The sequence below is a fragment of the Choloepus didactylus genome, chromosome 3, assembly GCF_015220235.1.
Source record: "Choloepus didactylus isolate mChoDid1 chromosome 3, mChoDid1.pri, whole genome shotgun sequence".
Taxonomy (NCBI): Eukaryota; Metazoa; Chordata; class Mammalia; order Pilosa; family Megalonychidae; genus Choloepus; species Choloepus didactylus.
Genome location: NC_051309.1, coordinates 153,648,215 through 153,854,243, shown reverse-complemented (window position 1 = coordinate 153,854,243; position 206,029 = coordinate 153,648,215). Strand labels below are relative to the sequence as shown.

Genomic DNA, 206,029 nt, shown 5'->3' with positions numbered 1-206,029 from the left:
AATGCTGAGCGAAATAAGCCAGGCACAAAAAGAGAAATATTATATGCTACCACTAATGTGAACTTTGAAAAATGTAAAACAAATGGCTTATAATGTAGAATGTAGGGGAACTAGCAATAGAGAGCAATTAAGGAAGGGGGAACAATAATCCAAGAAGAACAGATAAGCTATTTAACGTTCTGGGGATGCCCAGGAATGACTATGGTCTGTGAATTTCTGATGGATATAGTAGGAGCAAGTTCACAGAAATGTTGCTATATTAGGTAACTTTCTTGGGGTAAAGTAGGAACATGTTGGAAGTTAAGCAGTTATCTTAGGTTAGTTGTATTTTTCTTACTCCCTTGTTATGGTCTCTTTGAAATGTTCTTTTATTGTATGTTTGTTTTCTTTTTAACTTTTTTTTCATACAGTTGATTTAAAAAAGAAGGGAAAGTGAAAAAAAAAAAAAAAAAAAAACAAGGGGAAAAAAAAAAAGATGTAGTGCCCCCTTGAGGAGCCTGTGGAGAATGCAGGGGTATTCGCCTACCCCACCTCCATGGTTGCTAACATGACCACAGACATAGGGGACTGGTGGTTTGATGGGTTCAGCCCTCTACCAGAGGTTTTACCATTGGGAAGACGGTTGCTGCAAAGGAGAGGCTAGGCCTCCCTATGGTTGTGCCTAAGAGCCTCCTCCCGAATGCCTCTTTGTTGCTCAGATGTGGCCCTCTCTCTCTAGCTAAGCCAACTTGAAATGTGAAATCACTGCCCTCCCCCCTACGTGGGATCAGACACCCAGGGGAGTGAATCTCCCTGGCAACGTGGAATATGACTCCCGGGGAGGAATGTAGACCCGGCATCGTGGGACGGAGAACATCTTCTTGACCAAAAGGGGGATGTGAAAGGAAATGAAATAAGCTTCAGTGGCAGAGAGAATCCAAAACGAGCCGAGAGGTCACTCTGGTGGGCACTCTTACGCACACTTTAGACAACCCTTTTTAGGTTCTAAAGAATTGGGGTAGCTGGTGGTGGATACCTGAAACTATCAAAGTACAACCCAGAACCCATGAATCTCGATGACAGTTGTATAGAAATGTAGCTTATGAGGGGTGACAAGGGGATTGGGAAAGCCATAAGGACCACACTCCACTTTGTCTAGTTTATGGATGGATGAGTAGAAAAATAGGGGAAGGAAACAAACAGACAAAGGTACCCAGTGTTCTTTTTTACTTCAATTGCTCTTTTTCACTCTAATTATTATTCTTGTTATTCTTGTGTGTGTGCTAATGAAGGTGTCAGGGATTGATTTGGGTGATGAATGTACAACTATGTAATGGTACTGTGAACAATCGAAAGTACGATTTGTTTTGTATGACTGCGTGGTATACGAATATATCTCAATAAAATGAAGATTAAAAAAAAAAAAAAAGAAATGGCAACCATTTCATAAGCTGGACAATAATCCTGGTCCTTGGACTAAAAGATAAGCCGAGCCAATCAATTTCCCTTTCAGCAATTTTAGCTAGGAAATGCCTAGATAAAGTATTCAGCTAAAGGTAGCTCTAGTTTGAAGGCGGTGAATGAGGGATTGAGCCAGAGAGGCTTTCGTGGGGCATGCATATGCTTAAGCTATGAAGAAACAGAAACAATGGGTAAGCAAAGGAGGCTGGTTGGTAAAGAAAATACACTAGAAAAAGAGAATAGAGAAAAGCAGAGAATCTGAGAAGAAAAGGGAAAGCAAACTTGGTCCCTAGAGCTTCTTGGTGATCGCTAGTCCTCTAGTATATGTAGACCCCTGTAATAACCTCCTCTTTTTTTTTTTTAAAGGTAACTTAAAAGAGTCAAACCACTAGGTCTATTAACAGAATACAAAATAAAACAAAAGTATATTTATGCAATATAAAATTACAACCAAGAGGATATAGCCATTAAAAAGCAAGTTGTTTGTGACAGGTTTGGTAGTGGATCTCTATTGGGTAGGCTTGCCCAGCAGCCCTTTCTCCTCTTTAGGGTAACAGATTACTGATTTTAGTTTGGGGGACTATCCTATACCCACTGTCAGTCCCGTAGAGCGTGGCTGACCCCTCCCCTTGGCCACACCTCTCTTCAGAATAGGCAGGTGACTCAGGTCTGGTTAATAAATGGATCAGATCCCAAACCCCAAACAACAGTGACAGCTAATGACCGTGAAAAGATTATATAAATATGGTCTATTTTAATTCTTGAATAAAATGTGACAAATATTGTATGGAGAAAAAAAGGGAAAGTTGTCATTAGGATTTGGAAACATAGAAGTTGTGGATTGGATCGTGCCCCCAGCAAAGTTATGCTCAGGTTCTAACCCTCTGTCCTGTGGATGTGAATTCATTTGTAAATGGGATCTTTGAAGATATTGTATTAGCAGGGTTTTCCAGACTATCAGTGCCACCTGGGTCATTGGAAATAGAATCATTGATGTCTTTTAATTTAGTCAGATTAGAGAACCAATTCCAAAAACTCCAGAACCAACTTAGAAATCTCATTCTTAAGATTCCATTTCTCAAGAACCACTCCTGATAGCAAAATTTGTATCAGTCAGGGTTCTTCAGGGAAACAGAACACACACATATGTATGTAAATATTAAGAGATTTATTATAGGAATTGGCTCATGTGACTGCGGGAATTGGCAAAACTGTATTCCTTAGGGCAGGCCACAAGTTGGGAACTCTGATGAAGGTTTTGATGAATTCTCCAGGAGATGGTGGCTGGCTGAAGTAAAGAGAGAAATTTTTCTTTTCTGACTGCTAAAATTTCAGTTCTCCCTTTAAATGCCTTCAACAGATCAGATGAGACTTCTCTCATTGTCAAAGGCATCTCCTTTGTTCATTGTAGATGTAATCAGCCACAGATGCAATCAAATGACTAATGATTTAAAGCAAAAAAGACCCTCATGGTAATTGCTTACTTGACCAAACAACTGGATACCATAACCTTTCAAGTTGACACATGAAATTAATCATCAGAGATACTAAGATGAGGCCAAACTGAATCAGGGTGGACCTTAACTCAATGTGACTATAAGAAGAGTCAATCTAGACAGAGACACAGAGGAGTCAGGAGGAGACAGGAGACAAATCACCATGTGACAGAGGCAGTGCTTGAGGCAGCAAGCCACCACCAGAATGCTACAGACTTCAGAGAAAGCATGGCCTACCGATAACTTGATTTTAGACTTCTAGCCTCCAAAACTGAGATAATAAATTCCTGTTGTCTAAGCCAACTTAACTTCCAACTTTACTATTTATTATCCAAGTGATCTTGGTCAAGTCCATTCTCTTTCCTGGTCTATCATTTCCTTGTAATTAAAATGAAGAGATTGAGCACAACCATAATCAAGTTTTCTTAAGACTCCTTTGTTCGTAAATTTCTAAAGCTAACTTAAGTTTAGAAATTCAACAGTCACATAAATACTTCCTTGTTTCTCATTTACAAGAAACCCTGGAGCTAAGCCTGGGGATATAACCATATTCTGTTCAAAGTCTCAGAAACTTGGCCTTCAAGGAATTAAGCAAAGTGCCCCCTCCCTACCCTGTGGTCTAAGGTCTTTACTTTATTGCCTTTTCCCAACCACTGACGCTTTCCCTCTTTAATAACAAACTGTTAATTTCATAAACTAATCTCTGGTAATACTTGCTTCACCCCCCCCCCTCCGGAGAGATTGCTTCCCTTCCTTCATTCTAGAAATGCAGAGGTATTTGATAGGAGTCATTTGGCCATAGTCATGCCAACATGGAGAGAAATCATGTTTTAATCGTTTTGTGTTCAGAACATCTCAGAATTCAAAATGTAGAGTGACTGAATGAGAGATAAACGAATGGATGCAAGGTAGTACTTGCAGGTAGAACTATTTTGGGGGATCTGCCCCCCTCAAATCTCACTATACTTATAGACAGTCCTGGCAGCAGATCTATTCAGCCACTTAAACCTGAATAGTATGAAAATGTGACTTCTATATCATCAATTATCTCTATTACTTACAGAGCTGTCACTGTGGTGACTGGTTAATCTAGATCTTCCAGCTGGTTAAGCAACTCAGATCCACTGTGAAGGTCTCTGTAACAGATATCAAAGCTATTGCAAAATCTCGGGTCTTCAAAACAATATTACTCTGCCCTACCAGATTGGATTGGGAAGGTAGGAGCATTTTTAAAAAGCAGTCCTTGTTATGTTACCGTCAGATAAAAGACCTGGGAGAGGAGTCTGCTTCTCCCAAGGAAGCATTAGCACTTTATTACTCTGCTGGATGAATTCTCTCTTCTGAAACTGGAACTGAATTTTCTGTCAACCCTACCTTTCCTGGGGCTGCTGGGTCATGGAATTGTTAAGATGGTCAGTGTTCTTCAGCTTTTGTTCCCTTACTTCTGGGAGAACTGAGTCATGAAGGAGTAGACACTGCAATTGGGGTGGTCAGGTGAACAGAAATAGTTTCAGAGACTCCATGATATTTTCAAGAGTGGGCAAATCCCAAGAAGGCAAAGTAGAGACCTTATTGAGACAGGGGTGAGGATAAGGAGGAAAATACACCACAGTGAAGGTGAAAAAGCAGAATGGGAGGAAACCTTGTTGGAATTGGTGTAAGAGTTGCTAAAGAAAAATATACTACTCTCACAGTTTTATCAGACCTGCGGTAAACTGATTGATTGCTCAAAGGTCAGGAAGTCAGAACTTGCTTCTGGATGGATTCTTTCGAGCATGTTTACATGGGTTAAACAACTATTTGCCAGCGAGGGTAGAATGGGATCTCAATGCAGGCTCAGGCAAAGACAGTGACACCTACCTTAGGTAGGCATCTACTGAATGCTTTTCCTCTTCTGGTGGTTGGAGACACTCCTTAGGCTTAAAACCTATTGAGAATGAATTGAAAGCTAAAAGTACTGATTTAAAAAAGAAACTGGCTGGATTGTATCTTTCTAGTTCAGGTATATGTGATTGTCCTTTTTTTTTTTTTTTTTTTTAAACAAAGTAACATTTTAATAAGTCAGTAGTTAGCAGTATGGGGACCAGCAAGCCACCAGGAACTCCTTGTAAAGTTTCTCTACTTCTTTGCAATGTCCTTCTACTACAGGTTATCACAATTCATTATAATAATGGAAGTCCTGATTTCCTCAAAAGAACTTGCTCTAACTTGTCCAAGAAACTAGAAAATACAGCTAAGAATTTTTTTCTAAGTTTCCTCTTTTTCTTTTGTGCCCACTTTTGTACTCAAAGCAAGTTTTTGTAAAATCGTTTTGGTTAATTTCAGGGGTGGGATAAATGTTATGGTGTCAAGCCACAACTGTGAAGAGTACAATAAGGATATTCCAAAAGACAATGTTAAGGCACTTAGTAGAGTTTTAAAAAATGCTAATTAGACAAAGTGAAAGGATATTTAGGGAGGCACTTCTAAAAAATTGAGTTGTATAAATACATTATCAATACGATTTTTACGTATTTATGATTTGTAATCTTATGGTCTGTTGTGTTTTATTCTCTTCTATATAGTAGGATTCTGTGATTGACAGCACCATGGGATGGGAAATGTCAAGTGACATTTTAGAGTCTTTGTTATAATATGTGAACTTTTTGCAAATGCCTAGGAATTTAAAGTCTTTTTCTAAAAAGGCAGATCAATCAGTGTGCTAAAAGTAAAGAAAAACTTCCATTCCTTGAGTCCCCTGGGTAGGAAACCAACAGGTACAGTGGGAGCTTCATTAAAATGGCTGCTGATTCACTCACCCTGCCACCATTTGAAGAAATTTAGCAATAAATGTGAGAACTACAAGAGTAAAAATTTAAAGTCCACACGAGAAAGTCTCATCTGAATGCTTTACTCATTGAATAGCAAGAACTCCCTAGGACTGTCCAATCTCCAGGACAAATCAAAGCTTGGCAAATTCCCATCATGTGGGGAGGGGAGCCTCATTTTGCTTTCTGAGCTATCCCCGGAACTCCCGGGTGTAAGAAGAGGTGAGAAAAGATGGTTAGATATGCAGGAAGATAAGCTGTGATCAACCTGAGACTAGGGGACATATGTGGGGAAAGTGAAACTGTCTAGGGATAAAGCTGGCCTGGTTTGCAGGTTTCTGGTTTCACCGATTTCTATTTATTTATTTATTTGTTTGCTAATTTATTTACTTAATCCATCTATTAAGTGTAGCTAAATCCCTGAATTCTGCCACGCCTGGTCCTTAAAGCTGCAAATGCCTGACATATGAACAGCTGTGGCGTGAATTAGTTGGTCAGAGCTTTTGGGCCGCTTCCAACTTCGCTCTTGCTCATGCCCTACAGGTCAAGGCAAGAAGTGATGTAATGCACTTAGCTGGGCCACTTTAATTACAATGGAATGGAGAGGGGGAGGGGTCACAGGCGGTGACAAGTTTGGCGCATGACTTGCTCTAGGGATGCAGGGAACAAAAACATCAACAACCATTGGCTGAGTTCGCCCCCGACCCCCGGTATCTAACCCCAGGTCTGGAACCTTGAAACACACATTTCCTGGGAAGAAGGGCGGCGCTATCTTACATAGCGTCAATCTTAAACACAAACACACACAGACGCACAATCATACACATCACACCCACACATACTGGCAGCGCTCTCCCTGCTGGAATAGGTGTGGGGCCAAGTGCTTGCCACACGGTCCCCGGAAGGTTCCCCTAAATTCAGACGCGCAGAGCCCGTGGAGGACCCGCATCCACAGAAGCTGGTGCCTCCCGGGCTCGCTCCAAGTGAGTCGCGCTGTCGTCATTCATTCGCAGTGTCCGGAGCGTCCTTCCTGCAGGCAGCTGGGCTTCGCCGGGGGAGCGAGTGGTCCGGACTCCGAGTCCTAAGGTTCGGTGAGCCCGGGACTTCTCAGTAGCTAGCAACCGAGTCGGCCCGGGAGCTCTGGTCCGCGCTGAGGAACAGCCGCGCCCCAGCCCACCTCGGCCATAACTGTGGGGCCGAATCATCTCGAGTCGCCCTGCCTGTCGCCACTTCGGATCCCGGGACTAAGCCACACCACTTCCTCCTCCTCCCGCTTCGCTTCTTCTTCCTCCTGTTCCTCCCGCCGCCGTGGGACCCGAGAGCGGCTGAAGAGCGGCGGCGGCGGCCCCGGCATCACTAGCCGCGGACTCGCGGGGAGCCGCGGCGCCGGGGGGAGGATGCTGCTCGCGGTGCCGGCGTCCTCACCGTCTTCCCCGGCCGCCCGCTGGGGCTTTGTTGTGGCCGGGGCGCCGCGGGCCTCTCCCTGGTAGAGTCGCTTTCCGCGGTCGCACCTAGCGGGCGGGCGGGCGCGCGTGTGCCCGGGAGTGCGCGCTTGTGCGTGCCTGTGTGTGCAGGACCCGGCCCGAGGCCCCATTGTGCGTGCGCTCGCGGCGGCCGCGAACATGTGGGTGAACCCCGAGGAGGTGCTGCTGGCCAACGCGCTGTGGGTCACCGAGAGGGCCAACCCGTACTTCATCCTGCAGCGGAGGAAGGGGCATGCGGGCGACGGAGGCGGCGGCGGCGGATTGGCGGGTAAGGACCCTGCGGGAAGGGGAGCCTGGAGCGGAAAGGGGAGCCTGGAGCGCTGCGGCGCCGCCCGCAGGCCCTGGGCTACTTGGCACGGGAGACGCCGCCCGGTCCCGCGGGGCTGGACGACCCGCCCCGCCTTGGCGCGTGGGGGGCATCGGAGCCGTGATTTTCAGTCTGGGAGACAGATGGTTCTTTTCTGACCCTGTGAAGGGATGATGGGGCCTTTTATGTACTGGGCGCTCAATAAGTGGGTGATGTTGCTGAGAATGGCGATGAGTGGGGGAAGGGAAGAGTAGTTGCTCTTAGAATTTGAATGAGGTACTTTCCCCACCCCCACCCCAAATATCGCTTTGTGTATGAGGAAAGGGGTGGACGGTTAATTTTTACTTCACTCTCTTTACTGGCAATAGCAGGATCAAGTATAAAATGCTCTTTTGTTTCCGGGGAAGCATTCTGTAAGGAGCTGGTGTGGTCATTTCCTATATTAGTTATGACCGAAGGGAGTGAATAAGAAAAAGGAATTCGTTTGTTGCACCTAAACATAAAACAAAGCAAGTCATCTGGTTCTGGTTATCAAAAGAATTGGAGGTATAACTGGATTTTAACTATTTTAACTCCATTACTTCCCCTTTTCCCCTCACAAGGTATTATTAATGGTGGAACTGTTACTGAAGCCAGGTCGTATCATCAGGATTATAAGATCTGTCAGACCCATAATTTAAGTAATGCGATATTGGAAAGGTCTACCTTTATTAACTAACTAGTTTGCATGGCGGGAGGTTACAGATAATCTTGAACTCGTGTGGTAGTAGAGAAATTGGACCTTCTGTCCCTGTTAGTTAGAGTGTACAGAACTGGAATACTTTTTACAGTGAAAAAGTTAGCAGAAGAAATAGGTGTTTAACCAGGAAAGAGACTGCAGAAAACAGATGAACTTGGACCTATTCAGAGAGCAGAATGTATCATCCACCAGGAGTTTGTATGCCAAGGAAATTGTTGCTTTCAAATCAAATAAAAATTGTTAGTAGAGTATGTATTCAGTTGTGTGATTGTAACTTTAATTTTGTCAAGATTAAAATTCAAATGTCACATGGTACAGCATACACTGATACACATTTGGAAGATCTTGCTAGTACATCTGATGGTTTGTAGGTTATCTCATCTCTCTGCACTTGTTCTACCAAAAAATAGAAAGTAATCTGCAGAGCGCCACATCCCATTCTGGAAATTCTGATTAGTGGCCTGGAATTAGAACTTTCTAGTTCATTTTGTAGATGTCTCGTTTTTTACATTAATAAGTAACTCGTATATCTAATTTTGGAATCAGCCCAAATTTTCCTTTAAGCTTAGGACAACAATGTAGAATAGATAGTTTATTGTAGTAACAAAGAAAGAACATTACCTGCCCAGAGTTAACCTTCCTATACTATGAAACTATCAAGTATTTGTTTTTCCAGGTCATTTGCAATACTTTATGAGAAATTCAGGGATGCAGAGCCTTTTCTTTCTGCTTAAGCTTTTTATTGTGTTCCTACTGACTGTAATGCAGTACAGTCTACTTGGAAGTTTGTCACTGATGGCTTATTTCAGAAAGATAAATTTACATATTTTAAATTGGGAAATCATAGCTTTTGCATTTATTGCTAGAATAATTGTAATTATTGCCATGAGTAAAACTATTTCTGCCAACACAGGTTATTTTCAATCAACAGAGGAAGAATGTCCACTCTAACAGATTGGTACCCAGACAAATGTAACAGGAACATTTTAGAAATCCTTGTACTAGGAATAGTATGTTCATTCATTTATTCATTTGTTAACTCATTCAATCATTTGACAAATATTTATTGACAGCCTCCTGAGAGTCAGTGTCTTGAAGCTCTCAGTCTAGTAGAAGACAGATGTTGATAAAATAATCACATAAATTAATGTAAAATTGCCACTCTGTGGGGTTTCGGTAGAAAACAGAATCCTGTCTAGTTCAAATGGAGTTTAATGAGAGGACTACTTAGAAAGATGGAGTACCAGAACTACCTTTCTGGTAATCATCAGAATGATGTTACAGGAGTCCAGGAGATCTGGAGCCAAGGAGGGGCTATGGCCTGGAGAGAATCAGCCATCCGTAGTAATGTAGCCCAAGGCAGAGACAGGTTGGGGCAAAACACATAGGCATTGTTGTATTGAAGTCTTCTGTTGTAAATGCATTTGATTTATTTATTTCACCTGTTTTACCTGAGATTTCATATAAGTACAGAAAAGTGTGCAAAACAAAGATGCAGAGTGCAGGGATCTATCACAGAGTGAATGCCTGGCAACCAAAGACCCTGGTTAAAAAAAAAGAAGAAATTGCAAATGCCCCCTTGTGTCTCCCTCCCAATCACTTCTCTTACCTTCCCCAAAAGGTAAACACTATCCTGATTTTTTCTTTTTCCTTTTTTTTTCCTTTTGGCGGGGGGCAAACCAGGTCTTACTTTTCTTTCTAGTTTTCCAACAAAGAAAGTATCCATAAACCCAACATTTTGGTTTTGCCTGTGTTTTGAGCATAGAATGAAATGGAGTCATAAAATACATATTCTTTTGCATCTGGAGTCTTTTACTTAACGTTGTGTTTGTGATATTCATGAATGTTGTTGCTTGTGGCTGTAGTTAGTCCCTTTGGCATACTGTATTGAAAACTATTGTGTGAGTATATCACAATTTATTTATCTATTATATTGTTAATGGACCTTTGGATAGTCCGTTTGAGGCCATTGAGGATAATAGGGCTATGAATATTCTTGTACATGTTTCTTTGTGCCTGTGGGCGTACATTTCTATTGTCTATATACACAGGAGAGATATTGCTGGCACACAAGCAATGTATAGCATCACCCTTTAGTACATAATAACAAAGTGTTTTCCAAAGTAGTTGTACCAATATACTCCCGCTGGCAGCATATAGGAGTTTCCCAGGCTTCATATCCTTGCCAACATTGTTAGTCTTTATAATTTTAGCCACTCTGGTGGTTTTGCAGTAATAATATCACATAGAGTTAATTTGGTTTTATCCTGACTTTTAACATTGAGTGTCTTTTTATATGTTTATTGACCATCTAAAATATTTTGTGATGTGGTTGTTCAAATTTCTCACCCATTTTTCAACTGGGTTTTGTCTTTGTCTCACTGCTTTGTAGGAGTTCTTTATATATTTTGGATATGAGCCCTTCATTCGTTACATGTGTGATAAAATCTTCATTCTGTAGCTTGCCTTTTCTCTCTCTTAAGGATGAATAGAAGCTCTTAATTTTAATATAGTCCAGATCTTTTATAGAGTCCATTCCCTTTATGGTTAATGTTTTGTTGTATCTTGTTCAATAAGTCTTTTCTGACTCAGAAGTCATGAAGATATTCTCCTGTACTATCTTCTAGAAACTTTACAGTCTCTCTTCTCTCCCTCTCCCCTACCTTATATCTACAATTCATTGGAATTAATTTTTATGTGTGGTGTGAGATAGGGTCAAGTTTTTGTTTTTTGTTCTTTTTCATTTATGGATATCCAGTTGTCCCAGCATGCTTTTTGGAAAGACTATTCTGTCTCCTCTGCTCTGCAGTGTTTCCTTTATCATAAATCAAGTGTCCAAGTATGTTTTGGGCTCTCTAGTCTATTTGTTTTCTCTATTCTTATATTCTTGCACTGATACCCCACTGTAGTTTTATAATAAGTGTTTATATTCCATAGATTAGGTTCTCTTATCTTGTTCTTTTTCTTTAGGAGTTCCTTGGTTATTCTTTGATTTGTACATTTACACAAATATTTTTAAATCCACTTTTTAAGTTCCACCAAAGTAAAACAACAGAAGCAAAAAAAAGTGTAACACTTGGGATTTTGGATGCGATTTGCATTTAAGCCTATAATTACATTTGGGGGAAATGGATATCTTTAGCTTAGCAAGTCTTCCAGTCCATGAACATGGTATGCTCCTCTGTTTATTTAGATCTTTAAACATTTTTCTGTATAATGTGGCACAGTTTTCTGTGTAGAGGTCTTGCACATTTTTTTATTAGATTTATTCCTAGATATTTCACATTTTGTTCATTCCATTTTATATCTTTGTAAAATCTCAATTTCTGATTCTTTTTTGGTAGTACAGTTGATTCTTGCTATTTGCTATAGTTAGGTTCCATAAAGTCACTTTGAACACTGAATTAGCAAATACTGAACCATTGCTCCTAGGGGAAATACAGGGTTAGGTTTCTGCAAGCCTCTGGTCACATTTTCATCAACTGTTCAATACATAACTGTGTTGTATGTGTATTTCTGTTTAATGGCATCTTATTTAATATATATCATTGATTCGTGAATATCGAACTCAGGGCCAACAGCACTGTGACTCACTCCTGAACCAAGTTTATCTAACACACAAATTTTCTCCCTAAGGCACATCCCAGCATTCTCCCTCTCACGAACATTAGACAGTATTTCACCACTCCCTTCAGGGCCATTTTAAACAGTGAAATCACCAATAGAAAGTACAAAAATTCAAAAAACATGGTGCTCCATGTACAATGTTGAATATATGTGGTAATGGCACATATCCTTATCCCTTTTCCAGATTCAAAAGAAAAACTTCCATCATTTCATCATTAAGTATGTTGAGTTTTGTAGATAATTTTTTTTCATTTTAAGGAACTTCTTATTTCTAGTTTCGCCAAGAGGTTTTAATTGGATATGTATGCTGATTTTTTCAAATACATTGTGCCTATTGGGGATAATTGTTTAATTTTTTTCTTCTATTCTGATGATGTGGTGATTTATATTACTGATTTTCAGCCAAACTTGCATATCTGGAATAATCCAACCTGCTTTTGAAGTATTATTCTTTTTATATGTTTATTAATATCATTTGCTAATCTCTTATTTAGGATTTTGCAACTTTATTCATTGGTAGGACTAGCCTATAATTTTTCTTTAACCAAGAAATTTTGATTTTGTCAAATTTTGGTATCAAGTCCTTAAAAAAATTAAGGTGGGGAGTACTCACACTTTGTTCTGTTTTCTGAAAGAGTTTGTGGTGAGACTAGTATTATTTCATCTTTACCTGTTTGATAAGATTCATTGGTGAGGCTATCTAGCCCTGAAGTTTTCTTTAGAAGAATGTTTTAAATTATGGATTCAACTTCTTGAATGGTATAGCGCTATTGAGATCTTTTTAAAAATTTCCTTTTCCTGTCAGTTATGGTAAATTGTATATTTCTAAGATTTATCTTTTTATCTAGATTTTCAAATATATTGGCATAAATTTGTTAGTAATATTCTCAAATTTTTAATGTCTGTAGGATGTGCAGTGATGTTCCCTCTTTTTTTCCTGGCATTGATTATTTGTGTCTTCTGTTTTGTAAGTGGTCTTTCCAGGATTTTATTAGTTTTATTAGTCTTTATTAAAAGAATCAACTTCTAGACCTGTTGACCTTTCTTGCTGTATATTTGTTTTCTGTTTCATTAATTTCTGCTCTCATCTTTATTGTATCTTTCTGATTTTCTTTGGGTTTAAAATTGCTTTTATTTTTCTAGCTCCTTGAAAATTATGCTTAGTTTATTGAGTTTCAGATTTATTTTCAAATATATGCATTTTTAAGACTATAAATTTCCCTATAAACAGGGCATTAGCTGCATTCCACTGCTAAGTCTTGACATGTAATATTTTGATGATAATTTAATTTGAAATATTTGCTATTTTCCACTATAGTCTTTGTCTTTGACCTAACAGTATTTAGTATTACTGTTTTAGTAATTTTCAGGCATTTTGGTATTTATTTTACTACAGTTAGAAATCACATTTTGTATGATTTTAATGCTTCAAAGTTTATTGACTTGCTTTATTCTGTGCTGATGGTTACTTTTTATAAATGTTACATGTTGTGCTTGAGAAAATTATGTATCTTGCAGTTGCCGGATAAATACTCTATAGTCATTTGGAGAAATTTGCTAATTGTGCTGTTCAAATCTTCCATATCTTAACTGAGTTTTAAAAAATCTTCTAATTCTGTCATTTACTGAGAAAGGTGTGTTCAATTCTTCCACTATAATTGTTGTTCTGGCTGTTTCTCCTTGTAATTCTTTCAATATTTGTTTCATATGTTTTTAGGTTATAGTATTAGATATATATATATTTATAATTATAGTATATTCCTGGTGAATTGAACATTTTTTTTAATGAAATTTTCCTGTCTCTCCAGAACTGCTTTTTGATTTAGAGCCTACTTTACCTCATAGTAATATAGTTACTACAGATTAATTTCATTAGTTTGTATGGTATATCTTTTCATGATACTTGTACTTTCAACCTTTCGTATCCTTGTTGTACTTTCAACCTTTCGTATCCTTGTATTTTAGATACGTCTTTTATAAATGGCAGATAGTTAGATGATTTTTCTTAATCTAGCCTGAAAATCTTTACTATTTGGATCATTTAGTCAGTGAATATGTGATTTAGGTTTGAATCTATTCTCTTATTGTTTGTTTGTTTTGTTTTGTTTCGTTTTGTTTTTAATCCGTCTAATGGTCCTTTTATTTGTCTTCCTTTTCTTTTGGTGGGTATGTTTTGTTGTTGTTGTTTAAATGATTACACTTTTTTCAGTCTCTGTTTGCTAGATATTTTATACTAATTTCACTGTTCTTTTAGAGGTTATCCAGGAAATTGCAAAGGCATTCTTGACTTGTTAAAATTTATTGTTAATTGGTGCATTTTTTTTTTTTTTTTTTAATTTTTTTTATTGGTACTTCTAAACTTTTCCCAGATAATGCAAGGACCTTGGAAAACTTTTAACTCCATTTATCCCATCCCAACTTTTATGCGATTGTTGTAGAGTATTTTAATTCTTTATCTATTTTCAACCAAAGAACATTAATTAATATTCTTTTTTTAAAGACCATACTCAGTTAGATTTCCATACATGTTTACCATTGTTGTCATACTTCCTTCTCTCTTCCATCTCTGACAGTTTATCTGGAATAATTTTTCTACTGCCTGAAAAAATCTTTCTCTTTCCTTTTGCCCAAGCCTGCTGGTAACAAATTTTCTCATCCTTTGTATGTCTCAAAAATGTCTTCATTTTGCCCTCATTCTTGAAGGATATTTTTTTGTTTTCAATGGTTATAAATTAATATTTTTAAATATGGTTGAGGTATCATTCCATTGTCTTCTGATTTACATTGTCTCTTTTGGGAAGTAAACTGTCATTCTTACTTATTGTTCCTTTATAGGTAACATGGCTTTTTTCAAGCTGGTTATAAGGTTTTTTTCTTTGACTCTGGTGTTCTGCTGTTTTACTACAATTCGGCTTTCTGTAGATTTTTAAAAATCCTGCTTGGGTTAGTAGGTCTTCTTTAATCTGCTGTTCACTGGTTTTATAAACATTCCAGTGTCACTTGAAATATTGCTTTCTCTCTGTTCTCTCCATGTTTCCTTCTGGAGCTCCAATTACATGTGAGTTAGACCTTCTCATAGTGTCTTTTATTTCTGTTACCATCTTCTGATATTTACTTTCTTTCATTCTGGTTATTGCTTCTTATTTATGTTTTAGTGTATTAATTATCTCTTCATCTATATTTAACATGCTGCTAAGCCCATCCATTCTTAAATTTTTTTCATTTCTAAAATTTCATCTGATTCATTTTTGTAATTAATTTCCATTTATCCATTAAATTCTCAGTCTTTTTAAAAATATTTTTTGAGCATGGCAGTCATAGTTCTGTCAAAATCTCTGTTAACTTCAGTATCTTGAACCCGTATGAGACTGCCTCTGTTGTCCTTTATTTCTGCTTATTTTTGTTCTTGTTGATATGTCATCCTTTATGTCTGATTACTTTTGATTATGTTCTGGACATTGTACAGTTATCCTTTCCACATTACAACTTTCCCCATCATGGTTTCAATATATTGTGTGTTGGCATAAGAAATTAAATGGGAATTTTGGGGGAGTTCTGCAGAAGCTGCCCTTATGGCATTAATGAGTTACCCATAAGGCATATCAAGAAAAAAGAGAAGGAAATCCACAAAGCTGTTGTTGCAGCTATACCAACAACTGCAGAGCATTTGCATAAATCACAAGATCTGCAACTCTTTTGTGTACAGAGTGCAACATTCTTGAGGTGCAGGAATGTTATTTTAGAAAAAGGCATTCCAATAGATTCTGGCATCATATGAGAAAAGGCTAAGTCCTTATATGAGTTCCTAAAGGACCCATACAGATTTTCAGGCCAGCAAAGGCTGGTTTGGAAATTTTTAAAAAAGATTTAGCCTATGCAATGTAAACGTAGTGGGAAAGGTAGCATTTGCTGATCAAGAGGCAGCTAGGGAATTTCCTGAAAAAAAGATTTTTTGCCCATTTTCCAAATTGTGGGGGTGCTGCGCACTTAACCCCCACGATGTGGAAGAGATGACCATACTTCTACTTTGTAGAAATAATCTGAAACACAAAATTGATGTTATTTTCTATCAGGGATATTTTTTCCCTGCCAGTTGCAAATCCAAATCACTATAAGTTCAGGTATTGATATTTTCAAAACTGAGCTGTAACCTGGGTAGTTTTGCCTACTTAAGAGTCGCACTAATAATTAGGTTGAGTCCGCCAAGGTTCCAAGCCAAACAGAAGAGAGGGCATCGTCAGCTTCCCTACCTGATTGGTGGCACTGACACCTGTCCTTGTCAGTCCAATCCAAGATTCTGTTAAAAGCACACACAGCCTCTCAGCCACTCAGAAAACCCCTATTTGAAAGAGGCAGAAACCCTTCAAATAAAAGTTGTCCTCTCTGAGCCTCTGTCTTCCTCAAGCAATACCTTTCTTTCTTTTAAATTCTCCAGTGTTTTAAAGTGTATTTAGTCCAGGTTGTACAGTTGACTTCAGTAGAGGGTGTTGGTGCAAATTACCTTGTTTGCCATCATAAAGTAGATGCTATTATTATCCCCATTTTATAGAAATTGAAACTAAGGCTTTAGAGAGTTTGAGTGACTTGACCCAGTGGGGCCCAATATGATTTTGTGTTTATTTATTATTCTTTACAAGACTAACTCAAATGGTGTACCTTAATTTTATTTTCCTCTTACAACTCTCTTTGAGAATATAATAAAAAGTATATTTTTATTCCAGAAAAATATTATTTTCTTCCAGAAAAATGAAAGGACTAAAAAAATTTTACATTCAATTCATGGTTCCCCAGTGAATTAGAACATAGGGGCTTCACATGAAAGGATGCTACCAAGAGATCAAGATTGTTTCTTATTGCACAAATACAAAAGTATGTTTTCCCCAGTAAGCTGTTCTGCCAGAAATGTGTTTGATTACCACTTGTGTTTAGAGTGTTAGCTTTTACAAAGATGTAAAAGAAAGAAAAGACAAGTTTCTATTGTTGAGCCATTAGTAACCTACTGATCAAACCTGGATAAATGAATTTGGGCGAGTTAAGAGCATAAACATGAGGATGATATGAATGCAAGATAATTAAGATAGTATCAAACTGTCCCATCAGAGAGAGGTCATTCACCTGTCCAGGAATTTGACTTTTGCACCATGTGGAGACACCATCACAATTCTGGAACCTCTCTGACAACCAAATAATCAGAGTTCCCAATGATGAAAGGAAATAACAAAGTAACACTCTTGAAGCCCTGTCTGATTAATAGGTGCCTGTTTTTTAGGGTAAACAGGGCAAATACTTTCATTTTGCTAATTTGTAAGTATTAGCAAAGTTGCTACTAGTTGCACCTAGCAATTAATGTTTTTCCTTGTAGATTCATTTATCTATAAAAGCAATTAAAATGTGTGTTACTTTCTAATTGAGCTTAGTGTTATAACTAGTAACTTCTGTGAGTGTTGGATTGGGCAGTGGACTATAGCTGTGTATGGAGCTGGCTTCTAATATTTACATATAAACAAATGCTGCTAGCAAGAAGAGCATGAGTAGACAAAAGCAGATTTTGTTTGCTTGCTCCATGAATTTCTCCCCGTCTGCTTGTTGTTATCAACTTCAGGAGAATTTTGTCCACAGAATTATTTAGTCAGCCATGCCAATTTGTCTTGAGACATTACCTTATTCTAAAAAGAAGCAATAGGAACAAATGCAAAGAATTTGAAAAGGTTCTGACATGGCTCTCGAAATCGTCTGTGTGTTTGTAAACTGGTCTTAAAAACTAGGCAAGAAAAAATTTACTTCAAGAAATTTGAGGGGTTGAGGCAGACATCTTGTTCTAGGGACCCTGCATATACGTCACTTTGCCATCATCGTGCATAAACAGGACCCAGTTTATGAAAAGGTCAAGTTGCAAATTGTGGTATGGTTCCCAAGCCAGCGCACAAAAGCCTATTTTGTAGTTTTGTGCAAACCAGGAATTTGTAATTTGGAACTAGGCGTCTTATAATGCTAACAGGTACCACTCTGACTTCTGGGTCCTGGAGGTTGAAGCCCATGCATGCTTTACAGCCTGCAACTACAAAAGGTTGCTCTTTGCACACTTGATCGTGTTCTCTCCCTTTATCACAGGGCTCTACTCTTCCTGTCTTTCCCACAGTAAGCAGACAACTGGATTCAAAGCTCAGCCCCCACCTGATACAGAGGCGTGATTTTTGGAAGTTTCTCATCCTTCCTGAGCTTCATTTCCTTATCCAAAATGGCTTAATAACACTTTAGTTAGTGCCCATTGTGAGGATTCACTAAGTTACGTAAAATGCAGAAAAGTAACATAAAGAACCATTCATAGATGGTGGTCCCATCCTCCTCCTCTCATTGAAGATGATCTTGCATAGGTGTTAGGAGGCAACCGGTCTGTAACTAATTCACGCCAATGTGTGGGTAACTAAAGAATTGTAGTTTACGGATACATTGCCATTTTCAAGACATGTCATTAAAGCAATGGACATCTGATTGTCTGATATTTAGGCAGTTTATCCAAGTTAAGTCAAATATTCACTTTTTTTTGGAGTAGGTAGTTTTTGTTTAGCAGCCTTAAATTGTTCTTACATAGGCTTCTCCCCTTCCTTCCTTCTTTCCTTCCTGGATATGCACATTTTGAAAACTGCCTGGACAGACACACACACACATCCCTCTCTTCTTGCCCTCTCACTCTCTGGCTCTCTCCCTCCACAAAGGCTCTCTCTGGCAGTGGCAAAGTAGGAAGGCAGGGGCGGGGCCACCTTTTCTCTTTGCCTTCAAGGTTAATTTTTCAATTAGGAATTTGTAATTTACAAACATCCTCTAGTTGTTAATGCCGGAAACTACTTAGAAATCATTAACCCAGTTTCTCCTTTTCTTTGTTTTCCTCTCCTGGGTGTGTGTTCTACAGAGCTCGGAGGATAGGCCAGTCATTTTTTATGTGCTCTGTAATTGCCACTGGTTTCTAGTTTGCTTCAAATGGTGTTGTACAGTTTTGCTTTTAGGTTATTTACACATCTTTTGGGGAGCATTTGATTGCTCAGTTTCCTAGCTGTGGCAAACATTCATTGAAGTTCTTCTAACTCTTCTGGAGATCTGAACTGGAAACTTCTATTTGGATGAATCAACTCTTCTACTTTCTTTTTGGGTCCATGGAGCACAAAGCTGGATGAACAGCTGTCTGTTCATGAGGTGAGATCTGTGCAATTCACACCTATAACTGCTCGCCCGCTCCTTCCTTTCAAGTTCCATTATTCTGAGGTTTGCTGGACTGGTGTGTGTTAGAGGGAAAGTCAAATAGGACATTAAGGCTCTGTTTAAACTTTAATCAAAAAAAGGCTCTGTTTAAACTTTAATCAATAAAAGGAAACTGTTTGTTTATCTAGGTTTTTTTTTTTTTTTCCCTAGGTTACTTACCTTTAATACTCCTTAATCAGGAAAACTCTTTATATTTTAGTAGTGCAAATGAATTTTTAAAATCTTTGTGTTAACCTTGTACCCAGTCACACACCCACACTCGCCCTGCTGACCAGGCTCCTGGGTTTGGCTGTGAGTCTGCCGAAGCCCCCAAGGGGATACCCACAGTCTCAGCAGCTGTGACTCCTGGTGGTCACGTTTCTGGTGAAAATAGGCAGGACAAACAGATTACAGTTGATTCAATTGCTCATTTGATCTGTGGGCCTTTAATAATATCTACATATCTATGACTGTAAGGAATAATGAAATACACATTATTTCTAAAAGTCATTTTTGTAAGGTGTTTTCAAAACTATGAGATCTAAAGCTAAATTTCAAAATGCCATTGTTATTGTGGTGATACTGTTATATTAATGCTTGATTACATAATTTTATTAATTTTACATTTGGCATAGAGAGAGTATAAAGGCAGAGGAACTATCATTTGTTGAAGTCCTTCTGTGGCTCATGGCATTCTGCTGAGAACTTCTCCTACCTTTTCTTATTTAATTTCCGTACCAATCCTGTAGATTAAATATGTCTGGTATTATAGATGAGAAAACTGAGTGCTTGGAGAACTTAACTGTCTTAACCTGATAGTAACGGGCAGAGCTTGGATTTGTCCTCAGAGTAGATTATTTTGGAAAGAGAAGAGGGATTAAAAGGGAGACAAAGAAAAACCAGAGAGGAAAATGAGCTTGGAATGTATTCTTTGGAAAGCCAAAGCAGAGTGAGGCAAAGGGAGACCCAGTTGTAGGACTGCATTCTTGCATTCAGTTTTTTCTAGATTATTTGCTCCGAATGCTCTTAGTCTACTACATTTCAGTAGTAGAAAATGAATTTTAAAATTTTTGTTTTAATGTAGGAGCCAAGGTCAGCCTCTAATAAAAATAAGCAGGATTAAACAGATTTACATTTGGAGTCTTTAATAAAAGCATTACTTAATGAAAACATAAAATTAAAGCATTAATTTTCAGAAATATATTGTTATGCTTGCAGCAGGATTATTATAATTTGTAAGAATTCTTACCCCACTTCCAGGTAAATCTATTAGGCTCCCAACCAGCTAAAAATGTTCAGTTAACTATACATCGTTAAAATATCAGTTGTCTTTGAATACAAGGATAAAAATATTAGTGGTTCTCTCTGTTTTATCCTGTTGGCCAGATAAGGGTCCCTTCAATTACCATTCCCAGTTTTTTATTCTGGGGAATATCCTAGAGGTATGTGTGTGTGTTTGGGAATTGGGGGGGGGGGGGAGGAGAAGGAGAAAGGGAGGGAGGGAAGGGGGACAAGGCATAGAGGACTCAAATGGAGGGTCTTGCTTCAGCCTAAGGACCTTCCCTCCAGATTATCCCCCCAGGAACTCCTCACAATCGTGCTCTATAATAGAGCATGGAGCTCTGACAGGTAACTCCCCTGTTAATTCTTTTTTCCCTCAGATGAATGGAGAAGAAATTAGGGTCCAAATACAGAGGAGTAAGTCGGTACTTCCTTTTCTCACTTTGTATTTCTGTTATCAGCCTAATCATTGTACAATTCTGATTGGAGAACTTGTCTTATCATCACAGACCACATACTCCACTTCACTTAGAACACCTGTCAGAGTGCTAATCCTTGTGATAAGAACTGTAACCTCACTTTCTTCCTAGTCTCTATTTTGTAACGGAACCACCTCTAGCTTCTCAAACATGGTTCCGCCTGAGTGTAACCTCTGCTTTTGAGGAAGAGGATGGCTTCTACCACCTATTTATCTGTGCTCATCGGTTTAGTTGAGCTCACTGTCCCCTTCCCCTCTCTCTCCCTGGTAAAACCCACTTTCCCACCTCTTCTAACAATCCCCCCTACCTCTTGACAAATCCCATGGAAACGTCACAAAAACTTCATGTAGTTTTCTTTCTTTAAAAGATTCATAAATTTGGGGGTCATTCTTTTTCAGAAACCATGTGAAACTTATCAATGTCATTCAAATTCAGTGCCTGTGTTGGCCCAAGCAAGCATCCCATGACTTTTTCACAACTTAATAATTTAGGTTGTGTCCTTGATGGAAATACCTATAATGAGTTGTGATCCCTCTCCACTTTCTTAGAGTAGTGATCTATCCCTCCTCTTCTTTCTGCTGATAAAAACTTTGGTTGAGTAGCTCAGGGCATCTCTTGCTCTCTCACTTTTGTAGTCATTTCAGTTTGTCACAGGGACTCTGCACAATTGGATGTTACAACTGTACAAAACTTCAGCACATATGCTTTCAATGGCTGCTTGGAGATTTTTTTCCTGTTGGGCTTATAGCTCATTTTATTGAGGCTTAGATGAACACAGGATTTTAGAAAATTCTTATATGGAAACTTTCTTTTTTCCTGGCACTTACCCATCAACTAGAGCTTCGTCTTAGAGTGCATAATACTTATGCAGAATGGGACAGAGTATTTTCAGAAAACTTAATAAATATAGGCAGTCTTCTCAAGGATAATCATTTTTAAAAGGGCTCTGGGAATGTCCTTCCAACATAATATAAATGTCAAAAAGAGTATCTGTTCCTATTTGAGGTCATTTGTATTAGATAGAAAGAGTTTGATTTAAATAAATTCTTTATCTTTCATTGCATATTATATTTACAGTGAAAGAGTTTAAACTTTTTTGGTGGTTGCTATCTTATGGGACTCTGGAGTGATGCCATCATCTCCTGAATGAGTGACTGTAGTTACTTCTTTGAGACTGTTCCTCATCTGAAAATGGGAATGGCCCCTCCTACCTACTTCACATGTTAATTGTGAAGGTCAAATGAGATATCAAAAGAGCTAAGCTAAAGGCATGTCAGATTTAATATGGAATTGTGATTCTGTGCTCCCAAATGTAGTCTTCTCTTATCAAAGTACCTTCCATCTACCCAACAAAATTAGGAACAATGACCACGGCAATATCAAAATTCTATTGAACAGCTGCCATATAGTACTAAGGCAGTACTAAACCAAATAAAAACAGTGTGTAGATAAAAAAGCCTTATCCACAAGGAGCAGAAATTTATTAAGAAGGAAAAAAGGAAGGAAGGAAGGAAGGAAGGAAGGAAGGAAGGAGAGACTGAAGGGAGGGAGGGAGGAAGGAAGGAAAGCAAAAGGGAAAGAGAAGCATTTGGTTCTGGTAACTGTCAGAGGTGGTAAATTGTTAGGCCAGTTGTCTTTTCAAAGAGACTGACAATTCCTTACTTCTATGGAACCAAAGCATAATATATTATTTTTAGATCACACACAGAGTTAAACAGAAAATGTAGGCAGTTTCATGTACCTTTAGAATATACTGTGTTAAGATTTCATTCCAGGACAATCAAAGTAGGAAACAAGAGAGAAGCCCTGCTTAACTGTTATTGGGAAGCCATTTGTCCACACTGCCCAGGCACAGGCTGGAAAATCTGGCTTAATGGACATGAGTCTGTAAACACAGTATAAGAATTTAATATTGTTTTATTTACCATTGTAGGATTGTTGGAATTAGCTGGGAAAATGAAGGTCCAGGCATCAAGCCATATAGTTTCAAAAAAACCTCTGGAGGACATAGAAAACATCTCTCAAAGAGACATTTCTTCTGGAAAGACTTGTTTTCTCCCCCTGGGCCAGTCTGGTCCTCACACCAGCTAAATAAAGGAGGGATTTAGTACCTGGCTATTTAATAACTCCTGGCATTTATAAATCAAATAAATACTTTTGAAGAAGGATGGAGAGGGAGGGAGTGGAGGAAGAAAGGGTTATTGCTTATATTGTAAAGGTCAGTTTTTTAAAATGTTGAAACCTTAGGGATATTCTTTATTGCACAAAGAAATATCTTTCCCCAGTATTTTGAAACATGTAGTAGTCTCCTCCCACCTTGTCTTTTCTTTTTCCTCTTTCGATAGAGATATAGTTTATGGTTATAGAGAGATATATAGCTACTCTGAACAATGTTTGCAGTTTTTTTTCTTAAGAGCTCGAAGTGATAAATGGAAACTGATACTCATCTCCAATGTCAGGGAGACAATAGGGAGTGAGGGACCAGGGGAAATTGGGGTACAAACCTTATTTGAATAGTTAGTCAGAGGCTGTTATTTAAACTGGCAATTGCATTGCCTGGTGTCACCATGATTCATGTTATTATAAATTACAATTTATGTTGTCAGTTATACTGGATCAATAGAATGTTCATTCACTGATGTTTATTCAGCACCTTTGAAAATAGCTCCAAAGTGTTACTGATTCACATAATCACACTTTCCACAGAAAACCTGGTCTCTTGAAACTGGTGAAGGAATTCTGGGGCTTGATGGAGTGTTGTGCACCTTGGTATAAATCAGCTCAGAGGTGTCTTGAGTTCTATATTGAAACTGGTTTTAACCTGGAATAGTGTGGCTGGTATTATCTGACCAAGACCAGATTTCACATCTATTAATTAAATAAACACTTAATGAGATGAGAATTGAGTTTTATTCAGGACTTGGAGACTGTGGATGAATTAACAGTAACAATGTTCTAACTGGAAAGGTGTTCTGGTTTCTCAAAAGTATTCCTGTAGTTATTTTGAGACATCTTCCATTAGTATCTTGCTGTTAAGGCAAAATGTGTTCACAGATTTAAATACATTTGCAACTGGGCAAAAATATCTGGCAAAAATATTTGGTTTTCTTTCCATACAATACCTATGGCAGATCTCTGACGAGGATGGGAAGTTGTTCATGGAGACTTTCTGTCCTGCAGTCTGCTGGAGAAGATTGAATTAAACCCTGGTGTGCCAGTTTGAATGTACTGTGTCCCCCAAATGCCATTATCTTTAATGTAGTCTTGTGGGGCAGATGTTTTGGTGCTGATTAGATTTGTTTGGAATGTGCCCCACCCAGCTGTGGGTGATGACTCTGATGAGATATTCCCATGGAGGCATGGCCCCACACATTCAGGGTGGGACTTGATCAGTGGAGCTATATAAATGAGCTGACTCAGAGAGAAGGAACTCAGTGCAGCTGTGAGTGACATTTTGAAGAGGAGCAAGCTTGCTAGAGAGGAACGTCCTGGGAGAAAGCCATTTTGAAATCACAACTTTAGAGCAGACGTGAGCCACGTGCCTTCCCAGCTAACACAGGTTTTTTGGACGCCATTGGCCATCCTCCAGTGAAGGTACCCGATTACTGATGTGTAACCTTGGACACTTTATGGCCTTAAGACTGTAACTGTGTAGCCAAATAAACCCCCTTTTTATAAAAGCCAATCCATCTCTGGTGTTTTGCATTCCAGCAGCATTAGCAAACTAGAACACCTGGGTCTTTAAATCCCACTCCTTTTTAATAGCTTAGAACTCATTACATGTCATATTTTTTTCATGAAGTTGTCAGTACTTTTTTGAGTTTATGTTTTCAACCAGTACCACTTCTAGGAATAGAAGTCCAGTGTTTAAGAACATAGATTTGTGGTTAAGAGCATGGCTTTGGAGCCAGCCACCTGAGCAGGTCCTACACAGGGCATTGTGCATGTAGAAAAAGGTGTTCCTTCTGAGCTGTGCCACTGGGAAGACACAGCCCCCAGGAAGAGCCAGGACTGGATTTCAGTGTCACCCACCCCCCTCATCCAGGTACCTTTATGCAGTGCGAAAACTGCTCAGATACAGAATAGCCCTTTATCTGAGTTTGAAACCCACCTCTTACTTCCTAGCTGGGAGATTTGGGGCAAGTTGAGTCTGCATGCCTTAATCTTCTCGTATTTAAAAAGGGGATAAAAGTAGTGCCTATGTACTGAGGTTGTCTACATTTATACATGTAAAGTGTTTAGAACAGCACTTGGAACCTACTGAAAACTCAGTAAGTCACGGCTTTTATTAGGAGTTATAGAATAAGAAGGGAGAATGGGGAGGTTCAGGTGCAGAGTTCAATCTATGGCACTCGACCCCATTTGTATTTGATGATTATTTCCCTTACTTGAAAGAATTGGAAGCTTGAAGCAGCAACACTTCTTACTGAATTCGGCCCTGAGGTCCAATGCAGCAGTCAAGGAACTTTTCCACTTCATGGTATAGTGGAAAGAGAAGAGGATTTGGAGAAAGAAGATCTAATTTTAAGTGCCAAGTCTACTAGCGTCATATAGGTATAAGGTGAGAAAAACAATAATACCTGCTCCTTGGTATTTTCATGAAGATCAAATGAGTAATGACTGAATGCATTGAAATTGTCTGCAGATGTTTAGTTACTGTTTGTACTGTGGGGCCACATAGCATTTTAAAGCCAAGTGTTCGTTCCACAAGACAGGCACCAGCTTGCAAACCATTTTCCCCTTTTGTGAATTAGTCATTTTGGTGGTTTCAGAAGCCTTAATTTTTTTTTTTTTTAATATGGATAGGTGGGAAAATTTTTTGCATTTTGGCAGTGAGACTCCGAATAGAAATTAGGGACTCTTAATAGTAATATATCACAGTAGCTGGGTGCTTACTGACAGTCCAGGCACTGTGCTGGTTGCCTACACATTCCCTCTCATTCCACCAGTGCTACAACCCCATAAATAGCACTTACCCTTATCCCCATTTTGCCGGGAGGAGACTGAGCCTAAGGTCGCTGGGCTCCTTAGTGCCCAAACTGGTGGTATGTGAACACAAGCCGTCTGCCTCAAGTCCGTCTGCTTAAGCACCCACCTCACTTTTCCCCTTGTGTTTTTGGTACCTCAAAAGCAAATTTAAGAGGCCCTGTCATCTGAATAGGAATGTGGCTGACAATCTTTGGATAAAGGGCCGGTATCATTTAACTTGAGTCCATTGAGGACAAGCGAGACTGTCTGATTGTTTGCTTAGAATAGCAGAACAAAGCATATTCAGGATGAATGGTGGTTGCTCCAGTAGTAAGGTCTGTCTGCAGTGTTCTCTAGTTGAGTGGGGAGCACCTATTATTCACGTTTGCTGCTTGTGGTGCTTAGCTGCATGTTGCATATTCATGGCTTTGGTGTGTAAACAGATGCATGTCCTATTTCTTGTTGATGTCTCAGATAGACAGTGGTGTCAGGTCCATTATTTGTCAGGGCATCTTTGAAAGCTTTTAGAGGATATCTGATTTTCCCTGGCTCCAGCAGTATGAAGTGGAGGGCCTTTTCCTGACCAGGGGCCCCAGGCCTCAGAGTGGCCAACTTACACTCACCAGGGTGGAGAGAGGTGTGAATTGTCAGATGAGGAAGAGGCCCCCGTGATGGACCTGTGCAGTCATACTAATCATGTTAAGTGCTGAACGCTCAGAAAAGGCTTTTTAGTGCCTTGAGTCAAGGTGTGATTCAAGAGTTGAAGTTATGAAAAGAGATGAAATGGGTGACGTTTCTGACTACTGCCTAATATAGGGGATGATGATAATCCCTGTCTATCACTATTACTTTAAGAACATTTTTGGTCCCATAAGCAAGCTACCCATAGACAAGTCCCAGGGCAGCTGGATTGTGATCTTCCTCTGAAATAGAGTGCTCAAATCCAGATGAAATAATTGCTCAAAAGGGGATTTTTACAAAGGATCGTGGTAAGGGGAATAAACCCTGTTGCATTATTATTATTAGTAGTAGTTGTAGTAGTCTATTTTGAAAACCCATAGGAAGGGGATTCTGGCTTAAGTTACCTGGAACTGAGGTTTTTTTTCTCCCCAGTGACTTCTTTGGGCTCTTTGCTGTTGTGATGGACCAACTGAACCTTGGAAATGTGGTTCAATGTAATCTCTTCCTTATCATCAGAATCTCTTAGCCTTATCTTAGCTTTAGATAAATCTCATTAAAACTGCAGTGATTTATTCAAACCATGCATATCTCTAATATTTTATCCAAAAAAAAAATTGTACCTAATGTACATCTTTACCTACGTTACTTTGATTGGAGCTTCATATTCTGAAATAACAATAAGTTGGTTTCACTGTGTTGCCTTGTGAAACCTGAAATGTTACCTGAGAGAGTGTAACCAGTTAACACATCTGTATAGCTACAGTGACATAGAAAAAAATCCAAAAAGGGTAAAGAGTAGGGATGAAGGAGAGAAAGAGGACAAAGCAATGCCTGGAGATCTAGCCTGGACCCCAGATGGTCACTAAATTGCTCCTGTTTATTTGCATTTCATTTGTTTAAACTTCGATCAAAGGAAGTAGATGTTCATATTTCCTAAAATGACTGCTTTAAATTGATGGAAAGCTCTGGCAAAAGTATAACTTTTTCTACCATTTAAGGTACAAAAAAAATAAAAATTTTCTTGTAACTCAGAAACTGCTTGAATTTGAGAGAGAATTCTGTTTCTTTTCACCTTATGTTGGATTGTGACCAACATTCCTGACTGATGTTGAACACGGTATTAAAATAATGTGCCTGAAGTATGTACCCAGTGACCTTTTTAATCACTATACACGTTGCTTTTGGAAGAAAAGTGTTTACTACATTACATTCTTTATTAACTTTAGAGGCCAATGGAATCTACTTGTTTTAGGTTTAGCAGCAGGCCAAATACCAGAATGGCTGCTTAGACTGTACCTGCAAATGCTGTAAAAATACATGCACATGGAAACTCTACCATACTTTTCTGGCAGTCTGTGGTTTTAGAAGATCATTATCAATGTGATTAGGAAAGCCATATGGACCACACTCCCCTTTGTCTAGTTTATGGATGGATGAGTAGAAAAATGGGGGAAGAAAAAAAAAAAGGGCACCCAGTGTTTTTTTTACTTTAATTGTTCTTTTTCACTTTAATTTTTATTCTTATTACTTGTGTGTGCATGGTAATGAAAATGTCAAAAATTAATTTTGGTGATGAATGCACAGCTATATAATGGTACTGTAAACAACTGAATGTATGCTTTTTTTTGTATGATTGCATGGTATGTGAATATATCTCAATAACTATGAATTTTAAAAAAAAGATCATTATACATGGAGATTTTAATTATCAAATCTGTGCAATCGAAGAGAGGTATTAGAGATATGAAAGGGGCCAGCTGACTCATGTGGAGTCTACCAGGGTGCTGTATTGAATGGGCTCTTGTTTTGCTTTCTCCCATTTTGACTTTCTGGCCAATTCATCACTCATTTATGCATTTATTCACTCACTCATTCACCCATCAAACAGATATTAGGTGCCTACCACATTTTTGGCACTGAGGATGCAAAGATGAATGACATTATCCCTCTGCTTTAGAAAGTCGAGTCAGCAAGAATCTGCACAGATGTGGCTAATCGTCAAATTAGTTTCTCAGTTTTGTTAAGACTTAATGAGAGATGCTTTGCCACACACATTGAAATGTATGTGCCTTCTGGGGAATTGTTATTAGTGCTAATGGTGATGATATTATCACAGACCATCCACTCTCCCCTCCTAGGACATAGATGGTTTGGGACTCTGCCCCAGGCTGGGGTTTGAGAGCCAGGAAGTGAGCGCAGGAATAGGGCAGGGCTGTAGGAGTAGCACAAAGAGGGATCGAAGGTGAAGGTAGGCTGAAGGACCTAGGAGTCTGATGGGTTGGTCAGAGACTTGAAAATTAGATCCAAGGCAGTCTTCAACTGGGCCAGTGAGTAAGAGGCACTGCCTCTCAAATGTAAACTAATTAAAGCTGTGTTTTGCATAATATGGTCTGTGAACTGCTGGGAGTCTGTGTCACTCTTAGAGACTGTGAGTTCTCTATGAAATTTTAAAATTTGATATTTTCACTTTTATTATGATGTTATTAATAATCCTGATAAAATAGACTTAGTACAAGCTTAATCAGGGTTATCGAAATGATTATCTTATGACTTGAGTTTTAGTGCTTGTCAGTGCTTGGATTTATTATCCTGTTAGCTCCATATCAGTTGTTAAGAGTCATTGAGAAAATGGCAGAGGCAGCTTGGCCAAAATGTCAGATGATTGCAGGACACACTAAACAAAGGTTTCCTGAATTTGAATAGAGAAAAACAATATGGGGACAGAGTCACTGCACTGCATAATGAATGATAATATTGAATTTGAGAGGAGCTAGGCCTTAGCACCTAGTTCAGTATTCCTGATCCAAGTGATCATTTAGTTCCAACAAAACAATCTCATCTTTCCCAGGAAGTTAACTCAGACTTGTATGGTTTTATAAGTTTGTTGTATTTAATTTGTGAATGTATTTTGGTTTCATGATTATAAATGAGCCTTGAACGTAAGAAGTTTATACTTGGTTTTATGTTGGTAGGTAACACGTAAAATGTAACGTGAGCTTTTTTTAGAAGTTTGTATTGGGGGATTTTGTGAGACTTTTTTTACCTTCAAGGTCCATAATTCACATTTGGGAAACTACAGAAGAGGGCAAAAGACAACAAAATGATGACCCTGAACAGCTCTCCCTCCCATGATTCTTTTTTTTTTTTTTTTTCCATTTTTATTGAGATTGTTCAGATACCATACAATTATCCAAAGATCCAAAGTGTACAATCACTTGCCTCTGGGTACCCTCATACAGCTGTGCATCCATCACACTTAATTTTTGTTCAATTTTTAGAAACTTTTCATTACTCCAGACAAGAAATAAAGTGAAAGATGAAAAAAAAAAAAAAGAAAAGGAAACTCTAAACCTCCCCTATCCCTAACCAACCCCCCTCAGTTGTTGACTCCTAGTATTGATACAGTACGTTTGTTACTGTTTATGAAAAAATGTTGAAATACTACTAACTGTAGTATATAGTTTGTAATAGGTATATAGTTCTTCCCTATATGCCCCTCTATTATTAACTTCTAATTGTATTGTCATACATTTGTTCTGGTTCGTGAAGTGATTTCTAGTATTTGTACAGTTGATCATGGACATTGCCCACCATAGGATTCAGTTTTATACATTTCCATCTTTTGACCTCCAACTTTCCTTCTGGTGACATATATGACTCTGAGCTTCCCCTTTCCACCTCATTCACACACCATTTGGTGCTGTTAGTTATTCTCACATCTTGCTACCAACACCCCTGTTCATTTCCAAACATTTAAGTTCATCCTAATTGAACATTCTGCTCATACTAAGCAAGAGCATCTACATTTCTTCCACAAGGCAGGAGGGAGAGTCAAAGAAGGTAGAGAGGCAAAAGAAAGAGGAAAAAAAAATGACAGCTAGGAAGCAGCAAAAGGAAAAATAACCCCAAATCAAAGCGGAACAAAGAATCAGACAATACCACCAATGTCAAGTGTCTAACATGCCTCCCTTATCCCCCCCTCTTATCTGCATTCACCTTGGTATATCACCTTTGTTACATTAAAGGAAGCATAATACAATGATTCTATTAGTTACAGTCTCTAGTTTATGCTGATTGCATCCCTCCCCCAATGCCTCCCCATTTTTAACACCTTGCAAGGTTGACATTTGCTTGTTCTCCCTCGTAAAAGAACATATTTGTACATTTTATCACAATTGTTGAATACTCTAGATTTCACCAAGTTACACAGTCCCAGTTGTTATCTTTCCTCCTTTCTTGTGGTGTCTCACATGCTCCCCATCTTTCTCTCTCAACCATATTCATAGTTACCTTTGTTCAGTGTACTTACATTGTTGTGCTACCATCTCCCAAAATTGTGTTCCAAACCACGCACTCCTGTCTTCTATCACCCTGTAGTGCTCCCGTTAGTATTTCCTGTAGGGCAGGTGTCTTGTTCACAAAGTCTCTCATTGTCTGTTTGTCAGAAAATATTTTGAGCTCTCCCTCATATTTGAAAGACAGCTTTGCTGGATACAGGATTCTTGGTTGGTGGTTTTTCTCTTTCAGTATCTTAAATATATCACACCACTTCCTTCTTGCCTCCATGGTTTCTGCTGAGAGATCCGCACAAAGTCTTATTAAGCTTCCTTTGTATGTAATGGATTGCTTTTCTCTTGCTGCTTTCAGGATTCTCTCTTTGTCTTTGACATTTGATAATCTGATTATTAAGTGTCTTGGCGTAGGCCTCTTCATATCTCTTCTGTTTGGAGTACGCTGTGCTTCTTGGATCTGTAATTTTATGTCTTTCATAAGAGATGGGAAATTTTCATTAATTATTTCCTCTATTATTGCTTCTGCCCCCTTTCCCTTCTCTTCTCCTTCTGGGACACCAATGATACGTACATTACTGTACTTTGTTTCATCCTTGAGTTCCCGGAGACGTTGCTCATATTTTTTCATTCTTTTCGCGTGTAGGCTTTCAGGTGTTTTGTTCTCCAGTTCCTGAGTGTTTTCTTCTGCCTCTTGAGATCTGCTGTTGTATGTTTCCATTGTGTCTTTCATCTCTTGTGTTGTGCCTTTCATTTCCATAGATTCTACTAGTAGGTTTTTTGAACTTTTGGTTTCTGCCGTATACATGTCCAGTTCTTCCTTTATAGCCTCTATCTCTTTTGCAATATCTTCTCTAAACTTTTTGAATTGATTTAGCATTAGTTGTTTAAATTCCTGTATCTCAGTTGAAGTGTACATTTGTTCCTTTGACTGGGCCATAACTTTGTTTTTCTTAGTGTAGGTTGTAATTTTCTGTTGTCTAGGCATGGTTTCCTTGGTTATCCAAATCGGGTTTTCTCAGACCAGAACAGGCTCAGGTCCCAGAGGGAAGAAATATTCAGTATCTGGTTTCCCTGAGGGTGTGTCTTAGAAAATTGCTCCACCCTTTGATGCCTCAGGTCACTGTGCTTTTCTGCCCAGCAGGTGATGCCTGTTAGCCTATAATTCTTGACTGGTGTGAGGAGGTATGGCCGTGTTCCCCCAGGCTCTGGGGTCTGGTTCTGAATGGAAAGGGCCCCACCCATTTCCTCCTAGAGAAGACAGACCCCTCAGGTGGAGGTCATTAGCATTTCAATGGTCTCGCTTTCTGCTTGTGGTGTCTCCACCCTTTCCAGAGTCACAGCCCTGGAAACTGAAAATGACTGGGGCTTTCTCCACTGAGCCAAAAAAGAAACAGACAGTCCCCTTCAGACCCAGTCCAAGGCAACCCTCCAGCTCTCCCAGGTCAGTCGTCACCCAAAGCCTCTGTCTGTTTTTTGGGGCTGTGTACCTGTGGTGAGCAGTTCACACTCGCTACTTAAAACCCCAATTGGAGCTCAGCTGAGCTGTATTCGCTTGCTGGGAGAGAGCTTCTCTGTGGCACCACGCGGCTCCGCAGCTCGGGCTATGGGGCAGGGGGTCTCCCGACCTGGTTCCGCAGGTTTTACTTACAGATTTTATGCTGTGTTCTCAGGCATTCCTCCCAATTCAGGTTGGTGTATGATGAGTGGATGGTCTCGTTTGTCCCTCCACAGTTATTCTGGATTATTTACTAGTTGTTTCTGGTTTTTTTGTAGTTGTTCCAGGGGGACTACTTAGCTTCCACTCCTCTCTATGCTGCCATCTTGCCCAACTCCCACCCCATGATTCTTGAGGTTAATTTGTTTTATGTTTTCAGCAAAGAACCCCTTTGACACAGTCATGAAGGAGCTTTTAAAAATTTGTTTTGACTAAGTAATTCATTTATGTGGTTCAAAAATCCAAAAATATTAAAAGGTATGTAGTGGAAAATGTGTCAACCCTGCTACCCATCTGCCTAGTTATCACTCACTCTAGGTTGCCACTGTATTCACTTTTTTGAGTATCCTCTCCAAATTCTTTTTGCATATACAAGCAATGGATAGTTTTATCTCCTCCCACAACCCTTTTTACAGGAAGGTTCTTTTGCACCTTTGGTTCAGCAGACAGTACATCTTCCTATATCAGGACTCAGTGTGTCCTCATTCTTTTAATTTTTTTTACGTCAGCCCATGATTTCACTATAAGGCAATATTATCATTTATTTATCCACTCCCCTGTTGATGGACATTAGGTTGTTTTCAATCTTTCACTCTTAACAACTAATGAATGCTGCAATAAATAACATTTGTACATATGTCATTTAGCCAGGTGAAATGTATCTATAAAAAAAAATTCAATAAGTGAAATTGCAGGACCATAGATACTGCAAAATTGCCCTCCCTAGGGGCTACATTCTTACCAACAATGTATGAGGCATGCCTGTTTTCTCAGTTTTGCTAAACAAAATAGGTTGTCAAACTTTGGATTATTACTATTCTCATAAGTGAAAATGGTATTTCAGTATATTTTTAATTTGCATTTCTCTTATAAGTGATAAATATTTTTCATATGTTTAAGAGTTGTTTTTATGTGCTTTTCTATAAACTGTCCATGTCCTCTGCCCACTTTTTATTGGGTGGTTGATCTTTTTCTTACCATTGTTTAAGAGCTGCTAATGAGTTCCTCGTCTAAGATATGAATTGGTCGTACATCTTTTTTTCCTACTGTGTCATGTGTGTCTTGACTTATTTGCCATATTTGGAATTTTCATTTAGAAGAACATAGCTGTTTTCAAATGGCTTCTGTATTGTGAATCATAGAAAATTTCCCCCCACTTCAAGATTCAAAAGGAATTTTGACAAAACCTTTCAAAACCTTTTACTCACCAGTGGGGATCAGGCTGCTCATGTGGGCTGGATCATGGCCACATGGCATAGACACTGTGGTTCATCCTACATCTTTCTTGCCTATAGCATAGTTTCAGGGAACTGACCCAGCTGGAAGAGGATATTTCCAGCTGCCTATTGAACTAATAACAGACCATCTCTGTCCTTAGCTTGTATCCTGTTTGTTTGTTCATTTTGGGGGTCTCGGGGTGTTGGGGGGGTCCCTTTTTGAGGAGGAAGTAAGAGGCATGGGCCAGAGCAGACATGGCCAGCTGATCCTCGACACTGTCCAGTGACTTTCCATTAATCAGCCCATTTGGTCTCATTTTACACATGTACCATCACTGGTTATTTTTGTGCATCTTAGTACCTTAAATTTATTCAGAAAGTAATGCTACCTCAACAGTTGATAAGTAGCACTTTGATCTTTAAACCTGACATTTTTGTGGAGCCCATACATTAAAAATCTCTCATTTGAGTAATTCTAAGAGCCTGTCCATATCAGAAGGAAGCTACCTATGTCAAAGACAGGGAAGTAATGATGCAAATCAGTTAGTTTGAGGCCGGGTCTATTGATGATGCCTTCTCATGTTAAACCCTTCAAGGGTAATCCAGTTTGAGGCCATAATGATTATAAGTTGTGGCATTTGGACATCCTTACTATTTATGCAACCAACCACAGTCCTGAGGAAAGAGGCTGAGAAGGCACAGCCTATAAAGGATAATTACCAAGCGTTATTAAAGTTAGTACTTCAAAGTGCCATTATTACTCAGATACAGTAAGGCCTTTCTCATTTGAAAGGAGTCTAGTGAGTAGGTACTACGATTTCTATCATACAGTGAAATTTGATAATCAAAAAGTGAAAAGTTTATTTCCTCCCAAAGGGGATTGAAAGAAATACATAAGAGGGAGGAGGGAGAAATAAAAAAAGAGAGGTAGTGAGAGATGATGAGAGAGAACCATAAAGAGTCATGAGCCACCATTCAGTGATTAGGAAGGGAATTATAGCATGGGTTCCAAGGTTCTGGGAAGGAAAGGGCAGGGAATCACAGGCACATCCAGGAGGAAATGAGAGGGAAATTTCAGGCAAAATAGTGATGGGAACATTTTCAAGCCAAAATGAAAAAACTGAGAAACAAGTAAGTAAATAAAATCAGCATGGGGCAGAAAACAATGTTTTAATGGTAATAGTAATTGAAGAGTGAAAAGATACCTAGAATGCTATCACTTTCGAGAATTATTAGGCCAGAATCACAGTGTCATCTACCATATGTTATATACCAGACTGTTTACTCCCCACTAAACCAAAAGTTTCTCAAGATCCATGTGGCATTGCCGTGACCCAGCCTGATAACCACACACGTGGTAAGTCCCTCGGTAGATGTTTATGGAACGAACAAATGATTGAACAATAAATGAATTACCTGTTTGGGCATATTTAGACTTCTCATCTAAGGTCACACTTGGATAAAAGTAATTTTGGTCTTAACTTTGTTGTGGGAGTGATTTACCTCTGTTTGTAGTACCAGGATGTCGACAGCCACACTTGGGTGTGGTTTACGCTGTTGCTGCTCCTTCTGTGTTTTTGAGCTTTCTTTCTTTTTTCTTTTTTCTTTTTCTTTTTTGGGGAATGAATGAGTGGAGTTGAAAAGTGATCAGTGATCTCAGGGATTTCTCAGCTGACCAAACATCTTTCCTGGGTTATAGCACCTGCATAGTCACCTTGACAGAGCAATACTTGGTCTTTATGTCCATGAGATAGTGCATCCCTTTCCTTGCTCTTACGCAACTTGGAGCTATTCCTTTGTTGAAGCTTGGCCTGAGCAAACCTTTTCCTCTCCCCCAAAAGTCTCCTGCTTCCATGGATTGGACATCAGTTGTTGTTTTCATTGATTGAAAAACAGACTTCAGGCCTCCTGGGAATGCCAGGGACAGCCCAGACCTGGGAGAACATAAGGCAGCCAAGCACCGAGACCCACGGTGGCCAGGCATGCTGTCTGATAGGGCCTCAGCAGAAGGCTGTCTATGAACATCCAGGCAGGGGCGGGCATGAGTTCCCATATAAGAGCACTGTGTGTGCAAGGGAATAGGGGTGCTGGGCACGATACCAAGAGACAGAAATTCAGCCACTGGAGAATAATTCCAGATACCAGGTTAAAATGATCTGGTTATTAATGGGACCAGCAGGAGGATGGGGGTTCCTCAAATGCTCTCTGTCTTGAAACAGAGACCACAGGTAGATGAGTGCCAGTATTCCATATCCCATCCCCAGCCCCCACATTCTGGGATTTAGGAAGATGAAGAAAGAGAGATGGAGGGGGTCAGTTAGTTGGATCTGTGCAGGCTCATTGGCTGGGAGGCTAAATCAGGGTCAGAGAAAGGCTAACCAGTACAGACCCTCCCAGCTGTCCAGCAGTTTTCGAGATAATACCAACTGTGAGTGTTTCGCCTTAACGCTGAAGTATCTTTATTTCTCAAATTTTCTAACAGTTATACAAGTGGGGGCTAAGGAGAATACTGCAGCTTTTACAGATTGTCAGTAAAAAATGGAAATGGGATGGATGCATTGGGATCTAAAGTAGATAAGGACTGAAATAAGGTTGAATTTTCTGGAAGCTGGAGAAAGCTCTTACTATACCCCATTTTACTGGGGCTTCCATCCTTGGCACATCCTCAGCTCCATTGAAGAAATTCTAGAAGCTGATGCGGTGAAATTACCAAAGGTTTGGCGTCCCACTGCCCTGGGCCCAAAGACTGGGGCTGCTACTTAAGCATTTCCCACTGGGCAACTAACTTCTTACCTCTTAGCTGCAGTGTCTGTCCCCCTCTATAAAAGAGAAGAATAGTTGTATATATGTCGTAGGATGCTGGGAGGATTAAATTAGAAAATGCATATAAAATGCTTAAGACAGCATCTGGAAATGGTCATCACTCAGCTATTATTGGTGATACGTGCTTGTAGTTTCAAGGATTAATTGAAATAATATATGTATGCTTGATTTATATAGTGCATCTATTTTTTATTTCTCCACCTTCGCACCTAAGCTAAGTGTATAAATGAGGCTTCAAGTGGCAATGCAGACTGTGTTCCCCAGACCACCCCCAAATCTTCAGAGAGGGGCTCTTGAGAATGCCTTCACTTCTTGAGTCTTCCTCGCTCTTTGCGTCTTGCAATTTGTGCCAGCCAGGTGCCTGGGTAAGTCTGGAATCTTCCTTCGGTAGCAAGAGCACCTGGGTGAGAGAGCAGCGCCTTCCTAGAACCAGGAAGGGGGCTGTGTTTACTGACAACACGGCTCCCCTCTGGGTGCACACACAAGAAGTTAGCCTATGGTCCACAGTTACTGGAGTCACACTGTTCCCCTCAGGCAGGCAGACAAAACGCACTCAACTTGCTGAATGCTGGAATTTGTCGCTTACATTAGAAGCCTGTGGGTCACCTTGGAAACCAGCTTCTCAAAGGCTAGTCCTCCAGGGAGAGGTTGGAGTAAGCAGCCTTTCCCCTGGCAGAAATAATAGCAGCTGAGAACTTGCCACCTTCCCTGAGATGGCCAATATCACAACCCAAAGAATGCTGTGGAGTTGGGTTTCCCTTACTCCCCTGACAGGCCCTGCCCTGGTCACCTTGTGTATGAGAAGCTGCATAGCAGACAGTTCAAAAGATGCAGGCTGGAGTCACAGACCTGCACTCACTACAGCTCTGCATCGCCTCTTCCTCACCTGTGAAATGGGGCTAATACCTTGCTGGATGTTTGTGAGGATTAAAGAGAGAATTCTGTATAAGGAAAGTTTCTAACATAAAACGAGTTGCTCAATAACGATTCCTCTGGTAAAAAGTTTACCAACTGGTTTTCCTGCTTCTGTCTCCCTTTCCCAACTACTCCTGCACACCACAATTAGAGTGATTTTTATGCAACAGCGCATATGACTCCACAGCCCAGAAGCTTCCATTGGTAGAATAAAGTCCAAATAGTTTAGCACAGGGCTGCTGGCCACAGTCTGGCCTCTACTACACACCTTGCAAGCCTCTCCTGCTTGTGTCCTCCATTAGCATTTCATTGATATGCTTAACATTTTGTTCCCCAATGATGCCATGGGCCTCCTCATCTTGGTGAGTTTTCTTACTATACCTCAGCAATTGCAGTAGGTACTATTTATTGAGCACTTGCCAAGGGCCAGGCACTGTGCAAATGTTTCATGTGCATTATCAACTTTAATCCTTACCACAGCACTGTCAAGAAGATGCTATTATTATCTTCAATGTGTGGGTGAAGAAATTGTGGCTTGTGCAAATTATATGGTTTGCCCCAAGGTCATGGGCATCCCACCGGTTTCTCCTTGCAAAGCCCATGCTTTTTAACCCTACCTCCAAGCAAGCCCAGCTACAAAACTGCCTCCTGCAAGATCACCCATTGCTAAGCAATCAACACTGAAGCACCAGTCTGTATTCTGTGTGCCCTTGAACTGACATGAGTAGATGAAGCATTTTAATGGTTGCTATTTGTATATGCTTATTCTGTCTTCTCAAAAAAGACAGGACAGATATGATGTATTTCCATTGCCCAGTGAAGCATCCCATCTACAAGGGCTTAGTCAGTATTTCATGATGATAAGGATGAAAATATGCACCTCCAGGACCGAGACCATATTTAAACCTTTACCTTTTCTAGATAGTAATAACCATGGTGATCACTTACGAAGATTCAAAACATAACCTTGGCAAGCACTTTTTCATCTAGCACTCAGTATCCTTCTCTGTAAGACAAGGAGACAGGAGTGTATGGCTGAAAGCTCCTTCTGCTTTCCACAAACAGTCTCTTCAAAGCAATTTAGGCCTTTTCTTTCAAGCTTCTCACAATTCTTCCAGAATATTCCCCCTTATCCATTTAAAAAGCCATTCCAATATGTTTGGTATTCACAAGCTCAGCAGCACTCCACTTCTCTGGTACCAAAATCTGTTCTGGTTTGCTAATGCTGCCTTTTTGCAAAATACCAGAAATGGATTGGCTTTTATAAAGGGGGTTTATTTGGTTACACAGTTATAGTCTTAAGGCCATAAAGTGTCCAAGGTAAGGCATCAACAATCAATCAGGTACCTTCACTAAAGGATGGCCAATGGCATCTGGAAAACTTCTGTTAGCTGGGAAGGCATGTGGCCGGCGTCTGCTCTGGAGTTCTGGTTTCAAAATGGCTTTCTCCCATGACATTCCTCTCTAGGCATCTGCTTGCTCCTGGGTTGGTTCTCCAAAATGTCTCTGTAAACTGCAGCTCCTCCAAAATGTCACTCTCAGTTGCTCTGTGTCTGGGCACTTTTTAAAGTACTCCAGTGATCCAGTGAAGACCCACCCTGAATGGGTGGGGCAACACCTCCATAGAAATAATCCAATGAAAGGTCTGTACCACAGCTGATTGAGTCACATCTCCACAGAAACACTGAACCCATAGGTTCCAGCCTAATCAAAACTAATACGCCTGCCTCCACAAGATGGCATCAAAGATAATGGCATTTTGGGGGCCATAATACATTCAAACAGGCACAGTAGCCATAATGGAGATATGTCACAATTGGAAAAAAAGGGAGTCATAGCTAAAAGAATAAGAGATGATAAATTAGCCATTGAAAAACAATCATTGGGAATGTAAAATAAGCCACTGTAGAAAGCAATATGGGGGTTGCTCAAAATGTTAAATATAGAATTACCATTTGATATGGCAATCCCATGTCTTAGATATATTCCCAAAGAGAGTGAAAACAGTGTCATAAACAGATACTTGTACACCAGGGTTTATAGAAAGCAGTGTTATTCGTAATAGCCAAAAACTGGAAACAACCCAAGTGTCCACAGCAAATGAATGGATAAACAAAACGTGCTACGTACACACAATGGAATTTATTTGGCCATAAGGAAAAATGAAGTTGTGAGACATGCTGCAACATGGAAGGACTTTGAAAACATGCATAGTGAAATAAGCAAGACATATAAGGACAAAAATTATATGGTGTCACTTAGAAGATTAGAAATAGCAAATTAGCACAGATAGAAAGCAGATTAGAGATTTCTGAGAGAGGAGTATGGGGGCAGGGGGAAGGGAGAGTGTTTGGAAGAAAAAAATGAAGGCTCTTTGTAAGAAAGAAAGAAAGGGATTCATTCAGAATCTTGGAATCATTTGTCTGGCAGCTCTCAAACAGGAAGGCCTATGTATTTTAGAGAAGCATATTACATATTGTTATTTTATAGTGGAAAAAAATTTTTTAAATACTTTTGGGCCTTTTCTCTCTTCCTCCCTCTTTCTCTTTCCCTGTCTATTTTTCTCTATCTTTCTATTTTGTTTCTCTTAATCTTTAAATACAAATGACAGAAAGAAAAGCTGGGCAAAATATTGTGCCTGCATCTTCTGGGTTCTGTGAAACCATATTGATTCTCTAAAGAATCATGATCTGTGGCGTGGCATAAGAGTATTGGAGGGAAAGAGTTAAGATTTTTATGTTTATTCAAAGAGGATATTGGCATAAAAGGAATTCTTGCATGTGATTGTCTTTTAAAAAATTTAAATATTTATTTTCATGCAATCCTATTTTTTCCTGGCCTCATTGCATTTTATTACCTCTATAGTAGATTGAAATGAAAAACTGAGGTACTTTGTACAATCCCATTATTCTAAACCCAGTTTAAATGAGCATACTTCAATGAGCATAGTGTTTCATAGTATGGGTGTATATGTACATATATGTATATTCTCTACTTACATACATACATGTATGTATATTAATGTGTATATATCATTTTTGCTTAGAAATTAAGAAACTACTCATAGAAGATGTAATTCAGGATGAAACATGAGTCCTTCATCACTTTAATTCTCCCTTCATTAATAAAATAATAATATAATAAAATAATTTCCCCTACATTTCATTTTTGTTTTACAAATCTCTAATTGAAGATACACAGAGTCAGTGACATTTTTGGTGATTTAGCCGTAGTGCTCTGTGAGTATTATGACAGGTTTGTAGCATGAAAAAGGAACATTTCCTTGGAAATAACTTTGGAATCACTTTGCAGTGAAATGCTTTCCTCCTCCTCCCAGCATAAGGCTTTTATAAATGCCAATGATCCTTTTTTCCATCCATCATTAATTTTCAAAGTAGTTTACAGGCTATTTCCAGCCATACCCAAATAACTTCTTAGGAAATCTCAATTGGTTCTAATGCACTCCATAAGGGAGTCATTTACATTTACAGGTCATTTATATTTGTTAAAAAATACGTAATGTTACATTAGACAACTTGACAAAATAAGAGTTACTGGCTTACCATACAGCTAGCTTTCCAAGGTGAAACAACTTTTGGCAAGCCTCCTGGTTTAGTCTCCCACTTCCTGGTGCCACTGTGTCCTCATTATTTTCAGGTCCTCCCAGCTAGACTTTCTCTTTGAGTAACTTGATTCATCACAAACTGAAACTTGTGTATGAAATAGCCATCACTGTTATCCCGGTGACTTAAAGTTAGCTAGAACTGGAGTTCTCCTCAAGAGGCAATGACAGTGGCGTTGCATGCCCTTAAAGTGATAAGGTCAAACAAAACTCCATCAAGCCAGACTGCTACTGTATCTCTCCTCTGTAAATAGCCTGATTGTTTTAATTATAGTTCTATAGCTGCCATTTTTATCTATTATGGAATATTTAGATGTAAGGCTGGAAAACATATTAAATTCCTGTAAATGCCTGGGTAACTTATTAAATAATTTGTCTGGCTATAGTGTAGAAAGAATATTTACTCATAGAGCCCGTCCTAGGGTTAGTTACAAGTCAAGGGGGTTAGTTACAAGCTTAGTTGGGCACTTTTTGTTGCAAGGAAACTCCAGACTCATTCAAGCTACCTTAAGTACCTGGGTTTGGTTGTCAGGATACATGAGAACTGGAGCCAGGCCTGGAAAGCAGACAGGAAGCAGACAGCAGCAGGGAAGTAGCTGCTCTCCTCTTTTCTGTCTCACTAGAATCACATAGTCTGCTTTTTGGCATCTTTATTTCTGCCCTGTTCTCTTTTGCTGATGACTGACTTTCTCAGCCTCTACTTTATATCTTCTTTACCTCGGTCTTTCTGCTTCCTTATAATCTGACTTGCTTGCAACATTCCCTTTCTCATGCACTTCTTTCAACTTCAGCTTCTACAGCTACTTGGCTTTTTTCAGCATTTTTGAGTTCAGATTCTCTTGACAGGGAATATGACCTTCTCATCTTCTCACTCTAAGTCATATTTTAGCCCTGTGTCTTTGCCCCAGTCAGAGTCCCTGGTGAAAATGAAGCCTTTCCTAGGGCAGCTATATCTTGTACAATGTTGTACATTGTACAACACCTCTGCAACCACACACACTTTGTGCTAAGGATTACCAATTCTAGGGTACGCAGTGACCTTTACAGACAGGAGCAAGAGCTGATTGTTGTGTAGCTTCACCTTTCATAAAATTCTATAGCAGAATAATCATTATAATGTGCTGTTATGCCTTTGTTAGTCCTTTTATTGTTGTTTGAGCATAATACATGCACATTCCAGTAGTTCTAAATGCAAAGTTTATAAAATATACCTCCAACAGTATAAAAATTACTTTTCAAAAAATACAGTTCTAACAGTCAAAAAATACTGTTAGTCATTGATAATACCTAGGTTCCTATCTGAGATTTTATAAAAGATTCACTAAGTTTTGTCTCTCAGAAACGTAAATCCACCAGAGTGTTCCTATGTCAGACAAGTCCAAACATCCAGAGGCAACAGCCTCTTTAAGATCAACAATCAGATGCAGCCCCCTTCCCAATAATGTCTTCACCCTCTTTCAATATGAACAAGTTATGGTGGTCACTGCCTAGACACCCCTGAAGATGGAGAAAGTGATAAAATGAGAGGAAGGGATAGCAACAGACAAGATAGAATTTAACAAAGGATTGTGAATACTGAAGTTTTATATATATTTAGGTGCTAGGGTATTAGAATAGCTAGAAGGAAATAACTGAAATGGTGGATCTGTAACCTATAACATTCTTTGAAATTTGCTATATAGCTCTTCATTGAATTGTGCTTTGAAAGTTATCACCTATCTATATATATTCCTACATTTCACAATAAGGAAAGAACTGAAACTGTGGAACAGTTACCCGTAATGTTTTTTTTTTTTTTTTTTTAATCATCATTTTATTGAGATATATTCACATACCACGCAGTCATACAAAACAAATTGTACTTTCGATTGTTTACAGTACCATTACATAGTTGTACATTCATCACCTAAATCAATCCCTGACACCTTCATTAGCACACACACAAAAATAACAAGAATAATAATTAGAGTGAAAAAGAGCAATTGAAGTAAAAAAGAACACTGGGTACCTTTGTCTGTTTGTTTCCTTCCCCTACTTTTCTACACATCCATCCATAAACTAGACAAAGTGGAGTTTGGTCCTTATGGCATTCCCAATCCCACTGTCACCCCTCATAAGCTACATTTTTATACAACTGTCTTCGAGATTCATGGGTTCTGGGTTGTAGTTTAATAGTTTCAGGTATCCACCACCAGCTACCCCAATTCTTTAGAACCTAAAAAAGGTTGTCTAAAGTGTGCGTAAGAGTGCCCACCAGAGTGATCTCTCGGCTCGTTTTGGAATCTCTCTGCCACTGAAGCTTATTTCATTTCCTTTCACATCCCCCTTTTGGTCAAGAAGATGTTCTCCATCCCACGATGCCGGGTCTACATTCCTCCCCGGGAGTCATATTCCACGTTGCCAGGGAGATTCATTTCCCTGGGTGTCTGATCCCACGTAGGGGGGAGGGCAGTGATTTCACCTTTCAAGTTGGCTTAGCCAGAGAGAGAGGGCCACATCTGAGCAACAAAGAGGCATTCAGGAGGAGACTCTTAGGCACAAATACAGGGAGGCCTAGCCTCTCCTTTGCAGCAACCGTCTTCCCAAGGGTAAAACTTATGGTAGAGGGCTCAACCCATCAAACTACCAGTCCCCTATGTCTGTGGTCATGTTAGCAACCATGGAGGTGGGGTAGGCGAATACCCCTGCATTCTCCACAGGCTCCTCAAGGGGGCACTACATCTTTTTTTTTTTTTTTTCCTTGTTTGTCTTTTTTCTTTTTTTTTTTTTTAAACTTTCCCTTCTTTTTTAAATCAACTGTATGAAAAAAAAGTTAAAAAGAAAACAAACATACAATAAAAGAACATTTCAAAGAGACCATAACAAGGGAGTAAGAAAAAGACAACTAACCTAAGATAACTGCTTAACTTCCAACATGTTCCTACTTTACCCCAAGAAAGTTACATAATATAGCAACATTTCAGTGAACTTGTTCCTACTACATCCATCAGAAATTAACAGACCATAGTCATTTCTGGGCATCCCCAGAACGTTAAATAGCTTATCTGTTCTTCTTGGATTATTGTTCCCCCTTCCTTAATTGCTCTCTACTACTAGTTCCCCTACATTCTACATTATAAACCATTTGTTTTACATTTTTCAAAGTTCACATTAGTGGTAGCATATAATATTTCTCTTTTTGTGCCTGGCTTATTTCGCTCAGCATTATGTCTTCAAGGTTCATCCATGTTGTCATATGTTTCACCAGATCGTTCCTTCTTACTGCCGCATAGTATTCCATCGTGTGTATATACCACATTTTATTTATCCACTCATCTGTTGAAGGACATTTGGGTTGTTTCCATCTCTTGGCAATTGTGAATAATGCTGCTATGAACATTGGCGTGCAGATATCTGTTCGTGTCACTGCTTTCCGATCTTCCGGGTATATACCGAGAAGTGCAATCGCCGGATCGAATGGTAGCTCTATATCTAGTTTTCTAAGGAACTGCCAGACTGACTTCCAGAGTGGCTGAACCATTATACAGTCCCACCAACAATGAATAAGAGTTCCAATTTCTCCACATCCCCTCCAGGATTTGTAGTTTCCTGTTTGTTTAATGGCAGCCATTCTAACCGGTGTTAGATGGTATCTCATTGTGGTCTTAATTTGCATCTCTCTAATAGCTAGTGAAGCTGAACATTTTTTCATGTGTTTCTTGGCCATTTGTATTTCCTCTTCAGAGAACTGTCTTTTCATATCTTTTGCCCATTTTATAATTGGGCTGTCTGTACTATTGTCATTGAGTTGTAGGATTTCTTTGTATATGCAAGATATCAGTCTTTTGTCAGATACATGGTTTCCAAAAATTTTTTCCCATTGAGTTGGCTGCCTCTTTACCTTTTTGAGAAATTCCTTTGAGGTGCAGAAACTTCTAAGCTTGAGGAGTTCCCATTTATCTATTTTCTCTTTTGTTGCTTGTGCTTTGGGTGCAAAGTCTAGGAAGTGGCCTCCTAATACAAGGTCTTGAAGATGTTTTCCTACATTATCTTCTAGGAGTTTAATGGTACTTTCTTTTATATTGAGATCTTTGGTCCATTTTGAGTTAATTTTTGTGTAGGGGGTGAGGTAGGGGTCCTCTTTCATTCTTTTGGATATGGATATCCAACTCTCCCAGCCCCATTTGTTGAAAAGACCATTATGGCTCAGTTCGGTGACTTTGGGGGCCTTATCAAAGATCAGTCGGCCATAGATCTGAGGGTCTATCTCCAAATTCTCAATTCGATTCCATTGATCTATATGTCTATCTTTGTGCCAGTACCATGCTGTTTTGGCAACTGTGGCTTTATAATAAGCTTCAAAGTCAGGGAGTGTAAGTCCTCCCACTTCGTTTTTCTTTTTTAGAGTGTCTTTAGCAATTCGAGGCATCTTCCCTTTCCAAATAAATTTGATAACTAGCTTTTCCAAGTCTGCAAAGTAGGTTGTTGGAATTTTGATTGGGATTGCATTGAATCTGTAGATGAGTTTGGGTAGAATTGACATCTTAATGACATTTAGCCTTCCTATCCATGAACATGGAATATTTTTCCATCTTTTAAGGTCCCCTTCTATTTCTTTTAGTAGAGTTATGTAGTTTTCTTTGTATAGGTCTTTTATATCTTTGGTTAAGTTTATTCCTAGGTACTTGATTTTTTTAGTTGCTATTGAAAATGGTATCTTTTTCTTGAGTGTCTCTTCAGTTTGTTCATTTCTAGCATATAGAAACATTACTGACTTCTGTGCATTAATCTTGTATCCCGCTACTTTGCTAAATTTGTTTATTAGCTCTAGTAGGTGTATCGTTGATTTCTCAGGGTTTTCTAGATATAAGATCATATCATCTGCAAACAATGACAGTTTTACTTCTTCTTTTCCAATTTGGATGCCTTTTATTTCTTTGTCTTGCCGGATTGCCCTGGCTAGCACTTCCAGCACAATGTTGAATAACAGTGGTGACAGCGGGCATCCTTGTCTTGTTCCTGATCTTAGAGGGAAGGCTTTCAGTCTCTCACCATTGAGTACTATGCTGGCTGTGGGTTTTTCATATATGCTCTTTATCATGTTGAGGAAGTTTCCTTCAATTCCTACCTTTTGAAGTGTTTTGATCAAAAAGGGATGTTGGATTTTGTCAAATGCTTTTTCAGCATCTATTGAGATGATCAATTGATTTTTCCCTTTCGAGTTTTTAATGTGTTGTAATACATTGATTGTTTTTCTTATGTTGAACCATCCTTGCATGCCTGGAATGAACCCCACTTGGTCATGGTGTATGATTTTTTTAATGTGTCTTTGGATTCGATTTGCAAGTATTTTGTTGAGGATTTTTGCATCTATATTCATTAGGGAGATTGGCCGGTAGTTTTCCTTTTTTGTAGCATCTTTGCCTGGTTTTGGTATTAGATTGATGTTAGCTTCGTAAAATGAGTTAGGTAGTGTTCCATTTTTTTCAATGTTTTGAAAGAGTTTGAGTAAGATTGGTGTCAGTTCTTTCTGGAAAGTTTGGTAGAATTCCCCTGTGAAGCCATCTGGCCCTGGGCATTTATTTGTGGGAAGATTTTTGATGACTGATTGGATCTCTTTGCTTGTGATGGGTTGGTTGAGGTCTTCTATTTCTTCTCTGGTCAGTCTAGTTGTTCATATGTTTCCAGGAAATTGTCCATTTCTTCTGCATTATCCATTTTGTTGCCATACAGTTGTTCATAATATCCTCTTATAATTTTTTTAATTTCTTCAGGATCTGCAGTTATGTCACCTTTTTCATTCATTATTTTGTTTATATGGGTCTTCTCTCTTTTTGATTTTGTCAGTCTAGCTAGGGGCTTGTCAATCTTGTTGATCTTCTCAAAGAACCAACTTTTGGTGATATTTATCCTCTCTATTGTTTTTTTGTTCTCTATGTCATTTATTTCTGCTTTAATCCTTGTTATTTCTTTTCTTGTACTTGGTTTAGGATTGGTTTGCTGTTCATTTTCTAGCTTCTTCAGTTGATCCATTAGTTCTTTGATTTTGGCTCTTTCTTCCTTTTTAATATATACGTTTAGTGCTATAAATTTCCCCCTTAGAACTGCTTTTGCTGCATCCCATAGGTTTTGGTATGTTGTGTTCTCATTTTCATTTGTCTCTATATATTTAGCAATTTCTCTTGCTATTTCTTCTTTAACCCACTGATTGTTTAGGAGTGTGTTGTTTAACCTCCAGGTATTTGTGAATTTTCTAAGTCTCTGATGGTTATTGACTTCTAATTGTATTCCATTGTGGTCAGAGAATGTGCTTTGAATAATTTCAATCTTTTTAAATTTATTGAGGCTTGTTTTATGTCCCAGCATATGATCTATTCTGGAGAAAGTTCCGTGAGCACTAGAAAAGTATGTGTATCCTGGTGATTTGGGATGTAATGTCCTGTAGATGTCTGTTAAATCTAATTCATTTATCAGATTGTTTAGGTTTTCAATTTCCTTATTGGTCTTCTGTCTGGTTGATCTATCTATAGGAGAGAGTGATGTGTTGAAGTCTCCCACAATTATTGTGGAAACATCAATTGCTTCCTTTAGTTTTGCCAGTGTTTCTCTCATGTATTTTGTGGCAACTTGATTGGGTGCATAGACATTTACGATTGTTATTTCTTCTTGCTGAATTGCCCGTTTTATTAGTATGTAGTGGCCTTCTTTGTCTCTCAAAACATCCCTGCATTTGAAGTCTATTTTATCTGAGATTAATATTGCTACACCTGCTTTCTTTTGGCTGTAGCTTGCATGAAATATTTTTTTCCATCCTTTCACTTTCAGTTTCTTTGTGTCCCTGTGTCTAAGATGAGTCTCTTGTATGCAACATATTGATGGTTCATTTTTTTTGATCCATTCTGCGAATCTATATCTTTTAATTGGGGAGTTTAATCCATTTACATTCAACGTTAAAACCGTGAAGGCATTTCTTGAATCGGCCATCTTATCCTTTGGATTATGTTTGCCATATTTTTCCCTCTCTCTATTAATATCCTTTATTGTACCCATACCGAATGTCTTTAGTACTGAACCTTTCTCCAAGTCTCTCTGTCCTGTCTTTGTTTCTCTGTCTGTAGGGCTCCCTTTAGTATCTCCAGTAGGGCAGGTCTCTTGTTAGCAAATTCTCTCAGCATTTGTTTGTCTGTGAAAAATTTAAGCTCTCCCTCAAATTTGAAGGAGAGCTTTGCTGGATAAAGTATTCTTGGCTGGAAATTCCTCTCACTCAGAATTTTAAATATATCGTGCCACTGCTTTCTTGCCTCCATGGTGGCTGCTGAGTAGTCACTACTTAGTCTTATGCTGTTTCCTTTGTATGTGGTGAATTGCTTTTCTCTTGCTGCTTTCAGAACTTGCTCCTTCTCTTCTATGTTTGACAGTGTGATCAGTATATGTCTCGGAGTGGGTTTATTTGGATTTATTCTATTTGGAGTTCGCTGAGCATTTATGATTTGTGTATTTATGTTGTTTAGAAGATTTGGGAAGTTTTCCCCAACAATTTCTTTGAATACTCTTCCTAGACCTTTACCCTTTTCTTCCCCTTCTGGGACACCAATGAGTCTTATATTCGGACGTTTCATATTATCTATCATATCCCTGAGGTCCATTTCGAGTTTTTCAATTTTTTTCCCCATTCTTTCTTTTATGCTTTCATTTTCCATTCTGTCATCTTCCAGGTCACTGATTCGTTGTTCAACTTCCTCTAGTCTTGTACTATGAGTGTCCAGAATCTTTTTAATTTGGTCAACAGTTTCTTTAATTTCCATAAGATCATCCATTTTTTTATTTAGTCTTGCAATGTCTTCTTTATGCTCTTCTAGGGTCTTCTTGATTTCCTTCATATCCCGTACTATGGTCTCATTGTTCATCTTTAGTTCTTTGAGTAGCTGCTCTAGGTGCTGTGTCTCTTCTGGTATTTTGATTTGGGTGCTTGGGCTTGCGTTATCCATGTCGTCTGGTTTTTTCATATGCTTTATAATTTTCTGTTGTTTTTGGCCTCGTGGCATTTGCTGAACTTGATAGGGTTCTTTTAGGGTTTGTAGACCTATTGAAGTCCTTATCTCTAATTTATCAGATCTACAGCTTCGTGGAGTACACTTTCTCTAACTAACCAGCAGGTGGCGTCCACGAGCCACCTGTTCTCCACAAGCCAGTTCTCCCCTGCTTAGCCTTTTTGGTGAGTGGGGGAGTGAGTCTTGTGGGGCCCAATTGGTGTACCAAGCTTGCATGTGTAGTTGGTGTTGCCTGCCCTGTATGTGGGGCGTGTTTCTGGGCAGTCGGGGAGGGGGGGTGGCCCTAACAATCAAATCTCCCTGATGATCCTAGAGTTTTAAAGCTGCTGCAATAGTCTAATCCTTCAGTTCAGTCCTGCCACAGTTTGTCTCTGACACTGACCCACAAGTCTTTGGTATTGGCGTATGGCTCCTGAGACTTGCAAGTGGGCCCCTCTTCCAGGCTGTGCACCCTGGGTCCTCTGTTGAGGGATGACTGTGCTATGTCACAGGTGAGTGCCGTCCCCCCAGGGCAGTTCTGGGCTGCTGGGCTGTGTAGGGAGGCTCCCAGTCTGCTCAAATGATGGCTGAATGGGGCTTTGTTAATTCACACTGCTCCACCTTCCCAGCTCTGGGACATTCAGCTGAGGTTGCAGGGAAGGCTAATGTCCACACCCAGTTTTGTGGTGTGTGCCTGTTATTTGCAGCACTTCCGTCACACTGGGTTGTCTGGGGCAGCTCTGGGCTATGGGGCTGGCGATGGGCAGGAGTGTTTCCTGTCCACCAGGATGGTGGCTGTGAGTGGACACCCCCCTTTTCTTGGGAAGTTGTGTTGTTTAGTGAATTTTCTCAGCCACTGGATTATTGCCTTTTGTCTCAGAGCTCTCTTAGTTCTGCTCTTGACTTGACGTGCCCAAATTTCAATTCTTTGAAGCTTTCTGTATTGAGCTTCTTAGAGTAATTGTTTTAGAAAAAGCAAAAAGGATTTAAAAAAAAAAAAAAAAAAAAAAAAAAAACGGCCCTCCTCAGAGATCTAATGGGTTATTGAAATGCTAATAGACAAAGCAACCAGGGCCATTAAGGAAAGGTGCACAGGGCAGAGAGATCAGCTTTGCTTCGGGATTTGCATATGCGCCTCAAGGCCTGAGCTCCGCCCTTCCCCTTTCTGTGTTCACCAGAACTCCAAAAATCCTCTGCTTTTATTTTGGAGTTTTTCGTGTTGTTTTTTTTCTATGCCTGTCTCCTCTCTGCTGGGCTGGCTGCTCTCAGAGTCTCTGGTGTCTGGTCTCAGTCTATCTATGGTTGGAGTTTGAATCAGTAGAACGAGTTTTCGATAAGAGCAGCCACTGCAGTTCTCCCTTCTCCTTCCCGGAGCTGACAGCCCCTCCTCCCCCGGGACTGAGCCTGGCAGGGAGGGGCGCGGGTCCCCTGGCCGCAAAAACTTACAGATTTCGCTGATCTCAGCAGTTCCACGTTTTCATGAGTGTTGTATGAAGTATGCCCAAAGACAGATTGCTCTGTGGTGTCCAGTCCACGCAGTTCCTGGCTTTTTACCTACTTTCCCGTAATGTTTTTTTAAATTACCTATATAACTGTTGAGCTGTGCTTTGAAAGTTAACACCTTTCTATATATACGTTATATTTTACAATAATGGAAATAACTGAAATTGTTGAACTGTAACCCATAACATTCCTTGAAATTTGCTAACTACTTGTTACACCGTACTTTGAAAGTTACCACTGTTATGTATATATGTTAAAGTTCACAATAAAAAAAAATGCATTAAAAAAAGTCCCCGATTTCTTCCCTGTGGGGCATCTCCTCCATGTTGATATCACACCCCTGGGGTAAGCTTTATTAACAGTTCAGTGTGCATTCTTCTTGACATTTCCAATGTGAATACAAGCAAGCATAAAGCCTTTCTTTGCCTTGCTTGTCTGTGGGAAAAGACAACACCATGGGTACTTACAGATTTAATGAATATTCAGTGATGAAGATAGTGAAATTGGTTTCATTCATTTAATTTTTGTAGTTTTTATTTTGAGACTATAAATTTCCTGACGTAAGATAACCTAATTAAGATAACCTTAACTGGGTTAAGATAACCCAGTGCTTGCAATTGGGTTAAGCAATATGGTGCTATGTATATGAAGATGTGCTGTAATTCATGTTGGTGACTTTCATATGCCAGAGGGAAAAAAAATGAACTTAAAAATATATTTCTGTAATGCAAAGACCAAGTCCCTCTCCATGGGGACGCTTATTTAGATATTGACCCCAGCTGGCATATTGCATCCTGCAGACAAGATTCCTAACCCATGGCTACCTGCAACAAAGTAGCAGCTTTATTACAACCACGGTCGCCATCTATTTACTTAAGGATGTGATCTCTCTTTGGGTAAAGGAAGACCAAAGTATAAGCTTGGAAGTATTTGTAAATAATAATAATAAAAGTAATAATAGTCTTCTCATCAGAATTTACTGAAAACACAGATGAGTACAAAGAAGAAAGTAAAATAATCTGTTATCTTACTCCCCAATATGTTATCAGTATTTATTTTTGTAATCTTTAAAAAAATAAATGCATACCTTATAATTTGTAACATAGGTGATCAACTTTTTTGTTTGGCAAATAGATATGATACTGAACAAAAATTATAATTTTGTGTTGTCTTTTTTTCATATAACATACTAGGAGCATTTCATGATGTCATTAAGTAATTATTTGAGAACATGATTTTAAGTGGTTGTCATTATATAGATGTATTATAATTTATTATAATTTATTTAGACATTCTGGGTCATTTTGTAGATGTAATTAAATTCAGAATTGTTTCTATTTCAAAATATTTAATTGTAGAGTTCTTTAATGTACAGATACTCTTAATGATTTGCAGATGTCCTGAGTAAGAGGTTACATGAATTAGGAGAAGAGTTGATTGTCATCTTGGAGCATTGGGTGCTCCTACAAACACAGCCCACTTGAGAGAAGAGAGTCCAAGAGGCATCATGCCCAGGTTTCCCAGAGGTGGTAGATGTGATGTGTTTCTTAGACACAAGGGTGGGAATCATGGCAAGGAACTGCTCCCACCTATGCCAGAGGGGCCCCTCCATCCTTTCTCACAAGGCTGATCTTGGCTGGCCCCGACCCATCAGTTTCCGATTTTCAGCCCTGCCTCTACAGACAAGATTAGAATCAATGCACCTTCCTGTTGGATAAAATAAAAGCAGCTGCAAATGCATCAAAAGAAGGTCTACCTTCCTCTTAATGGACTGAGGGCTTGTTTGAGAAATTGGATTACACAGGTGCCTGGAGTGCATTTTGAATAAATCCAGTCCTATTGTTCTCATTGGTATAGATCAGAGCAGATTTGAATCCCTGAGAAAAATGCCTGAGAACAACAAGCCTGTCTGTGGAGATGGAATCACCACCAAACTGCTGTGTGAGGGCCAGCTTCATGTCGTGTGGCTTGGGCAGTCCTACGGGGACCCGCACTTAGAAGGGCTATGCCTGGTTTAATGTTCTGCTATCACTGCCTTGAAATTAAGAATTTTTGAACAAGGGAACCTGTATTTTCATTTTGCACTGGGCCCCACAGATTGTGTCCTGAATAGGGTGTAAAGTAAGGCATCACAATAAGAGAATATTTTAATGATTCCTTCTCAGATACAGCGTGTTTCCTTCAAAGAGCAAGAAAAAAAATCAATTCCATTGCCCTCCCTTTTAAGCAGGAGGCAGCTGTGTGACTTTGAGAGGCTGGCCACGGGGTGAAATGAAGGGTGCTTGGGAGACTCCGGCAGCACAGACAAACTGGCTGCATGAGGAAGCCTCTGCAGACAACATGCTCCTCAGATTTCAATATTCTGGCTCTGTTTGCTTCATTATAAACCAGGCTGTGCTTTATCTTTTGAGGTGGAAAATACGAAAGTTGTGGCTTTTTTTCTCTCTTTTTAAGCTTAACTTTTGGGTTACTTGTATGAGCATGAATTTCCAGGATCCTGTGATCCAGAATTACCATTTGAAATGCTCCAGAGGTGCTACTTCTTCTCTCTTAACTTTGCCATTCCACCCCTTCCAGCCTGCTTCCCTTTTTGTAAGAAATGAGTTAAGGGTCTTAACCTGTAACACTAGTTAAGATTCTCAACACTTTAAAACAAGTGCCCCTTGGGATAAGTATACAATAAAGATCTCACGCCTCCCTCTAGTCACGTATTTTTGCCTCCAGTTGAGAAATGATGTTCAGCTTTTTTCTGGTTTGCATTGTGAACACAACTTTTACCTTTTTCCAAAGAAAAAGCTGTTTTCTAGAATTGAATTGCTCTTTAAATGCATACATATGATTCTGATAAACATACTCGGGAGAAAATTACTGCCCTGGAAACCTCCCATTCCCTAATTTAGTGCTATTCAAAGTGCCGGTTGTGATCTGTTTGTTACTACTCTGCCACGAGCTAAGAACAGAAATTGAGATTAAGCATTCAGAAACCGATAGCAATTTGTCTGAGCTTAATAATTTTTTAAAATAGAGGCTTATATTCTGCATGTCTTTTTTCATATTATATTACATTACCTTTTTTTTAGTATTTCATGTGTGCTATATTTTCCAAACGTATCAACAGTCTACAACAGAATGGAAACTAAAAAACAAACAAACAGAAACTGGTCTTTAACCACAAATAGTTTGAGAAGCATTGTCCGAATCGATTTAGTCAGCAATGTGTACCCTGAACTGCTGGAGTTACCATTAACTCTTCTTTCCACAGTAACGAATGCCTGTGTGTGTGGCAAGCCTGGGTCCCTCCCCTCAGGTAGCGTGAGGTCTTCTAAGGCAGCCATGATGGATGTACGGCTGGAACGGTGTCCTGAGAGACAGCTACTGCAGTCGAGAGGAAGGAGCTGTGGATGGCCTACTCACTCCATCAATACTTCTTAGTACCCGTTTTGAGAGACCATTTTTACCTAAAGATGCTGGAGGGGTGGGAGAAATGATTATGAAAATAAACATGCTCCCAGACTGTTCTGTGCTGAAGGTAGAGTCCCAGTAATGGGATTAGCTACATTCTCAACCTTCCCGTTTTCTTCTCTCTTCCTTCTGATCAGTAGTACCCATACTTGAGGATGGCTGTTATACTCTCTGATGTTGTGAAACAGAGAAAAACACATTGCCCCCGATTCCTGTCCCACCCACACCCCCCAACAAACCTCCGTGTCCACCTCCTCCGTTCACAGGGAACGACCATGGCTCCTACCCCTCATCCATGATGCAGCTGGCCAACATCAGCCCGCGGGTGCCCTCACATTGTCCACCCCGTGTGTTCCTTTACACTGTCCATGGTGAACTCAGGTTCACCTAAGTACAGAGCTGGCCCTCGCCTGATAATTCCAGCCTTGTCTTTTGCAGCTGCACGCAGACAGTTTTCCTAATCACTCGCCTGATCCCTGGCCTGTATGGTGTGCAAAAACAGCCTCTACCAATCTCTGTGGGGAGCACAAGGGTTCAAATTGGTTAATCTTTGGGTTTTCTAGTTTTAATGCAACAACTGCTAATCTCTGGACCAGTTTCCAAAAGTAGGAGAACAGAAAGACTTGTCCTTTCCCTAATATTTCTGTTTTTGCTCTATCTTAATTCTAGATAAATTTCAATATTGATTAAAGAGGGATGAATTACTTCTGAATTAGAGAAATTGCTTTCCCTAGGTAAAAGGTTTCCAACATGGGCTTGTTTTGCTTTACTTTAACACTCTTTGAGATGGGATTTTCTAGCCTTCTTCTCAAGTCTTAGTCATCTTTGATTGTAAGACTCTGACGATTTTAATTATTTAAGGTCTGCTCTTTGGTAGACCTTATATTGGGTACTGTGATACAAATATGAATAAGCTCTGAAAATAATTTTGGTTTCTTCCAGTGTCCATCAAATTGAACACAGTGGCACATATTACAAATATTCAGCATAATATGCTGGGCATTATTCTAGGCTTTGGGAAATTCCAAGATAAATAAGTAAGGTGGTGTGGCTGCTCTCAAGGATTTCGCAGACTTGGTAAAAGGAAATGTACTTATTTATTTTAAGTAGAAAACAATGTGATAATTGCCTTAGTAATATCAAGTTCAAGGTGGTTGACAGAGCACAGAAAAAAGAAGTTAATTGCCAGGAGATTTGGGGAGTTGAGTGTTGTGGAGATGGGTGGGATAGTGAGAGTGCTGGAACAAAACAGAACTAATGAGTTAGGCGACCCTTGACCTGGATATTAAGGAAAAGAGAAGTTTTCTATGAAGAGAAAAAGAAAGGTCATTCCAAAGCAAGTAAAACGGCTTGTGCAAAGCCCTAAAGGATTGAAAGGAAAACAAAGTTTATTGGAGAATAAACCTGCTGCTCCTGAATGTTATTGTTGAATTACTCTCTGCCCAATGAATGTCATGGAGCCCACATCAGTGCTAAGACTTAGAGAGAATGCACCAGTAGCACTTCAGAAGCAGCAGGCAGAAAAATAGTGGAAGCAGGTGACCTGCAGAAACCAGCCGTCTTCCAGATGGTGAGCCAGGCTTGGGAGAGATGCACAATGACTGAGAAATACTGAAACAAAATTCTTACATTTATATAAAAGATAGATAAAGAAGTAAATCCAAGTTACTGCCTCTCTGGCTTTAGGGATATCAGCTAATATTTGCTGAAATGAGTTGAAATCCAGTGCATATATTAGCAGAGGCCTCTAAATGGTTAACCTAGAACTTCTGACCTGGACCTCTCAGAAATGTCAACACAGTAAAAAAGGCAAATAACTCACAGAAGAGGAAACTGGAATGGCCAGTAAACATGAAAAGATACTCAAATGCATTAATAATCAGAGAAATGCAAATTTAGACAAAAGGTAGATACCATTTCTCACCCTTGAGATTGCCTAAAAACAAATCCGACTATATTAAGTGTTGGATAAATGACAGAGAAATGAGTATTCTTTCTTGGTAAGAGTGTAAATTGCACAGCTACTTTGGGATAGTAATCTCTAGTAAGGTTTAAAAAATGCTCTTACCCTGTGACCTGACAATTCCATTCTAAAGAAATGTGCTCATGTGCTTAAGAAGTCATGTACACTGAACAGAATTACAGTGTCTATTATAGTAAAAAATTAGAAATAAATCCAAATGTCTTATATCAGGAAAATGGATTTGTTATGGTATATTTATGCAATGGGATATTACCCAACATTTAAAATGAATGAATGAGATTTACAAATTTAATCATGATAAATCCCACAACCATTGGGTTAAAAAAAAATAAATTGCAGAACATTATCTACTGTTTATTATTAACATAAATTTAAAGATGCACATCAGTGTTGAATCTATTTACATGTACATACATATAAGGAAATAAGAGTATAAGGACTTGGATGGGAAGAACACAAAACAACTTGAGAACAGTGAAGGGAAAGAGCAAAATAAAATTGAGGTAGTAGAATGGGGACCTTTACTGTGTCTGCTATATTTTCCTTCTTTTAAAAAACAAATCTGAAGCAGTTAAAGCAAAATGTTAACATCAAATGGTGGTACCTGTGGTTTTGAAATATCTCATTTAAAATAGTGCTTAGTACATACCAGGCAGTCTCCAGGATAAGTTCTATTATTATTTTCAGAGGAGGAAATGGGTTAAGGCACTGACCAGTATATGAGTTGAGGCCAAGCTCACTGTCTTGACCACCACTCTGCCGAGGCCTTTGTAGATCTCGGCCTCATCTCTAACTGGCTTCATGGATACTGCTAGAAAGAAGGGAGGCCAAGTGACCTTTAGGATGCTGCCCATTATTAATCAGAGAAATGCTTCACATACCGTCTAGTGTGCCCAACTGAGTGGGAAGCTAAAATGTACCAATTTTGCAGTGTTTTCTGGATATCCTTGAAAACAACTCTTTTATGCTGCAAGATGCCCCTGAACTATAATGTATCAGGAAGATACAGAGAAGAGTTATTTTGAGGGCCATAATTTTATTTCATTTTCTCAGGCAATCAAAGATAGTTTAATACCAGAAATAGCTGACTAGAACAGCTGCTAAAACAGCGCTTTGTGTGGGAACCGATGAAATGGTTCAGTATTTTGACAGCCATTTCAGAGGTAGGAGTAATGAGACTTCTAAGAAAATCCTGGTTGATTTTGTGTTTTGGTTTTTTTTCTTTTTGGATTCTCTAGACCAGATTTCCATCTCATAGTACTCTATAGAGAGAGAGCCTATAAGAGGAGTTTTTCTAATTCCCAGAGTCTTGATTCCTACTATCAATGGACTTTAGAAAGCACTGTGATAACTTACTATTTAGATTTTTCAAAAAATATCAAACTTGTCCATTCATCAAATGTGTGTTCAGCATTTACTGTGCTCAAAGCAAAGTGCAGGGCATAGAGATCCAAAGGAAGAAATTATACTCTGCCATCAAGGAGTTCTCAGTCTGTAGAAATGGGGAGGGATGGAGCAAGTCAAGATGTGTAATATATATTATAGAAGCAGAACCAGGAGGGAAAACAGAGTTAGAAAGATGGATCAAGATGGTAACATTAAATAATTAGGAGTTTTTCATTCAAATTGTGGTCAGAGGCAAGAGTAGATGGAGAAGCAGAGCATTCCAGGTGGAAGGAAAAGTCCTCCAGCACTTCTGCATTAATATGAAAATTAATTCAGTGATTTGACTCGCCAACTGCCTACCTCAATTCACAATATTGCTTTCTGTTTGTATATCCACTGCCGTATGCTTTCAGAGAATTCTTACAAATTTTTTCATATTATATAAACCTTACATGAATATCCAAATATTATGCTGTCTGTAATTTACTTTAAACTCTTTCAGCATGTGCCCTTTGATAGGTGGGCATATATCTATTAGTTTTCATGTGGAAGTTGGTGCTGATTGTGAATGCACAATCAGGATTGGGGAGCTGGCATTTAATCAGAAGTTCCTGCTCCAGAGGTGCCTACTTTAAATAATTCAGTTTCCTTATCTTTGAGTGACAACAAAGGTTTTGTTAATTGGAATAATGGATGTTGGAGATGAGTTTTAACTAGGGACATTTGTGGTGTTCAAGATAATGTGGATTGGATTGAGCCTTTTCAGAGGCCTTCCCTCCTTTGTGTGCACTGACTCTCGTAAGCCATTAAGGATGGAGAAGCTGCGCCTCAGTGAGGTTGTATCATGGAGTTGAACTGCTGAGCCAGGACTGAAGAATTGTGACACTGGGGCTGCCTCTGTCTGCTGCTTGGAAGAGTCTCTATGTAAAATGATGCTCATTTCATAGTTTATTAAATCACATGGCAGAAACCCTGACTATTAGCACCTCCCAGAGTGAAGTTTCTGTGCCTGAGAACCAACATATATGACACTTCCAATATTTTTGGCATTTTATTTTTTCTTTTGATTCAAGCAAAGAAGAGAGTATTACAAGCTTTTGATTCTCATGAGTGATACATTTATATTTCTGGTTCACATGTATATAAAAGAAAACATATCTAGTTTTCTCAGCACTACTTTTGCCTTTCTTCTTAATGTAATTGGAAAGTAATTAGAGGCCTTTGCAGTAAATCCGTCATAATGAGTAACAAAAATGCATGTGTGTGGCATGATGTGGAAATCTACCCCTGAAAGACTCTGCAGGATCTAAGAATTTTTTGTTCTGTTATATTTCATACAGGCCAGAGCAAACAAATGAATACATTTCCGCTGTAGCAAAAGTGTGGTTTTTTTTCCTGGTTTGTGTAGGACAGCTAATGGCCACTGTGGTTTGCAGCAAATCCAAATGGATCCCTTGCTCTTAAATAGAGACCTAGGGCAACTGAAGTATTTCCCCATGGTTTACTCTACTTAGACTTTTTGATTAATAAGCCTAAGGCAAGTGCTATCGTTACAACTTCACAACTGAGGAAATTAAAGCTCTGAGAAGATATATGGCCTGTCCCAGGTCACAGAACTGGTTTTGATACGGTCAGAACTGGACTGAGCTCTTTTGACCATTAGGCAACTAATCCACAGCTCTTCCCATGGCACCAGGTGGCCAGAGGCTTAACATGTAGGGCGGAGGGAAGTAAATTTCAATGATTTTGCATGTCAAGGTGCTGTTAGGTCAAGACCTCGTTATAAGAGAACACATCAAGAGATACTGGTGATGACATTTTCAAAAGAACTTGTGGTTCAGAGTCAACAGAATGTCATAAAAGGACTGTTATAGGCCAGGTGCTGAGCATTTGGTGCTTTCTGGTGTGTTATTTCATTTCAACAGTGGCAGCAGAGCAAGGGAGGCTGGTACCTTGAGCCTTCCATTCCCAATATCATTCACCATTATTTCCTTCTCATAGTCACCCTTTATAAATATGCAATCAAAGTAAAAAAAAGAAAAGAAGTAAAATAAAATAGTGTCTTGGCAGGTTCTAGACAAGTGGCCTAACCCCTTATTCTAGTTTGCTAATGCTGCCGGAGTGCAAAACAGCAGAAATGGATTGGCTTTTATAAAGAGGGTTTATTTGGTTACACAGTTACAGTCTTAAGGCCATAAAGTGTCCAAGATAACACATCAACAATAGGGTACATTCACTGGAGGATGGCCAATGGTGTCTGGAAAACTTCTGTTAGCTGGGAAAGCACATGGCTGGTATCTACTCCAAGTTCTGGTTTCGAAATGGCTTTCTCCCAGGATGTTCCTCTCTAGGCCTCAGCTCCTCTTCAAAATGTCACCCCCAGTTGCTCCCAGGGCATCTGCCCCTCCAAGCTTCTCTGGAACAAGAGTCTGCTTTCAATGGCCATCTTCAAACTGTCTCTCATCTGCACCTACTCTGGCAGCTTCTGTGCATTCTTCAAAGTGTCCCACTTGGCTATAGCAAGCTAGCTCCTTCTGTCTGAGTTTATATAGTGCTCTAGTAAACTATCACAGCCCATGCTGAATGGGTGGGACCACACCTCCATGGAAATCATCCAGTGAAAGATCTTGCCCACAGTTGAGTGATCACATTGCCATAGAAACATCCAATCAAAATCTCCAACCCAATCAACACCAATTCGTTTCCTGCCCACACAAGACTGCATCAGAGATAGTGGCATTTTGGGGTACATAGTGCATCCAAACCAGCACACCCCTCACTCCAACCAGCCTGTAGCCCCTAAGCTCTATTGTATTCAGTGTTCAAGAACAATCTTGTGATATTGATAAGGTCTCCATTTTGCAATTGACAAAACCAAGGTTTGGGAAAATAAAGTGTCTTACCCTAAGATTATTCAACTAGCCAGGGTTCCTCATTGGACCTTTGATTGTAATGAACACTGGATTCCCTCTGGCTCAGAGTAATTGTGGACATTTAATTTACTTGTGTCTTTTGGATTCATGCTGCCAAGTAAGGGATCTAGTCTTTTCCACCTTGCAGAATTTGTGTGTGAGCACGCATGCGCGCAGGTTATTATAGAATAGTGTAGGAAATGTTTGGTGTCTCATCCCAGCTGTGTGTGGTTAGAGAGGCACATCTTCCTGGAGGGGAGATCATTGGATAAAAGGTTGTTAAAAGAGAAATTTACAGTGCTAGAGGCTCTCAGTCTGAAACTGTCGGAATCCTTTTGCTTTCGCCACCAGATCTGAAAGCTCAGCTGAGAATATTGAAAAAGGTTTGCTTAGTGAGAAACAGGGTCATGCCTCTCTGCACAAGCAGGGGTGACATTGCCATGTCATCTGACAAGCTCACCTGGTCAACCCATGCACGCTTCTCCTTAGAGGCATTTTCCAGCTTTGATCACTAAGCTGCCTTCTACTCTTAATTTCCTCTTTCTTATCAACTTCCTTCCTGGAAAGAGAAGACACAAACTCTTCTTTAGAGAGCATTGATCTACTGGGCATTTGTATTTCTCAGTACAAATTGCTAAATTCATTTGCTGGGCAGTCAGACCAGCCTGGACTCTAGATAATGTGATGAGTCCCTCCCAAGGATTGCTCAGACCTGGATAAGTGGATCACTGAGGTTTCCAGCCCAAATAACTAAGCTTTGTGCTACCAAAATGCCTTTCCTGATCCTTCTTCTTCTTACTGCATCATTTCAGAGTATAGACCAGGTTCCTGTTATCCCTTATTGGTTGACAAATGGCAAACAAATCTGCTTTTGAAATGAGAAAAGTTCTGTTTCAAAGCCCCTTGTTCAAGCACAGCCATAAGGCACTATTTTGTCTTTCTATTAGATTGTAAATGTCTCAGAGGCTCTCTCTTATTCACTTTTGTGCCCATAGGGCTTGCCTGCACACAGTGGTATTTAATTAATATTTGCTGACCTAACTCTATAACTTTTTCAATACAAAAGGAAAATAGAGCATATTTAGAAGTAATATGCAGCAGGGCACCCTGAATCAGACACATGTTGACTGGTTCCTATAGCTGTGTCCAGTTACTCAGTTTAAGGATTTGTTTCTTAGCCGTCAGAGGGAAAATGATACACATCATGCATAATGTGTGGTCAAGCCCAGACCCGAGCATATGAGGGCTTAATAAATAACTCATTTTTATTTTAAAAAGGCATTTATAAGTAGCACCAAGTATCAGAGATTATGCTAGGAGCTTTGTTAGCCTTCCATTATTTTTGAAACCAGCACCAAGATGGACGTTTAGCTTGCACAGTTAATTTCTCTTGGAGGTTGTTCGATCAGGTAACACAGAGCCAGCCAGCATTATCATATCTAAGATGAAAGTTTTGTGAGGGGAGTGCAGTGGGAGATGGAATCATCGAATTCTTGGGAGATCTAACAGATGTTGTGCATTCACACTGCCTCTAGGAATTTCAGAAAGCACTGAGGAAATCCTTACCTATCTCCCCCTTTTTCTGCAGGCCTCCTGGTGGGTACCCTAGATGTCGTCTTGGACTCCAGTGCCAGAGTTGCTCCTTACCGAATCTTGTACCAGACTCCAGACTCTCTGGTGTATTGGACCATTGCTTGCGGTGAGTAGGGATATTCTAAAACATGCAAATTTACAGAGAAATGTTATGATTAACAACTTTCTGTCGGAAGGGAAGGTCACATTTGCCTGCAGAATGCAATCGTTTGGTATGTTAGGGTAATTTGCTTAAGCTGTATCAACAGATGACTCTGAAATCACATTGGCTTAACACAATAAAAGTTTCTTTCTCACTTGGTGAAGTCTCATTTGGATCCTGTGGCCTTCTCTATACATTGTGACACCATCAGGTGAACAAGACCTCCAAGGTCATCTTACAAGGGCAGAGTGGAAGGGTAGAGATACACCTGCTTTGAACTTCCTTGGCCCAGAGGTGTCACATATCACTTCCACGCAGAAGCCTTTGGCTAACACAGTCCCATGACCCCCCACTTAACTTCAAAGGAAGCTGAGAAAAGAAGAGGAACCCATGGAATACTTGGGGTTCACTAAGTAACACTTGATGTATCCTAGCACAGTGCTTTATACTGAGCAGAGATGGTTTATTTCTCCTGATAATAATCTGCATGCAATTCTGCTATCATTGTACTTCTTATAGAATATTCCACTCCACAGGTTCTTTTTAGTTATTGGTTTGCATTTGGCTTTTTCAATAACCATTAGTGCAAGCAAGGGCACCAAATACTTCACTTCATTTGGGGTGGGGGGTGGGAGAGGCTTCACTTGGTTTTTTTTTATTAATAGACTTTATTTTTTTGAACAGCTTTAGATTTACAGAAAAGTTGAGAGTTCCTATATACTCCCACTCCCTTTTCCCCACTATTAACATCTTACATCTATATGTACATTTGTTACAATTAATGAATCAATAGTGATATGTTATTATTAAGTAAAACCCACAGTGTTTTCAGATTTCCAATATTGTCACTTCATGTCCTTTCGCTATTCCAGAATCTTATCCAGGACACCACATTACATTTAGTCATCATGTCTCCTTAAGCTCCTCTTGGCTGTGACAGTGTCTCAGACTTTCCTTGTTTTTGACAATCTTGATAGTTTTGAGAAGCACTGGTCAGGTGTGTTGTAGAATGCCCCTCTATTGGAATTTGTGTGAAGTTTTTCTCGGGCTTAGACTGGGGCTATGGATTTTGGGGGAGGAAGATCACAGAGATAAAGGATTGTTTTCATCTCATCTTATCAAGTATGTATACTATCAAAATGATTTATGACTGTTGATGTTCCCCTGATCAGCTAGTGAAGTTGTGTTTGTCGGGTTTCTTTACTATGAAGTTACCTCCCCACCCCTGCTCCCCATCCTCTGGGGTGGAGTGTCTACAAAGTTTATCTGGAGTTCTGCAATGGAAATTTGTCTCTTCTCCATTTATTAATTTATGCAATATTTATTCATTTCAGTCTGGATTCATGGATATTTATTTTATATTTTGGGTTATAAGCCAATACGACTTTATTTTGTTGTTCAAATTGTTTCGGGTTTGCCATGGGGAACTGTTTTTTATTTTTTTTAAATTCAGTTTTATTGAGATATATTCACATACCTTACAATCATCCATGGTATACAATCAGCTATTCACAGTACCATCTTATAGTTGTGCATTCATCACTCCAATCTATTTTTGAACATTTTCCTTACACCGGAAAGAATCAGAATCAGAATAAAAAATAAAAATAAAAAAAGAACACCCAGATCACCCCCCCCCATTCCACCCTATTTTTCATTTAGATTTTGTCCCCATTTTTCTATTCATCTATCCATATACTGGATAAAGGGAGTGGATCTACAGGGTTTTCACAATCATACTGCATGGGGAACTCTTTTAATTGACTTTATTAATTTTTAAAATTGAACTCTACCTGGTGGAAAGTGCTGTGCTAGGCTCTGAAGATATCAAGACAATTAGGTTCAGTCTTTGCTCTTGAGAAACTCACAGTCTAGTGAGGACACAAGTAAATAGCTATAATCTAGTGTGAAAAACTACAATGCAGTTCCATTTGATTGCTGGAAACCCAACTAAATGCAGAAATCTGGGATGGTCTTCTACATAGGTAGGAAAATTATTCTGGGATAATTTCAGGCTGCTGGAAGGCCCCAGTAATGCTCACCCAAAGGTTTATGAGAACCCCAAATGCTAATTTTGTAGCTGTGTCCCTTTAAACTTATTCTTATTAAGATGCAAACAGCCACATGAGAGATAATTGAATATATCAGTCATTTATACCTTCCTGTGGAGTCAACAAATGGCCTCAGGGGTTAGGGCATGGAGAAGATCACCTAGGAGTAAAGAATGGGGATGGGGATGAGAGGAGGAGGGAAAATGATAAAGGAAGGGGGAAGCCAGGACACAGGAGAAGACAGACTTACCACTGTAACCCAGGTGACCAGTGTGAGAGAGCATTCCACAGTCTTGCCTTCAATTCAAAGGGAATTGACCCAGTGGCAGCTGTACAAGGTGAAGTGCTTGGTGGGCTGTGCTAGTTGATTGAGGGAAAAGTGTCACATTTAGTTGGCAAACAATCTAGAATAAGATAGACATTGTTGCCAGCAAGTGAAGAAATGAAAAGGAAATTAAAAAGCAGGTGGATGTTCCTCAAAAACTTAACCATAGAACTAACATATGACCCAGTTATTCTCCTCCTTGGTATTTACTTGAAAGAATTGAAAGCAGGGACTCAGACAGGTATTTTCACACTGATGTTCATAGCTGCATGATTCTCAATAGTCAAAAAGTGACTATTGAGAATTGTCAGCAATTCTAGCCTACAGAAGAGCATTTTGCTTGGCAGTTTGTTCAGAAATTTTACTTTTTGTCATCTGTAAGCAACCTAAGTGTCCACCAACATGTGAATGGATAAGTGGAATATTATTCAGCTGTTCGAAGGATTGAAGTTCTGATGCATGCTATAATATGGATGAACTTTGAAGACGTGTTGCGTGAAATAAGCCAGATGCAAAAGGACAAACATTGTGTGATTCTATTTATATGAAATATCTAAAATAAGCAAATTCATAGTGACAGTATATTAGAGGTTATCAGGGGGTGAGGGAAAATGGAGAGTTATTGCTTAGTGGGTATAGAGTTTCTGCTTTGAATGATGAAAAAGTTTTGGTAATGTATGGTGCTGACTGGAGCCTAACATTGTAAAAGTAATTAATGCCACTGAATTGTGTACTTAAAAAAGGTTAAAATGGCAAATTTTATATTATAGATATTTTATCACAAGAAGAAAACATCCAACAGAGACACTAAACCAATCAATTTAATGTGGGTGTGGAAAAGACACTTTCAGCCGATTCTCACTCACCTTCCAGCAATTGACACTTGTGCCCCAGAGGCCTTTGGGATCCTCTGCAGGCAGGAGCTGTTCAGAGTTCCTCAGATCTCTCATTACAGCCCTCTCTGCTCCTGGCCTCCCCAGGTAAAGGTGGTGTGGGGAGCTGACTTGTGTCTTTGTGACTTTTCCTAGCCTCCTCACCCTAACCTTTTTTGTTTTTTTATTGTCTGACATCACTACCCCTCAATCTGTTTCTGGGGTTTTGCCATTCCATGAACCAGATGATCCTATGAATACTCATGTGGGATAGAACCCAGAATTACAAGCTGACTCATTTCTGAATTATTTGTTGAGTAGAAGCTAAAGAAAACTAGGCTGTAAATGCTGATGGCATAATTTACACCACAAAGAGATGAACTTTCATTTTCCCAGGAACTAATAATGCCTGTCACAACTGTATGATCTCATTATAATAAACCCAGAACGGTTTTAGCTTTTGTGTATATTGATTACCCCTAGAGACAATGCCAGAATTTCTTTATGGAAGACGCCACGGAAGTGACAACCATTGTGAAGGTCCCATTCACCCATTAGTTGTTCTTTCTAATCGATTTCCATTTGAAATCCAAATTACTGGCTCCCTCTCATGAGAAGAAGTTAAGCATTGAAGCTGCTATCTTAAAATGGTTTCTCGGTATGCTAACCTTTCTATTTGTAATTTTAATGTTATTTTTTCATAAAATATGAAGTTGATATTTGGTGGAACAATATGTGGAAAGTTTTTTAATTCTCTTGACTTTTATTATACATTGCTGTAAAAGAACCTTAGCAGAAAATTGCATGAGTTAGATTCACTGCCCTGTAGAATCTGTAGGAATATAAAGTCTTATTCTATGTCATGTGCCTTGTGAGTCTTCAATAACATTCATTGAATTATAGGGAGCATCTACCATCAGTGTTTTGACACATACCACCTTATATACTATAGTATATAAAGCAATAGTCTTTGTAGTAAATAGTAGTTGAATAGTTTGCCTTATACTCAGACGCGTGGAACCAGGCAGGAGGAAATCTTTCTGACCCAGTCTGACTTACTGCCAATATAATAATCAAATGGCCACTGGCAATTTGAATCATGCAGAGAGAAAGAAAAAAAGCAAGAGTTATTTGGTGAAACATTATTTTCATATGCTTCATTTTATTATCTTTTAGTCTGTGTCTGGAATTGCAGAAATTGATTTTTTTTAAACATTTCTTTGGCATTGAGAACTTTGATATTCAGTTTCAGGGAATCAAAACCTTCCTAAGTTATGATTCTTTTCACCAGTACCCAAAATGCTGTCACCAATGCTGCCTCTTTGGTTAATACATCAACATGCCAGCAATTCTAGCCTACAGAAGAGCATTTTGCTTGGAGTTTTGTATAGAAAATTTTACTTTTTGTCATCTGTAAGAATATTAAAGATTTAGTCTAGCCAGCTTACTGGGCTCGTTATACTCTTGTATTTTTGCCTCTCCCTGCTACCCATCAACTGGCTATTTTGCACTAAGGCTACCACCAGGGGCCAAAACTAGTACAGAGCTGCCCCCATCAGCTGGTGTTTTGGACTTGGTACCCCAGAAGCAAGAGAGAGCCCAGTCCTCTGTCCTCCATGGCCTTCAGTGGGCAGCGGTAGAAAGCAACCCATTTGGCTCTGTCCCTATTAGAACAACTAGAAGGTTCTGACAGCAAGAAGGATATACAGCCTCTGTGGGGATATAGAACTTAGAAATGCAGGTAATTCTGAGGACACTGTCTAAAGAGAGGAACTCTCAGACTGCTGAGGAGATGAATTAGAAACAGAGAAACAAGGAGCTATTAACATTTAGGTCTGGATACATCTGACCTTCCAACAGGACTTACAAAGAAAAAGAAGAGGGCAAAGTGTTTGATGGACACCTCACTGATAACACATCCCTGAACAGGGCACTTGGTTATGGTTGCCCATTAATTTAGTTTCCCTTTTCTACCATTCCAGAATCTCAGCAGGGTCTACATGGTCATTTGGTTTCAGAACTAGAAGATACATCAGTTGTCCATTTTAACCAACCCTCTTACTTTAATTGGACATAGAGGCAAAGTGAATAACCCAAGTTCACATTTGCTAGTTACAGCAGTTAGCGGTGAAGCTGGGACCAAGATACCAGGTCTTTCTATCCTAGCCCAGTACTTTTTAAACAGCACCATGCTGGCTTTTTTTTTTTTTTTTTTTTTTTTTTTTTTTAATGACTAAACATTCTTTTAGTCAGCAGCTGGTGGGGCCCAGAGTTTAATTAAATATTTCTAATTGGTTATGTTCCTGCTATTTCCCTACTGGAGACAGAGAAAATGTTGGGTAATTTAGTTGCCTTTCACATGAGATAGACATAATGTTGAAGTTGGTAGGTATTTTTATAATCCTTTCTTGGCCTGTGTATCTCAAGAACTATTCTTGTATCCTTGGAAACACAGCATATTCAAAAATAAACTTGCCTTTTTTCTTTAAACAATACATGTTCATTGCAGAAAATTAGAAAATATAGATAAGCAAAAAGAATAAAAAAGAAAAAAAGCATAATACCACATCACAAATCCTCATTATTTCCTTCTCTTTAGATGTATTGACTTCCAGGTTTTTTTTCAAACTATATGTGTATATGTGTATACCTAAATATGTATGTGTATGTATGGTGTATATATATGTCTATATATACTTTATGTGTGTATGTGTGTGTATACTTTATGTCTATAAATATGTATACACATAGCTACACATACACACATGCATTTAAGAGCAAATAAAATGAAATTTTCATTTAATCTATTAAGATACTTTTCAGTATCAATAAAATATATTTCTATAATGTTTATTTTAATGTTAGATAATATTTTATTGTATATATAACATAATTTATCTAGCATGCTATTGTTGGGATTCTAGAGTTTTTCCCACTAATTTTACTATATTTTGAACAGCCATCAAATGAATATCTTCCTAACAATATCTTTGATAATAACAATTATCGCCTTAAGTTAAGTCTCTAGCATTAGACATGCTGGGTCAAAGAATGTGCATATATTTAAGGATTTTAGTATTTCTATCCCATTTATCCTCCAGAAAGAGAACTATTTACACCCCCACCAGCAGCGTAGGAGAGTACCTTGGCATTTTAAAAATAAAATAAGGACATCCACCACTGACTGTTACTGCCATGTCTGGAAGAGTTACCTGAGAGTCTCTAGTCTCAAAGTGATTATAAAACTGTGAGCATATTGTTATACTCCATAAGAGTTTATAAGCAAATCATGTAAGAAGCTTACAATAGTTACATAAGATAAATTTGTCTTACTTCAATAGTATGTATACTTTGTAATCCAAACATAATGGCGCCAGGGCCAGAGAGAGTTCTGCTGCATGTGTGTTCATCAGGCAGCAATTTGCAGCTCATTTCTTAGTGTCTGGGACATCAGAATTTAGAAATATCTTCTGCACCACATTTCAAGATAGGGTCTTTGTGTTCTCCTGCTTGTGATGGTAACAGCAAGAACGACTGTGTATTTAGTGCTTTCTGTGTTCTAGGCCTGTGCTAACGACTGTACATAATATTATCTTGTTTAATTACCCCCATGAACTAATGTAGTAGGTGGTGTTACCTCCATATTATAGATATGTAATATTACAGAATGAAACACAAAAGTAATTTGTCCAAGGTCACACGTACAGTATGTGGCATTGTGGGGATTTGAAATCAGGTGTGTGGTTTTTTTTTTTTTTTTTTTAACATCAAAGGCTGATCTGAGTCATATAATACTGTCTCCCTCTGTTTAATCTCACCTTCATACTAACCACACTTCTAAAATATGTTAGGACGTGGTAAAGTATAGCAATTAAGAGTGTGGACTTTGGAGCCAGACAAATCTGGATTTGATAAGAAATGAGACCTCCCTAAGCCTCAGTTTCCTCTTCTATAAACAGGATTATTACCAGGCCTTATCAGGGTTGCTGTGAGATTACATGGGATAATGTGCCTGGGGTTAACACATGGCTCCAGGGCACTTGGCAAGTACAAGTGAATAATAGAGAACATTATCATCATATTATTTAACCCATTTATGGTTATAGCTTTAATTAGATGTGGATTTTTTAAAAAGTATATTTCCTTTTTGTTTCTTAAAATGTTTCAAACTCCCACATTATTTCCAAGTTTTGTCTTTTGCTATCTCCAAATACAAGTTTGTAATTTTTCTGAGTGTGGAGAATAAAAAAGTGAGTTTCTCCAGGGCGGATAGGTGTTAACTCCAGTGCATTGGCTATTTATTACTCTTACCTTCCTTGGTATTTCAATATCAAAATTTTCATCTTTGTGGCTAACACTGTGTTTGGCTAAGGCCACAAAATAGACAGTTCCTTCATTTGGTTTCCTTTATTTGAGTAGTTTCAGGTGTTATTCATCTGAGGACTGGAACAGCTGGGGGATCCAAATAGCCTGTTCTCATAGGAGAGTTTAAGGTTGGTTACCTTTGAAACCATAAGAGGTTTAGGGCGTTTGTTTTCTTATCCCACTGTGTGATGAGTGGTTTTTATTTTTGTATAGACGCACAAATGTATACCTACACATGTGCATGTATACTCCCCCACACCCATGATCAGTGAGAAATGACCATCTTAGTTATTCTGAAATTCAGGTTTTTAAGCCAGTGTTGTAGTCTCAGAACCAAAACATGTTAATAATCATGTATCAGAAAAGAGATATCCACTGAATACCAGTGGGGCCTTAAGCCTTTTTCTGAATCCTCAGAGGCCAGATATAATCAGATATAATAGAATAATTTTGTCATCCATCTTAATGCTTCTTCCTTTTTTTTTTTTTTTTAAGTGGATTTCATGTACTTTAAGATGCATTTCAAACTGAATGAAACTGAACTAGGACAATTTTGTACTTTCATCATCATTAGATAGCATTTAAAAGCTGCCCAGATGTATGCACAGGGGCCTGTATGCATTGCTCTGAATGATAAAAGATTTTTTTTTCCAGAATTAATATCTAAGTAACCTTAAGCCCATATAGTGTTGATATAGTTCTTACCACAGCACAGGGTTTTAACTTGGATTTCCTGGGGGTTTCTCATACCTGACATGACCAGCTTTCTTTGTTGTTCCAGCTGATTGCAAAGTCAGGTCAGCTTGTTTTTCCTGCTGTGTCTGTCTATATTGGGTCCTTTCCAGAAAATTGACAGCAAGCCCTTCCTTTCTCTTGTGAGCATCTAACACCTTTTGCTCTAACTGCTGGTTAAATAAAGCAGTCCCTTTTCAGAGTCCTTGCAGAAGAGCTTCATGCCATCTCACTTTAAACAACAACAATAATAAAATAATTCTAAGACCTCAATTATTGTAGAGCTTATACTTATTTACTTGAGAAATGAAAGAACCATTTGTAAGGAACATTTAGGATCCAAATATTGTCTCCTTTAGAGTGTCACTGGTTCTTAAAGGTGGTCCAGAAAAAGTGACAGTTGTTCCCCAGCTGTTAACAGAGCTTTTGCTCTGTAACCTCTGAGAGTTAAGTTTACTCTGTGAGAAGTGGACAGAAGTGGCCACCTGCTTCCAGAAATACTTTTTAATGGATTGGTGTCTTCAGAATTTGTCTTCTTAGCTGGGGAGCGACTAGTCCTGCCTTATGGGTATCCTCAGACTTCTTTCTAGTCTATAGAACCTGGAGTCTATTCAGAGAATATGGTGCATTTGTGCAGTAACAGTCTTATTTGGGAGTACTTACATTATTCTCCCTGGGAAATATCTGTTGGATGTAGATAGGAATCCGTAAGTTCCTGAAGCTACTGTTGGTTGATGGCATTTGTATCTTTTTCTTTCCCCATATAGTATATATTGTGATAATGGTTTCATATAATGATAAACAGAGTTCTTATTTATTTGGAATCCAGTATTCTGGAACTTTTGGAATGATAATTCTGTATATAACCAGAAAAACCTCCAAAACCTTTTAGTAGTCCAGAAGCAGGCCTGAAGCATCAGGTAAGCTGAAGGACTTGACGTCAAGATGAGAAAGATGTACAGTCCCAGAACTTCTCCTGTGGATTGGAGCAGAGTATGGCTGGTGATAAATCTAAAAGACAAGCCTTTTCCTGTGACATTAAGTGTGGGAGAAACAACAGGACATGGAGGACAGAAGAGAAACAACACAAGCAGCAGCAATATGAGTGGGGCCAGTGGTGGTGATCGGAGGCAGAGATGTGGGTATTTGGGCTCTGGCATTGAAGAATAGAAAGAAGAGCCAGTAGTGACAATGTTGTTGGGTCATAGAAAGTAGAGATTATGAAAATGATGGACAGTGGGGTGCACTGGAGAACAGGAGGTACTGGGGCAGCAGAGAAGGCAATAGATGGGGAAACAATGGTGTTAGCAACTTTTCAATCCTGTAGCCTGAGAATACATAGCTGACTATTTGAAGATGCTCTGGTTGAGCTGAGGTCATGTATGAAAACCAGCATCTGTTGGGCACATCCAAGGCCAATGTAGGCAGGATCAGATGAGAGGCAAATTCATGGACTGGGAATCGTGCCCAGTGGATATGCAGAAGCTCAGTAGTCCTGTGGGTCTCCAGGAGTGTCTCTTGTCTTAAGGTGGAGTACATCTGACAGTCCCCAGAATGGGCAGCTGGGTGGAAGGTGCATGCATGACTGGCATTTACTCTGTGCAGGGCTCTATCTGTACCTACAGCACATCACAGCTAATGATGGCAGTGCCCTTTTATAGGTAGGGAAGGGTTCAATTTGTTTAGAAAATTTTCCGTTTGATACTCAAAAACATTTTTTATTAAAGCAGTTGTAGGTATAGAGAAAAATTATGCAGAAAGTATAGAGTTTGCATATACTCTCCCCTACCCACCCCCACACAGTTTTCCCTTTTATTAAAAGTTTGCATTAATATGGTACCTTTGTTACAACTGATGAAAAATATTATTATAATTATATTATTGGCTATATAGTATTGACTGTAGTCAGAAGTTTATATTAGGGTTCACTCTGTGTTATACAGTTCTATGGGCTTTTAAAATTTTTATTCTGGTAATACAACCTAAAATTTCCCATTTTAACCACTTTCAAGAATACAATTCACAGTGCATTCACAATGTTTGCTGCCATCACCTCCATCAGTGCCCAAAACATTGCCATCACCTTAAACAGAAACTTTATACCAATTAAGCATTAACTCCCCAGTTGCCATCCCTACCCCTTCCCCTGGTAACCTATATTCTAATTTCTGTTCTATGAATGTGCATGTTCTAATTATTTCATACGTGATCATAAAATATTTGTCCTTTTGTGTCTGGCTTATTTCATTATGTTTTCCTTTAGTTCTTTAAGCATATTTAAGATCATTTTTTAAAAGTGTTTACCTGCAATGGCCAAAGTCTGTCTTTGTTGATGGTTTCCAATGTTTTATCTTATTCCTTTGTATGAGCCATTATTTCCTCTTTCTTTGTTTGTCTTGTAATCTTTTGTTGCACACTGTACCTTTTAACATTTTCAAGTGTTAACCCTGGAATTTAGTCCCTGAAATGTCTCTTCCTTAAGTTTATATCCAGCTAGTGATATGACAGAGATTCTCTTGAGTGCCAGGAGCTAACAAAAACCAGCCATCCTAAAATACACCTTTCACAGTTTTGCAAATTGGCTCTGTGTTGGCAGTGTTCTCTTCCAGAGTTTAGCCATTCTATCCAGAAGAGTTGGCCAAGGCAAAAGTGCTGGGTTCTGGGGGCGGAGCAAGATGGTGGAGTGGTGAGGTGCGAAATTTAATTACTCCTCTAGGGCAGCTGGTAAATAGCCAGGAACTGTATGGAACAGCCATTTCAGGGACTTCAGTTACTGGTCACACATCATACACCAATCTGGAATGGGTGGAATGGCTGAGATTGCAGCAAAGACCTGTAAATTTCCCCAGCCAGGTGGCTGGTGCCCGTTCCTCCTAGGCATAGCAGACTGTCTTGGAACTGGTTCTCCCATGGAAAAAGAAACAATCTGTGCTGGGAGCAAGGAGGGGGGCTCAACCTGGCCCTAAATGCAGAATTAATTAGCAAATTCAGACGGCTGAATAAAAGTTATAAGCACAGATAAACCAAGAGCAGGCACAAAAGGAACTTGGAGGACTCTGCCTGGCAGAGAGGAGGTGGGGCTAAGAAAAACAGCAAATTAAAAAACAGAGACTTCTGGAGTTGAAGGTGTTCAGAATACTGGAAAAGGGCTGGGCTCCAAGAAAAAGGGGCACATGGAAATGGGTACCAACTCGGGCTCTTGCTTGCAAACCTGGGAAGCTGGGGTTCTGCTCTGAAAAGATTTTCTTTTTCTTTTCTTTCTTTTTTTTGATTCTTTTCCTTTCTTGCTCTCCAGAGCTCCTGCTTCAGCACTGTCCCAGGTTAGGGCAGAATTAAAGTTGTCTGAGAGTAACTATTCAGGTGAAAGAAATAATAGCCTAAAGGGTGTATCTTTGAATGGTCTATACTGGGACTGACAAAACTTGAGGGCTGGGGAAAGGCCTTGAAAAGGGATTTTTTTTTTTTAAGTAACTATTCTAAGTAGCTCATTATAGAAGACCTCAGATATTTGCAATTGGCTGCTGGACCCAGGCAAGGGCAGAGCTAAGATAGGTCTCAGAGACAAAGCAATGAGTCTAGTGGGAGAAACAATTCCCTAAAGGGCATAATTGCCCCCAAGAAAAGGTGGGGGCACAGCTCAATTAGCAGCTCCCCTTAAGAGAACTCAGTGCCTCTTTGTTGCTCAGATGTGGCCCTCTCTCTCTAGCTAAGCCAACTTGAAAGGTGAAATCACTGCCCTCCCCCTACGTGGGATCTGACACCCAGGGGTGTAAAGACCCCTGGCAACATGGAATATGGCTCCCAGGGAGGAATCTGGACCCAGCATCGTGAGATGGAAAACATCTTCTTGACCAAAAGGGGGATGTGAAAGGAAATGAAATAAGCTTCAGTGGCAGAGAGATTCCAAAAGGAGCCAAGAGGTCACTCTGGTGGGCACTCTTATGCACAATATAGATAACCCTTTTTAGGTTCTAATGAAGTGGAATGGCTGGCAGTAAATGCCTGAAAGTATCAAATTACAACCCAGCACCCTTGAATCTTGAAGACTATTGTATAAAAATGTAGCTTATGAAGGGTGACAATGTGATTGGGAAAGCCATGTGGATCATACTCCCCTTTGTCCAGTATATGGATGGATTAGTAGAAAAACAGGGGCAAAACAAAAACAAAAACAAACAAACAAACAAAAACACCCAGTGTTCTTTTTTACTTAAATTTTCTTTTTCACTTTAATTTTTATTCTTATTAGTTTTGTTTGTGTGGTAATGAAAATGTTCAAAAATTAATTTTGGTAATGGATGCACAGTTACATGGTGTTACTATGAACAATTGATTGCACGCTTTCTATGACTGCATGGTATGTGAATATATCTCAATAACATTGAATTATTAAAAAAAAAAACAAGAGAGAGAGATTGAGAACTCAGATCCCAGGGGCTGGGAAAAGGAAAACAGCTTGAGTCAGCCACACCACTGGAAGGGATAGTCTGCAGAGAATTAAAGGCACCTATGGTACCTCTTTACACTGGTGGGGAGTTGTGGGCTGACAGGTACCGCCTGCTGGACAGGATAGGGAAAGCACAGTCTAGAGGCTTCACAGGAGGGTCTGACAACCTGCAGAGTCTCCTTCTCAGGGAAACTTCATACCTTTCTCCTGAGATGTGGGCCTGTCTGGCCTGGGAAAATCTGTTTGGGGTTAATCATATCTGGGGAGAACCTCTCAAAAAAAGGTTACATAGAGGCAGGGAAGAACCAGAGAAACAAGAAGTGAAAAATCCTGATCAACTAAACAGAAGCTATGTTGAATAATTTGAACTGAATGCCAAAGAACAGGTAGAGAACAAAGCCAACCAACAAGAAAACCTTAGGGAAAAGAGTGAAAATGAGCTCCAGAATAAACTAATCAAGAAAATCAGATGCCTAGAGAGCTAAAAATCACAGGTCATACTAGGAAACATGAAAATATGGACCAGCCAAAGGAATAAACTAACATTCCAACTGAGATACAGGAATTGAAACAACTAATTAAAGTTGTTCAAACAAATCTCCTAAATCAAATCAGTGAGCTGAAGGAAAATGTGGCAAAAGAGATGAAGGATATAAAGAAGACACTGAATGATGATAAAGATGAATTTGTAAGCTTGAAAAAACAAAGGGCAGAGCTTAGAGGCATGAAAGGCACAATAGAAGAGATGAAAAACACAATGGAGACATACAACAGCAGATTTGAAGAAGTAGAAGAAAGTATCAGTGAACTAGAAGATGGGGCATTTGAAATCATGCACACAAAAGAACAGATAGGGAAAAGAGTGGAAAAATATAAGCAGAGTCTTAGAGAACTGAATTCATGAAGCTCATGAATATACGTGTTATGGGTGTCCCAGAAGGAGAAGAGAAGGGAAAAGGGGCAGAAAGAATAATAGAAGAAATGATCACTGAAAATTTCCCAACTCTTATGAAAGACATAAAATTGCAGAATCAAGAAGTACAGCATACCCCAAATAGAATAGATCCCAATAGACCTACTCAAAGACACTTACTGATTAGATTGTCCAATGTCAAGGGGAGAGAGAATTCTGAAAGCAGCAAGAGAAAAGTGATCCATCACATACAAGGAAAGCTCAATAAGACTATGTACAGATTTTTCCACAGAAACCGTGGCAGCAAGAAGACAGTGGTATGATATATTTAAAATACTGAAAGAGAAAAACTGCCAACCAAGAACTCTATATATGGCAAAACTGTTCTTCAGAAATGAGGGAGTTAATAGATTAATCTCCCCAATAAAAAGACATAGATGGGCAGAATGGATTAAAAAAAAGGACTCATCTATATGCTATCTACAGGGAACTCACTTTAGACACAAGGACAAAAATATGCTGAAAGTGAAAGGTTGGAAAAAGATATTTCACTCAAACAGCAACCAGAAGAAAGTGGCAGTAGCTATATTAATATCACACAAATTAGACTTCCAATGTAAAACAATTAAAAGAGACAAAGAAGGGCACTATATATTAATAACAGGGTCAATTCATCAAGAAAACATAACATCATAAATATTTATGCACCGAGCCAGAGTGCTGCAAAGTACATGAGGCAAATGCTGACAACACTGAAGGGAGTAGATACCTCTACAATAATAGTTGGAGACTTCAATAAGGAAACAGAAATGTTGACTTGTACGATAAAGGAACTTGACTTGACGGACATTTGTAGAACACTACACCCCACAACATCAGGATACATATTTTTTTCAAGTGCTCATGGATCATTTCCAGGATAGAGACCACATGTTGGGTCACAAAGCAGGTCTCAACAAATTTAAAAATATTGATATTATACAAAACATTTTCTCAGATCAAAATGGAATGAAGTTGGAAATTAATAACAGGTGGAAAGTCAGAAAATTCACAAATATATGGAGGCTAAAAAACACACTCTTAGAAACCCAGTGGGTAAAGGAAGAAATTACAAGAGAAATTAGTAAATACATCGAGACAAATGACAGTGAAAACACAACATATCAAAACTTACGGGATGCAGCAAAGGCAGTGCTGAGAGGGAAATTTATTGCCCTAAACGCCTATATTAAAAGAGAAGAGAGAGCAAAACTTGAGGAATTAACTGTTCACCTGGAGGAACAAGAGAAAGAACAGCAACTATCCCCAAAGCAAACAGAAGGAAAGAAATAACAAAGATTAGAGCAGAAATAAATAAAATTGAGAACAGAAAAACAATAGAGAAAATAAACAAAACCAGAAGTTGGTTTTTTGAAAAAATCAATAAATTCTATGAACCCTTAGCTAGGCTAATCAAAACAAACAAAAAAGAAAGGAAGGAAGGAAGGAAGGAGGGTTGGATGGAGGGATGGAAGAAAAAGAAAGGAAAGGAAAGGAAGGAAGGAAGGGAAAGAAGAAAGAGAAGGAGGGAGGGAGGGAGAAAGAAGGAAGGAAGGAAGGGAAAGAAAGAAAAAGAAAGAGGGAGAGAAAGAAAGAAAGAAGGAAAAAGAAAGAGAAAGGATGCAAATAAATACAATCAGAAATGGGAAAGGAGGCATAACTACTGACCACAGAAATAAAGAAGACGATAAGGAGATACTATGAGCAACTGTGTGCTAATAAACCAGACAACTTAGATGAAATGGACAATTGCCTAGAAAAGCATGAACAACCAACATTTACTTGAGAAGAAATAGACAACCTCAACAAACCAATCACAAGTAAAGATATTGAATCATTCATCAAAAAACTTCCAAAAAAGAAAAGCCCAGGACCAGATGGCTTCACATGTGAATTCTACCAAGCATTCAAGAAAGAATTAGTACCAGTCCTCCTGAAACTCTTCAAAAAAATTGAAGAGAAGGGAAAGCTACCTAACTCATTCTGTGTAGCCACCGTCACCCTAATACCAAAGTCAGACAAAGATACTACAAAAAAGAAAATTATAAACAAATCTCTTTAATGAATATAGATGGAAAACTACTCAACAAAATACTCACAAACTGAATCCAGCAGCACATTGAAAGAATTATACACCATGACCAAGTGGGATTTATTCAAGCTGTGCAAGGAATAAATTAATGTAATACACCACATCAATAAATCAAAGCAGAAGAACCATATGATCATCTCAATTGAAGGAGAAAAGGCATGTGATAAAATTCAACATCCTTTTTTTGATGAAAACACTTCAAAGGATAGGAATAGAAGGGAATTTTCTCAATATTATAAAGGCAATATATGAAAAACCCACAGCTAATATCATACTCCATGGGGAAAGACTGAAAACTTTCCCTGTAAGATCAGGGATAAGACAGGGATGCCCACTGTCACCATTGTTATTCAATAGGGTGCTGGAAGTTCTAGCTAGGGCAATTAGGCAAGAAAAAGAAATAAATGGCATCCAAATTGGAGAGGAAGAAGTAAAACTTTCACTCTTTGAAGATGACATGATCCTATACGTAGAAAATCCAGAAAAACCTAAAGCAAAGCTACTGGAGCTAGTAAATGAATACAACAAAGTGGCAGGCTACAAGATCAACATGCAAAAGCCAGTGGTGTTCTGATACACAAATAATTAGCAATGGGAGGAGGAAATGAAGAAGAAAATTTCATTTACATTAGCAACCAAAAGAATCAAGTATTTAGGAATAAACAATGAAGGCCACAAAGACCTACACACAGAACACTACAAGAAACTGCTAAAAGAAATCAAACAAGACCTTAAAAATAGAAGAAAATATTGTGTTCGTGGATTGAAAGACTAAATATAGTTCAGATGTCAGTTCTACATAAGCTGATTTATAGATTCAATGCAATACTTAATTAAAATCCCAACACATTACTTTGCAAAATTGAAAAACCAATAACCAAATTTATTTGGAAGAGCAGAGTGCCCTGAATAACCAAAAATATCTTGAGAAAGAGAAATGAAGTGGGAGGTCTTACATTACCTGTCTTTAAAGCATATTACAAAGCTCCAGTGGTAAAACAGCTTGGTACTGGCATGAGGATAGATATCCCGACCAATGGAATTGAATTGAGTGTTCAGAAATAGACCCTCTCATCTATGGACAATTGATCTTTGATAAGGCAGTTAAGCCTATGCATCTGGGACAGAGCAGCCTCTTCAATAAATGGTGTTTGGAGAACTGGATAGCCATATCCAAAAGAATGAAAGAGGACTCCTGTCTCACACTTTATACAAAAATTAACTTGAGATAAATCAAAGACCTAGACATTAGTGCTAAGACCATAAGACTTTTAGAAGAAAATGTAGGGAAGTATCTTAAAGATCTTGGTGATAGGAGGTGGTTTCCTGGACCTTACACCCAAATAGCAATCATTGAAAGAAGAAATAGATCAATGAGATCTCCTCAAAATTATACTTTTTTATTTCAAAGGACTTTGTCAGAAAAGTAAAAAGGCAGCCTACGCAATGGGAGACAATATTTGTAAACCACATATCAGATAAGGGTTTAATATCCAGCATATATAAAGAGATCCTTCAACTCAACAACAGAAAGACAAACAACCCAATTAAAAAATGGCAAAAGACATGGATAGACACTTCTCTGAAGAGGAAACACAAATGGCTGAAAAACATACGAAAAGATGCTCAACTTCACTGGCTATTAGGGAAATGCAAATCAAAACCTCATGAGATATCATCTCACACCTACTAGAATGGCCATTATCCAAAAAAAAAAAAAAGGCAGAAAATTGCAAGTTCTGGAGAGGATGTGGAGAAAGAGGCCCACTTATTCTCTGTTGGTGGCAATGTAGAAGGTGCAGCCACTCTGGAAGGCAATGTGGCGGTTCCTCAGGAAGCTACGTACAGAGTTGCCATATGATCCAGAAATTCCATTACTAGATATATACTCAAAGGAACTGAAAGCTAAGACATAAACAGACATTCGTAAACCTGTGTTGATAGCGGCATTATTCATGATTGCCAAGAGATGCAAACAGCCCAAATGTCCGACAATGGATTAGTGGATAAACAAACTGTGGAATATGCACATGCTGGAATATGATGCAGCTGTAAGACAGAAAAAAGACATGGAACGTATAACAATTTGGATGAACCTTGAGGACGTTTTGTTGAGAGAAGTTAGCCAGAAACAAAAGGACAAATACTGTATGCTCTCAATAATATGAACTAACACTAATGAGCAAACATTGAGAGTTAAAGCTGAGAACACAGGCTGTCACAAGATAGAAAGAGGATAGAGATTGGGCATTTGATGCTGAAGGAGTTCAGAATGTTCAGCAGGATTGTTTGTATAGATCCAGAAATGGATAGCATAATACTGTGTGATGGTACCACAATATTCTAAGTACATTGAACAAAGGTGTCTGTGAGTAAAGCTGAAAGAGGTGGGATAGGGGCATGTATGACACCAGAAGGAAAGATAGATGATAAAGACTAGGACTGTATAATTAAATGAAACATGGAGTGGTCAGTGATGGTGACTGAATGTACAGATATAAAAATGTTTTTATATGTGGGAGAACAAATGAATGTCAACCTTGCAAGGTGTTGAAAAAGGGATGGTGTTGGGGGAAAAATATAATCAATGCAAACTACAGTCTGTGGTTAACAATAACATTGTAATATGCTTTCATTAAATGTAACAAAGGCAATATACCAAAGCTAAATGTCTATGAGAGGGGGATGTAAGGGACGGATATGGGATTCTTGGTAGTGGTATTATTGTCTGACCTTATTGTATTATAATGTATTGTAATTTTTTAAATCTTTTTTATTATTCTTTAAAAATACTTTTTGGAGTAATGACTATGTTGAAGTGCTGATTGTGGTGATGTATGCACAACTGTATGATGATACTGTGAACGATTCAATTTACTCTGTGGATGCTAATATGGTATGTGAATATATCTCTATAAAATTGCAGGGAAAAATATAAAACAAAGGGATACAAGTACTGGAGAAAACATGGAGAGAGGGAATGGTATAGCCTATCTGAAGGACAGTGTGGTGGTTCCACAAGAAGCTAAGTATGTGGGTGCCATAAGGTCCTGCAACCTCATTATGGGATATATACTTGGAAGATCTGAGAGCAGGGGCACAAATGTACATTTTGTTTGTTTGTTTGTTTGTTTTTTAAATTCAGTTTTATTGAGATATATTCACATACCATGCAGTCATACGAAGCATACATTCACTTGTTCACAGTACCATTATATACTTGTGAGTTTATCAACAAAATTAATTTTTGAACATTTTCATTACCACACACACACAAATAAGAATAAGAATTAAAGTGAAAAAGAACAATTAAAGTAAAAAAGAACACTGGGTGCCTATTTTTTTTTGCCCCTATTTTTCTACTCATCTATCCATACACTGGACAAAGGGGAGTGTGGACCATATGGCTTTCCCAGTCACATTGTTACCCCTCATAAGCTACTTTTTTTTTTATTAATAATTGATTTTATTTTGAAATAAGTTCAATCTTACAGGAACAGTTGTAAAAACAGCACAAACCCCCTACATAGAACTCCATCATACCCTGACCCCCCTCCCCCGATACCCTGATCCATCACCTTTAAGATCCTGTCACACCACTCTTTCTTTCCCTCCCTCTCTCCCTTCCTTCCTCCCTCCCTAACACCCATCATCTATTGCTCTATCTTCTGAACATATGGGAGCAAGCTGCACATATCTTTGAACAGGCAATATAATTCACATATACCTTTCCCATGGACAAGAACATTATTTTATGCAATCTCATTAAACGCAGCTAAGAAGTTCAAGAAATTCAACATTGATATAAAGCTTACATTCTGTATTTCCTTTTTTTTTTTTTTTCTTCTTGTGTCCTAGCTGTGTCCCTTTGAGCCTCCTCTCCTCTGGCGTCAGATCCCGTCCAGGATCATCCTTGGCATTTAATTGTCGTTCATTTAGACTGTCTTATTTTTTTTTTTTCAATTTTGGAAAGATATATATAGCCTAAATCTTCCTATTCCACCCCTCCCTAGCATTCCCTTAGTGGGATTAATCACATTTAGAATGTTGCAATGCTATCACCTTCTGACCATCCATTTCTAGAAGTTTCCTTTCATCCCAAACCAAAACCCCTACTCTCATTTCTTAACCCCCCTTTGTCCCTTCTGCCACTTCTTGGAACCCCTACTCTACTTTTCATCTCTTTGGTCATATTCTTTGATACTTTCTTTGTGTTTACCATGGGGCTTAAATTTAACCTCTTAAATCTTGTTTTTCTTTGAAACCAACTTAACTTCAATAGGACATGTAAACTGTGTTCCTATACTCCTCCATTCCCCCATCTTTATGTAGTTCTTGTCAAGAATTACATATTTTACATTGAGTCCAAAACCACTAATTTATCATTACAGTTTATGTATTTTAGATCCTGTAGGAAGTAAACAGTGGAGTTATAAATCAACCATACAGTAGTATTGGTCTTTATATCTACCATGTGATCTTTACTGGAAATCTTTATTTCTTCATGTGGTTTCAGTCAATTGTTTAGTGTCCCTTCCTTTCAGCCTGCTTAGGACTGATCTACTGGTGATGAAGTTCCTCAGCTTTTTATTGTCCGGTATGTTTTTATCTCCCCCTCATTTTTATCTTTCAGGTATTTGTGAATTCTCCAAGTTTCTGATGGTTATTGACTTCTATTTGTATTCCATTGTGGGCAGAGAATGTTCTTTGAACAAATTCATTTTTATATTTTTTATTTTATTGAGGCTTGTTTTTATGTCCCCGCATACAGTCCATTCTGGAGAAAGATCCGTGATCACTAGTGAAGAACGTGTGTCCCAGTGACCTGGGATGTAATATATTCTATATATGTCTGTTAAAAGTCTCTATATCTCTCTTTCATTTCTTTGTTTCTCTGTCGGTAGGGCTTGCTTTAGTATCTGAAGTAGGGCAGGTCTTTTGTTAGCAAACTCTCTCAGCATTTGTTTGTTTGTGAAAAATTTAAGCTCTCCCTCAAATTTGAAGGAGAGTTTTGCTGGATAAAGTATTCTTGGTTGGAACTTTTCCTCTCTCAGAATTTTAAATATGTCATGCCACTGCCTTCTTGCCTCCATGATGGCCACTGAGTAGTCATTACTTAGTCGTATGTTGTTTCCTTTGTATGTGGTGAATTGCTTTTCTCTTGCTGCTTTCAGAATTTGCTTCTTCTCTTCAGTATTTGACAGTCTGATCAGAATATGTCTTGGAGTGGGTTTGTTTGAATTTATTCTATTTGGAGTTCGCTGGGCATTTATGCTTTGTGTATTTATATTGTGTAGAAGGTTTGGGAAGTTTTCCCTAACAATTTCTTTGAATACTCTTTCTAGACCTTTACCCTTCTCTTTCCCTTCTGGGACACCAATGAGTCTTAAATTTGGACATTTTATTTTATCTATCATATCCCTGAGATCCATTTCAATTTTTTCAAATTTTTTCCCCATTCTTTCTTTTGTTCTTTCATTTTCTGTTCTGTGCTCCTTGAGGAGGTTGAGTTGTTGTTCAACTTCCTCTAATCTTGTATTACGAGTATCCAGAGTCTTTTTAATTTGGCCTACAGTTTCTTTAATTTCCATAAGATCTTCTGTTTTTTTATTTACTCTTGCAATATCTTCTTTGTGCTCTTTTAGGGTCTTTTTTATGTCTTTCATATTCTGTGCCATGCTCTTCTTCAAGTCTTTTATATCCCATGCCATGCTCTCTTTGCCTGTCTGTAGTTCTTTGATTAATTCTGCCAGGAACTGTGTGTCTTCAGATCTTTTGATTTGAGTGTTTGGGTTCGGGTTCTCCATGTCGTCTGGTTTTATCATATGCTTTAAGATTTTCTATTGTTTTTGACCTCTTGGCATTTGCTTTACTTGATCTTTAATTTGTTAGAATTGCAGTTTGGTGGCATACACTTTCTCTAACTAACCAGCAGATGGCGTCCGTGAGTCACTTATTCCCCTCAAGTCAGTTCTCCCCAATTTTGTGTTATGTGGGGATCTGATTCTTTTGGGGTCCAATTGTTGCACTTAATTTGGGTGTGTTGTCGGTGCTGTCTGCCCTCAATGAGGGGCGTGTGCCTGAGTGGTTAGGGAGCAAGGGCAGGTTTAACAATCAGACCTCCCAGGTGTTCCCGGAGATTTAAGGCTGTTCTCTGCCGCTGACACAAAAGTCCTTGGTATTGGTGTAGGTTCCCTGGGATTTCCGAGCAGCTCCCCCCTCCCTGCTGTGCTTTTCCAGGACCTCTGTTGAGGGGGGGAGGGCCATGCCACATCACAAGTGAGCGCCGGCCTCCAGGGAAGCCCTGGGCCGCCGGGCTGTGTAGGGGCGTTCCCAGCCCACTTTAAAGATGGTTGAATGGGACGCATTAACTTCCCCCTTTCCGCACAGCTCCACTCTCCCAGCTCCGGGACAATCAGCCATGGGTGTATTCAAGGCCACTGTCCACGGCCGATATTGTGTCGTGTGAGCGGTGCTGCGGGAAAGACTCCCTGTCAGGCTAGGTTTCTTGTCTCAGTTCTGTGCTGTGTGTTCGGCTCCGGGCAGGATCAGCCCCGCCCGCTGGGGTGACGGCTGCGAGACTGGGCCTCTCTTTTCGGCTCCGTGCTGTGTGCTCAGCCCCAGGCAGGAGCAGCCCCGCCCACTGGGGTGATGGCCGCGAGGTTAGGTTTCTCCCCTTTGTTTCCCTGGACCCGAGACAATCTGCAGTGGGTGTGGGAAGGGGGTATCCTCCACCCCAGACACCAAGGCGTTAGTCCAGACCGCTCCCGTCTTATCTGCAGCTGTTCCTGGGCTTCTTTCTTTTTTTTTAAAAAAAAAAAAAAAACGCCAGCCCAGCATCTCCCCCCAAGGCAGCGTCGCTGACGGATCAGCCTACTCACTCACTCATTTCAGAATGCAGACTCCTGGTTTCACCAGACGCATGTTCCCTGTGGCTTTAGCAGAACTTGTCCGGCTGGTGCTACTTTGGAAGTGGTGTTCTGGGTCCTTTCTGGTTTTTTATCTAGTGTTTTCCATGGAGGTGCTTTTTCTCTGTCTCACCTAGTCTCCATCTTAGGTTCCTCCTCCACAAATGTACATTTTGCACACTAGTGTTTATAGTGGTAGTATTCATGATTTGCAATGGATGGAGGTGGCCTAAGGGTACATTGACTGATGAACAGCATGGTGAACTGTGGTGTGTGTGTACAATGGAATACTGAGCAGCTGCAAGAAGGAATGAAGCTGTGAGACACACAACTAGGTGAATGGATCCTGAGGATAGCATTTTGAGTGAAGTATGCAAGCAACGAAAAGACAAACATTATAATGCCTCACTAATATGGAGTAACTATAATGTGTAAACTCTGAGAGTTGAATCTTGAGCATAGGTTATCAGGGAAAGCTTATTGTAATGGTCTCTAGATTGTAAGTTCTTTTAGCAGCCACATCTATTCCTGAGTTGTAACAGTTATCTCCAAATTCTGAGATGATGAGCTCTTTGTGTATAATTTGGTCGGTCTCTGGAACTTTTGGTATCTGTGGGACACCTGAAACTCAGAGCTGGAGCTTGGCAGCTATGAATTTCAGTATTAATGCATACAGCACCTGTTAAAAAAGCTGAAAAGGAGTCCAGACTTCAATTTGAGGTATGAATGTAGCAGATGTGGTTAGGACTAGGGCAAATCAGGCCAAAGGGTAAAAGATGATATTGAGTGTGTTTTAAAACTTCAACTTCTGTGTGAGACCAATGGAAGAGATGTTTATTTGGTGCATTATCTGTATTTTCTGCAGCACCATGCTAAATAATTTAACTTGTAACACTGTAATTACATGGAACTTTGAATAGGAAGTAAGATCTGGTTTGTACAGGTTAGTTTGAAATTCCAGTACATCCCGAAGTAATTTGGACAGAGAATGAAAATATATTTGCAGGGCACCCCTGAAGAACTGGGGAAATATGTGGAAATGTTGGAGTTTCCCACCTGGGTTACCACTGATATTCTCACAAATGTTGAGGACTAACAAGTTAGTAGGCCAAGCCCTTGATCTTGGGACTTGCCCTTATGAGGCTCATTACTGCAAAGGAGAGGCCAAGCCTACTTATAATTGTGCCTAAGTGTCTCCCCCAGTGAACCTCTTTGTTGCTCAGATATGGACTCTCTCTCTCTCTCGCTTTCTAAGCCCACTCAACAGGTAAACTTACTGCCCTACCCCATGTGTGGGACTTGACTCTAGGGGATGAGCCTAGGCTTGGCATCATGGGATTGAGAAAATCTTCTTGACCAAAAGGGGGAAGCAAAATGAAATAAAATAAAGTTTCAGTGGCTGAGAGATTTCAAATGGAGTCAAGAGGTCACTCTGGAGGGCATTCTTATGTACTATATAGATATCCCTTTTTAGCTTTTGGTGTATTGGAATAGCTGGAAGGAAATACCTGAAACTGTCGAACTGCAATCCAGTAGCCTTGATTCTTGAAGGTGATTGCATAACTATGTAGCTTACCTGGTGTGACTGTGTGAGTGTGAAAACCTTGTGGCTCATACTCTCTTTATCCAGAGTTTGGACAGATGAGTAGAAAAATGAGGACAAATGAAAAATAGAGTGGGATGGGAGGGGTGGAATGTTTTGGGTGTTCTTTTTTACTTTTATTTTTATTTTTATTTTGGAGCAAGTATAATGTTCAAAAATCGGGGTGATGAATACAAAATGTATGTTGGTACTGTGAACAGTTGATTGTACACTGTGGATGATTGTATGGTATGTGAATATATTTCAATAAAATGGAATTAAAAATAAAAGTGCAGGATCCTCTCTGTCTTTTCTGAGCTGCGCCTTGTCCTGAGCATGTGTCCCTGGTGTTAGGAATTCCCCAGTTTACACATATCTGAATGCCCCTCTTCACCCTATGAAATAGAGTTTTCCTCTCTTCCTGGTGCTTTATTGTAGATATCTCTTTTTTTGCATGTCTTTATTTTATTACTCATTTAACCATATACTGCATAAAGGGGGTGTCAGTCACAAGGTTTTTACATTCACACAGTCATATGATAAAAGCTATCTAGTTATGCAGTCATTATCAAATATCAGGCTAATGGGTTACAGTTCAACAATTTCAGGTATTTATTTCTGCCTATTCTAATATTCATGAAACTAAAAAGAAATGTCTATATAATGAGTCAGTAGTCATATTGTTTCTTAAATCCTAACTTCTCAGTTACAACGCCTCCTTCTCATTTGGTCATTCTCTTAATCTTCAGGGATATCTTGGCAATGACCATTCTAACTTCTTCATGCTGAAAAAGGGTGTCAACATTATGGGGTAGAGGAATGAAACTGGTTGATGTTCTTGGAGACTGGTGCCTCTGGGTTTCAGGGCTTATGTGGCATAGGAGCAATCTGGAGGCTTTAATTTTTAAAAAAATAAACTTAGTAAGTTAAACATTTATAGAGTCTTATATAGAGTCCAGGGTATTCTTTAGGGTTTTCATGAATACTGTTGGTTGGGGCTTGGCACAATGTGGTAACTTGCAATATCTTGGTGAAGCTTGCGTAAGAGTAATCTTCAGAATAACCTTTCGACTCTTTTTGAAATCTCTTAGCCACTGAAACTTGACTTTATTTCATTTCTTTTCCCCCTTTTGGTCAAGAAATTGTCAAAGGAGGAATTCAAATGTAGAAGATAACTTTGTAGGTGATGTATCTTTCCTACGAGAAGCGGGCAGAGCCCAGCTCAGATCATGGCCCACCCTCAGGGAACTCAGACCCCAGGGCCTGGGGGAAAAGAAACAAACCAGAAACAACTTAAGCTTGGCTTCTGACACCCTCAGCCCCTGGCCAGGACTGGTCTGTTGTGAAGTAAAGGAACTGCACCTTTTTACCCTGGTGGGGAGCTGCAGGCTGACAAGCGCCACCTGCTGGGCAGGAGAGGAAAAGCACAGCGAGTCTAGAGTCCTCATGGGAAAGTCTGACACTCTGCTGCTCAGGGCAACTTGAAACTGATTACACCTTCCTCCTGGGACCTGGGCCTGTCTGGTCTCAGAAAATCTAATTGGAGTAATCAAGGAAACCAGATGCCTAGACAACAAAAGATTTTGAGTCACCTTAGGAAAAATGAAGATACGGCCCAGTCAAAGGAACAAACTTACACTTCAACTGAGATACAGAAATTGACACAACTAATTATTAAACAAACAAATCTCCTAAATCAATCCCAAAATCAAATCAATGAGTTGAGGGAAGATATGGCAAAAGAGATAAAGGATATAAAGAAGACATTGGGAGAACATAAGGAAGAAATCAAAAGTGTGAAAAAACAATTGGCAGAACTTACAGGAATGAAAGGCACAATACAAGAGATAAAAAACACAATGGAGACATATAACAGCAGATTTAAAGAGACAGAAGAAAAGATTCATGAACTAGAGGGCAGGAAATCTGAAATCCTCCACACAAAAAAGCAGACAGGGAAAAGAATGGGAAAATATGAGCAGCATCTTAGGGAATTGAATGACAATATGAAGCACATGTCTTAGGTGTGTCTTAGGTGTTTCTTAGGTGTCCCAGAAGGAGAAGAGAAGGAAAGAGGGGCAGAGACAATAATGGAGGAAATAATCACTGAAAATTTCCCATCTCTTATGAAAGACATAAAATTACAGATCCAAGAAGTGCAGCATACCCCAAACAGAATAGATCCAAATAGATCTACACCAAGACACTTAATAATTAGATTATTAAATATCAAAGAGAAAAAAGGCATTGTCAGTCCTACAATGCTCATCCCTGGGAGTCATGTTCCACATTGCCAGGAAGACTTACACCTCTGGAAGTTATGTCCCACATTGGGGGGAGGATAGTGAGTTTATCTGCAGAGTTTAGGTTAGAGAGTGAGAGGCCATATCTGAGCAACAAAAGTTATCTGGGTGTGACTCTTAGGCATAATTGTAAGTAGGCCTAGCTTCACCATTAAAGAAATAAGTTCCATAAGAGCAAGCCTTAAGATCTAGGGCATGGCTTTTTAAATTGGTAGTCCCTGATGCTTGAGAGAATATCAGGAATTCCCCAGGTGGGGAAGTTTAATATTTCCATATTTTTTCTCCAGTCTCTCAAGGGGCTTTGCATATACTTTTTTTTATTTTCTGCCCAATTTACTCAGGAATGTATCAGGGTATTATGTTCATCTGTACAGAATAACAGGATCTCATTCCGTATTCTAGGTTCTATGTAATTAGGTTGTTTAAATAAACTGACCAGACATGGGAATATCTACAGAAAATTAAAATTTTAGACAAAATGTGTATTTAGACAAAATATACATCTCTTCTTTTGGTCTCACACAGAAGTTGAAGTTTTAAAATAGAGACAATATCATCCTTTACCCTGTATTCTAATTTACCTTAGTCCTAACCAGTTCAGCTTCATTCATATCTTTATTTGAAGTCTGATCTGTTTTTGGCTTAACAGTTGCCGTAGGGAGTAATGCTGACTTTCAGAGTCGCAGAACTCTAACTCTGAGCCTCAGGTGTCACACAGATACCCAATGTTCCAGGGAACTGCCAGGTAATATGCAAAGAGCATAGCATGTCAGAATTAGGAATAACAGCTAAAACTCAGGAATAAATGTGACTAGTGTAAAAGCTTATGATTTAGGTCGCAATTTCTTTTAAGCATTTTCTAAATGAAGCGATTTTCAGGGAAAAAAAATCATTTGCCAGTTGACTTATATTGGGGTCATCAGTCACCAACCATATTAAAAGCTTTGTCCTGTCTCACCTTTACACATTTACTGGGGTTATGTTAATTACAGGTAAGACATAATTTATATGCTTGCCTTGCTTATCTCTTTTTAAAAAACAAAAAAGAAACAGTTTTGTTTACACTCCATACTATTCATCCTAAGTGCACAATCAGTGGCTTCTTGTATAATCACATAGGTATACATTCACCACACAGTCAGTATGAGAACATTCTCATTTCTTCTGAAAAAAAAAATTCCCAAACCCCTACACCCCCGTTTTTGACAAAGGTATAGTGCCTTTATTACTGTTAATGAAAGGATATTACATTTGTCTGGCTTTCTTCTGGTGACATACATGACTCTATCCTTCCTCTTTCAACCATACTCACACACCACTTTGTTAATTACACTTAAAATATTGTACTATTCATTTCTGAACCTTTCTAATGAGCCTTATTGAACATTCTTACCTTAATCGATTGCTCAATCTCTGCCCACTTTCTATCTTCTGATAACCTATGTTCTTGAATTTAATTCTCAGAGTTTGCTCTTACAGTTAGTTTATATTATAGAGACCATACAATATCAGTCCTTTTGTTTCTGGCTTCTTTCACTGAACATAACGTCCTCGAGATTCATTCACCTTGATGCATGCCTCAGGACTTCATTCCTTTCTGCAGCTGCTATTGTAGATATCTTAAGGCTGGTAATCTTTTGCCCCAGGCTGCTGGAATTTGATTGTTTCTTACACTGATGTATCTGTCTGCAAGCTGCTTCTGCCTTCAGGGCAGGTAATGGGAGGGCGACCCAGAGACTCAGGCTGATACCAGATAGATTGTCACTGTTATACAGGCACCAAGTATGTACATAGGGGTTACTCTGCTCCCTCCAGAATGGGGCCAGGGACCCACACTGAGAGCATAGGCTGGCTCCACATTGTGCTGAGGCGGGAGTATGGGAGTCACCAGCAAGGGTGCCAGAAGCATTTCCTACTGTTTTTAAGTTGCATTTTCTTGACTTGGCACTCACCCAGTTACTGCGACTCTCTAAGTGTTTTCCAGAGCTTTGAGGAAAATGGCTCTTCCAGTTTTTGCTAGTTGTTCAAAAATTCTGTGGGGGAACGGATCCCTGGGGCATCTCATGCCACCATCTTGGTTGACTGGAAATCACTACTCAAATTTTAAAGTTTACAGTGTTTTAAAGTTCTCTGGCAAACCCCAAAATGACTCATTCCCTAAATATTCCAAATAAGCATTGTACTCTGCATTTGTAAAGGGTATACTTTTCAAAGTATTTCTGCAGATTTTCATAGCATTGCTCTGAGACGGATGATGGTTTGTTTTTGTTTTTCCCATTAATCTTCATTTTACATGTAAAGAATTTGAGACAGTGAGAAATTAAGCAAACTGTCTCAAGTTACGCATCTGGCTGGTGACAGAGCGTGCTGGGGACACCAGTATTCTGAGTGCCAGCTCTTGCCATGAGATCATAGTATAGAGCCATTCTGTTATTTCTATATGTGGTAGTCCTAAATGAGTGAGCCATGAGAAAGCCTGGGAAGAAGACAATCTATTTTTAGTGTTTCCACAAGGCTGCCTCTCCAGTAAGAAATCTGCTGTCATCCTCTGCATAAGCATTCCATGTAGGCAGTTTTGGTGTTTACACTTACAGTAAGAAAGTGAACTTGGATTTTTTTTTTTTTTTCTTTTGTTTTGCCTCTCCTCAAAGAGTGGATCTGAACCCCCACCAAGCACACCTTCATTTCCTAAGATATCAAAGTTCTGCTGCTGCAGTTCTGAGAATAATTGTAGATACATTTGTGCCTTCTGCCTTTCTTTGTCAGGCATCAGAGTGAGATTCTGAAATGTCTTGAATCAATGGTGACAAAGAACAGAGAGAAGACAGAAATCTGTCTTCTGATTTTAAGAAATCAGTTTAAAAGATAATCTGGAAATCTAAGGAGATGCCCAAAGGTTGTATCAGTAGAATCACAAAATCATTCTTTAATTCTGGAGCTAGTAGGGCATATGATTTATATGTATGATATGATATATGGATGATTTATAACAAACCGTTTTCTGTAGGAACATTAACAACCTCAGAGCAATATAAAAGGTGGAGGGAAATTACTCCAGTATCTTTGCAGCCACTTCCTGATGTTATCTCAGCTATGCCCTGCAGTTATGAACAGAAGCAGGGTGAGGGTTGTATATGCTACAAGGCGAGGATTGTTTAAATTTGGAGGTTGCCAAGCGAGGTGATTTATGCTTTTTATTACTGACCAAAATGTAGTGACTTAGTCGAAGGCTGCAAGGATGATTTCATCTCATTACCTTTCAAGGCTACTGTGCTGGTGAGAGCCAGGCTGCTATTCCCTAGAGATAGTCCATTTTCACATCTCATTCATAATTGAAGTGAGTGAGGGTAATTTTTTGCCCATTATAGGAGGTGGTTACAGCAGATCTCCAGTGGCATACCAATGCTCTCATATTGTTGCAGCTTAACAACTGTAACCAAGTGTCGTAACAAGATCTATGCTAGCCTGTAAAATGTAAGTTCTAGGAGGGAGAAAAGAGGAGGGTAGTGCCCACCTCCCAATCCAGAAAAGAGAATCTGAAAAAATGTTGCTGCCTTCTAATCTGAAAGACTGTTCTAACCTACCTGATCAGACTTGAATATAACACAATATTTACTCTTGGGGTGCCACATCCTTAAGTGTCTTCTGTGCACAATAGTAACCTTTCCTCTGGAGGGGAAAAAGTTTTCAAAGGCAGAGTTGTTGCAATTGAATATAGATGAAGGGAGTCTGGATTTTTAATTTCTTTGCTTTAAATTCTGACACTCATTATTATCATTTTTATACAGGTGGTTCCAGGAAAGAAATCACTGAACACTGGGAATGGCTTGAGCAGAACCTACTGCAGACTCTCTCCATCTTTGAAAATGAGAATGATATTACCACGTTTGTGAGAGGAAAAATACAGGTAGTGGGGTTTGAAAACAAAACAAAACTTTTAAACTGAGAGTAATTTAAAACTTATATAAAAGTCATACAAATAAGAATAGTATAACACATACCCATATACCCTTTGCCCAGATTTATCTGTTGTTGACATTTGACCCTGTTTACTATTTCATTTGTGTGCTCATTCACTCTCTACTTGAGAAAAATTTCCCCCTAAATACTTCAGTGTGTATTTCCTAAGAACAAGGACATTCTCTAAAATAGAACCACAGTTATCAACTTCAGTATATGTAACATTGATATTATACTTTAATATTTGGTACATATTTCAATTTTGTTAATTGACTTATAATGTCCTTTATAGCATTTTTTTCTACTCCAGTGCAGGATCCAGTATAGGAAGGTGTTCCAGTTTGCTAATGCTGCCATTATGCAAAATACCAGAAATGGATTGGCTTTTATAAAGAGGGGTTATTTGGTTACAAAGTTATAGTCCTAAGGCCATTAAAATGTCCAAATTAAGGCATCAACATGAGTATACCTTCACTGAAGAATGGCTGATGGCATCCTGAAAACCTCTGTTGGCTGGGAAGGCACATGGCTGACATCTGCTGCTGCTTTGTTCTGGGGTTCTGGTTTCAAAATGACTTTCTCCAAAATGTCTCTGGGTTTCTTGTACATTAGCATCTCCAAACATCCTTCTGTCTGCATCTCTAAGAATCTCTTAAGCATCAGCAAGAAACCCTTGGGGCGTTTTTTCCTCTCTTGGTTTCTCGTTAGCAGACTCTGGCTAGCATCTCAAAAGCATCAGCAAGCTTCTCTGTCAGCTTCCAAGAGTCTAATGTCTGTGTGTCCTGGTTTAGCATATCCTGGGGCATTTTCCTCTCTCTGCTGTTTGTGAGAGCTCCCATTAAAGGACTCCAGTAAACTAATCAAGACCTACCCTGAATGGGTGGGGTCAAATCTCCATGGAAACCATTCAATCAAGAGGTCACACCCTAATCAAAAAGATTAATCAATCTGTCCCCAGAAGATTGCATTAAAGAATATGGCTTTTTCTGGGGGACATAATATATACAAACTGGCACAGAAGGTATTGCATTTAGTTTTTATGTTTCTTTAGTCTCCTTCAATCTGCAACATTTCCATAGCTTTTCTTTGTCTCTTATGACATTGATGATTTTTAAGTAGACAGTTTTGTTTTTTTAACAGAACATTCTTCCTTTTGTTTGTCAAATGTTTCCTTTGGATGAGATTCAGATTATGCATTCCTGGATGCAGTACTCCATAAGTGATATAGTGTCCTTCTCAAGATATCATTTCCAGAGGCACATGATACCCCTAAGCCCCTCATTTGGTGATATAAATTTTGGTTACCCAGTCAAACTGTTATATAATTTCTTCACTGTATAGTTACTAATTCTCCCTTTGCAAATAATAAACAACTTGCAGTTCTCCATAGGAAAACACTTTAAGGCTATGGAAATATCCTGCTCCTTAGTAAACATCTATTGACTTTTTTTTTTTTTTTTTTTTTTGCCTGTGATGGCTTGCAATAACCCCAACCCATTTATTTTCCTATTTTTTTATTGATGTAGGCTCATGGATTCCTGTGCGTTTCAATGGCTTTTATTTCATTGCTGTACTTAATTATTTTGGTATGCACATTGTCCCAGATTTACCCAGAGAGATCCCCTACAAATTGCCTATGTCCTTGTGATATACTCCCAACATTATTATTTTAAATTTTTTTATTGTGGTAACATATATGCATACAACATGAGATTTCCCATTTTAACCACTTTCAATTATACAATTCAGTGATGTTAATTACATTCACAATGTTGTGCCACCATCACTACCACCCTCCTATTATTTTTGTGAGCACTTCCTTACTTCTAATATAACAAGATGTTCCAGTCTCATCTTGTACCTTCCCTGTCTCAGCCCTGAACATTTGGGCTGAACAAACATTTTAGTTTGTTTTCAGTTTTAGGCTCCTTCTCCTTTCCATCATTGTTGATTTTGTTCTATTTTTTAAATATGTGAAATAACATGCTTTCAGAAGTCAAAAATTCCTCAAAAAGTGTTACTCCCTTCTGCTTCCCCTCTACACTTTCCCAATATTTTATAATTGCGAATAATGGTACATATATATTTTCATGTGTATTTACTTTCATATTGCTGGGAATATACCATTAGGGTAAACTCCTAGTAGTGGGATTGCCAGCTCAAAGGATAATTGCACGTGTAGTTTTGTTGGATATTGCCAGATTCCCTCCCCGCAAACTTACGGGAATTCTATCATTTTGCATTCTCACTGGCCGTGTATGAGAATGCCTGTTTTCCCACAGCCTCAAAAACAAAGTATAGTTTCAAGATTTTGAATTTTTGCCAATGAGATGGGTGAAAAATGGTATTTCAGTGATGTTTTAATTTGTCTTTACCTTGTTTTGAATGAAGCTGAACATATGTTTAAGGGCCTTTAAAAAAATGTTTTATTTTGAAATACTTTCAAATTTACAGGACAGTTCGCAAAGTAATACAAAACTCAAACACAGAACACCAACATAACCCCCTTCCAGATATCCAGATCTTCGAACTTTTAACATGTTGCCACATTTGCCATATTATTCTATCTATCTATCTTCTGATCTATTTGTCTATTTTGTAAACATGTGAGAGTAGGTTGTATACATTATGCACCTTGAACACTTAATACTGTCATGTACGTTTCCTAAGAACAAGGATATTAGCTTATGTAACCACCTTAAGTACAGTTATCAAGTTCAAGAAATTTAACATTGATATAAAGCTGACAGTCTGTATTCCAGTTTTCTCATATGTCCCAATAATGTCCTTTTGGTCATTTTCCCTTCCATTATTAGATCCAGTCCAGGATCGTGTATTACATTTAATTGTCATTGTCTCTTTAGTCTCTTTCTCTCTTTTTAATTGTGGGAACATATATACAACGTAAAATTTCCCATCTGAACCACTGCCAAGCATACAGTTCACTGGGATTAATCACATTCATAATGTTGAGTTAATCTCACCACCACCTGTTACCAGAACTTTCCCATCACTCCTGACAGAAACCCTGTATCCATTATGCATTAATTCCTTATTTCCTAACTCTACTCCCACCCCTGGTCACCTGTACTCTTTTTGTCTTTATGAATTTGCATATTCTAGCTACTTCATTTAAGTGGAATCATACTATATCTGTCCCTTTTTGTGACTTATTTCACTCAATATGATGTATTCATGGTTCACCTGTGTTGTTGCATGTATCAGAACTTTCTTTTAAGGTTGAATATTATTCCATTGGGTGTATATACCACATTTTGTTTATCCATTTACTACTGATAGATATTTGGGTTGTGTGCCAGTTTAGATGTATTATGTTCCCCAAAATGCCATTATCTTTAATACAATCTTGTAGGAACAGACATATTAGTGTTGATTAGGTTGGAATCTCTGGATTAGGTTGTTTCCATGGAGAAGTGACCCACCCAACTGTGTGTAATATGTTTGATTAGATTACTTCCAGGGAGGTGTGGCCCCACCCATTCAGTGTGGGTCTTGATTAAGTCACTGGAGTCCTGTAAATGCACATAGACAGAAGGAGCTGGCTGCTGCAACTTAGAGAGACATTTTGGAGATGGCCATTGAAAGCAGACTTTTGCTGACGGTTTGGAGATACTAGCCCAGAGTTTTCTCCAGAGAGGCTAAGAGAGGACAAAACACCTCAAAAGCAACATTTTGAAGAATGCAACAGGAGCTGAGAGAGGAGCTGGAATGCAACCCGGGATCAGCGAATGCAGGCCATGTGCCTTCCCAGCTGAGAGAGGTTTTCAGGACACCACTGGCCTTCCTTCATTGAAGGTATATTCATGCTGATGCATTAATTAGGGCACTTTCATGGACTTCAGACTGTAAATTTCTAACTGAAGAAACCCCTTTTATAAAAGCCAATTCATTTCTGATATTTTGCATAATGACAACCTTAGCAAACCAGAACAAGTTGCTTCCACCTTTTGGCTATCGTGAATAATGCTACTACATAAACATTGGTGTACAAATGTATGTCCAAGTTCCTGCTTTCAGTTCTTTCAGGTATATACCTAGAAGTGGAATTGCTGGGTCATATGGTAGCTCTCTGTTTAACTTACTGAGGAATCACCAAACCTTTCTACAGTGGCTGCACCTTTTTACCTACCCACTAACAATATTCTAAGGTTCCTAACTCTCTGCAGCCTTGTCAGCTCTTGTTATTTTCCATTTTCATCAATTTGTTTGTATATATTTTTACAAACAAACATTCTCTCTTCCCTTCTCTGCCCACACCCTTTCTCCCCATACATCCTGCCCTAATAACCTCTAATCTACTTTCCACCTCTGCGAATTTGTTATTTCTAGTCATCTCTTGTAAGTGATATCATACATTTTCTGTCCATACGTGCCTTGCTTATTTCAATGAGCATAATGTTTTCAAGGTTCTTCTGTGTTGTAGCATGTCTCATAATATCATTTTTTTCTCGTGGCAGAATAATATTCCATTGTGTGTATGTGCCACATTTTCTTAATCCATTTGTTGATGGATGCTTGTGTTGTTTCCAGTCTTGGGCTATTGTGAATCATGCTGCTATAAACATTAATGCACAAGTATCTGTTTGTGACCCTGCTTTTACTCTCTTTGGCTACATAGCTAGAAGTGGGATTGCCGGGTTAATTGGTAATTCTATATTTAACGTTTTGAGGAACCACCATATTGCTTTCCACAGTGGCTGCATCTCACCAACAGTGCACTAGAATTCCAATTTCTCTGCCTCCTCTCCAACAGTTGTTATTTTCATTTCTAAAATAACAGCCATTCTAATGAGTATGAAGTGGTATCTCATTGTAGTTTTCATTTGCATTTCCCTAATGGATAATGATGTTGGGAACATATTTTCATGTGCTTATTGGCTATTTATATATCTTCTTTGGAGAAATCTATTTAAGTCCTTTGCCCATTTTAAAATTGGGTTGTTTGTCTTTTTGTTGTTGCATTGTAGGAGTTCTTTGTATATTCTGGATATTAAACCATTATCAGATATATGGTTTCCAAATATTTTCTTTCATTCTGCTGTTTGTCTTTTCACTTTCTTGATAATGTCCTTTGATGAGTAAAAGTTTTTTATTTTGATGATGTCCAATTTACCTATTTTTTTTCTTTTGCTGCTCATGCTTTTAGTGTAAAGTCTACACATCCATTGCAAAATACAAGGTCCTGAAGATATTTCCTGTCTTTTTTCTAAGAGTATTATAGTTTTAGCTCTTATATTTAAGTCATTGATCTTTTTTGAGTTAATTTTTGTTTATGATGTGAGGCAGGGGTTAGGACCATTTTTTTATGCATTTTTTATTGTGAACTTTAGCATATATACATAACAGTAATAACTTTCAAAGTATGATATTTAACAAATAGTTAGCAAATTTCAAAGAATGTCATGGGTCACAGTTCCACAACCTCAGCTATTTCCATTATGGTAAAATATAAGTAACAAAAGGTGTTAACTTTCAATGTACATCTCAACAAGCAGTTATATATATAACTTCAAAAATTGTTAGGGGTTACAGATCCACAGTTTCAGTTCTTTCCTTATTATGAAATATAGAATATATACAGAAAGGTGAAGACTTTCGAAGCACAATTCAACAAGTAGCTAAAGAGCAAACTTCAAAGAATGCTATAGATTACAGGTCCACCATGTCATTTACCTCCTTCCAGCTATTCCAACACCCCAGCATCTAAATATATATATATATATATATATATATATATATATATATAAAGTTTCAGTGTTCATAGACCTTTGTTAAATCTTATCTTGTTTGTTGCTACCCCTTCCTCTCACTTAATCTCTTTTTCCATCTTCAGGGTGTCTAGATAGTGACAACCCTAATTGGTCATATTGAAAGGGGGTGTAGACAGTATGGGGAAGGGGGCTGCATCTGATTGTTGTTCTTAAAGAGGCTATTGCCTCTGGGTTTTAGGACTTGTCTGGCATAGGAACGCTCTGGTGGATTTAAGTTTCTAAGAGATAAAATTTAGTGACTGAACCTTTATAGAATCCCAGGTAGGGATGTAGATATTTGGGGACTGCTTTGGGTAAGGACATCACATTCAAAATGTCTAGCTGGGGCTTGCATAAGACAAACCACCAGGATATCCTCTTGAGTCTATTTGGAATTTCTCAGCCACTGTTAGGGCCTTTTTTTTTAATATCAATTTTTGTGACCTGCCTGTTTATGTCCTTTGCCTACTTTTATATAGGACTTTTGGTCATGTTTTTCTTTAACTTTAAAAAAGTTATTTGTATGTGAGGTATATTAGCCCTTTATCTGCAATGTATATTGCAGATATTTTCTCTGTCTGTCATTTGTCTTTTGACTTCACCTATGGTAGTTTTTGCTATGCAAAGTTCTTAATTTTTATTTAGTCATTAGTTAGAAAGCCTTTTTCTGTAATCAGGTTAAGAAGGAATTCTAGGTAGCAGCCTGACAATGTGCTTCTCGTTAAAATTCCACAGAAGAGCCAATTTTTACTTTCTTCTACTTTACTAAAGTTTTTGCATGAACATGTAGTATTTTTGTAATCAGAAAAAGAATTTTTAAAATATGAAAGAAATCTCATTGCTCTTTAGGACCTGGTGTTTTTAAAGGTTTAAAGAAGAGAGGTGAATTTTAACTGGACCATATAAAGTTAATGAAGACTGAGCATTGCAAAGCACATATAATAATATCAACACCTCCTTTTACACCCTCCTCCAAATAAATATTTTATCACCACTTCAAGATTAGTGATTTAAGTTTCTACTCCATCTTTATTAAATAGATTAGAAGAGGATAAAATTGGGTGGTGGAGAGATATTGGAAAGGAACAGTTGAAGCAAAGAGACACCGGGTTCCAAACAAAAAATTTATTCTTGAATGACTGAGAGTGATTTTATTGATAAAATCAATCACATTTTATAATATTTTCATTTTATAGCTAAATCTCATATCTGAAATTCTTGGAAGTACTGTAAATGGAGAGGGTCTTTAGATTCCTAATTTGATCATGTAAGAGAGGCTGGTTGAAAGGGGGCTAAGATTGCTATAGAGAGGACATGATCTGCACCCAGGAGCCATTATTGAGGGTTTTTAGTTACCTCTCATAGTCCTCCCTCAAAGGTTATCATCTTTTCGAATATGGCACAAATAAAGAGCTGTAGGAAGAAACCAAAGCTTAGAGGTGACCATAGCCAGGAGGAAAAATCAGAAAAGAAAAAAAAATGACAAGCAATGTCAAATAGTCACTTTTCTCACCATTTTCATTACACCAAAAATGTCAGATTTAATTCCCTTGAAACTAATTATAAAGAAGGAATTAATAGGCATTAATGCAATAATGTGTGAAAAAACATTATCATGTGCAAATTAATGTTTTAAGCATTTAGGCTTCCAGTAATTAAGGAAACCAACAAATTTATTTGTTGTGAAAATTTAATTAAATTTTATGAATTATAAATGCAATAACATAACTATGGAAGCAACCCTCATCCAACAGCTAATAAACAACCAGGAACAATTAGTAAATAATCTGGAATAACTGCTGTGAGACAAACATGACTGTCCACACATTATACACCAACCTGGATTGGGAGGAAGGCCTGAGATTGCAGCATAAAATCTGTAAGTAAAGGCTGTGGACCCACGCCAAGAGCCCTTCCCCCACAGCAGCCCAAACTGCAAAGCCTCACGGTACAAGAGAGCAGCACTCTCTGAACATGCAAATATACCTCAGTCCAGCTCCACCTGGGGTTTTAATTAACAAGCATGGACTGCTCAGTACAAGCTACAAATCCCTATCAACCAGACAGAGGCTTTTAGTGATGATTGACCTTAAAGAGCTGGCAGACTTCTCTGTGCTGGATGGGGGAACCCAGAGGACCAGGTGCTATCTCTGGCTGGCAGGTGAAGCTGTGGAGACTGTGTACTGGCCCTGAACGGTGGCTTTCTGTCTCTTTTGCTCTCTCTCAACCTGGGCAGCTCAGTGGAGAAAGCCACAGCCATTTTCAGTTCACAGCTCTCTGACCCAGACAAGGGTGGAGATAGCAGAGTCAGAGAGACAAAGAGCCTATTTAAATGCAAATGAAAACTCCCTAGAGGATGTATCTTCCCTAAGACGAAGGGGGTGATGCTCAGCTCTACTACCAGCCTCCCATTCAGAACCACACACCAGAGTCTGGGGGAAAACAGCCAAAACAGAAACTAAGGACTAAGGGGGCCACACCTCCTTACACCAGTAGGGAACTACAGGCTGACAGATGCCACCTGCTGGGCAGGTTAGGGAAAGCATAGTGGCTTGAGGCCTCATAGGGTGTGTCAATCTTCTAAGACACACCCTCAGGGAGACCTGATACTGAATATTGCCCCCCTCTGAGATCTGAGCCCATTCTGTTCTTGGAGTACCTTATTGGAGTAACCAAGGAAATCAGAGGCCTAGACAACAGAAAAATACAAATTACACTAAGAAAAACGAAGCTATGGCCCAGTCAAAGGAACAAACTTATACTTCAACTGAGATACAGGAATTGAAACAACTAATGCTAAATCAATTCAAAAAGTTTAGGGAAGATATGGCAAAAGAGATGGAGCATATAATGAAAACACTTGATGTACATAAGGTAGAAATCAAAAGGTTGAAGAAACAACTGACAGAATCTCTGGAAATGAAAGGCAAAACACAAGAGGCAAAGGACACAATAGAAACATACAACAGCAGATCTCAAGAGGCAGAAGAAAACACTCAGGAACTGGAGAACAAGGCATGTGAAAGCCTACACACAAAAGAACAGATAGAGAAAAGAATGGAAAAATATGAGCAATGTCTCTGGGAACTTAAGGACAAAACAAAATGCAGGAATGTACGTGTCATTGGTGTCCCAGAAGGAGAAGAGAAGGGAAAAGGGGCAGAAGCAATAATAGAGGAAATAATCAGTGAAAATTTCCCATCTCTTATGAAAGACATAAAATTACAGATCCATGAAGCACAGCATACCCCAAACAGAAAATATCTGAATAGGCCTATGCCAAGACACTTAATAATTAGATGATCAACATCAAAAACAAAGAGAGAATCCTGAAAGCAGCAAGAGAAAAGCAATCCATCACATACAAAGGAAGCTTGATAAGACTATGTGTGGATTTCTCAATAGAAACCATGTAGACAAGAAGGAAGTGGTGTGATATATTTAAGATACTGAAAGAGAAAAACCACCAACCAAGAATCCTATATCCGGCAAAACTGTCCTTCAAATACGAGGGAGAGTTTAAAATATTCTCTGACAAACAGACAATGACAAAGTTTGTGAACAAGATACCTGCTCTACAGGAAACACTAAAGGGAGCACTACAGACAAACAGGAAAAGACAGGAGTGAGAGGTTTGAAACACAGTTTTTGGTGATGGCAGCACAGCAATGTAAGTACACTGAACAAAGGTAACTGTGAGTATGGTTGAAAGAGGGAGGTTAGGAGCATGTAGGACACCAGAAGGAAAGAGGAAAGATAAAGACTGGGACTGTGTAACTCAGTGAAACCTAGAGTGCTCAAAATTGTGAAAAATTTTCAAATATGTTTTTACATGAGGGAGAACAAATGAATGTCAACCTTGCAAGGTATTAAAAATAGGGTGGTACTGGGGGAAAGATGCAATCAATGCAAACTAGAGACTATAATTAACAGAAACATTGTATTATGCTTCCTTTAAAGCAATGTACCAAAGCTAAATGCATATGGGGGTGTGGGGAATAAGGGAAGGGTATGCGACTCCTTGCATTGGTGATGTTGTCTGACTCTTTATTCTACTTTAGTTTAATGCCATCTTTCCTTTTGTTGCTTCCTAGCTGTCATGTTTTGTTTTGTTTTTTCTCTTTCTTTTTTCTTTTTCTTTTGTCTCGGTACCTTCTTTGACTCTTCCTTCTTCCTTGTGGAAGATATGGAGATGTCCTATAGATAGTGTTGAGGGTGGTGAATACATAAATACATGACTATACAGGGAATCATCAGTTGTTTACTTAGGATGGAATGTATGGGGTGTGGACAAAACTGTCTTAAAAAATGGGTTGATGAAGAAACCTTGAGGACACTATATTGAGTGAAATAGGTCAGACACATAAGGAGAAATATGGCAGGGTCTCACCGATATGAACTAATTATACTATGTAAACTCATAGACATGAAATATAAGTTACCAGGATATAGAACTAAGCTAAAGAATGGGGAGCGGCTGCTTATTATGAGCAGAATGTTCAACTAGGTGGAACTTAAGTGTTTGGAAATGGACAGAGGTGATAGTAGCACATTATTGTGAAAATAACTAATGGTGCTGAATGGTATGTGAATGTGGTGGAAAGGGGAAGCTCAGAGTCATGTATGTTACCTGAAGGAAAGTTGGAGGTTAAAAGATGGGAATATATAAAACAGTGAATCTTGTGGTGGACGATGTCCATGATTAACTGTACAAATATTAGAAATCTCTTTCATGAACCAGAACAAATGTATGACACTATAACAAGAAGATAATAATAGAGGGGCATATAGGGAGAAAAATATACCTATTGCAAACTATATACTACAGTTAGTAGTATTTTAACATTCTTTCATCAACAGTAACAAATGTACTATATCAATACTATGAGTCAATAATGGAGTGGGGCTGGTTAGGGATATGGGAGGATTTAAGTTTCCTTTTTTTTTGCCTTTTTTCTGGAGTAATGAAAATGTTCTAAAAAGTCAAAAAAAATTAATTGTGGTGATGGATTCATAGCTATATGATGGTACCATGGGCAATTGATTGTACACTTTGGATCTTTAGATAATTGTATGGAATGTGAACAATCTCAATTAAAAAAAAAGTGTCACCTACAGTTAAGTGCGTCACATCTCCATGGATACAACCTAATACAAATATCCAACAAGACTGAATTAAAACATGGCTTTTGGGGTGACATAATATATCCAAACTGGCACATTTGCTAAGTTAATTTTTCACTTGTTATGAATTGCCTGTCAATGTTCTTTTGTATGTTTAAAATTTTATTGGATGTTCAACATATTTGGATAGTACTAATTTTCCAAAGTTTTGAGGTGCTACTGTCTAGAACCAGGGTGACCTATTTTACATTGTGTAGAAACTATAAAACCCGTGGGAAGAACATATTCCATTCCTTTGTTCCATCATGGCTACAGTATCAGCCCATCCTGGCTACAATATTACAGCAAACTAGGAATAGGTTCTGCATTCTAGATCCTCTCTTTTCTTAAAAGTGGGAAAGTTGGGAATGTAGCTTATGGGGACTATCATCTTTATTGTGGAAATCAGTTAGCAAGGCCTTACCTGTTGATATAGGACATTGGGCCCCAGAGTGTTTCAGAGTGATGTTTCTATATCTGTAGTTTTGTCATAAATCATCTATTTGAAAACATTTTTTAAAAATTTTAAATGAACAATATAGAAATTTGGTATTTAGTAGCTCTTTAGGTAACACAGTGTGAACTTAGTGTTTTTCCACTCGAAACATGGGTATCATTTGGTTTGTGAAAGACCACTCCTTTATATGTATTTGCTGCATTCCAAGCAAACTTAATAAACTATCAGCACGTATATTATCATTTGACAGCTGGCAAAGGTTTTCATCCCTCTTCCATTCTGAACTGGCTTCTCCTCCCCACCCAGAAGTCAGTGCCCTCATGCTGCCTCCTAGTGTGGCACTATACCAAAGCCCGCTCTCCGCCTGTAGTCCAAAATTGATCCCCCCTGCCCTCCATCCAGATTAGCATCTCTATTCTTTCAGTGGCATAATATCAAAAGTAATTTGAGGAAAACAATATTATCTTAGATATTCTCATGGGGAAGTACATTGCTACTTCCAATGCCAGCCACACAGCCCACCTGTATGACAAAAGAACAGGAGTCAGCAACTTGGTAGTCAATTCTGCCAGTGTTGATAACTCTTAAACAACCTTACATTCAGAATTCTGCCACTCTGATGACATAATAAAGAATAAGATATTCTAATTTGGAAAGACAACATATACTCACTCAATAAACCTTCTTGAACACCTTTTAAGTGCTAGATAGTGATGATAAAAAATGGTTTAAGACACCATCCCTATCTTTGGAACTCATATTTGGTGGTAGAGAGACACATAAACAAAATAACAGCCAAAATTTAAAGTAAGAGATCATAGTCCTCATTTAGGGCTGGGTTAGTTTCACAAGAGAACATACTAGTAAAGCTGAACCTGGAAAGGTTGGTTTGGGCAGATCGAGAAGGGATTTTCCAGCATGAGATGCAGTTGGGATGCGTCCTTTTTCACTGAGAGCCTATGGAAGTTTTTAAGGTGGGAATGCTTTGATGAGATCTCTGCTTCAGAAAGTGGCTTTACATGAAATGTGTCAGAAGATGGGAAGACTTGCTGGGATGCTGGTTGGGAAGCTATTGCAGTAGTTTTTGGACCATATAGAGGGCCATAGGAGAAGAATAGTTTGGAGACTTGTCTTTCGGTTATGTATGCATAATAAGCCTAAGGTTTGCTCTTATGGTTGTTGTTGTTTATGTTTGTTTTAAACTAGAATTGAATCATGATGGAAATTAAGGAAGCCAAAAGCCCTCCCTCCAACAATCACTTGTCATTACCACCACTTCTGGCAATAAGGGTGAAAGATCTGGCAGTGAAAGTATAATTCAGGAAAATAATTTCAATACATAGTGCAGAGAGTCAACAGTATTTAATGTGGAGAAGGAGAATCATAGATAGGGGAAGGTTCACAAGTAAGTGGGACTTGAACCAGACTTGGGAAATTAGTAGAATTAATGAAATCAAGAACAGTCTGATTGTAGGCAAGCAGAATAGCAGGACCACAATGAGAAGATGGGAAAGCACACAGATGACATGATCAGGACCTGAGAGTGCCTAAGGCTAGCTGGAGCAGAGTTACTAGTGGGAAACATTGGTTGGATGTAGTTACAAGAGAAAAGATTGCAGGGTTGGTTGGATCTAAAATGTGCATGATCTGAAATTGTGGGCTTTATACTGGTGGAAGTGGAGAACCACTGAGGATTTTGATAATAATAGTGCTGTAATCAAAACAAGTTTCAGGAAAATAAACTTGTAGGGAGCATCCAAGGTGTAGTGGAGGAAGAAGAACCCAAAGCTAGGAATTCCAGGTATGAGGCAGGTGCAGGTTTCTATGCTTGAGATATGGAAGGCTCAGTCATTTCAAAGAGACTCAAAGAGATTGTCCAAGTTCACACAGACACACAGTGGGATCTGAACCCAAGACTTTCATGCTTTGAAGTTCTTTCATACTTTTGCAGTGCTACCTTGATTTCAGAAAAAAGGCAGATGGGGTGAAAGCGATTTGATGATTACAAAGTCAGAGGTAGAATTGAAGGGAGCATTTTTGTAAAGAAATATAGGTAGAAGCCAATTTTCAGGGAATTACAGAAGAGCTGCTATAATGATTGAATAGTAAACTAAAACTGTCACTTGATATGCAGATATTTCATTACCTGTCCAACTGCCCAAAAATTGTGTATCCAATTTAATTTTTGCTCCATATCCACCCCTTTTCTATTCAGATGGTTGCTTGTTCCTCTTCCCTAGGTTCCCTGACAGTTATTCATGGCCCTGAGACAGAGGGTCAGACATGTGTTGCAGTCTTTCTTTCCTCTCTTGTCTAGGGTCAAGTTTGCTACACATGATGGATTTTTGTTGACTTTGAGAAAGGCAGAAGTTGACCTTTGGGTGGACCTCGTCATGATAAGATAGCAAAAGCAATAGAAGTGGCAAAATCTTCATATCTCATTTGTAAAATAAAGACCTTGGGTTTCATTCCAAGCAAATTTAATAAAATGGTTAGCACCCATAAGCAGATAATAACATCTCTGTGGTCATTTGAAAATCTTTTAGGACACAAACGCTACTTATTACTGATTTAGAATTTAGGGATAGCCTTGGAACTGAATTCATCAATTTTTTTTTTAAATTCCAGCCTTAGGAATTTTTTCTTCCTTTCGAATATGTAAGCATAAGGAAAAAGTAGCTATAGTCATATTAATGCCAGTTGTGTGCTTTGTATTTTATCCCTACTTAGGGCATCATTGCTGAGTATAACAAAATCAATGATGTAAAGGAAGATGACGATACAGAGAAGTTTAAAGAAGCCATCGTCAAATTCCACAGGCTGTTTGGGATGCCTGAAGAAGAGAAACTTGTCAACTATTACTCCTGCAGCTACTGGAAGGGGAAGGTCCCCCGTCAGGGTTGGATGTACCTCAGTATTAACCACCTTTGCTTTTATTCTTTTCTTATGGGAAGGGAAGGTAAGTTGTTTTCAGAAGGAGTCTTTGGAAAGACTTCTGATGTCTGCCTGGGCCCATCAACCACGTCATAATATCACAAATAAATCTGTAGTTAAAAATGGGTCAACATTATTTTTGACTATTTAAAAATAAGTCAAACTCTCTTCAGTTCAATAATTGTAAAGAATTTAGTCATTAAATAATAAAGATTCACTGAGGTACAATTAGTTTAGTAGATAGGGATTCAAATCCATAATAATTATAAACTCACACCTTAGGTGGTCCAGGTTTGCCTCTTAAAACAAAAGAACAAAACAGCAATAAATATAGGTCCACAGACTCAAAGGGGTTTGGCAGGGTGGAGGGTGGTGGTAAGGGAGTGAGGTTGCAATAGCTGGGAAAAGCTATAAGGAGCCAGGTGTTGACCCAGCCTGCTCCCTGTGCTCAGCCAAGCTGGTCATCCGGTGGGTGGACATCACTCAGCTTGAGAAGAACGCCACGCTCCTCCTACCTGATGTGATCAAAGTGAGCACGAGGTCCAGCGAACATTTCTTCTCAGTATTCCTCAACATCAATGAGACGTTCAAGTTAATGGAGCAGCTCGCCAACATAGCCATGAGGCAACTCTTAGACAATGAAGGGTTTGAACAAGATCTATCCCTGCCCAAGCTGAAAAAGAAGTCACCAAAAAAAGTGTCTGCTTTAAAACGGTAGGTGAATAAAGACTTTGAGTCTTTCAGACTTTAGAAACAAGAAACCTGTCCATTCATTTATTCAATTTAACCTCTTCTGAACAAGTGGTCTGGACACCCTTCTGGGTATGGATACAAAACTGACAAAGACTGCTTGAAGTTCCTAGTTCAGTAAGTGAGGCAGGCGTGAGCAGCTCAAGCACAATGTGGTGGTAACTCTTCTGGCCCTATGAACAGAGTACAGTGGGTGCAGAGACAGTGTGCCTAGCTCCACCCAGATGGGATTGGAAAGGTTTCTCAGTAGAGGCTGCTTTGAGTGGACTTTGAAGGAGCAGTAAAAGTTACCCATGCAGGTACTGTAAGAGGAATATTTTAGGCAGAAAGTAGAGCATGAGAGGAAGCACAAGGGAAGAGCCCTGAGGGAAGCAAGTCCATGACCTGGCTGGAAGATGGCAGAGCATGGGATGAAGATAGGCCTGGAGGTCTGGATGTGTGAGTTGAGCTAGTGAGAGGATGAGGGAAGAGTTGGTGATCCATAGGTTTCGAGCCACAGTAACTGTAGGTGTGAAATTGCCATTAACTGAGATGAGGAATGAGAAAAAGAAGAGCATGTCTGAGAGACATGGTAGCTCAATTTTGATCATTAAGGGGCTTGCAGGACATCTAATTGGAGATGTGGGTTAGAAGATGGGAGATTAGTCCAGAAGGATATACAAATTGAAAGTCATTGGTATACTAGTGGGAAATGAAATCTAAAAGAGGTCACTGCAGTTAAGATGTCTTTGGTAACTTAGACGTGTTTCAGTAGCATGGTGGAGGGTAGAAGCAATTACTGCAATGGATTAAATAGCAAGTAAAAGGTGAGGAAAGGGGATTGGCAAGTTAGACTGCTGTTTCAAGAAATTCGATAGTGAAGGAGGGTTAGGGTTGCTTTTTTTTTTTTTTTTTTTAGAATGGAGAAGATTTGAACATAGGATGGAATAAAGTAGGCAGATGGGAAGAGTTTATTGGTGAGGGTAGGAGTGTAGAGACCTGAGAGAGAATAGAGAATGAAGTGGTAATTAAAGTTTTTTTAAAGTAATGTCTTGTAGGGCATGGAAAAGGTTGCTTGTATTGCCAGTACCTCCCCCTTTGAAATGGGGAAGCAAGAACAGGCAAAGGCAGAGGTAATGTTGGTGGTAGAAGGGAGAAAATGGGAGGGAGTTCCTGCATCAAGACCTCTATTTGCTCTGTGAAGCCAGAAACTAGATTGTCAAGAGGCTAAGGTAGGTTAGCAAGCTGAGGGGAGGGGTTTGAAACAATTAAAGTGATGAATAGGGAAAGGAATTCTTAAGGGAAAAGTTTGTCGTCAACAAAAGACCCAGCTGAGGTTGGAAACCATAACTACAAGATATGGGTTGTTTTTGTGCCCCCTGATGCAAAGTTTTGTTGTCTGTTTAGGAAGTACAACAACTTCCAACAGATTTATGTAGCTTTTTTGCACCCTTGGTAGGTCTTTCTTAAAAGATAAGGCCCCCAAAGTGGCTTCACATAAGTGTACATGTACTGATCTCTAAAAATTATTGAAGGATAATTAGTTTCCTGTGCAAGCCTAGCTCTCCTAATCTCCTATAATATTTAAGGGATGTTGACTGTAAAATACAGGGGACCTAAATAAATTAAAATGATTTTATTATGCTTTCAGATCATTAGGTTGGAGTTAACTCCAATACAAAGCTAGGAAGGTAGGGATGAATTTGGCAGGATTGAGGGAAGGGAAAGATGGGCTGCGGGAGCCTCTATTGCGGAATCATTTAGAAGGTATTGAAATATTTTTCTTGCATGAAGTGAGTTACTGCTATTGCTTTCCAGTGATCTTGATGCCAGGGCAAAGAGCGAGAGATACCGTGCTCTTTTCCGGCTGCCCAAAGATGAAAAATTGGATGGCCACACAGATTGCACCCTCTGGACTCCATTTAACAAAATGCACATTTTGGGGCAGATGTTTGTGTCCACAAATTATATCTGTTTTACCAGTAAGGAGGAGAACTTGTGTAGCCTCATTATCCCACTCCGTGAGGTAAGTATTAGCTAAAAATGGATATTTTAAGAGTTTTGCTTGTAATATTTTCCTATGGGAACTATGAATATTATTTTTACCAGCAGTTGGTTGGCTTTCTTTTAAAGTTTTTTCAAAAATCAATTTTTAATTTTAGAATAGTTTTAGATTTACAGAAAAATTGTGAAGATAGGACGGAGTTCCCGTATATCCCACATTCATTTTCCCCTATTATTAACATCTCACATTAGTATGGTATAATTGTCTCAACTAATGAACCAATATTGATTAATCACTGATAATTAAACTCCCTGCTTTATTCCGATCTCCTTAGTTTTTACCCGCTGTCCTCTTTCAGTTCCAGGATCTCATCCAGGTTACCACAGTCCACATTCCATTTAATTGTCATGTCTTCTTAGGCTACTCTTGGCTTTGACAGTTTCTCAGATTTTTCTTATTTGTTTTTTTAATTAGAGAAATTATGGGTTACAATATAATCATGCATAAAATACAGGATTCCCATACACCACCCTATTTTTTAAAACCTTGCATTGGTATGGAACATTAGTTACAACTGATGAAAGCACATTTTTATAATTGTACTATTAACTAAAGTCCATAGTTTAACTTAGCATTAACTGTTTGAGTTGTGCAGTTCCATGGATTTTTAAAAAACTTTTTCCTAGTAACATATATACAAGCTAAAATTTCCCCCTTTGACCACATTCAAATGTATAATTCAGTGCTGTTAATTACGTTCACAATGTTGTTCTATTCCGTCACCACCAGCCATTACCAAAACTTTTCCATCTTCCCAAATAGACACTGTGCATTTAAAACCTGATTGGCTTTTAACCACAGATGAATGTCCATGGGTCTTTTGGTGGCGCCTGTGTCGTCACTGCTCTCTGTGACTGTGGGGTCTGTGAGATCTCTTCTTCCAAGGCTGCCTGATTCACAGCACCGGGGTCACTTGGTCAGAAGGAGACAGTCTGGGCTGTGACCCAAAAGCCAAGTGTTTGTTCAGGTCTGCTCTGAGACCCACCCCAGACCTTGTGAATCTAATCTCTGCAAGATTTGGAATCTTTTTAAAATAAATTCCCTAGCTGATTCTCATGCACAGTAATGTCTAGAAAGATTATTATTGTTGTACATGAAGTGGAGGTGGGTTCTATCACATCTTCTTGGCCACAGGTTACACTGGTACTTATTTGAAAGCTTTGCTCTGAGGTCTGGGGTCGACAGGGATTCTAGGATAGGGTGTCGGGGAGGAGCAGTCCAGGGGATAGCAGCCCTGCAATTTCTAGCCAGGCAGCTTCCAACCTCCTCTGCTCTTTTTCTGGAGGTTAAAGATGGTCATAGGCTTTGGCCATTTAATCAAAATTGACCTTGGTTAAGATTTCCTATAGAAGAGGATTCAAGTTTCCTTCTGCCTTCTTTTGTTACTCTTTTTAATTATTTTTGTAAGCAGATTTTCTCCTCTCTTTATTTCTTGTTTTAAGAGTAATGCATCATCATTACAGAAACTTGTCAAACTATAAACAAAAAGAAAAAAAAACTCACCTTTAGCCCCACCACCCAGGGGCAATCACTTTTAACGTTTTGTTGTACAGATTTCCATTTTTTTCCTATTCAGTGCTGTGCATATGATATTTAAAAATTTAGAAAAATGATGTCATAGTATAGGGGCTTTTTATTTTCTGCTTATTTCCCTTAACAGTATGTATATCTTAAACTTTTCCCCAAATCAGTCAATATTCTTCTACAACATAGTTTTTAATGATAGCATATTATTCCACTAAATGGATATACACCACTTATTTATTCTTACATATGGTTGGACCTTTTAATTGTTCCTATTTTTTTTTCCCCAATCATGCATATAATGTTTCTTAAATTAGAAATTAAAAATTCCTAGAAGCTGTATCGGTAGATGGAAGAAAATACAAAATGTTAGGCAACTGACAAATCTAGTCCTCCTTCGTATGGTGTGAGCTAATTGGTGTTATAACACATTTTTGAGGCCAGGATATGTCATTGGGGGTGAGTCCTGACACGGATCATCCAAAAGTACTTATATGTGGCTCTGAAATGTATTTCATAACTTTTCCCAGCAGATTTACCTTCTTAGTAGTCTTTGCCATATGCTGTTATTCAACTTAGTTTTCTTCTTCAAGTACTACCTGAATGTAGTGAAGCAAAGCTGCCCTGGAGTGTGCCTAAAGGCTAGGAAGGAAACCCGTTCTGGAATTAAAACTGTACTGTTGATATGCCATTTATGAATCTGAGTGAGTCATCCCTCTGTTTATCCAGAGGAAAAGGAAGAGCAGAGAGGGTCTGGAACAGCTGTCGAGAGATCGCCTCTCCCTCGGTTCACCAAGCCTGGATCTTGGGTCACGTTAGCTCTGCTCACATTTTAATGTGATTCAGAATGCAGTGGTGAGAGCATAGGGGAATTGAGAGAGAGATGCTTGATTTTCCCAGCCCATCTCACATGTAAGCCTTCTGCTCTCTAGTTTTCCCTAATAGATAGTAGGGCAGATATAATTGAGTCATATTTCACAGTAAATCAGAAGAGGGACAGTATGTGGAGGTAGTGTTTAGAAATAAAGCAATGTTATGGTTGGAGGATACAGTTTAAAGAAATGTTAAGTGAGACTGTAGGACTCTTCCTTTTAACCTAATGAATCATTGAGAAATACTAATGGTAGATCCCTAACCCTGACTAATGGAAGAAGCAGAAGACTTAATGTAATTTTTATTACCTTTAGGTAGCAAGAATGTCAGAAAAGCAATGGGGCTGGGCCGTGCTACTCATCTGGGGTCTGTTTGAGTAGAGAATGGTCTCTCTTTGAACTGGGCACCTTTCTGAACTGATATTAAGCTGATTGGTCAGCAGGAGCCTCCATGGGAATATTGCATCCCACATCGAGTGGCCACTTTTAGGATTGTATAGACCAGCACTCGTTGCCTTTAATGACCAGCAATCGTTTTTATCAAAGTTTTAAAATAAATAAACTGAAATATTGACTGGAGATTGTTAATATGCATTCCATATATAGACTTAAGGGAGCCCAAACCCACAGATTTTAAATGTTTACAGAGACTCATGGAGAAACCCTTGCAGCTAGAGGTTTTAAAGAAGTTACTAAGGCAGCAAGGCAAGATGATAGAGTCATCTGATCAGTGATCCTTGTTAGATACTGATTCCAGATGAAGTTTTTCTTTTCAGTCACAAATTTTCCTTGAGAATGTTCTTTATTAAACATGAGGATTTGATTATATTCTAATCTGTTTTATAACCCAGATTGGTAATGAAATTGTACCTCATTGTGTTGTAGGAAACTCTGATATAGCTGTTATTTTCTTCTGGTGGCACAAAATTTATGGGATAGGATTCTACTAGAAGTCATCTGTTAGTGAAAAAAGTTGAAAACACCCCATATCTTGTAACCTGTCACATGTCTTCTGTGGGAGCATTTTGTTGTTTCCATGTTAATGACCCAGCCAGATAAAGGATTTTTCACTTTGTCTTTACCAATCTCTGCAGCATCCCCACAGCTATGTGTGTTTTAGACACAGAACCCGAACCTTTAATTCCCTCAGCATTTGCCATTTAGTCCCAGACACCTGGTGGCCAAAAGAATCAGCAAAAATTTGATGTGAGAAAAGAAGCTTTTATAGATCATTTAAAAATAAGCGTTATTTAATAAATGCCCTCAGTGTCAAGGGAAAATCCTTTTCATGATAAGTTTAATTTTTCCATTTCTCTAGCTTATTATTTTTTCTTTGCATTAAAAAAAGGCCTTTATGTGCAATCCCAGGTATCTACAGGGAATTCTTTTAAAATATACCTAAAAATAAATATGTGCACTTATGCATTTATAAAATCTGAGAGTAGAAGGCAGATCCTGCATTTTTTTCCCCCTTATGGGCCCAGCCAAACCCATTTTATATCACTTGGGGCCCACAACTTTTCAGGCAACTTCTTAGCCTTGAGTGGGTAAAAAGTTTTTAAAGTCCAGCTTTGGAGGAAATATGTTTCATGTGAAAATGGTGATGGACAGGTTAAAGTTGAATCTTTCAGGACTGCTTGCAGGTTAGAAATGAAGAGGGGGAAAGACACTTAGGTTTAAGAATATAGACAGGGCTGCTGCAAAGAAATCATTTATCTAGAACTGGCCTTGAGATTTTTTTCCTAAAGTGCTGAAGAAAATAGTCTTAATGCATCTATTCTGTTCAGTAACGAGCCTTTAAAACTTTGAAGTGGTGGGAGGTGAAGGATGCAAAGCCCTGGAGTCAAAATAAGATGTTTGAAGGATTGGTGGTGTTTTGAAAACCATCCCAACATTGTATATGGTAAAAAGAACCAGGTTCATGGGTTGTTTCCTTTCTCTTAGGGATGATGCAGTGGTAAGTCCTGTTATATGGTTCCATGAAATTTTAATGAAAATCAAACCTTTATTACAAAGTTTCTCAACTGCACACTTTTAACATTTTGGGCTGGACGTGGTTGTGAGGCTGTCCTGTGCATTGTAGGAGGTTTAGCAGCATCCCTGCCCTCTTCCTTCTGGATGCCAGTAGCATCCATCCATTTGTAACAACCCACACTGTCTCCAGATGATGTCAAATGTGTCCTGGGGGTTGGGGGCAGAATCACTCTCAGTTTAGAGACACTGATTTAGAAAGACCAGCAAGATGGTTCCACTTTTTGGCATAAGCACCTGTTTGACTTGTTATGAAGTGTTATTTTATTGGAACAGATGCAAAGAATCCCAATTTGCCTCAATAAAAATAGTCGTTCCAACAGAACATAAAAGTGCAGTGTTTCTTCTTTAGTGCTGCTAGTTAATAGCCTGGTGTTGGGTCATTCCTGGAAAGTAATACTCTGTGTTTCATGTTTCTTTTCAGGTGACAATTGTGGAAAAGGCAGATAGTTCCAGTGTTCTCCCCAGTCCCTTATCCATCAGCACAAGGAACAGGATGACTTTCTTATTTGCCAATTTGAAAGATAGAGACTTTCTAGTGCAGAGGATCTCCGATTTCCTGCAACAGACGACTTCCAAAATATACTCAGACAAAGAGTTTGCAGGAAGCTACAACAGCTCAGATGATGAGGTCTGTGGAGAATTCAGTGGCCAGGAACTATAGCCCTGGGGTGTTTCTGGTTTATCCTGTTACTCTGGCCAAGTGTGTTCATATCCTTGTGCATTTTATTAGGCCTCCATTTTGTTTGCAGCTGTGCTAAGATAAACCACATACCCTGATGCCCAGAGTCATAAATCAGCTCTTATTTAAATCTCATGGAGTTTGTATTTGGGGTCATAGGGCAGAAATGTACCTTATGTATAGACCATCTGGTCTAATTCTTTTATTTTAATTTGTCCTGGTCACACAGCAAGTGAATCTGGTCATCATAATAAAATTGCTGGGAATCTTACCCAAGGTCACTAAATAAATAGTCTGAAATCCATAATACCATTCTCATAATAAAACATGCTGAGTCCCTGTTGTATTAAGCCTGACCAATATCTTCATTTGAGAGATGAGGAAACTGGAGTCCCAAGAAGATAAGTGACTAGTTAAAGTGATAGAGCAAGTCACTGGCTGCTGAAAAATGTTTGAAAATAGGAGACTTGCCAGTAACCTCCCTGTCCCAGTCCACCTGCTTCAAGTTTATGTGGCCATTTTCAAGGCACCAGAAACTAGAGAGGAGATGAGAAGGTCCCATTATCTCCTGACTCAAGCAAGACATGCTTTGCAAAAACGCAAGTCAGAGAGCTAACTGGCCAACCACCTTGTTGCAAAAATGCTTCTGAAATACGGAGGAAATGTATTTTGAGCATTGTAGAACTGCAGTCTGTGACCCGGACACCCATCTAATCCCTGCCAAAATGTTGGCTTGCTGCATTTCTCCTGTTTCTTCACATAGTAAGAAACATCTTGGAACACGTGTCTTAGTTATTCGTATCTGTGCAGAGGACACTGAGATGTAAATTCTAATTCTCGAACCCTTCTAGTGCCCTGTTCCTCTCTACATCGACAGGTGTATTCTCGGCCCAGCAGCCTTGTTTCCTCCAGCCCCCAGAGAAGCACGAGCTCCGATGCTGATGGGGAGCGCCAGTTCAACCTGAACAGCAACAGTGTTCCCACGGCCACCCAGACCCTGATGACCATGTATCGGCGGCGCTCTCCGGAGGAATTCAACCCTAAACTGGTGAGTGTCCCCTCTGCGTCCCTGAAACTTTGTATATTAGAACAATGGCATTGAAAATTAATTTTTAAATATAAGCAAATTCATAAATATCTCTATAAATGGAGATTGTGCCAGTTTGAATGTATTGTGTCCCCCAAATGCCATTATCTTTGTGGTCTTGTGTGGGGCAGACGTTTTTGCTGCTGTTTGGATTTGCTTGGAATGTGCCCCACCCAGCTGTGGGAGATGATTTTGATGAGATGTTCCCATGGAGGCGTGGCCCTGCCCATTCAGGGTGGGCCTTGATCAGTGGGGCTATATAAATGAGCTGACTCAAAGAGAGGGAACTGAGTGCAGCTGTGAGTGGCGTTTTGAGGAGGAGCAAGCTTGCTGGAGAGGAATGTCCTGGGAGAAAGCCATTTTGAGGCCGGAGCTTTGGAGCAGATGCCAGCTGCCTTCCTAGCTAGCAGAGGTTTTCTGGATGCCATTGGCCATCCTCCGGTGAAGGTACCCGATTGTTGAGGTGTTACCTTGGACTTTTTGCGGCCTTAAGACTGTAACTGTGTAGTGAAATAAACCCCCGTTTTATAAAAGCCTATCCATCTCTGGTGTTTTGCATTCTGCAGCATTAGCAAACTACGACAGAGATGTTCCTCTAAGTAAAGCAGACTTTGTCGAAATATGTCACTAGGTTTCAGAGTGGCTTCGTGGAAGAAGCCAGTAGTAGAGAGTAGAGGCAAAGATGCATTTGTCTTGTTTTGTTTTTAAGTATTGTTTGAGTCCACCAAGAAATAAGTACACAGTTTCTCAGCCCACGTTTTACAAACGTCAACTCACTTTCACTCTGGAGGTGGAGGCCTAAAGCCATAAATGTAATCAGCATTCTACTGACCTGTCTCAGGTAAGTGGGGTTCTGATTCCGAGCCAAAGGGCCTTCATGGCAGAACCCTGGCCACGAGAGGTACATAAATTTAGGGAAGAATTCCAGGACATCTGTTTCTCTTCTTTCCTTCTGACATTTTTAGATCCTTGTTTCCTTTTTGAATCAGAATGCATTTTCCCCTGAGATCTCAATAGCAAATTTTACTCTTAAGACCATCCCTTTAGAAAAACAGCCACCTCTCTTCATGAGTAGAATGAGCTCTATCAATGGCACTCAATAGGGAAAATGTTCCAGCCTTCCATAAGATAGTCCCATGCTTGTAATATAGCATTCCCCTCACCATCCCTGGGGTACTTTGGAATGTGGTAATGTCTCCTTATCCTTTTCAGGCCAAAGAAGTTTTAAAGGAACAAGCCTGGAGGATTCACTTTGCAGAGTATGGACAAGGGATCTGCATGTACCGCACAGAAACAACTCGGGAGCTGGTGTTGAAGGGTATCCCGGAGAGCATGCGGGGGGAGCTGTGGCTGCTGCTCTCAGGTATGGCCTGGGCTTGGGGAGGGCACTGGCCCAGAGTCTGTGGGATCCCGGATCTCCCCTCCGCCTTCCATTATGCATCTGGGTCTTCTTTCAAACACGAACGCCCCTGATTCAGAGCCAAATCTTGTTTCCTCAGCCAGAATGCTGAAGTCCCTGAATTATTGTTCCCTTAATAGTAATACAGTACATAGACTAAACAGTCCAAATAGTGAAGGTGCCTTCCCTTGAGTTCTTAAAACCTCTGCCATCTCTCACCGAGGCTATTGAGGAATAAAGGAAAACCTGATGTAAAAGACTATAACACTCCATGATTTTTTGAGTGCTTTTCAGCTTTGTAAACTTCATAGAGAATTTTTTAAGTGAGGCACATTGTCAAAGCAACCTGTAGAGGTGGGGAAGCAGGAGGAAATGGGAAGAATAAGAAAACCTTGTCCCTGATTTTTCTTACCACCTAATCCTCTGGTCATCCCTGGAGCTGTGAAGGTGAGACCAGAACCCACACAGGAATCGACAGCCTCTCCAAATAACACCTTGTACTTCAAGCTGGCAATGCCAGGGAAACAGAGGGGGACTGTCCATGGACCTGTGGGAAAGATGTGTCCATCTTCACTAGCCTGCAGACAGGCTGTTACTCCCCAACATGACCCTGTGAGGCCAAACCTTTGAAGCATGGTGCAGATAGCAGGGGTCCTTCAGGCCAAGCCCACCACCTCTTTCTCCTACCCTGACCTATCCAGTGTGTCCCAGGAGAGCTGTCCTATCAGAAGCATTAGAGCAGTCCTTTGGGTTTCACCAATCTTTAATATATGAATCAGTTGCTCTACCTGTTCAGAGTCTTAAATGCATTTATTCCAAAGAGGCTTATGTGAATATTTTCATTCAAACCTGAGAAGATCAGTCACAGGTTATTATTAAAACCTTATTACTTACAAAATGACATTAAAATTGAAATAATAGAGTTAGTAGACTTATAAGATAGCCTTAGAAAAACAAAAAACAAACTCATAGCTCTTTGTAAAAATAGGAAAAAAAAATGAGTAAAAAGCAGCCATGTTGTTATTCAGAATTATTTTAGGTGCCTCTTTGGGAAGTGGCTTACTAGATTGAATTAGACCCTTCTACTTGCTGAGAACTTGGCAGCATGAGCCAGAGATAAGGAAAAGCATGAGTATACCAGGTGAAATAAAGTGACTTGGCTTTGTAGCCAGCCCCTTGGTCCACCGGGCTTGGGTAAATGCAAGTTTTAGACAGGTAAGCAACAATGTCAAAGGAAACCCAATTAATGGGTTACACAAGGCTGCAGGAGTTCCTCACACCAAGAGATGTTCAAGACAAAAAGTCATCAAAGTGAGGTGTCCTCATAATGAATATACTGAAATCAGTCAAGTGAGCAGAGGCTTATAGTAAGGATGAAATCCAGTAGAGAACTGACATGCTAAATTTGAAAACATAGTATCAGACTCAGAGAAGAGAGATTGAGGTGGGCTGTGGTTCACACATTTGAGCTTCCAGTGCTCAACAAGTCGTCTTGCCTGCCAATTTTGTTTACGGTAATAAAACTTACTTCACTGGTGGAGAATCTTGGTCCATCTGTACTGATTCAGGAGAGTTGGCAGAGATTTAACATTGAACATACGCCATGCACTTCATTGTCATTTGCACTTATAATATCTCATTTAATCTCCACCTAGCACTCTCCACTCAAAATATGTATTATTCCCATTGTATAGAAATAGTAAGTGGCAGAGCCAGACATGATCTATCTGGATCCAGAACTTATTCTATTTCACTGCAGTAAGGAGAGTTCATTTATTCTCCTAAATGGTCCTGTTGGCTCTCTCTCTTAAAGTTTTTGGTAACCTAGCAGGGAGCTGGCTAGCAGGACTGAGTTGGATTCAATGGAAAAAGTCAAGGTCTATAGGACACAGGGAGTTCTGATGTTCAGACTCACCTGGATTTTTGTTTGTTTGTTTCTACCAAGCTCTTTCCCTGGCTAGGAAACTTCCACTGTTGGATAGTCCATGGGGTATTACTTGCCATCTATAACTTCTTTATAAATATATAGAACATTACAATCAGAGATAGCTTTATCAGAAAAAAAAAAAAAAAAAAAGGAAAGACATTGTACAACTGCCCATGAGATGTATAAGTAAGGGGATAGAACTTTGAAAAATAATTGGTTTTATCTCTTTCAGAGAAAACTACCTTGTTCTATCCTCATTTACGTATCTAGTTTTCCATTTTCTTTCAGTTGACCAGCTGTAGCTCCTCATTTAGGAACCCAAGTTTGAATCAGTGTGTCTCTAATTACAAATCAAGCTCAAGAAAATCATTACCGCCCATTCTTCCTCACATTTGGCAAACTAGTCACCTTGACAACCTGATTCAGGTCGTTGACAGAGTAAACAAAAAATTCCGTTTTAATCCTCCTTACTCAAATTAGAAGTTATTTAAAGCAAGTACCTGGAAACCAGTGTCTAACAGCCTGTTGCAGAGATACATTTAAAGTGACATTTAAAGTGTTTCCTTTAACAGTGATGGTCTGTGAGGCCGCAGCTGGAAGTGTTCCACACTGCGCCCTGGGCTGGTAGATAACCAAACCCCTGCATGTCCACACAGTCCTCCCAGTGAAGGGTTCCTGGGGAGCAAGCCTGCCCTGGGAGAGCCCTGCTCCTAGCAGGGGAGCCCGGCCTGGGGACAGCACAGCTTCCCAGGATCCTCCAGACCACTGCAGCAGGGCCTGGAGTTAGTGTACCCACTGAAGAGAAGTGCAGACCAGATAGCAAGAAATCCTTGCAAACCTCCCATGACAACTGAGCAAAGGCCCATGTTAGGTCACTGTCACCCAGGCTGCCTTTTCCTGGGCCAGTGGTCAGGCTGCCTCTCTCAGTGACCATAAGGGATAAGAAATGGGCCAGCTCAGTGGTCTCTGGCTTTACTTGTCTAATTGTGAAAGACAGATGCTTACCCTAACATAAAGATATTTGTGTGTGTATGTATGCATATGTGCATATGTATTATATATATATATTTATAGAATACATAAAATTCAAGAATCTTAAAATGCATATATCTCAAACCGGAGATTCTCAACCCACTCCCATCTCCATCACCTGAGAAACTCCTCTCAATAACAGTGTCTCACCACTGCCAGGGACACCCTAAACACCCTCTACAATTTTAGAGATCCCTTTAAGTATCCTAATACATTCTCCTACTCTTGAATATGACTGATTGAAGACCTTGATTGCAAACAGTTTTCGAGCTTGTTTTGAAAGACATACCTCCTTTTTCAGATGAAATCTTAAGGAAGATCCCATTAAATAAAAGCATAGCTGCCATGGTTGAAGGGAGAAATGGGATGGGTGAGGGCTCAGCTTGGCTTTCCTCTGATTATCTTTACTCCTCAACTCCTAAGCAGCCCCTTAGGAATGTCTGTGCACTCTCCTTACAAAACAGTTTTATAGCTTGGAAACCACCATGTTAGAAGTTTTATAATAGCCTTTTTCCCCTGGAGCCAAAACAGAGAAGAAAGCCATGAGTAAATTTATTGGTCTACCTGGGATTGCATCACACCACATCATCTATGTGATTTCATTATTGTTTTGCAATTTTCCTTTGAAAAACAGGGAGAGTAAGGATATTCAGTAAGTTGTGGTTGCAGGCTAAAGAGAAGATTTTCACTTTATTGATAGTGTATGCCATTGGGTATGTCCCAGGTGCCATCAATGAGAAGGCCACACATCCCGGCTACTATGAAGACCTGGTGGAGAAGTCCATGGGGAAGTATAATCTTGCCACAGAGGAGATCGAGAGGGATTTACACCGCTCCCTTCCTGAGCACCCAGCTTTCCAGAATGAAATGGGCATTGCTGCGCTGAGGAGAGTCTTAACAGCTTATGCTTTTCGAAACCCTAACATAGGGTATTGCCAGGTAACTGTCACTGATGGATTATACTATATATATATATATATATATATATATATATATAGCCCATTATTAGCTATTAAATAATGAGAAGAAGAAAGGCTTTTTGGTTGATGGTGCTGTCTCTGAACCAGGGTTTCTCAGCCTAGGCACTAGTAACATTTTGGACTGGACAATTCTTAGTTGGTGGGAGCTGTCCTGTGCATTGTAGGATGTTTAGCAGCATCCTTGGCCTCTGCCCAGTAGATGCCAGAGCACCCCTCAATTGTGACAACCAAAAATGCCTCAAGACATTGCCGAATGTCCCCTGGGAAGTAAAATCGCCCTGGGTTGAGAACCACTGCACTGAACAGAGGAGCCAGGAAGCAAGAGTGCAGTTTCTCCATCTGCCACTGTCTGGCTGTCTGGCCTTGGAAACACACCTCACCCTCTGGTCCACCTCTCTATTATCCACCCTGGCATAATAGAAAGCATGCCTGAGCCCCACGCTTTTGATTCTGAATTGCCACAATGCTTCCACATTGTATCCTCCTAAGCAACGATGTCCTTGAAAATATAGCTTTGATATGCTATGGTTATATTTTTATACATATTAAAATAAATGCTTAACTCGGTATTTGCCCATACACAGCCATTACATCTCTTTTGTACTGGTACACAAACCACAATTTGGGAAGCCCCAGGATAATGGGACCACTGAGGTTTCGATTCAAAGGCCATGTCTTCAGAGAGGACTTCCCTTACCATCCAACTAAAGCGGGTTTATCCCCTCTACAATCACACACACACACACACACACACACACACACACCACTATCCCTCTACCATGTTGTTTTACCTTCTTCATAGCACTTATTAACATGCCCCAAAATTGATTAATTAATTGACCTTTACATCTTCATTCTTTGTCTCGGACACAGAATCTAAGCAAGTCCTGTTAAGCTCGTCACCACTGTGTCTTCCCCCCAGCCCTTAGTCCAGTGCTTGTTACACTGCAGACCCTCAAAAATACATATCTTGACTGACTATCAATTGATCATTAACATGATCAGGTACCAAATAGACAGGTCAATGCTCAGGTGGAATTTTAATAATAATTTCACTGGGAAAATGTGGAGTAAGACTTACAAGAAAGAGCCTAATAGACCAAAATCTCTTTTTGAAATTCATATTGTAGAAATCTGATGAACAATTACTAGTTTCTAGAAGATCAAAAGAACTGCAAGAGTTGGTTTTGGTGTCTGATAGAGTAGAGGTCATATCTGTCTTTTGATCTTTCTCTTTTTAATTAAGAGGACTATTGAAGTAGTTTAGGTCCTGGTTATGAGTGATCTGCTAATGTATTTTAATAAAGAAAGGTTCCTTTAGAATATGAATCACTGTTACTCACCACTACTATTTTTATCCAAATGGAAATAATGGATGAGGATTCCAACTTTGAAAGGTTTCATTGTTCTCTGAAGAGAGCCCTGAACCATGTGTACTTGGTTATAGAAACTACTACAAAAGGTTAAAAAGGAGATATTTACCTCACTGAATTAAGTGTTAAGATTGCTGAGACATTTTAGCAGGTTAAGTGCTTTGGCAAATAGCCTTTGGGAACAGTATTTGAATGTAGGTTTGCCTCGCTGCATTTAGGGTTCAGTCCTTGGTGAATATTGATGTCAGTGAAGACCTTTAACCATTACTGGCTTGAAGACTAATTTTTAAAGGGTCATAAACTAAAACAAACTAAATGAAACATGGAAGAATATGTGACAGAGACTATATGGGGCCTTCAAAATCTAGAAGTCCTTATTATCTGGCCTTTTACAGAAAAAGATCCCTATGAGCATAACTCAGTAATTTTTAGGTTCTCAAAATTGCTTATGTTTAAAATCTTAAAATTGATTTGGTGACGTCCTCTTTTATTCCTTTAGGCCATGAATATTGTGACTTCGGTGCTGCTTCTTTATGCCAAAGAGGAGGAAGCCTTCTGGCTGCTTGTGGCTCTGTGCGAGCGCATGCTCCCCGATTACTACAACACCAGAGTTGTAGGTATGTGTGCATGGATTTGACATTTTGATGAAAAGATGTTTCTAGAATGGTGATACATTTCCAGACACCCTAATCCAAGAGTTTCAGACTACCACAGTTTTCCAAAATGGAAATGAGAGGGCTTGCATCAATACAGGTTTTACAAAAAGGAGTCACTTGGAGCTTAAGAAAACACACATGCATCACTGTTACATAAATTATTTTAGGGAACATTTGATGTGCTTGTCACTCCAGGTGCCATGTAAGAGCAACACTAGGTACATCAACCATCAACAGAGCGAATTTTGACAAAAAATTTTAGTGAAGATGATGGAATGCATGAAGAGCAGAAGTATTCAAAATGGGACTATAGGAGTGGAGAAAACAGTATATAAATGTTTCCTAAAGCTGAGTTTCTAAGGTAATTTTCAGAACTGGGTTCATTACAAGCAAACAATCATTATGAGCATTTACGCCCATAGTTGCTCTTCCTCCTTGTAACCACTTTGAGTGTTAGACATTTATTTTAGCAGCACAAGCTTTTCCCTGCTTTCAGTAAAATACCTGCTTTATGCTTCCTCTTGGTGTTCTGTTGTTTTTCCTAAACCTTTGCACACTATCTTGGCTCATTGAAAATATCCTGGTGAATATGCTGGAATGCTTCTAAGTTTAAAAACAAAGCACAATTCACATGAGAGAATAACATATCCAGAACAGCAATTTTATTTATAAGGGTTTGCCAAGTAAGACACTATTGGAGATACTTTGATATATATTATATGCCTAAGCAAATATATGTTTCCCACAAAATACTTGATTGTGTGTCACGAGAATTCTGTAAATGGACTTTCTGAACAATCTTTACAGTTGTCACGTCAGTGCTAGTTTATGGTAGGGAAAGCGGGGCAGGAAGACCCGAGAAAGAGAAGGTTCTGTCCGAACTGATCCAGTGATGAAGCTGGGTGTCAGTGCTGAGGCCTTGTCTAGTGACATAGGCTGATGTCTGGCAGTGCAGTCAGCAGAAACGAGCAAGTGTTCTGTCTCAGCAGAGGGCAAGAGTTGTGAACTGGATTATTACAATCCAGCCATTTGAATGGGTTCCTTAGTAAGAAGGCGTAGGCAGGCAACCTTTGCCCTTTTGTGTCCACCTGTGATGCAGGTGCACTGGTGGACCAGGGTGTCTTCGAGGAACTAGCACGAGACCACGTCCCGCAGCTGTACGACTGCATGCAGGACCTGGGTGTGATCTCCACCATCTCCCTTTCGTGGTTCCTCACACTCTTTCTCAGCGTGATGCCCTTTGAGAGTGCAGTTGTAGTTGTCGACTGTTTCTTCTATGAAGGAATCAAGGTGATATTCCAGCTAGCCCTGGCTGTGCTGGATGCAAATGTGGACAAGCTGTTGAACTGCAAGGATGATGGGGAGGCCATGACCGTTTTGGGAAGGTATTGTACCAAGCCTGACGGAAGACAGCCTCTCTTCTTCCCTCTACTTTCCACCCATTTCTCCTTGGTTTCCTGAGTCTTGATTGATTTCATGGTAATCATAATGCCCATTTCTCCTTGAGCTTGAGGAACTTCTTTTCATATACTTTTTCTTTAGAAGTTAAATACATTTCACTCTGTTCTTAAAGGAAATGCTAGTCATTGGTTTAAAAGTATAGAAAACTGCAGAATTTCAAAAACAATAAAAAAAATTTCAGAAAGTAGATGGAAAACTGAAATGGAGAATTCCACATTGGTCTCCTGACTTCTGACTTACTTCTCCCAGATATTTGGACAGTGTGACCAATAAGGACAGCACGCTGCCCCCCATTCCCCACCTCCACTCCCTGCTCAGCGAGGACGTGGAGCCGTACCCCGAGGTAGACATCTTCAGACTCATCAGAACTTCCTACGAGGTAAGTCTCGTTTCTTAGCTGAGTGTTAGAACACCCCAGAGGCTGGATATATGTCACAGACTTCTGTTGCTAACCCAGGAAAATAGTTCTCCCATGAGTTTACCTGCTTCCTCTTACACTGTGAGAACTAACTGTTGTTAGCTCTGCTACTGCCTCCTCATACCCCATTTTTTGTTTTGTTTGTTTGTTCTGTTTGCTTGTTTTTGCCAGCTGACAGTTTTAGACTGGTTTGGAAATCAGGCACGAACACTAAATGGGATCTGGAATATCTGGTGGGGCTAATACCTTGGTGGCAAATGGCATGACTTAGTCTTTGCTGTGCCTGCTCTGAAGCCTCATCTAGTGCCAGCTAAGATTTAACCCTGGGCGGACTGAGAAGGGGCTATGGAAACGTGTGTAGGAAGTTGACCTGCACAAATTAATCCACTTCCTGTTCTTCTCTGAAGTAGACAACCCAGTCCTCTGAAGTGAAGGACACTCAGAACACCCAGTACCATCCTAGAGCAGACCCAGAGTCCTAACATCACTCTAGAGTTGCTTGGCCTGAGGGTGAGGGGGGGCGTGCCTTCTGTACCATGATGACCCCAGACTCAGCCTGATCTGGCACTTTTAGAGGTGAAAGATCTATGGTGTTGGTTGCCCCATAGCGTTTGGGAACATATGGGGCCTCAAGGACTCAGAAGCTGTAACACTGATGGTTTCTTCATTTCCTGATCCTTGGTTCAGCTTTTTATTAAAAAAGAGATAAGTTGAATATTCTGGGGAGCACACTGTACCTCTACAGATGTTTTGTGACTACGACTAGTGGGTGTCAGCATTCCAACAAGCAACAAGCTGGATAAGGAAGAAATGGTGAGGGTTGGGGTAAGGTCAGAAAAGTCTCTCCTGGCATAAAAAATTCAGTGCTTAAAAAAAAAAAAATGGTACTGCTCCAGAATCCCTGTCAGAAATGTATGTCAAACTGACAATAGGAGAAAGACTGGTGATTTATTATGTTTTTAAATTTCCATTTAGAGTCCATGTGTATTGAAAACAAAACATGTTTAGTTATGTTTTAGAATGATAAGAGTAATACATGTTCATTGCATAAAATGTAGAAATTAGAAAATGTGAAGAAAAAATAAATATAATCCTGTGGACATTTCACCATATTTCCCTCAAGTATTTTTTACTTAAAAATAAGGTCCTACTAAATACTGCTTTGTAATATGAAATTTTTCATGAGCATTCTCTAATACATTAAGTATTGTTTGAAGGTATAATTTTAATGGATTCTTAGTATTCTGCTTTAATGAAGTACTATAATTTAACTGGTCCCCTTTTGCTGGAAATTTACTTCAGTTGCTTCCAAATTTTCAGTACTATATGGAATTCTGCAATAAACTTGTACATAGATATGACATCTCTGATTATTTTCTTAGAATCCGAGAAATGGATTTTCAGCAACTGATCAAAAAGTATGAATTATTTCCAAGCCCCTGACACACTATCCAATTTCCATAAAGGCCATCCCAATTTATATTTTCACCAGTAGAGATTAAGAATAGCTATTTCACTTCCCTTTCTACAAAACTGCTTATTTTCATAATGCTTTTTTTTTAAATCATTGCTCCAAGGCTTTTGGATAGTACATTATCAGGAATTTTGGATGATTATTCTTTTTTTTTTTTTTAAATCTTCATTTTATTGAGATATATTCACATACCACGCAGTCATACAAAACAAATTGTACATTTGATTGTTCACAGTACCATTACATAGTTGTACATTCATCACCTAAATCAATCCCTGACACGTTCATTAGGACACACACAAAAATAACAAGAATAATAATTAAAGTGAAAAAGAGGAATTGAAGTAGAAAAGAACACTGGGTAGCTTTCTCTGTTTGTTTGTTTGTTTGTTTCCTTCCCCTGTTTTTCTACTTATCCATCCATAAACTAGACAAAGGGGAGTGTGGTCCTTATGGCTTTCCCAATCCCATTGTCACCCATCATAAGCTACATTTTTATACAATTGTCGTCGAGATTCCTGGGTTCTGGATTGTAGTTTGATAGTTTCAGGTATCTACCACCAGCTACCCCAATTCTTTAGAACCTAAAAAGGGTTGTCTAAATTGTGCATAAGAGTGCCCACCAGAGTGACGTCTCGGCTCCTTTTGGAATCTCTCTGCCAGTGAAGCTTATTTCATTTCCTTTCACATCCCCCTTTTGGTCAAGAAGATGTTCTCCATCCCACGATGCTGGGTCTGCATTGCTCCTCGGGAGTCATATTCCATGTTGCCAGGGGGATTCACTCCCCTGGGTGTCTGATGCCACGTAGGGGGAAGGGCAGTGATTTCACCTTTCAAGTTGGCTTAGCTAGAGAGAGAGGGCCACATCTGAGCAACAAAGAGGCATTCGGGAGGAGGCTCTTAGGCTCAGTTATAGGGAGGCTTAGCCTCTCCTTTGCAGCAACAGTCTTCCCAAGGGTAAATCCTGTGGTAGAGGGCTCAACCCATCAAACCACCAGTCCCCTATGTCTGTGGTCATGTTAGCAACCATCAAGGTGGGGTAGGCCAATACCCCTGCATTCTCCACAGGCTCCTCAAGGGGGCACTACATATTTTTTTCCTTGTTTTTTTTAACTTTTTTTTTTTTAAATCAACTGTATGAAAAATAAAAAAAATAAAAAAAAATTTAAAAAAAACATACAATAAAAGAACATTTCAAACAGACCATAACAAGGGAGTAAGAAAAAGACAACTAACCTAAGATAAATGCTTTACTTCCAACATGTTCCTGCTCTACCCCAAGAAAGTTACCTAATATAACAACATTTCTGTGAACTTGTTCCTACTATATCCATCAGAAATTAACAGACCATAGTCATTCCTGGGCATTCCCAGAACATTAAATAGCTTATCTGTTCTTCTTGGATTATTGTTCCCCCTTCCTTAATTGCTCTCTATTGCTAGTTCCCCTACATTCTACATTATAAACCATTTGTTTTACATTTTTTAAAGTTCACATTAGTGGTAGCATATAATATTTCTCTTTTTGTGCCTGGCTTATTTCGCTCAGCATTATGTCCTCAAGGTTCATCCATGTTATCATATGTTTCACAACATCATTCCTTCTTACTGCCTTGTAGTATTCCATCGTGTGTATATACCACATTTTCTTTATCCACTCATCTGTTGAAGGACATTTGGGTTGTTTCCATCTCTTGGCAATTGTGAATAATGCTGCTATGAACATGGGCATGCAGATATCTGTTCGTGTCACTGCTTTCCAATCTTCCGGGTATATACCGAGAAGTGCAATCGCTGGATCGAACGGTAACTCTATATCTACTTTTCTAAGGAACTGCCAGACTGACTTCCAGAGTGGCTGAACCATTATACAGTCCCACCAACAATGAATAAGAGTTCCAATTTCTCCACATCCCGTCCAGCATTTGTAGTTGCCTGTTTGTTTAATGGCAACCATTCTAATAGGTGTGAGATGGTATCTCATTGTGGTCTTAATTTGCATCTCTCTAATAACTAGTGAAGCTGAACATTTTTTCATGTGTTTCTTGGCCATTTGTATTTCCTCTTCAGAGAAGTGTCTTTTCATATCTTTTGCCCATTTTATAATTGGGCTGTCTGTACTATTGTCATTGAGTTGTAGGATTTCTTTATATATGCAAGATATCAGTCCTTTGTCAGATACATGGTTTCCAAAAATTTTTTCCCATTGAGTTGCCTGCCTCTTTACCTTTTTGAGAAATTCCTTTGAGGTACAGAAACTTCTAAGCTTGAGGAGTTCCCATTTATCTATTTTTTCTTTTGTTGCGTGTGCTTTGGGCGTAAAGTCTAGGAAGTGTCCACCTAATACAAGGTCTTGAAGATGTTTTCCTACATTATCTTCTAGGAGTTTTATGGTACTTTCTTTTATATTGAGATCTTTGGTCCATTTTGAGTTAATTTTTGTGTAGGGTGTGAGGTAGGGGTCCTCTGTCATTCTTTTGGAAATGGATATCCAACTCTCCCAGCCCCATTTGTTGAAAAGACCATTATGACCCAGTTCAGTGACTTTGGGGGGCCTTATCAAAGATCAGTCGGCCATAGATCTGGGGGTCTATCTCTGAATTCTCAATTCAATTCCATTGATCTATATGTCTATCTTTGTGCCAGTACCATGCTGTTTTGACAACTGTGGCTTTATAATAAGCTTCAAAGTCAGGGAGTGTAAGTCCTCCCACTTGGTTTTTCTTTTTTAGAGTGTCTTTAGCAATTCGAGGCATCTTCCCTTTCCGAATAAATTTGATAACTAGTTTTTCGAAGTCTGCAAAGTAGGTTGTTGGAATTTTGATTGGGATTGCATTGAATCTGTAGATGAGTTTGGGTAGAATTGACATCTTAATGACATTTAGCCTTCCTAACCATGAACATGGAATATTTTTCCATCTTTTAAGGTCCCCTTCTATTTCTTTTAATAGAGTTATGTAGTTTTCTTTGTATAGGTCTTTTACATCTTTGGTTACATTTGTTCCTAGGTACTTGATTTTTTTAGTTGCTATTGAAAATGGTATCTTTTTCTTGAGTGTCTCTTCAGTTTGTTCATTTCTGGCATATAGAAACATTACTGACTTATGTGCATTAATCTTGTAACCCGCTACTTTGCTAAATTTGTTTATTAGCTCTAGTAGCTGTATCATCGATTTCTCTGGGTTTTCCAGATGTAAGATCATATCATCTGCAAACAATGACAGTTTTACTTCTTCTTTTCCAATTTGGATGCCTTTTATTTCTTTGTCTTGCCGGATTGCCCTGGCTAGCACTTCCAGCACAATGTTGAATAACAGTGGTGATAGCAGGCATCCTTGTCTTTTTCCTGATCTTAGAGGGAAGGCTTTCAGTCTCTCACCATTGAGTACTATGCTGGCTGTGGGTTTTTCATATATGCTCTTTATCATATTGAGGAAGTTTCCTTCAATTCCTACCTTTTGAAGTTTTTTTAACAAAAAGGGATGTTGGATTTTGTCAAATGCTTTTTCAGCATCTATTGAGATGATCATTTGATTTTTCCCTTTCGAATTGTTAAGGTGTTGTAATACATTGATTGATTTTCTTATGTTGAACCATCCTTGCATGCCTGGAATGAACCCCAGTTGGTCATGGTGTATGATTTTTTAATGTGTCTTTGGATTCTATTTGCAAGTATTTTGTTGAGGATTTTTGCATCTACATTCATTAGGGAGACTGGCCGGTAGTTTTCCTTTCTTGTAGCATCTTTACCTGGTTTTGGTATTAGATTAATGTTAGCTTCATAAAATGAGTTAGGTGGTGTTCCATTTTCCTCAATGTTTTGAAAGAGTTTAAATAAGATTGGTGTCAGTTCTTTCTGGAAAGTTTGGTAGAATTCTCCTGTGAAGCCATCTGGCCCTGGGCATTTATTTGTGGGAAGATTTTTGATGACTGATTGGATCTCTTTGCTTGTGATGGGTTGGTTGAGGTCTTCTATTACTTCTCTGGTCAGTCTAGGTTGTTCATATGTTTCCAGGAAATTGTCCATTTCCTCTACATTATCCAGTTTGTTGCCATACACTTGTTCATAGTATCCTGTTATAATTTTTTTAATTTCTTCGGGATCTGCAGTTATGTCACCTTTTTCATTCATTATTTTGTTTATATGGGTCTTCTCTCTTTTTGATTTTGTCAGTCTAGCTAGGGGCTTGTCAATCTTGCTGATCTTCTCAAAGAACCAACTTTTGGTGATACTTATCCTCTCTATTGTTTTTTTGTTCTCTATGTCATTTATTTCTGTTTTAATCCTTGTAATTTCTTTTCTTATACTTGGTTTAGGATTGGTTTGCTGTTCATTTTCTAGCTTCTTTAGTTGATCCATTAGTTCTTTGATTTTGGTTCTTTCTTCCTTTTTAATATATGCGTTTAGTGCTATAAATTTCTCCCTCAGTACTGCTTTTGCTGCATCCCATAGGTTTTGGTATGTTGTGTTCTCATTTTCATTTGTATCTATATATTTAGCAATTTCTCTTGCTATTTCTTCTTTAACCCACTGATTGTTTAGGAGTGTGTTGTTTAACCTCCAGGTATTTGTGAATTTTCAAAGTCTCTGATGGTTATTGACTTCTAATTGTATTCCATTGTGGTCAGAGAATGTGCTTTGAATAATTTCAATCTTTTTAAATTTGTTGAGCCTTGTTTTATGTCCCAGAATATGATCTATTCTGGAGAAAGTTCTGTGAACACTAGAGAAGAATGTGTATCCTGGTGATTTGGGATGTAATGTTCTATATATGTCTGTTAAATCCAATTCATTTATCAGATTGTTTAGGTTTTCAATTTCCTTATTGGTCTTCTGTCTGGTTGATCTATCTATAGGAGACAGTGATGTGTTGAAGTCTCCCACAATTATTGTGGAAACATCAATTGCTTCCTTCAGTTTTGCCAGTGTTTCTCTCACGTATTTTGTGGCACCTTGATTGGGTGCATAAACATTTACGATTGTTATTTCTTCTTGTTGAATTGCCCCTTTTATTAGTATGTGGTGGCATTCTTTGTCTCTCAAAACATCCCTGCATTTGAAGTCTGTTTTATCTGAGATTAATATTGCTACACCTGCTTTCTTTTGGCTGTAGCTTGCATGAAATATTTTTTTCCATCCTTTCACTTTCAATTTCTTTGTGTCCCTGTGTCTAAGATGAGTCTCTTGTAGGCAGCATATTGATGGTTCATTTTTTTTAATCCATTCTGTGAACCTATATCTTTTAATTGGGGAGTTTAATCGATTTACATTCAACGTTATAACCATGAAGGCATTTCTTGAATCAGCCATCTTATCCTTTGGTTTATGTTTGTCATATATATTTTTCCCCTCTCTCTATTATTATCCTTGTTTGTACCCATACCGAATCTCTTTAGTACTGAACCTTTCTCCATGTCTCTCTCTCCTTTCTTTGTTTGTCTGTAGGGCTTCCTTTAGTATCTCCAGTAGGGCTGGTCTCTTGTTAGCAAATTCTCTCAGCATTTGTTTGTCTGTAAAAAAATTAAGCTCTCCCTCAAATTTGAAGGAGAGCTTTGCTGGATAAAGTATTCTTGGTTGGAAATTTTTCTCACTCAGAATTTTAAATATATTGTGCCACTGCCTTCTTGCCTCCATGGTGGCTGCTGAGTAGTCACTACTTAGTCTTATGCTGTTTCCTTTGTGTGTGGTGAATTGCTTTTCTCTTGCTGTTTTCAGAACTTGCTCCTTCTCTTCCATGTTTGACAGGGTGATCAGAATATGTCTCGGAGTGGGTTTATTTGGATTTATTCTATTTGGAGTTCGCTGGGCATTTATGATTCATGTATTTATGCTGTTTAGAAGATTTGGGAAATTTTCCCCAACAATTTCTTTGAATACTCTTCCTAGACCTTTACCCTTTTCTTCCCCTTCTGGAACACCAATGAGTCTTATATTTGGATGTTTTATATTATCTATCATATCCCTGAGGTCTGTTTCGATTTTTTCGATTTTTTTCCCCATTCTTTCTCTTGTGCTTTCATTTTCCATTCTGTCATCTTCCAGGTCACTGATTCGTTGTTCAACTTCCTCTAGTATTGTACTATGAGTATCCAGAATCTTTTTAATTTGGTCAACAGTTTCTTTAATTTGCATAAGATCATCTATTTTTTTATTTAGTCTTGCAGTGTCTTCTTTATGCTCTTCTAGGGTCTTCTTGATTCCCTTTGTATCCCGTACTATGGTCTCATTGTTCATCTTTAGTTCTTTGATTAGTTGCTCTAGGTTCTGTGTCTCTTCTGATCATTTGATTTGGGTGCTTGGGCTTGGGTTATCCATATTGTCTGGTTTTTTCAAATGCTTTATAATTTTCTGTTGTTTTTGGCCTCTTGGCATTTGCTGAACTTGATAGGGTTCTTTTAGGATTTGTAGACCAATTGAAGTCCTTATCTCCAATTTATGAGATCTACAGCTTCATGGAGTACACTTTCTCTAACTAACCAGCAGGTGGCGTCCACGAGCCACCTGTTCTCCACAAGCCAGTTCTCCCCTGATTTGCCTTTGTGGTGAGTGGGGGAGTGAGTCTTGTGGGGTCCAATTGGTGTACCAAGCTTGCGTGTGTAGTTGGTGTTGCCCGCCCTGTATATGGGGCGTGTGTCTGGGCGGTCAGAGAGTGGGGGTGGCTCTAACAATCAAATCTCGCTGGTGTTCCTGGAGTTTTAAAGCTGCTGCAATAGTCTAATCCTTCAGTTCAGTCCTGCCACAGTTTGTCTCTGCCACTGACCCACAAGTCCTTGGTATTCGCGTATGGCTCCTGAGACTTGCGAGTGGGTCCCTCTTCCAGGCTGTGCACCCCCTGGTCCTCTGTTGAGGGATGGCTGTGCTATGTCCCAGGTGAGTGCTGTCCCCCCAGGTTGGTTCTGGGCTGCTGGGCTGTGTAGGGAGGCTCCCAGTCTGCTGAAATGATGGCTGAATGGGACTTTGTTAATTTACACTGCTCCACCTTCCCAACTCTGGGACAACCAGCTGAGGGTGCAGGGAAGGCTAGTCCACGCCCAGTTTTGTGGTGTGTGCCTGTTATTTGAAGCACTTCCATCACACTGGGTTGTCTGGAACAGCTCTGGGCTATGGGGCTGGTGATGGGCAGGAGTGTTTCCTGTCCACCAGGATGATGGCTGTGAGCAGATACCCCCCTTTTCTTGGGAAGTTGTGGTGTTTAGTGAATTTTCTCAGCACTGGATTATTGCCTTTTGTCTCAGAGCTCTCTTAGTTCTGCTCTTGTCTTGCCCTGCCCAAATTGCAAGTCTTTGAGGCTTTCTATATTGGGCTTCTTAGAGTAATTGTTTTAGAAAAAGAAAAAAGGATTAAAAAAAAAAAAAAAAGGGCCCTCCTCACAGATCTAATGGGTTATTGAAATGCTAAGAGACAAAGCAATTAGGGCCATTAAGGAAAGGTCCACAGGGCAGAGAGATCAGCTTTTCTTCGGGATTTGCATATGAGCCTCAGGGCCTGAGCTCTGCCCTTCCCCTTTCTATGTTCACCAGAACTCCAAAAAATCCTCCGCTTTTATTTTGGAGTTTTTCTTGCTGTTTTTTGCTATGCCTGTCTCCTCTCTGCTGGGCTGGCTGCTCTCAGATTCTCTGGTGTCTGGTCTGTGGTTGGAGTTTGGATCAGTAGAATGAGTTTCCGATAATAGCTGCCACTGCAGTTCTCCCTTCTCCTTCCCAGCGCTGATGGCCCCTCCTCCCACGGGACTGAGCCTGGCAGGGAGGGGCGCGGGTCCCCTGGCCACAAAAACTTACAGATTTCTCTGATCTCAGCAGTTCAATGTGTTCATGAGTGTTGTATGAAGTATGCCCAAAGTCAAATTGCTCTGTGGTGTCCAGTCCACGCAGTTCCTGGCTTTCTACCTACTTTCCTGGAGGAGTAACTAAAACATACAGCTCACCAGTCCGCCATCTTGCCCCACCTCTGGATGATTATTCTTCCAGAAAAAGTACCCATGTGATTATAGACAGTAATTATTACTATTATGTTGGGGTTGTTTTTCTAAAGGCATGCCCTGAAACCCTTATTGTTAAGAGTATTCTGGACCAATATAATAAAGCTTAGTATATAGATTCAGACTTTGATCCCAACAGTACATAACCTACCATTATTCTGTGGTTCACAGTCCATTTTTAATGGGAGAGAGAAGAGATTGGAGACAAGATCAAGGGCTAGTTTGCATTTACAACCTGTCTGGCCAATCCTTAACAGTTGCCCTAAGCTTCCAAGCTTCCTATGTAGGACCCCACAGTAGTTACCTTTCTCTACTAAGGAAGATGGCTCCTTTTATTTATATCAGTGACTATATTACCTGGTCTCTCAGTGCATAATAACTGATTGTCACCACCCTGCTCTGAAGTTCCCAATGTCTCTCCACTACCTTTTAGATCAACTTGAAGAGAACACCACACATTCTTGCCTACCATTTTTCCCCCTCCCAACCATTCATTTGGGAGTTCTAAATCCTGCCTGTGCATTAAAATCACCTGCAAGGCTTTTTAAAATATAAATTCCCAGGGTCCATTCAAGACCAATTAAATCTGAGTCTCTGGGCATGAGGTCTAAGAATAAATATATTTTTAAAGATTCCCCAGGTGATTCTAGTGCCCAGTGAGAATCACTGTCCTCAATGCAGAATGGGGCCTCCAATCACTGAAGTAGATTATAACCTGGTTTGGATTAAGGTGTGACACCTGAATGTTCTAAGGTATACAGCACATTTCTACTTTCTGCACTTTGCATAATTAGCTGTGAAAATGGAAAAGCAGGAAAGAATACTGAAGTCACATTCACCTTTTGAAAGGTGGTCAAGGGCTTCTCAAATTGGTAGAGGTTGGTCTAATATTGATCATATTTCACCTTCTAAGTGGAGATGTCAACTTTACTTCATAAATGCCTTGTGTGGAAAACATCTCTCATTTTAAGTTGCCCCAAACCCCTGCTGAAGGGAGTTATATGGACATTTTGAGGGTATTATTTTCTTTTCTGGGAGCTCTGTGTATAAAGCTCTGGATTTTGGCAAAATTTTACAAGAAGTAGAAGACAAAGTCCCAACCCTAAAGATAAATACACAGACAGAGATTACTCTCCTGGAAGGTGCAGGGACACGTTGTTAAGCAACCTTACAGCAGGCAGACAACCGTCACAGAGCTTCTTCATGAGCAAGCTGACCCAGCCAAGTGGGTTTAGTCTGAGAGTTGTTAAACAGGGACAAGGATTCAGCTAATAAGACAAAAGAAGTGATTGGGGCAGGTGAACCAGTTATGAAAATTGTGAGTAATGTGTTGGGCTTGTTAATGATGACTATGAGTTTCCAATCATTGAGAGCCTGCCATGTGTGAGGCAGGGTGCTGGGTGCTGCATATACAGCCCTGCCAGGTAAATGTCATCCCATTTTAAGGTGCAAAGTATGTCAGGAGAGGTTGAGTGAATTTTTCAAAGCCACACACCTAGAAAGTGGCAGAGTCAGTATCCAAATAAAACCAGAGCAAGGGGTTTTGTCTGGGTAAAATGGAGATGAATTTGTAGATGTACATATGGTCCTGAGGTCAATAGGTCAAATAGAAGCTGGCTAATGGTGAGTCATGAAACCACTAATTGATTTGCAAGGCACCCAACAGTTACTGGAAACTGAGAATTTTTGTTCAAGAACATTATTTCTGCTTCCTGTGTATTGAATACATTGGAGTGGGAGAGCTGAAGGAATAGAGACTAGCAGAGAAGATACTACAGTTGTGTCAGTGGGGAAGATCCAAGAGATGCAAGAAATATTTGTCTGTTTATTTATTCAACAAATATTTATTTAAGATTTTACAAGTGCACAAGGGGCAAAGATGGTCATTATATGATACAGGGGACAATTCAACAGGAAGATGTAATAATTATATATGCACCTAACATGCAAAGCCCCAAAATATATGAAGCAAATACTGACAGATTTGAAGGACAGCTTGACAGTTCTACTGTAATAGTAGGAGACTTTAACACACCACTCCCAATAATGGATAGAATATTTAGTTGGAAGATCAATAAGGAAGTACATGACTTCAGTGATACACTAAACTAACTAGACCTAAGAGACACGTATAGAACACTGCACCCAACAAAAACAGAATGCACGTTCTTCTCAAGTGCACATGGATCATTCTCCAGGATAGACTGTCTGTTGGGTCACAAAACAAGTCTCAATAAATTCAAAAATATTGAAGTCATGCAATGTATATTCTCCAACCACAACAGAATGAAGCTGGATATCACTAACGGGGGAGAAATGGAAAATTCACAAATACGTGGAAATTAAACAGCATATTCTTACACAACCAATGGGTGAAAGAGAAAATCAGAAGCAAAATTAGGAAATCTCTGAGTCAAATGAAAATGAAAATACAACATACCAAAACTTATGGGATGTAGTGAGAGCAGTGCTGAGAGGAAAATTTATAGTTCTAAATACTTACATTAAAAAAGAAGAAAGACTTCAGATCAGAGACCTAACCTCAAAACTGGAAGAGCTGGATAAAGAAGAGCAAACTAAACCCAAATCAAGGAGAAAGAAGGAAATAACAAAATTAGAGCAGAGATAAATGTGTGTGTGTGTGTGTGTGTGTGTGTGTGTGTGTATTTATAAAACAATAGAGAGAATCAGGAGAATCCAAAGTTGGTTCTTTGAAAAGAGCAATAAAATCAACAAACCTTTATCTAGACTGACAAAGAAAAAAAGAGAGGATACAAATAACAAAAATCAGAAATGAAAAGGGGAACATTTTACCAACCCCACTGAAATAAAAAGGACTATAAGAAGATAACTATGAGCAACTGTTTGCCAATACATTAGATAACCTAGATGAAATGGCAAAGACTTAGAAACAAATTACCTACATTGACTTCAGAAGAAATAGAAGATCTCAACAAACCAATCACTAGTAAAAAGGTTGAATCAGTAATCAAGAACCTCCCAACAAAGAAAAGCCCAGGACCAGATGGCTTCACAGGGGAATTATACCAAACATTCCAAGAAGACTTAACTCTAAATATGCTCAAAGTCTTCTGAATGCCCTCCCCCCTATATGGGATCTGACACCCAGGGGAGTGAATTTCCCTGGCAACTAGGAATATGACTCCCAGGGAGGAATCTAGACCCAGCATCGTGGGATGGAGAACATCTTCTTGACCAAAAAGGGGATGTGAAAGGAAATGAAATAAGCTTCAGTGGCAGAGAGATTCCAAAAGGAGCTGAGAGGTCACTCTGGTGGGCACTCTTATGCACAATATAGACAACCCTTTTTAGGTTCTGATGAATTGGAAAAGCTAGCAGTAAATACCTGAAACTATCAAACTACAACCCAGAACCCATGAATCTTGAAGACAATTGTATAAAAATGTAGCTTACGAGTCGTGACACTGTGGGAAAGCCATAGGGACCACACTCCACTTTGTTTAGTTTATGGATGGATGAGTAGAAAAATGGGGGAAGGAAAAAAAAAAAAAAAAAGGTGCCCAGTGTTCTTTTTTACTTTAATTGTTCTTTTTCACTTTAATTTTTATTCTTATTATTTTTGTGTGTGTGGTAATGAAAATGTCAAAAATCAATTTTGGTGATGAATGCATAACTATGTAATGGTACTGTAAACAACTGAATGCACACTTTGTTTTTTATGACTGCATGGTATGTGAATATATCTCAATAAAAATGAATTTTAAAAAAAGTCTTCTGAAAAATTGAAGAACAGGGAACACTCTTGAAGTCATTCTACAAGGCCAACATCACTCTCATACCAAAGCTGGATAAAGATACCACAAGAAAAGAAAACTACATACCAATATCCCTTATGAATATAGATGCAAAAACTTTCAACAAAATACTGCCAGACTGAATCCAATAGCACATTCAAAGAATTTTACACCATGATCAAGTGGGATTTATCCTTTGTATACAAGGTTGATTCAACATAAGAAGATCAGTTAATGTAATACACCACATTAACAGAATGAAGGTGGAAAAAACCACATGGTCCGCTCAATTGATGCAAAAAAGGCATTTGATGAAATGTAGCACATTCCTTGATAAAAAAACACTTACAACACTAGGGATAGAAGGAAACTTCCCCAACATGATAAGGGGAATATATGAAAGGCCCCCAGCTAACATCATACTTAATGATGAAAGACTGAAAGCTTTCCCTCAAAGATCAGGAACAAGACAAGGTATTCACTGTCATCACTGTTATTCAACATTGTACTGGAAGTTCTTGCCAGAGCAATTAGGCAAGAGAAAAAAAAGGGGATCCAAACTGGAAAAGAAGAAATAAAGCTTTCCCTATTTGCAGATGATATGACTGTATATACGGAGATCCTGAAAAACCCACAACAACGCTCCTAGAGCTAATAAATGAATTAAGCATAGTGTCAGGGTACAAGATCAGTACCCACAAATCAGTAGTATTTCTATACAGTAGCAGTGGCAAATCAGAAGAAATCAGAAAAAATTTCCTTTCACAATAGCAACTAAAAAGATCAACTACCCTGGAATAAATCTAACCAAGGATTAAAAGGACTTGTACACAAGAAATTACAAAACATTGCTAAAAGAAATTAAAGAAGGTCTAAATAAATGGAAGGACAGTTTGTATCATGGATTCGAAGACTAAAGATTGTTACGATGTCAATCTTACCAAAGTAATTTAAAGATTCAATGCAATCCCAATCAAAATTCCACAACCTTCTTTACAGAAATGGAAAAGCCAATCATCAAATTTATTTGGAAGGATAAAGGGCCCTGAATAGCTAAAGCCATCTTGAAAAAGATGAATGAAGTTGGAGGCCTCATACTTCCCAGTCTTAAAGCTTACTACAAAAGCCACAGTCATCAGAACAGCATGGTATTGGCACAAGGACAGACATACAGACCAATGGAATAGAATTGAGAACTCAGAATCAACCCTCACATTTATGACCAACTGATTTTTGACTAGGTGGAAAAGACCACTTAATTGGGAAAGAATAGTCTTTTCAACAGATGGTGCTGGGAAAAGTGGATCTCTATTTGCAAAAATATATATAAGGAGGACTGTTCTGGTTTGCTAATGCTGCCATTATGCAAAATACCAGAAATGTGTAGGCTTTTATGAAGGGGTTTATTTGGTTACAAATTTACAGACCTGAGCCCATGAAAGTGTCCAAACTAAGGCATCAACAATAAGATACCTTCACCCAAGAACGGCCAATGGGGTCCAGAAAACCTCTGTCAGCTGGGAAGACATGTGGCTCACATCTGCTCTCCCAGGTTGTGTTTCAGCTCCTCTCTTAGCTCCTGTGTGTCCTTAGCTTAGCATCTCCAAACGTCCTTCTGTCCACAACTACAAGCATATCTGAACATCTCTGTCAGCTCCCAAGTGTCTCTCCAAAAATCTCTGTAAGCTGCTCTCAGGGCATTTTTTTCCTCTCTTAGCTTCTCCAGAGCAAACTCTGGGCTAGCATCTCAAAGCATCAGCAAGCAACTCCATCAGCTTCCAAGCTTCTAATGTCTGTGTCCTGGCTTAGCGTATCCTGGGGCATTTTCCTTTCTCTGCTCTCTGTAAGAGCTCCCTTTAAAGGACTCCAGTAAACTAATGAAAACTGACCCTGAATGGGTGGGGTCAAATCTCCATAGAAACAGTCAATCAAAAGATCACACCCTAATCAAAAAGATTAATCAATCTGCCCCAGAAGATTACATTAAAGAATATGGCTTTTTCTGGGGGGACAGAATATATCCAAACCGGCACAAGGACCCCTACCTCACACAATATACAAAATCACCTTAAAATGTGTCAAAGAGCCAGAATCATAAAACTCCTTGAAGAAAACTTGGGGAAGCTTCTATAGGACCTTGTGTTAAGCAATGGTTTCTTAGACTTTATACCTAAAGCACAAGCAACAAAAAGAAAAAATAGATAAATCAAACCTCATCAAAATTAAAAACTTTTGTTCCTCAAAGGACTTTATCATGAAAGTAGAACAACAACCTACACAATAGGAGAAAATATTTGGAAATCACATATGCGATAAAGGATTAATATACAGAATATATAAATAAATCTTTCAACTTTACAAAAAAAAGACAAAACAACTCAATTTAAAAATGGGCAAAAGACTTGAAGAGACATCTCTCCAAAGAAGATATACAAATGGCCAGAAAGCACATGAAAAGATTTTCAACATCATTAGCCATCAGGGAAATGCAAATAAAAACCACAATGAGATACCCTCCTACACCCATTAAAATGGCCACTATTTAAAAAATGGAAAATAGCAAGTGTTGGAGAGGATGTGGAGAAATAGGAACACTCATTCATTGTTGGTGGGAATGTAAAATGGTGCAGCCACTGAGGAAGACAGTGTGGCAGTTCCTCAGGTAGTTAAGTATAGAATTACCATTTGACCCAGCAATCCCACTCCTAGGCATATATCCAAAAGAATTGAAAGCAGTTACTCAGACAGATATTTACATACTGATGTTCATAGTGGCATTATTTACAATTATCAAAAGATGGAAGCAACCCAAGTGTCCCTCAACCAATGAATGGATACATAGAATGTGATATATACACATATAATGGAATATTGTTCAGCCGTAAAAAGGAACAAAGTCCTGAAGCATGAGACAACATAAATGAAACTTGAGGACGTTATGTTGAATAAGGACAAATATTGTATGATCTCACTAATATGAACTAATTATCCTTTGTAAACTCATGGACATAGTATCTAGGATATAGGTTACCAGGAGATAAAATGAGGCTAGAAAATGGGGAGCAGTTGCCTAAGATGTGCAGAATTTTAAACTATGTTCAATTTGAGTGAGTGGAAATGATAGAGGTGATGATAGCACGTTATTGTGAATATAATTAACAGCACTGAACTGTGTGTGTGAGTGTAGTTGATAAGGGAAGTTTAGAGTCATATATGTCGACAGAAGGAAAGCTAGAGGTTAAAGCATGGGAATGTGTAAGTCAGTAAATCTTGTGGTGGATGATGACTGTGATTAACAGTACAAATATAAAAAATTTCCTCAATGAACTAGAACAAATATACAAAACTGTTAAAAGAGTTAATAGTAGAATGGTATATGGGGAAAAATTGCACCTACTGCAAACTATAGACTATAGTTAACAGTAGTATCTTAATATTCTTTCATCAACAGTAACAAATGTACTGCACCAATGCTAGGAATCAATGATGGGGGAGAATAAAGGGTACCGGATGGTTTGGGCTTTCTCTTTTGTTTTGTTTTTGTTTTTTTTGTTTTTGTTTTTGTTTTTTTTGGTTTTTTTTTTTTTTTTGGCTTCCTGAAGTAATGAAAATGTTCAAAAATTGATCATGGTGATGAATGCACAACTATATTCTGATACTGTGAGCCATTGCTTATATACTTTGGATGGATTGTATGGGGTGTGAATATATATCAATAAAATTGCATTAAAGGAAAAAAATTAAAAATTTTAAAAAAGAAGGAAGTCCTGATACATGCTGCAACATGGATGAAACTTGAAGACATCATGTTGGGTAAAATAAGCCAGGCACAAAGGGACAAATATTGTATATCTTGCTGATTTGAAACAATTAGAATATGCAAACTCATAGAGTCAGAATCTAGAATATAGGTTACCAGGGAATGGGGTGGGGACAGGGAATGGGAAGTTAAGGCTTAAAATGTGCAGGGTTCCTATTGTCTTGGTAATGGATGGTGGTGATGGCAGCATGACATTGTGAACACAACTAACAGCACTGAAATGCATGTCTGAATATGATTAAAGGGGGGTAATGTCAGATATATATGTAACAGAATAAAAAAATTTTTTTAAATCCATGGAACTACACTATATAAACAGTGAACCCTAAGTTTAACCATGGACTATATATACTTAATAGTACAATTATAAAAAGTGCTATCACCAGTTATAACAAATGTTCCATGACAATGCAAGGTGTTAGTGGTGGAGTGATGTGTAGGAATCCTGTATTTTATGCAGGATTGTTCTGTAAACCCACCACCGCTCTAACAAAGGGGGAGAAAGATTTTACATGTGCCTATCCTATTCCAGTCATCATACTCACCTTATGCATTGTCAACACCCAGTATGACTTTTGTCTTTCTTTATTCTTTATTCTCTTTAACTTATAGAAATGGTCAAGCACAGTACCAGTCAAGAGGATAATATAATGCATTTCCATGAACCCATCACCCAGTTCCAGCAGTTACCAACATTTCCCAGTCTTTGTTTCATCAATCCCTTTACCCCCACCCCCAGAGTATTTTAAAGGAAATCTCTGACAGCATATTATTTTGTAAGCCTTTCATTTTATGTCCCTCACAGATATGGGCATTTGAGGCATGACATTTTTTGTTAATTCATAGCTTTGATTTTCAAGTTTAAATTTTAAAAGTTCATTAATCCCTTAAAAAAAGGATGTGAACCTGTAATTTAGTTATCACAGTTGTTACTGGAACCTTAGTTATGACATTAGCAGGTTTTGCCTGATTTAAAGATATTTAAAGATACCACCTCTGCTTCTTCCTCCTTTTTTGTCAACAATACTGGATTAATAACAGCTACCATACTTCTTGTTTTACACACTTGGTGCATAAAATTCTTGCACCAACCCAAGAGGTAGGGAGTATTTTCCCTGTTTTGCTGATGAGAAAGCTGAAGTTCATCAGCTTCTGTGAAATGTTTGTGAAATTTGTGACTTGCCTCTTTATCCAGCTATGAAACTGTGCTCTTTGTACCATGCCATGTAAGAGCATGTCTCCTTTGTAGGGACTGGACTTTACATTAAATGGTGTGTATTTACAGAAAATGCTCTAGAGCAGAGTCACAAATTTACATGACTATGGGGCATGCACATGAGGTGGGCATGGGACTGACAATGGGGAAGGGGTTCTTAGGGAGCAGAGAACACAGGCCTGCCAGGGTCAGCCGTCACTTTGCCAGAACTTTTGATTTTTATTTGAATTGTTCTTATTCAAATAAAATTTTTTTAAATATTCCCTGGGCCAAACAAAACACGACCATGGACCGTCTAGCCTACTGGCTACCTGTTCTTGGTCTCTGCTTTAGAGCAACTTTTAAAGTAACCTCTAGGCAACCGTAACAACATCATCCTTAGGATTTTTCATACCTTATTAGATTTAATGATCACAAGCCTCAGATGCAGACGCAGTTTTTATGCCCTTTTTACAGACAGAAGAACGGCAGCTCAGGGAGGTTAAGTAACTTGCCAAGTTTCCTCAGTATGTCGGAACTGGGGTTTAAAACCCAGGTCTACCTCTAATGTGCTTCTCATTATTTCTTATCTCTTAACCAGCAGGTTCAAGCGACAGCTGATGTTCTGTCAATTCACATGGGTTATTTTACGTTGAAGCCAACTAAAATGTTACTGTAATGTCATATTTACCTTATATGGCAACTGCTCCTCTGGTTATTTGTGCTAGGCAAAGGCTTTAAAAGACATGAGTACCTTGGGAAATCTAAATTTAGGTTATAAAATATGGGCTTGCTTTCTGAAAAAGCAATATGGGGGTGTCCCATGGTTAGAAATATGATGAGTTGAGGCTTTTGCAAAGATCAGAGTACCCTAGAGAGAGGACAGCCCGTTCAGCAAACTGAGCTCCAGTGAGAAAAGCCCCCATGCTGACTTCACTTCCTTGTCCCTCCTCTTCTTCCTCCTCACCCCTCCTTGTCCTCCACTTCCCCTCCCCCCCGAATATCTCCTCCCCACCCAACACACACGGTCACTCATACAGACAGATACCACAACTGCCAAAGAAGACGGTTGAGTAGAACATGGGTAAGATGCTCTTTTAACTGTACTTGAGAACCGTCTCCCTCTCTTGGTATCTGCCCCCCATAACTTTATGTACAAAGACTCACATTCCATCTGACTCCTGACTCACACTTTCAAGGCAGAGCCTCCTCAGTACTTCAGGTATTTTGGAGAATTTTCTGATTGATGAAAGGACTCGCAGGTGTGAATGGTGCTCATTCCTCTGGCCAGCAGTAGTGAACACTGTACTCTATACCTGCAGAATAAGCACCCCACAAATTAAGAAAATTTTAAGCATTTGAGCATAATTTAGATGATCTAGTCTTACGAGTTAATAAATAAACCATGGACCGTGGATCTCAGAAACAGTGTGAATTTCCCTGTGATGGGCAGACTTGTTCAGATGATTCCATGGATATTATTATGGCCTAAATAGAGACTTTTTTTTTTTTTTTTTTTTTTTTTTTTTAAGAATTGTGGCATTTAACTATTTAAATTCCTCTTTGGAGGATTTAGAAAGGAGGAACCTATTCAGCTTAATTGAGCTCAGCCCTTGTGGTCTTTTTCTTTTCAAAATCTGTATCTGTTCTCAACCCTCCCCTGTCTTCCCAACAGTATAAGGGAAAGGTTTGAAGGACAAAGTAAATCACAAAGAGTCTGCCCAGCTTGGCTTATTTTTCTCAGTTTTAGAATTGTGAGATTTATCCATATTGTTCATTTTTATTGCTGCGTAGTATTCCATTGTGTGTCTATACCACCTTGTATTTATCCTGTTTGTTTATACTGTTAATGAGCATTTGGGTAGTTACTCACTTTGGATTAATATTGTTGCCATGAATATTCTAGTACATGACTATTGGTACGAAATATATACACTTCTCTCTTAGATATATAGTTAGGAGTAGAATTTGTGGGTCTCAGGTGTAAATCTGTTCAGATTTGACAGATAGTGCCAGACAAATTTCCGAAGTTGTTGTAACAACTGATATTCCCACCAGCAGAATACGAGAGTTCTGGTTGCTCCACATCCTTGCCAACACTTGATATTGTCCATTGACTTTTCCTTTATCTTTTAAATATATTTAATAATTGAAGTCAATGCTTCTATGGGTTGCTTCATACTTTAAGCAGAGTTTCTTTTTTTTTAATTCTGTGTCACCAAGAGATACCAAAACTTACATATTCTTTTGCTAGCTTCAGATAGGAAGACTAGTTTGGCTTTTGAAATGTAGTTCAACAAATACTTATACTTGATTTAAACATTTTGGAATTTGAAAATGTAGTTAGCCTGTAGTGTCTGCCATGCAGAGATGTACAATACTGATTTCTGAACCAGAAGAACAAGTGCTGTTGAACTAGAAATAAGGAGAATGGATCCTCACACAAACATTTCTTCCACCCTCCTAGTCTAATACTTGGCCTTAGATACTTCCTTTCCTCTTGCCAAGGAAATTTTTCCTTTAAAATAGTCCCACCCAGCCACCCCAATTGTCTTTATAGGCTTATTTAACCCCTCATCTTCTCAATGAACTGTTGATTTGAGGAAGTCTTATTTGGCTTTCAAAAATTAGTTCAACTGCTGAAATGCATGAGAATTTCCATAATTATTTATGATCATTAAGTGGCTTTGATGCATTGATTAAATTCATGTGACAGATCATTTCTCATATGTGTCAGAATTGTGTCTCCATCAGTTCTGCAATCATGAAGTCTGTTTCACCAGATTTTTCAGAAACACCAATGTTTTAGTTTTCTAGACTACCAAGAAAATACAATGGCAATGGATTGGCTTAAACAATGGGAATTTATTAGCTCACAATTTTGAGGCTAAAAGAAAATCCAAATCAAAGTGTCATCAAAGCAGTGCTTTCTTCCCTAAGACTGTCATTCTGGGGATAGCTGCTGGTGATCCTTGGCTCCTACGTGGCAATGCACATGGCGGCATCCCCTGGTCTCTCCCTTCTCTTTGGGTTCCTTCAAATTGCAGCTTCTTACTTCTCTGTTTCTGAATTTCACTCGCTTATAAAGGACTCCAGTGATAGGACTAAGCCCCGTCCTGACTGAGGTGGGCCACACCTTAATTTAAGTAACCTCATCAAAAGGTCAATGGATTCACACCTACAGGAATGGATTAAATTTAAGAACATGTTTTTGGGGGGTACATACAGCTTCAGACCACCACAATCAATATTGCTTCTTTCCAGAAATTTGGAACTATTCGAGCAGATTTGATTGAGCAGATGAGATTCAAACAGAGACTGAAGGTGATCCAGACACTTGAGGATACTACCAAACGGAATGTGGTAAGTCCCTGGAGAAATAGCATGTGGCCTTCTTTCTCCCTCCTTTCTCCCACTCCTAAGGGCTCATAAATTCCTTCTTGACAGAGCTGAAAATGATTTAAAAGGAGAAAGTCAAGAATATTCCTGATAGGATATTTTTTCAGTTTGTGAAATCTTTTGTGTTTATTGTCATAGGTGCGAACCATTGTGACAGAAACTTCCTTTACCATTGATGAGCTGGAAGAACTTTATGCTCTTTTCAAGGTGAGTTTTAAAGTTAATTCATGTACACTCAAGGGAAAAAAAGAGTCACTTTAATACTTCACTTAGTTCTTGATTTTTCTGTTAAATTGCTAAAGGACAGCCTGCATCTCAATATGCATAACAAGGAAGATATAACTGAGAGTTCAAAACTGCAGTAGTTAATATGAAGACTAAACAAATTTTTATAACTGATTTAAATTAATGTTTTTTCTCTTCCTTACTCCACATAATTTGTAGCTGTTTATTTGGACCTAAGAAAATGTGGCATCACTTTATAATACTCATTGGAACATAGCAATCGAGTTGAAATTCTGCCTGAAATTATTATAAATTGTAAGACTATAAAGCACTCTTTAAAAGAGGTAATATGTAGCTAAAATAAGAATAAGACTATTGGAATGTTTAAGGAAAGCATAATTGGTTAAATGTCTGTGCTTTCCATTTCATAATTTAGCCCTTACCCACCTTGATTCTTAATAAGAAAGTATTATGGTAGTAAATAAGGCAATGTACAATTTTTCATCTAGAAAAAATATTGTGTCATGACTGTCATTATCAACATCATAGCTAAAATGTGGCAATTGACTGAAAGAGAGACTAAAAGATGCCTTTTTGTCGGGTGCCAATTTTATAATGATCTCTAATTGAGTGGCTTCCTGTATGTGGTACTTTTTACTGCCAGAACTAAGTTTTGCTGTTTTGAGCACTGCAAAGATAGCATATTGCATAAAGGCATAAATATAACAACCTTATTTAAGCACTAATAGACCTTACAATCAGAGAACATGTGAGCTAAGGAGTTGTGCCAGTTTGTATATATTATGTCCCCCAGGAAAAGCCATATTCTTTAATGCAATCTTGTAGGGGTAGATGTATTAGTGTTGATTATGTTGGAATCTTTGGATTAGGTTGTTTCCATGGAGATGTGACCCACTCAACTGTAGGTGATAACTCTGATTAGATAATATTGATGGAGGCATGGCCCCGCCCATTCAGCGTGGGTCTTGATTAGCTCACTGGAGCCCTATAAAAGCTCAGACAGAAGGAACTCACTGCTAGCTGCAGCTGAGAGACACATTTTGAAGACAGCCATTGGAAGCTGACACTGACATTTTGGAGAACAATATTTTGAAACAACCTGGGAGCAAGCGGATGCCAACCATGTGCCTTCCAAGCTAACAGAGGTTTTCTGGATGCCAATAGCCTTTCTCCAGTGAAGGTACCTGATTGTTGATGTCTTACCTTGGACACTTTATGGCCTTAAGACTGTAACTTTATAACCAAATAAACCCCCTTTATAAAAGCCAATCCATTTCTGGTGTTTTGCAAAACAGCAGCATTAGCAAACTGGAACAGGAATGAACTTGCTAACATTCCCACTCTCCTGTGAGCTCCTGGAGGACACCACATTATTATTATTAAACCTGTTTGTTGAATACATAGTTAAGTTGGTGATCAGTTGTCAGTGTAATTCAGCCCCTGCATATGTCCATTGAAGAACTAAGGCCCAGAGAGTTTGCGGCAGTTGAGTCTTCACGGCTAGTTGTGACGAGTTTGTTGCAGCAGCTGCATTGCCAATGGTGAACAACAGTGACCCCACCAGCCTCCATCTGGCACTTGACAGGAAATCTTTTAGTGTTATCCTGTCATTAACTCATATATGTAAGCCCCTGCCACTAACTGCTCAATGTAATTGATTAGCCATAAGGAAGGGGTCTCTCTTTGGTTCATAAAGGAAAAATACAATGATCTGACTGAGATCCAAACAACCTCAGGATTTTGTTGTTGTTCTTTGTTTTGGTATATATCTAGGAGTGGAATTGCCAGGTAACCAGGTCACATGGTAATTCTTTGTTAACTTTTTGAGAAACCAACAAACTGTGTTCCACAGTGGCCACATCACTTTATGTTCCCGCCAACAACGTACGAGGGTTCCTATTTCTCCGTATCCTCACCAACACTTTTTACTTCCAATTTTTTAAAAAAATAATAGCCATCCTAGTGGGTGTGAAGTTGTATCTCATTGGAGTTTTTTGTTGTTGTTGATCAGAAGAACCTTAGGTTTTTAAAGACTACGGAGGACCAGAAGTCTGTTTCCCAGGGCTGGTGGGAGAAGAAGGGCCAGGATTCCGGGATAACTAAACAGAAGCAGGAGCAGTTAAAGGCAGCAAGATCACGCAAAGGGCTATGACAGTAGAAAGATGGCACAGACTTTGGGGACACCAGAAGAAGGAGGACTGGGGCTGGTTGTGCAGAAGTACCAGATGCAGAGATGGCTGCAGCCGTGTCTTACCTGGGCACAGCTGTATTTTCTGGTCTGTGCATCTTCAGGTACTTGGCGTGCCATTTATACCTGAGAATATCTTAAGAAAGCAAGCTTATCCTATGCGGGTGACTGAGCTTGTACCTCGGCTTACCAGGCCTGGGCCAGGGGACCTGATATCACCCCCTGGGGAGGGTAGTGGGTACGGGCGTTTAGTGCCCTCTGCAGCCCCCCCGAGCCTGGGGAGCGAGGTCAAGGCAGCTCCCTTTTCCTCACCCAAAATGCCACTGGCAGGGGAGGCTTGCCGGAGGGAACCGCCTTTCTCCCAACCGCCCTTTCCCCACTTCCTTATCTTGCCCGCACACTCCCCTGTGCCAAGGCAACTCCTGCCACCGCCAGCGCGCATGCACCGTGGCCAGAACAACTCCCGCCCGCTGCAACGGCTCCTGCGTCCTCTCAGAACCAATCCTAGCCCCTCTCCCTTCAGTATTGCCATTTAAGGCTACTTCACCTCCTTTCCAGTCCTGCCCTTCTTACCAGCCTATATAACCTGTAATCACCCCTAAATAAAGCCTCTTTGGCGCATACTCCTACTGGATGAAGAGTGTCTTGTCCTTATCGCCGCCCTCCACACCTTGTACGCCTCCCGCCGAGGACCTGGCCAAGTCCTCCGCCTCGCCCTCGCCTCCGGGAAAGAGCCCCCGCCGCCGGTACCCTTTAAGCAGCCCCGAGAGCTGAGGGCTCAGCTACCGGCCGCCACTCCCCCCCAGAAGCAGTAACCGCGGCCGCAATCCTACACCCAGAAAACCAGCCCTAAAGATGAATTGCCAAGTCTGACAATCACCCCAAGAAAGAACCCAAGACCATTGGTTGATGTCAGGAATGAGAAGGTGTCTCCTGGTACTATGGAACCCAAGATAAAAACTTCGGTTATAGATGACTTCTGGAAACCTTTTGGACACTTTAATTTTAACAAGCATTTATTGAGTTATTACTATGTGTCAGGTATCCTGCCAGACTCTTTAGTCCTTAAAAAATCCCAATTTCTGGGTATTTCATTGTACATACAAAGGAAAGATGCAGTCCTTCTTGCAAGCAGCTTACACTTGGGCTATGGGGTCAAACCTGGGGAAGAAAGATGAAAGGCCGCCACCCTGAGGCAGATTTGGGAGGAAATGTGCTTCAGGGCTCCTTTGCCCTGATTTCTCTTACACTTTCCAAACTGGTCTTTCTGTTTCGAACTCTGGACTGAGAGTGATGGGATCTGGGATCTCTTGGAGAACAAGGGAGCTGGTCTTCATGGCTTATCTTTTCATGATAGTGGCGATAATGCTTTCACTCATGCTCAGGCCTGGCTCCAGAGTAACTCAGGTGCTTGGCTAGGAAGAGATCCTTTGTGTAACCTTTACCGACTGACAGACAGTTCAGGCAAAGGAGATCCCTCCCGGGAATGTGTCACCAACAGCTTCCGGCCCACAGTGCGTTGCTGGGCTCTGCTCACCATAATTCCGTGCCAGAGTACAACTCCACCCAGCATCTGCGTCAGCATCAGCCTCCCTGCAACCTGACGTCACCACCACCCAGCCCTGCAGCCAGGAGGGCAGGCCACGGCCTGGTGAACCTTGATGCAGCTTCCTTCATTCTTCCAAGGCTGTATCACAGAAAACCTGACTTCAGTTCTGCTTTCCATCTCACCTTTCCCCTCAATTCCCTACTCTCACTCCTCTCATCTTTAGGTTCTTAGCTCCAATTCCAAGTAAACACATGCAATAAAGACATTGGTTATCTTTGCTCCATTTCTAAGTGAGGGCAAATTGAAGGACTACACACTCACAACTGACGCCCCCTTCTACAGAACCCCTAGGCAAGGGGCAAAGATCTATTTTGAAAGTGCTTTTCTTTCTATTGCAATATTTATACATACTTATTAAAGTTGGAAATAAAGTTTAAAAAGTCCTCCTTTTCATGCACCTCCTGTCTCCCCCACTTTCCCCCCAGAGCAAACTGTAAATGCATGGGTGTGGGTGCCCTTCCAGACCTTTCTACCATTACATGCTTTATTACAGGGTGACCATATACTTCTGTCAGAGGCAGTATGACCTCATGAATAAAGAGGCCACATTGTTTCCAAGAACAGAAACAGGAAGCTCTTTGCTGGCTCCAGTCTCTATTCTCCTCACCCTCGTGGTTCCTACTCATGATTTCTCTAGAGCTATATGCAGATATGTGAAATAGGAAGACCACATGTTTATTCATTGAATAAATACAAAATGATAGAATTTATGTGATTTGGGTGACCATGGAAAGTAGACAGGACATAGAACAGGACATAGAACAGGGAACTAGGAAGCCCAGAATCTCATCACGATTCTGCTTGGACTGTTTGGGAGATCTTGTGTACACTACTTAACCTCTGGATTTCACCATCCTGCCCTAGAAAATAAAGTGGTCACATTACCTACATTCCAGATCTCTTTCAGGTTAACATTCTATTTATTTCCTTTAAGTAAAAAAAAAAAAAAAAAAAGAAAAAGAAAAAAAAATTGTTTCTCTTCATGGGAAATTTTTCCAGTGGTTTTGAGCATGTGTGTAAAGGGTAGGAAAAGTGCAGGATGTGGGAGAGGTTTTTCCTTCTACACCTGCCTCCAGTAATTGAACTGGATTCTTTATGTCAAGTGTAAACTGCAGAAGTGTCAGAAGTGTTTGGCATGAGGCTGGTGGAGGGGTCCAGCTGAGGTATGTGCAAAACAAGTTGAAGACGGAGGTGGCCGCGAGACCAGAGCTCCGCCTCGGGGGAAGCACACGGGTAGACCTTAAAGCCTTTTCTCCTCGGTATTTGCTGCAAGGTAGAGTCCCCAGTAATCGTCTGGTGTTTGGTTTCTCAGGCGGAACATCTAACCAGCTGCTACTGGGGCGGGAGCAGCAATGCGCCGGACCGCCACGACCCCAGCCTGCCTTACCTGGAACAGTACCGCATCGACTTTGAGCAGTTCAAGGGGATGTTTGCTCTCCTCTTTCCCTGGGCCTGTGGGACTCACTCTGACGTGCTGGCCTCCCGCTTATTCCAGTTATTAGATGAAAACGGAGACACTCTGATTAACTTCCGAGAGTTCGTCTCGGGGCTAAGTAAGGACGTGTTATTATGATTATTATTAACACTGCATGAGTTGGGGGGGTGGGAGTTGAAGGTGTGGTAACCCCAGTGGTCCCCCATGCCGCCCCCAGGGCCTCAGCGCTGCTCTACCTCAAAAGCTTGGGCTTAGAGGCAGAGAACCACATGTAAGGCTTGCAAACTGATTATAAAATTTGTTTTTAGTTAATGGCTATATTATATGGATAAATCATTGGCTTCCACACTAGCTCGGCCTTAACACTAGTTAAAAATACATTATCAGAGAATATGCAAGACAGTAAAATGCCAGTTTAAAATAAACACTGAAATCACAGACGACGATAACTTTACAAGAGACAAAAAAAATGTTTGGGTGAATTACCTTTTCTTTATAAACCCTCCAGACTCACTGTCTGACCTATTTCTCATCTTATAGTCTTATTGGACTCTTGTTTCATTATAATATAACAAAAAGTTACATGGTAGTAATAGAGTTTGGCCCAAGAAATGTAAAGTTGTGGATTTAACAGGATTATGTAGAGCTGGCAGAATGAGAGAAGAAGGGGAGTTTTTTGAATTTTAACTGCACTACTGGGGTCATGTCCAAGGAAAGATGAAGGGTGAGAGATGGAGCCCATAATGAATCCAAAGAGTAACCTAAACCTGTAAGAATAATGTCTGCATGGCTGAAAACTCAGAAGAAGAGAATGGTTTTAAAAAGTGTGTGGATACGTGTGTGTGTGTGTGTGTGTGTGTGTGTGTGTGTGTGTAGGTGACCTTCTTCTAGGTAAAATAATGTATTCTATAAAGGGCTGATATATATGCTTTAAAGGGGGAGAGGGTGGAGGACTAGCAGTTGTTGAATACAGGCATGGTTCTAGATGTTTCAGAACTTGTATTATATCATTTAACCCAAACAACAACGCTTTGAGGTAATAATAATCACGATAGCTAACACATGCAGCATGTTCTCTGAGCTGGGCGCTGCCCTCATGCTTTAAATGAATTTAACTTTCCTAAAAGCACACAACTACAAAGAGCTAGAGCTAGAGCTAGGATTTGAATTCAGGCAACCTGGAAGCTATTATTATTCCTATTTAAAGCTAAAGAAATGGAAGCTCAGAAAGGCTAAGTAACTGGCTGGAAGATTAATTCTTAGCTGGTCAATATATATCTGTCACTGAACTGAAGTGAAAGGCACAGTTAGTATATGCTAGGCCCAGGATTCAACTAGAGGGCTGTCCATCTCAAAACCTCATCTTTTTCTTACTATTTCATGCTGAGGACAGCCGAAGGGGATTTTTATGGAGGAAATATAAAGTTTTACCTAAACAGTTATACATAAATACATTCTCCTCATTAAAAAAGTTAAACAGTACAGACAAGGCTAAAGACCCCTTTGACCTTATCCTAATCTCATCCATCACCAAGATAGTTACTGATATCAAAAAAGGATTATAAGGATTAACTTTGGACAAGGATAAGGAAAAAGAGCTAGATCTTGCATGTAGAAAGTGTTCAGAAATAAATATAGATATTAAATTTGCTTAAATCCATTCAACTCCATCATGGAGATCATTCTCCAAAATCTTTAAGAAAGGAGAAAAGGATTTGAAATTCAAGCTGGTGCAAACACTGAAAAATGAGTACTTAGGCCTTTAAAAGTGCTGTTGAGTTCTCTAGCATGGAAAACAACACCTCAGTTTACTGGGAGAACCATCAGGTGTGGCTGCAGAAGTGCTGTCAGTCATATTGATCTATTATAGCTATGGAGAAATGCAAGGAGACCAGAAATAAGAAATACTGTCCTAATTTTTTTAAATGAATCCTGAAAGGATGTACTGGTGATTTTAATATTAATCCCCAGATAGGTCTCTCTAGAGATTATTTAGTAAGTGGTCTATATGAACTTAGAAATGAGAGGTTTCCTTTTTCAATAGTACTGCTAAAAGGTGGAGTCTCTGAACTCAGAGTGTGTCATGATTGCAGCCACTCATTTGACCAATAATTCATTATAAGTGGAAAAGGTGGAAGTGTATGGAAGTTGGTGATTGCCTGTTTGCTCAATTCTACCCAAAATATGATGGTTATTTAATCAAGTTCAGCTAAGAGAGAGGTCACTACCACCTTGGACCTGAGTTTAACCTAATTTGTAAAATAGGGTTCTTCTCAGGGATAAACGAGATCATTCAAGTAAAGTTTCTAGAATAGTGCTTGGTTCAAAAAGTGTTACGATTTTCACTACAATTGCTGTTCAACCCCCTCTACTGGACTCTTGTCAGCAACTTAAACCGTGAAGGTAGAGAAGGTTACTCAAAGTTGAAAGAGACTGCTGATATGTTGCATAACAAAAACAAGATTAAAAATTTTCTTGATAAGAGAAAATGATTGGCAAAAAAAATGTATAGGGATAAATCAGAAGTCCTAAATTTAAGAAGTAATTGTAGAAGAACTAGACAGGAAATCTGCATTTAGTGTAGTGGTTTCAAGCATGGAATCTATGGTCAGACAAAACTGAGTTCAAATCCTGGACCTGCCACTTACCAGCTTATGATCTTGAACAAATTACTTAACATTGATAAGCCTGCCTTTTCTCACTGTAAAATGAGGTTAATAATCGTGCCCATCTTAGAGTTATTCTGAGAAGTAAATGAAATAATGCATGCAAAGTAGTTTGCATAGGGCTTAACATAGAGTGGTTAATAAAAAATAACCATCGTTTTCAAGATTAGTATTAGTCAAGTGCCGAAATCTGGGAGTTTAATTAATCCTGTGGTCAATATGAACCTCCAGAGTGAAAGAGTATAAAAGTTGAATGCAAATTTAGGCTAGATTAGTGGAAATGTCACGAACAGTTCCACTCTTCCCTGAAGTTCCCAAGAAGCTTCTGGAACTCTGTCTAGAGAAATATTGATTGACAAATTAACAGATAAGGTGGAGGTGGATCAGAATGGCGAAGGGATATACAAAACATGTCATATGAGAAAGTTGAAAATCTTGGCGATATATACCCTGGGAAAGATAAAATTGCCTTGAGAGGAATAGGGCTGCTGTCTTTAAATATCTAAAAGACTGTTGTGTGGAATAAGCAATAGATTTATTCTGTTTGGCTCTGAAGAGTAGAATAATAGTTTTAAACCTTGTGGAGTCATGGACTCCTTCGAAAATCTGGTAAAGATTGTGGACCTTTTCTTCCCAAAAAATGACATAGGCACATATACACAAAATTTGATGTCTTATGGGGTTCACAGATTTTAGGAAGTTAAAACTGCAGGTTAAGGGCCCCTAGACTACAATAAAAGTTAAACTTTTGACACTTAGCAAGTGCATTGGTGTGCTGAAATGCCTGTGGTTGTAGTGAGATTCTTGTCTTTGAGAATGAACGTTTAAGCAGTTGTGAGATTCCTATCTTACAACAGTGTGTTAGAAGAGATTTCTCCTTAAGTGGAAGGTTGGTCAATATAACCCCTGATGTCCCTTCTAACCCAGATTCTGTGATTCTTCTCCTTTCTGCAAATTGCGAATCTCATTATTCTTTAACTAGGTGCTGTTAGAATAGATCATTACCAAGGATTTTCTGATTCCTAAAATAAATATGGACTTTAAAGGAAAAAGTAACAGTATTGGGGGGGGTGAAGTTTATAATGGCAGATATGTTACAATAAACTAAATTAAAATGCGGGAACATTTAGCAGGACATAAAAGCAACTAATAAGGCTTTCTAAAATGAGTAATAATGTTTTGCAACATACATTGACATTATTTTTGAACTCTAATAATTATTTAGGGTGTTGGGGCCCAAACACATAACCTTTTCATTGATAACAGTAGTTTACTATGTGCCAGCCACTATTCAAAGTATTTTATACATATTAACCAATTTAGTTTCCAGTTAGGCATTTTGTGGGACCTTGATGTCAAGACCACTGGTAGAATGTTCTTTTATCATTGCACCTTATAGAGGGGAAACTGAGGTGCACAGAGGTTTACTCACCTGTGGGCACATAGTGAGTAAATACAAAGGATTTAAAATCAGACATCCCGGCTCTAGATCCTGGGCTCTTCACCCAAACATTTCCTGGTGAGACCTTCTGTCACAAAATGTCCTGGTTTCAATTTGTAAAACGCTAACTTTTCAGGGCACACAGAGCATTTCATTTTGGTTCTTACATGATGTCTAGGTGCTGCATGCCATGGGGACCTCACAGAGAAGCTTAAACTCCTGTACAAAATGCACGTCTTGCCTGGTAAGTGAGCTACACAGAGTACTACTTCCACTGGTAGCCATGAGCTGACACGAAATGTCTCTTTTTGGACTAAACTTTTTGCCCCTTTTTAACTTACAATACCAAAAATGGGTCACTGAGACTGAATAATGACTACTTACATAATTTCTGTGAATCAGCATGTGCTTGATTTTTGGTGATTTGCCTGTCTGAGGTATGAATTGTGGTAATAGAAAAGCACAGACATCTGTCCGTGGTAGCACATGGACACTAGAATGTGAGAGATAAAATTATAGGAGACGCTGCGCTTCTGAGTCTAGGGGAAGCAGCTTTACCACTGACAGGAACAAGTGGTGGCTTTGAAAAACAGAAATTTATTATTTCACAGTCCTGGGGGCTAGACATCTGAAATCAGGGTGTCAGCAGGGTTGGTCCCATTTGCAGGCTCTGTGGGAGAATCTGTTCCCCGCCTCTTTCCTCGCTTCCGGTGACTGCCGGCAATCCTTGGTGTTGCTTGGCTTGTAGATGCATCACTGCAAACTCTGCCTCTCCTTTCTGGGTCTCTGTATCCAAATATCCCTCTCCTTTCTCATAAAGACACCAATCATTGGATTTAGGGCTCACCCTAATCCAGTATGACCTTGTCATCACTACATTTATAAAGGCTTTACCTCCAAATAAGGTCACAGTAACAGAAACCAGGGATTAGGACTTGAACACATCATTTTAGGAGACACAATTCAACCCACTATAGGAATTATTATCTTTATAGCTTACTATTTCCTAAAATTTGACTTGTGAAACATTATTCCACAGGATTTGGAAAATTCTCCAGAGAAAGGAAAACTTAAAGAGAAACTCTCTTGTGGGGTTGTTAAAAAGGAAGGTTTGGTTGGAATTGGAGTAATCCCCTGCCCTTAAGGTTTTCGAGCAGTAGACATACAAGACTCCCAATTGTGTGCCCTGCCCCACATTTGTAACTTTAGCCTCTCATCCTTCTCATCCTGTCATATCCTCTGATAGTATCCTCTCATTTTATTCTTTAATAATTAAAGCACACTTTCATTGAGTCATGACCTTGCCAATATGAAAAAGAATTCTCTTCTCTCCCTTCCCTAGAGCCATCTTCTGATCAAGATGAGCCAGATTCTGCTTTTGAAGCAACTCAATACTTCTTTGAAGATATCACCCCAGAATGCACACATGGTAAGTGACTTTTCTCACCAAGGCCACTCTATTTCCTTTTTGCAAAGCCCTCTGTTATTAGAAAAACGCTCGCCTCCAAAGATAGTCAATCAAAGAAGTATGTGATTACAGTTGCCTGATATGTTACTTTCCTTTCAGGTGTCTGAGGTTGGGCAGCCACTGGGGAGAAGGTCTCCACTGTCGGCTCCATGTTCATTGTGTCCTGTCTACTTAGAAAAACCATGTCTAAGATACTTTGCCCCCTCTCCCTGCAAGGGCTGCTCATTAAGGACATCATCCTGTTGTTATACTGCTATCTAGAATCAGGACTGGAATTTATCAGAGAGCATTCTCTCCTGTCTGCCTTTGTTCTCATGTCAGGGATTGGCAAGCTACGGCCCATGAGTAAAATCCGGCCCACCACTGGTTTTGTACTTCCTGTGAACTAAGAATGGGTCTTACATTTTTAAATGGTTTTATAAAAAACAAAAGTAAAATAATATTTGGTGGCATGTGAAATTATAAAATCTAAATTTTAGTGCCCTAATGTTTTATTGGAACATAGCCACACTCATTGGTTTATGTGTTGTCCACGGCTGCTTTTGTGCTACAATAGCAGACTTGAGTAATTGGTGCAGAGACTATGTGGCCCACAAGCCTAAATTATTTACTCTCTGGCCCTTTACAGAAAAAGTTTGCTGACCTTGCTCTATATGATTGCTAAGTCTTCAAAGACTTGATTTGACTCATATATAATGAGATGTATATAATATCTCTAAATTTATATATTAGATCATGTACTGTTTTGTCTCTTATGAATCTAAGCAAGTCTCTCAGCTTCTGCAGTCAATTATTTACCTTTGAATTCATCATTAGAGCAGCTTTATAACTTTACCTAAGTCTGAAAGCAAATGTGGGCTTCTCCTGGGTCCTTTTCCTCTTAACCCTTCAGTCCCCAAATAAGCACATCTTAGACCCACTTTTTTTTTTTTTTTATCATCATTTTATTGAGATATATTCACATACCACGCAGTCATACAAAACAAATTGTACTTTCGATTGTTTACAGTACCATTACATAGTTGTACATTCATCACCTAAATCAATCCCTGACACCTTCATTAGCACACACACAAAAATAACAAGAATAATAATTAGAGTGAAAAAGAGCAATTGAAGTAAAAAAGAACACTGGGTACCTTTGTCTGTTTGTTTCCTTCCCCTACTTTTCTACACATCCATCCATAAACTAGACAAAGTGGAGTTTGGTCCTTATGGCATTCCCAATCCCACTGTCACCCCTCATAAGCTACATTTTTATACAACTGTCTTCGAGATTCATGGGTTCTGGGTTGTAGTTTAATAGTTTCAGGTATCCACCACCAGCTACCCCAATTCTTTAGAACCTAAAAAAGGTTGTCTAAAGTGTGCGTAAGAGTGCCCACCAGAGTGATCTCTTGGCTCGTTTTGGAATCTCTCTGCCACTGAAGCTTATTTCATTTCCTTTCACATCCCCCTTTTGGTCAAGAAGATGTTCTCCATCCCATGATGCCGGGTCTACATTCCTCCCCGGGAGCCATATTCCACGTTGCCAGGGAGATTCACTTCCCTGGTTGCTTAGACCCACTTTTAAACTGTGAGCACATAAATGACTGAGTAGAGAGGAGTAGGGCAGACTCAATCTTACTATTACTGGCAGGCTGAGGTTGAGGTTATAAGCATTGGAGAGAATGCCTGCTCTGTATATTGTTATCTAGGTGACCTCAGGCAGGTTCCTTGCATTTCTGAGCTTCAGTTTCCTTGTTTAGAAAACTGAGAGGATAGCTGTCATATTGGGTGAAACTATATGAAATAATTGAAATAATGTAGTAAAGCTTTTAACACAATGCCTTAGCTTGCCCTACAATATTCTTTACATTGGCAATCATACTGTGGCTGAAAAACGGTAGACTTCTCTTCCTTAGTGAACACTCATCTCAAAATAATTCACTTGCTTCAAAAATGGTACAGGAACAGTGACGTACTAACAGCATTTAATATCATGGAAAGATGCTTTTTTATTCAGAGAGATACTTTTTAGAAAAATGCTTTTTTAATCTTAACAGTAATATTGCTTTGTGTTGAGATTTTTAAAATATATGTAAAATATACTAAATAAGCTAAAGATGCCTTAAAATCTTACTACATAGAGATAACTATTATTAATATCTTGAAATATTTCTTTTCTATCCTTTTTTTACTCATGAAATATGTAATTAGAATAATTATATATATATAAAAATAACTAGGATCAAACTGTTTAAACAGTATTGAATGCTACCCTTTTTCACTTAAAATCCAGTGAGCATATTTCCATGTCATTAAAAATTCTTTGAAAACATGGTTTTTAAGTGGCCTTATAATGTCCACTATAGCGGTTTACCATACATGAAATATTTTTGAATATTTACTTGTTTACTAAATTTTCAACCTTAAGAGGAGAGGAATTTCTCAATGACATAAAGTGCATTGCCCTCATTCTGTCTTAAAACCTACTGAGATTAATATCACACCTAATACAGTAAAGGTCACATATCTGGCAAACCAGCCCCTTTTTGGATGGCTGAAGAAGTGCCGGAATCTGAAGTCCTACGTGCCCTGTAAATGTCCTGTTTTAAAAAGAAAAGAGAAAACAATTATAAGTGGGTTCCTTGAAAACCACATTTTTGAAATGCCAAATTATGAATCTGTTGGAATTTCGTAGAATATAATGTTTTAGCAAAAGATTTTGTTTTGTTTTCTTTTATCCGCATAGATTTTAATTTCCTTAAAAGAATGAGTTCTTGATTTTTTGCAGGCTCTGGCAGAAAATCAGTCTCACATTTGCAAAGTAAAGATGATTTATAGCAGAGAGGAGAGGGATATCAACATTTACTGGGGCAAGCACCATAATTTTTTTAAGTACTGAAGACTCCACAACATCATCCCTTTAATTCTTCATTCTACCCTGATTCCCCAGTTGTGAAAAAGAATTCTGTGGGAGTCTTGCCAAATAAAATACAGGACACCTAATTAAACTGGAATTTGGGATAAATGACAGATAATTTTTTAGCATAAGTATGTCCCATGCAATGTTTGGGACACATTTAAACTAAATATATTGTATAAGATATACTAAAAATTACTCATCATTTATCTGAAATTCAAATTTAACTGAGAAATCTGGCAACCTTCTACTACAAATACTAAATATATAGGTATATTATAAACCATTCTAATTTTTCTTCTGAATATTTCTTGGTAGTTGTTGGATTGGATAGCAGAAGCAAACAGAGTGCAGATGATGGCTTTGTTACAGTGAGTCTAAAACCAGACAAAGGTACAGATTTTCTCTTCTGTATATTTACCTTGCTGCTGGTTCAACACTCGTCTCTTGACCTTTGAATGTGTTTTCTGACCTTTTGGTTTTAGGGAAGAGGACAAATTCTCAAGAGAACCGTAACTACCTGAGACTCTGGACTCCAGAAAATAAACCTAAATCAAAGAATGCAAAGGATTTACCCAAATTGAATCAGGTAAGGGCTTTATAGTTTATTTCATTCATTGCAAACCTTGAAGCTCTGTTTTCCAGCCACAGAGAAACAAAGACTAAGTACCCCTCAAATATAATGGTAACTTGGGGTGCTTAATTAGTATCGGTTTGATACTATTTTGTGCATTTTTTTTTTTTTTGCATCAAAACTATGCTTGGTTGTGAGAAAATGACCTACTCAGACAAAATGTGAACCAAGAAACATTCCATTTTGCAAGTACACACCTGTCATCCCAAGACATTAAAGAGACACAAAAACTCAATAGGCAAGCCCATGTTATTTTCAAATTGCTGTGCTGTGTTATAAAGATGTCGGACATATTTTTCCTTAAAGAGCTGACATGTAATGAGTGAGAAAAACAATATAAATAATTACAACACAGGATAGAATGTGCTTAGTTTCATAACAGAGGAACAGGTAAGTAATCATAGATGAGGGTGGAAGACAGCCAGGGAAGTCAGGGGACCTGTCATGGGAAAGGAGATCTGAGCTAACCTCTGAAATATGGAGATGCACACTGAAGTGTCCAAGTGAAATGAGATGATGTCTGGGATTTCCTTAAAATTCTTCAACAAAGAATAAAAGAATAAGAAAAACAGAGCTAATGAGGGAAATGTTTTAAATATCAATCATTGTTGAATCTAGGAAATGGATATATGAAGGCTGATTACTTCATTCTTTCTATTTTCATATATTTTTGGAATTTTTCATAATTAAAAAAATACCAGAAATATCAATAAAGAGACTTTGAGCAACGCTTTAATCCGTCCTACACCTAGGACTTTCTGGAGATCTTTTGGGAGTCCTAACTTTAAATGGCTTTACAGCCCACTTCAGTCCTAACTGTGTGCTCCCCAGAAAATGATCACATCCCTTGTGTTTTTCCAAATCATTTTTCAGGGGCAGTTTATAGAGCTGTGCAAGACAATGTACAACATGTTCAGCGAGGACCCCAACGAGCAGGAGCTATACCACGCCACAGCTGCGGTGACCAGCCTGCTGCTGGAGATTGGGGAGGTCGGCAAGCTCTTCATCACGCAGCCTGCCCAGGAGGGCGGGAGCGGGGGCGGCGGGCCATCCTGCCACCAGGGTATCCCAGGCATACTCTTCTCCAAGAAAGGGCCCAGCCAGCCTTACGGGGCGGAGTCCGTGGAGCCCCTCCCGACCAGCCTGGGGGCCGAGAGTGAGGACCACTCGCTGGGAGGGCAGATGGAGGACATTAAGCTGGAGGACTCCTCACCCCGGGACAATGGAGCCTGCTCCTCCATGCTGATCTCCGATGACGACACCAAGGACGACAGCTCCATGTCCTCGTACTCGGTGCTGAGCGCCGGCTCCCACGAGGAGGACAAGCTGCACTGCGAGGACATCGGGGAGGACACAGTCCTGGTGCGCAGTGACCAGGGAACCACGGCGCTGCCCCGGAGCACCAGCCTGGACCGGGACTGGGCCATCACCTTCGAGCAGTTCCTGGCCTCCCTCTTAACTGAGCCTGCCCTGGTGAAGTACTTTGACAAGCCCGTGTGCATGATGGCCAGGATTACCAGTGCAAAGAACATCCGGATGATGGGCAAGCCGCTCACCTCTGCCAGTGACTACGAGATTTCAGCCATGTCGGGCTGACGCAGGAGCCTCCACCGGGGAGGGGGCGGCCTCGGAAGGGAAGGGACTTTTTTATGTTCTTCTGTGTTGGGGTTCCTTTCTTTCTTTTAAATTAAATATTTATTAGTACCCGGCTGGAAGCCTGGTGTTTTCATAGAATGCAATGAAAACTGTTGGAGACACATGCAAACACCTCAATGTAGGCATAGTCCATGCTCTCGTTCTTTGGGGGAGGGTGGGATGGACCAGAATACAGTTTATTCATTGAATTCCAAAACAGATGAAACTGCTAGTGATATGTGTGTATTATATCTTATTAATCTTACTGTTGAGCTGTATACATGGTTAAAAAATTGTGCTATTTAACGCTAAATAAGGTAGCAGTCATTTGTGAATTGGGGCTTTTCAAATAAAATTAGAACAGTAAGGAAAATGAAATGTCACAAACACAAGAATGTTCGTAAATGGAAAAGGCATTGTCAGCTGGGATAAGTCTGATACCACAACATTTAGGACACATTAAAATATTTTTTATGACCTTAAATGATATTTCATAAAAGTTCTCTATTTAAAAATCACATTCAACAGATGCTCCTCTTCAAGGGGAAAACATTTAAGGATCTAAACAATTATGAATGTATAAGTGGTTTTTACATGATGCCAGAATAACAGTTTATTTTATCAATTTGGACAAATACCAAATCAATTCTGCATTTAAAATTATTCCGATTATGGCAAATGGACAGAATTCAGTGAAAATGAATTGTCCTTTGTTACAGAGAATCTGGAAGTGGCAGCAAAGATAACGGAGGGTTCGAGTTTGTTTTTTTTTTTTTTATGGAAGAGTAAAAGTACTTATACTTCTGATACTGGATTTTCAGCTTCTTATCATTCATTGCAAATAAAGCAAAAAATAAAACAATAAGCTTTACCATTTTCATAATCTCCATAGAGTCAAGAAATTGTAACAGTGTATTGCGTTTGACCATCTGTAGAGATAATGTAAACCGAGAAAAAAAAAAACCTGCAAGATAACATAACTGAATGTTTTAAAACAAAACTTGTCACTTTATATAGAAGAATAGTATGCTCTGTCTATTTCCTGAATGGATGTGGAAATGATAACTAGCACACCTGCACTTTGAATTCCTGCTCTTTTTTTTAATTACTATTATGGTTTTGTTTTTTACAGACATTTTAGATTTCTTCTTCTTACTGTTGAATTCATAATCATGGTCATTTTTTTTTGCTTATTCAGAATACTCCTTTCAACACATTCCTTTCTTTTATTATATATTGTCTTCATTTCAACTGTTGCTGCTGTTTTCTATCTTGTTTACAGAATGATTTTTAAACTGTCAAATGAAGTAGTATTAACCTCAAATAGGATAAATGTGAACAAATAAAATACATCAGATACTCAGATGTGGCTTTTATCTCATGCTTGACTTTCTGCCTAAGATAGTAACATCATTCCTTTGACAGCTTTGCAGGAGATATTTTATTAGGCAATCATATTGCTTAAGTAAACAAATTTTTATAGGCAAATATTTTGAGATAAGAAATATGTAGTGACATGCATGTGAATAAGTGTATTTTAAATAAGGAAGCAAATTTATCAGTAATCTAATTTAAAATTCTTATCCTACGTAAGTAATAACAGGATATAAATCCCTCTGCTTAATCTTTATTGGTACACTGAAATACCAATTGGTATGTATTTAATCAAGTAACCAGTCATTTATGTGATTGAAATCTGATTGTTACACACTATTCCATGTGTTTCCATTTTTAAAGTCACATAAAGATACTTCAAGAAATAATTCTGTAAAAATTTGATGCTCTCACACACATCTACTCCCCAGAATCAAAGAGGGGAAGGGAATAAGCTTGTGTTTAAATGTGTAGCTCTAAATAAATGAAAGGAGCCAGAATTTTCCATCCCCATTGAGAAAGAGACTGTAACTGAAGAGCACATCATTGTGAAGGCATAGGTCTTTGTTGATTCTGTTGTAATTTTGTTCTTATCCTTTTAAGGTGCTTTTCATCTCAGCAGTGATCTACCAAATAATGGGAGTTTTTAGTCTGTGTTTACTTCTAAAGTCCACTGTGGAGGAATCCTGAGCCCTTGAGTTGATTATTTCCAGTTAGTCTATGAGACAAATAGGCTTGTCAGCTTATTCACCAAGTCAGAAGAAAAATACAGGAGAATCATTTTCCCCTAGCCACCAGAAGACAGCCAGTACATGTCAAAGAATATTTTTCTGGAAAAGATTAAAGTGGCTATGTTTTAATGTTTGTGTTATGCACTAATATTATTTTAGGTCCATAATCTCCATAGATTATTCTCATTGATTTCAATGTGTTGTGAATTCAATTTCTTCTCTGAAGAGTCACTTTAAACTTAGCTCAGTGACTCTTCTCATGCTAACAATTATTAAACCATTACAGATGCTAAACACAATATCTATATCCTAATAGACTTGAATAGCTTTTCAGTGAACTTCCTGCTCCTCAGTGGAGCTTTCACACATGACAACTCAAAAAGGAAAGCAACTGCTAGGGAAAAGGAACAAATCATCTGTAGTCTGGATGCCAGGGAAGTAGGTGAGCCAGAGAAAAGGGACTATGCCAGAGAAACCCCAGATCAAAGGCAGTCATTCCATCAAGCATCAATTCAAGGCTGACTCTGGGAAGGAGGGAGGTTAAGCCAAGTGGAGCCATGGGCAATGAGGAATTCACGTGCCAGAAGCATCCTGACCCCCAACCAAGCTAACACAGGCCGAGAACTGGCAGCCAGGCACAGGGCGGCGTCCACAGTGTGAGCTGTCACAGCCAGCATCTGTGGGCAGTGCGGCCAGGCTGCCCTCTGTCCACTTTTCTGACCCTGAGACTCCACAGGAGCCTTCCAATCATGTGGCAGCCTCAGCCTGGTCTCCGAATGATGCTTTGTCTAGGGGTCCTAAACTTAGAGGCACTTTAGATCTTGAAGCTAACAGAGTGAAACTCTTGGGGAAGCCTTGACAGCTGCCTTACTTCCGTGACCTCTGTGTACAGGGCTCCTCAGATTGTGCACACTTCATTCACCCATTCTGTAAGGAGACTCTTTTGTTATAGCATCAACTTCCAACTGTACTACGAAAATAATAGCAGTTGATGGGTGAGTACAAAGCATTTCACACCATTTTCTGCTTTAAAATGATTCTTTGTATAATGTTTATGCCCTGTGTCTTTCGTTTAACATGTTCTTGACAGTGTAATTCTTTAAAAGGGAATCACAGGAGCCAGACAAAGGAATCTACAGTTAGGTACAGAACGAATATGGAAACACTAAGACTAACATTCTCTTTTTGTGAGCTTTGTCAATACTATCAGCTGCCAGGGAGATGGGTCTGCCATGAGAGCTAGAAGCTGATCACTGAGAGCCAAGCTTTAGGCCATTAGGGTTTCCTGCTTCACAACTACTTCCTCTCACTGTTCACAAAGACGGCAGAAAAACAGTGCAAACCTAGATCCTGTAGCCCCTCTTAAAATTCTTCAGGGAGAAAGCATCAACTAGATTGATGCACATCGCTAGGACTAGGCTGGAGATGATCTCTGGACTCCCAGAACAGGCCTAATGAGTTCACTTATTTCATGAATATTGATTACATACCATGTGCCAGGCACACAGACAAAAAAATACCCCTGCCTTCAAAGGAAATTTGCCTTGAGACTCACGGAGCGTCCACGCCCACATCCCTCCTGCCGCAGCGGCGACCCTGGCCCCAGGGCCATATACACCCGCAGTAGGGTGGTGGGTTCCTGGCTCGGTGCCTCCCCCGCCTCCCACCCTGCCTGGGACCCCTCAGGGCATCACCAGGAGCCAGGCCGGCTGCAAGGCCAGAGCTGGATTTGGGGGTGTCCCCAAGAGCCGGGAGATCCCAGAGCACGAGGGCTGAGGCCTGGGCAGCCCACAGGCGCATATACTCTGATAGCACCAAATGAAAACCCAAGAAATCAGGTACAAAGTATTGCTGAGAAAGAGCTGGAGAACCTGGAGAAGTAGAAGGAGCAGAATAGAGCTAACCCAGTCAACCTGGTGCCAAGGCGGCTAGGTGGAAGCAATGTGAGGCTGAAATGAGGCAGAAACAGCAACCCCAGCTGATGCAATCTAAATACCAGAAAAGCTAAAAAGAGGAGTCTGTAAGAATCAAGAAGGAAGCTGAGGAAGCTGAAATCCAAAAAATGAAGGCAATCCAGAGAAAGAAGAGCAATAAACTAGAGGAGAAGAACAGACTTCAAGAAAATCTCAGAAGAGAAGCGTTTAGACAGCATCAGCAGTACAAAACTGTGGACTTCTTGAGCAGCCCAGACACTGAGTCACCAAACAGCCGCACTGGTCAAATTGCTCCTCCATATGGAAACTTCCAGCTCTGCTGAGGGAAGACAGCTGGGCCAAGAGCTGGGCTTATAAAGATTCTCTGAGAGAAGAAAAAACACGAAAATTGCAAAAATGAAGAATGAACAACACCAGAAGAATGAATTACTGGAACGAAAGCTACGGCAACAAGAGGAAGAAAGAGCCAGAATGCACCAACCTGAACACAGGAGGGTAAATAATGCTTTTCTGGACCGACTCCAAGGCAAAAGTCAACCAGGTGGTCTCGAGCAGTCTGAGGCTATTGGAATATGGAATATGAACAGTGGTAACAGCTGGGGTACATGAGAAATCTTTACTTCCATCCGGCCTTCCTCAACTGACCTTGGAAAAAACCTCACGAGGTGCTTTACCTTAATGCGCTTTTGTTCAGCCTCTCTGTTGTTACCTTAACTTCAACGGCCCAACTACACCACTGAGCAGTTAGGTGCTTATGCATGTTTGCAAGAGCTGACTGCTGAATTCATATTTAATCTCTAGTGCCACTGAAATGTTATATCATTTTTTCTAATTGATTTTACCTCTTATGGCAAGTATGTAACTAAAACAACATGAGTGAGATAGAAAAGGAGGGGATCATTTGATGCTTTCAGATTCATGAGAGCTATGGATGATGCAAGATTGTATCACTAAGCAGCTCATTTTAATCTAAATTCTCAGATCAGGTTTGGGGAAGTTTTGGTGTCCTTTTAGATTTTAATCCCTACTTTCTTAACCCAGGTTACAAACATGAGCAAAAGAGAAATCTTTTATATGCTTTTAAACAGATTTATAAATAAATTTTAAACTGCTTCTGTAAAAAAAAAAAAAAAGCAAAGGGAATTTACATTCTGATAGAGGAGACAGACCGTAAGTGTGATAAATGAACATCATATATGTTATGACAGAGATTCATGCAATTCAAAAATAATAAAGCAGGGAAGCAGGATTTGAAATGTTGGGGTCAGAGAGGCGGTGAAATGTTAGGTAGATGGTCTAGGACGGTCTCACAGAGACAGTAGCTTTTGAGTCAAAGCCGAGGGAGTGAGCCATGCAATTGTCGAGGGGAAGAGATTTTCAAACAGAAAGAACTGGAAGTACAAAGGCTGTGAGATAGGAGTGTGCCTGGCAAGTTTGAGGCACAGCAAGGAAGCCAGGATAGATGGAGCAGAGTGAAGGAAGACACTAGGCAGTGAAGGCAGAGAGGTAACAGGGAACTGGACCACAGATGGTCAAGGTCAGTGAGAAGACTTTGCCTTTTGACTGGGCATGAGATGGGGAGCCACTGAAGGGTTTTGAGTAGAGGAGAGACATGATCTGACTTGTGTTTTAACAATGGTCTGGCCACTGCAATGAGAATTGAGGTAGACACACAAGGATAGAAGCAGGCAAACCAGTCAGGAGGCCATTGCAGTAATCCAAGTAAGAGATGGTGGTGACATTTTCCTCCACCCTCACTTCTTCAACCTGAAACCAGGGTAGGCTTACATCTGCCATTGATCAACTCAGTCATGAGCCAGCCAGTGTTCAAATGGAGGGGAACTAAACCTTATGACTCAATGTGAGGCATGTCAAAGAATTTGTCACATCTTTGTTCTGTCACATCCATCAACTTTCTGGTTTTCCAGAGCCTTCTCCCACATTTACTAAATACATGAGCATCTAGATCAAAGACTTTCTCCATGCCTCAATTTTTCCTACCATTCAGTATATTTCAATGTCTGTATAGAGAGCCCAGAAAATACTCCAAACCTGATTTCCTTGATTCTCAGGGCTTTCCATCCTCTGCTGTACCTTAGAAATATGAACCTCAGCTCTGTCACTCCACTCCACTTGCTCTTGGGACTCCTAGTCCTCTAACCCCTCTGTTAATCCATGAGATCCCTCACTGATTCTCCTATTCAGATCTGATCCTTTGGTCATCTCTTCAACCGCTGTCTTCTCAGCTTTCTCATCTCCACTTTTCCTTAATCTGCTGAAGTGACCAATCTTGAATCATTACAAACATCTGTCTTTTTCACCCTCACAGATGGGCTACTGAGTAGTAGGTGCTGCTAGAGGGGGAAATTTCACACTAAATAGACTTGTGCTACTCCAATTTTATGTTTTTCATACTCAGATGAGTCCTGAGTGCCACTCAATAATCCCTTTCCATGTCCGTGATCCAAACCCTTTCCTAATTCCCCAAATAGCTATTTTAATTCTTGATTTGCCTCTTCAAATGCCAGACCCAAGTGCCTTCTTAGATAATAAATTTGATTCTGAGTCCCCAGAAATAACTGGAGTTATGAGGTAGCAACTCAAACTTCCTGCCCCTCAACTACAAATTTATCTGCACCCCCAATGTACTTTTCTCCTTCCTGCATTTTGGAACAAAAAAATGTCGTAGGTTAACTTCTCCCTCTCTTCTGTCTTCAGCACCTTCCTTACAATGGAGTTTTTGGCCTCAGACTGTAAGAATACTTATTCAATCCCTTAACTCTGTTATAACTCTACCTATTTCAATCCCTTAACTCTGTTATAACTCTACCTATTTATTGACTTATCCCACTGTATCACAGACAAACATTATTAAGGAACAGCCGGATCTTGCTACCTCCACTTCTTTACTTCCAATCTAACTTCAGTTCACCCTACCATGACCCCTGAAGTCACCATTTGACTGACACTGCTGTTGCTGAGGGCATTAGTAATACCCTAATCACTGAATCCAATAGACCCTTTCTGGTCCTTAACTCCTTCACTATCTGTGTCATTTAGGTCTGTTGACACTTCCCCATTAAAAGTCTCTCCTCTTGGGGAGGGATCATTAATATGTCTACATAAAAAGCTGCTGAAAACTTCTTTCCAGAGAGTCAATGAAAAAAAGAACAATTCTGAATTCTTTGAAACTCTGAAGGAGGATATAGACTGGAGAAGGACCCTACAAATGCTGAATTAAAGAAAGAGAAGAAATATCAGAAGTGGAAACGTCCTCATATAGACTGTGGTGGTGTGGTGAATGCATAACTATGGGTTTATACCACTGATTGTTTACTTAGGAGGGATTATATGGTGTGAGAGTAAAACTGCTTAAAAATACAAAAAAAAATAAAAATAAATAAAAAACAGAGGGCTACAAGTGCTGGAGAAGCTGTGGAGAGAGGGATGTACCTAATCATTGTTGTTGGGGAAGTAGAATGGTGCAGCCCATCTGGAGGGCAGTGTGGTGGTTCCACAGGAAGCTAAGCATGGGGTTGCCATATGGTCCAGCAACCCTGCTATTGGGTATATGCTTGGAAGAACTAAGAGCAGGGACACAGAATGGATTCAGAATGGATGGAGGTGGCCTAAGGGTACATCAACTGATGAACAGAATGGCGAGCTGTGGTATATACTACAATGGAATATTGAGCGACTACAAGAAAGAATGAAGTTGTGAGGTATGCAACTAGAGTGAAAGGACCTTGAGGAGAGTATGTTGAGTGAAATAAACAAGAAATGAAAAGGCAAACATAATGCCTCACTAATACGGACTAACTATAATGTGCAAACTCTGAGAATTGAATCTGAAAGCAAAGGTTATCAGGGGAAGCTTATGGTAAGATTCCTAGATTGTAAGCTCTTAGAGAAGTTACATCTATTTCTGAGTTGTAATGGTTATTTCTAAATTCTCTGATGCTAAGCTCTTTGTGTATAATTCGGTCCTGAGAACTTCAGGCATCTGTGTGACACCTGACACTCAGAGTCAGAATTCAGCAGCTAGGAATATCAGCATTACCACATGAACCAAATGTTAAAGAGGCTGAAAAAGAGATCAGACTTCAATTAGAGATATGAATGAAATGGACTTGGTTAGGACTAAGGTAAATCAGACTAAAGAGTAAAGGACAATATTGACAGTGTTTTAAAACTTCAACTTCTGTGTGAGACCAAAGGAAGAGATATTTACTTGGTGCAAAATCTATATTTTCTGTAGCACACTACATAATTTAACTTGCATGATCAGTTTATTCAAATACCATAATTACATGGAACTTTGAATAGGAAGAGAGATCTGGTTGGTTTGTATAGGTTCATGTGAAGCCCCGATACATCCCAGAGTAATTTGGGCAGAGAATAAAAAGTATTTGCAAATCCCCCTTGAGGGGCTGGAAAAATTTGTGAAATATTAAAATCCTACCAGGAGAATTCCTTACATCCTTGCAAGCATTGGGGACTACCAATTTAGAAGGTCAAGCCCTTGATCTTGGGGCTTGCCCTGAGGAAGCTTGTTACTGTAAAGGAGAGGCTAAGCCCACTTATCATTGTGCCTAAGAGACAACCCCAGAGAACCTCTTTTGTTGCTCAGATGTGGCCTCTCTTTCTATGCCAGCTCAGCAGGTAAACTCACTGCCCTCCCCCCTACATGGGACATGACTCCCGGGGGTATAAATCTCCCTGGCAATGTGGGACATGACTCCTGGGGATGAGCCTGGACCTGGCATCATGGTATTGAGAAAGCCTTCTTGACCAAAAGAGGGAAGAGAAATGAAACAAATTAAAGTTTCAGTGGCTGAGAGATTTCAAATGGAGTTGAGAGGTCATTCTGGAGGCGACTCCTATGAGTTATATAGATATCACTTTGTAGTTTTTAGTGTATTGGAATAGCTAGAAGGAAATACCTGAAACTGCTGAACTGCAACCCAGTAGCCTTGCTTCTTGAAAACAATTGCATAGCTATATAGATTACATGGTGTGACTGTTTGACTGTGAAAACCTTGTGGCTCATACTCCCTTTATCCAGTGTATGGACAGATGAGTAGAAAAAATGGGCACTAAGATTAAATGAACAATGGGGGGGTGGTGGAATGGGATGTTTTGGGTGTTCTTTTTACTTTAGTTTTTATTTTTATTTATTTTGTTTATTTTTTTTTTGGAGTAATGAAAATGTTCAAAAATTGGTTGTGGTGATGATTGTACAACTATATGATGATACCATGGACCATTGATTGTACACATTGGATGATTATCTGGTTTGTGAATTTATCTCAATAAAATTGCATTAAAAAATGAAAACAAAAAAAAATCTCTCCTCTTTCACATGTTCTCTGTGACACCAGTATCTACCAAATTCCTCTTTATCTCTTTGGCAAATCCTCCATCAACTTTCCTGGACTGCTTTCTTTCTCCCCCTGAAATGAGGGGTACCATAAGGACTCAATTGTCCCAACCATTAGCTCCAAAATGCAACCCTAAAAAGGAACTCAGATGGAAGGTTGTATATGGATTTATAGTCCCAGATTCTGGCAACTTCCAACAATTTCCTTAATTGGGTACATTATTTAAAATACCCTCTTGGCCATTGCTCAATCTGAGTATGATATAATTATCCTTCCAATGGTTGGCAAGCAAGAAAGAAATGGTCAAATCTGGACGTTTGTGATGCCACGATTTTGTATGTGTCTATGGGTGGCTGAGGTAAGTGCTTGAAACACTCTTTTTAGATTACTGAAAAGCTTGGGGAGTGTAGCCACTTAAATATGTTTCTGAGCCTACGCCCTCTCTTCCTACTCTCCAGTTAGTCCTTCAATTTGCTACTTATATGATTTTTCTAAAACTTCAATGCAATCATGCTTAAAACCTCTCAACATCCCACTTCCTACCAGATAATAAATAAACATACAGAGTGTTTACAAGTCAGTCACTGCCTATATCTCTAGACTCATTCCTCAGCACCCTTTAGTGTTCTCAGAAGTTCAGAAACAACAAATATCCAAGACATTACAGTTGACATCCTTTGTAATGCTGTCAAAGTACATGAGCCAAGTGATATTTTAATACTCCCTCAATGCCTGTTCCAAATTCAGACCTAAGAGTGAGACACAGAAAAGAGTGATGATTTTTAAGCTTTAGAAATGAAAGGAAGTTTGCTAGAAAACAGTATGTGATCGATATGACAATTCACCAAAATCCAAAAAGGAAACCTCAGCACTGGTACTCCTCTGTAAAGGCATTTCCAGTGTAATACACCACAAATCTCTTCTCACTATGAGAAATAAAGAACTGTACTTCAGAGAAAAGAAAGACAATAAGGAAGTGACATATGAGCTCTCTGGGTCCTTCTTGAAGAGATGAAGAAATGGTCATTTAAGCTGAGAAGACAGTTGGAAGAGTTCATGAAAAGATAATAGCACACCATCCTTTGAGAAGGGACACTGGGCTATTTTCTCAACCATTGGTCTTATAAGGAAGAAGGTGCATCATACCATAAGGAAATTTGTAATTGCCTGCTGTTGTGGAGTTAACCTGGGCATATTTATTTCCTAAAAGATTTAGGCAAAAATAAGATTATAAACTCCTTTGAAAATGAATACAATGAAATAGCTTGAAGAATGTACATAGGTTGACATGAAAATTTCAGAATCTTCTTTGGAATTCATCTTCTTTCTAAATAGGTTTGAGCAAAAATGACTATCTTAGAGCAAATTGTCTTATGGCTTAGCAATGACTTAGAGTGTTTGTTGTGAAGAGGCATAGTGATTGGAGCTCCTTGGCTGCACTCACCACCCCCAGGAACTCTGTCACCACCTCATCCACCACAGCTCCTTCTCGATGCACTGAGTAAACAGTGGCGACTGGCAGTGATGAGACCAGGGAGAGGTTTAGACTATCTTGGAGATCACAGATCCACACAGTTCTACGGCAAGGTGTTTACTCATGTGCTGAGATTTCTTGAAAAATAAAGTTAGGCAAAGACTCATCACTGCAGTTATTCTTGCTGCTATACTAAATAAAAACTTTCTATATTCTACAGTGGAGAAATCTCCATATAAACATCAGTGCATCTACATGAACACTGGGTAATAATATCTAATTATTTTTGTTTAATTTTTACATACAATTAATACACAGATGGAACCATAGAAGATGAATACCGACTTTCAACAATAGAAAAATATATATAGAAAGAAGGTTGAAAGCTCTCCCTTATTAGCACTTCAACTCCTACTCCCCTCCATAAGCACTATTAGTAGATTGAAGTCTATCCATTCCAGGAAATTATATACATATCTATGTAAATATACACATATTTTTTAAACAAAAAAATGTGATCAAACTGAGAGTTGTTCTGTGATTTGATTTTTTCTCCTAAGGGTCATGAAGATTTTCTGTGTTAGTATATATAGATCTACCTCATTTATTTGAATGGCAGTACAGCATTTCATAGAAAAGGAATGCTCCATGATTAATTTAACCACATCTTCCCTCTCAACTCCCTAGACAAACAAAGAAATAGGAAATAATAGCCCATCCAAAGGAAGAGTATAAAAATCCAGAAAACATCAATGAAGAAAACCAGCTTGTGAGCAAACTGACAAAGACTTTTAAAAACTTATCATCAATATCCTCAAGGAGATGAAGGTATACAGAGAAAAAAAAAAAAAGGTTATCAGGAAAACAATGAATGAGCAATATGAAAATCTCAATGAAGAGGTAGAAATTTTTAAGAGGAACCAAAGAGAACTACTGGAATTGAAGACAACAGTAACCGAAACGAAAAATGCCCAGGAGGATTTCAAAAGCAGATTGGAGCTGGCAGAACAATCAGTGAACTCAAAGACAAAACAATTGAAATGAGTCAGGCAGAGAAGCAGAAAGAGAAAACAATTATGAAAAATGAAAATAGCCTAAGAGACCTGTGAGGCACCATCATGCACACCAATTTGCACATTATGGGAGTCACAGAAGGAGAAGAAAGGGGCAGAAGCAATATTCAAAGAAATAATGACAGAAAACTTCCCAAAGTTAGCACAAGTGTGAATATGCCCAGAGAACACCAAATAGGATAAATCTGAAAAATACTATGCCCCATCACATACTGATCAAACCATCAAATACAAAGGAGAAGAAGAGAGTTCTGAAAGCAACGTGTTACATACAAGGGAGTCCCAATTCGATTAAGTTCCGATTTCTCATCAGAAACCGTGGAGTCAAAAATGCAGTGGGTTGAAATACTTAAAGCACTAAGAGAAAACAACAACTAACCAAGAATTTTATATCTGTTGAGACTTTTTTTCAAAAATGAAGGAGAGATTAAGACATTCTCCAATAAACAAAAGCTGAGGGAATTCATTACCATAAACCTGGCCTACAAGAAATAATGAAGGGAATTCTTTAGCCTGAAAGGAAACATTAGACAGTGGCTGAAAGTAGCATAACGAAATAAAGACCTGTGGTTAAGATAACTGTATGAGTAATTCGTATTTTGCTAATCTGATTGGTGAAAATAATATTTCATTTTAATTTGAATTTTTCTCCAACTAACAAGGTTGAATTTTTTTTTAATGTTTATTGGTCATTTAGATTTCCTCTGTGAATTGCCTGTCCTTTGCCTATGTATATGGTGGTTTATACTGTCTCCCAGTCTGTGGGTTGTCTTTTCACATTTCCTTTTTAATCTTTTAAATTTTAGTGCCATGTGTTATACAATAGTGTGTGATTTTACATACGGTTTCTGTTTTTTGTTTCTGTAGTTTCTGAGGGCCACTCATGGTAACCATGAGAGTATAAAATGAAAGAAACAGAGGTCATTAAGCATACTGAATTGCTCCACCCTCACTGAAAGGTTTCCAAAGGGGAGATGGAATTTTAAGTGATACTCTTAATAGGCACTCAGTTTTGCCACAGAGCAGACCAGATACAAAACCTCTAGTTAATACCCAATCAGTTGCATCCCACATAAACTAATTAAAATCTATTCTATTTTCTCCCACTAGGGGGTAATGTTGGGCTGAAGGCTAAATTCTCTGTGACTAAATTTGAGACCCAAAGTCATCATATTCTGGTTAAAGTTTTACTCCTCCAGTCAGAACTAAAAGGATACATTTCCCCTTATTGCTAGAGATAATTAGGGCAGAAAAGGAGGGCAGTGCTTTGAATTCAAGGGTAACTGAAATAATATCAAGAAGAACTTGACAAAAGCATCTGCATGAGGCTGCACTCAGTAGCAACAATGGACTACATTCACCACCACACCCTACGTGGGACCTGACTCCCAGGGTATAAATCTCCCTGGCAACGTGGGACTTGACTCCCGGGGATGAGCCTGGGATTGAGAAAATCTTCTTGACCAAAAGGGGGAAGTGAAATGAAACAAAACGAAGTTTCGTGGCTGAGAGATTCCAAATGAAGTTGAGAGGTCACTCTGGAGGGCATTCTTTTGTGCTATATAGATATCCCTTTTTAGTTTTTGGTGTATTGGAATAGCTAGAAGGAAATAACTGAAACTGTCAAACTGCAACCCAGTAGCCTTGATTCTTGTAGACGATTGCACAACTATGTAGCTTACCTGGTGTGACTGTGTGATTGTGAAAACCTTGCGGCTCATACTTCCTTTGTCCAGTGTATGACGGATTAGTAGAAAAATGTGGACAAAAACTAAATGAAAAATAGAGTGAGATGGGGGATGGAATGTTTTGGGTGTTCTTTTTTACTTTTATTTTTATTATTATTATTTTGGGGGGGGGTAAGAAAAATGTTCAAAAGTTGATTCTGGTGATAAATGCACAACTATATGATGGTACTGTGAATAGCTGATTGTACGCTGTGGATGACTGTAGGGTATGTAAATATATCTCAATAAAACTGTATTCAAAAAAACATAATGACATCAGTAAATTAAAAAAAAAAAAAGAAAAGAAAAAGAAAAGGAACACAGGAACCAAAGGATCAAAATAAAAAAAAGATTAAATGTAAGAGAGATGATTTCCTTCATGACTCAAACATTACCTAAGATGCAACATTTCCATAGGATTTCATGTCTGTTTAAAATGTAATTTCTTCTTAGGCTCATGGCCTTAAGCTGGCAAAATAATTTCCAAAGCCATGTTGCTTCCAGTGCCAGGCTGTCTCACGGGTCACGGAGCTCTCCCCTATATCAGTCAGCGCACCTCTGGGTCTCTCCATGAGGATGTCGGCCTGGGATACAGGTGAGTCCTGGGGGCGCCCTACCGGTCATAGGCTCATGGAGAAACACAGCGGGTGGAGGCCGGTTTTACTCCAGCCCCTCCACACTCATGTACCCAGGCACAGTCTAGGTCAGACCACCCTTGAACTTCCTGAAGACAGTCCACTTCTGTAAGGGCACTCAATTTAATACAGACACTTTATTTTCTTTTCTGAGAAAGAGCAAGAACAGCTGAGGAGTTGTTCCTTTAAAAGCTCCTTTAAAATCATTAAGTTCTGAATGAAGAAACATAAAACTCAAAATAATTCAAATTAAATGAGAAAATCATTTAAGGATTCAAGGGTTCCACTTGTAAAATAATAAAGCCTCAATCTTTACAGATGGATCAAAGTAGGGAGGGCCCCCCACCAAGCAAGCATGCAGAAAACACCAGCAGAACAAGCTGAGTAATTTTCTTTCCCAAATTTGGAGAGAGAGTACATATGTTAGAGAAAGACATAGTGAGCTCACTGAATAAAATAGCTAGGCCAGTTTTCAAAAACACCAAGAGATGAGCAATCAGAGAAAAAATAGATAATTGGATTTCATCAAAAAGTTTTTTAAAATTGTGCATTAAAGGACACTATCAAGAAAGTGAAAAGACAACCCACAGAGTGGGAAAAAGTATTTGCAAATCATACATCTGATATGTATGCAGAATATGTAAAGAACTCTTAAAATTCAATGACAAAAAGAGGAAAACCCCGATTTTTAAATGGGCAAAGAACTTAAACAACATTTCTCCAAAAAAAAAAAAAAGATATACAAATGGCCAATAAGCACATGAAAAGATGCTCAACATAATTTGTTATTTAGGGAGATGCAAATCATAACTTCAAGGAAATACCACTTCACACCCAGTAAGATGGCTAGGAACAAAACAAAACACAAAAAATATGGAATAACAAGTGTTGGCAAGGATGTAGAAAAATAGGAACCTTCATACATTGCTGGTGGGAATGTAAAATGGTGCAACTTCTGTGGAAGACAGTTTGGCAGTTCCTCAAATAGTTAAACGTAAGGGTCACCATATAACTCAGCACTTCCACTCCTAGGTATATAACCCAAAGAACTGAAAAACATGTTCACACAAAACTTGCACATGAATGTTCATAGCAGCATGCAGCATTATTTATAATAGCCAAAAGGTGGAAACAACTCAAATATCCATCAACTGACAAATGGATAAACAAAATGTGGTATAGCCATGCAATGGAATATTATTCAGCCATGAAGAACAAATGAAGGACTGATACATGTAAATATGGATAAACCTTGAAAATATTATGCTAAGTGAAGTGCGACAGACACCAAAGACCACATATTGTACAATCCATTTATATGAAATGTCCAGAATAGGCAGATTGATAGAGACAGAAAGATCCGTGGTGCCAGGAGATGAAGGGAGGGGGGAATTGAAAAGTATGGTTCCTCTGGTAAGACTGCTCCCCATAGGGGGAGGAGCCTGAGGGACTGAGGAGACACACCACATGGAGCCATCCTCCTTCATCTGGATCACACTGCAGCTCCAGCAGCCCAGCATTCCCTGCCCACACAGTTCTGAGCCCTCTTCCAGATCTGCCCAGGCTTCTTCCTGTTTTCTTGAGGGCAGATCCAGGAATGGAGGCCCCAGGACAAAAGGTGCCTGTGAGTTGCCTTCTGGGAGGGTTGTTTTTGGAGCCTCCATGGATAAGCTGGGCTGTCACACACAAGTCCACCAGGTGCCTCATGGTGAGAAACAGACAGGCGAAAAGAGAAGGGGATGGGCCTAGGGCTCCCACATGTACTCTTGCTCCACCCAAAAATGCTTGGGCTGAGCCTGCCTGGGTTAACAATCTTTCTTCAGAAAGGGACCACAATAATTTACTCAATATTATGAAATAGATGAAGGGACGCAGTAGCAATCAGCTGTATTGAAGAACTGGGAATTTTGATTCGGAAGAGACTGGAGACAACCCAGGAGTATGCTAGAGGGGGAAAGAGCAAGTGAGAGTTGAAGACTTCCAGCAACATAAGGAGACTAGGCTCATCGGGAAAGGAACAAGAAGAGACAGAATTCATGAGTCAAGGTATGAGCATCCTAGGCCAAAAGGGTGCCTGTGACTTGCCTGTCAGAAGGGCTGTTCAGGGAGCCCTGATGTAGAAGCTGGAGTGTTTCACAAGCAGGTACAGTAGGGGTACAGAGAGTGACGAGAAAGGGAGACAAAAGTAAGCTGTACTCATGTGACAACGTGGATGAACCTTGAGGACATAATATTGAATGAAATAAGCCAGACACAAAAGGACAGATATTGTATGACCTAACTAGTATGAACTAACTAGAACGTGTAAACCCAGAGTCTTAAAATGTAGCGTATAGGGTACCTAGAGACAGACAGTAGCTAGAGAAGGGGGAGTGGTTACCTAAGATGCACAGAATTTTTAATGAAGTTGAACTTACATGTTTGGGAATGGATAGAGGTGATGGTAGCTCGTTATGGGATTATGAGTAATAGTGTCTGTTGTGCGAGGTGAATCGTGGGAGGAGGGAAGAGAAACAAACTAATATAGTATAACTTTACAGAAGAGATTTATTGAATTACAAGGTTAGAAACATTTATTATTAATAATACGATAGTTGAAAGTAAAGCAGTCTGCCCAGCAGACAAAGGAAAGGAAAAGAAAAAACACATCAAACCAGGGTTACAAACATTTATCACTAATGACATGACATTTGAAAGTAAAGCAGTCTGCCCAGCAGACAAAGCAGTCTGTCCAATGGATAAAGGAAAGAAAAAGAAAAACTCACCAAGCTGGGGAAAGCCCCCACATCTGATACTACTGGTTGGGGAATTCCTGGTTCTTCAGCTGATCCAAGTCCCAGCTGCATGCGGTCCCAGGCAGAGCGTCCCCTCCTGGTGAGACCTCCAACTTTTTCTGGGACTCAGGCCAGTATTGAAAGCAATTTGTTCAGGAATAGAAGTGCTTTGCTGCACATCTCAAGGAAGGGCTAATTACTTGGGACGATTACAAAGACTTCCTTATCTTAGTTTCACCGGCCTGCCCGCAGTGGTGAAGCCTCACCTTCGGCAGAGACCCAGGTGATCTATTAACTATTATGGAAACTCCTGGGTAAACTGTTAGGCTTCAGTGACTTCCTTTGTTATACATATCTTTGGTTCTCATTCCCTCATAGACAGGCCGGCACCTGCTGTCATGCAGGGCAGCTATCTGCTTACGGTTCATGTTGGTTTGATCCATACATTACGACTTCCTACAATTTCTAACACAGTGTCATACTGTAGTTGAATTTCATTGAACACAGTTGTTTAGTCATATATGTCACTAATTAACACTACAAATATAAATAAGTTCTTGAATGAACTACTACAAATCAAAATATGTATTTAATAGAGGGGTATATGGAAAAAAGCATAGTTATCGAAAACTATGGACTACAGTTAATAGTAATATTTTAATATTCTTTCATCAACAGTAACAAATTTATTACACCAATACTATGGGTCAACAGTAGGGAGGTATAAGGAATATAGGAGATTTGGGTTTTATTTTTTATTCTTATTTCTGTTCTGGAGTAATGAAAATGTTCTAAAATTCATCATGGGGATGTGTGCACAACTATATGATGATACTGTCAGCCAGTGATTGTATACTTTGGATGGTTTCTGTGGTATCGGAATATATCTCAATAAAATTGAAAAAAAAAAGTGAATCAATTAAGCTCAAATTGTGTTACTGAGCCATAGCTTTTTCAAAAAGCAAATATAAAAACCCTTAATAATGAAAAAAAAGTAAGCTTTACTTTCCTCAAAAGTTTTGTAAGATAATGGAAATAGCCAAAGTTGTGGAACTGTGACCCACGACATTCTTTGAAATTTGTTCTTTAATGACTTGTTAAATCATACTTTGAAAGTTATCACTGTTATGTATACATGTTAAAGTTCATAATTAAAAAAAATGCATTAAAAAAAAGGTTTTGCAGGGCCTGCCCTTAACTAGGATTTTCTCCTCCCACCTACACAATGCTTGGCCCTCACTGGCGGGACTCAGGCCAGTGCTCTCAGTACCAAAGTTCAACCACTAATAACCACATAGGCCTGAGAGCAGGCTCACTGTTTCAGTATGGTTGCAATAGGAATGCATGATGCAAATTTTTTAAAATATTGATTTATAAATAAATGATTAGAGCATACCAGGATACACAAGCAGGGCTGGGGGAGGATCTAGCTGTGTGTTGAGGTCCTATACTAATGCTGTGTGCTATCACACATCTAATGAATGATTCTAACCTCTGGGTTGATGCTCTGACAGGCATTATTATTTATCTAGTGACAAGTGACCCAACTGTAAAGCTAATGACTAAGACAGCCATGGCTGATAGATTTCCTCTCATAAATCCAGGTTCCCCTTTGTGTAATCTAATGGTAAGTTTTCTGAAACATTCTCTGGACTCAGGAGAAGAGGATGCCGTGATCAGTTAGCCAGACCTGCCATAGGTGCGGGATGGAGAAACAGCAGCACGGGTGCCAGATATCTGCCACCAGTGGTCAAAGAGAAATAGGTAGAAATTTTCTGAAGGCAGGACCTTTAGACTTCATCCTATATTAGACTTGAAATGGTTTAAGGAGACTAGAATAATTAAAGACTGAATTCCTATCTGGAGTATCTGGGTTTTTATTTTCTGGAAACCAAAGTCCCCCTCCCTTCTGCACATCTCAGGTTGAACAGAATGGCTTTTGGTCATCATTCCATGTCTTGTCCTGACCCCCTGCTTTTATGACTAGAAGCCTGCCTCCTGCCCTTCACACGTGTTGCTGCAATGCTGCCATTTTGCTTGTATGTGTGGCCTCAGGCACTTGAGAAGTGTTGGTGGACAAGGGTTTTCCCAAATTCCAAACGGCCAACAGCAACTGACCTAGGGCCACTGGCAGAACTGGAGTAACAGAGCAAAATGACCAGGGAACTAAGCTCTGAATGGCTGGTAGGTGGCTATGATGGCAATCATGTTGTTCTCCTACCCACACGAGGGCAAAACCCATAGTAAATGAATAATAGTTAAATATTTAAAAGGACCTCAAAGATGAGCTAGTCCAATTCCTCATTTTTCAGATGAGGACATTGAGACTCAGAATGCTTAAATGTCATTCAACCTCATAGAATAAATGGGAATCTGTTTCAAACCTGTTGAATTCTCAGACATTTCAGGAAGCTCTGAGAGCTTTGGATCCTGTGTAATTTGTTAAAACATACACTAGGTACAAATATCAATCAAGTTTTTCCTTTGAGAATTGCAGCTCTCTCATAGTGGTTTTCCATCTCGGAAAGTTTATGCCCTGGGTGCTTTTCCTAGTACAACGGACGGGCATAGGGGTGAGGGAGAGTGGGGGTGGGTTTAATTACCCTCTCTCTGAAACCACAGAGAGAAACACCAGAATCCATTCTATAATGGGAATTTTAACTTCTCTGTTGCCTATTGCTTTTCAGCATGAAAAGAAATCCATTTTTTTTAATTGATAGTAAGTGAAAATTGCTCCAGTTTGCACAAATAACATTCAAATGAAAGCATATAGCTGAAGAGTGCAGTACAGTCTAATGTTTCTTTTCAAATGGATTTTGATTTAGCATGCCTCATATATGCAAACAAAAAATTTAGGTATAGTCTGTAAAAGGAGATGCTCTATTTTTTTCAGATCATTTGATATTCTTAGCAATTTGCAGTACCAATCAATTTTTTTACTCAAAACTTACTAATTTATGTTTAAAGGCACTGATCTATTTTAATTATTGTCATTTTATCTGAAGTTGCAGTATCTTAAAGATCAAGCATACCATCTCTCCCCTCACTCCTTGTGCTGGTTTGGATCTGTTCCATACCCCACAAAAGGCCATGTTCCTTTAATCCAATATTATGGGTGCATATTTGGGTGGGACATTTTGATTAGATTATTTCAATGGAGATGTGACCCTGCCCATTCAAGATGGGTCTTAATTAGTTCATTGGAGGGGATGTGGAGAAATTGGAACTCTTATTCATTGTTGGTGGGACTGTATAATGGTTCAGCCACTCTGGAAGTCAGTCTGGCAGTTCCTTAGAAAACTAGATATAGAGATACCCTTCGATCCAGCAATTGTACTTCTCGGTATATATATCTGGAAGATCGGAGAGCAGTGACACGAACAGATATCTGCATGCCAATGTTCATAGCAGCATTATTCACAATTGCCAAGAGATGGAAACAACCCAAATGTCCTTCAACAGATGAGTGGATAAAGAAAATGTGGTATATACATACGATGGAATACTACACAGCAGTAAGAAGGAATGATCTCGTGAAACATATGACAACATGGATGAACCTTGAAGACATAATGCTGAGCGAAATAAGCCAGGCACAAAAAGAGAAGTATTATATGCTACCACTAATGTGAACTTTGAAAAATGTATAACAAATGGTTTATAATGTAGAATGTAGGGGAACTAGCAATAGAGAGCAATTAAGGAAGGGGGAACAATAATCCAAGAAGAACAGATAAGCTATTTAACGTTCTGGGGATGCCCAGGAATGACTACGGTCTGTTAATTTCTGATGGGTATAGTAGGAACAAGTTCACAGAAATGTTGCTGTATTAGGTAACTTTCTTGGGGTAAAGTAGGAACAGGTTGGAAATAAAGCAGTTATCTTAGGTTAGTTGTCTTTTTCTTACTCCCTTGTTATGGTCTCTTTGAAATGTTCTTTTATTGTATGTTGTTTTTTTTTTTTTAATTTTTTTTTTTCATACAGTTGATTTAAAAAAAAGAAGAAAAACAAGGAAAAAATTATGTAGAGCCCCCTTGAGGAGCCTGTGGAGAATGCAGGGGTATTGGCCTACCCCACCTCGATGGTTGCTAACATGACCACAATAGGGGACTGGTGGTTTGATGGGTTGAGCCCTCTACCGTAGGTTTTACCCTTGGGAAGACAGTTGCTGCAAAGGAGAGGCTAGGCCTCCCTATAATTGGGCCTAAGAGCCTCCTCCCGAATGCCTCTTTGTTGCTCAGATGTGGCCCTCTCTCTCTAGCTAAGCCAACTTGAAAGGTGAAATCACTGCCCTCCCCCCTACGTGGGATCAGACACCCAGGGTAGTGAATCTCCCTGGCAACGTGGAATATGACTCCTAGGGAGGAATGTAGACCTGGCATCGTGGGACGGAAAACATCTTGACCAAAAGGGGGATGTGAAAGGAAAATGAAATAAGCTTCAGTGGCAGAGAGATTCCAAAAGGAGCCGAGAGGTCACTCTGGTGGGCACTCTTACGCACAATATAGACAACCCTTTTTAGGTTCTAAAGAATTGGGGTAGTTGGTGATGGATACCTGAAACTATCAAACTACAACCCAGAACCCATGAATCTCGAAGACAATTGTATAAAAATGTAGCTTATGAGGGGTGACAATGGGATTGGGGAAGCCATAAGGACCACACTCCACTTTGTCTAGTTTATGGATGGGTGAGTAGAAAAATAGGGGAAGGAAACAAACAAACAAACAGACAAAGGTACCTAGTGTTCTTTTTTACTTCAGTTGCTCTTTTTCACTTTAATTATTATTCTTGTTATTTTTGTGTGTGTGGTAATGAAGGTGTCAGGGATTGATTTAGGTGATGAATGTACAACTATGTAATGGTACTGTGAACAATCGAATGTACGATTTGTTTTGTGTGACTGCATGGTATGTGAATATATCTCAATAAAATGAAGATTAAAAAAAAAAAGAAAAGAAAAAGGAACCTGCAGGAGAGAGAAAGCAGGATAGAAAATGTTCATGAGAACTCCCCAATAAAAAATAAAATAAAAAAAAAGACAAGGGAAAAAAATTTAAAAAAAAATGCAGGAAGGAGAAAAGTACATTGGGGGTGCAGATAAATTTGTAGTTGAGGGGCAGGAAGTTTGAGTTGCTGCTTCATAACTCCAGTTATTTCTGGGAACTCAGAATCAAATTCATCATCTAAGAAGGCACTTGGATCTGGAGTTTGAAGAGGCAAATCAAGAATTAAAATAACTATTTGGGGAATAAAGAAAGGGTTTGGATCATGGACATGGAAAGGGATTATTGAGTGGCACTCAGGACTCACCTGAGAATGAAAAACATAAAATTGGAATAGCACAAGTCTATTTAGTGTGAAATTTCCCCCTCTAGCAGCACCTACTACTCAATTTTAAGTCTACCTGTACCTAATAGAAATAGTCTTATATATAAAACAAAAATCATTAGAAATAAAAGGAGAAATAGGAAAACCCACAATCATAGGATATTTTTAGAATACTTCTCTCATTTACTGATAGAACAAGCAGAAAACCACAAAAGTACTTATATAGAACATTTGAAAAACATGATTAAAAGCTTGACTTAATTAACTTATACAGAACACATTCCCTCTAACTTACCCCCTAATATCAGGACGAAAACAAAGATGCCCTCTATCACCACTTCTCTTCAAAACTGTACTGAAGGTGTTAGGTAGGGTGGTATGGCAATTAATTAATTAAAAAGAAAAAATAAAACTGCCATTATTTGCAAATATGATTTTTTTAAGCTATATAAGACATTATATTTAATAAATACAAAGTAATACTATGGCTTTTATACATAGTTGAAGACAATCACTAGTTTATTTGACTAAAGGCAGCAGTAACTCCCATTTCTCTTTCACAATGATATAATTAAGCCTGCATTTAGTTCCAGAAAATAATAGGATAAATTTTGCATATTTTCCCAGATCTATCTAGTGTAAAGGAGTTTCCAAGCATGAAGGAAAAATGAAACAGAAATGAAAGAACCTTTTTAGACAATGACAGTATTTTCCCTCAGAATTTGGTTAAATTTGGCTTTTACTTAAAATTTCATACTCATAGCCACAAAAGCAAATTTCTATTTTAATAGCTCTAAAAGAACTGGGTGAGAGAAGATTGTTACCTATAATGGTAAATAGCAAATACAACGGCAAGCATGAATAAGAGTACAAATCAGTAAAGATAGTCACAAATATATTTTTAACAACTCTTTGGTGCAGCGTGGGCTACAAATTAGAATTAAGTCATCATGTTTATTTGATGGTAGGGTGCTGGTGGGTATTGATATAGTCAATGTATCTACCCTAATAGGTGTAGATTCGTGAGGAAAATAAGTCAAGCAAAGTGGCTGAGGGGAATAAAAGACAGAAGAAGTCATAAATCTTCTGAAAACTTTCTCTTTTTGTCTGGGGCTAAAGAAGGCAGGGTTCCCTGCAGCACAGGCAGTATTGGTCAGTGGCAGTGCTTCTGTTTCGTTATCTGGGGAGAGTATGATGCGGTCGCCGGCCACACATACACATCTGGCAGCAGGGAATCGTATTCACTTCTCCATATTTTTTCTCAGATATATTTGGCCTTGTCTCAATATAGGTTTCTTGTAATAAGCCATCTTATTATCATGTAGGTATTCTGTAACTTTAATAGCAATGTTAATAGAAACTTCCTGAATATTAGCAAATGGTGGGTGAAGTCTCCCTTGGGCTAGCTCTTCATTTGTCAATTGACTTGTCAGTTTCTTTGCAGCTTCGAGGAAAACATGGCCACTAATATGCCAGATGTCACTGAGAATAACAGCTAAAGTCACACCTGGAAAAATATATGCATTGTTTCCTTGACCTGGCATAAAGTATCACCCATCACTGAGCTTCACTGGCTCAAATGGACTGCCACTTGCAAACAAACCCCTTCCCTCTGTAAATGTATATGCTTCTTCAGCCATGCATTCAGCCTTTCCTGTAGGATTACTTATGCAAATATTACAGGATTTTCATTGATAGAGGCCATGGCTTTGATATTACCAGGAGTAGAGTCGGACAGCACCTGCAACACCTATTATAGTGGAAGGCTTAAATACATTTACTGCATCTTCAAAAGTATAAGGTATGGTCACTAAGGCTGAGTGAACAAATGGTTCCTGATGACATTCTATTTTAGATTTCCTCCCCTTGACCAATAAGCCAAACTTGTCAAACATCCAGATTTTCTTTTGTGCCTCTTCTTCTGAGACACCATTTTCCATCATAGCTGTAACTATAGATTTGCAATTCCAAGAGCAGCCTTTCCTGCTCCAAGAAATAAGATTTTGTGTTCTGAGATGGTTTATTAATAACTTTTTGTACTGCAAGAAGACCTGCTAGTGCTACTGCAGCTGTCCCTTGGATATCATCATTGAAGATACAATATTTTTCTCAACATTTTCTCAGAACTGGAATGCATTATGATTTCCAAAGTCTTCAAACTGAGTGTGTTCTGACCATATCTGTCAGTAATGGCTTTTATAAACTCATCGATCAGATTATCATAAAGCTATGAGCGATCTCTTTTCTGATACATGCCCATGTAAAACGGATCCTTTAAGAGTGCTGGATTATCAGTTCCCGCATCAATACACACTGGCAGGCATTTATCAGACCATGTCCCTGCATGAGCTACATTCAAAACTTTCCTACTGGAATTCCCATTCCATAGACACCCAGATCTCCAAGGCCCAGAATTCTCTCTCCATCAGTCTCCACAGCAGTCTTAACATCACTTTCTGGCCAGTTATCCACAGATGATCTAATATGGCCTCTGTCTGAGATTGAAATAAACAATCTCTTAGGTCTTCTAAAGATGTGTCCATATTGGCAGCAGGCAAGACTAACTGTTGGTGTCTATACAATTGGCATTAGATTTTTGATATCATCTTTCAATATTCTATAAAACAACTTCTCATTTCTTTCCTGAATTCCCTTTATATAGATGTGTTTTTCCAAAGGGTCACTCATTTTTTTCAAGTTTCTGTGAAACCTCAAGGCTTGAATATCTTGTCTCTCTATTTCAGGAGGCAGAAGTCCTTGAAGGCCAAGCATTTGTTGTTCCTGTAATGAAATGCCACTCCTTTGTTTGTTCTTGGGTTCAGCATAAGCAGTCAGCCTTTCCCTTTTGTGTGTTTAAGCCTACAGGACCCGCTATTCCCAGGTGGTCTCCCATTCAAGTACTAACCAGGTCCAACCCTGCTTAGCTTCCGAGACCAGATGAGATCTGGTGCGTTATATCATAGATGATATAATTTTGTACATAGAAAATCCAAAAACTATTGGAATCAATAAGTGAATTTAGAACGTTGTTGGATAAAGTTTATATTAAAAAGTTAATCATAGTTCTATGTTCCAGCAATTAACAAAGAAGAAATTTTAAAATGATACCATTAACAGTAGCATTAAAAAATCATCTCCCCAAAATAAATCCAACAAAATATTTATAAGACTTCTATTTTGTAAACTACAAAACATTATTGAAAGAAATGAAAGAAAACCTAAATGAATGGAGGGGTTTGTATGTTCATGAATTGGAAGACCCAATAATATGAAGATGTCCATTTTTCCCAAACTGATCTATAGATGAAGTTATAATCAAAATTCTATTAGATTTGTGTTTTATTTTGGTAGAAATGAAAGCTGATTCTAAAATTAATAGGGAAACGGAAAAGGTCAAAAATAGGAAAGGCAGTCTTGAAGAGCAAAGTTAGAAGATTACTAAATATCAAGCCTTATTTTAAAGCTATAATGATTAAGACAATGTGGAATTGGCAAAAGGATAGATAAATAGACCAATTGAAAAGAATAAAGAGTTTGGAAACAGACCCATACATAAAACATTTGATTTATGACAAAGGTCACAATGAGGAGCCTTGGGGAATGCACAATCTTTTCAATAAATGGCGTTGGGTCAATCCACATGAAAAAAAAATGATTTTTGACCCTTTCTTCCAGGGCAATAGTTTTTGATTAAAAAATGAAACATATTGGGTTCCTGCATTTTAAGCACTATACTGAAGGATGAAGGAAATGTGAAGCAAGCAGAGCTGACAAAAATTCTGTTCTAAATGAGTTTATACTCTAATCAGAAGGGAATGAAAAGAGGGTTGGGGTAGATGAATTCTCAAGTAATGCAAGTGAGTGAAAACAGCAAGTGACTATAAGTTATCACATTTGTTTATTTTATATAAAGTTTTACAATCTAGCCCTAGCTCAGTCTTAGCCAGGTCTGAGGGTGGGAGGGCAAGCTGGGTGAGGGGCTATTCCAAATTCCCATCCCAGGATTATGGTGGATGGTGGAGATTACTTTCAGACCCAGAAAATATATGAAACATAATTTTAGTATCTTCTCCCACCTTTTCTCAGCTTCCCTATTCTGAATGTTAGTGACAATACTGTGGAGGAAAAATATGTTAGTTTTTTTAAAATGAGTTGAATTTGCACTACACAAAGCAAGCTTAAATTCTCAAAAGTGCAGCTATGTAATTCTTATGGAATCCAGAACATTTAATTTATAGGGCAGAAGATTCTTTGGATAAATTCGGAGCTTGCATATCTGGAGTTTAAGAAAACATACTAATATAGAAATATTTTCTCCTACATTTCTGAGCCTTGATGGGTTTTCTGTTTGTTTTCATTATATCCACATTAATAGAAAACTATAGTTGATAAATTTCTATTTGGTACCTATTTCCAGGTCAGCACCCCCTAAAATTATGGAAAATTATGGTTTACATTATTAAAAGTTCTGCTTGGGACTTAAATGATTGGTGGAAATCTAAAGAACTAAATCTTTTAGTTGATTATAATTAAGACCATGGATGACTAAAGATCTAGATTCCATAGCAACTTATGAGCCAAGTGAGCCAAATCCTTTCACAGAAGACAAATGGAGCCAAGAATCTCTGACATAGTCACTGCCAGTAATAATGGCATATTTGGAACAGACAGTTGACCTAAAAGGGAAAGGGTGCTTAGTTGAACTGCCAACAGGCCCCAATAAAGTTTCTTATCCACAAGACACCATACAGCTGGCTTGTGTGTGGCAGGCAAGCAGAAGCACAGGAGCTATGAGAATGACAAGAAAGCATTTTCGTCCGCAAAGACCTCGCAATCTATGGGAGGATACAATTCATAAAGACAATTACTAAACAACAGGCCGTGCTATGGCAGGGATGCTCAGGAATTCACAGAATCACTAAAATGTACCCAACCTCTCTAGGGGCGCCACGGGGCAGGGTGGGGTGGGGAGGAATGGGCAGGCAGGATGAATGGGGGGGGAGGTGCTGCCTCCTCTGATCCTCAAGGGGTGATAGGAAGTGGTCAGGCACAGAAGAGAGAAGGGCCTCCAGGCAGAGAGCTCAGCCTGAGCAGTGACAGAGGCGTGAGAGAACATTAAGGGGAAATAGAAATCAGTTTGGTATTGCTAGGGTGTAGAAAATGTTGCACGTTCTGCTCCGTCTCTTCTATTTTCACTTTATTTATGGTGACTACATCATTCAGAAGTTTTAAAGTTTGATCTAATAAAATTTATCTGAAGTTTATTTTATTGCTTTTGCTAATTTTGTCAGGTTTTCCCATTCCAAGTTGATAACTGTTTTCTATATATTTCTAGTACTTTTACTACAGTTTCTTTCTTTAGTGGTTAGGTCTTTAATTCATGTATATTTGTGAATGATATTAAAAAGAGAATTCCCCCCCATGCTTGAATTGCCATATTTTTCATACACTAAATTATAAGTAGTCAGTAGCCAAATTATATAGAGTCCTAGAAGCTATAGTAAGGACTTTAAATGTTCAATTTTGTTCTGATGACAACACATTGGAAGGTTGATATTTTATCATTTAAATTAATTTTTAATTCACAGAAAAATGTCTTTTTGGTGTATAATTCTATGAGTTTTCACAAATGCAGAGTCAAGTAACCACCACCACCACAATTATGATACAGTATAATTCCATCATCCTCCCCAAAAACCTCTCATTCAACCCTTTGTAGTCAAACCCTTCTCCCACCACTGGAAACCATTGATCTGTTCTCCTTCTCTACACTTTTAACTTTCCAGAACATTATATAAAATGGAATCATATAGTATGTAGCCCTTTGAGTCTGGTTTCTTTTACTTAGCATAATTCACATAAGATTCATCCATGTTGTTGCATGTATCAGTGTATCACTGCTTGTTAATGCTTAGCAATCGTCTATTGCATGGATACGCCACAGTTCGTTTATTCATTTACCAGCTGACTCTCCCAGGCCCTCCCATTTTCTAGTCTCTGATAATCTAATATGAGTTTAGGGACTGTTTTTGTTTCCTAACTGCTAAAACAAATAGAAAGCATATTTGCATAAACAACAGGAATTTATTGGCTCACAGTTTTGAGTTTAGGAGAAGTTCAAAATCAAGGCGTCATCAAGGCGATACTTTCTCCCAGAAGACTGTAGTGTGTTCTGGGACTGGCTGCCAGCAATCCTTGGTCTTTGGCTTTTCTGTCACATGGCAATGCACATGGCAACCTCACCTGGCTTCTTTCTCTTTTGGATTCCGTTGACTTTCACCTTCTGGTGACTCCTTGTGTCTTTCTTCTCTGTGAACTTCTCTATAAGGACTTCAATAGCTGGATTAAGGGAGGCGGGGCAAGATGGCAGATTGGTGAGCTGTATGTTTTAGTTACTTCTCCAGGAAAGTAGGTAGAAAGCCAGGAACTGCGTGGACTGGACACCACAGAGCAATTTGACTTTGGGCATACTTCATACAACACTCATGAACACGTTGAACTGCTGAGATCAGCGAAATCTGTAAGTTCTTGCAGCCAGGGGACCTGTGCCCCTCCCTGCCAGGCTCAGTCCCATGGGAGGAGGGTCCGTCAGCACTGGAAAGGAGAAGGGAGAACTGCAGTGGCAGCTCCTATCAGAAACTCATTCTACTGATCCAAACTCCAACCATGGATAGACTGAGACCAGGCACCAGAGAATCTGAGAGCAGGCAGCCCAGCAGAGAGGAGACAGACATAGCAAAAAAACAGCAAGACAAACTCAAAAATAAAAGCGGAGGATTTTTGGAGTTCTGGTGAACATAGAAAGGGGAAGGGCAGAGCTCAGGCCCTGAGGCTCATATGCAAATCCTGAAGAAAAACTGATCTCTCTGCCCACTGGATCTTTCCTGAATGGCCCTAATTGCTTTGTCTCTTAGCATTTCAATAACACATTAGATCTGTGAGGAGGGCTTTTTTTTTTTTACCTTTTTTTTTTTCTGTTTCTAAAACAATTACTCTAAGAAGCCCAATACAGAAAGCCTCAAAGACTTGCAATTTGGGCAGGTCAAGACAAGAGCAGAACTAAGAGAGCTCTGAGACAAAAGGCAATAATCCAGTGGCTGAGAAAATTCACTAAACACCACAACTTCCCAAGAAAAGGGGGGTGTCTGCTCACAGCCATCATCCTGGTGGACAGGAAACACTCCTGCCCATCACCAGCCCCATAGCCCAGAGCTGCCCCACACAACCCAGTGTGATGGAAGTGCTTCAAATAACATGCACAAACCACAAAACTGGGCGTGGACATTAGCCTTCCCTGCACCCTCAGCTGGTTGTCCCAGAGTTGGGAAGGTGGAGCAGTGTGAATTAACAAAGCCCCATTCAGCCATCATTTCAGCATACTGGGAGCTTCCCTACACAGCCCAGCAGTCCAGAACCGCCCTGGGGAGACATCACTCACCTGTGACATAGCATAGTCATCCCTCAACAGAAGACCAGGGGGTGCACGGCCTGGAAGAGGGTCCCACTTGCAAGTCTCAGGAGCCATACGCCAATACCAAGGACTTGTAGGTCAGTGGCAGAGACAAACTGTCGCAGGAATGAACTGAAGGATTAGACTATTGCAGCAGCTTTAAAACTCCAGGAACACCAGGGAGATTTGGTTGTTAGAGCCACCACCCCTCCCTGACTGACCAGACACATGCCCCATATACAGGGCGGGCAACACCAACTACACACGCAAGCTTGGTACACCAATTAGACCCCACAAGACTCACTCCCCCACTCACCACAAAGGCAAAGCAGGGGAGAACTGGCTTGTGGAGAACAGGTGGCTCGTGGACGCCACCTGCTGCTTAGTTAGAGAAAGTGTACTCCATGAAGCTGTAGATCTGATAAATTAAAGATAAGAGCTTCAATTGGTCTGCAAATCCTGAAAGAACCCTATCAAGTTCAGCAAATGCCAAGAGGCCAAAAACAACAGAAAATTATAAAGCATATGATAAAACCAGACGATATGGATAACCCAAGCCCAAGCACCCAAATCAAAAGATCAGAAGAGTCACAGTACCTAGAGCAATTAATCAAAGTACTAAAGATGAACAATGAGACCATAGTACGGGACACAAAGGATATCAAGAAGACCCTAGAAGAGCATAATGAAGACACTGCAAGACTAAATAAAAAAACAGATGATCTTATGGAAATTAAAGAAACTGTTGACCAAATTAAAAAGATTCTGGATACTCATAGTACAAGAATAGAGGAAGTTGAACAACAAATCAGTGACCTGGAAGATGACAGAATGGAAAATGAAAGCACAAAAGAAAGAATGGGGGAAAAAAATCGAAAAAATCGAAACAGACCTCAGGGATATGATAGATAATATAAAACATCCAAATATAAGACTCATTGGTGTTCCAGAAGGGGAAGAAAAGGGTAAAGGTCTAGGAAGAGTATTCAAAGAAATTGTTGGGGAAAACTTCCCAAATGTTCTAAACAACATAAATACACAAATCATAAATGCCCAGCGAACTCCAAATAGAATAAATCCAAATAAACCCACTCCGAGACATATTCTGATCACACTGTCAAACACGGAAGAGAAGGAGCAAGTTCTGAAAGCAGCAAGAGAAAAGCAATTCACCACACACAAAGGAAACAGCATAAGACTAAGTAGTGACTACTCAGCAGCCACCATGGAGGCAAGAAGGCAGTGGCACCATATATTTAAAATTCTGAGTGAGAAAAATTTCCAACCAAGAATACTTTATCCAGCAAAGCTCTCCTTCAAATTTGAGGGAGAGCTTAAATTTTTCACAGACAAACAGATGCTGAGAGAATTTGCTAACAAGAGACCTGCCCTACTGGAGATACTAAAGGGAGCCCTACATACAGAGAAACAAAGAAAGGAGAGGGAGACTTGGAGAAAGGTTCAGTACTAAAGAGATTCGGTATGGGTACAAAAAAGGATATTAATAGAGAGGGGGAAAAATATATATGACAAACATAAACCAAAGGATAAGATGGCTGATTCAAGAAATGCCTTCACAGTTATAACGTTGAATGTAAATGGATTAAACTCCCCAATTAAAAGATAGATTCGCAGAATGGATTAAAAAAAAATGAACCATCAATATGTTGCATACAAGAGACTCATCGTAGACACAGGGACACAAAGAAATTGAAAGTGAAAGGATGGAAAAAATATTTCGTGCAAGCTACAGCCAAAAGAAAGCAGGTGTAGCAATATTAATCTCAGATAAAATAGACTTTAAATGCAGGGATGTTTTGAGAGACAAAGAAGGCCACTACATACTAATAAAAGGGGCAATTCGACAAGAAGAAATAACAATCATAAATGTTTATGCACCCAGTCAAGGTGCCACAAAATACATGAGAGAAACACTGGCAAAACTAAAGAAAGCAATTGATGTTTCCACAATAATTGTGGGAGACTTCAACACATCACTCTCTCCTATAGATAGATCAACCAGACAGAAGACCAGTAAGGAAATTGAAAACCTAAACAACCTGATAAATGAATTAGATTTAACAGACATATATAGAACATTACATCCTGAATCACCAGGATACACATACTTTTCTAGTGCTCACGGAACTTTCTCCAGAATAGATCATATGCAGGGACATAAAACAAGCCTCAATAAATTTAAAAAGATTGAAATTATTCAAAGCACATTCTCTGACCACAATGGAATACAGTTAGAAGTCAATAACCATCAGAGACTTTGAAAATTCACAAATACCTGGAGGTTAAACAACACACTCCTAAACAATCAGTGGGTTAAAGAAGAAATAGCAAGAGAAATTGCTAAATATATAGAGACGAATGAAAATGAGAACACAACATACCAAAACCTATGGGATGCAGCAAAAGCAGTGCTGAGGGGGAAATTTATAGCACTAAACGCATATATTAAAAAGGAAGAAAGAGCCAAAATCAAAGAACTAATGGATCAACTGAAGAAGCTAGAAAATGAACAGCAAACCAATCCTAAACCAAGTAGAAGAAAAGAAATAACAAGGATTAAAGCAGAAATAAATGACATAGAGAAAAAAAAAACAATAGAGAGGATAAATATCACCAAAAGTTGGTTCTTTGAGAAGATCAACAAGATTGACAAGCCCCTAGCTAGACTGACAAAATCAAAAAGAGAGAAGACCCATATAAACAAAATAATGAATGAAAAAGGTGACATAACTGCAGATTCTGAAGAAATTAAAAAAATTATAAGAGGATACTATGAACAACTGTATGGCAACAAACTGGATAATGTAGAGGAAATGAACAATTTCCTGGAAACATATGAACAACCTAGACTGACCAGAGAAGAAATAGAAGACCTCAACCAACCCATCACAAGCCAAGAGATCCAATCAGTCATCAGAAATCTTCCCACAAATAAATGCCCAGGGCCAGATGGCTTCACACGGGAATTCTACCAAACTTTCCAGAAAGAACTGACACCAATCTTACTTAAACTCTTTCAAACCATTGAAGAAAATGGAACACTACCGAACTCATTTTATGAAGCTAACATCAATCTAATACCAAAACCAGGCAAAGATGCTACAAAAAAGGAAAACTACCGGCCAATCTCCCTAATGAATATAGATGCAAAAATCCTCAACAAAATACTTGCAAATCGAATCCAAAGACACATTAAAAAAATCATACACCATGACCAACTGGGGTTCATTCCAGGCATGCAACGACGGTTCAACATAAAATCAATCAATGTATTACAACACATTAACAATTTGAAAGGGAAAAATCAAATGATCATCTCAATAGATGCTGAAAAAACATTTGACAAAATCCAACATCTGTTTTTGATAAAAACACTTCAAAGGTAAGAATTGAAGGAAACTTCCTCAATATGATAAAGAGCATATATGAAAAACCCACAGCCAGCATAGAACTCAATGGTGAGAGACTGAAAGCATTCTCTCTAAGATCAGGAACAAGACAAGGATGCCCGCTATCACCACTGTTATTCAACATTGTTCTAGAAGTGCTAGCCAGGGCAATCCGGCAAGACAAAGAAATAAAAGGCATCCAAATTGGAAAAGAAAAAGTAAAACTGTCATTGTTTGCAGATGATATGATCTTATATCTGGAAAACCCCGAGAAATCGACGATATAGCTACTAGAGCTAATAAACAAATTTAGCAAAGTAGCAGGATACAAGATTAATGCACAGAAATCACTAATGTTTCTATATGCTAGAAATGAACAAACTGAAGAGACACTCAAGAAAAAGATACCATTTTCAATAGCAACTAAAAAAATCAAGTACCTAGGAATAAACTTAACCAAAGATGTAAAAGACCTATACAAAGAAAACTACATAACTCTACTAAAAGAAATAGAAGGGGACCTTAAAAGATGGAAAAATATTCCATGTTCATGGATAGGAAGGCTAAATGTCATTAAGATGTCAATTCTACCCAAACTCATCTACAGATTCAATGCAATCCCAATCAAAATTCCAACAACCTACTTTGCAGACTTGGAAAAGCTAGTTATCAAATTTATTTGGAAAGGAAAGATGCCATGAATAGTTAAAGATACTCTAAAAAAGAAAAACGAAGTTGGAGGACTTACACTCCCTGACTTTGAAGCATATTATAAAGCCACAGTTGTCAAAACAGCATGGTACTGGTACAAAGATAGACATATAGATCAACGGAATTGAATTGAGAATTTGGAGATAGACCCCCAGATCTATGGCTGACTGATCTTTGATAAGGCCCCCAAAGTCACTGAACCGGGTCATAATGGTCTTTTCAACAAATGGGGCTGGGAGAGTTGGATATCCATTTCCAAAAGAATGAAAGAGGACCCCTACCTCACACCCTACACAAAAATTAACTCAAAATGGACCAAAGATCTCAATATAAAAGAAAGTACCATAAAATTCCTCGAAGATAATGTAGGGAAAAATCTTCAAGACCTTGTATTAGGCGGACACTTCCTAGACTTTACACCCAAAGCACAAGCAACAAAAGAAAAAATAGATAAATGGGAGCTCCTCAAGCTTAGAAGTTTCTGCACCTCAAAGGAATTTGTCAAAAAGGTAAAGAGGCAGCCAACTCAATGGGAAAAAATTTCTGGAAACCATATATCTGACAGAAGACTTATATCTTGCATATACAAAGAAATCCTACAACTCAATGACAATTGTACAGACAGCCCAATTATAAAATGGGCAAAAGGTATGAAAAGACACTTCTCTGAAGAGGAAATACAAATGGCCAAGAAACACATGAAAAAATATTCAGCTTCACTAGCTATTAGAGAGATGCAAATTAAGACCACAATGAGATACCATCTAACACCGATTAGAATGGCTGCCATTAAACAAACAGGCAACTACAAATGCTGGAGGGGATGTGGAGAAATTGGAACTCTTATTCATTGTTGGTGGGACTGTATAATGGTTCAGCCACTCTGGAAGTCAGTCTGGCAGTTCCTTAGAAAACTAGATATAGAGTTACCGTTCGATCCAGCGATTGCACTTCTCGGTATATACCCGGAAGATTGGAAAGCAGTGACACGAACAGATACCTGCATGCCCATGTTCATAGCAGCATTATTCACAATTGCCAAGACATGGAAACAACCCAAATGTCCTTCAACAGATAAGTGGATAAATAAAATGTGGTATATACACACGATGGAATACTACATGGCAGTAAGAAGGAACGATGTTGTGAAACATATGACAACATGGATGAACCTTGAGGACATAATGCTGAGTGAAATAAGCCAGGCACAAAAAGAGAAATATTATATGCTACCACCAATGTGAACTTTGAAAAACGTAAAACAAATGGTTTGTAATGTAGAATGTAGGGGAACTAGCAATAGAGAGCAATTAAGGAAGGGGGAACAATAATCCAAGAAGAACAGATAAGCTATCATGGGTAAATTTAACGTTCTGGGAATGCCCAGGAATGACTATGATCTGTTAATTTCTGATGGGTATAGTAGGAACAAGTTCACAGAAATGTTGCTATATTAGGTAACTTTCTTGGGGTAGAGTAGGAACATGTTGGAAGTAAAGTAGTTATCTTAGGTTAATTGTCTTTTTCTTACTCCCTTGTTGTGGTCTCTTTGAAATGTTCTTTTATTGTATGTTTTTTTTTTTAATTTTTTTTAAAATTTATTTTTTATTTTTTTTTTTTTCATACAGTTGATTTAAAAAAGAAAGGAAAGTTAAAAAAAAAAAAAAAAAAAAACAAGGAAAAAAATATGTAGAGCCCCCTTGAGGAGCCTGTGGAGAATGCAGGGGTATTGGCCTACCCCACCTTGATGGTTGCTAACATGACCACAGACATAGGGGACTGGTGGTTTGATGGGTTGAGCCCTCTACCACAGGATTTACCCTTGGGAAGACTGTTGCTGCAAAGGAGAGGCTCAGCCTCCCTGTAATTGTGCCTAAGAGCCTCCTCCCAAATGCCTCTTTGTTGTTCAGATGTGGCCCTCTCTCTCTAGCTAAGCCAACTTGAAAGGTGAAATCACTGCCCTCCCCTCTACGTGGGATCAGACACCCAGGGTAGTGAATCTCCCTGGCAACATGGAATATGACCCCCAGGGAGGAATGTAGACCCAGCATCGTGGGATGGAGAACATCTTCTTGACCAAAAGGGGGCTGTGAAAGGAAATGTAATAAGCTTCCATGGCAGAGAGATTCCAAAAGGAGCCGAGAGGTCACTCTGGTGGGCACTCTTACGCACAATTTAGACAACCCTTTTTAGGTTCTAATGAATTGGGGTAGCTGGTGGTGGATACCTGAAACTATCAAACTACAACCCAGAACCCATGAATCTCAAAGACAATTGTATAAAAATGTAGCTTATGAGGGGTGACAATGGGATTGGGAAAGCCATAAGGACCACACTCCCCTTTGTCTAGTTTATGGATGGATGAGTAGAAAAATAGGGGAAGGAAACAAACAAACAAACAGACAGACAAAGCTACCCAGTGTTTTTTACTTTAATTGCTCTTTTTCACTTTAATTATTATTCTTGTTATTTTTGTGTGCTAATGAAGGTGTCAGGGATTGATTTAGGTGATGAATGTAGAACTATGTAATGGTACTGTGAACAATCAAATGTACAATTTGTTTTGTATGACTGCATGGTATGTGAATATATCTCAATAAAATGAAGATTTAAAAAAAAAAAATCTATCCAAGGAAATTTTAACCAATGATATCTTTTTCTCCTCATATATTTCATTGTTATACACAGACATTCGAAATCAACCCTTATACCGTGGTTTTGCAGAACTCATAAAAATAACCAAACTAATATGTCAACACTTGACAATCTCTAAAAGACAAGAGTTGCCAGGATCTGAATAGGACTAATTTCTTGACTCTAAAATGTGTTCAATACACTTAGTCATTTCTTCTTTGCTTTCTCCTATTACTCTGTCTCCTAATATCTCCAACCTCTTGTTCAGAAAGCAAAACAAAATATAAGTTCTCCCTCCCCACAAGAAAAGCCTTGAAAAAAAGAGAAAGAAAAGGGCTATGCCAGAAAGGAGGAGACATGTTTTGTTTGGTGGGGCTGAAAGGATGTTTATGGTTTTGTATAGATGTGATCATCAGGGTTGTTGTTTTAAAATACTCTAGGTCATCTATAGAAAATGGAATTTTAAGTAGAAGAGGGAAAAATGAAAAATAGTCACTCTTAAGCATCTTCATTTAAGAAGAGTGACAAAATGAGAAGCATAAATTGCGTCTACTATAGTTTTAAGAATTTCAAATGAACTGATAGAATGCTGACATGCACTTTTCTAGGTTTGTGCCTTTCTTCTTGAGACTTGGATCCTGGAATGTCATCATGTTTGTGTGTTGAACAGCTAAAACAGGAAATGATGACATCAAGGCAACTATGAACTGTGTCACAGCTTCAGGAAAAGAATGTAACAATATCAGTGGAAATTTTTGCTGACTGGATAATCATTTTGTGATTGGCCCTTTTTTAAAAAAAAATTTATGACAAAATATGAAAAGTGTTATAATTCATATGGAAAAGTAAAACTGAGTGAAATGCATTTTATATTTATAAATACTTAAAAAGTTATCAAGGAAAGGTTACTATTTTCTTTTTATTGTTTAGTTAATATAGTCGATAAAGTATTACTAATACCCTTTAAAAGTTTCTTTGGGGATCTATACCTGGATTTAAGAGTGGAAGTTCACCTAGAATACAGAATTGCCTAATAGTAAGTGAAGGTCTTTAAAATCAGTAGGCAAACACTTAATGTTATTTGTATTTTAAATTTTTAGAGTCCACATTTTATGGCAAGGATAACAACTTCTAATTTAAGATGCTATATTCATTTGGACATTATAATTATTAGAGTCATGTTATCTATCCTAGAATCACAGAATTTTAGGCCTGGCGGTTACCTTTGAGAAGATAGGAAACATAGAGATTCCTACTGAGAGAAAATGTATTTCATGGCATCTTTCTGGCAAAGCCACATTCATCATTAGTACATGTAGTAACCTTTTTCATATCCTACAAATTGAGTGCAGAACAGATAGGGAAAAAATAAGCCAGAGATTAAAAGAAGAGTAAGACAAGACCCAACCTTGCTTCAAGCCAACTATAAGAAATGGCAGAAGATCCAGGCAGCCTACAGGCTGTCAGGCATTTCTGTTCGTGTTTTGATCAGTGCTACCTTACACTTACTGTTATGTTTTTTCACCCATTGACTTCATAAGAGTTTCCTCATGCTGATTCCCATCTATTTGTTACCTGTAAAAGCAGCTTGTAGCAGATGGCATCAGTATCCTGTACCTACTGCTTTGTTCTTACTACTTTGATGCATGTTGGCCTGCCTGCCTATTGCCAGCACCTGCTTTTTAAGGGCCATCTCTGGCCACCAGATCCAGACTTGCCCACCTGTGCCTGGAACCCTAGAAAAATGGGAAAATAACACCTCTGAGAGCAACACTCAACCAAAAACCAATGGGAGTTGGTGTATAAATATCTCAGCTCCCTCAGCCTTCAGTGGAGTACCTCTCAGGAATAAAACTCCAGTTACACACAGGAGTATCTTGCTTAGTAAGAAAACCTTTTACCAGCTGACTTCAGTTTTCTTTCTCAGTTCCCCACTTCTCTAATAGTATTTCCAGGAATCACCTCCCAAAGAATTACTTGTGCACAAATCCTTGTCTCAGGGTCTGATTCTGGGGGAATCCAAACTAAGATAAACCACAACTTTAGTGTGGCATGTTTCTTTCAAGAATAGGGAAGAAAACATTAAAAGAAAAAAACATCATTTCTTTGCTGGAATCCTGGCAATGGGCCACAGCAAATTCTGAGATCCTGGTCAGACAATAGGCAGTAGTAGCAAATGAAAGGAAGCAAGTTGGCCAATTCCTGGTGTGGTAGGTTGAATTATATATCCCAGGAAAAATAACATGTTTTAATCTTAACCCATTCTTGTGGGTGTGAACCCATTGTAAACAGGACCTTTTGAAGATGTTATTTTTAGGTTAAGGTGTGACCAACTGAATCAGGGTGGGTCTTAATCCTATTACTAGAGGTCTTATAGAGAAGGCCACAGGACGAAAACCAACAGGGAGGAGTAGAAGCTGGAAGTCAAGGAAACATGGAAGGGAAGGGAGAGGACGTCTCCACATCATTGCCATGTGACAGAAAAGACAAAAGCCCAAGAACTGGTGGCAGCCAGCACCAGAATGTTACAGACCTTGCGGAGAAAGCATGGCCTTGCTGACATCTCAATTTTGGACTTCTAGCCACAAACCCATGAGCCAGTAAATCCCCATTTGTGGAATTTGTATGGAACTGTTTTAGCAGCCTGGAAAGTAAAATACTTAGTACATAGAGGAGTTAGTAACATAAAATATTGGAGGGCCTGCTATGTGCTAGACACTGTGTATACAGTGGTGACTAAAACAAGTATAGGCCCAGCTCCCATATAAAAAGAATTATAAGGGAATTAATTTGGTACAAGGGTATTTCTGGGGATGTACCAGGTGCCTGGGTAGCAACTTCTGTATTCTCATCTGATTTGGAGAACAAATCTTGGGAAAATCCCCTACATGAGGCCTGAGACCACCCTAATACCACCATGAGGAGATTTTTCTTTTTCATGCAAAGCACATGCCTCTATTCAACAGTCTGATACTGTTTGTTTTTGTGATTGTTCACATACCATACAATTATCCGAAGATCAAAAGTGTACAATCAGTTGCCCCCAGTACCATCATACAGCTGTGCATCCATCACCATAATTAAATTTTGTTCAATTTTTAGAACATTTTCATTACTCCAGAAAAGAAATAAAGACAAAGAAGAAAAAAAAAAAAAAGAAAGAAAAAAAGAAAAGGAAACTCAAATCCTTCCGTGTCCCTAAACACCCCCCTCCATTGTTGACTCATAGTTTTGGTATAGTACATTTATTACTGTTTACGAAAGAACGTTGAAATACTACTAACTGTAGTATATAGTTTGCAATAGGTATATATTTTTTCCCTGTATGCTCCTCTGTTATTAACTGCTAGTCATACACTTGTTTTGGTTCATGAAAGAGATTTCAATATTTGTACAGTTAATCTCAGACATTGCTCACCACAAGGTTTACTGTTTTATACATTCCCATCTTTAAACCTCCAACTTTCCTTCTGGTGACATTCATGACTCTGAGTGTCCCCTTTCCACATTCATGCACCATTCAGCACTGTTAGTTATTCTCACAACGTGCTACCATCACCTCTGTTCATTTCCCAACATTTAAGTTCATCCTAGTTGAACATTCTGCTCATGCTAAGCTACCACTCCCCATTCTTTAGCATCATTCTATATCTTGGTAACTTATATTTCAAGTCTATGAGTTTACATATTATAATTAGTTCCTCTCAGTGAGACCCTGCAATATTTGTCCTTATGTGTCTGGCTTATTTCACTCAGTATGTTGCCCTCAAGGTTTCATCATCAACCCATTTTTTTTAAGATGATTTTGTTCACACGCCATACATTCCATCCTAAGTAAACAATTGATGGTTCCCTGTATAGTCACATATTTATGTGTTCGCCACCCTCACCACTATCTATATAACGACATCTACATTTCTTTCACAAAGCAGGAGGAAGAGTCAAAGAAGGTAGAGAGGTAAAAGAAAAAGAAAAAAGAAAGAGAAAAAAAATACATGACAGCTAGGAAGCAGCAAAAGGAAAGGTAACCTTAGATCAAAGTAGAATAGTCAGACAACACCACCAAGAGTCTCACACCCCTCCCCTATGCACCCCTATTCTCTGTATTTACCTTGGTATATTGCCTTTGTTACCTTAAAGGAAGCACAATACAATGATTCTGTTAATTATAGTCTCTAGTTTACATTGATTGTATTTTTCCTCCAATACATCCCCATTTTTAACACCTTGCAAGGTTGATGTTCATTTGTTCTCCCTCGTGAAAAAACATATTTGTACATTTTATCACAATTGTTGAACACTCTAGGTTTCACTGAGTTATACAGTCCCAGTCTTTACCTTTCCTCTTTTCTTTTGGTGTCCCACATGCTCCTAACCTTCCTCTTTCAACCATATTCATAGTTATCTTTGTTCAGTGTACTTACATTGCTGTGCTACCATCATCCAAAATTGTGTTCCAAACCTCTCACTCCTGTCTTTTCCTATCAGTCTGTAGTGCTCCCTGTTTGTCAGAGAGTATTTTGAACTCACCCTCATATTTGAAGGACAGTTTTGCTGGATATAGGATTCTTGGTTGGTGGATTTTCTCTTTCAGTAACTTAAATGTATCACACAACTTGCTTCTTGCTTCCATGGTTTCTGCTGAGAAATCCGGACAGTCTTATTAAGCTTCCTTTGTACGTAACGGATTGCTTTTCACTTGCTGCTTTAAGGATTCTCTCTTTGTCTTTGACGTTTGACAATCTGATTATTAAGTGTCTTGGTGTAGGCCTATTCAGATCTATTCTGTTGGGAGTATGCTGCACTTCCCGGATCTGTAATTTTATGTCTTTCATAAGAGATAGTGTGCCTGTTTGAATGTATTATGTCTCCCAAAACGCCATTATCTTTGATGTAATCTTGTGTGGGCAGATGTATGAGTGTTGATTAGATTGTGATTCTTTGAGTCTTTCAATGGAGATGTGACCCACTCAACAGTGGGTGATGACTCTGATTAGATAGTTTCCATGGATGTGTGGCCCCACCCATTCAGCATGGGCCTTGATTAGTTTACTGGAGCACTATATAAGCTCAGACAGGAGCGAACTTGCTACAGCCAAGAGGGACACTTTGAAGAATGCACAGTAGCTGAGAGAGGAACTGCAGTTTACAGAGACATTTTGGAGATGGCCTTTGAAATCAGACTTTTGCTCCGGAGAAGCGAAGAGAGGACAAACGCCCCAAGAGCAACTGAGAATGACATTTTGGAGAGAAGCTGAAGCCTAGAGAGGAACATCCTGGGAGAAAGCTATTTTGAAACCAGAACTTTGAGCAGATGCCAGCCATGTGCCTTCCTAGCTAACAGAGGTTTTCCAGACACCATTGGCTTTCCTCCAGTGAAGACACCCAATTGTTGATGCATTACTTTGGACACTTTATGGCCGTAAGACTGTAACTGTATAACCAAATAAACCCCCTTTTATAAAAGCCAGTCCATTTCTGGTGTTTTGCATTCCAGCAGCATTAGCAAACTAGAACAGATGGGAAATTTTCATTGATTATTTCCTCTACTATTGCTTCTGCCCCTTTTCCCTTCTTTTCTCCTTCTGGGACACCAATGACATGTACATTCCTGTATTTTGTTTTGTCCTTCAGTTCCCAGAGATGTTGCTCATATTTTTCCATTCTTTTCTTTATTTGTTCTTTTCTGTGTAGGCTTTCAAGTACCTTGTTCTCCAGTTCCTGTTTTCTTCTGCTTCTTGAGATCTGCTGCTGTATGTTTCCATTGTGTCTTTCATCTCTTGTGTTGTGCCTGTCATTTCCATAGATTCTGCCAGTTGTTTTTTCAAACTTTTAATTTCTGTTTTATGTATGCCCAGCGTTTTCTTTATAGCCTTTATCTCTTTTGCCATATCTTCCCTAAACTTTTTGAATTGATTTAGCCTTAGTTGTTTAAATTCCTGTATCTCAGTTGAAGTATTAAGTTTTGTTCCTTTGACTGAGCCATAACTTCATTTTTCTTAGTGTAGGTTGTAGTTTTCTGTTGTCTAGACATCTAATCTCCTTTACCAACCCTATCAGGTTTTCCCAGATGAGAACAGGCTCAGGTCCCAGAAGGAGGAAATATTCAGTATCTGGTTTCCCTGGTGGTGTGTCTTAGAGGATTGACACACCCTGTGCTTTTCTGCCCAGAAGGTGGTGCCTGTCAGCCTGTCACTTCAGACTGATGTAAGGTGTGGCTGGTGGCTACTTTTCCCCAGGCTCTGGGGTC

General features: G+C 39.1%; 1 protein-coding gene and 2 pseudogenes across 2 annotated transcripts; 2 read left to right on the top strand and 1 right to left on the bottom strand.

The window, feature by feature from the left end:
- Positions 1–6,538: 6,538 nt before the first annotated feature.
- On the top strand, positions 6,539–164,496 carry TBC1D9 (TBC1 domain family member 9). Of its 2 annotated transcripts, XM_037830710.1 has the most exons (21): positions 6,545–7,495; positions 61,973–62,083; positions 92,537–92,655; positions 106,830–107,058; positions 107,486–107,747; positions 109,581–109,788; positions 114,679–114,885; positions 115,814–115,984; positions 117,236–117,386; positions 121,106–121,320; positions 123,234–123,351; positions 124,490–124,775; positions 125,101–125,230; positions 146,778–146,876; positions 147,051–147,119; positions 152,268–152,508; positions 156,676–156,741; positions 157,840–157,926; positions 161,189–161,263; positions 161,356–161,459; positions 162,378–164,496. In XM_037830710.1, exons 1-21 carry the CDS (start codon positions 7,366–7,368, stop codon positions 163,098–163,100), a joined length of 3,801 nt encoding a protein of 1,266 aa, XP_037686638.1. In that variant the 5' UTR covers positions 6,545–7,365; the 3' UTR covers positions 163,101–164,496. The 2 variants fall into 2 exon arrangements, with proteins under 2 accessions (XP_037686639.1, XP_037686638.1); XM_037830711.1 differs by lacking the exons at positions 124,490–124,775; positions 125,101–125,230; positions 146,778–146,876; ... (5 more) ...; positions 161,356–161,459; positions 162,378–164,496 and adding an exon at positions 123,586–124,470 and having other exon boundaries at positions 6,539–7,495.
- Positions 164,497–165,808: 1,312 nt separating this feature from the next.
- On the top strand, positions 165,809–167,830 carry LOC119530491 (annotated as a pseudogene).
- Positions 167,831–186,727: 18,897 nt separating this feature from the next.
- Positions 186,728–188,399, bottom strand: LOC119528854 (annotated as a pseudogene).
- Between the last annotated feature and the right edge of the window lie 17,630 nt (positions 188,400–206,029).

Excerpts from the sequence above, each read along its gene's own strand:
- TBC1D9 (XM_037830710.1), top strand. The coding sequence starts at position 7,366 with ATGTGGGTGAACCCCGAGGAGGTGCTGCTGGCCAACGCGCTGTGGGTC. Across the intron at positions 7,496-61,972 it reads CGGCGGCGGCGGATTGGCGG|GCCTCCTGGTGGGTACCCTA; the intron begins GTAAGGACCCTG and ends CTTTTTCTGCAG. Across the intron at positions 152,509-156,675 it reads AGAGTTCGTCTCGGGGCTAA|GTGCTGCATGCCATGGGGAC; the intron begins GTAAGGACGTGT and ends CATGATGTCTAG.